Source organism: Anomaloglossus baeobatrachus, chromosome 8 (assembly GCF_048569485.1).
Source record: "Anomaloglossus baeobatrachus isolate aAnoBae1 chromosome 8, aAnoBae1.hap1, whole genome shotgun sequence".
Taxonomy (NCBI): Eukaryota; Metazoa; Chordata; class Amphibia; order Anura; family Aromobatidae; genus Anomaloglossus; species Anomaloglossus baeobatrachus.
This window is the reverse complement of record NC_134360.1, coordinates 180816488-181104845: the sequence shown is the minus strand read 5'-3', so window position 1 is coordinate 181104845 and position 288358 is coordinate 180816488. Positions and strand designations below refer to the sequence as shown.

The 288358-nt window shown below is 47.8% G+C and overlaps 1 protein-coding gene across 3 annotated transcripts; it reads left to right on the top strand.

Annotated features, from left to right (window-relative positions):
• Positions 1–47886: 47886 nt before the first annotated feature.
• On the top strand, positions 47887–285494 carry NUF2 (NUF2 component of NDC80 kinetochore complex). Of its 3 annotated transcripts, none has more exons than XM_075321005.1 (14): positions 47887–47922; positions 205368–205531; positions 222682–222756; positions 237493–237569; positions 239990–240051; positions 240136–240233; positions 240317–240390; positions 242341–242437; positions 249440–249502; positions 250209–250346; positions 250483–250623; positions 250710–250885; positions 270704–270839; positions 282666–285494. In XM_075321005.1, the coding sequence occupies exons 2-14, from the start codon at positions 205397–205399 to the stop codon at positions 282792–282794; spliced, it is 1401 nt and encodes a 466-aa protein (XP_075177120.1). In that variant the 5' UTR covers positions 47887–47922; positions 205368–205396; the 3' UTR covers positions 282795–285494. The 3 variants fall into 3 exon arrangements, with proteins under 3 accessions (XP_075177120.1, XP_075177118.1, XP_075177119.1); XM_075321003.1 differs by lacking the exon at positions 47887–47922 and adding an exon at positions 202890–202978; XM_075321004.1 differs by lacking the exon at positions 47887–47922 and adding an exon at positions 202994–203099.
• Positions 285495–288358: the final 2864 nt, after the last annotated feature.

Genomic DNA, 288358 nt, shown 5'->3' with positions numbered 1-288358 from the left:
CTTTCTGTCAATATACAGTGTACACAGAAAGCTATTTCATTGGTGTGGTCCAGGTTACACAGGGCTTGGCATTCAGTGTATTTGTAGATCTGCAACAGGGAAAATTTGAGATTACTGTGTACAACAGTTGTGATAGAAATGCGGTGATAAATAACTGGAATCAGGGTTTCTCTCTACATCATGCTGATCAGATCACATTAAAAAAAAAACATTCCTGACCGATTCCCTTCAAAGGGGTGCTTTCACTGAATTTTTTTTAATTACACCGAGTAATTCCTCCATTAGTGTCAATCAGTGTCAATATTCCACTGATTCTGGAACAGTTTTCCTTTTATTTTTATCTAAGCCCCTCAATTCCAACGTTATGCCCTCTGATAATAAAGGTTTATCGTTCTCTTTCAACTAACTGGGCATATACCACGCTACGTCTGTTGTGCAGGAAAGAAAGCAACATAGGGAAGTTGAGAGGCGCAGAAAACAAAGAAGCAAATCGGACGCACCCTATAGACTTTGACTACAGGGTTGCTGTGTATTCTCTTGAAATGTATCCACTATGACCATGAACCTCCGACCCTCAGGTATGTTCAAATGGTGAGATTGTGCTTTTGTCTTTTTTTTTTTCCACAATTTTTCAGAATTGCAGCAAATACACAGTGACTTAATAAAGTTATCTAAAAATGTGGCACAATTGCATGATGTGAGCATACACTATGCCTAAACAAATACTCAGTGCTCAGTGGTGGCACATAAGATCAGCACACAGTCTTGATCTGTGATCCTACTAAAAGAATACTATATTCTTAATTCAGGTTTTCCATTCAGCCCCATTGACTCAGGTGTATAAAATCCAGCCTTCTGCCTTTCTGTTGTCCTTTACTAATATTTGTAAAAGAATGGATCGCTTTGAAGAACTCAATGATACCAACGTGGTTCTGAAATAGGAACCACGGATGTAACAAGTCAATTCATGACACTTCTTCCCTCCTATACATACCACATTCGGCTGTTAGTATTGTAGAAAAGTGGAAGAGTTTAAGGACCACAGCATCTGTGCCACAAAGTGGAGATCACAAAAAATTATAGAGTGGGGTCACCAAGTTCTGAGACAAACACATAGCAGAGCATAGGTGCACAAATGTCATTAACAAGTGCAGAGCGCAAAGTCTGTGGCATTAAAAAGTTTGCGTAAGTACTGTGTGCTTCATGGCATAGGTTTTCATGGCTGATCATCTGCATGCTTTACATCACCAAGCACAATGCTAAGTGTCAGATGAAGTAGTGTAAAGCAAAAACGCTGCTGGAAGGACAAATCATGCATCTTCATATCTGCACTGTCAACTGTAACACTTGGTGAAGAAGGGTTATGCTATGGGACTGTGTTTTAGGGGTTGACAAAGACCCCCTAATATTTTTTTGTGAAAGGAAATCTTCATATTTAAGCATCCTAAGACATTTTAGGTAATTTTATGCTTCCAACTTGGGAAACAGAAACGGGTCTTCCTTAAACTGTTCTCAATGACCTTGAAAAGGTATGGTTTGGTGTTTAAAAACGCGAGCGGGCACACGGATCCCAAACCTCAACCCCATCGAACACCTTTAGGATGAACTAGAATGGCGATAGTGATCCAAGTCTTCACGTTCAACATCAGTGTTTGACCTTACAAATGTTCTTCTGGAAGAATGTGTTACTATTCCCACATATATGTAACCAAAAATTTTTCAAAAGCTTTGCGAGAAAAATTGAAACTATTTTAGGTGCAAAGTGAGGACCATCTCCATGTTATAGCAAATGGATTCAGAATGGAAGGTCATAAACGTTTTTTAAAGTGTTATGTATAAGTGTCCAAATCTTTTCTCCGCATGGAGTATGCATATACTGCACAAGTAGTCGACATACAAACAGGGACATTATATTTTCAGCTTTACAATTTACCAGGAGCGTTCATTATATTTGGAGAATAATGTTGAGCAAGTACTAAAGTGCTCAGGTGCTTATATCCCATCCCCTTGTTACTTGAATCGAGCAGGTCAGATGCTCGGATGGGGTCGACTCGAAGAACAAGTGTAATGGAAGTCAATTAGTGATGGGCAGTGCAGCTCTCTGCCCACAGACAGTCAGCCATAAACAAAGCATTTTTAGAGAAGGGTGGGCATTTTTTGTTTTGTTTTAAACACCCAGCATCCGGACAAGTTGATTTTACCTCCCGTGAGAGCTTTTCAGAGACCGCAAGTGGCTCTCACTGGGGCGCCAGCTCCCTTCATTCATTCATTCATTTGTTCATGAAGGAGACATCCGAGCACCCGCAATACTCAGCCTAGTAACGAGCATACCTAAGCACGCCAATGCTCGCTCAAGTATTGAACAGTGGTGAGCACGCTCGCCCATCTAAGTGGAGAAACGAAATTTCATAATAAACGGGGAAAAAAACTGGCACTCCATTTTAGGTACAGAAAATGTATTTTAATTCTTGAAATCCAACCAAAGGTGGGAAAAATGTAACATTTTGGTCAAATATAGATCTTTGTCACACACACCGGATTGGAGATCAGTTGGGGCACACAGAAGCCAGCAGCGCTGTTGTAGTGTGAGTATATCGCAATGTATGCAATTGACTGCTGGATTTTTTTTTTTTTTTTCCTATATTGCATATGGCTTGGGAACTATCCATGCACCTAAACATTATTTAGGAGTGTCCGATTTTAGAAAACTGACATTGCATAGTCACCAAATGTAGTTGCCCAAACCTGATGTTTATAGCTAGCTCTTAATGTGCTGTAAAAAGGTGAAACCGATACAGATTAAAGGGAATCTGTCACAAGGGTTTTGCTCCCTCATCTGAGAGCAGCATAGTAGAGACAGAGAACGTGATTCCAGCAATGTGTCACTTACTGGGCTGTTTGTTGTCATTTTGATAAAATCAATGTTTTATCTGCTGCAGATCTAGCAGTTATACAGAGCTCATGAATATGCTGGACTACCTGCAGCATGCCAAGTAGTCCTGTAATGATAATCTACTGCTGATTAATCTGATTTTATCAAAACTACATTAAGCAGCCCACTAAGTGACACATCGCTGGAATCAGGATCTCTGCCCCTACATTATGCTGCTCTCAAATTGGGTGGCAAAAACTTGGTCACAGATACCCTTTAAGGCCTCAGGCAGACATCTGGATTATGGATTTACGTAGTGAGGGGTTATGATGATCCTAATAGAATTCTATAGGTCCACACGTTACCTTCTCTTGCCTTTCCAAGGACAGCACTCAAAAATAATACAAAAAACATTTTGACAGATATCTGCCCTTTGGTTGGTGCCTGTTGCACTTACTTGTGTCCTAAAAAAGGGAACGATGGTGAACAGAAAATGGTCCAAATTGACTTTTTGGTTGTCCAAAAATGTTTTGTTTTTTTCCTCTTATGCTACTTGATTTTGAAAAATAACAAAACGAAAAATACTTTCTTCATTAGAATACTAATCCTTCTCCCTTATATCCCATCCCCTAAGTCAAGGAGAAAGAAAAGAGAGAGAAAGGAGGAAAACAAAATGATGTATCGAAATTTTTAAATGTAAGCTTCTTCTGAAAAATACATTTTATCAATGTGTGTGTGTGTGTATATATATATATATATATATATATATATATATATATATATATATAAATTTTATTTTTTTTATACTTAAAAGCATGACCACCATTTTAACTTTTATTTCATAAATCAATAGTACCCATGAAAATAAGCAACTTTGCAATAATCTTATCAGACAAATGTTTGAATTTTTCTCCTCCAGGATTGATATTCTCAAACTTCTTAATTTCTAGGTAACCTCTATCTTCAGTGAATACAGAGTTTAATATTCCTGTAATAGGAGATGGTAGTTGGGTTTTTATAAAATTCTATGCAGAAAGGAGAGGAGAGTGGGAAGGAGGCGCTCCGCCTCTAGCTCCTCCCTCTAGCTCTTCCCTCTAGCTCCTTTCTCTACCTCTAGCTCCTCCCTTTCCCTCTAGCTCCTCCCTCTGCTGCTAGCTTCTTCCTCTTCCTCTAGTTTCTCCCTCTGCTGCTAGCTCTTCCCTCTGCCTCTAGCTCTTCCCTCTGCCTCTAGCTCTTCCCTCTGCCTCTAGCTCTTTCCTCTGCCTCTAGCTCTTTCCTCTGCCTCTAGCTCTTTGCTCTAGCTTCTCCCTGTTCCTCTAGCTTCTTCTGCCTTCTAGCTCCTCTCTCTGCCCCTCCCATGCATAGGATCTTAAGTAGCAAGTATCATCTCCTCTGTCTGTAATATAACAATAAGTATTCACTTTGAAGACTGCTGTTACACAGGAATTATGAATTTTAAGAATTAAAATTTCATTCCAAGAGGAAAAAGACGCAGATTTCTTTGATTAAAAATAAGAAACTTTGTAATATGTCGTGTAATATTTCTGAGACTAAAATTAAATTGATGGTTAAGTTTTAAGTTTTGAAAATAGACAAATCAGGTACTTTATCACCTGTATAATGATATCAACTGAACCCTTGCATGTTTTCATCAGGTTAATATATTGTAGAGATTCCAGTGTTAAAGGGGCTCTTTCAACAAGTTTTTGCTTTGTAATTTGATGACAGCATGAGGCGCGGGCTGATGCACAAATTTCAGCTATGTCACTTATTAGGCTCTGTGCTGTTGTTAACATGCTAACATGCAATGAATAGTTTATCACCAGGAGATTTATCCATGCCCAGACTACAATGCACGCAAGCCCTGATTTGACGACATCCCCTCTTCTGATAGGCAGCTCACTATCAATAGACAATGTACACAGAGAGATGTAGGTTTAGCTTTCTGAGCTCTTCTACATCTAAAAGCTCTGTCTCACAACGGCTGCACCTGGTAATCTAAATGATACATCTTTTCCTACATTATGCTGCTCTCAGATGACGTAACAAAACCTGATACCAAATTCCGTTTTCAAATATTTACGCTAGGTAACAGGAGAAGTTACAGCAATTTGTATATCCTCAGTACATGCAACAATTAGATTTACAAAAACTAAATATCAAATTCTTAGTACAAACTCAGACTGAGCAGTTTTAAAGAGAATCTGATAGCAGGCTTTTGCTATGTAATCTGAGGACGGGCTAAGACACAGATTTCAGGGATGTGTAACTTATTAGGCTTTGTGCTATGGTTTCAATATAATGAGTGTTTTATCACCAGGAGATTAAGCTGCCTGGATTGGGTCTTGCACGACGGCTAGACCAATCACGCCTCCAGCAGTGATAAGCAACTCAATGTCTATAGACAGTTTACACCCTGAACTCTGGTGGGGGCGGGATTAGCTTTCTCAGCTCTGTTGCATGCTACATTTAGGAACTCTGTTATGACTGCTGCACCCAGTAATCTAAGGGATACATCGTTGGAATCAGGTCTCTGCCTACATCATGCTGCTCTCAGAAGAAGTAACAAAATCCTGGTGATAGATTCTCTTTCAAATGAATCTGATTTATTAAAGTGGTTCATGACCTCTTTTTAAACAGTCTAGTCTAATTTCATACTAATTATTAGATGGCATTTTTCTGCCAGAAATTTGCAGTACAATTTTGGTGCACTAGGTTATGTTCAATTTTCGCATTGACCACATCCACTTGTTGGACAAACTGCAGAAAGTGTCTAATATTGATAATTTTTTTAAAAAAAAAAAGTCTTCTAATACTTGCATCATATTTAACAAATTCTGCCAGCATCCGGGTGCTTTTAGTTTACAGAAAAACTGTCATTTTAATTTTTATTTCATAAATCAATACTTCACATGAAAAAAAGAAACCTTACCATATATGTAAGATGGCTTATCAGAGAAATGTGATTCTTCCTCCTGGATTTTTCACTCTAATTTCACCGGTAAATGTTGGCTTCAAATATTCCACATTAATCACATAGGAGACAGCAGATGGTGCTCATAAAGTTCTATGTAGAGCTGTAACTGCCTTCATAGGAGACCCTTTTGTCCCCCCACTTCATTCTGTATCTCTTAGCTCTTCCTCTTTGTGTAGGTCTGCGTCTAGCATCCCCCCCCCCCTCCTCTTTTTATGAAGGTTTATAGAAATCAAGGTCATTTCCTTTTTCAGAATTTGGAAAATCTGTCTTCACTGAATATAGATGTTATAGATATTACCCCTGAAGTGAGAGTAAAAGTTCAATCCAGGCACAAGTAGATTGTTCTGATAAGATATACAGTGCTTTGCACAAGTATTTCTTCTTTCTCCATGCATGGCGACTAGAGTTGATATGAACAAGTTATATTTTGGTCTATATACCAGAAATGTCCCAGAAGTGACCAGAAGGTGAACTCTACTTCTTTAACTGTGTCTTTCACTTGCATTTTGCTCCTTCCCCCTTATTCCCACTTGAAAACCCAATTCACACCATGTTCACTTACGCCCTCACAGTCTTTGCTCCACTCCTCCTCACTCTCCTTCGCTATCCCCAAACCCCAGCACTCTCCAAACAAATATTCATCTCCCCTTCCCTCTTACCTCCCCACCTGTCCTCATCTGCTGACCTGCTCCTAAACCGCAGATCGCTTCTAGTATCGCGCAGACCAGGCCGTCCACTCTCCTTCTCCCACCTGCTCTCCCTTTCTCTACTTCTCCTCGCTGCTGGCGACATATCTCCCAATCCTGGACCCCCACAGATGGGACACTCCTCTTTATCACCCCCCTACCGCTCCCCATCTAGTAGTAACTACCACAACCTCTCCAACATAAAATCCATTCCCCTCTCTGCCACTCCGCAGCCCCCTCTCTCTGGAGCGCTCTGGAATGCCCGTTCCATCTGTAATAAACTGCACTTCATTCACGACCTCTTTATCTCTAGCAATCTATCCTTTCTGGCCCTCACCGAAACATGGCTGACACCATCCAACACTGCCTCCCCTGCTGCGCTGTGCTACGGCGGCCTCCACTTCACCCACACCCCTCGCCCTGGCAATAGACAGGGTGGAGGAGTGGGCCTCCTCCTTTCTAACAACTGCAGCTTCACCCCAATGCCACCTCTACCCTCCCTTGTCCTGCCTTCCTTTGAAGTGCACTCTGTCCGCATCTACTCTCCCTCCAACCTCCAAGTGGCCGTCATATACAGACCCCCGGGCCCAACCACTGCCTTTATCGACCAGTTCTCCGCCTGGCTTCTACACTTTCTCTCTGCTGACATCCCCACTATCATCATGGGTGACTTCAACATCCCCACTGACACCCGCCAGTCAGCGGCCTCCAAACTCCTCTCCCTCGCCTCATCTTTTGGTCTAACTCAGTTGTCCGCCTCTGCCACCCACAAAGATGGCCACACACTAGACCTTATCTTCACCCGTCTCTGCTCTCTATCTAACCTCACTACCTCCCCTCTCCCCTTATCTGACCACCATCTGCTGACCTTTTCAGCCCTGTCCTCCTCACCTGCCCCCCCTGTCCAGCACATATCACACCCCCGCAGAAACCTTGCACACATCAACATACACACCCTTTCTGACTCTATCCTACCGCTGTCCTCCATATCTTCACTCCACGACACAAACAGTGCCACCATTTTCTACAACGCCACTCTCACATCAGCTATTGATTCAGTCGCTCCTCTTGTGAACGGCAGAGCAAGACGAATCAATAGACAACCCTGGCACAACAGCCTCACTAAAAAACTACGGCAAGTGTCTAGAGCCGCAGAGCGGCGCTGGAAGAAAACGCACTCCCAGGAAGACTTCACCACATTCAAAAATGCAATTCACACATTTCGCTTGGCCCTTACCTCGGCTAAACAGAATTACTTCAAAAACCTCATATCCTCTTTAACACACAACCCCAAACAGCTATTTAACACTTTTACCTCCCTCCTTCGCCCACCGCTGCCCCCTCCAACCTCCCTCATCTCCGCAGAAGAATTTGCCACATATTTCAAAGAAAAGATCGACCAAACCAGACAAGTCTTTTCTGCTGAACCACCACAACCCCTTTATATAACAGACCACTGCCCCTCCCCCATAAACTTCCTCCCCACTATCACCGAAGGAGAGCTTGCACATCTTCTCTCAAAAGCGCACCTCACTACATGCGCACTTGACCCCATCCCATCCCACCTCCTCCCCAACCTCACCACTATCCTTATTCCCGCCTTATCCCATCTCTTCAACCTATCTCTAACAACTGGTACCTTCCCTTCTGCCTTTAAGCATGCAACAGTCACACCTATCCTAAAGAAACCTTCCCTCGACCCAACCTCTACTACCAGCTATCGACCCATATCGCTACTCCCACTTGCCTCAAAACTCCTGGAACAGCATGTCCATGCTGAACTTTCCTCCCACCTCTCCTCTAACTCTCTCTTTGACAACCTACAGTCCGGCTTCCGTCCACATCATTCCACTGAAACTGCCCTGACTAAAATCACAAATGACTTACTTACCGCCAAAGCTAACAACCACTTCTCTGTACTCCTACTTCTAGACCTATCCTCAGCCTTTGACACTGTTGACCACTCCCTGCTACTACAGATCCTCTCTTCCCTTGGTGTCAGAGACCTCGCTCTCTCTTGGATCTCTTCATACCTCTCCAACCGCACTTTTAGTGTCTCCCATTCCCACACAACCTCTTCATCCCGTTCTCTCTCTGTTGGTGTCCCTCAAGGCTCTGTCCTGGGACCCTTACTTTTTTCTATCTATACATTTGGCCTGGGACAACTCATAAAGTCCCATGGCTTCCAGTACCACCTATATGCTGATGACACTCAGATCTACCTCTCTGGTCCAGATGTCACATCTCTGCTGTCCAGAATCCCAGAGTGCCTATCTGCTATATCTTCCTTCTTTTCCTCTCGCTTCCTAAAGCTCAATATGGCCAAAACTGAACTGATCATCTTTCCTCCATCTCCCCTACACTCTCCACCTGATCTATCCATTACAATTAATAACATCACGCTCTCCCCAGCACCCAAAGTTCGGTGCCTCGGAGTGACCTTTGACTCTGCCCTGTCCTTCATACCGCACATCCAATCCCTCACCACCTCCTGCCGTTTTCAACTCAAAAATATCTCCAGAATCCGCCCTTTTCTCAATCCCCAATCTACAAAAATTCTAGTGCACGCCCTCATAATCTCCCGCATCGACTACTGCAACATCCTCCTCTGTGGTCTCCCTGCTAACACACTTGCCCCTCTCCAGTCCATCCTTAACTCTGCTGCCCGACTGATCCACCTCTCTCCTCAATACCACCCCGCGTCTCCTCTCTGCAAGTCCCTCCACTGGCTCCCAATCTTCCACCGTATCCAATTCAAATTACTAACACTGACCTACAAAGCTATCCATAATCTGTCTCCTCCATATATCTCTGAACTAATCTCTCGCTACACTCCAAAACGTAACCTCCGGTCCTCCCAAGATCTCCTTCTATCCTCCTCTCTCATTCGCTCCTCATGCAACCGACTCCAAGACTTCTCCCGAGCATCCCCAGTCTCCTGGAACTCACTGCCTCAACACGTCAGACTATCTACTACACTCGCAAGCTTCAAACGGAACCTAAAGACTCATCTGTTCAGAAATGCCTATAACCTTCAATGACCTCACTGCTTCACCACCGTGCGGAGCTGCCGCCCCACCACCGTGCAGAGCTGCCGCCCCACCACCGTGCGGAGCTGCCGCCCCACCACCGTGCGGAGCTGCCGCCCCACCACCGTGCGGAGCTGCCGCCCCACCACCGTGCGGAGCTGCCGCCCCACCACCGTGCGGAGCTGCCGCCCCACCACCGTGCGGAGCTGCCGCCCCACCACCGTGCGGAGCTGCCGCCCCACCACCGTGCGGAGCTGCCGCCCCACCTACACCCCACCTACTGTCTCCTCCCCAAAATCCTTTAGGATGTAAGCCCGCAAGGGCAGGGCCCTCTTCCCCCTGTGCTAGTCTGTCTATTGTAACGTGTACATGTATTCTGTATGTAACCCCCTCATGTACAGCACCATGGAATCAATGGTGCTCTATAAATAAACAATAATAATAATAATAATAATAATATGACCACATGACCTTCTCCCATATCTCTCCTCTATGATCCAGATGGTTATTGCTAAACGTCAAACGCACCTCCACATATGCTGGCATGAGCAGGGGGCTTTGCGTGCCCTGCAGGATTTTAATCCATGACGTCGTAGTGTGTTACCAGACTGAGATCCTACCTCTCTTGAGGTCATTGACCAGGTCCCCCTTGTAGTTCTAGGCTGATTTCTGACCTGTCTCAGAATCATCTTACCCACAAGGCGGGATCTTGCATAGAGCCCCAGACTGAGAAAGATTGACAGTCATCTTGTATTTCTTCCATTTTTCAATAATTACTCCCAACAGTTGTTGCCTTCTCAACAAGCTGCTTGCCTATTGTCCTGTAGCCCATCCCAGCCTTGTGCAGGTCTACAATTTTGTTCCTGGTATGCTTAGACAGCTCTCTGGTCTTGGCTATGGTGGATAAGTTTGAGTGTGATTGAGTGTGTGGACACGTGTCTTTTATACAGGTAACAAGTTCAAACAGGTGCAATTAATACAGGTAATGAGTGCAGAGTAGCAGATCTTCTTAAAAAAAAACAAAAAACAAAAAAAACAGGTTGGTGAGAGCCAGAATTCTTGTAGGTGATCAAATACTTATTAATTTGCATTTTATTGCATGAAATATTTAAAAATCATACTATGTGATTTCTGGATTTATTTTTTTTTATTCTGTCACAGTTGACGTTACCTACGATAAAAATGACTGACCTCCCAATTCATTGTAGATGGGAAATTGGCAAAATCGGCAGTGTATCAAATGCTTATTTTCCCCACTGTATACGGAATGTGAACATGATAGGGGATGACTGCTGGATGTTTCACAGAGAAGACCTACAATCCTTCCATAAGGGAAAAGGCATGAAGAAAAGCTTTGAAGAGAAAAGGAAGAGACGCAAGAATTATTTTCCAATAAAGTTGCATAGTGATTGTTCAATAAACGTATCCATATAATGTTGTGTCCATTCTTGGCTACAATATAGATTTTTGTTGTTCAGCTCTTATACGTAATTTCTCTTGTGTTATGTGCAATATCCATACGTGATAGTTAAAAATAGAAGTGTTCTTTATTTAAAGCAGGGCATAAGAAAACATAAAAATCAGTCATTAGATTCGAAACAATTTTCATAAACCAAAGTTTTTCACACCTGTTATCTATTATCTAACTTCCTAACAAAACATGTTTCAAAAAATGGTGCTGACGTAAAGTAGACATGTGGGAAATGTAAATTATTTAACTATTTTGTACGACCTAACTCTGTCTTAAAGGGAACCAAACATCAGGATTTTGGTATATAAGGTGCAGCAAGTGCAGTACTGGCATTATCAGGCACAGGCTGTACATACCATTAGTGGGCAGCTCGGATGTGCTGTGCTGTGATAGCCAAGTTTATGAAGTTTGAAAATTCATCCACTTTTTGATTGACGTGTGCACATCTCCAGATAATATCTGGGTGGGTTATGCACATGATTCTCCCCACCACCACCTTCCGCCGCCTGTTCCTCCCTCTCTCTGGCTGTATGCAAATTTCTCTATTCAGAAACACTGCGTCAGAGTTGGCGCCATGTTTCTGAAGCCCGCATTACCTAGTCTTGTGCATGAGAGGGCGGCGCATGCGCCCTCGCTTCTTCAGATCTTGTTGCGACCGCGGGAGCGCGCGCGGTCACAAAAGGACCGGAGAACAGCTGATCTTACTGATTAGCTGCAGCATACAATATTGTAGCTGCAGCTAATCGGGGTAAGATCAGCTATTCTTCAGTCCTGTTGTGACTGCACGCACTCCCGCTGTCACAATGAGATCTGAAGAAGCGAGGGCGCAAGCGCCGCCCTCTTATGCACAAGACTAGGTACTGCGGGCTTCAGAAACATGGTGCCGGAGATGAGCGCTATGCGCAGGTGCCAACTCCGATGCCATGTTTCTGAATAGAGAAATGTGCATACAGCCAGGGAGAGGGAGGAACAGGCGAGGGGGGGGGGGGGGGGCGCGGTAATCATGTGCATAACCCGCCCGGATATTATCTGGAGAGGTGCACACGTCAATCAAAAAGTGGATGAATTTTTAAACTTCATAAACTTGGCTTTCACAGCCCACACATCCGAGCTGCCCCCTGATGGTATGTACAGCCTGTGCCTGATGGTGCCAGTACTGCACTGGCTGCACCTTATATACCAAAATCCTGATGTTTGGTTCCCTTTAAGGACATTAAATTAAAAGTTTGAAAATTGTAAAATTCTCTCCTAACTGCCAATGTTTTCACAAATAAATGTAACTAATTTCGACCTAAATCTATCATTATAACATAAAGTACTATGTGTCATGAAACAACAAAATGAGAATGGCCGGGATCTGTTGAAGTGTTCCAGAGTTCTAACCTCATAAAGTGACACTGGTCAGAATTCTAAAATGTGGCCTGGGCAGGAAGGTGAAAACCGGCTTGGGGGTGAAGGGGTTAAAGAGAATCTCCTTCTTTTGTTCTGTCATGGTGACAACCTTCGTGATAAATAATAAAAGACAGACCTGTATTTTTCTTGACTATATTTAAATCAAAGTATTAAGTTAACCTTAAACTTTATTTTTTTTTTATTCCTACCCCCCCCCCAAAAAATACAAAAGGGCTTTTACTGCATAAAAAGCCCTTTTGTAATAAATAAAGAGCCAATATTTATAACCTTTTCTTTATTTCTCAAGCTTATGCAATCTGTTCCCCGCTGCAACAAAAAAGTGTTTTCTGTTTTGTAGAATTCATAAAACGTGTACCGTGACAATGGGCTTTCAGCAATCGGCTGTAATTTGAGGAGAAAATTGACCTTACTGCAATTACATAGGAAAGTAAAGCAAGCCACATGGTTTGGTCAATTGTGATGGTCACCTAAGTGGCTTTACAAAAAAGAAGGTTCCTTATAGAAGGCCGTCGGCAGCCTCACAATGTAATATCGATAAATTGCCATGGTAGCTGGAGGTTACAAAGGTCTATCGAGAGCTTGGACTTAATTGGCATCTCCACATACATAACTACTAGAACTTTGAAACCAATATCTACCTTGTACCTCAACTGAAATGTCATAAGTGCTGTTTATTTGTCTATTCCATAAAAAAAAACCTATAAAAAGTGACAAATAAGTCATATGTACCACTAAACTGTATGAATACAACTTCCGATACAAAAGATTATTGATCTTGAAATAAAACACTATATAAGGCCCGTTTCACACGTCAGTGAAAAACAGTGACGTTTTTCACTGGCGTGTAAAACACGCACATGTCCCTGCGTGTGCCGTAAATCACGGTACACGTGGGTTGTCTAAGTGCAATCCGGGCTCCGTTATCCGTGGCCCGTGATTGCACTTAGAAATCAACTCCCCTGTGCCCGCTCCCGCTGTCCATGGTGCTGATTGCTCCCGCGACGCAGCATCCGGCCGGCGGTGACCCCCGCAGCAGCTGCTTCCGGGTCGGCTGTGTCGCGCATAATGAATATGCGCGACAGTAATCAGCCGGCTTAGAAGCAGCAGGGAGAGCGGGCTGCAGAGGACATCGCTGGACGCCGGGTGAGTTAAAATGTTTATTATTTTAAATGCACGTTTTTTTCTGGCACGTGTTTCACGGATCACACCACTGCGTGGTCCGTGGAACATCAGTGATGCCAGAAAAAAATTGACATGTCTCCGTGCAGCAATCACGCACACGCGGGTACGCCGCACGGAGACACATGCAGTGAAAAATCACTGACGTGTGAGCAGACCCATTCATTATAATGGGTCTGCGTATGTCAGTGATTCTGGTACGTTTGTGCTTTTTTTTAAACGTACCAGAATCACTGATGTGTGAAAGGGGCCTTATAGTGAGGATACATATTTCCTCTGTAGTTTAGTAAAAAAAAATTATCTTCATCTTTTACATTTTAAAAATGACAAAAAGGACAATGGGCCAATGCAAAAGTTTGGGCACCCATGGAGATTTGTGTGCTCCAATAACTTTGACCAAGGTCTCTGACCTTAATTAGCCTGTTAAGGTTATGACTTGGTCACTGTCATCATTAGGTGGCTACCTAGTTAAACTTGCACGCAAATGAGGTTTGCAAAGGGGACCAGTCACACAGGTATATGCAATGCACAGTGTCTGGCTTACAGCCTATTTATAATCCCCATACTATTAGATCAGGTGTGCTCCAATAACTTTGACCAAGGTCTCTGACCTTAATTAGCCTGTTAAGGTTATGACTTGGTCACTGTCATCATTAGTAAAGGCCAGGTGACGTAAATTTCACAGTTTTATAAAAACCCAGCCTCCTCTAACCTTGTGCCAACGAACCGCAGCCATAGGTTCTTCTTAGTAGCTGCCTAGCACTCTCAAAATGAAAATTGTGGAGGCCCACAAAGTAAGAGAAGACTATAAGAAGATAGCAAAGCATTTTGAAGTTGCCCATTCCTCAGTTTGAAATGTAATTAAGAAATGGCATTTAACAGCAATAGTGGAAGTCAAGATAAGGTCTGGAAAACCAAGCAAAATTTCTGTGATAGCTGCTCGCAGAATTGATAGGCAAATCAGAACCCTTGCTTGACTGCAAAAGACCTTCAGGAAGATTTAGCAGACTCTGCAGTTCTGGCACATTGATCTACTATCCAGAGACACCTGCACAAATATGGCTTTTATGGAAGAGTCATCTGAAGAAAACCTATCCTGCGCCCTCATAAAAATATGAGTCAAAAGGGTGTTAAAGAACATCCAAACAAGTCTGATGCATTTTGGAAACAAGTCATGTGAACTGATGAGGTTACCTCAGAACTCTTCACCATGGTCACAGGTATGTGTGGAGAAAAAAGGCACAGTTTCAGGAAAAGAACATGTCGCCAACCATTAAGCATGGGGGTGGATCACTCATGTTTTGGGGTGTCTCTCTCTCTCGCCATAACGCTTTTTTTTTTTTCTTTTCATTTTCAGTTTCCATAGATATATAAGGGCTTGGGTTTTTTTTGCGTGACAAGTTATACTTTTGCATTACACCATTCATTTTTTTACACATAGTATACTGAAAAACAGGGAAAAAATTCCTAGTGCAGTAGAATTGAAAAAATAACCCAACGCAATTCTGACATTTGTTTTTTGGGAATTTATCTGTGCTAAATATTACCTGGAATCATGATAGTGTGAGGCCAATATGATTACAGAGATAAGAAACTTATCCATAATTTTTTATTATTTTAGTAGTGAAAAAAAATCAGAAATAAAAAAAAAAAAAAAATTGGATTGTCTCAACATTTTCCAAGACCCGTAACATTTTCATTTCTTGTCTCTGGAGCTGTCTGAAGACTTTTTTATGGGGCGAGTTGTCATTTTTCTTGATGGCTATTGTATTTTGATTACTTCTTACTGTATTTTTCTTCTTTTGCAGCAGTGGCTTTGAGCAAACCCCCCCCCCCAAATTTTGGCACTTTCAATTCTTTTCTGTTTATGGTATTTCCTGATTGGGTTAATTCATTTTATATTTTGAAAGATTGTACTTTTATGGATGTGCATTTTTTACATTTATTTAATCAGATCATGACCGGACCATTTACATCCTTCCCCTCCTCACCCCTCCAACCTTCCTGAGCAGGGACATTTTTGCGGTTTATCTATCGTGTGCCTTTAAAGGCTAAATAATTTTTACCTTTTTTTGAATAATCAAACCATTTTTGCCTCTTGTTTCGCCATACATGGGATTTATATTGCTTTTTTTTTTTTTTTTTACTGATATGGGGGGGTAGTAAAGAAAAATAAGAAATGCCGGTCTATTTTTAATCTTTTTAGTTTTGATTTAAGACAACAAAGTGTCACTAAAAACTTTTTAAATTGTACTCCCCTTTCCATGGAAATTATTCTGTAATATATATATATATATATATATATATATATATATATATATATACATACATTGGGCATACTTTTTGATGGGGTTAGAAACATTGATTTTCGCTTTGTGTCTTTATTTTTTTTCCACTTCTGCATTTTTTTTATTTAATTGCCATTTTTATTTATTTTACATTTTATTTTATATTCTGTGCCTTCATTAGATCTTAAAAGAAACTTACTAGGTGGAAAGGCGTAGTTTAACATATCAATACATTTTTTTTTTTTTTTATGTTTGCGGATTACCTTTAACTGGAGTTGATATATTCGCCTGTAGGTGCCATAGCAGCGCTAAACAAAAATCAAGGGCTGGTATACCTATTACAGTAAGTACAATGTGTACGTACACATTCACACTGCAGCCATTACCAAACAAAATCTAGGAAAAAACCCCAACAAATTCCATGTTTCCCTGAAAATAAGACAGCGTCTTATATTAATTATTTTTTTTTTTTAGCTCAAAGAGGCGTTAAGGCTTATTTTCAGAGGATGTTTTATATTTCGTATTGGCATCAGTGACTGGGTTTTCTATTAATCGAAAATGAATATTCACACCCTTCTCCTGCCCACCCCTCTGCGCCGACATCAGTGATTGGAACATCTGTTAATAGCAAATGAATATTCACCCCTTCCCCTGCCCAGAATCTCATCCACCTCCCTGTGGAAGGGGTGGCTACCTAGTTAAACTTGCACGCAAATGAGGTTTGCAAAGGGGACCAGTCACACAGGTATATGCGATGCACAGTGTCTGGCTTACAGCCTATTTATAATCCCCATAATATTAGATCAGGTGGGCTGCCCATCACTATATGAGTGAACCCGCAAACATACACACTCCATTTCACCCAACCACCACTAAAGGGTCTGGCTACATCCTGCATAAAAAATGTGCAATAAAAAAATGTAAAAATGATATATAAATACATGAGGTGTTGGTTAGAGATGGGCAAACCTGCAGATGTTTGAGTTTGGTGTGTCTGGCTGGATGTAAAAAAAAAATAAAAAATAATCCAGTTCTGGACTAGACTTTAACACGACCAGCTACCAGGATGCCGAACCACATATAAGTCTATGGGTACCTGAAGATTGTGCTGTACAAAGATGGTAGAAAGGTCTATGGGAATTAGAGTAGGACAGTAAGGCCAAAGAAACACAGCATGAAAATCGGAGTGAGTGGAATGCGATAAAACATCGCATTACACTCGGACCAATATTAACCTATGTGCCAGCATCCATGAGCGATTATGTTCTCAGCCCTAATCGGAACGAGAAAATAGTCGCAGCATGCTGCGGGTGCAATGAGATCCTGTTTCTCTCGCACCCATTCAAGCCTATGGGGCGAGAGAAACATCTCATTGCACTTGCAGTACACCAGTGTAATGCGAGTGTAGAGTGAAAATGGCAATAGCTAGCAACGGAGAAGAGAGGGAGATAAATCACTCCCTCTACCCCTCAGTGCCGGACCCCCTCGCACGATCAGACCTCAGTCGCAATGACACTCTGCTCCCGCTGTGCTGCCAGCGAGAGCCGAGTGACCTGTGAGGATCGCAGTAGTCCCAGCTTTATACTTACTAAGTCTCCCACGTCGATATCACATTGCACCTCTGTGAGGTAAATCCGGAGATATGACGATAAATCATGATATTCAAGTTATGTCAGGAAGCCCTCTCCTGGTGTCACCCCCCCTTTCCTTCACACAACTTGTTTAGCAACCCATCCCATGGCCATCTCCTGTGATATGGAAATTAGGTGATGTGGGAACAAAGGACACAGGATGACTCCCTGCCGTCACCCTGTAACAAGAGTTGTATCTCATTATAAGGCTCTGGAACTAGCCAGACAGAACGACTCCAGTAAAAAATGGTTCATATCTCGCAAGCCATATTTCCGATAAATACGGCAACCATAAAAATGGTGTTTTCGCATGCGGACGATGCTGGCACACCTTTTTTATGGGAGCGGGAGCTTGGGAAATACCCCAGGCGTGATATCAGCCAATGTGGAACTAGTAGACAAGTCATGAAACCTCTCATTCTGTAGCTAAATTCATAACTGTCACAATGAGAGCATTGGCGTCCGCCTACGACGCTCCCAGGCCAAGTTATGGCCATATTCCATGTTGTGGATTTTGTCCATAACTCCAGCCAGGGGTGGAGCAGTGCTCCCTCTGAGGTCACGAAGGTAGGAGGGGACCTGGATTTGTCCAGGTTGATAACCCTACTTCGGCCATTTTCCAGTGTTCTTTCGCTGGGGGTCACGTGCAGGAAACATCTGTGGGAGTTCCTAGAAACCTGGTCTACAGCGCCCCCCTGTGGCCAGACGCACAAGGTAACTGATTGAATTGCATACCTGTTTGTAAACCATGCTTTATCTGTAACTGTACTCTGACATATGTATATTCTGTAGATTCCCTATTGTATATATTGTAGTTTCTAGTGTGCTTTAGGCTGATTAAATTATATAATTAATCTTGGGCTGTTCTGTTATCTCGATCTTGAATCCCACGTCCGTGTGTTCGGCTAATAGTTACCGTGAAGCGGTTGGTGGCAGCGAGTTGTGCCAAGGATTATTGTGGGGAGGCCAGTGAGATTCGGGAAGATATTATATATTCCGCCCGCGGAGGTCGGGGGAATATATACCCTACTCTCACCGGGGACCCTTCAATAATCGGCATAAGTAGTATAGCGGCCTCCTTGCTTATTGTCGGGCAATTCCATAATTGGCCTGACTATAAGAGGGGCGCTAGAGAGCGCGTCACGTGCTCTGTCTGTCGGTCGGGAGGTATAAAGGAGGGGTGACCCCCACTTGTTACCCCCCGATTGTGACGTACTGGTAGCCAGCGCGGGGGATTTCTGAGTGACCCCCCCGGTGGTTTGTGACATATTGGTGGCAAGCGGTGGGATCGAGATAATAGTGTGTGTGAGTGTGAGACCCATACTCCCAGACACTAAAGACTGCCTGCAGCAGCTGTGGCTGCTGGGGTCTTCAGACTAGTTCAACACTAGAGTGTCAGAGTGCAGATACTGTAAGGTGTGTGGAGGCATCAGGTGTCAGTTCTGTGTCAGTGACCAAAGTCTGCAAGAATGGCTGAGAGCACCAGGAGCAAAGCCAAAGGAATGGCCGATGCTCAGGCCAGAGACGATGAGGAGGTTGTCCACGAGCCCTCCAAGAGCCCGACGCCAGAGAACAGCTCTGCAGAGGACATCGCACAACCTGGCACTGCTGGACAAAATGAGGAGGAGCTCGCCCAAGGGTCCTCAACGAGCCAGATGCCAGCCCTCCGCTCTGAAACGGACAGTGAATCCCCAGGCTCCGCAGCGGGCCGCAGATCACCACGTGCCATTCCACCGAGCCTGGGAGGCTCGGATAGCCTTCTTCAAATGGCTATGGCCCTTCTCCAGGCTGGAGACCAGGAGGGCTACAAGGGACTCCTGGCAGAGCGCAGGGCAGAGCGGCAGGCAGCGCGTGACGCTGAGGCTGCGGAGCGGCAAGCAGTGCGTGAGGCTGCGGAGCGGCAGGCAGCACGTGAAGAGCGACAGCAACAGGCCGAGCGTGACTACCAGCTGCAGCTAGCTCAGCTCCGGCCCTCATCAGCCACACGTGACCTTCAAGACACCAAACTCCCAAAGGTCCGTGTTGAGGACTTCCCAGTGCTGGAGAAGGATGGAGACTTGGACTCTTTCCTGACTGCTTTTGAACGGACTTGCTTGCAGCACCATCTGGACAAGGAGCAGTGGGCCAAATACCTGACCCCCCGTTTAAGGGGTAAGGCCCTGGATATCCTTGGGGACTTGCCTGCTGAGGCAGATCAGGGCTACGACACCATCAAGCGGGCCCTGATCCAACAGTACAACCTCACTCCAGAGTCCTACCGCAAGAAGTTCCGGAGCCTACAGAAGGGACCAAAGGACTCCTGGGCTGACCACCGGCGGGCACTTGCCCGAGCTGCCGACCACTGGACCCAAGGCCTGCAGCTTTCCACCGGACCGGAGATCCTGGACTTGTTCATCACGGAGCAACTCTTGTGGAACTGCCCTGAGGATCTCCGCCAGTTCATCCGAGACCAGAAGCCAAAGGGGTCCACGGCTACAGCTGCCCTGGCCGATGACTACACCAACAATCGGGCTCCTGAAGCCAGGAGAGCAGCCACCAGCAGCACCTGGAGAGGGGGTAAGATGAATTCTGCGACTGCCCCACCTGCCCCTAGACTGCAGGGGGTGTCCCCCTCAACTCCCCTCTCCAGGCCCGTGGCAGAACCAAGACGGTGCCACCAGTGCAACTTACCTGGACACTTCAAGGCCATGTGCCCTCAGCGTCCCAAGGCCCCGGCTCCGTCCCCGTCCCAAGGGCCGCCCAAGGTGTATTGTGTGGGTGGGGGTGGTGGTAGGTCCCTGGACAGCTTCCAACCTGTCACCGTCGGCCGGTCTGTGACCATAGGACTGCGAGACAGCGCCTCGGAGGTGACTCTGGTGCGGCCTGAGATGGTGTCCCCCCAAGACTTGATCCCTGGAAAAACCCTCGCTGTCTCCGGGATTGGAGGCATTGACCCGGCGCTGCCTGTTGCTGACATTTATGTGGACTGGGGCGCAGGGCGAGGGGTGAGGGAGGTGGGGGTAACTGATCGGATCCCCGCAAACGTGCTACTTGGGACAGATTTGGGGCAGATAACCTCCCAGTTTGGGCCCCAACCAAGGGCTGAACCTTCAGCCAGTACTGACATGCCTCCGGACAATGTTAATGTGTTATCTATGAATGATGTAAGGGAGGAGGGAGTGAACTCTGATATTTCTGCTTGCATAGACACCATAGACACACACACAGCTGCAGCTGTGACAGGGGAGGGGGTCAGAGAAAGGTGTGACAATGCCTCTACAAGTAATCAGCCTGTGAGCTGGGATCTGTTGCCCTCTGCAGGGATAAGCAGAGAGCAGGGTGCTGCAGGGGGGGGACCAGTGTGTGGGGTGGGGGCTACCACAGCAAATGTGGGGTCCCCAGAGATTTCACAGCGGGGTTCTGTTGCTGCAGGAGGGGAACAGGCAGGTGAGATTGGGGCCGGTCCAGGAGCGGAAGTGCTCCCAGGTAAGATCTCGGTGCATGGTTCCCCCACAACCGGGGTGTCAGGAAGCCAGGTCGGTCTGCCTGAACCGGCGACTTGGTCCGGAACGGAGGAGGAGCAGGCACGACCCACGGTCGCAGCGGCTGTGGCCGCTGTCACCCGCAGTGGGAGTGCTGGAAGCCAAGGGGCCTCCCGGAGGTCCGATAGCTCTTCCCCTTCTGACCAAGTGGCAGCCGAGTCAGGTGGAGGCCAGGACACAGGTCCCGGGGTACTGACCGAAGATGTGACAGTCTCGTCGATTCTGGCCACATCTAGTCAGGGGTTTCAGGCAGCGTTAGAAGCTGACGACAGCCTGAAAGCTCTTAAGGAGCAGGCGGCCCAGCCTCCCTCGGACTCGGACCCGGAGCGAGTGGTCTGGGACCAAGGACGGCTGTACCGGGCCACGGTCCAGCAGGGTTCACCGGAGGCGTGGCCCAGGGACCGACAGTTGGTGGTACCCTATCCGTTCCGGACGGAGTTGTTGCGGATCGCACATGAGATTCCGATGGCCGGACACCTAGGGATCGCTAAGACCAAGGCCAGGTTAAACCAGCATTTCTACTGGCCAAAAATGGGGGCCGATGTGGCTGCCTACTGCCGTTCGTGTGAAACCTGTCAGAGAGTGGGGAAGGCGGGGCCACACCCCAAAGCCCCACTAGTATCTCTGCCAATCATCGATGAGCCTTTCAGGAGGGTGGCTGTGGATCTGGTCGGCCCGCTGGCCATCCCCAGCAGCTCCGGGAAACGCTTCATACTGACGGTAGTGGACTATGCCACCCGGTACCCAGAAGCAGTGGCCTTGTCGTCCATTCGGGCTGACAAGGTGGCCACCGCATTGCTGGAGATTTTCTCCCGAGTGGGTTTTCCCCAGGAAATGCTCACTGACCGGGGGACCCAATTCATGTCCCAGCTGATGGAGGCCCTCTGTAAGCAGGTCCAGGTGCGACATCTGGTGGCCAGCCCGTACCATCCACAGACTAATGGCCTGTGCGAGCGGTTCAATGGCACCTTAAAGCAGATGCTTAAGATGTTGGTCGACTCCCATGGGCGTGACTGGGAGCGGTATCTCCCACACCTGTTATTTGCTTACCGGGAGGTTCCACAGGCCTCAACAGGATTCTCACCGTTTGAGCTCCTGTACGGGCGACGTGTGCGGGGCCCCCTGGCTCTGGTGAAAGAGGCTTGGGAAGGGGATTTGGCCACCCCTGGAGTGTCGGTTATCGAGTATGTCATGCGCTTCCGGGACAAAATGCAGGCCTTGACGCAACTGGTACACGACAATATGGCTCAAGCCCAGGCCGATCAGAAGCGTTGGTACGACCAGAACGCTTGTGAGAGGACCTACCAAGTGGGTCAAAAGGTGTGGGTACTGGTCCCCGTACCACAGGACAAGCTTCAGGCAGCCTGGGAAGGCCCATACCTCGTGTACCAGCAGCTCAACCCTGTGACGTACCTGGTCACCCTGGACCCTGCCCGTGGAAGGCGGAAGCCCTTCCATGTGAACATGATGAAGGCACATCATGAGCGGGAGGCATGTGCGCTCCCCGTGTGCAACCTGCCCGAGGAGGGAGAAGCGGAAACCCTCTTGGATATGCTAGCCCAGGTTAGGGCAGGCGGATCCATTGAGGATGTGGAGGTTGGCCACCAGCTCTTGGAGGACCAACGGTCCCAGCTGTGGGCCACCCTACACCCCTTCCGGGGGTTGTTTACCAACCAGCCCGGAAGGACTGACTTGGCTGTCCATCACGTGGACACTGGGGATCATCCCCCGATCCGGCGTTCAGCATATCGGGTCTCCCTGGAGGTGCAGCAACACATGTGCCAGGAGATTGACGAGATGCTGAAGCTGGGGGTGATCCAGGCATCCAACAGCGCTTGGGCCTCGCCTGTAGTCCTCGTCCCTAAGAAGGACCGAACCACTCGGTTCTGCGTGGACTACAGGGGGCTCAATGCTGTCACGGTCGCCGATGCGTACCCAATGCCACGCATCGATGACCTGCTCGATCAGTTGGCCGGGGCTCAGTACCTGACCATCATGGACCTGAGCCGGGGATATTGGCAGATCCCCCTGACTCGCAAGGCCAGGGAACGCTCTGCCTTTATTACCCCATTTGGACTGTACGAGTCCACGGTGATGCCATTCGGGATGAGGAATGCCCCTGCCACTTTCCAGCGGATGGTCAACACCCTGCTCAAGGGACTTGAAGGGTACGCGGCCGCGTACCTGGATGACATTGCCGTCTTCAGTCCCACCTGGGAAGATCACCTAGAGCATCTAGCACAGGTGCTCAGGCGGGTCCACCGGGCAGGTTTGACCATCAAGCCGGGCAAGTGTCAGCTGGCCATGAGCGAGGTCCAGTACCTCGGTCACCGGGTAGGCGGGGGAACACTGAAGCCCGAGCCTGAGAAAGTGGAGGCCATCGCATCCTGGCCCACCCCCAGGACCAAGAAGCAGGTGATGTCCTTCTTGGGGACCGCTGGGTACTATAGGAGGTTTGTTCCATGCTATAGTAGCCTGGCAAAGCCCCTGACGGACCTCACCAAGAAGAAGCTGCCCTCTGCAGTCGATTGGACAATGGACTGCGAGACAGCCTTCCGGGCCCTAAAGGACGCCCTGTCCAGCCCGCCCGTGCTACAGGCAGCCGACTTCACGCGGCCGTTTGTAGTACAGACCGACGCCAGTGACTTCGGCCTCGGTGCGGTGCTCAGCCAGGTGGACTCTGCGAGCCAAGAGCACCCAGTCTTGTACCTGAGCAGGAAGCTGTTACCGAGGGAAGTGGCCTATTCCACAATGGAGAAGGAGTGCCTGGCCATAGTGTGGGCCCTGCAGCGTCTGCAACCCTATCTATACGGGCGCCACTTCATCGTGGAGACGGACCACAACCCCCTCAGCTGGTTGCACACCGTCTCTGGGACGAATGGGCGACTGTTGCGATGGAGCCTTGCGCTCCAGCAATACAACTTCACCATTCGCCACAAAAGGGGCCGTGACCACGGTAACGCAGACGGGCTGTCCCGACAAGGAGAGGTCGCGGACGGGCGCACGGGGGAACACCGGAGTGTGCTGCCCCCTAGCGCCCTCAAAAGGGGGGAGGTGTGAGGTAAATCCGGAGATATGACGATAAATCATGATATTCAAGTTATGTCAGGAAGCCCTCTCCTGGTGTCACCCCCCCTTTCCTTCACACAACTTGTTTAGCAACCCATCCCATGGCCATCTCCTGTGATATGGAAATTAGGTGATGTGGGAACAAAGGACACAGGATGACTCCCTGCCGTCACCCTGTAACAAGAGTTGTATCTCATTATAAGGCTCTGGAACTAGCCAGACAGAACGACTCCAGTAAAAAATGGTTCATATCTCGCAAGCCATATTTCCGATAAATACGGCAACCATAAAAATGGTGTTTTCGCATGCGGACGATGCTGGCACACCTTTTTTATGGGAGCGGGAGCTTGGGAAATACCCCAGGCGTGATATCAGCCAATGTGGAACTAGTAGACAAGTCATGAAACCTCTCATTCTGTAGCTAAATTCATAACTGTCACAATGAGAGCATTGGCGTCCGCCTACGACGCTCCCAGGCCAAGTTATGGCCATATTCCATGTTGTGGATTTTGTCCATAACTCCAGCCAGGGGTGGAGCAGTGCTCCCTCTGAGGTCACGAAGGTAGGAGGGGACCTGGATTTGTCCAGGTTGATAACCCTACTTCGGCCATTTTCCAGTGTTCTTTCGCTGGGGGTCACGTGCAGGAAACATCTGTGGGAGTTCCTAGAAACCTGGTCTACAGCGCCCCCCTGTGGCCAGACGCACAAGGTAACTGATTGAATTGCATACCTGTTTGTAAACCATGCTTTATCTGTAACTGTACTCTGACATATGTATATTCTGTAGATTCCCTATTGTATATATTGTAGTTTCTAGTGTGCTTTAGGCTGATTAAATTATATAATTAATCTTGGGCTGTTCTGTTATCTCGATCTTGAATCCCACGTCCGTGTGTTCGGCTAATAGTTACCGTGAAGCGGTTGGTGGCAGCGAGTTGTGCCAAGGATTATTGTGGGGAGGCCAGTGAGATTCGGGAAGATATTATATATTCCGCCCGCGGAGGTCGGGGGAATATATACCCTACTCTCACCGGGGACCCTTCAATAATCGGCATAAGTAGTATAGCGGCCTCCTTGCTTATTGTCGGGCAATTCCATAATTGGCCTGACTATAAGAGGGGCGCTAGAGAGCGCGTCACGTGCTCTGTCTGTCGGTCGGGAGGTATAAAGGAGGGGTGACCCCCACTTGTTACCCCCCGATTGTGACGTACTGGTAGCCAGCGCGGGGGATTTCTGAGTGACCCCCCCCGGTGGTTTGTGACAACCTTGATCAGCTCATTAACTCTCATACTTATTCACTGCTTCCCATGCCCACCGATAGTTCTGGTGTCTGTGATTAGTTGTAGTCAGATGATGCCCCCACCCTGTGTGACAGCGTTTGGGATTGAGTGGAAAAACACCCGCTGTCTGCATCCCTAAAGTGGTGTAAAAATAAATAAAATTGGCGCACGGTCCCCGCATATAGTGAAAGCTCAGATAAAGCATACAGGCCGTGTGCTTATCTTGGCTGTGTAACAAAATAAGAGGGACCCAAAACTGCATGTGGTCCCCCCTCCAATTTTGATACCCAGCCAAGATAAATCCAACAGCTGGGGGCTGGTATTCTTAGGCTGGGAAGACTCATGGTTATTAGCCCCGCAGCCTAAAAATAGCAGCCTGCAGCAACCGAGAAACGTTGCATCCATTAGATGCGACAATCTCAGCATTTTACCTGGCTCATCCCAATTGCCCTGGTATGATGGCAATCGGGGGCAATATAAGGGTTAATGACCACTCATAGCAGCCACTAAGCCCTAGATTAGTAATGGGGAGGGTCTGCAAGACCCCCCCATTACTAATCCTGTAAGTGAAAAGATATAAACAAAAACACCAAAAAATCCCTTATTTAAAATAAAATCCCCCCTCTTTCTCCAATTTATTCACCCACCAAACACATAGGTCTGACTTAATCAACACGAGGTCCTACAACGATCCTGGTTCTGCTACATCCTGAAATCACAGCATGTGGGCACATTACAGAACATGACAGTCTGCAGACCCACACTGAGCAATAGCCGTGAACGGTGACGTCACTAAGTTTATCTGCGGTCACAGCTGGTGGTTCCCATGGTACCCCACCTGTGACTTCTGGTAAACTCACCTTAGGTGAACTGAGTACAGCCAGACCTACATCCCCTGGCAGAAAAACAGTAGTTTTTTTTGCCAAGAGATGCAGATGTCACTGTGTGACTGCAACCAATCACAGATGCTGGGACGGACAAAGGGTGGGGGAAGCAGTGAATATGTATGAGGGGTAATGCACAGACCCGGAAGTAGAGTTATAGCTGCGAGGAAGGTCGGTAAGTATACTTGTTATAATGCTCTCCGCAAGAGATTGTGAAGTGGCGAGCTAAAGTTGACCCACAGGACCACAGGGAGAACCCGGGCATACCCTTTTGTGGGGTTAAGTCTGGGACTGTGGCAACTGACCCCCCAGGGCAGGGGAGGACAAAGGTGCAGACAGGACAGAGTCTCAAGTGTAGACTGGAACCACCAGGTTAGCTTGTGGCAGACAGCACAGGCAGAATGAATAGGCAGAGTCTCTAGCAAGGCAGATGGCATGGCCAGGACAGACACAGTCATTAGTACCAACAAGGCCTGATGGACTGATAGCAGGTACAGGCAGGAACAGGACTGGAAACATGTGCCAACAGGCAGGATTGGTTGGGGCCAGGTGCCAACAGACGGGATGGGCTGGAACCAGGTACAGGCAGGAACAAGACTGGAATCAGGTGACAACAAGCAGGACGGTTTTGGACTAGGTACGGGCAGGACACGACGGGACCAGACGGGATGGGATGGACTGGACAGGGTGACCTAACAACTAACTTGACAGAACCCAACTGACTAAACGTAAGGTCTTGAACAGGCACCTCATCTGTCAACATACTGATAACTGGGACACTTGTAGTCACTATTTTGAGGGGGCAGGAGCTGTATGCCACTACTCATGGAGGGTCTTGATGTGGCTCACAACCTTCTCTCAGAGCTGATTGTGGATCCTAAAGTAAGCAAGGTTGGGGACCACTGATTTATAATCTGTTTTCCCATTCCCCCCTCAACAGAGCAAGGCTCCTCCCAATAATATTCCTTGTCAATATGCTAATAAAAATTAGAACACCCAAGGGGCGGACTTCAGGCCACCTTATATAATATTCAGGTGTGAAATAAAATCTCCACCTGTCCTATCAGTTCTCAATTCCACCATCTGTTGTGCTGCTGACTGGAAAAGCGGAAATAGAACTGCATTCTAAATAATCACTTTTCCCACCCTTTCAATACCAATACCAGAATCCACCCTTTCAACAAATTAATAAGGGAACCTGTCACCAGGTTTTTCCCTTATGAGCTGTGGCCACCACCAGTGGGCCCTTATATACGGCATTCCAGAACGCTGTATATGAGAGCCCAGGCTGCTGTGGAGAATGTGAAAAAAAACCCCCACCTTTATTATAATCACCTAGAGGGCAGTCTGGTCTGATGGGTCCGGCGCCTCCTCCATCTTGTGCAGTCACCATCCTCCTTTTTCTCAGCCCCATGTGGATGACATGTCCTACGTCATCCACACAGAGGCCTCCATTGCGCTCCTGCGCACGTGCACATTGATCTGCCCTACTGAGGGCAGAGTAAAGTACTGTAATGTGCAGGCGTGGGGAAAGGTCAAGGACCGCCTGCACATGTGCACTACAATACTTTGATCTGCTATCAGCCGGGCAGATCAAAGTGTGCATGTGCAGGAGCACAATGGAGTCCTCTGTGTGAATAACGCAGGACGCGTCATGCATGGGGGCTAGGAAGGAGGATGGTGATTGCACAAGATGGAGGAGGTGCCGGACCGATAGCGGCAACGCCCATCAGACCAGACCGGTAAGTATTATAAAGGTGTTTTTTACATTCTATACAGCGGCCTGGGCTCTTATATACAGTATTCTAAAAAGCTGTATATAAAAGCTCACTGGTGGTGGCCACAGCTCATAAGGGAAAAACCTGGTGACAGGTTCCCTTTAAAGTTTAGCTTTACTAGCCATAATATGTATTGCAAAACCATTAAATCATACCCCTTTTCCCATCATAAAAAGCCCTCATACTGAAACATTGCATAGAAATTTTAAATAAAAAAAAAAGAAAGCTATAGCTTATGAAAAGCAGAGTTCTAAAAATATAAACAAAATTGCTTCTTCTGAATGTCTATGAATCAAATATAACATCACATTATGTCAAATAGACTACTATTTGCTATTGCCTTTCTAGAAAGAGCTCCAATTTGTATGTTTGTGTCTATAAAATAATGTCAAAGAAAATTAAAAAAAATCTAAAAACAATAATGTGACTGGGGATAAAAGTAAAATAAAGAGAGGCACTTGGATAGTAACTGAATGACAGGCATCAGCCAAGTTTACGTCCATGTGTGCACAAAATACTTCCAGCAGATCTGCTACAAGGTGATAGAAGCCAGACGTTGAACTTTAATGAACCCAATTTTCCAGGCTTTCTTTTCCAATCTCTCAAATTATAGCAAAAGATGCTTCTTTAAGGAAGAATTGTCTCTCCAGTAAAGGAGACAAACTCTAGCACAGCGCCACCTATTGGAAGTAGCGATCCTAAAAGTCACAAGTGGATTTTTGACAATCCTCTGCAATATGACTCAGGATATATAAGCCAGATCAGAATCCCAATTTGCAAGAGGGACTTAAAAGGGATTTTAGACCAATGTGTACAGAGTCAATGGTTTCTACGGCAGGGTGGTAGGAATCATGGATGGAAGATGTGTAGTAGTTTTATTGGGATATCAGGACTAACATTTATTACGGTACTTGCTAAAATGTCAAAAAGTTATATACAGAGCTATACGAAAACCTAAAGCTGCAGTAAAATCATGATGATAATCAGGAAGGCTATAGTATTCAACTAACATAAATCATAGAGTGAACTATGGTATTCTTTCACCTGGACAGATGTCTTTAAGATATAAGAAATAGATAGGCAGCTAAAATACATGAAAAGTCATAGCAGTTGTGACCAATGCTTTAGACCGTTCTAGACCAGCCCCTCCGCCATCCATAGTTGCATAGCCTTGATGAGGAAATATCTTTAGAAAAAGTTTCTTGAATTGACCCTTTCTACAGGTATATAGTATCCTAAATAGATATAACTTTGAATAAAGTGGAGGAGGGCAAGATGTACGACCAAATGTAACATTATATTGTGACTACACCCAGAATAATGAGCACAAACCAAGAGAACCAAGGGAAGAGGTAGTCGTGGGGCACGTTTTCCTTGGGTTCCACGCCATCCATTATGGGTGAGTTTAAGACGGGTTTATACTAATGGTTTCTTGATATTGCCTTTTTCCACCTGTCTGCTTGCGAACCAGCCTATGTTCTGACCCCCTTATGCACTGTGGTTTCTTTATGGAATTATAACCCTACATGTCAGGACACACACTGAGGTGTCCTCTGACTGTTTATATTTTATTCTGTTATGAGTGGGGCATTTCTTCATTTAAGTACATAGCTGCATATAGGAGTCAGTACTGTCCATGTTTTACATTTTCTATGATACTGCTCCCCATATGGTATGTGGACCCATGTGTTTTGCATTAGTGACACTATTTAAGCCTGTTCATTGTTCTTTTAATTCTTTTGATATTGCTGCTGTACTGTCACTTTTTTTGCTGCTCACTTTATCTAAATAAAATATTTGCTATATTTTTGCAAAAAAAGTTGTGTATATTGAATTATTGATGTTGTGGTCCTATATGTGACCCACGACTACCTCTTCCCTTGGTTCTCTTGGTTTGTGTATAGATATAACTTTGACCCGACTCCTAACCGTATTACCTACACTAAATCCAACACATATCTAAAATGAAGCCAATACCGTCTTAACAGTCATCAAAAACTCAGAACCAGTACTCCTATTCTGAGTAGACAGGCCGGACCACCCTTTATACCCCATTATTGAACTTACTGCAACACAATGTTGAATTTCACTCACTCACCCAGGTTTTTAATAGGGTACAAGGTAAATAATATAGCAGCATTTGTCAAAGATCTGCTTCTGCTACTCTCCTCCCCTAAACACAAGCTTTTGGTTTTCTTGGAAGACTTAAAGGGAACCTGTCACCAGGATTTTTCCCTATAAGCTGCGGCCACCATCACTGAGTTCTTATACACAGCATTCTAGAATACAGTATATAAGAGCCCAGGTCGCTCTGTATAATATAAAAAACACCTTTAAAATACTCACATGGGGGCAGTCCGGATTGATCGGTGTCGATGCTCTTGGTCCGGCGCCTCCTCCATCTTGTGCGATCTCCGCCCTCCTGCCCAGCCCGATGTGCATGATACGTCCTACATCCTGCTCATGTGCACTTTGATCTGCCCTGCTGAGGGCAGAGCAAAGTACTGTAATGCACAAGTGCAAGGAAATGTCAAAGACCGCACGCACATGCGCACAACAATACTTTGATCTGCCCTCAGCAGAGCAGATCAAAGTGCACATGCGCAGGAAAGCAATGGTGGCATTTATGTGAATGACACAGGATAGGTCATGCACACGGGGCTGGGCAGGAGGACGGTGATCGCGCAAGATGAAGGAGGTACCAGACTGAGAGCAACGACACCCATCGGACCAGACCACCCCCTAGGTGAGTATTATAAAGGTGTTTATTTTCTACACAGTGGCCTGTGCTCTTATATACAGTATTCTAGAATGATGTATATAAGGGCTCACTGTTAACTGATGCTGGGGTGGCTGCAGCCCATAAGGGAAAATCCTAGTGACAGGTTCCCTTTAAATATACTGAGCCTCCTATAAGGTTACAATATAAATGTGGAGAAATGTGAAGCGCTGATGTTAAAATGACCTGCTTTGCCCAGTTTAGTAACATCATTCCCTGTAAATCGGAATACCTATTCTCTACATTACTTGATTGTGGCGTGCACCTCCAAGGATTTATTGTAATTTTGTATGTTAGAATATAAGCCTGAACCCCATTACTTTGATTGCAGATGAATGAAAACCCAAGATACCTTTTTTAACTGTTGAGGTTCTTCAGCCCAAAGAGAAAAAAAAGTCTGTTACATTTTCAAAAATGTTCATACGGGAAAGCAAAAAGTCCAAGCTCTAATTTCACACCATAAGAGAAACCAAACGACATGGTGTCTTAAAAAATCTGTCCAGACTTATGTCACAATTTGTAATGAGAAAGAATTGGATTACAACTTTTACACAATGACCCTCAGGTAGACCATGCCTTTTCTCTACCTTTGTTGTTCTCCAACCTTTTACCTGCTTCATACACACACTCCTTCCCACAAGAGAAAAGACTTTGCTGATATCTGTTTGACACACTTAGGCAATTTAAAAACTTAGGCTCATCCCTCTCCTTACAAACAATCCTTGCTCCCAAAACTGTCATTGGGGCATATTCACTTTTTAGAAAAATTACTTTTTTGGGTGGCTGAAATAAGAAATCTTGTTTTCAATCAATGGCCCACATTTGAGGGTGTTATTTTGTAGTATGGCATCCCAAAGAAAATTTTGATTCTGAAAAGAAACTAAAGGTTTTGTGACAAATTTGTTGTGTACTCATTAATGGAAAGCATTGTTCTTTTCACCATATGCAAGCTGAAGAATGTGGACATAGCCCTCATATGTCTGTTTCAAATGTAGAGCACCACAAGCAGACATAGGTTACTGTCTTTGGTAATGTGGGGTAATGTTTGAAATGGTTGCCGGAAAAAGCTTCTTCTTTCGAAATACAACATGGCAGCAACGCTAAAATTTGCATGGTTGCATCTGAACAAACCAGAAGTGGCAAAAGTTGAGATATTTGGCCATAATGCCCAGCGCCATGATTTGTGATAACCATACAGCATATTGGTACAAACACTTCACATCAACTACCAAACACAGCAGCGGAGTAGTGGTGAAGAATTGAGCTTTTTTTTTTTTTACATCAACAGGACCTGGACAACTTGCAATTATTGATTCATCCTCAAACTTTTCTGCATAACACAGTATTGTACAGATAAATATGAGATCATCTATCCAAATGATAAACATTGGCCGAAATTGGGTCATGAAACCAAACAATGATCCCAAGTACACCAGCAAATCTACACTGGAGATCAAAATTCGAGAACAACACACAATTTCCTACATGTTAAGGTCATTGTGTACTCCTATGTGATTATATCCTAACATGAGTAAACTCGCAGTATTTTCCGCTTATTTCATTAACTAAATTTATTCTAAAGCACATAATAAAAATGTAAATGAGAAAAATGTAAAAGAACACTGATCAAATTAGAGATGATCAAATTAGAGAACAGTTTCAGATACCTGCAAGTTATTGGTGTTAATCTGGCACCTGGTACTAATTTTTAATTATCTGACATATACTATTTAACTGGCAGCCTAACTTTCCAGTTTGCACTGACTATGCACAAATGGCGTACCATGCCAAAGTCAAAGTGACTAAAACACTCCAGCAGCAGGTTGTCCAGAAGAAGGCCAAAGGGGTGACGCTATCAGCTATAGCAAGAGAAGTTGGTCTTTCCAAGTCTGTGCTTTCAAAAATATTGCATCTTTACAACATCACGAACTCTTTCATGTCCTCCAAGAAGACTGGTCGCCCTCAAAAGACAAAGGCAAGAGAGGACTGGATAATGCAGAGACGCTCCATGGGTAATTGTTTCAACACTGCAGCTGGAATTGTTCACCAGTTCAGCACTGAACAGGGAAGGATCTATCTCGTCATACAGTGTCACCACGTTTAAGAGCATTTGGACTACAAGCCCACTCTAGTCTACAGTGACCAAACCTCTCATTAGCAGAAAGAATCTAAAGGCTAGACTCCCCTTTGGTGAGGAGCATGTTGTGTGAACAGAGGAGTAGTAGTCCACAGTTCATTTTAATGATGAAAGCAAATTTAATTTATTTGGGTCTGATGGGAAACCTTATGTTCATTGCCATACAGGGGAAAGATGGAACCCAAAGTGTGTTAAGAAGTCTGTGAAAGGTGGTGTAGGAAGAGTCATTGTTTGGGGAATGTTTTCTGCAGTAGAAGTTGGATCTCTCATAAAGCTACATGGTAGAGTGAATACAAGTGTGTATCAGGAGCTTCTTCAACAACATATCACTCAATCAGCCAGCAGTTTGCATGCATAACAATGCCCTTTGTCACACAGCAAAACGGGGAAAGCAGGTCCTTGAAACAGAAAATATTGAAACAATTAAATGGTCGCCCAGAGTCCTGATCTAATCCCAATAGGAAACCACTGGAAAATCCTTGGTGACAAAGTTATGGCCAAGAACCCCACAACAGTCAAAGAACTGTGGAAGAGACTGGAAGAAGAGTGGACCAAAATCACACCAGAGCAGTGTGAGAGACTAGTGATGTCCTGTGGCCGCAGATGTGCTGAAGTCATGCAAGGCAAAGGCTTGTACACTTCCTACTGATTGGTGACTCTTGTTACCTTCAGAAAATATACTTATAATCATTCTCTGTGCTACAATCATTGCTATTCTCTAATTATGATCATCACGTTTTGGGCAAAATTAAGGTTTTATGTTAATAAACTTGGGATCTTTTGTAAAACACTTCTAGTGGCATGGTGTACCTCTTACAACACATAAAAAAAGTTTACATTTTGATCAATGTAGATTACATTATTTCTGAAAAAAAGCAAGTGATCATAGATTGTTCTCTAATTTTGTACATCAGTATGGCAGAAATAGAAAAGGATTCATTACAAGAGCCAGTCACAGTCCAGTCCTCAACCCAATGCAAATGCTATGGTGGGACCTTAGAGAGCTGTGCATAGGCGAATACCCAAAAACTGTTCTAAAGTAAAGTGGGACAAAATTTTTCCAGAACGATGTGATAGACTGATAACCTTATTTAGGAAACGATTATTTTATGGCATTGCTGTTGAAGGTGGTTGTAATGGTTATTTCTTCCAGGGGAGTACTTAATTTTTCACACACTGTTTCAGCATTTTGGATTACTTTTTTTGTTAAATCATTAAACAGTGTAATTTATCATGTGCTGTTCTTCATCTTGGGTATTCTTTATACCTAAATCGCAAGACCTTCATGTGTTTTTTAACGTGTTTATAGTACCACTAGAAGGTGGCCCAATTCTAATGTATCGGGTAGTCTAGAATGTGTATGTAGGTTAGCAGATTGAATAATAAGGTAAGGACGGACTGGATGGGTGAGGTTTAATTTAGTTTTCTTATAATTGTTTATTGGTTTTAAAAATGACAAACAACAGAAGGAACAGTTTTAATAGATGAGTCTAATGTTTAATGATGTCCATGGCTTGTAATGAAAGAAGGCCATGAACAGTGTAAAGTTAAGAAAAATATGCTGATGCTGTGATGTGGCCCAATGCTGTGATGTGGCTCAATGCTGATATATTCCCCCATCGTGGTGCAGCCACCATCCTGACATGTGCCCCCATCCTGCGGGGTAATGTGTGCAAGGGGCGGAGTGTGGGGGGGTGGAGCTGAGCGGGGCCATGGCGCTGAGGACGTCAGTGCCAGGGACTGCATGGCTGAGGACAGGTGACTATCCAGGTGTGTGTGTGTTCAGTGTATACATGTGGAAGGCGGAGTGAGGGGGGGTGGAGCCAAGAGGGGCCATGGCGCTGAGGACGACAGTGCTGGGGACTGCATGGCTGGGGACAGGTGACTATTAGTGTGTGTGTTCAGTGTATACATGCGAAGGGCGGAGTGCGGGGGGTGGTGGAGCCGAGTGGGGTAATGTGTGTGGGGGGCGGAGGCGAGTGGTGGGTATGTGTTGGCTGGGTTGCCGGTGTGGGCTCCCGGGGGTGCAGCACTCACCGGGGAGTCGGGGCTCCGTGTGGGTGCAGGGAAAAGTGTCGGGCATCGTCCTGTCGGCCCGTAGTTCAGTTAACTGAGCCGTTGGTCGCATGCTCTTTAGCGCTCGCGGTGTGGCGACAGTTGTCACTGTAATTTAAATGTCATTTTGGAGCAAGACAGACAGACAGACAGAATAAGGCAATTATATATATAGATAACGTTCAAAGATTGTTTTTCTCATGACTTTATGCCTATGGAAACCTTTCAAATAACCATTGTCACTATGATCTAGGACTTTTTGAATATATTCTCTGATTTACCTTTAGTAGGTTAGGACCATTAATGTAAATAATAATGCATTTGAAAATTGCTAAAAGCACCATAAACTGGATGAAAGATTCAAATGTTACTAAATATTCGGGGACAGGGACACTTGCTTGTCTGCCTAGAAGAACAATGTAGAGGAAGTAATGAGATTTTGGATCTCTGGAATACAGAATCCCCATAGAATTTGTCAGTTCTTCTTTAATATCATCACTGACCTTTCCATTCTAAATAACACAGTTGTAACACAAAGACCAGCCACACCTGCTGCAGGAAATGAACTGTATCGGTCAGAAAACCAGAGGGAAAAAATATCAGCGCAGGGTATTATCTGTGTCCAACACGCCCCATCTAATACTAGTCTAAATATCACAAAGATCCCAGCTGGTCTGGCCTCATAAACGCTCATCTATTCTGATACAAGACAAATGTTACATCTCAGGTGGCGTCATTGCTTGTTGGAAGCAAGATTGCAAAAACCAGTGTTAATTTGTGAAAAAGACTGGTAGTAGGAATGTTCGGTAAGGTCATCAGAAGAAAGAAAATCATATCAGGAAAGGTATTTCTATAGATATAATTCCGCAAATAAGGCTGATGTTTCTGGAAAAAGTTGTACGAGGATGTGTGTCTTAGGGTACTTTCACACTTGCGTTGTGCGGCATCCATTGCAATCCGCCACCTTGAGGAATTACGGCAACTGTTGCAGGAAGCCATTTATTCCTCATGGGCTTCTATTAAGGGCGGATTGCAACGGATGGTCTTGCGTTGCATCCGCCCGTGCCACATCAGTTGTTTTGTTGGTGACCATCCGTGTCCGTCGGGCGGAAGGAACGCTAAATGTAGAGTTTTCTGTTGCTGTAAAAAAACGCACTCCACAGGATTCCGATGGAATCCGTTAAGAGGCATAATGAATTTCTTTGGTGCTGCATTCCGTCACCAGGCATTTGGCGACTGAGTCCAGTACAGGATTCTGTCACATTCTACTGAGCATGCTCAGCATGTCCAGCAGAACGATCTAAGTCTTTTAAAATCACTCCTGGTCTCTTTCTTCTCGGTCGGTTGGTCGGTCTCTCTCTTTCTCTCTCTGTGGGTCTCTTTGTGGGTCGGTCTCTCTCTCTCTCTCTCTCTGTCAGTCGGTCTGTTGGTCGGTCTCTCTCTCGGTCTCTATCTCTCTCTGTCGGTCGGTCTCTCCCTCTCTCTCATACTCACCGATGACCGGCGTGTCGCTGCACGGCTGTCACACTGCTCTGGCGGCTTCTCCTCTTTTGAAAATGCCGGCCGCTCATTAATCCATCTCGTATTCCCTGCTTCCCCTGCCCACCGGCGCCTGTGATTGGTTGCAGTCAGACACGCTCCCACGCTGAGTGGCAGCTGTCTCACTGCAACCAATCACAACCGCCAGTGGGCGGGTCTATGTAGTGCAGTAAAATAAATAACTAATAAAAAAAAAAAAACGCGTTTCGGTCCCCCCCCCAATTTTGATACCAGCAAAGGTAAAGCCACATGGCTGAAGGCTGGTATTCTCAGGATGGTGAGCCCCACGTATGGGGAGCCCCCCCAGCCTAAAAATATCAACCAGCAGCCGCCCAGAATTGCCGCATCCATTAGATGTGACAGTCCCGGGACTTTACCCGCCTCATCCCGAATTGCCCAGGGGCGGTGGCAATCGGGGTAATAAGGAGTTAAAGGCAGCCCATAGCTGCCACTAAGTCGTAGGTTAATCATGGCAGGTGTCTATGAGATAGCCCCCATGATTAACCTGTAAGTGAAAGTAAATAAACACATACACCCGAAAAAATACTTTATTTGGAATAAAAGACAAAAAAAACACCCTTTTTCACCACTTTATTATTCCCCAAATACCCCTCTAAGTCCGACGTAATCCACACGATGTCCCTCGACGCTTCCAGCTCTGCTACATCGGAAGCTGACAGGAGCGGCAGTAGAACATTGCTGCTCCTGTGAGCTCCATAGAGCTACTGAAGTGAGTTGTGCTGTCAGTGGGGATGTCACTGAGGTAGTGCCTGCGTGTGTACGGTGATGATGGGTGCGGTAGTGACGGGGTGTGTGCGGTGATGATGGGTGCAGCAGTGCCGGTGTGTGTGCGGTGATGATAGGTGTGGTAGTGCCTGGGTGTGTGTGGTGATGATGGGTACAGTAGTTCCGGGGTGTATACAGTGATGATGGGGGCCGTAGTGCCTGCGTGTGTGCGATGATGATGTGGGCAGTAGTGCCGTAGTGCCGGTGTGTGTGCGGTGATGATGGGGGCTGTAGTGCCGGTGTGTGCAGGGATGATGGGGGCTCTCTCTCTCGGCTAAAGAAAAACGCAACGCATTATTTCACAGGAATCCGTTGCCTTTATTATCACACTATTTACAACACATCCGTCACATGCGTCACACAAGTGTGAAAGTAGCCTTAGACATAGTCTAAAGCTAGGAAAAGAGAAGGTGAATATTGGATATTGTTGACTGCGTTTCCATGTCCGTGTTTCATGGTTTGTTTACAGAATCCATATATACATGTACAGTATCCATATACCCATATTATTTATATTACATAGTGACAAACTGTTACGGCTGGAGCAATACCACATGTAACGGCTGAGACGGGGTTGTGGACCCACTGGACCACGAAACCCAGGTTTACCCTGGAAGGGCGTGACTAAGTACCTACTAGGTATTCACCAGAGCCTCTGATGGCGAGGTTGGATTTGCCTGCCACTCCCCATCAGGATCGGGAGCGGATTAGAGGCAGCAGGATGATTGTGGCGACAGGAGGAACACATGGGTGACCGCGGAGAAGAAGGGGAACGAGCTGACCGTCCGTCGCAGTGAGTACATCTGCGTTTTTCCTGAGGAAGGAAGTGCAAGGACGCTGGCATTACACAAACATCCAAGAACAGTGTTTTCAGCTAAGAGTATTAAAGGCTAAATGTACAATCAGGATCTGGTTCTGTGTAATCTATCATTGCAGTACTTTTTATGGTGTCTACAATAACTGCAATACTTAATGGCCTAGATTGCATCGGGGGTCATGGGAATATGGGAACACACAAGTCATAGACATTGAACTTCTGGCGAATTTGGGAAACAGATGTCAAGTTTAAAACATTAAAGAAATCATGATAGATAGAAAATCAGGAGGAAACCTGTTAATTACTGTCTAGTTCACTGGTTATAGTACTATGTGCTTTATCTAGAGGTGGAGAATGTGAGAAGCTGGAAAAGCAGTGAGCCAAAGGTGTCTGAGTGTATTTTACAGGGGTGAGTTATGTATGGAAGAAGTGGTCATGGGGGTCTGGGCCAATTGGAAAAGAAAAGAGAAAATTAATGTCTAAAATAAGTGAGAAGAACGTCACTAGTGAGTATTTGTTCAGTATACATATATATGATCTGCAGAGCACTACTGAAGAACTGATATTACCATTACAGTTGTTACTGTTTGGTAGCCTTAGTACAGTGGTTTTGGTTAATGATCAGCATGGTGGTATTATGGCTACTGTATATGCTGGTATTATATGATTATGGACTGGTGGTCTGTTAAATTGCAATTTATTTATTATTGATATTATTTACTTGTATATAGCAGTATTATTGATAATATTGACCTTGTAATGTGACGCCCCTGAACTATCGGGTCGTCACAGGGTATTGCATAATCTGCCCTCTCGTGCAATATCCGCCTCCTCCTTGGTTGTGGGTCCCCAACTACATGGTTTTGCCTACATCAGCTGATTAAAGTCCTAAGATACACTCTGCACCACACCCACCAGACACACCAGTGGACGGCCTCAGTGGAATAGGGTAGCCCACTTGGGGGGTTGGTCAAGGGGAGGTCAGAAGTGTCAGGAAAAGGAGAGTCAAGTGTGGGAAGTGAAGGAGAGAGGAGGTCAGGAGTAGGGCTCCTTGGAGACACCTAGGTAGCAGACGGTGGTCTGGACCTGGTAGGAGCTGGATCCCCGGTTGCAGGGGATCATGACAAGGGGCATGGAACTATCAAGGAGGACAGCCGGCGGCCTTGTACCATCACCGGGCTGGGACCAGGGCACTACGGGGTACGTGGACCCTAGGTCAGGGAGTAGCTTCAGGCAACTTGACAATTTACTCGACGAGAACGGAGCCTTCAAGATCCGCTCTCCACCTGCTCCAAAATTGGGGTACTAGCGCATCGAGGGGAATAGGACTTTCCACAAAAACGGTCCAGAAAATCCCAAGCGTGAACCCTGAGATCAAGCTCCCACAGTTAGCCATACTGGGGAGCGGGACCCGACTAGTTCCATACTACCAGGACCAACAGAGAAGTAAACTTAGTGCCATGAGGAAGGTCACAGATCACCAGGCAGCACCATTGGGGACAGAACCCGAACTAGCTCCCCTCAGCGGCAGCAGTATCCAGAACTTTGGTTTATCCAGTTGTCGGTGTCAGTTTACTGGACTGAGTGAGTACGAAAATGACCCACTTCGCACCCAGCGGCACTCCCCAGACACCATCACCGAGTCTCGGGGCATTTCCCCTACCCGTGGAGGGTTCTAACATCCGGCTGCTACACTCCATCACTCCCGGGTACTCCCAACTGCAGCGGTAGTACTCCACATTACCACATACCACGGGTGGCGTCACGAACTTTAACATAATCCCCTGTAAATACCCACTTCATTTGAGTGGCCGCACGACCCCCGGGTCCGGACACCTTTCGAGCCACCGCGGATCCGAGCAGCCCGGCTGCTGGCACGGGGGCGGCACAGTAATAAATCTTGATTTCCTCCTGGCAGGGTGGTCATATTTGGAATGGAGATGCCCATCTGGTGAAAGGGGGAGGCAACTTGGGCCTGTGTGCTTTCAAATGCCAGAACTGAATTTCAGTCCCAGTCCGGCCCTGTTTGCTTCAAATGTAGGTCAATGTCCTGTTTGTTGACTGTCATTATTTCCCTATATTTGGGGCAAAAGCAAAGTGGATGTTACACATTGCACCAGTCAGATGTGCAAAAAGTCCATCCAAAATATCAGGATTAAAATCCTCCTTAACACTCCACTCCCTATCAACATACAGTGGGGAAAGTAACGAAAAAGAAAAAGGAGTATTCAGCTCACCTGATCCAGGAGACCAAACCAACCGGACTGTGCATAGACAAGAGAAGTCAGCAAAAGCTTAAATCCTGGGATAAGGGAATCCAGCAAACAAGTCCAGAAGTATAATAAAAAATTCAAAATTTTATTGAAGCATAGTTAAAAGGTCCATCATGTAAAAAAAATATCCATAATAACGGCAGAGGACGTGTTTCGGACATTTGCGTCCTTACTCAAGAGACAGACAGGGAAAGAGACAGACAAACAGAGAGACAGACAGAGATTGGGAGAGAAATAGAGAGACAGTTACTATCCTGGGCAACGCCAAGTGCTACAGCTAGTATATATATAATTAAATAGCGCCCTGTTTTGTTATGTACAGCACTATCCCTTACATATTGGGTTCTCTTGTTATTTTTGTTATTTATAACGCTTTTTTTACTTCACAGCGTCCTCTCTTGTTAGAAATAAAATGGCATGCCTGCTGCTGAAACATGGTAAAGCTTCTTTTCTGATGGAGAAGCTGATGGACTGATGTTATGGTCAGATACCGCTTCATCAGCAGTCATTTTCTATTTAACAAGAGAGGATTAAGTAACAGAGAGGGCGCTGTGAATAACAAAAATAATGAGAATACACTATATAAGAGACGCTGCTGTACATATAACAAGGTAAGACACTATATAATAAGGGACAGTGCCATACATAACTAGCAAGGATGCTAATAAGGGACAGCGCTATACATAATAAAAGGGGAAACTATGTAATTAAGGATTAAATATGTATTTTCCCAACTGTATATGCCACACCTCATATAATGATATACAATCAGGACAATGTAAGAGTATTTCATATCAGTAAAGGTGGGCACAAAAAACCTCCATAGGATAACAGGGTAGATGATATTTAGCACAAAGCTCCCTATCATCTGTAATAGAACTGAATGACTGCTGTGATCCATCTAATTAACTGAGTCTGCTGTAATTAACTTAATAAAAGTAAGGTGGTTATTGAAATCCACTTAATTGTAATGTCCAAAATCTGCTATTATGACATTGTAGGTCCATTTACTGTAGTTGAAACATTCATGACAAATGCATTTCCAGTTAATTAACATTCAATAAATGACTCATATGCCAATTAAATAGTTTGTGCTTCCGCAGCCCCATCCCTAAGGATTGTTTTTTTTGTTTTGTGGATTGACATGTAATGTCAGTGTAATCTCCTGGGTTTATTCATTAAAGCCCCGCATAATTAGCGGCCACTAGATTATGCTAATTGTCTGTTTTGTTAACCAATGTTGTGAAATGTGATGGGCAGGGGGATCACTGGCATCCATAAGCTTCAAGTAGAACAATTTTTCTAAGGGTTGTGTCCTTTGTTCATTGTTTTTCCTTCTTTTTCTATAATCATTATTAATGTTGCATTACGTTCTCTTGTTCTTTGTATTCGGTGATACAAAATACAAAATCCTATAAATACTAAGTCCAGAAATCAAAGAAAATACTGCTTAAAGGGAACCTGTCACCAGTTTTTTGCCCTTTAAGATGTGGCCACTACCGGTACACAACGGTTGGATGGATGGCGGCGTTCTCCGCCTGAGCCGAACAGATCAAAGTACACCTGCGCAGGACCTCAATGCCGACGTAGACGCGTCATGCAGCACGGCTTCAGAATAAGGAAGACCAAGATGGCCGAAAGGGTAGGCGCCGGTCCCGGAGAATGGCGCCACCCATCCGACTGTTGCGCACCGGAACGACCTTCTAGGTGAGCATAATAAAGTGTTATACCCATCAGCCTGGACTCTTATATACAGCATGTTAGAATGCTGTATATAAGAGCCCACTGGTGGTGGCCGCAGCTAGTAGGGCAAAAAACTGGTGACAGGTTCCCTTTAAAATCAAATGCTAGTCTAGAGCCAACAGAACCGTGAAAAAGCACTCCAAGGCTGAAGTCATAGGTCCGTGAATTTTATTAGACAGCACAAGGATGCAACACGGATGGCATAGGTAGCCTATCTGTTACATCATGGATTCAATTCACAGACATGTGCTTGGTCCATAAAACAGCACTTGCTCAGCTATTCTGGATATGCCTCCATTTTTTTTCAAGGAATATTTGGATTCACCAATAGAGTGCGCTTCCAATTTGTAAAATACATGGATAGAACAGATACATGAATCATGGAGATATCAATGTTTTCCAATGTTGATAAGGCCCAAGGCTTCACTCTACTTCCCACTGCAGTGATAATGTCCCAACCAGATGTGGACTGGCCTACAGGAGAGCAGGAGAATCCTCCGGTGGGCCCCTCTGTGGTAGTGTGTCACTTACCCCCAAACATAATCAGTAGTTGGTACAATACACTCATTTCAGTATCTACAGGCGAAGGAAGCGTCTCATCATTCATTTTACAAACTACCCAGTACAGTATTATAGAAAAGCCTGGGTAAATTTGTGAATGTAATAGTTGATCAGTGAGCCCCCAGAGCCAATGTTACCTCTGGGCCCCTGACATCCCAGTCTGACACTGGTCCCAACACAGGGATATGTGGCTGAATAGTGTACTGGCTGGAGTGGGTGACCATTACAGAATTTACCTGTCCCTATGTCTGGATGTTATTGCTACAACTGGAAGCAAAGACTAGTGGAGACCATGCAACATTGGAACGGTAGTGGGAGGGAATTGGTAAATGATATATGTTTTTGTCCAGCAGTCTGAGCTGTTTTTAAAATATATTTCCTATTTTGGACAACCACTAGGCTACCACGAGCCTCCGTACCTTGACCATTTCCCTGCAGAAACAAAACTGTTGCACATTTCATCTACTACCACATACATAGAAGTGTTTTCCCCTGAAGGCATTGCTGCCATATTAGTGGAGAATTTGTCAGTCCATTGGAGTCTGTGTAGCTCCGTAGACCCTCCGTGCACCTCTATACAAGCTCCACATAATGGTGTATGATCCCTTATGTGCTATGTCCTAATCAGGAATAAACTAGGTAAACCAATAAAAGTTTAGAATAACATCAATAAATAGATCGCCTGCAGTAAGTAAACAAGTAGTCGGTGGCACGGTGGCTCAGTGGTTAGCACTGCAGTCTTGCAGCGCTGGGGTCATGAGTTCAAATCCCACCAAGGACAACATCTGCAAGGAGTTTGTATGTTCTCCCCGTGTTTGCGTGGGTTTCCTCCCACACTCCAAAGACATACAGATAGGGACCTTAGATTGTGAGCCCCAACGGGGACGTAAAGTGCTGTGGAATTAATAGCGCTATATAAGTGAATAAATATTATTATTATTAATACATGTAAAAAACATAGGGTACTTAGTTGACACTAATTTGATAATAACAAACAAGAAAGTGGTCCACCAAGGATGGAAGCAGAGTTTAACTCAAGCTTTATTAAATTCTCTTAAATGGGCTGTTCACTACTTGGACAACCCTTTTTCATTCCCCATTAAAATAAAAAAAAGCTACACTCACCTCCCGCACAGGCGCTGTTCCAGTGGTTTCAGTACTTGCGTTCCCACGGCTCACCTGAGCTTGTGATGTCATGTGAGCCCTGAGCACAGTCATCACCACCTTCTCCCCCCCCCGCCTTTAGACGTGTAAGTATTGAACAGGAAGTCAGTGTTAGCCGGGAGCTCTCACTTCCTGTTGATTACTTATACTTCTGAAGGCGGAAGATTGAAGCAGACGGTGATGGAGTGCAAGCCCCACGTGATGTCACAACTTCACGTGAGCCCTGGGAATTACACCACTGGAACAGCGCCTGCTGGAGGTGAGTATAAGCTTTCTTATTTTAATGGGGGCATATATGTGGAGTGAGGAAGGCTTATTTGAGTAGTGGACAACTTCGTTAAGATCTTTTGATTGTTTGATATAGTGAGTTGGGTATAATTTTGTCTATGTTCATATTAGCTCAGTTGCCATATGCATGACTGTTGATGAAACCCAATGACATTTCCTGACTGTCCATTCATTACTCCCTTGTTCTCCAAATACTGAAAATCATCCTCTGTAGTGTTTCCGTCCCTAGGGAGGTCTGAAAACCATCCTACCTGTCTGCCTACCCCTGGAGAAGGCCTGAGGAGGACAAGCAGAGTAGTAAGATTCATCCTTTGTGGGACACTGATGCTAAGGCCAGCACCCCAGAGAGACGCGGAGAAACTCTGATTACCCTGGAAAAGACTGCTGGAGGATTGAGACTCTCCTCTCCTGGGAATTTATCCCGTTTCTGGAATATTTTACTCTCTGTGTGGTGGATTGTTTTATGGACTTTTTGGTTTGCATAAAAATAAAGGTTCTTGGGACTTCTTCATTCATCTCTCGCTCTGTTGATTGTGTGATACCGGAGTAGGAACCCGTGACAGATCTCTTTGCCAGTCTTAGCTCACATGACAGACACAGTGCTGGACCCCACACTAGACTGGTGGCAGTTTTGGCCAGCAGTAACCGCTAACGATAACACTGACAGGTTACTATACCCCTGACATTTGTGATTATGTTGGTTACTGCCTGTCTCTTGACATTTTGACATATTTCCAACCAGTCCTTTGGACATATAATGGACTATTCCAGTACTATTCCATGGACAAGAGTTAACAGATTCAAAATATGTTTAATTTTTTATAAGATGCATGTTTGTTTCAGGCATCTTAGTTCTGCCAAAGCCAATCCAATCTTGGTACTGAAGAATTAAGGAATTTCCATAGTATTGACTTCTATCACAACTGTCCAGCTCATAGTGAACGTAACAAAAGTGGATGCCTTTTTAAGTTTAGTGGCAATACATTTTTTTACATGTGTGCACCTTCCTGGATGCTTTCTTGATATAGGATCAAGAAAGGTCAGGTTGACACATCTGACATTTATGGCCTGAGAACAGACAAGCTCATGGGGCTCATGACTTGAAACAGTCCTTAAAGGGGTTGTCCAGTACTTTTACATTGATGGCCTATCCTTAGGATAGGTCATTATTAATAATAATAATAAACTTTATTTATATAGCGGCAACATATTCCGCAGCACTTTACAATCCGGTGGGGGGTTGTATAGACAAAAACAAAACAAAATAGTACATAATTCAACAGCTACAGTAGGATGAGGGCCCTGCTCGAAAGCTTACAATCTTTGGGGAAAAAGGGGGACACAAAAGGTGAAGCACACTTATAGAACTGGCCGGCCATCGTTATGCTAGTTTATTGGTTACATATAAAGATGAATGATCTGGTCTTTAGACAGTAACCTTTTGGGTGCCCTTACGTGCTATTGGTTGTATGTAGGACGTGAGGACAGAAATAGGAGAGAGAAGGTTATGAGTAGTATTTAGAAGGTGGGACGGGGGGAGAGTTAGGTTAGTAAGTTATTATGGTAAGCTTGTCTGAAGAGATGTGTTTTTAATGTACGCTTAAAAACTTGGGGGCTGGATATTAGTCGCATTCTTTGGGGTAGTGCATTCCAGAAAACTGGCGCGGCACGAGAAAAGTCTTGGAGACGGAGGTGTGAGGTTCGTATTATGGAGGATGTTAGTCTAAGATCATTTGCGGAATGAAGGGGGCGGGTAGGATGATAGACAGAGATGAGGAATGAGGTATATGGTGGGGCAGAGCTGTGGAAAGCTTTGTGGGTGAGGGATATGAGTTTGTATTGTATTCTGTAGCTGATAGGTAGCCAGTGTAGTGACTGGCACAAGGTGGAGGCACCGGTGAAGTGGCTGGACAGGAATATGACCCTGGCTGCTGCATTCAAGATGGATTGGAAAGGGGAGAGTTTGGTCCGAGGGAGACCAATCAATAAAGAATTGCAGTAATCCAGGCAGGAATGAATAAGAGCGACAGTAAGGGTTTTTGCCGTTTCGAAAGTAAGAAATGGTCGGATTCTGGAGATGTTTTTGAGATGTAGGTGACATGTGCGAGTGAGTGATTGTATATCAATGTCTGATCAGCAGTGGTCTGACACCCTACACCCCCACCGATCAGCTGTCTTCGGTCCCGGAAGCGGCAGCAGGCTGCCGGGAATGCTCATTTCCAGTGCAGCTCCATCTTCTGATAGCTGCCGTGGCCAGGTACTGCACATCCACTGCACATCCACCTCCCATTCTAATCAATAGGAGGCAAATGTGCAGTACCCAGCCGTTTCCACTATCAGAACACGGATCAGCGCAGGGAAATGAACATTTCCGGCTGCCTGCTGCCGCTGGCGAGACCAAGAACAGTTGATCGGTGGGGGTTCAGGGTGTCTTACCCCAGCCAATCAGAGATTGAAGACCTATCCTAAGCATAGGCCATCAATGTCAAAGTAGTGGACAACCCCTCTAACTGGGTTATCGCACAAAAAATATGTGTCATGTATTCACCTGATAAGAGTTAGTCTCTATTAGGCTGACTGCTGGAAACAGAGCTCTGGTATTTTCGTCAACTCCAAAGACAATGATTGGTGCGGCAGTGCGCATATTTGACCACGGTCCATTCAAACCTCTTTGTTTGCTCTTCAGAGACAGGGAACTCAGGAACCCTGTGCTAAAAATTGGTGGGGCCCCCTGCAATCAAACATTTTTTACTTGTCCTGTAGGTAGACGACTAATGTGTATTGTGATTTAACCCCTTCAATACAAAACCATTACAATATCACGGAAATTGTTGCACAGGTTTGCTTCTTAAAACGTCCCTTAGCATGGACTAGTCTTTTGTGGTCTGTAAACTTCAACTAAGCACTGCTAGGATCTGGTCTGCGAGGTTCCGTTTTGTAAGACAGAAAGTAATAAACATAAGGAATTATAATACAAACTGTTGTTTTCCAGACGGTGATTTATCTATTGTTGAGAACAAACTGGCCAGTGGTGCCGCCAATTACTTACTGGATAAAGGAGGTTTTGGCAAGGCTGTAGGAATAAAAGTAGAGGTCTGCAGAGAAGAGATTCCTTCACTGCGTACCCTTGAATTATCCTGGGTAAGACATGCTTTCCAATTGTCTGCAGATAAGTATGATTAGCAATTCTGTAATGTAACATTAAGCAGCTAGTAAACCAAATTTAGCTGGAGCTGGCTGTGGTTCAGACCAGCTAATTGAATTAGCTATTGTTGCATTACCGATAAGGGCACTTTGGGGAGAGAAAAAGAAGCACAGGCTTCGTAACACAGACAAAACCGTGAAATGGGATCAACAGGAAATGTGCAACTAAAATGCACGAATTCTCAGACCCCCTCGTGTAATCTTAAGGTGGGACACAGCGTCTGAGCTCATATTGAGTGGATTCATTCTATTACACACACATTTAACCACTCGCCCATATTAAAGTGTCGTTCCATTTGGAGACATTGATGCAACATTCTATTAAATACTCACACAATTGTCTCACACACAGACGAAACCGCGATCCAAATCCTGTCTGGTGTAATGGTAACAGCTTTATGCAGCAGTCAGCAGAATAGTATTAACATAGAATATCATTGTTCCAGGGGAGAACATATCATTGGTGCCACCTTGTGCAGCCAAAGAGGGGCTCAAGAGGTAAGAGGGTCAACTTCTAAATCCAAAGCAGATTGAATTGTTCACTATAATGAGTTATTGGCCCATATATTTTTCTTGCACAGGGACTTCTGTCTGTGTCTGCCAGTGCATTGGTTTATCATGAGGCTGTGGCTCTGTCGGGGCTTCCATATGAAGCCATTATAATCAACCTGTCACTTTGTGGTCTCTACTTTGGCAGTGTACGTCTTATTTAGGCAGGCACAAATGCATTTTTTTTTGGGGAATTTAGAATGTATTGTATTGTGAAATCTGGTAACAGATTTGCTTAAAAGGATTTTATCAGCATGTTTTTGCTATGTAATTTGAAGACAGCATGCTGCAGGGGTTAAGACAAGGGAAGAGAATATGTATCTCTTATCAAGATACACTACAGTTCAAAAGTTTGGGGTCACACAGACAATTTTGTCTTTTCCATGAAAAATCATACTTTTATTTATCAAATGAGTTGCATAATGAATAGAAAATATAGTACAGACATTGATTAGGTTAAAAATAATGATTTTTACTTGAAATAATAATTTTCTCCTGCAAACTTTGCTTTCGTCAAAGAATGCTCCCTTTGCAGCAATTCCAGTTTTGCAGACCTTTGGCATTCTAGATGTTAATTTGCTTAGGTAATCTGGAGATATTTCACCCCATGCTTCCAGAAGCCCCTTGCACAAGTTGGATTGGCTTGATGGACACTTTTTGCACCAAGCTGCTCCCACAACTGCTCAATAGGGTTGAGATCTGGTGACTGGGCTGGCCACTCCATTACAGGTAGAATACCAGCTACCTGCTCCTTCCCTAAATAGTCCATGAATAATTTTGAGGTGTGCTTTGGGTCATTGTCCCGTTGTAGGATGAAATTGGCTCCAATCAAGCGCTGATCACATGATATGGTGTTGCAAAATGGAGTGATAGCCTTCCTTAATCAAAATCCCTTTAACATTCTACAAATCTCCCACTGTACCAGCACCAAAGCAACCCCAGACCATCACATTACCTCCACCATGCTTGACAGATGGCGTCAGGCACTTTTCCAGCATCTTTTCAGTAGTTTTGCGTCTCACAAATGTTCTTCTGTGTGATCCAAACACCTCAAACTTTGATTCGTCTGTCCATAACACTTTTTTTCCAATCTTCCTCTGTCCAATGTCTGTGTTCTTTTGCCCATATTAATCTTTTCCTTTTATTAGCCAGTCTCAGATATGGCCTTTCCTTTGCCACTCTGCCCTGAAGGCCAGCATCCCGGAGTCGCCTCCTCACTGTAAACGTTGACACTGGCATTTTGCGGGTACAATTTAATGAAGCTGCCAGTTGGGGACCTGTGAGGCGTCGATTTCTCAGACTAGAGACTCTAATGTACTTATCTTCTTGCTCAGTTGTGCAGTGGGGCCTCCCACTTCTTTTTCTTCTCTGGTTAGAGCCTGTTTGTGCTCTCCTCTGAAGGGAGTAGTACACACCGTTGTAGGAAATCTTCTGTTTCTTGGCAATTTCTTGCATGGAATATCCTTCATTTCTAAGAACAAGAATAGATTGTCAAGTTTCACATGAAAGTTCTCTTTTTTTCTGGCCATTTTGAGAGTTTAATGGAACCAACAAATGTAATGTCCCAGATTCTCAACTAGCGCATAGGAAGGTCAGTTTTAAAGCTTCTCTAATCAGCAAAACTGTTTTCAGCTGTGCTAACATACTTGCACAAGGGTTTTCAAGGGATTTCTAAACATCCAGTAGCCTTCTAACACAGTAGCAAAAACGATGTACCATTAGAACACTGGAGTGGTGGTTGTTGGAAATTGTACTTTATACACCTATGTAGATATTGTATTCAAAACCAGACGTTTGCAGCAAGAATAGTCATTAACCACATTAACAATGTATAGAGTGTATTTCTGTTCAATTTAATGTTAGCTTCATTGAAAAAAATGTGCTTTTCTTTCAAAAATAAGGAAATATCAAAGTGACCCTAAACTTTTGAACTGTAGTGTATGTGCTGTTGTTTACTTGAAATGATTGTTTTACCACCAGGACCTTATCATTGGTCAAACTACATTGCCTTCTGCCTGGCAGTCTGACAGGCCCCTTTACTGTGAACAGCAGCTCACTATCTATAGACTTTGTACATAGAGAGCCTGGTGTGGGCATGGGAAGCTTTCTGAGCTTTGCTACATTGCTACATCTAAAAGTTCTGATTGTATCACGATTTCTTCACCCAGTAATCTAAGTGACATATCATTGGAATCAGGGTCTCTTTTCCTACATTATGCTGCTCTCAAATGAGGTCACACAAACCTATTCCCTTTAAAGAGTGATCACAATATTATAAGCATATATATCAGCTGTTAGCACTAAGGCTTAAGCTACATGATAGAACACATGCAGATGCTAGATCACACCAAAATGAAATTCAATTTGGTCATATTGCAAGCAGCCAGTTGCCATGTACACGACACACAAATCACAGCAGCGATGTGACCACATTGACTTTTATTACTGGTGAGGACATTTTTAACACTTCGTTACATAGTTACATAGTTACTTAGGTTGAAAAAAGACCTAGGTCCATCTAGTTCAACCTTCCTCCACCAGTTCTACATTTGGTCACTAAGTCATTTATAACCAACAATGTTTTGTGTACTGAGGAAATCATCCAGCCCTTTTTTAAAAGCTGTTATAGTATCTGCCATTACTACCTCTTGTGGTAGTGTATTCCACAGTCTGACCGCTCTAACTGTAAAGAACCCTTTCCTATTTAGGTGTCGGAATCGCTTTTCTTCCACTCGCAGTGAGTGCCCCCTGGTCCTTAGTACTGTCTTTGGAAGAAATAAGTCATGTACCAGTCCTTTATATTGACCACACATGTATTTATACATATAAATGAGATCTCCTCTGAGACGTCTTTTTTCTAAGCTAAACATATCTAACTTTTTCAACCTGTCATCATATGTGAGGCTTTCCATTCCTTGTAATAGTCTAGTTGCCCGCCTTTGAACTGACTCTAACTTCTGAATGTCCTTTTTAAAATGTGGAGCCCAAAACTTGATCCCGTATTCCAGATGTGGCCTTACAAGTGATTTATAGAGGGGTAACAATACGTTGGGATCACGGGATCTAATCTCTCTTTTTATACACCCTAAAATCTTGTTTGCTTTAGCAGCTGCTGCCTGACATTGAGTGCTGCTGCTCAGCTTATTTGTAATGAGAATACCCAAGTCCTTCTGTTCTGTAGTCCCGAGTTTACTTCCATTTAATGTATACGCAGCTATAGGATTACTCAGTCCTAAGTGCATTACTTTACATTTATCAACATTAAATCTCATTTGCCAAGTATCTGCCCATTCTGACATCTTATCCAGATCTTTTTGTAATATTGTACTATCCAGGTCAGTTTTTAATATCCTACATAGTTTGGTGTCATGAAACCAAGAAAAAAGAGTCTTTCATTTTGCCAAATAGCAACAGTACCCACACAAGCCATATCATGAAAATATAAATATTTTATTATAAATGCTGTAGGGGAATCGATTGTAGGCATACATAGGGTTGGTCCCCACGTGTTATCCCGGACTTCGGCGTCATACTCTCCTGGTAGGTGGCTTTGCCTTTGGGCATTAACTGTTTTGGCCTCTTTGGCCGCTTCACTACTTTTTGAGCTTTGTCTGCCTGGTGTTACTTATGATATGTCTGTCGTTCCTCAGTAGAGACTGGTTCTCCTGAATGAATGCCTGGGACACGTGGGGTTTTCCCCTCCAGCACTATTCCCTTGGTCCTGTATTTATTTATGTATGCCTACAATCGATTCCCCTACAGCATTTATAATAAAATATTTATATTTTCATGATATGGCTTGTGTGGGTACTGTTGCTATTTGGCAAAATGAAAGACTCTTTTTTCTTGGTTTCATTCATTGGTAGAGTTGTTGCCATTTTAATCATTAAGTGGCCCTCTTTTGATTTATTATAGTTTGGTGTCATCGGCAAAGACTGACACTGTACTAGCAATCCCATCCACAAGGTCATTAATAAAGAGAGTAAAAAGAATCGGTCCAAGCACAGATCCCTGCGGCACCCCACTGCTGACTATAGCCCATTTAGAGAATGTACCATTTATGACTACTCTTTGTTTCCTATCTTTTAGCCAATTCCTTACCCAGTTGCATATTGTGTCCCCTAGTCCTTGCTTCTGGAGCTTTAGTATAAGGCTATTATGTGGTACAGTATCAAATGCCTTTGCAAAGTCCAAATAAATCACATCAGCTGCATTACCAATATCCAGGTTTGAACTTACCCCCTCATAGAACCCCAACAGGTTGGTTAGACACGACTTATCTTTCATGAATCCATGCTGTTTGTCAGTTATCATATTATTTTCTGCAATATATTTTTGCATGTCATCCCTTAAAATGCCCTCAAAAACTTTGCATACTACTGATGTCAGGCTTACTGGACGGTAGTTGCCTGGATCTACCCTCTTACCTTTCTTAAATATCGGTACCACATCAGCAATCCTCCAATCCTGAGGCACCAACCCTGTTACAAGTGAGTCTAAAAAGATGAGATACAGCGGTCTGTCGATTACGGAGCTCAATTCCCTCAATATTCGTGGATGAATGCCATCTGGCCCTGGGGATTTGTCTATGTTTAATTTACTCAGACGTAGGCGTACTTCATCTTGTGTTAAATTAATTATATCGGATGGTGGACTTTGATTTTTCACTTGTTGAATGATCCCTGGTACAGTCAGTTCCTTGGTGAATACAGATGAGAAATGCCTATTTAATATCTCAGTCTTTTGTTTGTCCTCTATAACTAACTTGTTATTATATTTTAAGGGGCCGATACTATCCTTTGTTTTCCTTTTGGCATTAATGTATTTATAAAAGATTTTGGGATTTATTTTAATGTCATTGGCGATTTTTGTTTCAGTAGCTAATTTTGCTTGTTTGATTTCTTTTTTACATTTCCTATTGATATCTTTATACTCCTGCAATGCTATTTCTGTATTCTCAGCCTTTAAGATTTTAAATGCCCTTTGTTTTTGTTTTATTATACTTTGTACAGTCTTATTTATCCATAGTGGTTTCTTTTTATTCCTGGACATTTTATTACCAGAGGGTATACGTTTTTTACAGGACTCTAGTAGTATATCCTTAAACTTACCCCATTTATGTTCGGTATCCCCAGTTACCATGACTTTGTCCCAATCTACACATTTAAGCTCTTCCCTTAATTTGTTGAAATCAGCTTTCCTAAAATTCCAGGTTTTAGCATTCCCCCTTTGAAATGTTCTATTGAATATTATGTTGAAGCTTACCATATTATGATCGCTGGTGCCCAAGTGCTCCCGGACCTGTAGATCTGAAATTGTATCCGGTCTATTTGACAGGACCAGATCTAGCAAATTATCTCCCCTGGTCGGTTCACCTACCATCTGAGAGAGGAAATGGTCTTGAATGGTAGAAAAGGACCAAAAATAATTGGACAATTATTTCAAAGGCTTTTTAATGGGCTCCATGGAATCATTAATCCATCATCAATTAAGAAGATAAAAGGTCTGGAGCTGATTCCAGGTGTGGCATTTGCATTTGGAAGCTGTTGCTGTCAAACCAAAACATGCGGTCAAAGGAGCTCTCAATGGAAGAGAAACAAACCATCATTAGGCTTTGAAAAAAGAAGAAATCCATCAGAGAGAGAGTTAAAGAAAATGTTAGGAGTGGCCAAATCAAAAGTTTGGTATATTCTGCAAAAAAAAATAAATAAAAAAAAAAGAACGCACTGGTGAATTGGAGAACTCAAAAAGGCCTGGACATTCACATAAGAAAACGGTGATGGATGATTGCAGAATCCTTTTCGTGATGAAGAAACACCCCTTCACAGCATCCACCCAAGTGAAGAACACTCCAAGAAGTCAGTGTTTCAGTATCTAGTAGTAAGTCTACCATAAAGAGAAGACTTCATTAGACCAAATGCAGAGGGTTCACTGCAAGTACAAATTATTAATCAGCCTTAAAAATAAAAAGACCAGATTAAACTTTATCAAAAACATCTAAAGAAGCTGCCAAATTCTAGAAAAGCACTTTTGGACAGATGAAACTAAGACCAACCTGTACCAGAATAATGGGAAGCGGAAAGTATGATGAAGGCAAGGAATGGCTCATGATTCAAAGCACACCACATCCTCTGTAAAACATGGCGGAGGCAGTGTGATGGCTGGGCATGCATGGCTTCCAATGGCCCTTGGTCACCAGTGTTTATTGATGATGTGATGCCAGATAAGCAGCCAGATGAATTCTGAAATGTACAGGGCAAAACTTTCTGCTCAGTTTCAACTAAATGCAGCAAGGTTGATTGGACCCAGCATAGTACAGTTAGGTGGGCTTTACACGTTGCGAGTCGACATCGCTAGCAATTGCTAGCGATGTCCAGCGCGATAGCACCCGCCCCGGTCGCACATGTGATATGTGGTGATTGCTGCCGTAGCGAACATTATCGCTACGGCAGCTTCACATGCACATACCTGCTCGGCGACATCGCTGTGACTGCAGAACAATCCCACCTTCCAGGGGGAGGTGCGTTCGGCGTCACAGTGATGTCACCGCGACGTCACTAATCGGCCGGCCAATAGAAGTGGAGGGGCGGAGATGAGCGGGACATAACTTCCCGTCCACCTTCTCCCTTACGCATTGCCGTCGGAATTCAGGTAAGGAGATGTTTGTCGCTCCTGCGGGTTTACACACAGCGATGTGTGGAGCTGCAGGAACGACAAACAACATCGTACCTGCGGTCGAACCGACATTATGGAAATGAACGACGTTACACAGATCAGCGATATTGTACGCTTCTGTGCTCGTTCATCGTCGAACCTAGGATTTACACGTTGCGATTTCGCTACCGGTGCCGGATGTGCATCACTAACGACGTGACCCCGAAGATATATCGGTAGCGATGTCACAAGGTGTAAAGCACCCCTAAGACTTCAACGTACAGATGGACAATGACCCAAAACATACTGTGAAATCAACTCAGGAGTTAAAGGCAAAGAAGAGGAATATTCTGCAATGGGGAGTCAATCACCAGATTTCAACCCCATCGAGCTGCATTTCACATGTTGAAGGCAAAACGTAAGGCAGAAAGATGAACAAACAAGCAAGAGATGAAGTCAGCTGCAGTAAAGGCATGGGAAAGCAACACAAAGGAGGAAACCCAGCATTTGGTGACGTCCATGGCTTCCAGACTTCAGAAAGGATTCTCTACAATGTATTAAAAATTAACACATTATTTATGGTAAAGTAAATTTGTCCAATTACTTTTGAGCCCCTAAAATGAGGAGGTGCTGTAGAAAAATGGTTGTCATTCCTAAAGGTTTCACTGGATATTTATTCAATCCCTTCAATTAAACTTAAAAGTCTGGACTTCAATCGTATTTCAGTTGTTTCATTTTAAATAAAAATAGTGGTATGTAGAGGGGAAATCACGGAGATTTAGTCACTGTCCAAATAATTCTATACTTAACTCTACAGTTTTGTCCTTGGTTTCTTCAGAACCCAATAAGGTAATGCTTCATATGCATTAAATGATGGGGTAACACCATAGTTAATATTTGCCCATGAAACAGGTCCAGAGACATTTAAAGGGTTTATTTAAGACTTTTATTAGTTTTGCGCTTTGGGCTAAGAACTAATATGCAGGTAGTTGCTAGTGTTGAGCGAGTATGCTTGTCACTACTCGGTACTCGCACGAGTATCACTGTACTCGAGCTACTCGGCGGGGACCGAGTAATCTCGCGATACTCGTGATGTACTCGTGGTCTTCAACCCAGCATGTTGGCGCTCTTTTGAGAGCCAGCCCTCATGCAGGGATTGGCTGGCAGACCACTGCAATGCCACAGCCCTGTTAGTTGTGGAATTGCAGTGATTGGCCAGCCTGCACAGCGTGACCGAGCCTTTATACCGGCGGGCGCGCTGTGCTCTGCACACAGCCATCCAGACAGTCAGTGCAGGGAGAGTGTTGCTGCTTCAGGGAAAGGTTTGCGGCCCTTTATAGTTATTTCCGTAGCAGGGCTGAAAACAGTGTGACCAGAAGTCCTTCTCAGGACTATTGTAGTTGTATACAGGCAGGCAGGGTATTGCCAGGTCGGAGTACAGGAGCAGAGTCCTTCTCAGGACTATTGTTGCTGTATACAGGCAGGGCAGGCAGGGTATAGCCAGGTCGGAATACAGGCTAGTGACCAGAAGAGTCCTTCTCAGGACTATTGTAGCAGTATACAGGCAGGCAGGCAGGGTATATAGCCATTCCTAGTGGTGACCGTATACCAGCCTTCATCACCATATCTGGGGCTGGTGTACACAGTCTAAACAGTCCTGATAGTGTCAGACTTCTCAGTAATTGTCGCTCCTAAAAACCTGTTAGGTTCTTAGTGCGTCCGTGCTTGCATTTAAAAACCGCACGTGTGTGCCTGTCGGTGGCAGCGTACAGGTGCACTTGTGTGCGTTTTGCACAAACTTGGATATAACGCACAAGTCTAGTGAATATAAAACACGTCAGTCAGCAGTGTCTGATAGTGTCAAACTTCTCAGTAATTGTCGCTCCTAAAAACCTGTTAGGTTCTTAGTGCGTCCGTGCTTGCATTTAAAAACCGCACATGTGTGCCTGTCGGTGGCAGCGTACAGGTACACGTTTTGCACAAACTAGTATATAACGCACAAGTCTAGTGTATAATACACGTCAGTCAGCAGTGTCTGATAGTGTCAAACTTCTCAGTAATTGTCGCTCCTAAAAACCTGTTAGGTTCTTAGTGCGTCCGTGCTTGCATTTAAAAACCGCACGTGTGTGCCTGTCGGTGGCAGCGTACAGGTGCACTTGTGTGTGTTTTGCACAAACTTGGATATAACGCACAAGTCTAGTGAATACACGTCAGCACAGCATTGCAAAATGCGCAAGGGCGTTGGCAACGAACAAGGAAGTGGACGTGATGGTGGTGCAGGTAGAGGCCGAGGTCGTGGGCAAGCTCTAATTTCACCACAACAAAGGGCCACATCTACTCGCTCGCACGTCCTGTCCCAAATTCTTGGTGACCGCAGCAGTACACCGCTCTTGAACCAAGACCAGTGTCAACAGGTTGTTAGTTGGATAGCGGATAATGCTTCCAGTCAGATTGGCACCACCACAAACACTCTGCCTTCCACACGGTCAAGTGTCAGTAGCCGTGATACTGCACCGCACATTTCAGAACCTGATCCTCCTTCCTACCACAAGGCTGAGTACACGTCCACGGACATTACTGATCCCACACTTGGACACTCGGAAGAGCTGTTCACGTTTCCATTCGCACATTCTGGCCTCTCGCCAGCTCCTGTTGAAGTGGGTCATGAGGAGATCGTATGTACAGATGCCCAAATATTTGAGCAGCCACGTTCTCACGAAGTTGGCAATGTGTCTCAACAAGGGGTGGACGATGATGAGACACAATTGTCAGGAAGTCAGGAGGAGGAGCAGGGTGCGGAAGAGGAAGACGACGTGGTGGATGATCCAGTAACTGACCCAACCTGGCAGGAGGATATGCAGAGCGAGGACAGCAGTGCACAGGGGGAGGGAGGCGTAGCATCCCAACAGGCAGTAAGAAGCAGGGTGGTGGCCCCAGGCAGAAGTCAGGCAACCGTTCCCCGGAACAACAACACGACACAAGGTGCCTGTACAAATGTTAGGTCTTCCCGAGTCTGACAGTTTTTTAAGTTGGCTCCAGATGATTCTAAAAAGGCCATTTGCAGCACCTGCCGTGCCAGCATCAGCAGGGGTACCAAAACTAGCAGCCTGACCACCACCAGCATGATCAGGCACATGTCAGCCAAGCACCCGACTTTGTGGGAGGTACAACAGAGTCGAGGAGCAGTGCTTGCTGATGTCACTGCTACGTCTTCGCTTGTTGTGCATGCGAGCCAATCCCCTGTCCATGCTGCCTGCGAACAAGCCTCCTCCAGCCCTGCACCTGCAGTTGCCTACGCAGAAATAACACCATCATCAAGCACGTCCTTGTCCCAGCGTAGCGTTCAGTTATCCATTCAGCAAACCTTTGAACGCAGGCGCAAATACACTGCCAACGCCCCACATGCCACAGTTCTAAATGCTAACATTTCGCGACTGCTTGCGCTGGAAATGTTGCCTTTTAGGCTGGTGGAGACAGAAGCATTCCGCGACCTGATGGCGGCAGCTGTCCCATGTTACTCAGTCCCCAGCCGCCACTATTTCTCCTGGTGTGCCGTCCCCGCATTGCATAACCACGTGTCACAAAACATCACACGTGCCCTGAACAACGCTGTTTCAGCCAAAGTCCACCTAACCACAGACACGTGGACAAGTGCTTGTGGGCAAGGCCGCTACATCTCGTTGACGGCACACTGGGTTAATATTGTGGAAGCTGGGACCCAGTCTGAGCGAGGGACGGAACACGTCCTTCCCACACCAAGGTTTGCAGGCCCTACCTCAGTCAGGGTTTCACCCACACTCTACAGCTCCGGAATGTCATGCTCCTCAGCCTCATCCTCCTCCTGCGCATCCTCATCCACTTTACCCTCCACACCAGTCCCAAGCTGGAAGCACTGCAGCACTGCCTCGGCGAAGCGGCAACAGGCTGTGCTGAAGCTAATCTGCATAGGTGACAAACCCCACAATGCAGAAGAGGTGTGGACAGCTCTGAAACAGCAGGCAGATCACTGGCTCACACCTCTGAACCTAAAGCCAGGAAAGGTCGTGTGTGACAATGGCCGGAACCTGGTGGCGGCTTTGAGGCGAGGCCAGCTGACACATGTTCCATGCGTTGCCCATGTGCTCAACCTCGTGGTTCAGCGGTTTCTAAAGTCATACCCAGAGCTGTCTGATCTGCTGGTAAAAGTTCACCGCCTGTCCGCACATTTTCGAAAGTCACCTACTGCTTCAGCCGGCCTTGCCGGCTTTCAGCGCCGTTTGCATCTTCCGGCTCACAGACTGGTGTGTGATGTCCCCACGCATTGGAATTCAACTCTGCACATGTTGGTCAGGATATGTGAGCAGAAGAGGGCAGTTGTTGAGTACCTGCATCACCTAAGCCGTCGGGAAATGGGTCAAACTCCACACATAACACCTGAGGAGTGGAGATGGATGTCCGACCTATGTACCATCCTCCAAAACTTTGAGGACTCCACCAAGATGGTGAGTGGGGATGACGCCATTATTAGCGTCACCATACCGCTTCTCTGCCTTCTAAAACGGTCTCTGCTCAAAAACAAACATGATGCATTGCAGGTGGAGCGCGATGAATTGGAGCAAGAAACAGTAGTGGGTGTGGGTGATAACACACAGCCGAGCCTCGTCTCATCACAACGTGCAGTGGAGGACTATGACGAGGAGAAGGATGAAGACATGGAGCAACTCTCCGGCCAAATTGAGGCTATGACATGCACACCAGTCATATCCTCGGTTCAGCGTGGCTGGCCAGAGGACAGGGTAGATGAGGAGGAGGAGGAGGAGGACAGCATGTTCAGTCATCGTGTTGGGCAGAATACTGAAGTACTGGCTGTTAAGAGTCTGGCGCACATGGCTGACTTTATGGTAAGCTGCCTGTCTCGTGACCCTCGCGTTAAGAACATCTTGGCCGACAATCATTACTGGTTGGTAACACTGTTAGACCCACACTACAAGGAGAACTTTATGTCTCTTATTCCCGAGGCGGAGAGGTCAGCCAAAATGCAGCAGTTCCGGAAGGCCATAGTCACGGAAGTAGGCAAAGCATTCCCCTCACAAAACACTAGCGGCATAGGTCAGGAATCAGTGGACAACAAAGGCGTACAGCCGAGAGGGGCACAAGTCCAATCCGCCAGAGGTAGGGGAACAGTCTTTAAGATGTGGGACAGTTTTCTCAGCCCCTCACGTACCACAGCCCCTGAAGTGCGGGGTAGTGCCACAAGAAATCCTAAGTTTGCCCAGATGCTCAAGGAGTACCTTGCAGATCGAACAACTGTACTCCGACATTCCTCTGTGCCTTACAATTATTGGGTATCCAAGCTGGACACGTGGCATGAATTGGCTCTCTACGCCTTGGAAGTCCTGGCCTGCCCTGCTGCTAGCGTTTTGTCAGAGCGTGTTTTTAGTGCCGCAGGTGGAATCATTACAGATAAACGCACCCGCCTGTCAACTGAAAATGCTGATAGGCTGACTCTGATCAAGATGAACAAGGGTTGGATTGGGCCAGACTTCACCACACCACCAGCAAATGAGAGCGGAATTTAAAGTTTGTAACGGGAATTTGCCATGTACCTCCACTCACCCATGGGTACACACTTCTGGACTTTGGATAATCGCTGGACTGCTCCTCCTTCTCCTCATGCGCCACCATGATGACCGTTACAACAGTTAGGCCGCTGTTTCAGGTATACCCCCAGTGGTAAATTTTTTCGCCCATTCTTTCAGAATGGACATTACAACGACAGGAGACCCGCTTCTTTGCAATGGGAACAATGTTTTGAGGCCCTCATGCACATCTCTATCCAGGGACAATGTGGAGCCTCCCAATTTTTGGCTGCCCTGCCAAAGGGCTATACTACAATAGACCCACTTCCTTACAATGGGCACTTCTGGTTTACAGGCCCTCATGCACGTCTTTATCCAGGGACAATGTGGAGCCTCCCAATTTTTGGCTGTCCTGCCAAAGGGCTATACTACAATAGACCCACTTCCTTACAATGGGCACTTCAGGTTTACAGGCCCTCATGCACGTCTCTATCCAGGGACAATGTGGAGCCTCCCAATTTTTGGCTGCCCTGCCTAAGGGCTATACTACAATAGACCCACTTCCTTACAATGGGCACTTCAGGTTTACAGGCCCTCATGCACGTCTCTATCCAGGGACAATGTGGAGCCTCCCAATTTTTGGCTGCCCTGTCAAAGGGCTATACTACAATAGACCCACTTCCTTACAATGGGCACTTCAGGTTTACAGGCCCTCATGCACGTCTCTATCCAGGGACAATGTGGAGCCTCCCAATTTTTGGCTGTCCTGCCAAAGGGCTATACTACAATAGACCCACTTCCTTACAATGGGCACTTCAGGTTTACAGGCCCTCATGCACGTCTCTATCCAGGGACAATGTGGAGTCTCCCAATTTTTGGCTGCCCTGCCTAAGGGCTATACTACAATAGACCCACTTCCTTACAATGGGCACTTCAGGTTTACAGGCCCTCATGCACGTCTCTATCCAGGGACAATGTGGAGTCTCCCAATTTTTGGCTGCCCTGCCAAAGGGCTATACTAAAATAGACCCACTTCCTCACAATGGGCACTTCTGGTTTACAGGCCATCATGCACGTCTCTATCCAGGGACAATGTGGAGCCTCCCAATTTTTGGCTGCCCTGCCAAAGGGCTATACTACAATAGACCCACTTCCTTACAATGGGCACTTCTGGTTTACAGGCCCTCATGCACGTCTTTATCCAGGGACAATGTGGAGCCTCCCAATTTTTGGCTGTCCTGCCAAAGGGCTATACTACAATAGACCCACTTCCTTACAATGGGCACTTCAGGTTTACAGGCCCTCATGCACGTCTCTATCCAGGGACAATGTGGAGCCTCCCAATTTTTGGCTGCCCTGCCAAAGGGCTATACTACAATAGACCCACTTCCTTACAATGGGCACTTCAGGTTTACAGGCCCTCATGCACGTCTCTATCCAGAGACAATGTGGAGCCTCCCAATTTTTGGCTGTCCTGCCAAAGGGCTATACTACAATAGACCCACTTCCTTTCAATGGGCACTTCAGGTTTACAGGCCCTCATGCACGTCTCTATCCAGGGACAATGTGGAGCCTCCCAATTTTTGGCTGCCCTGCCAAAGGGCTATACTACAATAGACCCACTTTCTTACAATGGGCACTTCAGGTTTACAGGCCCTCATGCACGTCTCTATCCAGGGACAATGTGGAGCCTCCCAATTTTTGGCTGCCCTGCCAAAGGGCTATACTACAATAGACCCACTTCCTTACAATGGGCACTTCAGGTTTACAGGCCCTCATGCACGTCTCTATCCAGGGACAATGTGGAGCCTCCCAATTTTTGGCTGTCCTGCCAAAGGGCTATACTACAATAGACCCACTTCCTTTCAATGGGCACTTCAGGTTTACAGGCCCTCATGCACGTCTCTATCCAGGGACAATGTGGAGTCTCCCAATTTTTGGCTGCCCTTCCAAAGGGCTATACAAAAATAGACCCACTTCCTCACAATGGGCACTTCTGGTTTATAGGCCATCATGCACGTCTCTATCCAGTGACAATGTGGAGCCTCCCAATTTTTGGCTGCCCTGCCAAAGGGCTATACTACAATAGACCCACTTCCTTACAATGGGCACTTCTGGTTTACAGGCCAACATGCACGTCTCTATCCAGGGACAATGTGGAGCCTCCCAATTTTTGGCTGCCCTGCCAAAGGGCTATACTACAATAGACTCACTTCCTTACAATGGACACTTCTGGTTTACAGGCCATCATGCACGTCTCTATCCAGGGACAATGTGGAGCCTCCCAATTTTTGGCTGCCCTGCCAAAGGGCTATACTACAAAAGACCCACTTCCTTACAATGGGCACTTTTGGTTTACAGGCCATCATGCACGTCTCTATCCAGGGACAATGTGGAGCCTCCCAATTTTTGGCTTCCCTGCCTAAGGGCTATACTACAATAGACCCACTTCCTTACAATGGGCACTTCAGGTTTACAGGCCCTCATGCACGTCTCTATCCAGGGACAATGTGGAGTCTCCCAATTTTTGGCTGCCCTGCCTAAGGGCTATACTACAATAGACCCACTTCCTTACAATGGGCACTTCAGGTTTACAGGCCCTCATGCACGTCGCTATCCAGGGACAATGTGGAGCCTCCCAATTTTTGGCTGCCCTGCCAAAGGGCTATACTACAATAGACCCACTTCCTTACAATGGGCACTTCAGGTTTACAGGCCCTCATGCACGTCTCTATCCAGGGACAATGTGGAGCCTCCCAATTTTTGGCTGCCCTGCCAAAAGGCTATACTACAATAGACCCACTTCCTTACAATGGGCACTTCAGGTTTCCAGGCCCTCACGCACGTCTCTATCCAGGGACAATGTGGAGTCTCCCAATTTTTGGCTGCCCTGCCTAAGGGCTATACTACAATAGACCCACTTCCTTACAATGGGCACTTCAGGTTTACAGGCCCTCATGCACGTCTTTATCCAGGGACAATGTGGAGTCTCCCAATTTTTGGCTGCCCTGCCAAAGGGCTATACTAAAATAGACCCACTTTCTTACAATGGGCACTTCAGGTTTACAGGCCCTCATGCACGTCTCTATCCAGGGACAATGTGGAGCCTCCCAATTTTTGGCTGCCCTGCCAAAGGGCTATACTACAATAGACCCACTTCCTTACAATGGGCACTTCAGGTTTACAGGCCCTCATGCACGTCTCTATCCAGGGACAATGTGGAGCCTCCCAATTTTTGGCTGTCCTGCCAAAGGGCTATACTACAATAGACCCACTTCCTTTCAATGGGCACTTCAGGTTTACAGGCCCTCATGCACGTCTCTATCCAGGGACAATGTGGAGTCTCCCAATTTTTGGCTGCCCTTCCAAAGGGCTATACAAAAATAGACCCACTTCCTCACAATGGGCACTTCTGGTTTATAGGCCATCATGCACGTCTCTATCCAGTGACAATGTGGAGCCTCCCAATTTTTGGCTGCCCTGCCAAAGGGCTATACTACAATAGACCCACTTCCTTACAATGGGCACTTCTGGTTTACAGGCCAACATGCACGTCTCTATCCAGGGACAATGTGGAGCCTCCCAATTTTTGGCTGCCCTGCCAAAGGGCTATACTACAATAGACTCACTTCCTTACAATGGACACTTCTGGTTTACAGGCCATCATGCACGTCTCTATCCAGGGACAATGTGGAGCCTCCCAATTTTTGGCTGCCCTGCCAAAGGGCTATACTACAAAAGACCCACTTCCTTACAATGGGCACTTTTGGTTTACAGGCCATCATGCACGTCTCTATCCAGGGACAATGTGGAGCCTCCCAATTTTTGGCTTCCCTGCCTAAGGGCTATACTACAATAGACCCACTTCCTTACAATGGGCACTTCAGGTTTACAGGCCCTCATGCACGTCTCTATCCAGGGACAATGTGGAGTCTCCCAATTTTTGGCTGCCCTGCCTAAGGGCTATACTACAATAGACCCACTTCCTTACAATGGGCACTTCAGGTTTACAGGCCCTCATGCACGTCTCTATCCAGGGACAATGTGGAGCCTCCCAATTTTTGGCTGCCCTGCCAAAGGGCTATACTACAATAGACCCACTTCCTTACAATGGGCACTTCAGGTTTACAGGCCCTCATGCACGTCTCTATCCAGGGACAATGTGGAGCCTCCCAATTTTTGGCTGCCCTGCCAAAAGGCTATACTACAATAGACCCACTTCCTTACAATGGGCACTTCAGGTTTCCAGGCCCTCACGCACGTCTCTATCCAGGGACAATGTGGAGTCTCCCAATTTTTGGCTGCCCTGCCTAAGGGCTATACTACAATAGACCCACTTCCTTACAATGGGCACTTCAGGTTTACAGGCCCTCATGCACGTCTTTATCCAGGGACAATGTGGAGTCTCCCAATTTTTGGCTGCCCTGCCAAAGGGCTATACTAAAATAGACCCACTTTCTTACAATGGGCACTTCAGGTTTACAGGCCCTCATGCACGTCTCTATCCAGGGACAATGTGGAGCCTCCCAATTTTTGGCTGCCCTGCCAAAGGGCTATACTACAATAGACCCACTTCCTTACAATGGACACTTCAGGTTTACAGGCCCTCATGCACGTCTCTATCCAGGGACAATGTGGAGCCTCCCAATTTTTGGCTGTCTTGCCAAAGGGCTATACTACAATAGACCCACTTCCTTTCAATGGGCACTTCAGGTTTACAGGCCCTCATGCACGTCTCTATCCAGGGACAATGTGGAGTCTCCCAATTTTTGGCTGCCCTTCCAAAGGGCTATACAAAAATAGACCCACTTCCTCACAATGGGCACTTCTGGTTTATAGGCCATCATGCACGTCTCTATCCAGTGACAATGTGGAGCCTCCCAGTTTTTGGCTGCCCTGCCAAAGGGCTATACTACAATAGACCCACTTCCTTACAATGGGCACTTCTGGTTTACAGGCCAACATGCACGTCTCTATCCAGGGACAATGTGGAGCCTCCCAATTTTTGGCTGCCCTGCCAAAGGGCTATACTACAATAGACTCACTTCCTTACAATGGACACTTCTGGTTTACAGGCCATCATGCACGTCTCTATCCAGGGACAATGTGGAGCCTCCCAATTTTTGGCTGCCCTGCCAAAGGGCTATACTACAAAAGACCCACTTCCTTACAATGGGCACTTTTGGTTTACAGGCCATCATGCACGTCTCTATCCAGGGACAATGTGGAGCCTCCCAATTTTTGGCTTCCCTGCCTAAGGGCTATACTACAATAGACTCACTTCCTTACAATGGGCACTTCAGGTTTACAGGCCCTCATGCACGTCTCTATCCAGGGACAATGTGGAGTCTCCCAATTTTTGGCTGCCCTGCCTAAGGGCTATACTACAATAGACCCACTTCCTTACAATGGGCACTTCAGGTTTACAGGCCCTCATGCACGTCTCTATCCAGGGACAATGTGGAGCCTCCCAATTTTTGGCTGCCCTGCCAAAGGGCTATACTACAATAGACCCACTTCCTTACAATGGGCACTTCAGGTTTACAGGCCCTCATGCACGTCTCTATCCAGGGACAATGTGGAGCCTCCCAATTTTTGGCTGCCCTGCCAAAAGGCTATACTACAATAGACCCACTTCCTTACAATGGGCACTTCAGGTTTCCAGGCCCTCACGCACGTCTCTATCCAGGGACAATGTGGAGTCTCCCAATTTTTGGCTGCCCTGCCTAAGGGCTATACTACAATAGACCCACTTCCTTACAATGGGCACTTCAGGTTTACAGGCCCTCATGCACGTCTTTATCCAGGGACAATGTGGAGTCTCCCAATTTTTGGCTGCCCTGCCAAAGGGCTATACTAAAATAGACCCACTTCCTTACAGTGGGCACTTCTGGTTTACAGGCCATCATGCACGTCTCTATCCAGGGACAATGTGGAGCCTCCCAATTTTTGGCTGCCCTACCAAAGGGCTATACTACAAAAGACCCACTTCCTTACAATGGGCACTTCTGGTTTACAGGCCATCATGCACGTCTCTATCCAGGGACAATGTGGAGCCTCCCAATTTTTGGCTACCCTGCCTAAGGGCTATACTACAATAGACCCACTTCCTTACAATGGGCACTTCAGGTTTACAGGCCCTCATGCACGTCTCTATCCAGGGACAATGTGGAGTCTCCCAATTTTTGGCTGCCGTGCCTAAGGGCTATACTACAATAGACCCACTTCCTTACAATGGGCACTTCAGGTTTACAGGCCCTCATGCACGTCTGTATGCAGGGGCATTGGTGAACCTCACAATTTTGGACTGCCCTGGCAAAGGAAAATACTACAAAGACTCACTTCCTCAAAATGGGCACATTAGACTCAAGAGGCCTTCATGTACGTCTCTTCTCAGGGACATCGGAGTGCCACACAATGTTTTCTCGTAAAATCTTTCATGTAATCTCCAAAAGTAACATACACCAGCTCTATCTCACTATTGGGTATGTGCCCTTAACATTTCTGCCATGAAAATTCATTTTGGTGTCATTTTGGAAGGTTTTCTGGTGAGTCCGTAAAAATGGCATAAAACGCGGACAAAATTGTTCACAGCTGTGACTTTTGAGTGATAAATGCTTCAAGGGGTCTTCCCCATGCTGTTGCCATGTCATTTGAACACTCTTCTGAGACTTTTGTGACATTTTTAGGGTTTCTACATGCTGCCGGGGGGTCATTTCATAAAAATACTCGGGTCTCCCATAGGATAACATTGTGCTCGGTGCTCGGGCCGAGTACACGAGTATCTTGGGATGCTCGGCCCGAGCCTCGAGCACCCGAGCTTTTCAGTACTCGCTCATCACTATTGCTAACTACCTGCCTTGTCTGCACTGGGATGATCTCTGTTTGCTCAGCCAGTGCTTCCCGTGCTTCACTTCACCTTCACATCTGAACAGAGCAGCACATTTTCTTCCGGTCTGCTCTGTTGATAGGGTGTCACTGCGTACATCATGCTGATTGAAAGCCGGCTCTTGCCAAAATATGGTGAGTTGGCTGTCAATCAACATGAAATTGGCAGAGGCGCCCTGTCAACACAGAAGCATGGAAGAAAAGACATTGGTTTGTTGACTTGATACCATCAGAAGCCGCAGAATCATCATCAGGAGTGGTCTACAAATCCTCTGAGCTGACAGAGATTGGTGTCGAGTGGAACAGGCAGGTATGCAAAACAACAAAAAAATATTTCGAATTTTTTTTGCTTTTTTGTTCTTTTAGTTGCAAGAGTTGGCATGTCAGTCTTTTTTTTTTTTGTCTGTACACTTGCCCCAGTAGGTGTATTTAAGACTGGCGTTTGGTCACATACATTTAGATATGAGTAAGGATCCTTGCTGATCTGAAAGGCGTCATCTGCTCTGCTTTTTACCGTTTTTTCGATGGTAAACCTTGAGGGGTTTAAAATGAAAAGGGACACACGCGGCACCACTCTAAATGTAGTAGTTCAAAAGCATAAAAAATGATTAAGAAATGTGCATAAATTGCACTCACCTTGTTTCAAGTTAGGTCAAACCCAAAGATCCCTTTAGGATCAATCTCCACAATCTCTGTGCTGATCTGCTGCTCACTAGGATCTGATACACTGTGAAATCACCTCCACAGGAAGTGTTCTTTTTACAGTTTTTTGTTCATCATAAGTTTTATATTTCTTAAATTTTTTTTTAACCTATTTGTATTACTGGATACCGCTTTGTGTCATGGACCGTGTATTTCTATGCAACTGTCACACTCAAGGAGAGCAGACGGTCAGTTTAAGCATTACAATTAGAAAAAGCAAGAATGTCCTTTGTCTGCGCACTCCTCCCAGTTATTTCAGGTGTTTCTAATTTTCCTTTTGCAGGTTCTATTCTAGCCCATATAATAGTTTAGTTTAAACAAGAGAGGCATAGCATTTAGAGTAGGACCCAGATAAGAGTTACACCTTGACGTTGGTATCTAGGCACAAGTAAATTTGGCCACCTTTATTTGCTAAATAACTAATATTTTTCACCAAAATATTTTTTCATATTTTCTTAGCAGTAATGCGTATGCACATTCCAATATTCACCATCTACATTCTTGTGTTTTCTCCTTCCCGTTACTTGAGTGCAACTGCTATTTTTGAATATTGTATGTCATGTTTAGTATGCACCAGTTCAGACTATGAGATTAGGAAGTGTCGGCAATTTTTTCTAGTTAATATTTTTACAATCTGACAGAGCAATGATGAAGTTAAAACACTATAGCAGGAGGGGCCATGATGGGGACATTTATACCAGGATGGGACCATGATGGGGGCATTTATACTAGCATGGGGCCATGATGGGGACCGCTTTGAATTATATAAAATCTAACATCAGAAACAGATTAACAGATGACTTGAGTGCTGCATGTGTTGCTCTCAAACTTAGAAGGTATAAGCTTAGGCTTGACAGGTTGTCAGCATGCATGCAATAACAAAAATCACATTAATTGTTCAAAAGCATGGCAAATGCTTTTAAAGTTTTGTTATTCAGGTTAAATTGCCCTGTTGGCAAAGAACATGGATTACTGGAACCAAGTCATGGGGTCTGATGAGAACAAGAAAAACTTATTTGGTTCAAATGATGTCAAGCGTGTGTAGCAGCAACCAAGTGAGGAGTACAGAGAAAAGTGTGTCCTGCCTACAGTCAAGCATGGTGGTGGGAGTGTCAAGGTTTGGGGCTGCTTGAGCGTTGCTGGCTGTGGGGAACTACAGTTCATTGAAGGAATCATGATCACAAACATGTATTGTAACATACTGAAGCAGAGCACGATCCCCTCTCTTTGTAAACTGGGTCGCAGGGCAGTATTTTAACATGATACCGACCCCAGACACACCTCTAAGATGATCACTGCCTTGCTAAAGAAACTGAGGGTAAAGGTGCTAGAATTAAACCCTATTGAACATTTGTGGGGCATCCTCAAATGGAAGGTGGAGGCATGCAAGGTCTCTAACATCCACCAGCTCTGTGATGTCGTCATGGAGGATGGAAGAGGATCCAGCAGCTCCTGTGAAGCTCTAGTGAACTCTATGCACAAGTCAGTGCTTGAAAATAATGGTGGCCACACAAAATGTTGACACTTTATACACAACTTGGCCATTTTCACTCAGGGACGTATACGTTTTGTTGCTAGCGGTTTAGGCATTTATGGCTGTGTGATGAGTTATTTAGAGTTTAGAGGGCACACAAAATTTACACTGTTATAGAAACTGTACACTGACTACTCTGACCCAATGTAAAGTGGCATATCTTCAGTGTTGTGTCATGAATAGATATAATAAAATATTTACAAAAATGTTAGGGGTGTACTCACTTTTGTGATATACTGTATGAGTGAGAGGTATAGTGATCTTTCTAATGATTTTTTACACCTAGGCCTGTGACGGGGACAAGGGGGCATTTCCTACGTCTAGAGAAACGAAGGTTTAATCATAATTACAGGTGCAGATTCATTATTGTAAGAGTAGTGAAACTATGGAACTATCTGCCACATGATGCTGTAATGGTTGATTCAAGCATAAAATTCAGGAGACGCCTGGATGCCTTTCTTGAAAAATATAATATCATGCGTTATGAGCATTAGCGTCTGTGATGGGGCGTTGATCCAGGGAACTAGTCTTATTGCCGAATGTGGAGTTGGGAAGGAATTTTTCCTCTAATGTGGAGCTATTGGTGTCTACTCCACAGTTTTTGTTGCCTTCCTATGGATCAACATGTTAGACTATAGAGTAAACTCAATGGACTTAAGGGGGCTTTACACACAGCGACATCGCTAGCGATGTCACTCGTGAAAGCACCCGCCCCAGTCGTTTGTGTGTCCCGGGCAAGTCACTGCCCGTGGCGCACAATATCGCTAGTACCCATCACACATACTTACCTTCCTAGCGATGTCGCTGTGGCCAGCGAACAGCCTCTTTTCTAAGGGGGCGGTTCATGCAGCGTTACAGCGACGTCACACAGCAGGCGTCCAATAGAAGCGGAAGGGCGGAGAGCAGCCACATGAAAGTCATGCCCACCTCGTTGCCGGAGGACGCAGGTACGGTGTTGTTCGTCATTCCTGGGGTGTCACACGTAGCGATGTGTGCTGCCTCAGGGATGATGAACAACCTGCGTCCAAAAGCAGCAACGATATTTTGGAAATGGACGTGTCAACAATCAACGATTTGGTAAGTAGTTTGCATCGTTCGCACGTGTCACACGCAACGACGTCGCTAACGAGGCCGGATGTGCGTCACAAATTCCTTGACCCCAACGATATCTCGTTAGCGATGTCGTTGCGTGTAACGGGCCTTTAGTCTACCCTATGAAACTATTTGAAGCTCACTTACAAAGTCTGTAATATGGAATAAGCAAAATACTCAGCCGTAATGAAATAATTTAGTTCTTGAGATCTCAAGATTGGACCCCCAACCTTACGCCTTTTATGACTTGCCTACTTGATACTGCTATGATCCTGCAGTGATCTGAATAATCTTCTGAGTTTGCTTCCATTATTCTCTCCAAATCCTCTTTTCTTATTTCTACATAATGTAAATAAGTAGCACATAACTTGTCCGTAGGATCTCAGAACAATCTCTTCATCACCATTTATTCCACACTTAATTCTCACAAGACAAAGGGATATAGAGTTACATTATTGTAATCTCCTCTCCATATGGATAGAATTAATGAAACTCTTTAACAAATGGCCCCAAAGCTACAGCTTTTGTTTCGGGAACACTGGTTTTCTAATGTAGACTTTTTTTTTCTGTAACAATCATTGGGAAATGTCACTTTATATGTTAGGAGGATTAAACAGGCCTGGTGAGGATGGAAATTGTCAGCGAATTCTTGTACGGTTTTATTTTTATTATGTCAGATGCATTTTTTTTTATATTTTTAAATTGTAAATTATGATTGCTGGCTGTGGAAACCATAGAATTAAGAGGAAATAAGCCTTACATATTTATATAGTCACAGTATATACTGTAAGTTGAAAAAACTACATAGGTCTATCAAATTCAACCTTTCTCCACCAGTTACACATTCTCTATTTCTAGATTATTTGTATTCCACAAGACCATTTGTGAGAAAAGCAACTAGATCTTTTTTAAATGATGATATAATGTCTGTGTCAAGGGTGTCTCAGGTGAAGCCTATACTGGCCCTAAGGCTGGGGCCCCTGCGCTCACCCTAAGACCCGGAGGTACTTTTAATGGTAGGGAAGTCCGGGCCTCCAACCTAGGCCCTATCTCCTGTCGTTGTCCTTAATGTTTTGAAGCCCCCTCCAAAACCCACCACCCGGGGGTAATGACCAAGAACAGAAGACTACACCCCACCAACAAATAAGGACAAACAGGGGTAACAACAAAAACAACTACTTCTACACTTGGCAACTACACACAAAGGAGCAACTAAAAGTTCACGAGAAGAAACAAAATAAAAGGGGGGAAAAATACAAACTACTGGTAAACTATCATACAATAAAGAAACATACCTAGAACTTGCTGCAGCAAAACACCAATGCTGCAGTCCAAAGCACAACTGAGAGTGAGAGACAACAGCTCCTTCCACCTCCTGGCTCAGGTTACAAATGATAGGAAATATCGGGCCTCCTCTGGTGGAAGGAGAGGGTATTTATAGAACCTGTGTATAGTCCCAACCGGAAACACCTGACCAGGAGTCAGGAGCTGCTGAAAGGAAACCTGGCATTAACCCTCTCCTCCTCAAAGAAAAGGGAATTCATTTAATAAGCACAGTTGTCGCGGGCGGAGGAGGGGACGCCGCGCTCTCCCACTGCTCGGATCCGGCTGCCGTTGCAGCTGCCGCTCTCTCCCACCCAAGTAACCTGGCCCTGATGCTGCCCCTAAAACCCAGGCAGCACCCCTTGACCCCAGTCCAGCACAAGTTACCCGAGCGGGATCTGTCCTTCCCCTCCAGAGGGTAGCCACCGGTTCCTGTGGTGGCTGGGCCCCAGCCTGCTCCACTGCGGGCCCTCCCTCCAACCTGCCTCTCCGGAGGCGGTTACGGTAAGCTGCAACAACAGATTTATTTATAACCCACTTAATGTTTGTGGTTACCCTGCGAGTTCTCGGGCCTGTTCATAGGAGTTCTTATGCAAACAACTTTTCAAGCGGTCCCCACGGGGACAACGGTGCCGGCAACGGCCGGTTTCCAATCACGGTAGACAATCAAGTAAATCTTCGGTTATCATTCTCATTTTTGCAAAACTTTTTCAAACACACTTTAAACACACATGTTTTCTGGTCCCAACGGGGACGGTGCAACGGTGCTCCGCTGCCATTATTCAGAGTCCTCGATTTCACCTGAGGGAGGGGGCGCGGCGCTCACATGGGACTCCTGGCTGCCCCTCAACTTAGCATCCAGCGCGAACCACCCCCTCTCCCCACAGTGCCGGGTGTACTGCACTATATCACCCGGCATCAGGTTACGACCGGGATGCTCCTCTGGCAGGTGAACATTCACATCCCGCTGGGCTATAAACACTTCGGCCTCCAGGCCCGGTTCATATATAAATCCATAGCCCCGGCGGACATCAAATCGCCTCACCTGCCCTTCGTACAGCGGGCCCCGGACACGGAAAGTTGCCTGACGGAGGCTCTCTTTTTCCCGGATTGCACGGGCCACCAACTCCGCTTTCTTCCTTTCCCGTTCACCGATTTCCAGGCCCAACGGTACCGGCTCCCTGTCCCAGTACGGTGCTGCTGCGAGCTCCGGCACACGGGTCGGGTCCCGCGAGACCTGTTGGACATTGCCCATGCTGGTACTCTGGGCGACAGGTCCCGCGGTGACTTGGCCTTAGACGCTGCTTTGCATCGGCAACCCGGCGCAACCTCAGCCAAGGTGTGGGGGATGGGCACAGGGGCTTTCCGCGGTTGGGCCTTCGGCACGGAGCGGGCTATCGGCTCCGGCTCGGGGACTTTCTCGGGGGACGCCTCCGGTTCGATTTTCGGGACTTTCCAGGGCAGCACCTCCGGTCGACTACGGGCTCCGGCTACAGCTCGGCCCGCCTGGGCGGGCATGCTGGGTATCGCTACCGGTTGCGGTTTCCGAGACGGGTGGCGAGGGAGGCAGCAGGGGGAGAGGGTTTCGACCGGGTCCCGCAGCCGCGATGACCGGCCCTTCAAGGGCATCGGGGCGTGGGTCACTCACCCTCCCTTCCTCCGCTTTCTCCTCGCGTCTCCGCACGGTCGCGATGACGTCCGCCATGTCGGTCTCCCACTCCTCCATGAGGAGCTGCATCTTGACCTGCAGCCTTTGGTAGAGCTGCGCGGTCCGGATCTCCACCCACGCCGCGGTTCCAGGTGCGGGGGCTACGGTGCTGCGGGACGGCATGAACATGTTGCTGGCGGCCTTTCCCAGGAACAAGATGGCTGCAGGGTCCTGGCGTCCCCGCTTTTATAGCCGCGCTCACATGCAGCTAGCCGCCATTCCGTCTCCTTCAGCCTCTTTCCGGCCCCTCCTCTATCGGGGTGGGGTTTTGGCCTTCGCGCCTCTACTACTCGAGAAGACGCTCGAGCGGGAACTTTTCGCGCCAAAGATGGCGACTTCTGAAATTTTCCGGCCGGATACCTCCGGCGGTCACAAGGCGCACCTCTACCCAATGGCAGAGCGGTAAGATCCTGTTCGTGACGCCAAGTTGTCGCGGGCGGAGGCTCTCCCACTGCTCGGGTCTGGCTGCTGCTGCTGCTCGGTGGCTCGAGCGATGGGTCGGATCCCGGGGACTCGAGCGGCGCTCCTCGCCCGTGAGTGAAATGGGATTGGGATTTGGGATAGTTTATTGTCCGTGACGCCACCCACGGTTGTGGTGATTATGTGGACACCACCGCTGCTCTGTATGGGGATCCCGGGAGCGATGACAGGGAGCAGCAAAGTTGTTGGTTCTCCCCTCCGTGGGTAGGGGGTAGTTGTCTCGGGGCCCAGTGATGAGGTGGGTGATGCAGGGCTTGGTGGGGTGCAGGGACGCGGGGGCAGCGCTGTGCCTTGCGGCACTGTGGTACTCACTCAGCCTGAGATGATGACACAGTTCTCGGTAAAACACACGGCTGGAAAGACGGTTCCCACGGACGGCTGCACTTGCTTTCCCCAGTAGTTGACGGTGACGGTCCCTTTTTCCTGCACCTAAGATGATGATGGTTGCGATGGGTTCCCACCGGTAACCCGCTCGCCGGCTTGGATATGGGCCGGAGGAGCCCTACTTTGCCCGCAGGCGCTGGCCCTGAGAAACTGGTGCCCTGGCGGTGGCGGTGTTTCTCTGTAACGGTTGGACTGTTGCCTTCAATCGGGACTTGCTTGTTGGGAGACCCAGAGGTCCCCTTCACTAACGGATTTGGCAAATTCACGGCGACTCCTAGCCTTGCCGGTATCCGAAAGGCCCCTGCCACTGGTGCTGACTGCTTTTCGTATACCGCTCCGGTACCGCCGGGCCACCACCCGTCCGCGGTCCTTCCAGCAACCTCCAAGCAGTCACCCCTGCAGACAGTCACCGCCGTCTGCTGACCTTGCTGTCTCAGTCCGGGGCACACACCCGGACCAGCTTCAAGCTGTCTTAACTGTCACTTTCCCTTTCTTCAGCTCCTCTCCTTTGCCCCTCTACCACTTCCTTCTACTTCCTCCTCCTAAACTCTTCTGCCTGGTTTTCCCGCCTCCAGGGCTGTGAACTCCTCGGTGGGCGGAGCCAACCACCTGGCCCACCCCCCTGGTGTGGACATCAGCCCCTGGAGGAAGGCAACAAGGATTTTAGGTTAGCCTTGGTGTTCCTAACTGGGGTGTAGGGTGTGGTGGTGTTATGACCTGTGACCCCTGGCTTGCCCAGGGCGTCACACAGTCCCACAAGGACAAGTGAGACTCAGACTCAGACCCAGTCATATCATACAGTAAAATAAATAATTAAAAAAAAACAGTGTGCTGGCCCCTCAATTTTGATACCTAGCCAAGATAAAACCCCATAGCTGGGGGCTGGTATTCTCAGACTGGGGAGGCCTATGGTTATTAGGCTGTCACCCAGCCTAAAAATATCAGCCTGCAGCCACACCAGAATTGCAGCATCCATTAGATGCGACAATCCTGACACTTTACCGGCTCTTCCCGATTGCCCTGGTGGGGTGGCAATCAGGGCAATAAGGAATTAATAGCAGCCCATAGCTGCCACTAAGTCCTAGTTTACTGATGACAGGCGACTATGAGACACCCCCATCAATAATTTGTAAGTGAAAGTAAATAAACACAAACACCTCAAAAATCTTTTATTGCAAATAAAAGACAAAAAGCCACCTTCTTTCACTAATTTATTAACCCCCCCATACACCCCTCCAGGTCCGAGGTATCCACACGAGGTCACACGACGCTTCCACCACTGCTACATCTGACAATCACAGCGAGCAGCCATAGGGCATGACTGCCCATTGTGAGGTGACTCACTCAGGTCAGTCCTCCAACTGCGACTCAATTCAGTTGTGGACTGATTTGCGGTCATAGGTGGAGGACTCCAGCTGTGACAGCAAATCACCATAGCGATTGAAGTGAGCCACGTGCTCACCATGACATCACTCAGGTTAGTTGCAGCTACAGGGTGTCAGAATAAACTCGGGTAAACCCGAGATGTCACTGCTGTGACATCTGTAGTAGTGTGGGGCGCGCAGCTGTGACATCAGGGGTTCACCCCAGTTCATTCTGACACCCTGGGGCTGCGACTAAGGCTATGTGCGCACATTGCGTAAATACATGCAGTTACGCTGCGCTTTGTAGCGCAGCGTAACTGCATGCGTCCTGCGTCCCCTGCACAGTCTATGGAGATTGTGCAGGGGCCGTGCGCACGTGGCGTTTAAGAGCGCAGCGCTTCGGCTACTGCCGAAGCGCTGCGTAAAAAGAAGTGACATGTCACTTCTTTCCTGCGCTTTGCCGGCAGCTCCTGCTCTGTCTATGGCAGGAGCTGCAGGCAGAGCGCATGGAATCGGCTTCACTACGGACATTTCTGCAGCGATTAGAAGCGCACATGTGCTCTTCAGATCGCTGCAGAAATTTCTGCAGTGAACTGTACGCAACGTGCGCACATAGCCTAAGGCTGGAGTTACACTTGCGAGGGACTCTCACGAGTATCATATCGCATGGTGGAAACATTGTGAGACCTCGTATGTATTACGTCTGACCTGGAACGGTGTTTGGCGGTTAATAAAGTGGTGAAAGAGGGTGCTTTTTTGTCTTTTATTTCAAATAAATAATTTTTTGGGTGGTTTGTGTTTATTTACTTTACTTACAGAGTAATGATAGGGGGTGTCTCCTACATGCCTGCCATCAGTAATCTAGGACTCAGTGGCAGCTATGGGCTGCAATTAACTCTTTATTACCCCGATTGCCACTGCACCAGGGCAACGGGAAGAGCTGAGTCCAGCTCCAGAATTGGTGCATCTAATTGATGCGCCACTTCTCGGGCAGCTGCGGGCTGCTATTGTTAGGCTGGAAAGGGCCAAATAAACATGGCCCTTCCCACCCTAATCATATCAGCCCCCAGTTGTCTGCTGTACCTTGGCTGGTTTTAGAAAAATGGGGAGACCCCACATCATTTATTTTTTCTTAAATAAATCAAATAATTTATAAAAAAAAAAAAAAGCATTGGATCCTCTCAATATTTCATAACCAGCCAAGGTACAGTAGACAGCTGAGGGTTGTAGTCCGCAGCTGCTGCTGTTCCTGTGCTGGAGAAACAAAACTGCAGTGTGTGCACATACCCTAAGGAGCGTATTAGCTCAGGATGCCGCCAGCCGTAATTCCTGTTCACAGTTGTGCTGTTGGCGTCCTTGGTGTGCCTGCTCCCTGTATCTTGTATGTACTCTCCTGGAACCTTGACCTTCGGCTTGTATCTCGACCTCGTCTCTGCCCCCTCATGTACTGTTGTGCCCTCCTGGTTTATGATCTCGTCCTGTCTGACTACCTCTCCATTTACTGCATACTAGTAGTGTCTAGCACCACCTTGTGACAGTGAACAGAGCAGTAATACCAAATATTTGTTTTTGTATTACTATTGTTTTATTTTCAATGTGGCAAATGGGGGTGATTTGAACTTTTACAGTTTTTTTCATATACTTTTTACTTTTTTATTGATTTTCTAAGTCACCTTAGCGGTTTGGAAGTCTGCACTGTCACTTCTGCATCAATCTGAACAGCAGAAATGCTATTCTCCTGTGAATACAGCATTCACAGGAAGCCAGTTATGACCGCAACAGGGGTCATCAGCTGAGCCCAAGCTGTCATGACAATATATTGCTATATAAGTTCAAAATAGAAAACGTGTTTCATGCCGCGCTATAAACCATGAGCTGGTGCATTAAAAGCAGATATTCTTTTATTGAGTTGTTCCTAAGCGTTTCAGAGGCATGTGCGCCTCCTTCTTCAGGGAAAAGAAATATATATATATATATATATATATATATATATAATATAGCGTGGCATGAAACCCGTTTTCTATTTTGAACTATTTTGATAGCACCGATTCTTCAACGGGGCCGCTGCTGAACCACTCTAGCACTCACATATGTCTGCACAGGGGTTGTGACTGGCACAACCTGATCAGGTGAGTGTATTCATTACCCTACTCTTTTAACCCATAAACCGGGTAAGACCCTATTGCGCCTTTCTTTCCCCACCTACAATGACAATCTATTGATGCCCCTTGGTCACATAAAGGAACATTGCAATCCCTCCCAGAGCGCGCAAGATCACACTGTCAGAGTCTGACAGCGCGTCTAACTATTTAACAGGCAGAAGTGGATCTCCGTTCCACCCACGCCTGTTAGCTGCACATGTCAGATCAGCAGACATGGGCTGGGAGTAATGCTGGCTCACCACATGGGCCCGTATTAAAGAGCAGATAAAAAATAGGATGTATGGGTACGTCCTAGGTTGTAAAGGGTTTAATGTACCATTTTATTCAACTTCCTATGCCCTACATGGCCAGATAGATGGCTTAGCAGGGTTGATTCTACTGATAGACTCCCCGTAAAGTGTAATTAAACTTATTTTTCATAGTTAGTTATCATCTCAGGTTTTGAACTTTTTAGGCTATGTGTGCACTTTGCTTTTTTACCTGCTTTTCCGCTGCTTTTTCACCTGCAGCGTTTTCATGCCAATATGCTTGCATTATGCTTTTCAAGCAAAGTCAATGGGACATTGAGCTTTGTTGTGCGCACTTTGCTGTTCAAAACACTGCGTTTAATTTGCATAAATTTGGGCAAAAACTCAGCGTTTAAAGAAGCAACATGTCAATTGTTTTTGACATTTTGGCTGCGTTTCCCATCCATTCAATTTAATACAAAACTGCAGCATTTCTAAAAGCACCGGAAAAGCACTAAAAACTCATGAAATCAGCAAGGTGCGCATAGGCTACTTTCTTTGCGTTTTACATGCATTTTTAAAGCTAAAAGCATTGTCCTTTCTGCCAGAGGATGCTTTTTGAACTGCAACTACCTCGACGCAAAGTGCGCACATAAAGCTGTAATATGTTAATCGTTCCTATTCTTTATATCCCCCTGGACAGAAAAATCTTATCTTCATCAAAGCTCATTGCTCATTGCTCATCTTTCATATATTCAGGGGAACTTTTTTTAACCCAAAAAATAAGTAGTAAAGCAAAACATGTAATATTAGATGGTAACCCGAATCTAAACAGTATCATATCAGCAGTCACATCCTTGACATCTTATAGTGAAATATTACAATATGCGGTGATCGGGTCTGCGCTATGAATCCTGGTTTGATTAGCCTGGTCAGAATTATGTTACTTGGTCCTCATGTTCGGCATATGCTCCGAGCCCTGTTCCTCTCATTACCTGCACAACGTATGCTTCAGCTCTGGCACACTGTATACCATATGGTTAATGGGGGTTACACAGTCCCAAATTACAGACTATTCTGGTGAAAACGGCTTCCATCCTCCTCTGCCAAGATCATTTATGGCTTTGCATTCACAGAACTGCTATCTAACAGTGCAGCTGCCCTTGTGCATCAGCAGCTCTTCAGTTTATGGCTTTCAGTCCAGAGAATTCTCAGACTCCGACTTAAATTTTTATGCCATATCGTGAAACTTTTAGCCACAAAGTAACACAACGCGACACAGAAGTTAGTGACTTGCTTCGTCTCCAGCACTTCTGGGCAATTTGTACTTTTGCTAAATCTGCTCCGCTCATAATCAGCCCTGATTTGTTGTGTCGTTAAAATCTGCTGCATCTGTCAGGGTTCTGTGGATCTATGGATGAGCAGGTTCGTGTTTCACAGACCTAAGTGGCTTAATTTGCAAATGTGGCAGCTAAATACACACAGCACAAAAATGCAGAATGTCAAGCCATCTCATTTTTATGAGCAAGTGTTTTTCAGGCCTGCCGTGTACATGCACTTTCGATTAAAGGCAAAAACTTCCATATTTAATAAGTTCGTACTATTACATTAAAAGAGGGGCAAAGATGGACTGGACAGCTCATTTTATACTACAAATGACCCACCTAAATATGGGATATTGTTGTGTCAGGGAACCTGCAATGGTAATGCCTAAAATTATGCACTGTCACAGGTGTGTCATGTGTGACAAACAGTCATGTGGTTTCTGGCAATAGAAGGTCACAGTGTCTGGCTGCGCAGAATGCTCCCTGACTTTCCATTGTTCCTGCTGTCAGTATTCATTGGTATAGGTAGCTTTCCTGCTGGATTCATCTCTCTTCCTTTTGGACCTGGCAGGAGCTCGACTTCCACCCAGCTGCTGATCATCAGTATTCCCTTGGTGTTTAAATACCCCTTCCTACCTTTGCACTGTGCTGGTGATATTTTCAAGCCAAGGTTGCAAACAGGTGGTTTGTACTCCTCGGTGGTATCGTTGGTGAAAGATCTGCTGAACTCCTACCTGTCATCTAATGATTATGCTTTTCCCCCTGTGTGTCTCCCGTGTGTCTTGTATAGTTGTTTAGTGGGGTCGATAAAGAGCTCATCCCATCCATTCCCTATTTAGGACCCAGCATTAGGGATACCTAGGGTCAGGTATCCAGCTTGGTGCACAGGTGCGGAACCTCCCTAGGGTGGTGAGGTACCCCAGGGACCAGCAGTAGGTTCATTCAGGGGTCAACATCTCTGCTCTCCCTAGATGTAGGGTTTCCCTTCCCTTTTGCCGTGTACTTGGTACTTCCCCGTACCTAGCGTGACACGCCTGGTTCTGGTGAGCCGCCACTGACATGTCTTTTTCACACTTCCAACATTCACGGTCCAAGTGATGCCTGAACTGACTGTGGGTGACTTGATCCGACTTCAACAGCCTCATATACGCTTGAGAGGGTTGAGTTTGGGTCAGGAGACTTATGTGTGGTAAAGGCATTGTGACTCGTGCTCAGGAGTTTGTCATTTCCTAAAATGGTTTTAAAGAATTTTCGAAGGAATTTTTTTCCTGATGTGTTTTCTCCAGCCTTTTCATTGGACAGTGCCTAATTTACAGAAGATTTCATCAGAATCTACTTCACAAAACTGACATGGACATTTTTTTTTTCAATTAAGCATTTTTCAAAAGTTGTTTAGGCAACAAAAAGCTTAAAAAACTCTTCATATGAGAAGCAAAGTGGATTTCCAATAGAAATGGACAGAATGTTTTGCCAGCATTTTTTAAGTGATTTATGAGGAGGATTGTGTAGCAGAAATTCAGCAAAAACTGTGAGAACACAGCCTTAGGGGTACTTTGCACACTACGATATCGCAGCTGCGATGTCGGTGGGGTCAAATCGAACGTGACGCACATCCGGCGTCGCTGTCGATATCGGCGTGTGTAAATACTTTATGATACGATTAACAAGCGCAAAAGCGTCGTAATCGTATCATCGGTGTAGTGTCCGACATTTCTATAATGTAGCTGCAGCGACGGTCCGATGTTGTTCCTCGCTCCTGCGGCAGCACACATCGCTGTGTGAGAAGCCGCAGGAGCGAGGAACATCTCCTACCTGCGTCACCACGGCTCACGCCGGCTATGCGGAAGGACGGAGGTGGGCAGGATGTTTACGTTCCGCTCTTTCTCCACCCCTCCACTTCTATTGGCCGCCTGCCGTGTGACGTCGCTGTGACGCCGCATGACCCGCCCCCTTAGTATGGAGGCGGTTCGCCAGCCAGAACGACGTCGCAGGGCAGGTGAGTGCATGTGAAGCTGCCGTAGCGATAATGTTCGCTACGGCAGCAATCACAAGATATCGCTGCTGCGACGGGGGCGGGGACTATCACGCTCAACATCGCAGCATCGGCTTGCGATGTCACAACGTGCAAAGTACCCCTTACTGTATGTGAACACAAATCGCTTTCAGATGGATTCCGCCTGGCATCCATTATAAGGCTATGTGCGCACTTTGCGTTTTTTCATGCGTTTCCGCAGCGTTTTCAACTGCAGCGTTTTAATGCCAAAAGGCATGCGTTTTGATTTCCAAGCAAAGTCTATGGGAAATTGTGATTTCTTGCGCAACTATGGTGTTAAAAACGCAGCGTTTTAGTTGCAGAAAATTTGGCAAAAACTCAGCGTTTAAAGAAGCAGCATGTCAATTGTTTTTGCCATTTTGGCTGCGTTTTGCTAACATTAGAGTCAATGAGAACTTTCAAAACACATCCTAAATCAAAATCCCAGCTTTTAACATGCTTTTTTGATGCTGAAAACATGCGTTTTTGACAAAATAAATGCATGCATTTATGTCTTTATAATAATGGCATGATATGTCCCTTTACACGCACACATAGTCCGACAATTAAATTAATGAAAATCCATAATTTAACGTTATTTGATGCATAAATATTATTAAACATTTATAATTTTAATAAAATTAGCTATTTTGTGCATGATCTTGATATTTGTTATCATTTTTCCGTTTTTTTCATAGTGCTTGAATGTTTAAACTTTATTTAGTAGTGTATTTGTATTCTAAACGCATCTGACTTTAAGCAATGAAAAAGCATGTAAATCGTGGTAAAAACACGCCTAAAACGCGGTAAATACGCAAACGGATTTATAGCGTTTTTGTGAGCAAAACCAAATTTCACAGAGACAATTTCTGCAACAGGATGTGTTTAGAACTGCAACTACCTCGATGCAAAGTGCGCACATAGCCTAAAACCGAAGCAAGAAATTAGAGCTCTGGACAGCAATGTCAAAAATTGCTGTGTACATGTTCAGTCTTCTGTTACTTCTTTTAACTGCTTCAGGGTTTGGAAACTGTGAAGTGGTTAAAACAAGTGACATGCACATTCTCCGGCACCATCGTATAAAATGAAGAGAAAAGACACATTGGAGAAAAAAAACAATAGCAAAGCCATCAGCTACGCGGCTTCAGGAAAAAGACCGCTGATATTTTCCTGAAGCGACTTCACCTACAAAAATGTGTCCGTTTTCCATCTTTATTTTTCCATAGGTTGCAGAGTTATCAAATACTAGACTAAAATGTTATTCGTCCTCCACATTTCCATTACTGCCTTTCCTCCACTGCTTCAGTCTTCGTTGACAAGCTGCAGCGGTGATGTAACATGTTTAAGGCTATGTGCGCACATTGCGTTCAATTTCGCAGCATTTAAGTCACTGCCTCTGCATCTAAAAACGCAGCCGAAAAAGCTGCGTTCTGAGACGCATTCGGTAGAACACAACGTGCGCACATTCCTGGAGAATTCATGCGTTCTGGATGCTTTCACTACCATAGACAGAGTGGGAAAAGCATCCATAACGCACATTTTTCACAGTACGGACCCACTCGGCTCTGCAGCATCCCTATAGACTTGCAGCAGAGCCGAGTGGGACCGGACTGTCAAAAAGAGCATGGCTGGCTGCGAGACAGAGCCGCGTGATCAGAATGAACTCGGATGAACTTCACCCGACTTCATTGTGATCGTGCGGCTCTGTGCGTGTGCCGCGGCTTGATTTGCAGTCACACGTGAAGGACTCACCTGTGACTGCAGTGAGCTGCGCGATCAGCTGTGCTTTCACTCAGGTTACTCGCGGCCACAGCTGCAGTCCTCCACCTGAGAGCGGTGGCTGCAAGTAACCTCAGTGACAGCACAGCTGATCGCACGACTCACTTCAGTTGCTGAATGGAGCTCACAGGAGTAGCGGTGTTCTACTGTCACTCTCTGTCAGCTTCCGATGTAGCAGAGCTGGAAGCGTCGTGGGACCTTGCGTGGATTACGTCGGACCTGGAGGTGTTTCTGAGGGATTAATAAATTGGTGAAAGAGGGTTTTTTTTGTCTTTCATTACAAATAAAGGATTTTTTGGATGTGTGTATTTATTTTCTTTAACTTACAGGTTAATCATGGAAGGTATCTCGGGGAGACGCCTGCCATGATTAACCTAGGACTTAGTGGCACCTATGGGCTGCTGCCATTAACTCCTTATTACCTCATTTGCCACCGCACCAGGGCAATTCGGGATGAGCCGGGTAGAGTCCCGGGACTGTCGCATCTAATGGATGCGGCAATTACGGGCAGCTGCTGACTGATATTATTAGGCTGGGGGGCTCCCCATAATGTGGGGCTCCCCATCCTGAGAATACCAGCCTTCAGCCGTGTGGCTTTACCCTGGCTGGTGTCCAAATTGGGGGGGAACTCACGTCAGTTTTTTTTTTAGTTATTTATATATTTTTTTAACTGCTCGATATAGCCATGCCCACCAGCGGCTGTGATTGGTTGCAGTGAGACAGCTGTCACTCAGCGTGGGGGAGTGTCTGACTGCAACCAATCATAGGAGCCGGTGGGCGGGGGAAGCAGGGAATACGTGATGGATTAATGAGTGCCCGGCATTTTCAAAAGAGGAGAAGCCGCCACAGTGTGAACGCCGTGCAGCGCCGCGCCAGTGATCGTGGATCGGTGAGTATGAGAAAGGGGTTGGGAGGGAGAGACCGACATGGACAGAGAGAGACAGATAGAGACAGAGAGAGACCAACCGACAGACCGACCGACAAAGAGAGAGACCGAAAGACCTGTGTTTATTATGTCAAAAACACATGCAGATCGCTAGTAAAAAGCAAACAGCAAGTGAAACGCATTCTTTCTTGAAAAATATGTGTTTAGACATTTCTCATTGACTTCAATGTTATTAAAACGCTGCCAAAATGGAAAAAACAATTGACATGTTGCTTCTTCAAACGCAGGGATTTTGACAAATTTTCCGCAACTAAAATGCAACGTTTGTAAATGCATCGTGCGCACAAGAAAGCCCCATTTTCCATAGACTTTCCCTGGAAATCAAAACACATGCAATTTTGCATTAAAACGCTGCAGCTCAAAACACTGTTGAAACGCATGGAAAAAAGCAAAGTGCGCACATAGCTTAAAGCTCACAGAAATGGGGGGGGGGTGTCCAGTCCCAAGTATGGGGGGATGAAGCCCAAGGTTCACTCCCCAATCCCTGGCAGAGGGCTAAGATGAATCTGTGTACCCGTGGCTGCTAGGCCATCCCATTCCTGTATCTCCTTTGTTCAATGCATACCTTTTCCCCAGCAGGCATGCTGAGTTTGTGACTGTGGTGGAGGGAAGAGAACTTCTGAAAGACAGATAGATATTAAATTTATGTATTTTACACTTCCTGTCTCCAATCCCCCTGTTGTTAAGAACACGACAATGAAATTTGAGGGAAGTGTTATGCTGGTATATATTTGCCTACTCAACCCCACATATAACTGGTTACAGATCAGGATGGAATGAAGTATAATACTGCACTTATCTAAACATCACCCATCACGGCCATAATCTCCTTCTTGCTCTTTACCATAAACCAACATCTCCATCCTTGGAATACATCGTTTTAGTCTTTCTGGATCTTTCTTGATCGAGTAACAAAGCTATTTGTTGTCTTTTCTCTGATGTCATGTCATCGCCAATCTTAAAGGTACTGTTGCGCCCTTGAGGCTCTGGTCACCACAGGGTACTGCACCTTAACTAAGGTGCGGTATCTACTTCAGGTAAGGAGGGGGTTAATCACTGGTGTTCCACATTAACACACTACATACAGCTTAGGAACCTTCACACAGAGTGGGTTGGCTCAGGGTAGGCAGTGGGTGGCCAGACGAACATGGACTTCCCGGTCACTGAAGCCAGCAACCTGAGGGGCGGGTTCCACTTGGGATAGAAATAGGCACAACACACGCACATAAAAAACAGACCTGTCAGGACCATAGTTCTGGCAAGACATCTCTGGAGAACTTGGACTTCATTGGGCCCAGGTGCTTGGAGTGGGAACTCAGCCAGGGTACCTAACTACGGATGGGGACATCCTAGAAATAGGACTCTCACTCTTTCTCTTTCAAAACACCGGTAGTGACTGTGGAGACACGGGGCTCAGTGGGTGCTCTCGTCCACTAAAACCCGCCGCCTTTAGAAAGACAGCGTGGCTCAGGGCTCATCCCAACTGAACGCCGGCCTCCTTAACCATGGACGTAACACTACTCAGACAACACAGGGTGAGGGAACCACAATAATTAGACTTTATTGGATCCCCAAACAATTAACGGCACATAACACATAACCAGCAAAACACAAATGTAACAGGCAACAGAGTCTAACCCTTCTGCTGGCTCACCAGGGATTTAGAATGTCCATGCCTCAGAGCTTCCAGGGCCGCTTTCTCCAGTCCAACAGCACCCCGCTTTTGGCGGGCACCCACCGAGAAAGGAATAATGCCAGATTCAGGAAGCTGTGTGAGGTCTGCAAAGTCTGTAACAGGTGACTGAACTGTCCCAACCTGAGTGTCCTCCTTAGGTAGTCCTGGTTTGATGTTACAATCCTGGCAGCCGGAGTCGAAATCCCTAGGCTGTGGATTTGGTCTCCAACCGGAACCGGGGTCCCTAGATTGAAGCCATAAGATATCCTGATCCTCTAGTCAGCTCCAAAGAGCTTAGACTGGATCCATCAGCATCCATCAACCTTCATCAACCCTGGTGGCTTAAAGAAGTCCCTTTTATAGCCATAACCTTCCCTTAGGATACACTGCGTCCTCATCGATTGGTTGGACAAGATTGCTTCTCCCATTGGATGAATTTCAAGCTGCATGGATATTGTTCATTTAAATGATGTGCATAGAAAGACTCAGTATATCTACATGGAGTCGGCAAGTCACCGACTAGACAATGGCTACTAAGGTAATTACATTATCAATACACAACTACAATACAATGATTACTGGAAAAGTCTGGAGAGCAATAGCTAAGCAAACATGACTTAGCACACATAAGAACAATAGTCTGGCTGAATTTTAAGAAACTTTAACCCATGAGAGTCCATGTCATCACAGTGACCCCTTACCGGATCTGGGAATGATTGGAACCCATCATGGCAGTGACCAGTGTGACCGGGCTGGCAGCTGAAGTTGTGAGTAAACTACACCCTGAACCGACAGAGACTGTGTTGGCTCGTCTTTACCACCGCCGCCGCCCAGTGCTTATGTGACACCCTGGCGCTGCCAGGTGGTCACAGAAAACATACACCCCACACAACACCTTCCCACACCGGGTCCCAGCAGCCACAAAATCCTAGTCACCCCCCTCAGGGTAAGAAGGACACACCAGTAGGCAGGATCAGGCGGATTGGGAACGCCCACCTAGGGGTCTTGAGGATTCGGGGGCGGAAACACGTTAGTTAAAGTTTGGAGTCTAAGTTTGGAGTTCGAGTGGAGAGGAGTGACAGTGACAGACTGTCAAAGGAAAGCTGAACCTAGTAAAGAGTAGCCAGGGTAGTGGCCCTGGTCTACTGGCTAGGTGGCAAGCAGTGGACCGTGTCGAAAGGCGATGGGAGTCCGGTCGTGGGAGATCCAAAGTGGACTGGGACAGGGTTGGAGCCCGCCGGTACCGACAGCGGAGTTCCGGTCCGGAAACCGTGCACAGGCGGGGTACCTGGACCCTAGTTAGAAGACGGTTGCAAGCCCCTTCTCTAATTCACCAGGCCGGCAGCAAGGTTCCAGACATTGCTTCAGCAGTGTTAGCCCAGATAGAGCGAAACGGCAGCCCACCGCGGGGGATAGGGTATCCGCAAACACCCACTGAAATCCGAAGGGTCAGTTTTCGCGGGCACATCTCCCAATCAGAATATACCGGGAGCGGACTTCCCTGTTCCATTTGGAGTTGTCCAGAATTAAGGAAAATTACAGAGTGCCGGAGGAAGGGACATCGGTACACCAGCTGGGTGTGGGACCTGAGTACACCCAAACGCGGCAGCCGGCCACTGACACCTTGGTTTACCAACAGACTTGTGTGCAATTATTCAACAGTCAGCACACAAACATCCCTCGGTCCGGCCCGGCGCGCCACCTCCGGCCTACATCACTCCCCGTGACCTGGACACTGAGCCCCAGGGCATCCACCCCTACCCACGGAGGGGTTAATATCCAGCTGCCATTCCATCATCCTCGGGTGCTCCCCAACAGCAGCGGTGGTACTCCATATTACCACACACCGTGGGTGGCGTCACGAAGTATCTACAGCAATCCCTGTACATATACGTCCCCTTTTCTTTGAGTGTCCGCGCGACCCCCCGGGTCCGGAAATACTTAGGTCTTTATAAAGCTCAGAATTACTTGAGTATGGAGTGATGTCACCATACCTAAATTGAATTTGAGAATGAACACTGTCTAACTATAACTGACATTCAATCCATCACTTACAAGTTAACCAATTGCTAGGGTTGCAGTGGCAAATACCTTAGAAAAATGAGGGGAGCTGTCCCTAGGGGACCTTAAGCTGGCTTTACACGCTACGACATCGCTAATGCTATGTCGTTGGGGTCAAGGAATTTGTGACGCACATCCGGCCGCATTAGCGATGTTGTTGCGTGTGACACCTATGAGCGATTTTGCATCGTCGCAAAAACGTGCAAAATCGCTCATCGGTGACCTGGGGGTCCATTCTCAAATATCGTTACTGCAGCAGTAACAAAGTTATTCCTCGTTGCTGCGGCAGCACACATCGCTATGTGTGACGCCGCAGGAACGAGGAAGCTCTCCTTACCTGCCTCCCGGCCGCTATGCGGAAGGAAGGAGGTGGGCGGGATGTTACGTCCAGCTCATCTCTGCCCTCCGCTTCTATTGGGCAGCCGCTTAGTGACGCCGCTGTGACGCCGCACGGACCGCCCCCTTAGAAAGGAGGCGGTTCGCCGGTCACAGCGACGTCGCTAGGCAGGTAAGTACGTGTGACGGGTCTGGGTGATGTTGTGATGTTGTGCGACACGGGCAGTGATTCGCCCGTGTCGCACAACCGATGGGGGTGTGAACGCACGCTAGCGATATCGGTACCGATATCACAGCATGTAAAGCGGCCTTTACTCTTTTTCCATATTCACACAACTTGACACATATGACAACTCCATTCCATATCAAAAAGTACCTTTGGTTTCAATATATGTAGAGACTTAAGCTAAAATAGCATAAATTCTACTGATCTATGAAGCACATGCTGATTACTGTCCCATGTGCAATTGGAGTTTTACTCAGGCCTTAAATGAATGAACCCCTTCACATGAATTTGCTCGTAGTAGACTGTGGACGGCAAATCTGGTTACCTGAATATGTCCATGTATAAGCAGAAACGCACTTACACCTAAAGTGTCTATATGCAAACATATGGAATTTCAGTAAGGGAGGAATACAAAAAATGTACACCAAATACAATGGGTTTTTTATATTTATATACAATATATATAGTATTAGATTTGTCTCATGTTGGCCATTTTTTTTGTAATTCAATAAATCAGAAACAGTCCAATATACATGATTAAGATCAGGACCAGGAGGACAATGACAGGATGAATAAGGAAGTTAAAGATAGAGGTACTTTGGAGCTACTGTATATCCGAACAAACTCTCCCACCACGACACTGTGGAGTCTTTCTCTACAGTGTACACAATTCCTGGTTATATCATGTTTCAGCTGGATAGTGGCACGATTCTCTGACTCTATACGTTTTCTCAGTCTCCTTCTCATGGCCGAAATCTGACAGAAGATTTTTTCAGTTCAGTGCCAAACCGAAGAGGGATCTTGTGGAGTCTCATAGGAGTGTCGGGGTGATCTAAAACATGATTAAGGGTACAATCTGCTGGGAGTTCTCCCGGTGCAGTTAGAATACATACTACGTTTTATACAAACATTGGGTTGACCTTTAACTCACGGGCCCCTTGGTCTTTGTTGTTTTTCTTGCGGTGTATTTTTTCTCCATCTTTTATTAAGCAAGTTCCCCATACTTGCTCTCAGGTCTGGCTCTAGGCTTTTAACACCCCGAATGATTCTATCAGTACTAGCACAATTTTTCCTCATGTGTATGTTTGGAACAAATGGCATCACACCCTAACAAAAACAAGAAACCCAGTAGACAGACTATATAACCCATCTGTTGAGTTAATCAATCTCAACATCCAAACTGAAAAAATCCCCAATACTGATGTTTGAGTACCAAGTCCTTACTAGCCTGGCACTGGATAACCTCCTTCTTATTTATGCTCCCATGTTGCACCAAATGTACTCATTATATAACATATAAGAGAGATATGGGTGTGACTGTTACTTCCGCATGACCTCCCCATATTAACAGTTCTTGAAGTGCCAATTAAATTCCTATTGCATAGATAATCCTTTGACTCTCCTGGACCCCACAAAATAAATGCAATTTTCATTTAGTTCATTTCTAGTCCATTGCTTGTGATTCATATGCAGCCTACAAACTTGTACTGCCCTTATCCTTAGGAAAAGAATAAACGTCACACTTAGGTTCAATGCTTTAGTTTGCCACGACACCAAGTTTTACACGCAGATGTGTAATCCGTCCAAATTTCAAGATCTAGGCTGACAGTATAACACGACACTTCATTGTGTATATCTGTTATCTGCGTTTGCCTCTCTCCCTGTCTTAGCTCACTTAACAACACCCTTTTTCAAACCAAAATGCACAAAAAAATGAAAAAAATGAAAAACAAATTACTAATATTCGGCTCTATTATACACCCCATCCACTACCTTATAATTCAAAAGAGTAAAGGGCGCTTTACACACTACGATTTTGTTAATGTTTTATCGTCAATGTTTTATCGTCGGGGTCACTTCGTAAAGGCCCTGTCACACAAAGAGATAAATCTCCAGCAGATCTGTGGTTGCAGTGAAATTGTGGACAATCAGTGCCAGGTTTGTGGCTGTGTACAAATGGAACAATATGTCCATGATTTCACTGCAACCACAGATCTGCCAAAGATTTATATCTCTGCGTGTAAAGTGGCCTTTAGTGACGCACATCCGGCGTCATTAACGATATCACAGCGTGTGACACTTATGTGTGACCTAAAACGATCGCAAAAGTGGCCAAAATCGTTTGCCGCGGAGAGGTCATCTTAAAACAAAAAATCGTTTACCTCTCATTAGCGATGTTGTTCCTCGTTCCTGCGGCAGCACACATCGCTGTGTGTGACACCGCAGGAGTGAGGAACATCTCCTTACCTCCCTCCACCGGCTATGCGGAAGGAAGGAGGTGGGCGGGATGTTTCGTCCCGCTCATCTCCGCCCCTCCGCTTCTATTGAATGCCTGCCATGTGTCGTCGCTGTGACGCCGAGTGACCAGCCCCCTTAGAAAGGAGGCAAATCACCGGCCAGAGCGACGTCGCAGGGCAGGTAAGCCGTGTGACGGGGGAGCGTGATTTTGTGCGCGACGGTCAGCGATATGCCCGTGTCACACAAACGATGGGGGCGGGTACACACGCTAGCGATATCGGTACCGATATCGCTAGCGTGTCAAGCCCCCTTAACATACAACTCTCGCAGCTGCTAAGACAAAGCAATATACATGTCCTGCTTTGCCACACATTGTTATCTTCTGCAATCTGTGCTACTCCTGAACTGAAAAACAGGAACCAAAATAAAATAGTACAAGTAAGTTAACCTCATTTACTTCACAGAGATCTGATTGAAAACAACCAGCATGCTAAGGGGTACTTTGCACGCTGCGACATCGCTAGCAGATGATAGCGATGCTGAGCGCGATAGTACCCGCCCCTGTCGCACTTGCGATATCTTGTGATAGCTGCCGTAGCGAACATTATCGCTACACACGCACTTACCTGCTCTGCGACGTCACTCTTGCCGGCAACCCGCCTCCTTCCTCAGTCGGGTCGTGCGGCGTCACAGCAACGTCACACGGCAGGCGGCCAATAGAAGTGGAGGGGCGGAGATGAGCGGGATGTAAACATCCCGCCCACCTTCTCCCTTCCGCATTGCTGGTGGACGGCAGGCGCAGGTAAGGAGATGTTTGTCGCTCCTGCGGCTTCACACACAGCGATGTGTGGAGCTGCAGGAACGACAAACAACATCATACCTGCGGACGCACCGACATTCTGAAAATGAACGACGTGACACAGATCACTGATTTTTGACTGTTTCACACTCGTTCATCTTCTCTCCTAGGTTTTACACGTTGCGACGTCGTTACCGGCGCCGGATGATATCGCAGTAGCGATGTCGCAACGTGCAAAGTACCCCTAAGAATATACAGCATACTCATGTTTTAAATTGCACCCACACTAAAGGCCGCTTTACACGCAACGACATCGCTAACGAGATATCGTTGGGGTCACAGAATTCGTGACGCACATCCGGCCTCGTTAACAACGTCGTTGCGTGTGACACCTACGAGCGACTGCTAACGATCAGAAATACTCACCAAATTGTTGATCATTGACACGTCGTTTATTTCCCAAATATCGTTGCTTATTTTGGACTCAGGTTGTTCGTCGTTCCTGAGGCAGCACACATCGCTATGTGTGACACCCCAGGAACAATGAACAACACCGTACCTGCATCCTCCGGCAACGAGGTGGGAGTGACCTTCATGTGGCTGCTCTCCGCCCCTCCGGTTCTATTGGTTGCCTGCTGTGTGACGTCGCTGTGACGCCGCACGAACCGCCCCCTTAGAAAAGAGCTTGTTCGCCGGCCACAGCGACGTCGATAGGCAGGTAAGTATGTGTGATGCGCACTACCGATTTTGTCCGCCACGGGCGGGGACGGGTGCGATCGCTAGTGATGTCGCAGTGTGTAAAGTGCTCTTAAACCTTAGATTAAACTTTCCTGAATCCTGTCTGAGGTTCCCAGGTCTAACATTATATTGCGTTGCAAAAGAACAAACTAACCTGATGAAGAAATGACAAGTAAAATAAACTAAGAAGACATAAAAACCTTTATACATAAACTACCAAATAGATAAAGAAACAGTAGAGGCCTGCTGGAAATTCTTTTGCACCTAGATGTACAGAGTTTAACTTAAAGTCTTACAAAACGTTTAAACTCACTTTTTCCATCCTGGTTGCAATTCTTCATTTTGACCCTTCTGCAGATGGTAGGGCATATGAGACTGAGAGAGAACGCTTTTATGACTATTCTGTCGGTGTAAATGCCTATTCTCTATCACAATACTGCTAGACTCATCACAATGACTTGTGCAATGACAATTCCTTACAATAAGTCCAAAGTGACCAAGTTTAAAACATTTAACAGAGCAATATTTCCTCTCTATTTTAGTCCCTGACAATTTGCAGTACCTGGCAATATACCTGAGCCAGCACAGACATAACATCTACCACATGCTATGCTTGATTTTGGACACCTAACAGTATATATTTCATTCTCCCTAGATCTTTTAAACTGTTCCATTAGTAGGGATGCCCTTTTAACAATCTTTCTCTTGCATTCTCTTATAACTTTATACTTGCCTTTACATGTGTGGATAGGATCAAAATTTCAAATATTTGATCCATCACTTATTCCATCACTCCCCTCATTTTGACCTGCACAGGGCAAAATTGGTAAGCAATTTGGCCTTGGTTTCAATGGCAATGAGAAGGCCGTCTCCATGTTTGAAAAACCATTGATGATATTTTGCATACTCATTATCAGTTGAGACTTAAGGGGTCTTTACACGCTACGATATTGTTAATGTTTTATCGTCGGGGTCACGTTGTTAGTGACGCACATCCGGCGTCATTAACGATATCGCAGCGTGTAACACTTACCAGCGACCTTAAACGTCCTCCAAAGTGGTGAAAATCGTTCACCATGAAGAGGTCGTCCTAAAACCAAAAATTGTTAATGGTTGTTTAAAGATGTTGTTCCTCGTTCCTGCGGCAGCAGCACATCGCTGTGTGTGACACCGCAGGAGCGAGGAACCTCACCTTACCTGCGTCCCGCCCGCAATGAGGAAGTAAGAAGGTGGGCGGGATGTTCGTCCCGCTCATCTCCGCCCCTCTGCATTGATTGGCCGGCCGCTTAGTGACATTGCAGTGACGCCGAACGCACCTCCCCCTTGAGGGAGGGATTGTACAGCAGTCACAGCGACGACGACGACCAGGTATGTGCGTGTGACGCTGCCGTAGTGATAATGTTCGCTGCGGCAGTAATCACACGATATCGCATGCACGACGGGGGCGGGTGCTTTTGCGTACGATATCGCTAGCAATTGCTAGAAATATCGTAGCGTGTAAAGCCCGCTTTAGTTAAAAATTTGACACTAAACTGAATAATTATTGCATCAATAGCTGCTGCCTTATCCTTAAATGCTTTGATTTAAGCACCAGACTAAAGGCTGCTTTACATGCAGCGACATCGCTAACGCGATGTCGTTGGGGTCACGGAATTGGTGACGCACATCCGGCCTCGTTACCGATGTCGTTGCGTGTGAAACGTATGAGCGCCCGCTAACGAGCAAAAATACTCACCTTATCGTTGCTCGTTGACACAGTGCTCTATTCCCGATTATCGTTGCTGCTGCAGGACGCAGGTTGTTCGTCGTTCTTGCGGCAGCAGACATCTCTATGTGTGACACTGCAGGATCGAGGAACATCAACGTCCCTGTGGCCGCCGGCAATGAGGAAGGAAGGAGGTGGGCAGGATCTTCATCCCGCTCATCTCCGCCCCTTCGCTTCTATTGGGCGCTCGCTTAGTGACATCGCTGTGACGCCAAACGAACTGCCACCTTAGAAAGGAGGCGGTTCGCCGGTCACAGTGATGTCGCTAGGCAGGTAAGTAGTGTGACAGGTCCGAGTGATGTTGTGCGCCACGGGCAGCGATTTTCTCATGACGCACAACCGACGGGGGTGGGCACGCTCTCTAGCGATCTCGCTAGCGAGATCGCAGCGTGTAAAGTGGCCTTTAGTCAGTCTTTGATAACATCAAGACAATGATTTTTTTTATGTACAGCAGTTCTGATTAATGCATGCAAGTCTGCCTATCTCTATCAATATTACATTGACCATTCTCTGCCAGTTGTGTATATAAGGCACAAACTGTGAAATAGTAACAAAACACTAGTGTGACGCCCTGGAGCCACCAGGTGGTCACAGAGGTACATTGCACCCTACATAACACCTTCCCACACAGGGTTCCATCAGCCACAAAATCTTAGCCACCCCCCCAGGGTAAGAAGGACACACCAGTGGGCAGGAGCAGGCGGATTGGGAGCACCCACCTAGGGGTCTTGAGGATCCGGGGGCGGGAACAGTGTAGATCAGTCTGAGACCTCGAGTAGTAAGGTCCAAATTGGAGTGTCGCTCAGGTCCAAGTGACAGTGCAAGGTCAAGTCTGCTCCTAGGGCAGAGTAGTCAGGGTAGTGGCCCTGGTCTACTGGCTAGGTGGTAAGCAGTGGACCGTGTCTAAAGGCGACGGGAATACGGTCGCAGGAGATCCAGTGTAGACCGGGTCAGGGTTGGAGCCCGCCGGTACCAATAGCGAGATCCGGTCCGGAAACCGTGCACAGGTGGGGTACCTGGACCCTAGTTAGAAGACGATTGCAAGCCCCTTCTCTAATTCACCAGGCCGGGAGCAGGTTTCAGGCCTAGCTCCAGAAGTTTAGCCCAGATAGAGCGAAACGGCAGCCCACCGCGGGGGATAGGGTATCCGCAAACACCAACTGAAATCCCAAGGGTCAGTTTTCGCGGGCACATCTCCCAAGCAGAACACACCGGGAGCGGACTTCCCCGTTCCAGACGGAGTCATCCAAAAGTGAGGAAAATTACAGAGTGACGGAGGAAGGGACATCGGTACACCAGCCGGGCGTGGGACCCGAGTACACCCGGACGTGGCAGCTGGCCACTGACACCTTAGTTTACCACAGACTTGTGTGTAATTCTTCTACAGTGAGTACACCAACATTCCCCGGTCCGGCCCGGCGCGCCACCTCGGCCTATATCACTCCCCGTGTTCTGGACACTGAGCCCCGGGGAATCCATCCCTACCCACAGAGGGGTTAACATCCAGCTGCTATCCCATCACCCCCCAGGTGCTCCCCAACAGCAGCGGTGGTACCACATCTGACCACACACCGTGGGTGGCGTCACAAAATATCTACAGCAATCCCCGTACAAAATACGTCCCCTTTTTTATTTAAGTGTCCGCGCAACCCCCGGGTCCGGAGACCCCTCGAGCCACTGCGGATCTGGATCCGAGCAGCCCAGCTGCTACTGACGTGGGGGCGGCACACTAGCAGCGGAAATTTGGATTCTGTCACTTTCTACTGCTTATACAGTGATACCTCAGACTGACTGTCTCTTTATGCACAAATTATCATGACTACATGGTTGTTATAATACAGCAGACCACAACAATTCTGCAGATTTGGGGGGTACTGGGTTGAATGCACTGTGTTTTGCTAAGCATCTCATGTTAGATAAATTAATACTCAGTCTTTATGGAGCCATCTTGGTGTTGTCCTTCTTGTCCCTTCTTTGCTGCTTGAAAAGGGTCCTTTGTTCCGGAACGCCTTTTCGTGGCTGGTTGGATTTTCCCAGGAGAACAATGACTATAATTTGCTTTATTGATCAGCTGAAACGCCACTTACAAGGCAAACAGATAAACATTAAAACTCTGAACAAAATAAAAGATTGGGTTCTCAGTTGTAAATATTGTCTCATGTATAGCTCAGGTTAGTAAAGTGTGTAGCCTGTCTGAACTATCAAGGCTTTGAACGCACAGAACAACACAATACTACAATACTTGTTGCACAGCACAGCTTCTAGCTTCCAGTTGCAGAAGAAAGTTCACAGAGCAGATTACATGGGATAACAAACTCTTTACTTCTAAGAGAACATGAGGTGATGATAAGCACAGTCATACTGCATTGTATCAGGAAGTAGAAAAGAAACCAAAAAGAAGAAACAAGAGACTTTTTACAATACAGTGAGTAAGGAAACTGCACAACATCACCATCTACTGTAAGATCAGTATAAAGTCCTCCTTCACATAAATGAAGTCCTTCATCTGTTGTATATACCAACACCCTTTCTCAACAGTAAGGACTTATTCAGTTAAGCCTAATTTCTTCATTAGTCTCTGATGTCTTTCAGTATTCAATGCCTTTGTGAAAATATCTGCTATCATATCTTCAGTTGGACAATATTCTAAGTTCAGAATTCCTACTGCTGCTGCGATGATTGGCCTTGTAACAGTTGCTAGATACAGTAAATTTTCCATTGCTGTTCTGTACTCGTCATTATTTGGTAACACATTTTGCTCGCTATTCATCTCTTTAAGATAATTGGTTTCCATTGGAGACTTTACTGTTTTTTCATCCTTCAATCCAATGTTTCGATTATGTCTTGAATCATGTGATTTTGATTAAGTAGGAAACTTCCATCTTGCTCTCTTTCTATCTATCTGTATTCCTAGGTACTTTTAAAGTAAAATACTTTTTCCCATTTCCCAAGTCTTTGATCTCGAAATGTTGATTCAGAATTCTTAGTATGTCCTCTTTATCCCTTTCTTTTTCAAAGCAAACAAAAATATCATAAACATATGTGAGTACATAGATCCATCTGTCCATCAGTCTTTTTCTGTATAGGCAAGGATCAGCTTTGCTTCTTTGAAATTTTTCATTTGTGAGCACTTCTGTGATTTTATCATTCCACGCTTTAGCAGCTTGTTTTAAACCGTATATACTTTTCTGTAGTTTACAAACCATGTTTGGGTTGCTTTTATCTTTGAATCCTGGAGGTTGTTCCATGTAAATATCTTCTGTTAAATCTCTATTCAAAAATTCTGTCTTTATGTCCAAATGCTTCAACTCCATTTGTTTCATTGCTGCAACTGCAAACAAAGTTCTTATTGTAGTATGTTTGACAACTGGAGCAAATGTTTCATCATAGTCTTCTCCATATTTTTGAGAATAACCTTTAGCTACAGGTCTTGCTCGGTATCGTTCAGCTTTGCCATCTGTTTGGTATTTTACTTTAAAAACCCCTTTATATTCTATAGCTTTTCTTCCTTCTGGTAATTCTGTCAGTGACCATGTCTTTGAGTCATGCATGGATTTTATTTCTGTTTCTGTTGCCTTTATCCATTTATTAGCTTCTTCTTCTTCAGGAAGTCGAGATGTCTTCCCAAGAGGTAGGTTCATAAATTTTGCTTGTACTTGCCTTGTATGAAAGACATATTGGTGGTTTTCCTTTGTTTTCTCTTATTGAATGTCCTGGTTCTGTGTCTGTTTGTAGTTTTATCTCTTCACTTTCAGTATTCTGTTTTTCATCAATTTCAACTTCTTTTTCATCAGATGTTCTTTCAGTTATATCATTGCTGTTTTTCTCATTTTTTGTTTCTAGTGACATCATAGTGTCTTCATTTAGATTCTCAATGAATGCTACATTGTTACTCACCGTAACTCTGTCAGTTTTGGGATCTAGGATGCTATGTCCTTTGCAATTTTCACTATATCCAACAAATATTCCTTCTATGGATCTGTTTTGAAATTTGGAATGTTTTTTGTTGGAATAAATACAAAAACTTTACATCCAAAAACTCTTGAATTATTCACACTTGGTTTCTTACCCTGCCACAGTTCATATGGGGTTTTGTTCAGTTTTCTAGAAAAAAAGTCAGTTTTGTAGGTAAGTAGCTGTCATTGCTGCTTCACCCCAATATTTCTCTGGTAGTTTGGAATCTGTAAGCATACATCTTATTATTTCAGTCAGAGTTCTGTTTTTTCTTTCTGCTATTCCATTTTGTTCAGGTGTGTATGGAACAGTCTTTTGATGCTCTATACCATTTTGTCGTAAGTAGTTTCTTATTTCGTGTCCTGTGAATTCTCCTCCATTATCACTTCTAATGACAATTGGCTTCCTCTGAAACTTGTTACTCGACTTTGTCACGTAGTCTACTAATTTATTGAAAACTTCACTTTTGTTCTTGATCAAGTATGTGACTGTGTATCTTGAGTAGTCGTCTATAAAAGTCACTATATATCTATTGCCTCCTGATGTAGTCACTTTCACTTGTCCACATACGTCAGTATGCACCAAATCAAGTGGTCTTGTGCTTTTTGTCTCGACTGTCTTTAGATATAGATATTCTTGTATCTATAGATTTTCCCATATAAAGTAGGATTAGCATATTTTAGTCCTTTGTTGCAGCATACTAGAATGCTGAATATATTTCCCTAAGCCACTCTGTATAACGCAAACCCCCCACTTCATGTTATACTAACCTACGTGGCGGTCTGGTCTATTGGCAGCTCTAGTCTTGATCTAGGGACTCCTCTTATCTTGAAATTGTCGTTGTCTTGCTTGCATGTAGACTACAATACTTTTCTCTGCTCTCAGCAGGGCAGACAGAAGTGTGCTTGCGCAGGAGTGTGATGGTGAACACTGTGTATGATGTAGTACACATCATGCACTCAAAGCAGGGAAGGAGGACGGCGATCGCAAGAAGAGAGGAGACGCCGGATTGAGATCAGCGACAGCCATCGGACCAGATTTCCCCATAGTTGAGTATAATAATAGGTCTTTTTTGCATTATGTAGAGTGTCTTGGGGACATATATACAGCATTGTAGTATGCTGTAACAGCGGGCTTACAGTTACTGGTCCTACTTTATATGGAGGAAAACCTGATGACAGCTTCCCTATAACTTGCACCAAGGTGGGTGATCATATTTTTGTTCACCATCTTCCCCCACAGGTTATGCAGCGGTGAACACGGACAGAAGATGGACCCTGTGCAAGAACAGTATTTGGACCCTTTACATTTCAACTGTTCACCATAATGTGCCCTGTTATGTGTCTATAACTAGTCATGAGCAACATTACATCCTGGGTTCCTGGACAAATGCATGAGTGGTTTGTCTGCTCCTGAGTCGAGTAGGTGGCTAGAGTGTGCGATCCCAAAAATGACCATATCCCATACTAAAATAATAGTTTATGATACCAGTATAGGATCATTGTTCAGGCTATTTTGGGATTGTAAGCACAGTACTGGACGTGCTCTTACAGAATACAATTAAGAAATAATATAATAGAAAGCACTAAGCAAACTCAATCACACGCACTTTATCTGGAGCCTCCCGCCTGACCTTTCTCACAGCTGCAGACATAACAAAGCAATACAGCATAACAGCAATTAACAGGGACAGTAAATTTCATCTAATTTAGGGAATAACCTTCCTTTCCCCTTTAAGTTGTCTGAATTGCTATTGAATAAAAAAAAAATCCGATCTGAACGGAGAATGAAATCCGCTGGGGAAACAGACTGTGGCTTTTAATTATTCTTAACAAGCAGGAATTTTAATAACATACTAGAGAAATTGATGGGCCCTGTTGAATTTTTAGCCTGATTAAATGGGCTACTTGGCGTTATTTAGGATACGTGCCCATTAGTGGCGCTCAGACAAAGCTCGGTGTTTATAAATAGAATGTCAGCGCTCGTTGTGAAATGACACCGTGTGACCTCATGATGACATCATTTAACCTCTCTGTATCCAGATTGCGATAGTGGTGGTAGATGTGTAACGGGAAGGTCTAGTGCATCCTGTAGAAGACTTTGCCTACATGGATGTTTGGTTACATTGATTATTAAAATAAAATGCATTTAAATACATGCAAAATAATACAGATTCTTGTGCTACCATTCATTATGGTGCAATACATAAGTTTATGTGGCGCCCCTGAGGCTTTGGTCGCCACAGGGTACTGCTCCTCAATTAAGGTGCGGTATCCATCTCAGGTAAGGGGGGGGGGGGTGTTAATCACTGATGTTCCACATTCACACCTTACATACAGCTTAGGAGTCTTCTCACGTAGGGGTTGGCTCAGGGTAGATAGGGGGGTGACCAGCATGATGCATGGGACTTCCCCGGTCACTGAAGCCAGACACCTGGGGGGCGGGTGCCACTTGGGGGTAGAAATAAGCGCACAACACTCACATACACAGATATGAGTCAGGACCATAGTTCTGACAAGACACTTCTGGAACTCTTGAACTTTACTAGGCCTGTGGCTTGGAGCGGGAACTCAGGCAGGGTACCTAACTGCTGAGGGGAACAGCCTAGGAAAAGGACATTCTCTCTCTCTTCAAACACTGGTGGTGGCCCCTTTACTTTCTTGGGATGGACCGGAGCCCATGACAGCAGAGACCAGCACCCGGGTTCAGCTTTAAATCAGTGAGTAAAAGAATCTGGAACCGCTGTTGCTGACTCAGACTCCGATTAGCAACGCCGTCGCCCCACGCTCCGGCGCTCCCAGAGGACTGCCAAACTCTTTGTCATCCACCTGGGCCCGCTCTGCCTGTGGGGAGCGACACAATCCTGGCTTCTATAACACCTGCCCCGGCGAGGATTACTCCCTGGCCACATATCACAGGTGGCGTCATGACAAACTCTCCCCAACACCCCGCATTCTCCTCCATTTACTGCATGCTTCAGGGCAACGGAATTGGGCAAGGCCACACCCGTGACATCGCCTGACCTGACCCTCAACAACCTGGCAATGAGTAGGTTAACCACCTGACCTGTGGGGCGCTGCATTTACATACAATAAAAACGTCCGATTCAGAAAACATTAATATGTATTTTACACCCACTGAAATCCTACAAAAAGGCAGCCCCTTTGTAAATGTGTAATGTGCAGGGTGTACATAAAAGTCATAGGGAAACAGTCCAAAATTTGAAGTTGTGCAGCCCACGTCTTCTCTGGTTGTAGGTGTTAGCTTTATATCTTATCTTTATCTGGCTTCTCTCTGCTATAACTGACCCTGTCCTTGGCACCTCTGTTTCTGTTGGACCCTTGGGTATAAAACTTTTCGGGTCCCGCTCACCCGTATGGCTAATGGAGTGAGCTTGCTCTCAGGGTTCACGCGTAGGATTTCTTTGGACTGTATTGGGAAAGTCCTATCCCATCGGTGCGCTAGTACCCGATTTTGGAGCGGGTTGGGGATGAATCCTGAAGTCTTCACCCCCATCAGGTAAATTACTGGAATGCGTGAAGTTACTTTCCCGACTGAGGTCCACGCACCCCGTCATGCCCTGGCCCCTGTCCGGTGATAGCTCAAGGCCGCCGGCTGCCCTCCTCGGCTGTCCGTGCCCCTTGACACTATCCCCTGTGAACGGGGTTTCAGCTCCTACCAGGCCCAGACCAACGTCTGCCACCTAGTACTACAGGAGCCCTGCTCCATGACTTCTCCCTCCCAGAGAGTCACTGCTTCACACTCCTCTCCCTTGCTCAACTTCAGCTCAACTCTAGCTCAACTGTCACTTCCTTCACTTTCCCCTCACCAACCCCACATGTGGGCGGCCCTATTCCCTTCAGGTCCCTCAATGGTGTGTCTGGTGTTCCTAGGATTTTGATTGGCTAAGCTGTTAGCAACACCAAAGAACCAGGACCCGTAACCAAGGAGGGTGGATACTGTGCAGAAGGGCAGATTGCACAATACCCTGTGACGACCTGATAGGCCAGGGTGTAACAATAACAGTCTCTTGTATTGTGACCCCTGCATGTTGGACCCTCCATGACTGTGCTTGTTGCCTGCTTATATTGTTTCTACTTCCCAAGTGCATTCAGGCTGTTGTGCCCCCATGTCTTGCTCTGCTGCCCCATTCAAGAGTTAGTAACTGTTAACTGTCTGTTTACAAGTCACCACATCCCCGCATCAAGGGATTGATGCTGCTAATTGACCATAGATAAGAATCTCTCAGCAGGTATTTGCTATTTATTCTGAGCACAGCATAATATAGTGCAAGAGAGACTGGTTTCAGTGATGTGTCACTTATCAAGCTGTGTGCTGTAGATTCAATACAATAGGCAATTATCAAGCAGAACTAGGACTCATGAGCATGGCAGTTAGGCTAATCTGTGTAACCCCACCCTCACTACTGATTTACAGTTTGCTGACAATGCAAAGTGTACACAGGAAGCTGCCAATCAGGAGGGTGAGTTATACAGAGATCAGCATTCTGATGTCACGCTTACTGGGTAACACAAGCATGGCGGGAGCATTCAGACCTACGCATGTCTGATGTGCAACAAAACACAACTAACAAAGGGAACACAATAACAGCAGGGGGGCCTCCTAGTGAGAGGGGACAGTGGGGCACTGCCTATCCTCACCTGCAGCTGTCCCTACTCTCCTAGCCAATCCCTATACAGTCTCCACAAGTGTAACTGAACAGGAACCTGAGAAGACCCTATAGGTGCCCTGACTAGTGGAGGGCAGATGAGGAACACTAAACTCCACCAATGCACTAACCAGACACAAGGTAAGGTAAGACAAATAGGGGAGAAAAGCAACAAAAAGGATAAAACCAGAGAACAGGAAACATCTGCAGTAGAACCTTCCTCCAAGGGGGCCAGAGACCAAATGACTTTGTATCTTCAGCCAGGGATTGCTGGGTAACACCACAATTTAAACCTGCTCGTGTGACTACAAAGTAAGTGCAGCTGAAGCACTCAACTAGGAACTGCTTGAAAAAGCTGAAAGAGAAAAACTGACATTTAACCATTTCAGTACTAAGAGAAATAAAACCCATTTAAATGAAAAAAAAACAGATGAGAGGCTCCAGTCCAAAGACTGTCACTGGTCTCTAAACACAGGGAGACGAACGTGACAGCTGAGCACTGCTACATCTAAAGAAGGGAAGACAGGGATTCTATCAAAACTACACCAAGATGTCCAGTAGGTGATGTGCTGGTCTGCTGTGGCTCGAGGGATGTCCGTGTGACCACTCAAATGAAGGGGGGTATTTACAGGGGATTATGTTAGAGTTTGTGACGCCACCCGTGGTATGTGGTAATGGGGAGTACCACCGCTGCAATTGGGAGTACCCAGGGGCGATGGAGTGGGACAGCAGGTGTTAGAACTTTCTATGGGTAGGGAGATGGCCCCGGGACTTGGTGATGGTGTTTGGGGAGTGCCGTGGGGAGCGAAGGGGGGCCACTTGCGTACTCACTCAGTCCATTAAGCTGACACCGACAACTGGATAAACCAATTTTCTGGATACCGCTGCCGCTGAGGGGGGCTAGTTCGGGTCCCGTCCCCAATGGTGCTGCCTGGTGATCCGTGACCTGCCTTCTGGCACTGAGTTTACTTCTCTGTTGGTCCCGGTAGTATGGAACTTGCCGGATCCCGCTCCCCACTATGGCTAAATGTGGGAGCTTGTTCTCAGGGTTCACGCTTGGTATTTTCTGGACCGTTTTAGTGGAAAGTCCTATCCCCCTCCTTGCACTAGTACCCCGATTTTGGAGCGGGTGGAGAGCGGATCTTGAAGGCTCCATTCTCGTCAGGTAAATTGTCAGGTTGCTTGAAGCTACTCCCTGACCTAGAGTCCACGTACTCGGTCATGCCCTGGTCCCAGCCCGGTGGTGGTACAAGGCCGGCGGCTGTCCTCCTCGACCACCGTCTGCTACCTAGACAGTTCCTAGGAGCGCTGCTCCTGACTTCCTCTCTCTTTCACTTCCAAACTCCTACTCCCGTCTCCTGACATTCCTGACTTCCCCTAACCAACCCCCCAAAGTGGGCGACCCTATTCCACTCAGACCGTCCACTGGTGTGTCTGGTGGGTGTGGTGCAGAGTGTACCTAGGATTTTAATCAGCTGATGTAGGCAACACCATGTAGTTGGGGACCCATAACCAAGAAAAAGGTGGATATTGCACGGGAGGGCAGATTGTCCGATACCCTGTGACGACCTGATAGTCCAGGGGCGTCACAGTGACATCTCTGGAATCAGGGTCTCGGCCCATACATCAGGCAGCTGAGAGATTTCATAGCAAAAAGCTGCTGACAGATTCCCTTTAATTTGGCGTGGACACTGTGGTCAGGTGAGACACAGACCCCATAGCATCTGCATGTTCTGCTGCTATTCGGGGTATGCCACACTAGCACCTCAGCAAGCAGCTGATATGACAGCCAGCGTATTATTTCATGGCACCTATTCGAGTAAGTGAGAGTCATATAATTTATTAGCCCCTTTTTTCACCTTAAGTAACTCTATAATCCCCAATATCTGTAGGGAAGCTACACTAGATATAAACATTCTCTCTTCTTGCAGTGATTACATTTTATACCAGGGCTCTGGGTAGAGATATAGCAATCATTATAATAGACACGGATGATTCTCTCTTTGTCTCTGCTCATTCCCTGTGTGCTGGAAATAAATTTACAGCATGAATATATTAATTACGGTTAGAGCTGACCCCGGCGTTCTGCACCTCCTTCTCCCCGGATTCATACAGCTCCGTCTGCTGCACTATTCACACACTTATTAATAACGCATTATGTGCATCCTGTGTTAATGATAATGTGCTAGTCGGGTGTTATCATGTAAAAACGCACCCGCAGGCTTTACACTCAGGTAATTACACTGCACTCGTACTAAACATTACCATTCACATATGAAAACCTTCTCTGCTCACGGGACAGATATCTATCTTATGATTGTAACTTAGAGTGTTATAAAAGTAGATATTTTGTTTGATGTAAAAGGATTTATTATCAATATAAAGGAAACCGATTTGAAGCGAAATTTCACATTTTACAAACCTATCATTTTATATTATAGAATGGCTATGCTTGCAAATTTGTAATATAAACCGGTTACCCCTGCAGCACCCATTATGGCCTCTTTCACACGTCCATGGAAACCACGCACGTTTTGCATGGACATGTAAAAGGTGCATATTGCCCTCCGTGTGCTGTGATTTTGGCACATGTGTGCTATCCATGATAACACATGGAGAACAGGAACTATCTGCTCACCTGCCCCTGGCGTTGCTGTCCGTGGTGCTGATCTACGGTCTCCAGCCCTGCTGATTCCCCGCTGCTGCTGCTTCCGGTCCTCTGTGCCATACATATGCGATGAGCATAATGAGCTTGGGTCGGAAGCAGGTGACAGCAGCGGCAGAGACAGCAGCGCTGGAGAAGGTGAGTATAGAAATTAATTTTATTTCACAGACACGTGTTTTTTCTCCGGTACGTGTCACACTGAGGTCACCTGGATCACATCTGCATGGTCTGTGTGACACCCATATTGCTGGAGAAAAAAAAGAGAATTTTGTTTACTTACCGTAAATTCTTTTTCTTATAGTTCCGACATGGGAGACCCAGACCATGGGTGTATAGCTTCTGCCTCCGGAGGACACACAAAGTACTACACTTAAAAGTGTAGCTCCTCCCTCCTAGCATATACACTCCCTGGATAACCAAATATAGCCAGTTTAGTGCAAAAGCTGAAGGAGGACATCCACCCACAAGTAGAGATAGAGCAAAACCCGGAAAAACCGGAACCTCTGTCTACAACAACAGCCGGTGAAAACACACGGAACAAGAAAACTGCCAACAGGCAACAGGGAGGGTGCTGGGTCTCCCATGTCGGAACCATAAGAAAAAGAATTTACGGTAAGTAAACAAAATTCTCTTTTTCTTCATTGTTCCTTATGGGAGACCCAGACCATGGGACGTTCCAAAGCAGTCCATGGGTGGGAATAAACAGAAAACTGAGAAGTAGGCGAAACCTAACTTCACAAATGGGCGACAGCCGCCTGAAGGATGCGTCTGCCCAAGCTCGCATCTGCCGAAGCATGAGCATGCACTTGGTAGTGCTTCGAAAAGGTATGCAGACTGGACCAAGTGGCAGCCTGACAGACCTGCTGAGCCGTAGCCTGGTGTCTGAAAGCCCAAGAGGCACCGACAGCTCTGGTCGAGTGTGCCTTGATCCCCGGCGGGGGAGGCACTTGAGTACACTGGTAGTCATCGGAAATGGCCGACCTAATCCAGCGAGCTAGGGTCGGCTTAGAAGCCGAGAGGCCCTTATGCTGACCAGTGGTCAGCACAAAGAGAGAGGTGCACCACCTAAGAGCAGCGGTGGAGACACATAGATCCGGAGCGCCCGCACCAGATCCAGAGTATGCAACGCTTTTACAAAGCGATGAACAGGAGTCGGACAAAAGGAAGGCAGGGAAATATCCTGGTTAAGGTGGAAAGGAGATACCACCTTAGGAAGAAAGTCCGGAGACGGACGAAGAACCACCTTGTCTTGGTGAAAAAACAAAAAAGGTGACTTCGAGGAGAGCGCAGCCAAATCAGAGACTCTCCTGAGGGAAGTTATGGCCACTAGAAAGACCACTTTCTGTGAAAGACGAGACAAAGAAACCTCCCTAAGTGGCTCAAAAGGGGCTATACAGGGGAGGGGAACATCTCCTCAGAGAGGAGTGTCCTCCCCTGTGCTGAACGGCCGGTGGGCGGCGCCGCACTGTCCCTCTGCATGACTGACATGCAGGGGCAGTGAAAACGAAACTAGGCCGCAGCCGAAGCCGGGGCCTAAATTTTACAATGCGGCCGGCGCTCAGGCACCCTCGGCGCGGTTCTCTGGTGAAAACCGGAGAACCGGCCGGAAATGTCACAAGGGTTACATAACACACTCTCCCCAACATTAAAGTACAAGGGACCCCCCCTGACAATGACGTCTCAATACTTAGCTTGTGAGACGCAGGGCCAGGTCCCTGAGGGATGAGTGCTCCGTCCGGCAGGGTCCTGAAAGGGCTGCGGATGGAGACCGGTCTCCTGCAAAGCAGTGAGAACCGTGCTGGCTCCCACTTCAAGCCAGAGCCCGAGGGATGGTGAAGGAGCGCGGCATGTAAGGCTCCAGCCTTGAAATCAACCTTAACAACACCGCCGACACAGTGGGATGAGAAGGGACATGCCGGGAGTCCAGGCTTGGACCCGCTTTTCTTCAAACTCTTTAAAATCAAAATCAGATGAGAATGCATGATGTGGATGTGTGCCTCCTGAACACAAAGCATTGAACTGGCTATATTTGGTTATCCAGGGGGTGTATATGCTAGGAGGGAGGAGCTACACTTTTTAGTGTAGTACTTTGTGTGTCCTCCGGAGGCAGAAGCTATACACCCATGGTCTGGGTCTCCCATAAGGAACGATGAAGAAACAGACATGTCTACGTGTGGAGCACACGGACACACGTATGCTCCACCCGGACACACAGTCCATGGCAAAACACGCACATATGCGCAAACCCATTGATTTTAACGGGTCTATGTGGGCCCATGTCTCCAGTATGTGTGAAAACAGACATCACACGTACCGGAGACATGGATGTGTGAAGGAAGCCTATGACAGCATTGTCATGATGCTGTGGGCATTGTGATAAATCTTCTGGTCTATAATGACAGAATATTGGAGCCTATGCTCTGCTGATGGGGTCAGCCATGGACTAACCTAGCTAATATCACAAGTCTCTCGAAAAGTTTCTTGTGCAGCTCTCAGCAGCACATGCTACTCACTGAGCAGATCTGTGCAATGAATACACCCATGTGCCACCTAAGCTAATAATGGATATAATTTTCCCATGAGCGAAGGTTTGCCACACTGCTAAACAATCAAGATCAGAGCATTACTGCCAAAAGAGATGACAAGCATTGTGATTATCTGCTGAGATACATAAGGAGTGATACAGGGAATGTGCAAGATTGCAGGAAGAGCTGCTGAAGAGATTGCCAGCAGGCTTTTACAAATGTCAGTGGAGCATCACAAGTGTGAGATAAACATTGTTGATAACTCTTATCTACCTCAATTTAAGCCAAGCTTTTACCTTTTGTAAAACTGGTAAAACCACCAAGAGTTTGACCTCATAATGATGATTTTTTCATTGAATCCATTTCAGTGTGTGAATCAAAATTTTTAGCAGTATTTACTGAATAGTAACAATAAAAATTACCATACTAATGCTAATCATTGCCCCATAGGAGCAATCCCAAAGTAATGTCATAATAAGGCTATTCACACACCCGCCAAGCGAACTCGCTTAGGGTACTTTCACACTTGCGTTGACCGGTATCCGTTGCATTGCGTTGTGTAACGGATGCAACGGATGTGTTGCATATAGTGGCACAACGGATGCAACGGATGCTGCAAAACAACGCAATTCGTTTTTTTTTTTTTTTTTTACAGTTTTACCAGCGGCAGACTATTGTGAACGATCAGCTGATCGCTCCCAGTAGCCGGCCGCCGGGTGATCAGCTGATCGCTCCCTGCAGCCGGCCGCCGGGTGATCAGCTGATCGCTCCCTGCAGCCGGCCGCCGGGTGATCAGCTGATCGCTCCCTGCAGGCGGCCGCCGGGTGATCAGCTGAGCGCTGTCACTTGCCGGCGCCCGGGCATGCCGGCGGGCGGGCGCTCAGCTGAGCGCTGTGACTTGCCGGCGACCGGGCATGCGGATTCCGCTGCTCAAAGTAACGTTACATGCTGCGTTCCTCCCGCTGGGCGGAAGCAACGGAGCGTCGCCCAGCGGAAGGAACGCAGGTCCTTTTGGTACAATCCGTCACCCATACAAGTCTATGGGAAACAGCGGAATCCGTTAACGGATTCCGCTGTTTTCCAAAAGGGCGGATTGTAACGGAAGGAAATAAACGCAAGTGTGAAAGTACCCTTAGGGGCACTTTGCACACTGCGACATCGCAGGTGCGATGTCGGTGGGGTCAAATTGAAAATGACGCACTTCCGGCATCGCATGCGACGTCGCAGTGTGTAAAGGCTGGATGATACGATTAACGAGCGCAAAAGCGTCGTAATCGTATCATCGGTGCAGCGTCGGCGTAATCCATGATTACGCTGACGCGACGGTCCGATGTTGTTCCTCGCTCCTGCGGCAGCACACATCTCTGTGTATGAAGCCGCAGGAGCGAGGAACGTCTCCTACCGGCCTCACTGCGGCTTCCGTAGGATATGCGAAAGGAAGGAGGTGGGCAGGATGTTTACATCCTGCTCATCTCCGCCCCTCCGCTCTGATTGGCCGCCTGCCGTGTGACGTCGCAGTGACGCCGCACGACCCGCCCCCTTAACAAGGAGGCGGGTCGCCGGCCACAGGGACGTCGCACGGCAGGTGAGTGTGTGTGTGAAGCTGGCGTAGCGATAACTTTCGCTACGCCAGCTATCACCACATATCGCTGCTGCGACGGGGGCGGGCACTATCGCACTCGGCATCGCAGCATCGGCCTGCGATGTCGTAGTGTGCAAAGTGCCCCTTAGTGTCATTCCCAGTTTACCTATAAAGTATGGACAGTAAATCCCCATATAGTTACTGGCATAATAGTGCCACACAGTATCAGTCACAGAGCTCCTATACATGACCAAATTGGATGCCCACCGATAACATTCTTTTAGAGTAACAAGTAGCTTTGGCCTACAATGCTAAAACTGATATTGTTCTTAAAAATTACATATAGTCATTATTTAGAGTGTCTAACTTATCCTTCTAGAACAGGACCAGCTCCAGGCACATGTACACGCAGATACACACATACACAGATACTTACACATACAGGCATATCTACATATACATATTTGAAATCAAATTTACAGAAATACATATAAACAGACATGAGTATATACACAATCATATACACTGACATACCTAGATACACATCATACATGCACACACAGACACATTAGAGATATTTTTAATATGGGGAATCTGGCCACAAGCCTCGTTCACCTCCCCCCATCTTGTCTCCCATTCAACCCCTTTCCGGTAGTCAAGTGGCAGCGTAGCTCACTCTGCATGACGGCCATCACTTTAGCAGATATGGCAGCGCAAAGTGTACTGTGCGGCCTTGTCTGCTAGCAGTGACGCTGCTGGGCCGGCAGTGCGCCTTTATTTTTGCTTGGATGCTGGCCTGGCCACGTCACTGCTAGCAGTACACTGTGAGTGGCCATGTCTGCTAAAGTGATGGCCATCATGCAGAGTGCCAAAGAAGTAACAGGGGGCCCTGCCCTGTGGCCCAGCCCACCCCTGCCGACGGCAAGTGGGCCCAACAGTTTGTCCAGTGCCCCGTCATTTGACAGAGTGCGCCAGGTAGTGACGCTAGCCCTGTTCTAGAATATATAGTGATGCTTTAAAGGGGTGTGTGAAGCCCCGCAAGTATTGTGTCGGTGCATTACCTTCAGGGACTCCACGCAGCTGGATCCTGTCACAGGTAGGAAATCTTCTATCTAGGATTGTCGTGACGCCACTCTCAGAATTGCGGTCAGTGGGGACCGCCACTGCAGATTAAGGGACGCCTGGGGCTGATGGTGGGTGCAGTCAGTTGTAATAGCCTCCTGAGAGTGAGGCAAGCCCCAGGGCCCTGTGTAGGTGTGTGGAACCACAAGGCGCAGAATAACTCAACACAAGCAGAATGTCTTTCAGGGGTTTTACTCACTGATGATGGCAGGGTGAGTAACCCGGGCGTAGCTGGGATGAACCAGGCTGGAACCAGGTGTCCTTCAGGCTGACTGATGAGGGTGGCTACCGACTCGCCTTCCTTAGCCCTTTCCGTTTTGGGGTAACCCCTGCTTGAAGCCCTGCTGGGGTCGCCCAGGGAAGTTGCTGGTGCCTCTCTCCCCTTCTTTTTGGCCCGTTTGCTTGTAGCCTGGACCAGGACACTCCGGCTGCTTGCCTCCTGTGAACTATGGGCCCTAACTGTGGCTACGTGGCTGCGGACTCTGTAGTGTTGTCTTGGGGGTGTAAAGTGCCCCCTCATGCAGGTTTGGCAAAGGAAAGGTGGATCTATCCCTGCACTGGGACCTGCTACCCGTTTGGGCCTGGTTCTCCCTGACAGTCTCCTTACTTTCCACTCCGTTGCTCTCTCTTTAGCTGTGTGTGGATTTCGGATAGCACTCCCAGGTGACCGTTCTCCCCCGTCGGTAGTCACTGCGCGGACGCTGTTAGACTGCCACAGCTCCAGGGTCTGCTCCTCACGTCTGCTTTCCCTGAGCTGCACACTAAACCGGCTCACTCGTGGGACCTGCACTGCTGCTCCTGTCTGAGCTCCACTTCCATGCTCCTCACTCCTCCACACTCTGCTTCAGACTGCCCCTCTCCTCCTCCTTTCTCTTTTTTTTTTTTGTGCCTGCCTACGCCACCTAGCAACCAGGCTCTCTACCACACCCCTTGAGTGGAGATGGAGGCTTCGCTCAGGCTTCGCCCCCTCCTGGGATCCCCAGGGGTCCTCTCAAAGGTACATGTGTGAGACCTGATCACTATGCGCCTGTGTAGTCACACCTCGGTCAGCCTTCTGGATTACCTGTGTTGTACTGTCCCCAGCATGGGTGCAGTACTCAGTGGTGCCTGACCAGGTCAGGGGCGCCACAGGTGTTTCACCCATATTTTTTATTGTCTAGTTCGATATTATATTGAGAAACAATGCTTCTCTCAAATACCTTGTGTTGTCAATAGTTCCTGTGAGAGGCGCTATTGCAGACCGCTGTTCCCCGCAAGTTCCGCAGAAGTTATTTCCCTGTGGCCGGCTGCAGTCTTCCTGACTCACTGAGCTGTGGGTGGTGTTTCACCGCTTGTCACAGCACAGCGCGTCTCCTGCTTGCAGCGCTCTGCTGTGAGGGAGCAGGGAGAAGATGGGCTGTGACGGGCGGTGAAACACCACCCACAGCTCAGTGATTTAGAAAGACTGCAGCCGGCCACAGGGACGTAACGTCTGCGGAACTTGATGTGACGTCACCGAAGCGGGGAACAGCGGTCTGCAATAGCGGCTCTCACAGATACTATTGCTATCACAACGTATTTGAGAGAAACATTGTTTCTCAATATAATATCGAACTAACAATAAAAAATATGGGTGAACCACCCTTTTAATATGGGATATAGGCTCTGTAAATAATTATGATGTACAGTAAGCCATTTTAGAATTTTGGAAACTGCCCACTCTGTCAAAAATCAGCCCTGTTAGGGTAAATCCACACAGGTTTCATATGCAGAGGATTTTCTGTCCAGACTTTTTGGGTATAAAAATCTGCAGTGTATTACAATATCAGCATGGTGGGTGAGATATTCTGAAATCTAATGTATATGAAGCAGATCAAATCTGCAGCATGAATTTGCGGCACTGTCAATTTATGTAGCAGATTTTTACTGTAGAGTCCACCCATGGCAATGTAAACTATGCAGCATATTTGCATCAAAATCCTCACAAATCCACAAACAGATAAGCCCCATGTAGACATACTCTTACAACAGGCAGACACTATTTTATTTATCATTAGATCACATCATAAAAATATTCCTTACCATATATTTTTTTATTTTCTCCATGTTTGCAGAATACTATGACTTGTATTGTCCTTATTTTTAGCAATACAATTTTATTACGTTATACAGGAGAGACACTAATTAATAATGATCCAATTAATGGAATCCAGGGACAGTAATTATCCACCAGAGCTGTCTCTACTGCATAAATGATGTTGGTGGTAATTAATTTGCACTTTTTTGGATATAGTGATAAATTGACCCTCCACGTACATATTCACACTGCTCATTTGTGTCTTTTTGATCTGTCACCAGCGGGTCCAATGTCATAGTGTAACATGCTTCGCCTAGGCATGAAGACAGCAGCATTCTCTGCCCGGCAATCAGATAGTTAAGGTCTCTCGCATCTCGTAGACATGGAGCCATTTGTTTGTCAGTATTAAACAGATAAAACAGCTGCCCTCATCTAAAAGCCACTCTCTGCTGCCAAGCGATAAATTGCTGCTATTATATGCAAATACCCGACAATCTGCACCCACAGAATCAACAGCCTTCTGAATGCATAATTGTACTGAGACAGATTCACCAAACATACCAAGATAGGGGAAGAAGAAAGAGTAGAGAGCGAAGGGGGGCGGCGAGCGTTGAGGTGTCAGAACAACTGATGAGTTGAGTACCTATCTGGAAAGAGAGCAGAGATTAAGAGATAAAACAGGAAATGTAAAGAAGGGGAGGAGGAAAAAGGCATACAGGTTGAAAGTTGAAGAGAGGACTAATGTGATGGAGCTCGGTACTTGGCAACTGTAGAGCATCAACATTTTCTGTGAACGCGTATAGTCATTCTGCACGTGAGAGATGAAGGGAAATAATGAACTCATTATGTCAACATCATATGGAAGAGCAATCTCTGAGGGAGCGGAAACTATCTCCTGACCACCGGTGATAACCAACTGGTCCAAATCATGTAAAGTAATTGTGTACTTCTAGATGACCAACATAAAGGTCTCCACCGACATTAGATGGTTGGCGGTCTCAGTGAAATGGGCAGGTTGGATCAACTTTACTCGAATGTGTACGGGGGTTATAAAGACAGCGCTTGTGGGAGGAATATCTCCTCATGGAAACAAGCTTGTAGTACGGACAATGATGGAAAGAAAATTAGTATAGTACAAATTATCATTTCTATGAAAGACCCGACATCTGCAGCATGTAAATGTACCTAGCCAAGTGTCCATCCACTTGCTATATTATCAATCGGGGCGCGTTATGGGCAGTTTACTTGCTAATGTAAAAGGGTTTTTATGGTGTATTTACAGTTAAGTTTCTTCATACAGGTAGTTACCTGGTATGGCTTCTAATGAACACTTATCTCTTGTCAAAATTTCATTTGTGGAATCAGTGGCCTTCAGAAAATGTTTGTGAGTCCATCAAGAGTGTTTTGCAAAGGCAGTATAGGTACACAGCTCCACACAGTGCTGAGACCTATTCCACAATTGTTCTAAGCCAAAATATGGCAAGAACCACTCAACTAAGTAAAGAGGAATGACAGCCCATCACTACTTTAAGCCATGAAGGTCAGTCAATCTGGAAAATTGCTAGAATCTTGACGGTATCAAGTACGGTCAAGACAACTATGAATTCCAATGATGAAACTAAAGCGGGCTTTACATGCTACGATATCGTTAATGAATTATCATCGGGGTCACGGTGTTTGTGACACACATCCGGCTTCATTAACGAGATCACAGCGTGTGACACTTTTGAGCGACCTGAAACGATCGCAAAAGCGGTCAAAATCGTTTGCCGCCGAGAGGTCGTCCTGAAACAAAAAATCGTTTATTGCTTATTAACGATGTTGTTCCTCGTTCCTGCGGCACCACACATAGCTGTGACACTGCAGGAGCGACGAACATCTCCTTACCTGCCTCTACCAGCAATGCGGAAGGAAGGAGATGGGCGGGATGTTACGTTCGGGTCATCTCCGCCCCTCCGCTTCTATTGGACGCCTCCCGTGTGACGTCGCTGTGACGCCGCACAAACCGCCCCCTTAGAAAGGAGGCGGTTCGCCGGCCAGAGCGACATCGCAGAGCAGGTATGTGCGTGTGACGCTGCCGTTGTGATAATATTCGCAACGCCAGCGATCATACAATATTGCACATATGACGGGGGCGGGTGCTATCGCGCTCGACATCACTAGCCAATGCTAGCGATGTCGCAGCGTGTAAACCCCGCTTAAGTCTCATGAGGACCATCCCAGGAAAGCAAGATGAAGAATGACCTTGGCTGCAGAGTATAAGTTCACCAGAATTACCAGCCTTTGAAACCACAAATTGACAGCACCTCAGATAACAGCCTTTAGAAATAATGCACAGACAGCAAGTAGCAGACATATCTCAACAGAGGAGACTGTAAAAAGCATTTTTTTGTATTGTTAAATTGCTGCATATCAAGAATTTCAAGGTTACAAGTCCTTCTCCAGAGATCTTGATGTTCCTTTGACCACGATGCGCAACATAATCAAGACGTCTACAACCCACAACACTATAGCTATCTCCCTGGATGTGGACGGCAGAGAAAAACTGATGAAAAGTTGCAACACAGGATAGTCTGGATGATGAATAAGCAGCCCCAATCAAATTCTAAACAAAATCAAGTCTTCCTGCAGGCTCAGGGTGTATTTTTATTCTTGTAAGAGTTTTTGATTTTGGAGTTAACCTTTGTATTTTTTGGCCATTAGATGGTCTTTTCTGTATTGGCATTAGCGCAATCTATCCTCCAACATTTGAATGAAATGAAACGTTATGGCAGGAGATTAATAAGGCCCCCCTGCTGGCATAGAGACATAAAGAACTAGACTGCAGTTTGCAAAATTGTACATAGCCAAAATCTTTCTGAGAAAGTGTGACACCCCTGCGGTAACCAGGTGCTACAAAAACAAGGTAACAGGCCAGGTCCAACATAACTGTGCCAGCCACTACACACACACTAGCACACCAGGACATTTACACTCGCTGTACCAGGCTGGGAGCCTCACCTAGCCGGATGACAGGGCTGGGCACTGTTAGATAACAGGTAGCCAACTGGGAGGAAGAGACCAGACCTGGGGGAGGAGAAAGTGACCTGGGGAGTGTGGGTAGACAGTGGAACAGTCAGTTGAGTTTAGGAGGAGAAAGTAGTAGATTGTGAGGAGAGGAGTAGTAAGAAAGGTGCCAAGACAGACCAGACTCTTGAGACACAGAGAAAGTGGAAGGAACCAGAAAGAAAAGTAAGGAGTAAGAAAGTCGTCAGAGTGGTAGTAAAGACACTACAAAGACCTGAGTAGTAAGAACAGTCACTCAGAGGAGGAAAGTAGCTGCAGAGCGAGAGAGCAAGCTCCAAGGACAGAGGGATCCTGTAGGGTGGACATCAAGGGCTCACAGTACTTTGCACGCACGGGTTGCAGATCCCAGAACAGACCAGGACTTCAAACAATCTTTTAACTCTGCCAGGCGGGTGGGTTTCCAGGACTCATCTGCCACCACTAACGTCTGAGGCATCAGCAGCAAAGAGGGGACTGGAACATATTCCCTTAAATAGTCTAAGCTGCCTGCGGCAGGACCCAGACACCAGGAGGACCTCCAAGTGCTCCGCGCCAGGGAGGACCCACATACACCAGAGTGCAAAGGTGGAGAGTGGCACCAGGTCAGCAGGCACAGTCATCAGGGACACGGGCGCACCTGAGATCCAGTACGTCTCCAGGGCGTGAATCCAGTGAGTAAAAACCATCAAACTGCCCTCTTTGTCTGGACTGCTTCATTGCCGCATGCCTCCATGTTAACCCTTCACCTACCCCTGGGGAAAAGCCCTGCTCGCGGAGGGCACCACAATCCACGCTGCCCTCATCCATCATCCCCAGTGGGAACCCACAGCGGCGGCCCTACTATCCCTGGCCGCAAACCGTGAGTGGCGTAGTCAGACTTTATTTTTATTTTTCATTTAAAACTGTTTGATGGTGCCGCCAGGTCCGGGTCCCTCGAGCCACGGACTGCCCAGATCCAAGCAGCTCGGCAGCCCCGGGACACGACAAAAGCATCTTGTGGACAGATGAGACCAAGATAGAGCTTTTTGGTAAAGCACATCATGCTACTGTTTACCAAAAACAGAACAAGGCCTACAAAAAAATAACTTAGTATACAGATATCCATAAGTCAGGTTATAGGGACAGGAAAGCAATTTCCACCCTACAGAGCACACTCTTTTAATCAGAAGAAAAACTGGGAGGACAAAAAAAGAGTAAAGTGCAAAATTCATTTATTCATTAAGACTGGCACAAAAAGGAGTCAGCAGCACAATCCATGAGCATGTATAGAGTAGAATGTGCATATCATAACACAATACAAAGGGTTGTTATTACTAATGGGCACAATCAAATTCTGGACACAGCCAGAGCAATTGAAGTAAATGCTCCAAGGTACATAAAGTATATGTCATTCACAAAACAAGTATGACAATAATCATATGATCATATCAGTGGAGTATATGGTAGCACTTTACTTATACACAAAAAGTGCAAAGTGGAACATACAGGGTTAAATACCATGGTTTATATGAGACACATACCGGTATATTGCACGTTGCCCTAGCAGCATTTACATATGGAATATAACCATATAGTGTAAACCGACACAACCATAGTTAATATAGATACATATCATCCAGTCTGAATATGGCCAGAACATAAATATTGCACATAGCCCATTTTTAGAGTTTTTCGCAAAATTACCGTATGTTCCATTTGCCTTTTTATCAGTTTTTTTGTGTTGTTCCAATACACACAAAGGAAATAAACATGCGTATAACAAAACATGTGTAATCGTAATAATTTTTTGGGAGAAATACTTAATCTTCTGCAACAATTTCAAGGGTGCCAACACTTTCGGCCATGACTGTACATTTCTTTTTCCAATATTCTACATTTTTAGAAGCAGAAAAATACAAACAATTGAGTACAAATACATTTCGCATTGCCATGATCATTTTCCAGGCATTTTTCAATGCACAAAGAACACTGTGAATAAAAACACAAACCAAAACAAAACAACTTAAAAACAATCGTGGAATGTTAGGATAATCCTAACACATGTGGAAGATGACTATTATTTCTAGTCTAATAATGAGTGTAAATAGTGTCAACTAAGTACCCTATGGTACTTACATGAACTGTTGCTATTTTCTTATTTACTTACTGCAGGGTATTTGCCCATGTGTTTTTAACCTAGGTTTTGTCTCTTAATGGCCACAGTGTGCATTTGCGCCTACACATTGCACTTCTACCGACAGGTGTGCCAGCTCATTTCTTCTGTTATGTAGAATCATAGAATGGTAGACTTGGAAGGGACCTCAAGGGCCATCGAGTCCAACCCCCTGATAGTGCAGGCTTTCCTAAATCTTTCCAGCTATATGTTTATCCAGTTTCCACTTGAAGATTTCCATTGATGGAGAGCTCACTACCTCCCATGGTAGCCTGTTCCACTCTCTGACTGCCCTGTCAGAAAGTTTTTCCTAATGTATAATCTGAATCTCCTTCCTTTTAGTTTCATCCCATTGCTTCTCGTACTAATTTGTGCTAATGAGAATAGGGTAGTTCCCTCTGCACTGTGACTACCTTTCAGATATTTGTAGACCACTGTTAAGTCTCCTCTCAGCCTTCTCTTGTTCAAACTAAACATTCCTAGTTCTTTTAGCCGTTCTTCATATGACTTGGTTTGCAGACCTTCTACCATCTTGGTTGCTCTTCTCTGTCAGTCGCCATCTCAAAACAAATTAATCTGTAAAAAAGGAAAAATCTGAAATCTATATCCAAACTCAGTTTTCATCTGAGTTCACACTTTGTACTTTTTTTGTTCTACCATGAGCGTGGCCTCCCAAAAAAAATTCAAACTGGCCGCGAAGCGAGAGTTGTGCTTTTTAAAGGTAGATGACCTGCTGTCCTGGGCACAGATCATTGATATGGTGTGATGATCATTACCATTTAATCAACTGCACGTCCAAACTATATGAGGATGAATGATCGTTACAATAGTTCGTCCCCATACAGTTAACACGTGGAGATGTTCTGGCAACCAACAAGGATGTAGTAGAAACTTGCAATTCAGCACATTTCTCCTTAATAACAAAAACCTCCTCAATTCATACACTATACTTGGATCTTCCAAAGCAGCTTGTTCATATAAGCAACAATTCCTGTAAGACTGTCTTAGGAGATAATGAAATTGCTTTGTACAGTCCATTGTTCCATTTCCGATTTCGATACATCCTCTTGTTTTCATCTACAAATATGGGCTTTGTATACTTAAGGCGAGGATGAACATATATACAATATAATCAACTCTACATTACACCGCCTCAGACAAGCCCATGAATACGAGATGTAGTGTAAATAAACTAAGTTCTTCTAGGTGTGAGAATATGAATTAGTGAGAGAATGCCGCACACCACTATTAAAATATTCTTCTTCTGCTTTAATAATCCTTTGGAGTAATAAATCTTTCCGGCTACTGCCCTCGCTTTTACATACATCATCTAAGATTTTCCCTTCTTTGCTTTTGTTTTCAGATTTATTCCAGTTGGTTTGTTTTAATAGCCCACGTTTCCTCGCGTTTGACATTTGCCTTTCTTATATAAAGTGTTTAGTTACAAGTGCATAACCCAGTCTTTTCTCTATTCAGTTTTGATCTTCTTTCAAAGCGCCTTATTGAATGCATTTAATCCTCTACCTCTAGCTCTTCGCCATGTACTGCGTGGTCCTCCTAGAAATGACTGGCTCTCCGCCCCCCAATCTTCTGTGCTATTTTTATTTCTTTTCTCATCAAACTCACTTCTTCCCAGTTGACCCCTTAATTTCTTCTCCTCCTGCTTTCTCTCCCCATGTTCTTTGCTTTTTCGCCCTCTTTAGTCAATCACCCTCCACCCCCTCATCTACTGTACCTCGTTCTCCTCCTCTCGCCCTTTGGCTACTGTTATCTGCTGGAGCTCTGTCGGTGTGAATTATCTTCAGCCTGGTCCCATGTTCGTTGGTGGCTAAATATAGGCAGCAGGACACGTCTGCCGGGTACAGAAGCCTTCACATGGTCATCGCCCAATGTCCCTACAGTATAAATGAAGTGCCACATTGAGCTGGCCGTGTAGCCAGAGGCACAAGACATCCCAAACACGTAGAAAGGAGACACACTTGTGATTTGCCCGAAGATACGACCAGACAGCACCTTATCAGTGCCGCTCTTATGATCGTGTATCACTATCTATATAATCAGATACATATACATACTCCACACATCCTCTCAGTGTCTCCTGGGCTTGTTCTCACTACTAATGCTTCGGGATGTGTTTTTCATTAAATGGGAAGGTTAATGATTTCAATTATGTAAAAGGAAGGCAGCTAAATGCCTAGAAATAAACCCTTATCTGGGAGGGAGACAAGCGAGAAGAGATGTCATATACTGTATATAGACTTTCTAACAAAAGCCAACGTCAGACTAAACTACAGCCTGAAAATCCACAGTAAATCCGACACAAAGAAACATCCCTAATAGTGTGATACTTACTGTGACTAAGAGGGCTGCTCTCATCATTTGTGCCGATATCACAAAGGATTATGACCCACTAAAAACTATAGATAAAAGCCCATTAACTTGGGTATTTGTTTTTAAACATGAAATTAGTAATAGCCGACTTCAGTAATTTGAAAGACCTAAATACTATATCAAACAATTGTACAGACATTCCACGTATGGATTCTGCTTCCTCTGCTGAATTGGATCCCTTAAATAAGGTGGGTAAGACTGGGGTATAGTTTCTGTCCTGGAAGTCCAAAATATAATATACCTTGTGTAAAATGTAACTACTCTGTTTCCAGGAAAATAATATACTGTCTTATGTAATTTTTTTGCCCCAAAATGTGTAGTAGGGCTTATTTTGGGGAAACATTGATTGGGGGTAAGACACTTCCCAAAAAAAGGCAGACAACCCCCATGAGAATCATACTGATCAGACCCCGAATATCTGTGTCACTCCCAGGTCCTCATGTGATCCCAGGAAGTCCTTGTGTGCTCCACAGCAGTCCTCCCGTGCTTCCGGCTGGCACTCACACACATCAGCTTGCAGTATCTCACTCACACACACAAACATCCGATGATACTGTACTGCTTCCGGCCAGCAGGAGGACCTGGGACGCTGTGGAACACAAGGACCTGTGGTGGAATGCATGGATGCGTTCTACCGCAGGTCCTCCATGCTTTCCACCTTAGGTCCTTGTATTCCAAAGTGTCCCAGGTCCCTGGAGCAGTACAGTATCACCGAGTATGTGTGAGTGTGTCGCCCGGGGACAAGGGGTACTCAGATCCGGGCCACGGGGTCACTTCTGTGGGTATTACGGTGGCGTGACCCGGTCTGTGATCCCAGGCTCCACAGTAAGAAGGGGATTAGGTAAGGGAGATTGTCCGTGACGCCAACCGTGGTGTGCGGTGAGGTAACGCAGCACCGCCGCTGCCGGTTAATGGATCCCGGGGATGGTGGTGGGCAGCAAGTTGGTGATTTCCCTCCAGGGGTAGGGTGTTGGTGTCCCGGGACCCCGGTGAGGTGGTACGGGGAGGAGATGGAGACGGTCTGAGAGCTGTGCGTTCGGTTGGACCGGGGGATGTGGTTACTCACAGTTCGCTTTGCAAGAAAATTCACACAGAGTCAGGAATTAACCAGAAACTGCCGGAGCCCGCAGCCTTCGGTACGGAGGGTGTTAGTGTCCCACACATGGTGCAGCAGCTCCTGTTCTTTCCCTGCAGCCAGGTGCTTCTCTCTCCATTCTCTTCCTCCTCAGCCGGTAACGGTGATCCGGGTCACCCTAGGTACTGGCGGGCCGCTACCCTGTCCCGGCTACATCTGGCCCCTTCCTCACGAACAGCCTGTTCCGGCCCTTTCGGAGCACGCTTCTGTAGCAGCCTGGGAGCTACAACTCCAGACTCCTCTCCTGTCTCTCTCTCCACACACTCTGCTCCAGCCCCTCCCCTCCTGCTCTGTTTTGTTCTTACACTGGGGGATGTGGTTTGTCCTGCTGCACTGGTGTGGGATCAGGTTACCAAGGAGGATTAACTCTTTCTGTGACAACCTGGCTTTGCCAGGGCGTCACACACCCCCTTGGTAAACATAGCCCATCCTCGGGCTGTCTGGGCACCAACATTTATTGAAACTGGAAAAAGGAAAAATCAACACATTACAATCATACATCTTCCCACATCGGGAGGTACGTTTTCTTAAACTCTAAACTGTTCTGCCGCCCCCACCTGCTGTGCAGATGGCCTCCTTCGGGAACTTGAGGATGCTCAACAGGGGTGACAGTCCATAAAACAGTCAACTTGAAACTGGCGGGTAGCCGTCCATGCTCCACTACCACTGCCGCTGCCGCCACTCCCAGTACGGGGCACGGGTTCCGTGCTCTGCCTCCTGCTCAGGAGCCAGGCCCACTTTGATGCCCTCGGCGCCGGCTACAACCGGCCTCGCTAACTGCCGAGGGCCCCATTGCTCAGTGGCCTGTTCCTCCTCTTTGCAGGTGCACTCCGGCTGCTCCACAGCCGGGACGGGGTACCTGGGAGCGGCCGGCGCTGCATCTGAGGCAGACTTCCGGTCGAGTGTCGCCTCTGCTGCGGTAGGGCGGACTGCCGGAGCCGACGTCATCACCGTTGCGGCTGGGCGGACTGCCGGAGCCGGGTGAGATGTCATCGGGGTTGCGGCTACTGCTTGTCCAGGAACGGAATTAGGCAAAGTCCTGGCGTCCCTGCCTTTACAGTCCTGGTCACATGAACTGCAGTTCCTTCCTTCTGCTCCCCCTTGGTACTCGGGAGCAGTCCTTCTAGCAACTTTTTAAAGTTTTCCTTTCGCTTCTGGTCCTCCGGAGCTTCACTTCCGCCCGTGTTCTTAGGGGGCGGAGCCTCTTTTTCGCGCCCACCGCTTGGGGAAGAAGGCGCTGGGCGGGAGATTTTCGCGCCCAAAATGGCGGCAAAGATGGCGACTGTCAAAAATTTTGCAGCGGAGCACCGCTGACAGTCCAGAACAAGGCGCACTTCCTCCAGGTAACTGGATGGGTAAGGATCCTGTTCATGACGCCAAAATGTGTCGCCCGGGGACAAGGGGTACTCATATCCGGGCCACTTCTGTGGGTATCACGGTGGCATGACCCAGTCTGTGATCCCAGGCTCCACAGTAAGAAGGGGATTAGGTAAGGGAGATTGTCCGTGACGCCACCCGTGGTGTGCGGTGAGGTAACGGAGCACCGCCGCTGCCGGTTAATGGATCCCGGGGATGATGGTGGGCAGCAAGTTGGTGATTTCCCTCCACGGGTAGGGTGTTGGTGTCCCGGGACCCCGGTGAGGTGGTACGGGGAGGAGATGGAGACGGTCTGAGAGCTGTGCGTCCGGTTGGACCGGGGGATGTGGTTACTCACAGTTCGCTTTGCAAGAAAATTCACACAGAGTCAGGAATTAACCAGAAACTGCCGGAGCCCGCAGCCTTCGGTACGGAGGGTATTAGTGTCCTACACACGGTGCAGCAGCCCCTGTTCTTTCCCTGCAGCCAGGTGCCTCTCTCTCCACTCTCTTCCTCTTTCTCCTCAGCCGGGAACGGGGACTCCACTCCCCTGCAGTGATCCGGGTCACCCTAGGTACCGGCGGGCCGCTACCCTGTCCCGGCTACCTCTGGCCCCTTCCTCACTAACAGCCTGTCCCGGCCCTTTCGGAGCACGCTTCTGTAGCAGCCTGGGAGCTACAACTCCAGACTCCTCTCCTGTCTCTCTCTCCACACACTCTGCTCCAGTCCCTCCCCTCCTACTCTGTTTTGTTCTTACACTGGGGGATGTGGTTTGTCCTGCTGCACTGGTGTGGGATCAGGTTACCAAGGAGGATTAACTCTTTCTGTGACAACCTGGCTTTGCCAGGGCGTCACATGAGCGTTCCACTCCAGGTCCTCGATGCGTTCCACAGCGTCCTATTCAGAGTCTGATGAGTATGATTGTGGGGTCCTCTTTCTTCTCTCTTTTGGGGGTGTCTGCTTTCTATAATGAAGTGTCCTGCAGCATTCTTTAACTTTTCTTTTTTAGTTGCATGGATACTTCATTATTGAACCACGACAAGGGCTTATGTTCAGGGTAGAGCTTATATTTAAGCTTTACTCTGAAAATGCCGAAAATTCTTACTAGGGCTTATGTTATTATGGGTAGGGCTTATTTTCAAGAAAACATGGTAGATTACACTATTAAAAAGACAAGATTGAGGCCCTCTAAGAGTGACGTAAAACATTCCCAGGTCCCATAAAAAAATCTTAAATATATTTCCACTATTGTCTCTAATAAATCTAGGATTCCGGAGGTTTATATTTCAAAAGCACAAAACAAAAAAGCAATAAGAAACAAAAGCCATATTGAATAAGCTTAAAGGGGTATTCCCATCTCCAAGATCCTTTCCCAATATGTATTAGGTATTATAATAATATTAGCAAATATCTCTAATTAGAAATATAGCTACGGTATATCAGAACTATACTACATCTATTACCTCATGTGCAGGGCATTGCAGTTTAGGTATCTATGGTTGCGTCCACTCATATAGTGACAGTTGTAACTATGGATACCTAAGCTGCAATGCCCTGCACATGAGGTATTTCACAACTCTATATCAGGAGAACTATACTACATTTCTAATTGGCGGTATTTGCTAATAGTATTACACCTATGACATATTGGCATAAGATATTGGAGATGGGAATAATGCTTAATGCTAAAATCTCCAGCTCAATATCAGGACTTCAAAAATGGGAAGCCTGTATTTATATAGACAGTGCTTTGGAGATCATTTCAGCCAATATTTCTTTTATAAAAAAAACAATAAATATATTAATTAAAAACTGCTCTTCCCTCAGCTTAATAAATCTACATTTTTCAGCCTAACCAGTCCCACATATTCAGAAATACTATCTAGCCTCAGTTGTTCCTATAGTAAGTTGTTACTATAGTATTCTAAGTAGAGTTGAGCGCGGTTCGAGGTTCTCCAGTTCGCGGCTCGAGTGATTTTGGGGGCTGTTCTAGATCGAACTAGAACTCGAGCTTTTTGCTAAAGCTCGATAGTTCTAGATACGTTCGAGAACAGTTCTAGCAGCAAAAAGACCAGCTAATTACTAGCTGGCTTTCCGCTGTAATAGTGTAAGTCACTCTGTGACTCACACTATTATGACATTTCAGTGTATAGTGTGCGGGAACAGCGCATTCATATCACTGCTGTATGGATAATGGCGATCGCCATTTTTTTTTTTCCTTGTCTTCCTTCCCTAAGCGCGCGCGTGTAGTGGGGCGGGCCAGCATGTCAGCCAATCCCAGACACACACACAGCTAAGTGGACTTTTAGCCAGAGAAGCAACGGCATGTGTGATAGGATGTCCATGTCACATGTACCTGCATTATAAAAACGGACATTTTCCTCCAGCACACCATTATCTGCCTTCTGCGTCCTTGGTGTCAGTCACCGCTGGCGCAGCGCCTATCTCCGATACTGCTGTGTACGCTCTATACACAGCGCTGTACAGAATAGGGATAGAAGTTTCTATCAGTCCTTTTAAGGGCTAATACCGGCAGGGTCAGAGCCATAGGTGACAGGTCCGTGAAAACAGAGTTTAACAGCTACACAAGATGACAGCGTCTGTGTAGCTAAGGTCAGGGATTTCCTCGCTACATTTCCCCATTAGGAGGGATAGAAAGGCAGGCTTCCTTTCCTCTACCCAGACCCACAACCCTGCCACTGTACCCTCCTGCCCTTTCACACTCAAACTCATTGTTACTAAGCCATTATACTAGCAAACACTGAGTGAACTTAGTGGCATCCTAAACGTGGCTGTTGGACTTTTGTATTGTCCCACTAGTGCAAAGATATTTGCAGCACGTCTGCCTGCATTGCACACTCAAACTCATTGTTACTAAGCCATTATACTAGCAAACACTGAGTGAACTTAGTGGCATCCTAAACGTGGCTGTTGGACTTCTGTATTGTCCCACTACTAGTGCAAAGATATTTGCAGCACGTCTGCCTGCATTGCACACTCAAACTCATTGTTACTAAGCCATTATACTAGCAAACATTGCTGCCAGTTTAAGGGCCGTAGTTGCATTGTCAGGGATAATTATTGTTGTTTATTCTGCTGTTAATAAAGCTAGACCACCGCTGCAATCTACACCACCTCTCAATTTTTACTACCACATTTTAAGTGCACAATATTGTCGCTATCAAAATGAGTGGCAAAATGACAGATGCTGGTGGAAAGGGGAAGAGGCGTGTTGGAAAAGGAAAAAAAGGGTTTGTCCGTGGGGAAGATGGCAAAGCTCCATTAACATCTGCTGAAGATAGACCATCTTCCAGCAAAAGTAAGATGTCTACTACTTACCGTGGACAATCCGATGTGCTCCCTTTTTTACGGACATGAACAACTGGAACAAAGGTAGATGATGGCCAAAAAAGGAAAATGCTTGAATGGATCTCAAGTGGTCCAACAAGTGACCTCTCCGACACCTCAACTACCGCATCCAAAAAACACCAGTCCTCTGAGTTGTCAAACCAATCAAACTTGCTTTCTCCCAGCTCTGAAGTCTCCATCCGCCCTGCACAGTATAATGGAACTGAGATGGCTGAGTCTGCAGAGCTGTTCAGTCACACTATTGCCTGGGAATCAGAGGTCTGCTCCCAAGCTACAGTGAGTACAGACCAGGAAATGGTCTGCAGTGATGCCCAGAACCTTTGTGACTCTGATTCAGGCCGTGAGGACCAAGTTTCTGAGCATAATGTTGACCCTTTTTCACAAACTGTAACACCTGTTGTTATAGACAATGAGGAACATACTGATGATGATGAGACGCAGATACCAGATTGGGATGACAACTTAAATATTCGGTCAGGGCAAGAAGAGGCTCGGTCTGAGGGGAGTGCAAACACAACAATTGATGAGGAAGTTCTAGATCCCACCTACTGACAACCCACAGTCAGGCCCTCGAGGAGGTCAACAGAGACGGTGGAGGAGGATGCAACTGACGACGAAGTTACCTTGCGCCTTCCTGGACAGAGTAGCAGTACTGGTAGCCCGTCTACAACTGCATCCTCAGCCACCACTGTGCCTCTGAGCACTAGTCGGGGTGGATCAGCAGGTCGCATGCCCTCTAAGCCTTGCCTAGCCTGGTCCTTTTTTGACATAGCAAAAGATCGCCCAAATTATGTGATCTGTAAAATTTGTCGTGATTCTGTTAGTAGAGGGAAAAACCTCAGCAGTTTGACAACTTCTTCCATGAATCATCACATGAATAAATATCATATGTCCCAGTGGGAAGCTCAACGTGCTGCAATGCGGCCTAGCGGAGCGAACCATCCACCGCCTGCCCCTTCCAGTGCATCCGCGCGCTCTTCATCTTCTAGGACTGTGGGGACAGCTGTCACACCTGGTTTTCCACGCACAACTTCCACCACTGTAACCGCAACAGGCTGTTTGCTTGGTAGGTCATCAGTTGGTTTGGAGGGGGAAACGTACGTGTGTACAGCTCTCTCAGACATAGATAGCACCAACGTTGGATGAAGGCAACATCATGTCTCCGCCTGCACTTTCCTCACAAACCTGCATTTTTCCAGGGACACCCTACTCAACACCATCTACACACAGCAGCCAGATCTCTGTCCCTCAGATGTGGACAAATAAAAGGCCATTTCCTGCGACCCATGACAAAGCTAAGAGGTTGACTTTATCCCTCTGTAAGCTCTTGGCTACCGAAATGCTGCCTTTCCGCCTGGTGGACACACAGGATTTTAGAGACCTTATGTCTTTCGCTGTGCCCCAGTACCAGATGCCAAGTCGCCACTACTTCTCTAAGAAAGGTGTGCCCGCGCTACACCAGCATGTCGCACACAACATCACCGCTTCCTTGAGAAACTCTGTGTGTCAACGGGTGCATTTCACCACCGATACTTGGACCAGTAAGCATGGACAGGGACGTTACATGTCGCTGACTGGGCACTGGGTAACTATAGTGATAGATGGTGAAGGGTCTGCTGCACAAGTCTTGCCGTCCCCACGACTTGTGTGTCAATCCTCTGTCTGTCCAAGTTCCGCCACTGCTTCTGCCTCCCCCACCTCATCTGGGTCCTCCACCTCCGCCCCAAGCCTGCCTGGTCAGGCCACCAGCGTTCGCACTGCGCAGAAGGAATCACGCACCCCTCATTACTATGCTGGCAGCAGAGCGCAACGGCATCAGGCGGTCTTTAGCTTGACATGTCTTGGAAATAGGAGTCACACAGCGGCTGAGTTGTGGGCAGCTCTGGAGACTGAGTTTAATAAATGGTTGTCTCCACTCAACCTGCAGCCTGGTAAGGCCGTGTGCGACAATGCTGCAAACCTGGGTGCGGCCCTTCGCCTGGGCAAGGTGACACACGTCCCTTGTATGGCTCACGTGTCGAACCTTGTTGTCCAGCAATTTTTAACACACTATCCCGGCCTAGATGGCCTTCTGACCAGGGCACGAAAACTGTCTGCTCACTTCTGCTGTTCAACCGCCGCAGCTGAGCGACTTGCATCACTCCAGAAGTCTTTCGGCCTGCCGGTTCATCGCCTGAAATGCGATGTGGCGACACGCTGGAATTCGACTCTCCACGTTACAGCGACTGTGGTAGCACCGCCGAGCCCTGGTGCAATACGTCATGACGTATAGCCTGGACCAACGAGATGCAGAGGTGGGGCAGATCACCCTGATGGAGTGGTCTCAGATCAAGGACCTATGCACCCTTCTGCACAGTTTTGACATGGCGACGAATATGTTTAGCGCTGACAATGCCACTATCAGCATGACAATTCCAGTCATTTACATGCTGGAGCACACGCTAAACACTATTCGGAGTCAGGGGGTGGGACAACAGGAAGGGGAGGAACTACAGGAGGATTCATATGCGCAAGACACAACAACATCACCAAGGTCCAGACGTTCATCATCACCAACGCGGCAGGCATGAGACCATGGGGGACAGGGATCAACAAGGGCACATGGTAGCAGGCGAAATGTTGAGGAAGGTGCAAGAGAACATGAAGAAATGGAGGACGAACTGTCCATGGACATGGAAGACTCAGCGGATGAGGGAGACCTTGGTCAAATTTCAGTTGAAAGAGGTTGGGGGGAGATGTCAGAGGAAGAAAGAACGGTTAGCACCTCTATGCCACAAACACAGTGTGGACTTGGTCCGCATGGCTGCGCAAGACACATGAGCGCCTTCTTGCTGCACTACCTCCAACATGACCCTCGTATTGTCAAAATTAGAAGTGATGATGACTACTGGCTTGCCACACTATTAGATCCCCGGTACAAGTCCAAATTTTGTGACATAATTCCAGCCATAGAAAGGGACGCACGTATGCAGGAGTATCAGCAAAAGCTGTTACTCGATCTTAGCTCGGCTTTTCCACCAAACAACCGTGCAGGTGCAGGGAGTGAATATCCCAGGAGTATCTCCAAATGAACATTGATGCCATGACTTTGCAAATGGAGCCTTGCTCAATTTGGGCTTCAAATCTTGAAAAATGGCCAGAGCTCTCAACTTACACCTTGGAAATTTTGTCGTGTCCAGCTGCTGGCGTTGTCTCTGAACATGTCTTCAGTGCTGCTGGGTGTGTGCTGACAGATAAGCGCACGCGTCTGTCCAGTGACAATGTGGACAGACTAACGTTCATCAAAATGAACAAGTCATGGATCCACAAGGAATTTACTACCCCTGTGTCATCCTGGGGAGAGTAAATGCTTGTGGATTTGGAATGTGCTTGATGCAAATCAAAACATCCTGTTTGCAACTAGGGCACAAGTACTGCCACTGATTGGGTGTCTGTGTGGCCCAATTTTTGGAAAAAAGGGAGATGCCGCTTGGAGTAACCCTTGCTTGCTGTGTTTTTTTAAAAGGAGCCAAGATGAACAAGTCATGGTTCAGCAAAGACTTTGCTACCTAACCTGGTGTCATCCTGGGGACGGTTAAGTATGGCGTATTTTTGAATGTGCTTGATGCAAATCTAGCTGTGAATTGTACAACTGGGGCACAACTGCTGCCACCTGAAGGGGTGGGTGTGTGTGGGGCCCAATTTTTGGAAAAAAAGGGAGACTCCGCTTGGAGTAACCCTTGCTTGCTGTGTTTTTAAAAATGATCCAAGATGAACAGAGCTGGTATCAGGAAAGACTTTGCTACCTACCCCGGTGTCATCCTGGGGACGGTTAAGAATGGCGTATTTTTGAATGTGCTTGATGCAAATCTAGCTGTGAAGTGTACAACTGGGGCACAAGTGCTGCCACTGAAGGGGTGGGTGTGTGTGGGGCCCAATTTTTGGAAAAAAAGGGAGACTCCGCTTGGAGTAACCCTTGCTTGCTGTGTTTTTTAAAAATGATCCAAGATGAACAGAACTGGGATCAGGAAAGACTTTGCTACCAACCCCGGTGTCATCCTGGGGACGGTTAAGAATAGCGTATTTTTGAATGTGCTTGATGCAAATCAAAACATCCTGTTTGCAACTAGGGCACAAGTGCTGCCACTGATAAGGTGTCTGTGTGGGGCCCAATTTTTGGAAAAAAAAGGGAGACTCCGCTTGGAGTAACCCTTGCTTGCTGTGTTTTTTAAAAGGAGCCAAGATGAACAAGTCATGGTTCAGCAAAGACTTTGCTACCTAACCCGGGGTCATCCTGGGGACGGTTAAGTATGGCGTATTTTTGAATGTGCTTGATGCAAATCTAGCTGTGAAGTGTACAACTAGGGCACAAGTGCTGCCACTGAATGGGTGGGTGTGTGTGGGGCCCAATTTTTGGAAAAAAAGGGAGACTCCGCTTGGAGTAACCCTTGCTTGCTGTGTTTTTTAAAAGGGGGTCATTCCGTGTCAAGTGGACCAGTTTTAAAAATCGTCCCCACTCGACGTTCTCCGATTTTGCTGGAAATTTATAAGGATGTACATGTATGTTTGAAAAGAGGTTCTGTAAATTTTTAGGGCCAGATCTCAAATATATTGGGCACTGTTGACCTTTCACTGGAGGCCCCCCCCCCAAGGCTGCGGCTTCAGCTAAGAGGATTTTGCAAACTTTGGCACATAGCCATTAGAGTTCTATACTGGCTATGATGCTGAAATTTGGCATACTAGCTCAACTTTTGCTGCTAAACGCGATAAAATTATTACCGGCTATGACAAAACAATATTTCGGCCGCAATTTTGTGTCAAAGTAGCTTGCAAAACGCCTCGCATAAAATTTATGCCAAACTTTGCCCATATATAACTCAAGACCAAAAACCAATAGTAACTGGTGCTTTGCCCTGTACAACAAACATCTTCATGACTTTGCATTGCTGCAATATCATGGTCAAAGCATATGTATTTGTGGAAATATTCACACCCACATATGATGAAAAACTTAAAAAAAACGAATTTTACCTATTTTTAGGTCAAATTTCCCAAAAAGGGTACCCCTAAAATATATTAATTCTGTTATCATTTGAAAGAGCACATTTTTCTCTACAAGGATCATTGGGGTTTTTTTTGGAGTCTCTCCATTTAAGAAAAGAAAAATGCCACTGAACATGGTGTTATGTATACACGTAATGCATTGATTTTGTGTTTGATTTTCAGATTCTTATCACATGTTACAGAGTTGTATTGTTGCTAGCAATGTCTATTATAATCAAAAACCTATAAACCTATTGACTATTGTTATATTTTAATGCATATATTATTTATTTTTTAGTGATGGAGAATGAAATTGATGACAAAAAGATTTGCATTTCAAGGGTGTGAAATGACCCTTCATCTTTCATTGCCCATGTAGATGGATCTGTCAGATCAGAAATGCCTTTTGTGCCAATTGCAAACCTCCAGCCAGGGCAATACATTGCCTGCATTTACGATAGGAACTGGTGGATTGGAAATATTTCTGAAATTTCAGTCGACGACCATGATGAATTAATACATTTTATGCATCCTCATGGACCAGCTAGCTTCTTTCACTGGCCTGTGAGAAATGATACATGCTGGATTCCCGAGCAGTCGATCATTGCAATAATTCCAGCACCAGCTGCAACAGCAATGGGCCGACAATACAGCTTCTCTGAACCCATTATGTTGCAAATTCAGCAACAATTCCAGACTACTTACTTAGACTGAACATTATGGCTTGGGAACCAAGAAAAGATACCCAATATTAGGCTTGGGATCCTAGGCAAAGACACCCACCCTCAGGCTTTGGAACCTGCGATAAAGAGACCACCCGCGACTTGCCATGCACGGCTATCGGCCATGGCTCCTAGGCGATGGGGCTGCCAATTCTCGAAAGACAGCATTATTACAATTCTTAATAGGATTATAATACCAATTCTTAGGGAATTGGTTGTGGTCTAACCACCATGGACCAATGCAAGGGTTTGAATAGTGCAGTTAGCATTCATTGCGTATTAATAAATAACACCATGTTCAGTGGCATTTTTCTTTTCTTAAATGGAGAGACTCCAAAAAAAACCCCAATGATCCTTGTAGAGAAAAATGTGCTCTTTCAAATGATAACAGAATTAATATATTTTAGGGGTACCCTTTTTGGGAAATTTGACCTAAAAATAGGTAAAATTCGTTTTTTTTAAGTTTTTCATCATATGTGGGTGTGAATATTTCCACAAATACATATGCTTTGACCATGATATTGCAGCAATGCAAAGTCATGAAGATGTTTGTTGTACAGGGCAAAGCACCAGTTACTATTGGTTTTTGGTCTTGAGTTATATATGGGCAAAGTTTGGCATAAATTTTATGCGAGGCGTTTTGCAAGCTACTTTGACACAAAATTGCGGCCGAAATATTGTTTTGTCATAGCCGGTAATAATTTTATCGCGTTTAGCAGCAAAAGTTGAGCTAGTATGCCAAATTTCAGCATCATAGCCAGTATAGAACTCTAATGGCTATGTGCCAAAGTTTGCAAAATCCTCTTAGCTGAAGCCGCAGCCTTGGGGGGGGGGGGGGGCCTCCAGTGAAAGGTCAACAGTGCCCAATATATTTGAGATCTGGCCCTAAAAATTTACAGAACCTCTTTTCAAACATACATGTACATCCTTATAAATTTTCAGCAAAATCGGAGAACGTCGAGTGGGGACCACTGGTCCACTTGACACGGAATGACCCAAGGAGCCAAGATGAACAAGTCATGGTTCAGCAAAGACTTTGCTACCTAACCCGGGGTCATCCTGGGGACGGTTAAGGATGGCGTATTTTTGAATGTGCTTGATGCAAATCTAGCTGTGAAGTGTACAACTAGGGCACAAGTGCTGCCACTGAATGGGTGGGTGTGTGTGGGGCCCTATTTCTGGAAAAAAAGGAAGACTCCGCTTGGAGTAACCCTTGCTTACATTGTTTTTAAAAATGATCCAAGATGAACAGAGCTGGGATCAGGAAAGACTTTGCTACCTATCCCGGTGTCATCCTGGGGACGGTTAAGAATGGCGTATTTTTGAATGTGCTTGATGCAAATCTAGCTGTGAAGTGTACAACTGGGGCACAAGTGCTGCCACTGAAGGGGTGGGTGTGTGTGTGGCCCAATTTTTGGAAAAAAGGGAGAACTCCGCTTGGAGTCACCTTGTGGTGTTTTACATGATTTTAGAAGGGCGTGCCATGCCTATATCTGTGTCTCCTCCTCTATTTTCCTTGTCCAGCTCTTCTGTTTTCGCATGAGTATATGTCCTTGTCACTTTCCCATGTTTTTGTGTTGTGTTGTGAGTTGTTTTTCACCTTTTGGACACCTTTGAGGGTGTTTTCTAGGTGTTTTTATGTGTTAGTGATTGCCTGCCATTGTTTCCTATGCGGTTCGAGTTCGGTTCGTCGAACGTTAGACGAACTGAACTCGAACGAGACCTCCGTTCGACAAACCGAACTCGAGCCGAACCACGGCCGGTTCGCTCATCTCTAATTCTAAGGTCTTTTTCACACCAGTATTTTTGCATCAGTGTTTGTATGCCAAAGCCAGGAGTGGAACTTACAGAGAAAAACTATAATTGAAAGATTGACAACTTTTCTGTGTTTTGGACACACTCCTGGTTTTGGCATACAAATACTGATGAAAAATACTGGTGTGTAAATGAGTACGAATACTGACCTCCGGATTGCTTTGGATGCATTCTTGATTTCTCCGATTTCTTTCAGCTAGCCCTTTATTATCCAATATTGACACACTACTTTGCACGTCTGGGACAATGTAAAATACTTATCTTATAACCCACTGGCTAACTATGGAAACCCAGTATTAGTGTTTCTGGATCAGAGCAGGGGCAGACATACCATTGCTGAAACCTGTGCAGCTACACAGGGGCCCAAGAGGAAAGGGGGCAAACTACCAACACCAAGACAGATGATATTGGACTTCAGGAAGAGCTATTGGACCGAAAAGCCAAGACCTGCAGATGTGTCTTGTGCGCGAAACGGCCATCATCCTCCGCATGGCTTGCATCCAATTTTCCATTTGCTGTGTTTTTATGTTTGGAACACAATAAAGCCAAGTTTTTTACACTATGGTGAGTGCCATGACTTACATTTTTTTCTTTTTGTTACATGGACTGTCATGAATTTTACAATTTCCGAACTGTGCATCACTATATAGTAATTTATTCATGGGTCAATACTACATCTCCATTTCACCTTTTCTTTAGAGGTAACTGTATTCAGTGGTGCAGAACTACTTTTCCATTTTGTATTACCAACAATTAGGGGTACTTTGCACGCTGCGACATCGCAAGCCGATGCTGCGATGTCGAGCGCGATAGTCTCCGCCCCCGTCGCAGCAGCGATATCTTGTAATAGCTGGCGTAGCGAACATTATCGCTACGCCAGGTTTACATGCACTCACCTGTCCTGCGAAGTCGCTCTGGCCCGCAACCCGCCTCCTTCCTAAGGGGGCGGGTCGTGTGGCGTCTTAGCGACGTCACACGGCAGGTGGCCAATAGCAGCGGAGGGGCGGAGATGAGCAGGACGTAAACATCCCGCCCACCTTCGTCCTTCCTCATTGCAGCCGGGACGCTGGTAGGAGATGTTCCTCGCTCCTGCGGCTTCACACACAGCGATGTGTACTGCCGCAGGAACAAGAAACAACATCGTACCTGTCGCTGCACCGACATTATGGAAATGTCGGACCCTACACCGATGATACGTTAACGACGCCTTTGCGCTCGTTTATCGTATCATAAAGGATTTGCACGCCAGATGTGCGTCACTTTCGATTTGACCCCACCGACATCGCACCTACGATGTCGTAGTGTGCAAAGCCCGCCTTAGACTTTTTGGTTCTGATGTCATACTACAACTAAAGGAGTTTACCAGAGTTGTAGAAACATTGATGTTTTCTCCCAAGATCAACACCATACCTGAGCATGGGTTCAGGTACAGTAACATCACCACACACAACTTGTGTAACTGTGTTTTTTGAAGAAAGTATCTTTAATTTCTAATCCTGGACTACTCTTATCTCCATTCCTGTAAATGGAGATACCTGACCATCTGGATTTCAGATCATCTACTACCATCCGACATACAGTTACATTCATTGGATATTGTGGGTTCGGGAGTTGACATATTGTGAGATAAATCTTACACCAGGTGAAAACAAATGGGATTGATGATAATTATGAAGCCCCTTATAAACCTTGATTAATAGTGACTGTAGCATCTAAGAAGTTAGTGGGAAAGAACTGCTAAGACTCAGTGCCATGAATACTAGACTCTATATATGATTGTAAGATAATATTACATACTGTCTCTGGAACATTGTATTGTTAGAGATTATGTTTCTTTGTTTCAGAGGCTGGAAACCTGTAAACTAGAAAGTAAAATGGATGAAGCAGGATATAAATAGATATTGGACTATATTCTGCTACAGTCAATAATAAACCCAGGATTCAAGAAAAGATTTATGTTTCCAAAGAACGAAACAAAATAGAGTAAATTCCGCACTGAACTTACTGCGGAAGCCTCCTGCTCAAAAATAGGATCTGAACAATCTCAATCCTGTATTTGTTTAGTCAGCGTCCTGGAGGTCATCTCAGGTAGTATAGATTTTTTTACAAACCCTTTCAATTACATTATAAAGCATACTTTCAGTGTTTGTCATCAATTTCTTTTTATAAAATAAAAAACAGAACAGTACTGTTTGCACGAGTATTGAACCCCTTTATCGGAGTCTTCACACTCATATTCTGCAAATTTTAAGACTCCCATACAAATTAATAGAGAGAGTCATGCATGAGGAGTGGATCTGATCCTGAGATAGATCCTAATCCCAGCTATCAATATGCCATAAATTTAGAAGATGGGACACTACCTTTAGCAGTGTTTTTCTGGGCTCTGTGACGCCCTGGACTAGCCAGGTTGTCACAGGTAGTCCCATACACAGACGCACCCCCCACTTAATAAGGTGACAACAGCAAAACTACAAAACCTTTGTCACCTCCCTCCGGGTTTGATGTTCCCACCAGGGGGCGGAGCCAGGTGGTTGGCTCCGCCCACCAAGGAGTTCACAGGCCCTGAGGCGGGAAAAACAGTAATCTAGTCTAGTCTTGACAGTGAAGTGGAGTGGAGTGAAGTTCAAGGGCAGACCTGTGCCTAGGTCTGCCATAGTCTACACCAGGTGTCTGGGTTGGAGCCCAGTCACCTCTGGCAAGGAGGCAGACGGTGGTGGCCGCCTGCAGGAGCTGGGATTACAGTCGATGGAACCATAGGGACAGGGGACGGGCGGTGGCCCGCTGGTACCAAACCGGGGAACCGATTGGAAACCGGAGCACCAGGAGGGGTACTCAGACCCAGTACGAGGCCCAGAAATAACCGGGCTGAGTCAAATCAACTGATTGAGGACTGGATTTTAGGACCTATCCCACTTAAGACCCGACTAAAGACAACAGCCCAACCATTAGGGTAACGCCACCGCCCAGGCATAGAGACCCAAGGGGCCAACGTCTGCGGGCAAAGAGGGCTCTCCCGGCACATACCAAGCCATGGAGCGGACTACCGTTGCTCAGGCATAGGAGTCGTGATTTCTACATAAGTGAGGTGCAGGAAAAAGGCGGAAACCACCAACCTATAAAGGGGAAAACTGCAGCTGGCTGTGGGCACCATTCACCATCTTGTTTGGTTTACCAGAGACTCCAGCGTGTTTGTAAAAGTGAGTACAACAGTGCCTCTGGGCCGCGCACTGCGTCGTACCGCACCGACACCCCAGCGCTCATCCATTTCCCCGCCTCAGCACCTTCCCTCGGGCCCCCGGGACCATCATTCCCCCTACCCACGGAGGGGTCAACACCAAGCTGCGCAACACCGTCCCCGGGAGCCTAGTCAACGGCAGCGGTGGAATCCATCTCATTCACAACCGTACATAACTGCACCTCCGTGAGCAGAGCAAGATCCACAGGGGCACAGTTGGGTAAGTTTGGTGTTAAAAAACATGGGAAAAACAAACAGATTAGAATCCAGAACCTCAATTGCAACATATACAAGTGCTTCTCAATAAATTAGAATATCAGCAAAAAGTTAATTTATTTCAGTAATTCAATACAAAAAGGGAAACACATACTGTATATTATATAGAGTCATTATACACAAAGGGATCTATTTCAAGTGTTTATTTCTGTTTTTAACGTTGATGATTATGGCTTACAGCCAATGAAAACCCAAAAGTCATTATCTCAGAAAATTAGAATAATTACCACAAAACACCTGCAAAAGCTTCCTAAGCATTTAAAATGGTCTGTTAGTCTGATTCGGTAAGCTACACAATCATGGGGAAAACTGCTGACTTGACAGATGTCCAAAGGCAGTCACTGACACACTCCACAAGGAGGGTAAGCCACGAAAGGTCATTGCTAAAGAAGCTGGCTGTTCACAGAGTGCTGTATCCAAGCATATTAATGGAGAATTGAGTGGAAGGAAAAAGTGTGGTAGAAAAAGGTGCATAAGCAACAGGGATAACCGCAGCCTTGATAGGATTGTTAAGAAAAGACCATTCAAAAATTTGGGAAAAATTGACATGGAGTGGACTGCTGCTGGAGTCAGTGCTTCAAGAGCCACCACACACAGACGTATCCAGGACATGGGCTGCAACTGTCACATTCTTTGTGTCAAGCCACTCATGACCAATAAACAACGCCAGAAGCGTCTTACCTGGGCCAAGGAGAATAAGAACTGGACTGTTCCTCAGTGGTCCAAGGTGTTTTCAGATGAAAGTAAATTTTGCATTTTATTTGGAAATCGCGGTCCCAGAGTCTGGAGGAAGAGTGGAGAGGCAACAATCCAAGCTGCTTGAGGTCTAGTGTGAATTTTCCACAATCAGTGATGGTTTGGGGAGCCATGTCATCTGCTGATGTAGGTCCACTGTGAGTTACCGAAAATATATATAATACCTAGCGTGTCGAGCAAAACTAAATGATCATGAAAAGACACTCTAAAATTACAATTTTTATATTAAAGTCTATTACAAATATGCAACATGTAGCAATCCAGTGAAAAACTTATACATAAATATGGACATAAAACATCAAAAATGGTGAATACACATTATACACAGAGAATAATTGGAAAAAGAAGCCAGCACAATTTCTAAACTGTACTTATTAATGAATGGAGATTTTTGGTAAAAAATTGCAATCTTTTGAGCTACCCCGCAACGTCACAGCAAATCTCATGGGGCAGTCCTACTCTGAAACATTTTATGCTATATGAAGGGTGCCATGCGGCCTCACACATTCAAAGGTAGAACTGTGTATCCACTAGAAACAGCACAGACTATTTAATCCAAACAGCACTTGCCTGGACCTGTCCCGCCCACAGCCATGACTTAAGCCTAGGTCACACGTAGCGACGCAGCAGCGATCACGACGACGATCTGACCTTATCAAGATCGCTGCTGCGTCGTTACATGGTCGCTGGTGAGCTGTCAAACAGGTAGATCTCACCAGCGACCAGTGACCAGCCCCCAGCCACGCGTGGAAGCGATGCTGCGCTTGGTAACTAAGGTAATTATCGGGTAACCAAGCAAAGTGCTTCGCTTGGTTACCCGATATTTACCTTGGTTACCAGTGCACACCGCTTAGCGCTGGCTCCCTGCACTCATAGCCAGAGTACACAGTGGGTTAATAAGCAAACCGCTTTGCTTATAGTTACCCGATGTGTACCTTGGCTACGTGTGCAGGGAGCAGGGAGCCTGCTTCAAGAAGCTGCGGACGCAGGTAATGAAGGTAAATATCGGGTAACCAAGCCTGTGCTTGGTTACCTGATATTTACCTTAGTTACGAGCGTCCCAGGCTTCCAGACGCCGGCTCCCTGCTCCCTGCACATTCAGTTGTTGCTCTGTCGCTGTCACACACAGCGATGTGTGCTTCACAGCGGGAGAGCAACGACCAAAAAATGGTCCAGGACATTCAGCAACAACCGGCGACCTCACAGCAGGGGCCAGGTCGTTGCCGTATGTCACACACAGCGACATCGCTAGCAAGGTCGCTGCTACGTCACAGAATATGGTGACTTAGCAGCGATGTTGTCGTCGCTGTGTGTGACATGACCATTAGTCATGGTTACAGAATAGAAAAGCATCACGTAAATGCTGTTTCTAATGGATAAACAGTTCTGCTTTTAATGTGTGAGACCGTATGGCACCCATCAAACAAAATAAAATATAGCGTAGGACTGCCCCATGAGATTTGCCGTGACGTGACGGGGTAGCTCAAAAGATTGCAATTTTTTGACAAAAATCTCCATTTATTAAGTACAGTTTAGAAATTGTGCTGGCTACTTTTTCTAACAGAGAATAATATATCACTAGAAATCCAAATATATATTCATTACCATCAAGTCAGAATGTCAAAGACTATCCCTATAACCGTCCGTCCCTTGTCTCTATAGTCTCACCTGAGTCATATCTAAAGGCCGCTTTACACGAGCCAATCCATCGTGCGATTTCTTTGGCAAAGTCTTTTTTTTTTTTGTTTGTATCGCTAATAGGTAGTTGTCCATGTGTCACACGTTGAGTGTTGTTAAACGACCCCAAAGCGCTCATCGATATATTGACTGGCCATGGCGGACGTCCAAAAGGCTTCACACATGTTTTCCTTTGGTCAATCTGTCTTTTGTATGGGTGTAATTAGGCAAACTATACACCCCTCCGTGACGTTGTCTGGATTGTTGCACGCCCTGAATTCTTCTGACCTGCTCAATCCAGTTCTGCTAATGTGGTTGATTGGTTACATCCCATATATATTGTTTCTCTTCTGCGTCCGTCTTTGTTGCCTCGTGTGTCCTTATGAAAAGGGGAAGAAAAAACAGAGTGCACCACCGCAACATATATGCTGCGGTGGTGCACTCTGTTTTTTCTTCCCCTTTTCATATATACATGAATTTCCCCTGCCCCAGGGTTCTTAGAGTTGCACACCATCTATTGTGGTGGCATTGTTATCAGATAAGTTACTAGTATAATAATTTCAGTCACCTGGTTGTGACGCGGTGGTTGATTTCCCATGGACTGGGATTCTCGAGAGGCGGCATGGCAGGCGCAGTCGGGCAGTGTGTTCCTTGCAGGTGGGGTTTCCCACCCACCCTCAGATGAATTTTCCATCTTGACCTCAGATCTAACCTCGGCTCACAGAACAGGTGTAAGACTATGGTGGAACATACGTAGTCTGGAGGAATATCTAAGAGCCGGCATAGTCCCACGAGGGTTACGGGTTTCCATCTTCCCAGCATGGGAGCCCTCTCTGGCATTCCAAGATACTTGGGAGCAGGGTCTCCTTAAGTGTTCGGGTATTCTCATAAATATGTTGTTAGAGCATGATAGGACCCTTTTGGCCACTACAAAGACCAATATTAAAGACCTTGAGACGAAGCTGAATAAATTAGACAATCAAACGGCGGTGTTGGAGTTCCAGGGTAAACTTAAGGAGACCTTAGATCGCTATGAACAAGAAATAATCGACAAAAAACGAAAAAAGTTCCAAAGAGATCGCACGGACTTTGACAATAAAACCATTTTTAAATGGAAGCACGGGGGTAATGCCCGAAATACTAAATCCTTCAGGCCCTATTCTAACAATCAAGACGATCGCAGGGCTTCCAGGGACACGAGCTCCAGTGATTTTTTGTCTGCTACCGGCAGCGACCTGGACACAGGACCAGAAGAGGGGGCCGCAGGAGGGGTGTTCACAAGAAGAACGACCAGAGCTCGCAAACAAACAAACCATTACAGATTGGGTGCGAGACCGAAGGTACGGAACTAAGACCAGCTATGACCACTCAGGAAAACCCTGATACCCTACAGGTAATCAATCTATCTGATTATGCCTTATCGCCACATGAAATTTCTGTCTTGAGGAAAGGGCTCACCTTTTCACCTACGCACAAGTTGGATAAATTCATTTTGATTAAGGACTTGTACCTCTTTTGTAGGAGACTAACGCTCCAAGTTCTCTTCAAAAGACCGGAAGCCATAGATTCACTGGAACCGGATGAACAACAAGTGTTTCGTGACCTATTGGAATTATTGCAAGAGAATGACAACGACACCAGTAGGGGTAAGTTTCCTTACAAAAATAAATCTAGTGTCACTCCTTCTTTCTCGATTGCACCCGCAATCAAGTTGTTTTTTGAGTTGGTAAAAAACGATTTTTTGAAATTCCCAACTGTGAATCCTAGAGCCCCTAACCTGATTCCATCAGAGAAAAAGGCCATTAATAGCCTTAAAGCTAATAGCCAATTAGTTATCAAGGAAGCAGATAAAGGGGGCAATGTGGTGATCTGGCCCATTGATATGTATTTACAGGAGGCCCAGAGGCAACTAAGTAACACAGCTTATTATAGCAGGCTGCCGTCTGATCCCACTGCCCCCTTCATGGCTAAGCTTCATCATCTACTAAATGGGGCACAACAGGTTGGCATTATTTCCATGGACGAGAAAAAATTCATGTGGGTGGAGCATCCCATTATTCCAACCTTTTACATGCTGCCCAAAATCCACAAATCTGTTACTCAGCCACCGGGAAGACCTATAGTGGCAAGTATAGGCAGTTTGGGGGAAAAGGCTAGTATCTATATAGATTTTTTCTTGCAGCCCATGACCATGCGTTTGCCTTCTTTTGTGCAGGACACTTCCAATTTTATAGATATTTGTAGGAAGATCAAACTTCCACCGCAGGCATTGTTGGTAACCTGCGATGTGGAATCCCTATATTCCAACATAGGGCATGAGGATGGCATGCATGCGGTCTCTTACTTTTTGGACAACCAGACACGTTCAGACCGCATGCATGACTCTTTTCTCATAGATTTATTGGATTTTGTACTAAAGCACAATTATTTCCTATTTGATAGGAATTTTTATAGGCAAATTTCGGGCGTTGCTATGGGGGTTCGGTGTGCTCCGGCCTTCGCAAATCTATTCTTAGGTTGGTGGGAGGCCACGCAGGTTTTCCCACTGGACACCTTTCGTAACAGGATTAGTCATTGGTATAGATATATCGACGACATATTCTTTGTATGGTCTGGGTCAAAGGAGGAGTGTGATGAGTTCATCACAACCTTGAATGTGAACACCTATAATATCTTTTTGACCCATCAGGTCTCAGCGTCCAGAGTGCCCTTTTTGGATTTATTGGTCTCAACCAAAGGAAGCCATCTGTCGACGACTCTATTTAGGAAGCAAACCGCCACCAACAGTCTGCTGGAATTCCATAGTTTTCACCCACATCATGTGAAGAGTGGGGTACCAATGGGTCAGTACCTGCGCATAAGACGCAATTGCACAGATGAGCAAGATTTTAACCAACAAGCGGCTTTACTTACCAACAGGTTTCGTGCCCGTGGATATCCCAGGAGAGTGCTATCTAGAGCTTACCAACGGGCCGCATCTGAGACACAGGCATCCCTGATCAAGACCTCCTCAAAATATACAGATAGTAAGGTGAGGTTTATTACCACCTTTAATGATCAGTGGGGTGAAATAAGGAGTGTTTTGCAAAATCATTGGTCGGTGCTAACCTTAGATTCACAAACATCAGATATGGTGCACCAGTTTCCACAAATGACAGCCCGACGGGCCCCCAACTTAAGGGATCTTATCACAAGGAGCCATTTGGTGAGACCCTTGACTCGGCTTAACCGAGGTGTGGTATTGAGAGGGTCATTTCCATGTGGGGAATGCAATATCTGCAGCTATATGCTACCTACCTCCAACACTTTTAATAACCCTCACGATAACAAGAGTTATGCCCTCACGGGCTACATAAACTGTAAAACACGGAATGTGATTTACTGTTTGATATGCCCATGTAATCTGGCTTATGTGGGACAGACCACGCAAGAACTCCGTAAGAGAATCCAAAAGCACTTCTCAACTATTAATCTTGCTCCATCAGATATAAAGAAGGGCAAATCCATCACCCCAGTGGCTTCACACTTTATGATGCACCATCGGAGCAAAGTGATAGGCACACGTGTTCTCGGGCTGCAGAAATATTTTGGAAACGGTAGGGGTGGATCATGCCACAAATGGCTACTCCAACAGGAATCTAAATGGATTTTTAATTTACACTCTGTTTCCCCAGCAGGCCTGAATGAGGAGTTGCTGTTCACAGGATTCCTGGGTTGATATCTTGAGGGACGGTTCCTGTGCTATTGTGGAGGTCCTGGCTGCATGAATCTGTCATCACAACAATACGTCTGATCTTCTGCCAACAAAGGGACTTCTGCGAGCCACTAAGTAAACTCCCCTTTACAGGCAACCGGTTTGTCAGTTGGTTCACATGCCTTGCGTGATATACGCTCTGGAGCTCACGACGATGGGCTAGTCCTATGGAGTCCCCCCTATAAGTTGGAACTCTGGTATTGATGGCTGGACTGTCTCTAATCCTTGATGGCATCCTCGACACTAAAAGATGGACTCTTCTGGAGACCCCTTGAATGGACTTTATCTTCGTTGGCATTTGGAACTAACCGTGACACCCTCTGATTTTTATCTTGGATGCTCAAATTGAATGGGCACCCCATGACTCATCACATTCGTATTAAAAGATATTGGATGTGGCCATATCATCTCCAAATATGCCTTATTGGCTATGGGTATGTGATGGGGAAGTGATATATGGTTATTGGGGTGGGCCCTTAGGTCATTAATCCCTAGGGGGCACATGTACAGGGCTATATGGGATGTGTCCCTATAGGGATATTTTCGGATGGGCCTTGGTGAACAATATATCAACGGTCCCTGTATTGGGAGGTATTGATGGGGGTTTTGTCTGGGGGTGTAGCCGCATTCTGCACAATCTATACATGGTAATACATGAACTTGTGGGGTATGGTTGGCATGGGCAATTGCAGGGCGATTCACTGATTCCAATGGGATTGTTGGGTTGACCGCATGCATTGGGAATGTGGTTTCCCATCCCACTGGGTGTTGATTTTGATGTTGTCCCTTGGCGGATATGCACCCGGTGGGGGAAATTGCCCTACACTGTACCTTGTCATAAAACATGTCTGGCATGCCACCCCAACGGGTGATCGGGATGGTATTGTGACACAGTGCACTTCACAATAGGATGTGAGCATATCCTGGAGGTGCACTTAGCAGGGGTAGTGGTTCTATGTTAGGTCATGCCACAACTCAGGTCCAGTGTGTTATCATGGTGCGCAGAGCGTAACCGGGATAGCCCTGCCTTAGGGCACGGGGCACAATATGTTGCCACAGTGTGTAAATGGCATGGGGGCACATTGCATGCTTTGCTATCATGATACGTAATTGGGTTGGCACTGTGTTGCAGCATAGTGCTCAGCCGATCGCACAGGTATATATTATATACATAAATTTATTGATTTGTGTGCGGGTGATTGCGTGATATGGCTTGCCGTGCGTATTTGTGATATGCGTGCTGTTTGTATTGGATCATTTACTAGGATGCTCTCCGTGGAGCATGTATGGGTGTGAGTGCCTATGGCTGCGGATGATTCATGCTGACATGCGCGCATGCGCAGAGAAGCGCTGTGCAGTGATTAAATATATGAACCTCCGACTCACCGTCCGACTCCTTCTGCGCATGCGCCCTGACTGATTATGACGCACATGGTCCGGACCGCGCTGGCGTCACGACTCAGGTGACTGTTCTGATCTTTAAAAACCTGTTAAACTCAATGTACGGCACTTATTTTCCCTGACGAAGCCGCAGCGGCGGCGATACGCGTGGGGTTCCTGTGCATCCACAATTGCGCTTTTGGCCTGTGTCCCACTTACCCCATTATTATGGGTTTTTGATGCCAGCTTGGTTGTAACTATTGGTGAGATAATACCATCATTTTTGCTGGTGGGGTGAGCGGTTACTTTGCAACCTTGCAGGGTTGGTTTATGCTGCATCCCCGCCCTCCCTGCTTCTGGGGATAAAAAACCCCCTTTCATACATGGTTTTTCACCTTAATAATCTTGCCTGGTTATATGTCCCCCTTGGAGACCTTGGGATTATTATATCCAATCGTACTCTGCATATGTATTCTTGGTCCTTTTGAATTGGATCAATAGATATTTTGGACATATTTTTGGTCCCTTATTAGGATGTATATATATGGTCATAATATGCTGCACTGGGAACTATAGCTGGAATTTCTTAACTAGGTGACATATGCCTTCCATAATTGTGTATTGTATAATCTTATTGTATGGAATTGTATTGATTGTAGTGCAATATTGTGGGTGCCAGGTTGTTGGAGTTTACATTTTAATTGGTTTTAACATGTAGAGGTGCATTGAATAAAGGTTTTCTATATTATTAATTGGGTTGTGCGGTTATATATGCAATGTCTTTTTCTTCTTTATAATTGCCTCGTGTGTCCTTAGCATCAGTCTTGTTTTTTGTTTGTGGTCTGGTTTATGTCGATTTCTGAGTATCTATCTTCAAAAGGTGGGTTAGTTTTGTTTTTTTATGTTTTTTTTATTGTGTTATTTAGCCATTCACAATGTGTCTCTTAAGGTTTTTTTTTTTTTTTATGTTTTATCGTGTATTATGTTTTTTGAAACATAATAAGGTTTTGTTTTTTTTGTTAATTTTTGTTTTTTTTCGTTTACAAAAACAAAAAGATTACATGTTTCTTATAACAGTGTAAAATAAAATGTTCTCATATATTCCTTCACAAATGACGGCTCATCAAAACGAATTATTTTTGCGTGATTTCATTTAAAAATATCGCACATTAACCTGTCTTTGGAAAATTAAATCGCCTGAATATAGTAACAAACGCATCAAACAAGCAGCTTATGCGGATCTGATTAGTATCTATAAAAAACAATTTCCTAATGAGCCTGTGGATGTAAATCTTATCAAGAAAAAAATACAAGGAATACGCACTGTATATAAAAAGGAACTCAATAAAGTCGAGGAGTCACGACGTTCAGGGGCTGCGACTGCCGATCTTTATGTCCCACGGCTGTGGTATTTTGATCTACTTGACTTCACAAGAGATCAAGAGATTCCAAGGTCATCAACAAAGCAAGGAGGCTGTGGGAAAAAAAGGCGCAAATAGGGTCTTACCCGGTATAACAGTGTGAGGTGAATGTGAGAAGGGACACTCACCTGATAAGGTTGTGACAGTCACAACCCCTTTGTCAGCATAAAAGTAACGTGGAAGGCAGCAGTCCCGCGAAACGGAGTAATTACGGACAGCAGGAGAAAAGCAGGTTAAAGTACCGCGCCAAACCACAGGAGTACAGATGAAATTAATAGATCTCTTTTCTTTATTTTGACAGGTCTACGCGTTTCAAGGACATATCCGTCCTCTTCCTCAGGACAAATGCAGAGAATACTATAGCGAAACAGAGGCTACAGGCTCTCATATATGTGTAAGAAAAAAGCCACGTATGCATTAATTGCGTCATCAGCCTCCCCGTGACTCATAGGCACGTGGAGGAGTGAATAAAGTTCAGAACAGAAAAAAAGAGAAAAAAGAAGAAAAAAAGAAGAAAAAGAGAAAAAAAGAGAAAAAAAGGGGGAGATGAAAGCAAAGAAAAAGAGAATAAAGAAAAAAGTGTGGAAAAATGAAATAAATAAATGAATAAAATATAGTGATTGGGACTCAAATGTCATTAAAAAACTGTGTGGGAACCTACGGATCCACAGAATAATATGTGCATGTCTTAATAAAAATATGTGTGATGAATTTAATAAATGAACAAAAATGTGCTATGATGGTTATCACTATCTTTTGAAATAGCATATAGAGAATGTGAAAAAAACTAAATGAAGGATCAACGTAAAAACATGACATAGGATCGCTGTGCCAGAGCAGTGTGAGCAGCTCTGCGGTAGAAAGATTTACAAGTGAAAAAACAACGGGGCGGGAGCGGTGAACACCCGTTATAGGAGCAAATAGAAGTTGACAGCGTGGGAAAAAATGATGTGCGCCTGCGCGAAAGGTGAAGTGAGGTGAGAGCGTGCAGGGAAAGGAAATAGTGAGCGCCTGCCAGGCGCTCACTATTTCCTTTCCCTGCACGCTCTCACCTCACTTCACCTTTCGCGCAGGCGCACATCATTTTTTCCCACGCTGTCAACTTCTATTTGCTCCTATAACGGGTGTTCACCGCTCCCGCCCCGTTGTTTTTTCACTTGTAAATCTTTCTACCGCAGAGCTGCTCACACTGCTCTGGCACAGCGATCCTATGTCATGTTTTTACGTTGATCCTTCATTTAGTTTTTTTCACATTCTCTATATGCTATTTCAAAAGATAGTGATAACCATCATAGCACATTTTTGTTCATTTATTAAATTCATCACACATATTTTTATTAAGACATGCACATATTATTCTGTGGATCCGTAGGTTCCCACACAGTTTTTTAATGACATTTGAGTCCCAATCACTATATTTTATTCATTTATTTATTTCATTTTTCCACACTTTTTTCTTTATTCTCTTTTTCTTTGCTTTCATCTCCCCCTTTTTTTTTCTCTTTTTTTCTCTTTTTCTTCTTTTTTTCTTCTTTTTTCTCTTTTTTTCTGTTCTGAACTTTATTCACTCCTCCACGTGCCTATGAGTCACGGGGAGGCTGATGACGCAATTAATGCATACGTGGCTTTTTTCTTACACATATATGAGAGCCTGTAGCCTCTGTTTCGCTATAGTATTCTCTGCATTTGTCCTGAGGAAGAGGACGGATATGTCCTTGAAACGCGTAGACCTGTGAAAATAAAGAAAAGAGATCTATTAATTTCATCTGTACTCCTGTGGTTTGGCGCGGTACTTTAACCTGCTTTTCTCCTGCTGTCCGTAAGGTCATCAACAAGTATGCTTTCCATTCAGGAGTCACAAAATGGGGCGATTGGCAGCGAACAAACAAACGTAAGAAAAATTAGGACTAATGCACTATAAAACACTGTGCATGACGCCAAGGCTGAATGTTGACACATCATGACTACAGCTCCGTATTTTATAACAGTAATAACCAATCAAAACGCATCTGCTACAACCAATCCGATTAGATTAGGCGTGATTATTTAAAACCACAAATACGCCCTGAAGGTTTAATGACGTCACAAACAACTACGAGGATGGCCGATTACACGGTGTCACACTTTGCAATGTGTCGTTCATGAATACTAAAATGAACGATTTTATGGAATTAAACGATGAGTACACGATGGCCGAATTTCAAACGATTAGGCATCGGTTGGACTCGCAAGGAGCTGTCACATGAGAAGATGTCGTTACGAATGACGGAAGTGTGTCACAAAATTCGTGACCCCAACGATGCATCGCACAATAGATCGACTCGTGTAAAGCAGCCTTAAGGGACTCCAAATCAAACATAGTCATACCACATTGGGTTCTGGGATATATACATAATATAGACATTCACTAAGCTGGAAAATAACCCCTAGCCCAGTTTTAATGTGAACAGAAATATTTCTCCACAGCAAGTACAAATAGCAAATAACCCAAACGGTAAATATGGGTGTCCCCTAGAGATGATAATAAAGCAAACAACCCAAATATAGCAGACAACCCATCGCGTTTCTCTTCCCACAGAGGTTCATCAGTGGTATTTATAGTTGCTATCGTCCAAATTCAAGCAATAAATATATATACACAGACCATTTTAGATATCAATTTCAATTTATACGGAAAATAGCCATCTATATGATTCATTCCTGAAGGCAACATATTTCAAATTAGGCGGAATATTTAAGCAAATTAGCCATCCATATCCAGATCATTTTTGGAGGGAATATCAACGTCATAAATGCCAGATAAGCTCTCATGTATAATTATATATTTCTTTATTTCAGATACTATCCCGTTACCGAATGCTCTTCCACTACTACAGGCTTGATAGTGGGTCCCACAATAGGATAAAATAATCACTCCTCCAGTCAAATTCTGGATATCTATATTCATTGATGACGAACCAATATTTCAAACAGGGGATGGGCTGCAGACAGAGCAAATATAGGCAACCCTTAATCACATATAGGATCAAAGTCTCCCCTTTCATATAAGTAGATACCAAAGCCTGGATTTGATAACCTGTCATAATTCAGACAAGTGGTAGGCTGATATAGTGAAAAACCTCCTCCATTTCCTATGATCTGTATACAGATCACAGGATACTCTGAGTGTCAGCGAGATACATGTACATAAACATTTACATAGATGGCCTAGGCTATAAGATTGCCAACACTGTGAAACTGAGCTGCAGCATGGTGGCCAAGCCCATACATCGGTTTAACAAGACAGGATCCACTCAGAACAGGCCTCACCATGGTTGACCAAAGAAGCTGACTGCACATGCTCAGCGTCATATCTAGAAGCTGTCTTTTCAAAATAGACATATTAGGACTGCTACAGAGGTTAAAGTGGTGGGGGTCAGCCTGTCAGTGCTTAGACCATATGCCACATACTGCATCAAATTGGTCTGCATACCCATCATCCCAGAAGGAAGCCTCTTCTAAAGGTGATGGACAAAAAAAGCCTGCAAACAGTTTGCTGAAGACAAGCAGATTAAGAACATGGATTATTGAACCATGTCCTGTGGTCTGATGAGACCAAGATAAACTTATTTGCTTCAGATGGTGTTAAGTGTGTGTGGAGGCATCCAGGTGAGTACAAGACAAGTGTGACTTGCCTACAGTCAAGCATGGTGGTGAAATGCAGAAGAAAATTGTGGAGCATTTTTGACAATATTAGAGAAGCATGATGTACACTCCCTCCAGCTTGCCCTTGTCGATTCTGAATTCTTCCTTTAAGCTCTGCAGCACAGAAATTAATATAAAAACATATACAAACAAAAAAAATGCTCACATGTACAGTGCTGTTTTAGGCAGGTGTGGAAAATGGTGAAATTAAAAATGTTTTAAAAAACAGAAGTGTTAGCTTGTTTTTATCAATTAACAAAATGAAAAAAATGAAAGAAAAAAACTAATTTAAATCAATATTTGGTGCGACCACAGTTTGCCTTCAAAACAACATCAAATATTCTAGGTACACATCTACACCATCTTTGAAGGATCTGGGCAGGTGGGTTGTTCTAAACATCTTGGAGAACCACAGATCTTCTGTGGATGTTGCTTCTGTCTCTTCATGTGATCCCAGACAGACTTGATGATGGTAAGATCAGGTTATGTGGGGCCGCATCATCAATTCAAGGACTCCTTGTTCCTGATGCTGAACAGTTCACTATGACATTGGCTGTATGTCTGAGGTCATTGTCTTGCTGGAGAATAATTTTGGAGCAAAACAGATGCCTCCCTGATGATATTGTATGATATATAAATCATCAATCAAACAATCATAATTAAAGATAAGATTAAACCTGACCGGATTCCTAACTGTATATGCTGAAATTTAGCCTCAAACGTGCAGGGAACCTCTGTCATGCTACACTGTTGGCTGTATACTCACTTTTGTGCCGCTCTCCAGCCATTCATTAAAGAAACTGTCTTCTATTACAGACAAATATGTCACATTTTGAATAATCAGTTTTGAGCACATCATGCCATTTTTTGCACCCCAGTTCTTATGTTTTTCTGCATTGTTAAATCGCTTAGCCTCGTTTCCATATTGAAGGAATAACATTTTGGCCACAATTCTTCCATGAAGACCACTTCTGGCCAGAATTCTCCGAACAGTAGATGGATGTCCTCCTAGCTACTGCCTGTTCTGAGTTGATGGCACTGCTGGACAGCTGATTTCAAAGGTAAGTATGATATGGTCTTTATCTACTGCACTATTTTTCCTTGGCTGAACATTGCATCTATGGTCCTCAAACTTGACTAATTCTTTGTGTTTCTTTGAAAAAGCCTTTGGTAGAAGATGTCACTGTCCAGTTGTGCCAGTTTCTTCAGAAGATCTTTTAGTTTCAAAGTTCTGCGGTGCTTTGAAAAAGCCTGAACAGCAGATCTTGAAACTCCAGCCTGCTTTTACATTTTTACTGGGAAAAACCTTGCTGATCTAGTATAACTTGTGTCTTGTTGCTGTACTAACTCTTGCCATGATGTAAAACCTGGGACATGAAACTTTCTTCCACAACCTCACCTTTGTAGCAAAGTTTGGCTTTTTCTTTTGCCGTTTTAAGAGTTCTACATAGCTGATTATATTTAATTATAGTTCAGTTGAATGTGTTTCAACCTAAGTATAAATATGATGATTATTATCACTTGTTTGGTATAATTGGATACCCATCCACGTAATTATAATGTTACACAAATCCTGATATTGTGCAAGTGAACCTAGAAAAATTGAATCTAATTTTGAAGCCAATATGAGTTACCACCAAACATTGATTTAATTTAGATTTCTCCTTCGTTCATTCACTTTGCATTTTGTTAATTGATAAAAACAAACGTATAAACGTCAAGCTATTTTTAAAAAAATGCAAAACAAGAATGCCGTGGAGACACCATCACATGTTTCTCAACGCTGGCAGGAAACTAGCAAGGTCATTCACTGGGAAGAAACAACCATGAGAAGGGCAGTCTCCAGTCAAGGAAACCGCCTATACCAAAACATGGTATCCATCCACAGACAGCTGTTTCGGGGTATTTGCCCCTCATCAGTGTGGAGTAGGAAACTGGCTAGTGGGAGCAATGCCTAGTAGAGGTCAACCATCCTTACCTATGAAGTTATTTTTAAAAGCATTCTTACTTTGTGGCATTGTTTGCACACCTGTACCGTAAAGTAAAAGTACACACTTTTGTACAGTACTGTATATTCATACATAATTTTCACTCCAGGGCTGCTTATAGGTACGTCTACTGTGTCTGAAATAAAATCCAATTTAGTTGGTTTATTCTTTCCTGAAAAATAAGCAGCAGTGGGGTTCTACCAAATCTGTTTTGAGTTTTAGCAAAATGGTTATTTTTTTATTACCTAGACCACAAAGCCTAGATTTTAGCAGTTTCCCTCTAATGCTTTGATGTGTGTTTTTACATCTAGCCACCCTTCAATACAGACCAGTTTTATGCAAAGCTCTTTATAGAGTTAACTGAATCTTTACACCTGTCACAGCCACTGAACTCAGTAGTTCCTTCTAAGTGCTTGTTGGCATCTGCTATTTCTCTCACTAGTTTCCTTCTAGGTGTTGCGTATGACAGTCCTAATGAAGACAATTTGACAGTTTCTGAGCCAGAAACGGTGGTCACATGACCGCAATTGAGCGATGTGCATGTTCCGCAGACAGAATCCTACTAGTGGGCGCGGCCTCACATGTGTATTGAGCAAGGCTGCACCCACTAGATTGCTGTGCCTACTAGTCAGATACGCCCACTTCATACACTTGTATTGAGTGAGGCCATGCCCTCTAGTCGGGTTCTGACCAGGGAAATGCATATATCTCAATTGTGGTCATGTGTCCGCCATTCCTGGCTCAGAAACCGGCAAACCAGAGAGTTATGTCACACAAAATAGTCAGTATTATTTTCTACGTCTACTTTACATCAGCACAATTTTTTAAACATTTTTTTGTCAGGAAGTTAAAAGGGTTCAAAGATTTTCAGTAATTTTACATTTTTCCAACAAAATTTGCAGAACCATTTTTTTAGGGACCACATCATATCTGGTTACTTTGAGAGGCCTAAGTGACAGAAAATGCCCAAAAGTGACATACTTCTTAAAAACTACACCTCTCATCCAAGAAGTTTATTAACCCTTTAGATGCTTCACAAGAACTAAAGAAATGTGGGAGGAAAAAAAATGAAAATTTTACTTTTTCCCAACAAAAATGTTACTTTAGCCTCAAATGTTGCTCACAAGGGTAACAAGAGAAATTGCACTGTACAATTTGTTGTGCAATTTCTTCTGAGTACATCAATGCTCCACATGTCGTAGAAATCTACTGTTTGGGCACAAGGCTGTGAAGGAGCGCCATTTGAATTTTAGAGTGCAAACATTTCTGGGATAGCGGACGCCATGTCGCGTTTGGAGACCCCTGATGTACCTAAACAGTGGAGTTCCCCTTCAATGGGCTCCATTTTAGATTCCTCAAAGAATTTATCTAGATGTTTGGTGAGCACCTTGAACCCCCGGGGGCTTCACAGAAGTTTATAATGTTGAGCCCTGAAAGTGAAAAAATAAATTTTTAACCACAAAAATGTTGCTTTCACCCCAAATCTTTCATTTCCAAAGGAGATAATGCACTGTATAATCTGTTGTGTAATTTCACCTGAGTACACCAATACCCCATATGTGGTTGAAAACTACTTTTGAGGTATAGTACAAAGTGAAGAAGAAAAGGAGTGCCATATTTGAGTTCAGATTTAGTTAAAATGGTTTGCATGTGCCATATCCCATTAACAAAACCCCTTGAGGGGTCTAAACAGTGGAGCTCCCGCACAAGTGACCCCATTTTACAAACTGAACCCCCAAATAATTTCATCCAGTGGTGTAGTGAGCATATTGACACTACAGGTGTATCACAAAATTTTATACTATTTGGCAGTGAAGAAAAAACAATTACATTTTTACTACTAAAATGTTGTTTTAACCCCAGATTTCTAATTTTCACAAGGGGGATGGGTAAAAAAGGCTTGATAATTGCTTACACAATCTCTCCTGAACGTGGTAATATCCCACATGTGATTGTACAGTACTGTTTGGTGGCATTGCAGAGCTTGGGAGGGAAGGAGCGTCATTTGCCTTTTGGAGCACAAATTTTCGTAGAATAGTTTGCGGACTTCATTTGCAGAGCCTCTAAGTGCCAAAACAGGAACCCCCACATGTGACCAAATATTGCCAATTATACCCCTGTGGGAGTTCATTTACGGGTGTAGTGACAATTTAGTCTCTGGAAAACACCCATAGAGTCCAACACAGTGAATGTTGCAAAATTAAAAATGGCAAATAAGACCTTGTCATGCCCAGTACGTTGTAGTGCCCGTACATTGTGCCCAGCTTATTCTTCTGGAGACACACACCCTGTAAATTAAGCAGGCTCTCCTCACTACAACAATGCCAAACATGTGGATGTCACCTTTGGTTTAGGTACATTGTGGGTCTCAGAAGGCAGGGGATCATTTGAATTTGGGAGCGCAGATTTTACTGGATTTCTCTTTTAAGTGATACCAGGATTATACAGTGTTTTTTTTAGGTTTGGCTACTATCATGCTAAAAACGCTTTTTTTTTCATAATCATGTTTTTTTTTTTGCATCACCAAATTTTGATGGCTATGGTTTTTCTGTTTGTTTTTGTAGGATGTTGGAATTTTTATTGGTACTTTTTTGGGCCACATAATATTTTTTTAATCACTTTCTATAGTGTTTTCTATAAGGCAGAATCATGAAGAAATGGCAATTCAGGAATTGTTTTTTATGCCAATCACTGTGTGTGATGCCCCAGGGCTATGGGGTAGTCGGTCCCGGGCATGTGTGACACTCAGGGGAGTCATGGTCGCTGCTGATGCCGGGTTCCGTGACCCTGTGGGTCGGTCCGAATAAAAAGGGGGATAAAAATAAAAGAAAGACTTTTTCGACTACGCCACTTGCGGTGTGCGGCCAGGTTATTGGGGCCGCCGCTGCAGTTTTCTACTGGGGCTGGTGGAGTGGTGCAGCCTGGATGTTTGGAGCCCTCTGCAAGCAGGGACAGGCCCCAGCAGTGAATCATGGGGATAGTAGTGGGGAACCGTCTGTGTGAGTGCACGGTGTGATCAAGAACACAGTCCACACCAGTATTGCAGTTTCCACTTGCCTTTACTTTGCTGCGGTGGTACCTGAACCCGCGGGTGCTGGTTCCAGGTGTACCCACTCCCCTTGTTCGCCATTCCAGATGTGACCTGGGTTGGCTGTCCACTGTGCACACTTGTTGTGGTTGGACTCCCGTGGCCTGGAGCTACTTGGAAGTCCCTTTTCTTTAGCCTTGCCCCTAACGCAGGCAGCTTGGACTATTTAAGGGGTTCAGTCCCTGGTCCCCACTTTGCTGCTTGTGCTTCAGGCTTGTTTGGTTGGCGATGGACCCTGGAGATCTTCTCGCCCGGCAGAGTTAACAGCTGACCATAAAGTGTCCCACTGTCCTAGGGTCTGCACCCCGCCCTTTGCTGAGTACTGTGAGCCTTGGTTCCAGACTTCCACAGGCATCTCGTGGTTCCTGGAGTCTGTCGCCTCCACAGGTAACCCACAGGAAACCCACAGTGCCTGGAGTCCTGGTTCCGTACTCCACAGTCCTTCGCTTCTTTTACAGCACCCCAGTGGTTCTTCAGGTCAGTTTCTGTACTTTCCACTTTCTACTACTTCACTCCTCTCCTTGCTTCCTCACTAGACTCCCTACTTCACACTGTACATACCACTTCCTCCCGCCAACTTCCCAACTGACCACTGGTCCCTCTCCCTCACTGGGTCTCTCCCTACAGGTTAGGTGGCTACCATCCAATCAGTGCTCTCCCCTTTTACCTGTTACTAGGCAGTCTCCCAGTTTGGTGTTGGGGTTGTGTATGTCGCATGAAGGTGCTGGTGTACTTGCTGGCATGGGTATTCTGGGGTTTGGGTTTTCCACGGGTTACATTTGTGGCACCTGACACCTCAGGGGTGTTACACCATGTAATAAAAGTGATAAGACAGCTTTATTCTTCAGGTTAGTATGATTACAGTGATACGACATTTATATATTTTTTACTAATGTTTTGCCACTCTTACATCATAAAAACTATTTTATAGAAAAAAAAGAAGGTTTTGCATTGCTGTATTCTGAGAGCTATAACTTTTTTATTTTGTGGCTGATGGAGCTGTATGGCAGCTTGTTATATTTTGTGGGACAAGATGACGTTTTCAAAATTATTTTTATTTACATGTGACTTTTTGATTGTGTTTTATTCCACTTTCTTAGTTGTAAGCTGTATGGTGAAAAGACAGTTTTTGCTACTTTTTTTACAGTATTCACTGAAAGGGTTAACTAGTGTTAAAGTTTTAGAGATTGGGTTGTCATGGATGCGGAGACACCAAATATATGTACTTTTTGTGTTTATTTTTTACATAAATTATATATTTATTGGAATAATTCTTTTGTTCTTTATTTTCTGAAGTTTTGAAAAATATTTTTAGCTTTTTACTTAGTCCCTATATGGGACACTACCTTCTTCTGTTCTGATAGCAGCTATACTGTATTGCAATGCTAGATCATTGCAATATACTATAGTTATCAGAGCTGAAGTGACAGGAGACCTTGGAATCATCTTGGTGACTCAAAGGCCATCATGATGACTTTAAGTCACTATGGCAACAATCAAGCCTTTGCGATTACATCGCGGGGCACCGATAGTATGAGAGAGGGAGCGCGATCCCCCTCGTAATCCCCTAAGGGCTGCAATTGTGGCATTTAGGGTGTTAAACAGACAGGGATGGTGCATCCACCATACCTGGCGGCAAGAATTGGGGCTTGGCTGTCAGATAAGCAGAGTCCCTGCAATGATCACGGGGCACAGCGCCTGTGTCCCCGCGATCACCAGGATGTACTATGTGTAACGCTCGCAGCCGTTGTAGGGGCAGCGAGCGGGATTAGTGGACCCACTAGACCACAGGGGGACCAGGGCTTACCCTTTAGTGGGAGGGGTTTAAATAAGCATCCACCGCTAGGCAGACACTAGGTGTATGGCAGCTGACCCCAGGACAGGTGACGGACTCATATACAGACGGGATGACAGAGGCAGGTTGGACAGGCGGGTATGGACAGGAATGGTGGGCACTGCAGGGAATGATAAGTACAGGAAGGCAGACTCAGGTACAGGTAACTGATGCAGGGGTAATGGGACTTGAGAACTAGCCAGACAGACAGGACACTAACTGGGAATGTTGCATAGGCACCTCCCCTAATGGGAGGGTGTGTTAAATATACAGTGTCTCTAAGCCATAGGCTGAGAGTCATTTCAGGGAAATGGCGCACTGGCCCTTGAAGAGGAGGACCAGTATGCGCATGCACATCTTAGGTGCACTCCCAGGAACCCTGTACAGGGCATGGAAGGGGAAGGAGGCAGCAGAGCACGTGGGATGCTGCACGGCAGCAAGGGAGAATGCGACCGAGCCGTGGAGGGTGAGGAAGTCATCGTCCCAGCAGGGACGCCAGCGCTACAATATGCCCTTGGTAACCAACGCATTGCCTATCAGGATGTACCCAGTACGTCCAATGTTGGGAAGGGGGTTAAAATTATGTTCATATATGTCTTGTGATATTCATATTTTAATTATTTTCAATAAAAAGAGAATTTTGTTTACTTACATTAAATTCTTTTTCTTATAGTTCCGTAATGGGAGACCCAGACCATGGGGTGTATAGCTTCTGCCTCCGGAGAACACACAAAGTACTACACTAAAAAGTGTAGCTCCTCCTTCCGAGCATATACACCCCCTGGATAACCAAATATAGCCAGTTTAGTGCAAAAGCTGAAGGAGGACAGCCACCCACAAGTAGAAATAGAGCATGAACCGGAACAACCGGAGACTCTGTCTACAACAACAGCCGGTGATAACACACGGAACAAGAAAAACTGCCAACAGGCAACAGGGAGGGTGCTGGGTCTCCCATTACGAAACTATAAGAAAAAGAATTTACGGTAAGTAAACAAAATTCTCTTTTTCTTCATCGTTCCTTATGGGAGACCCAGACCATGGGACGTCTCAAAGCAGTCCATGGGTGGGAATAAACAGAAAACTGAGAAGTAGGCGAAACCTAACTTCACAAGTGGGCGACAGCCACCTGAAGGATGCGTCTGCCCAAGCTCGCATCTGCCGAAGCATGAGCATGCACTTGGTAGTGCTTCGAAAAGGTATGCAGACTAGACCAAGTGGCAGCCTGACAGACCTGCTGAGCCGTAGCCTGGTGCCTGAAAGCCCAAGAGGCACCGACAGCTCTGGTCGAGTGTGCCTTGATCCCCGGCGGGGGAGGCACCTGAATAGTCTGGTAGGCATCGGAAATGGCCGACCTAATCCAACGAGCTAGGGTCAGCTTAGAAGCCGAGAGGCCCTTACGCCGACCTGAAGTCAGCACAAAAAGAAAGGTGCACCGCCTAAGAGCAGCGGTGCGAGACACATAGATCCGGAGCGCCCGCACCAGATCCAGAGTATGCAACGCTTTTTCAAAGCGATGAACAGGAGCCGGACAAAAGGAAGGCAGGGAAATATCCTGGTTAAGGTGGAAAGGAGATACCACCTTAGGAAGAAAGTCCGGAGTCGGACGGAGAACCACCTTGTCTTGATGAAAAACCAAAAAAGGTGACTCCGAAGAGAGAGCAGCCAAATCAGAAACTCTCCTGAGGGAAGTTATGGCCACTAGAAAGACCACTTTCTGTGAAAGACGGGACAAAGAAACCTCCCTAAGTGGCTCAAAAGGCGTTTTCTGCAAGGCCGTGAGGAGCAGATTAAGGTCCCAGGGATCCAAAGGCCGCCGATAAGGCGGAATGATGTGAGATGCGCCCTGCATGAAGGTGCGCACCTGAGCCAGCCGGGCGATACCCCGCTGGAACAATACTGACAGAGCCGAGACCTGTCCCTTGAGGGAATTGAGGGATAGTCCTAGCTGCAGACCGGACTGAAGAAAGGACAGGAGGGTCGGCAGGGAAAAAGGCCAAGGAGCATGGCCGGAAGAGCGACACCAGGACAGGAAAATCTTCCAAGTCCTGTGATAGATCTTGGCCGAGGAAGACTTACGGGCCCGAGTCACAGTGGAGATGACTTCAGGAGGGATACCAGAAGTCGTCAAGATCCAGGACTCAAGAGCCACGCCGTCAATCTGAGAGCCGCAGAATTCTGGCGGAAAAACGGACCTTGTGAGAGAAGGTCTGGACGGTCCAGAAGATGCCATGGCACCTCTACGGACAGATGGAGCAGGTCTGGGTACCAAGCTCTCCTGGGCCAGTCTGGAGCAATGAGGATGACTCGACGGCCCTCCATTCTGATCTTGCGCAGGACTCTGGGCAAGAGAGCTAGAGGGGGAAACACGTAAGACAGACGAAACTGGGACCAATCTTGAACCAGCGCGTCCGCTGCCAAGGCCTGAGGATCGTGGGAGCGAGCCACGTAAACCGGAACATTGTTGTTGTGCCGGGATGCCATTAGATCCACTTCCGGAGTGCCCCACTTGCGGCAGATTGTCCGAAACACTGCCGGATGCAGAGCCCACTCGCCGCCGTCCACGGTTTGACGGCTGAGATAATCTGCCTCCCAGTTTTCCACGCCTGGGATGTGGACTGCGGATATGGTGGACTTGGAGTCCTCCGTCCACTGAAGGATGCGTTGAACCTCCAACATTGCCAGGCGGCTGCGTGTCCCGCCCTGGTGATTGATGTAGGCAACCGCAGTCGCGTTGTCTGACTGGACTCGAATGTGCTTGCCCGCCAACAGGTGGTGAAAGGCTAAGAGAGCTAGAAGCACAGCTCTGATTTCCAGCACATTGATCGAGAGGGCTGATTCGGACTGAGTCCAAGTGCCCTGCGCTCTGTGGTGGAGATATACTGCTCCCCAGCCGATTAGACTGGCATCCGTGGTGAGGATCACCCAGGACGGGGCCAGGAAGGAGCGTCCCTGAGACAGAGAGAGGGGCCAAAGCCACCACTGAAGGGAGCCCCTGGTCTGTGGCGACAGAGCCACCAACCTGTGCAAGGAGTAAGTCCGCTTGTCCCAACAGCGAAGAATGTCCAGCTGCAGAGGACGCAGATGGAACTGGGCAAAGGGAACCGCTTCCATTGACGCCACCATCTGACCCAGCACCTGCATTAGGTGCCTGATGGAGTGACGGCGAGACCTCAGCAAAGAGCGCACCGCCAGACGAAGGGACTGCTGTTTGACTAAGGGCAGCTTCACAAGTGCCGGCAAAGTCTCGAACTGCATCCCTAGGTACGTGAGACTCTGGGTCGGAGTCAGAGTGGACTTGGGAAGATTGACAAGCCACCCGAACTGGACTAGAGTGGCGAGAGTGAGCGAGACACTCCGCTGACAGTCTGCACTGGATGAAGCCTTGACCAGAAGGTCGTCCAGGTAAGGAATCACTGCCAACCCCTGGAGGTGCAGAACCGCAACCACTGCTGCCATGACCTTGGTGAATACTCGAGGGGCTGTGGCTAACCCGAAGGGGAAAGCCACGAATTGGAAATGTTCTTCTCCGATTGCAAAACATAGCCAACGCTGGTGTGAAACTGCAATTGGCACATGCAAATAGGCATCTCTGATGTCGATGGATGCTAGAAAATCTCCTTGGGTCATTGAGGCAATGACTGATCGCAGAGATTCCATGCGAAAGTGCCGCACCTGAACATGCTTGTTGAGAAGCTTGAGATCCAGGATGGGCCGGAAGGAACCGTCCTTCTTGGGAACTAGGAAGAGATTTGAGTAGAAACCTCTGAACCGTTCCCAATTACTCCGTTGGCCTGCAAGGATGCCACGGCCTGAGAGAAGGCGGCGGCTTTGGAGCAGGGGGGAGTGGACAGAAAAAATCTGTTTGGCGGGCTGGAAGAGAATTCTATCCTGTAGCCGTGGGAGATGATATCCCGCACCCACTGATCGGAGATGTGTTGAAACCACACGTCGCCAAAGTGGGAGAGCCTGCCACCGACCAAGGACGTTGCTGGCACGGCCAGATAGTCAAGAGGAGGCTGCCTTAGTGGCAGTGGCTCCTGCGGTCTTCTGAGGACGCGGCTTCGTGCGCCAGCTGGGTTTTCGGTCCTTGGCTGAGTTAGTGGACGAGGCTGAGGGCTTAGAGGATGACCAGTTAGAGGAACGAAAGGAACGAAACCTCGACTGGTTCCTGCCCTGGACAGGTTTCCTGGTTTTAGTTTGTGGCAAGGAAGTACTCTTCCCGCCAGTAGCTTCCTTAATAATTTCATCCAGTTGTTCGCCGAACAGCCGGGACCCAGCAAAAGGGAGCCCAGCAAGGTACTTCTTGGAAGAAGCGTCTGCTTTCCACTCTCGAAGCCACAAGGTCCTGCGGATAGCGAGGGAATTAGCGGAAGCCACCGCCGTGCGGTGAGAAGCCTCCAGAATGGCAGACATGGCATAGGATGAAAAGGCCGAAGCCTGGGAAGTTAAGGCAACCATTTCGGGCATAGAGTCCCTGGTGAGGGAATGCATCTCCTCCAGAGAAGCAGAGACGGCCTTAAGAGCCCACACTGCTGCAAAAGACAGGGAGAACGAGGCCCCTGCCGCTTCATATACAGATTTGGCCAGAAGGTCAACCTGGCGGTCAGTGGAATCCTTAAGTGAGGTGCTATCAGCCACAGATACAACTGTCCGGGCTGAGATTCTAGACACCGGAGGATCTACCTTTGGTGAATGAGCCCACTCCTTGACCACCTCAGGTGGAAAGGGAAAACGGTCATCAGAACTACGCTTTGGGAAGCGTTTGTCAGGACAGGCACTGGGCTTGGTCACAGTGGCCTGAAAACTGGAGTGGTTAAAGAACACACTCCTTGCTCTCTTAGGTGAGGTAAACTGGTGTTTTTCTACCAGAGAGGGTTGTTCCTCTGATACTGGTGGATTGAGGTCCAGTATGGAATTAATGGACGCAATCAACTCACTAACATCTGCATCACCTTCGGTTAGATCAATGGGGCACATAGAGGTAGCGTCCGAACCCACAGTAAAGGCATCCTCCTCGCCCTGCGATTCAGCTCGTGAATCAGAGCCGTGGGACGAGGAAGGAGAGGAGTCCCTGCGTCTCCGTTTAGGAGGACGGGGTCTAAGCTCTGTGAGCTCTGCTGAGCGAGCCGTAGCAGCAGAGGCGCCCTGAGAAGGGGGCTGATGCATGCTCAGCAGAGTCCGGGACAACTGTCCCATGGAGTCGTCAAAGGACTGGGAGATAGACTTAGAGAAGGATTCTACCCAAGCCGGGGGTTCAGCCACCTGAGCCGCAGCAGCCGGAGAGGCCACTGGGAGAGAGACTACAGGCTGAGGGACCACCATGTTAGAGCAGGCATCACAATGTGGATATGTGCTCGGTTCAGGCAGTACGAGCTTACATGCAGTACATATTGAGTACAGCCTAGCAGCCTTGCTCCTTGTGTGAGACATGCTGCTGAAGTGGGGGTTCTGAGCTAGAAGGGCCCCCAGAGAGTATATAAGCAGGTCCACAACCGGAGGTTGTGGCTTACCAGACCGTTTGTGTGCCCTCCAGATCCCACAGGCCGGACCCCCAGAGAGATGCTGCAGGCAGCTCCGATCAGTGTGAGAACGCTGATAAAATGGCGCCGGAGCGAGGAGAGGGGGCGGGGCCAGCTCTAAGAGCGGGAACTGGATGGCAAATGAGGTATACAGGGGAGGGAATCTTTCCTCAGAGAGGAGGATATATTTTATACCAGCACTTGTCCTATCCATACATTTTTTTATTTACTGATCCATACTAAAATCCAAATATAAAAAATAGGTGAATACACACAGAGGTACAGAGCAAGGCTCAGAGGGAACTACAACAAAAGGAACATGTTTCTGACCTCTATCACTTACTTGATGAAGCAGTGATTAAGGAATGCTAAGGTCAGAAACATGTTGTTTTCATGTAGTTCTCTCTGTGCCTTGTTCGGTATCACTGTGCATATGCACTTTTTTTCTATTTGGTTTTAGTATGGATCAATAAATTAATTTTTGGGGGGATAAGACAAGTGTTAGACTCCTTTGGAATATATAGTTGAAACCAGAAGTTTGACATACACTATATAAAGACACATCTGCAGGTTTTTCTCGCTGTTTGACATGAAGTCAGAATAAACCTTTCCCATTTTAGGTCAATTAGAAACCAAAATTATTTATATTTGCCAAATGCCAGAATAATGAGAGAGAGAAAGTTTTAAGGTATTTTTATTACTTTCTGCAAAGTAAAATTTACATACACTAAGCACTATGCTTTTAAACAATATGGGACAGCCCAAATATTGATGTCATGTCTTTGGAAGCTTCTGATAGGTTTATTGGCAACATCTGAGTTAATTAGAGACACACCTGTGGATGAAATTTAATGCACACCTGAAACACACTGCTTCTTTGTGTAGCATCATGGGAAAGCCTAAAGAAATCAGCCAAGATCTCTGGAAGAGAATTGTGGACTTGCACAAGTCTGGGTCATCCTTGGGTGCAATTTCCAGATATGTGAAGGTGCCTTGTTCATCTGTACAAACAATTTTACACGAGTGCAAAAAAGATGGCAATATCAAGCTATCATATCATTCAAGAAGGAGACAGGTTCTGTGTACCATAGATGAACGTGCTTTGGTCAGACATGTGCATATCAACCCAAGAAGAAAAGCCAAACACCTTGTGAAGATGCTGGCGGAAACTGGTAAGATTGTGTCATTATCCACAGTGAAACGAGTACTCTATCAAATGGGCTGAAAGGCCACTCTGCCAGGAAGAAGCCATTACTCCAAAAGAAACATACAAGACAGATTATTGTTTGCAAATGCACAGAGGAAAAAGGGCCTACATTTTTGGAAACATGTCCTCTGGTCTGACGAAACTAAAATTGAACTGTTTGGACATAATGACAATTGTTATGTTTGGAGGAAAAAGAGGGAAGCTTTGAAGCCTAAGAACACCATCCCAACTGTGAAACACGGCGGTGGCAGCATCATGTTGTGAGGTTACTTTGTTGCAAAATGGACTGGTGTACTTCACAAAATAGCTGGCATCATGAGGAAAGAAGATTATGTGGCAATACTGAAGCAACATCTCAAGACATTATCCAGGAACTTAAAGCTTGGGCGGAAATGAGTCTTCCAAATGGACAATGACCCGAAGCATATTGCCAAACTGGTTACAGAGTGGCTTAAGGATAACAAAGTCAATGTTTTGGAGCGGCCATCACAAAACCCTGATCTCAATCTTAATGAAAATTTATGGGCAAAACTGAAATGGCAGGTGCGAGCAAGGCGACCTACAAACATGGCTCAGTTACACTAGTTCTGTCAGGAGGAATGGGCCCAAATTCCTACCAACTATTGTGACAAGCTTGTGGAAGGATAACCAAAATGTTTCACCCAAGTCATACAGTTGGGCAATGGTATCAAATACTAATATGTACGTAAAAGTTTGACTTTGCAGAAAGTAATTAAAATGCCTTAAAACATTCTCTCTCTCTCTCATTATTATGGCATTTGGGAAATATAAATAATTTTGGTTCCTAACTGACCTAAAATGGGAAAGGCTTACTATGATTTCAAGTCAGATAGTGAGAAAAACCTGCAAATGTGTCTTTTTAGATAATGGAGGGAAACTTCTGGTTTCAACTGTACGCTGTTCAATTTTTAGATACAGTTCTCAAAAATGTTTGTTTTTTCTTAAAAAAAAAAAGGGAAACAGCAAAAGACTAAAGCCATGTTCCCACGTTATGTTTTTTCTACCTTATTTTATGCAAATTAAAAGCTGCTTTTTACAGTACTGTTACGTCCAGGTGGTGGAAACACTGGACCGTACACCGGTTCCCTTGGTGAGGCAGCCAGGCCGGTCACCCCGCCAGAGGGTCTTGATGCACGGCAGCCGAAGCACTATTGGTAGCAAGACAGTCCGTAGGAGAGCTGGAAAGTAGATGTCGCTGAGAACACAGAGTTCTAGACGGTAGTCCGGGTGACGAGGCTCAGGGTCCGAGGCCGGGTTGTAGGGTCAGGCGGAATCCGTAACCTGCTGAGCGAGGGGACAGGTCACCAAACGGAGCCAGGGACTGGAGACTGGCAGAGCTGCAGAGGTGGTGGAACTTCCGCTGAAGTCAACGTCAGTAGCACTGGAACGGACTTGGTCAGGACCGGCTGGCGTGGCAGGACAGGCTCTACGAGACAGACAGGGGTTAATACTGGACACAGCAATACGGGGACCTGAACTCCTAGCTTACTAAACACGTAGAATAGGCCCCGCCCACCAGGAAAGAGAATCCTAATATACCCTGTACCTGTCTATGCAATTTCCTGTTTCTAGGTGCTGGCCCTTTAAGAGAGGGTCAATGACCGCGGGCGCGCCCTAATGTGCATGCGCGAGGCCCGTGTGCCAGAAGCCAGTCCAGGGAGCGGTGCCGAGGAAGCAGGAGTGCCCGGCTGAGTGTCCCATGTCGCAGAGGGGCGCCGGGAGCGGGGAGCAGGACACATGGAGGGCGCAGGCGAGGAAGAGGAGGCCGGGACCGGAGTGGTGAGCAGGGGACGCCGCCAGGAACCGGGGAGCGGGCCACGGGGACTGGACAGCGGGGCACGGGGACCGGGAAGCATGACAGTACCCCCTCCCCCACGCCCCCCTCCCCGCAACCGGGACAGAAAGGCACGAATCAGAGGAGTGCCAACATTCTCCCGGGGCTCCCAGGACCTGTCCTTGGGACCATAACCCGCCCAGTCCACCAGGAAGTATTGCCGACCTCGCACGGTCTTCATGGCCACGATATCCCTTACCGCATAGATGTCATCGTCAGCGATGGGAAGAGGAGCAGTACCGGCACCAGCGGAGAAGGGACCAAGGACAACAGGCTTGAGCAAGGAGACATGGAAGGAGTTGGGTATCCGCATCGTGGCCGGGAGCTGCAGCTTGTAGGAGACTGCATTAATCTTGCTGATGACTTTAAACGGCCCGATGTAACGAGGACCCAACTTGTACGATGGTAACTTCAATCGGACATATCTGGATGCAAGCCAGACCAGATCACCTGGGGAGAAACACGGGGGATCCAGGCGCCTCTTGTCCGCATGTCTCTTCATCCGCAAAGAAGCACGCTCTAGGGAAGTCTTGACAGAGTTCCATATAGCTGAGAAGTCCCGGACCAGAGCATCTGCCGCGGGGACATCGGAAGCCGAGGATACTGGCAACGGGACAGAAGGCTGAAGTCCGTAAACGACCTGGAAGGGAGAGCTGGAGGTGGACTCGCTGATGTGTTGGTTGCGGGAGAATTCAGCCCAAGGAAGGAGCGTGGACCAATCGTCGTGATGGATGTTGACGTAGTGGCGCAGGAAGGAGGTCAGGATCTGATTGACCCGTTCCACTTGGCCATTCAACTGAGGGTGGTAGGCCAAAGAAAAGTCCAAAGATACTCCTAGATGTTTGCAGAGAGCCCTCCAGAAGCGCGAGGTAAACTGAGTTCCTCTGTCGGACACAATGTGTGCAGGAAAGCCATGCAATCGGAATATGTGTTGTATGAAGGAGTCAGCTAGCTCCTGGGCAGAGGGCAGCCCGGCCATGGGAACGAAGTGAGCCATCTTTGAAAAACGGTCCACCACAACCCATATGACCGTGTGTCCGGAGGACAAGGGTAAGTCCGTAATGAAGTCCATTGCAATATGTTGCCACGGAACGGAAGGAATGGGCAGAGGCAGAAGACGTCCATATGGTAGGTGCTTGGGTGTCTTGTACCGGGCACAGGATGGACAGGCTGAGACGAAGGTTGCGACGTCTTTACGGAGGGACGGCCACCAATAGTGACGGACAATCATACTCCAAGTCTTCTTCTGACCAGCATGGCCGGCGATCTCCGAGGCATGACCCCAGTGCAGGACTCTCTGTCTGTCAGTATCTGAGACATAGGTTTTCCCTGGGGGTATCTGAGTCAGAGCGACAGGAGCCACCGGAATAACTTTACTGGGGCTGATGATGGGCTGGAACGTCTCCTCCTCCTGCTCCACGGGCACGAAGGACCTAGACAAGGCGTCTGCCCGCACGTTCTTATCCGTGGGCCGAAAATGGAGTTGGAAATCAAACCGAGCAAAAAACAAGGACCAGCGGGCTTGTCGCAGGTTCAGTCTTTGGGCTGACTGTAGGTACTCCAGATTCTTGTGGTCAGTGTAGATGATCACGGGGTATACTGCTCCCTCCAAGAGGTAGCGCCATTCCTCCAAGGCCAGCTTGATGGCCAGTAACTCCCGATCACCGATGGTGTAGTTGCGTTCGGGTGCAGAGAAGCTCTTGGAGAAGAATCCACAAGTGACCATCTTCCCGGTGGAGGATCTCTGCATCAACACTGCCCCGGCCCCTGAGGAGGAGGCATCCACCTCCAAGGTGAACTGTCGGTTCAATTCAGGGCGATGGAGAACCGGGGAAGAAGCAAACGCCTGTTTCAAAGAGCAGAACGCGGCATCAGCCGCCGGTGGCCAGTCCTTAGGATTAGCTCCCTTCTTAGTCAAGGCAGAGAGAGGCGCAGTCAGGGCAGAGAAGTGCGGGATGAATTGACGATAATAGTTTGCAAAGCCGAGGAAGCGTTGGATGGCCTTCAGTCCGGAAGGAGGAGGCCAGTTGAGGATGGAAGACACTTTCTCTGGGTCCATCTGCAGGCCAGTGTCCGGGATTACATAACCCAGGAAGGGAAGAGACGACTTTTCAAAGACGCACTTCTCGTACTTGGCGTACAGACGGTTCTCTCTAAGCCTTTGGAGTACTAGCTGCACGTTCTCTCTGTGGGTCTGGAGGTCCGGAGAGAAGACCAGGATGTCGTCCAGATACACCACGACACAGACATAGAGGAGGTCTCTGAACACGTCGTTCACCAGTTCTTGGAAGACTGTCGGAGCATTACACAGACCAAAGGGCATGACACAATACTCGTAGTGCCCATCCCGAGTGTTGAATGCGGTCTTCCATTCGTCTCCAGAGCGAATGCGAACCAGGTTATAGGCCCCACGGAGGTCCAACTTGGTGAATACACAAGCTCCTCGGAGCTGATCGAATAGTTTGGGGATGAGTGGCAGAGGGTATTTGTTTTTTACGGTGATCTGGTTTAATCCCCGGTAGTCAATGCAAGGGCGCAGATCACCTTCCTTCTTCTTGACGAAGAAAAAACCTGCTCCGGCAGGGGACGAGGATCTCCGAATGAACCCCTTTGCCAGGCTCTCGGTGATATAGGCAGACATGGCCCGTGTTTCAGCAGGGGACAAGGGGTATATCCTTCCTCTAGGAGACGTAGTTCCCGGCAGTAAGTCGATGGCACAGTCGTAGGGACGATGAGGCGGTAGTACCTCTGACTCCTTTTTGTCAAACACGTCCGTGAAGGACCAGTAGGCAGAAGGCAGTCCTGGTAGAGACTCCGGAACCGGAGGTCGTCGGATGGGCTGTATGGATTTCAGGCATCTCTCGTGACACGAGGAGCCCCATCGGGTAATTTCACCTGTACTCCAGCTGACCAACGGTTCGTGTGCCCGTAACCATGGGAGTCCCAGCAGGATCTGATGAGACATGCGCGGGAGGACGTAGAAGGTGATATTTTCGGTGTGCAGGGCACCGATCTGTAATTCCACAGGCTTGGTGGTCAACGAGACGGTGTCAGAGAGAGGTCTCCCATCTACAGAGGCGATCACCAGCGGTTTTTCTAGTGGGAGAACAGGCACCTGGTACTTATCCACCGTGGCCTGCTGGATGAAGTTGCCTGCTGCTCCGGAATCGAGATATGCCTCTGCCATGAACCGGGTCTCTTCTGTAGTCACTTGAACAGTCCATGTAACGGAGTCTGAGAGAGTCCCAGCACCTAGGGTGGCCTCTCCTACCAAGCCTAGGCTTTGGAGTTTCCCGGCTTCTCGGGACAGGAGCGTAGCAGGTGTGTGCCATCTCCGCAGTAGAAGCAGAGACCCTTTGCTAGTCGTTCTGCTCTGCGTTGCTCAGACTGCCTCAGGCGGTCAATCTGCATGGGCTCGTAGGTAGAAGCGCCAGGTGACGCCGACTGGGGAGCGATGGACTTCAGTGGTGGGGAGGAGTGCCGTATCGGACGCCTCTCGCGGGACACCTCTTTGGATCGTTCCTGAAAGCGAAGATCCACTCGGGTCGCTAGAGCGATCAGGGCATCCAGGGTGGAAGGTACGTCACGACCAGCCAGCTCATCCTTAATACGGCCCGAGAGTCCCTCCCAGAAGGCGGCGGTTAGGGCCTCATTGTTCCACCCTAATTCTGAAGCCAAGGTGCGGAAGCGGATAGCATATTGGCCCACCGTCAAAGTCCCCTGAAGTAGCCTGAGGAGCGCTGAGGCGGACGCGGAGGCGCGTCCGGGCTCGTCAAAGGTAATACGAAAAGCCTGCAGGAATTCCTGGATGTTGGTGGTTACCGGATCCTCCTTCTCCCATAAAGGGTTCATCCAGGCCAGTGCTTCTCCCTCCAGATGGGACATCACAAACGCCACCTTGGCTTGGTCGGAGGCAAACAGGTGCGGAAGCAGCTTAAAGTGGAGGGAGAACTGATTCAAGAATCCTCTGCAGGTCTTAGGATCTCCGGCATATTGGGGTGGAGAGGCCAAGCGGAGTTTAGAAGCTTTCGAGGAAGCCGCCACGGGAACTGCGGCTGTGGACTGTGCTGTAGAAGCCTGAGATGCCAGGGATGTGGCAGTTGCTTGCAGTGTGTTCAGACGGGCATCCACCGAGGACATGAAGGCCAGCATGCGGGACTGGGTCTCGCGCTGTCGCCCGAGTTCCTGCTGCAAGTTGCCCAGCTGGGCCGCTAGTGCTTCGGCGGGATCCATGGCCTGTTCTAGCTGTTACGTCCGGGTGGTGGAAACACTGGACCGTACACCGGTTCCCTTGGTGAGGCAGCCAGGCCGGTCACCCCGCCAGAGGGTCTTGATGCACGGCAGCCGAAGCACTATTGGTAGCAAGACAGTCCGTAGGAGAGCTGGAAAGTAGATGTCGCTGAGAACGCAGAGTTCTAGATGGTAATCCGGGTGACGAGGCTCAGGGTCCGAGGCTGGGTTGTAGGGTCAGGCGGAATCCGGAACCTGCTGAGCGAAGGGACAAGTCACCAAACGGAGCCAGGGACTGGAGACTGGCGGAGCTGCAGAGTTGGTGGAACTTCCGCCGAAGTCATCGTCAGTAGCACTGGAACGGACTTGGTCAGGACCGGCTGGCGTGGCAGGACAGGCTCTACGAGACAGACAGGGGTTAATACTGGACACAGCAATACGGGGACCTGAACTCCTAGCTTACTAAACTCGTAGAACAGGCCCCGCCCACCAGGAAAGAGAATCCTAATATACCCTGTACCTGTCTATGCAATTTCCTGTTTCTAGGTGCTGGCCCTTTAAGAGAGGGTCAATGACCGTACGCGTGCCCTAATGTGCATGCGCGAGGCCCGTGTGCCAGAAGCCAGTCCAGGGAGCGGTGCCGAGGAAGCAGGAGTGCCCGGCTGAGTGTCCCATGTCGCAGAGGGGCGCCGGGAGCGGGGAGCAGGACACATGGAGGGCGCAGGCGAGGAAGAGAAGGCCGGGACCGGAGTGGTGAGCAGGGGACGCCGCCGGGAACTGGGGAGCGGGCCACGGGGACCGGAGAACGGGGCACGGGGACCGGGAAGCGTGACAAGTACACGGAGATTTTAGAAGTCTCAGGCACACAATTGCTTTTTTTTTCCTTCCTCAATTGGAAAACTGCTGCATTTTTGAGAACTAAATAAATATATAAAGTGTGGTTTAAAGTAACACCTAACGTGTGATTTTAGCACTGAATAAATACAATTTACATTTCCCTTGCATTTTAACATGCATAAATAAGCAACTATTAAAAGTCAAAAAGATTTACCATACACTCCCCTCATCCCTTATTAAGGCTATGTGCGCACTAGAAAATGGAATTTTGTTAAAGGGAACCTGTCAGCAGAAATTTCACCCAAAACCTAAAAGATTCCCCCTCTGCAGCTCCTGGGCTGCATTCTGGAAAGGTCCCTGTTATTATTGTGCCCCATGTGAGACCAAAATAAAGACTTTATAAAGTGGTACCTTTTTGTATTCAGATACTGTAAATGTGACACGGGGGCGGGCTTTCTGGCGTCCTTTATTCTGCCTCCTGGTCCTGTATGCCGCCCCCCATCGCTCCTTTCCATAGCTGATGCATCACCCACTGCTCCAGCCATCCCCGCGCATGCCCAGTGCCAGTCACACGGGACTGAGCAGTGTGACTGCTGGTGACGTGTGCGCAGGCAAGTGATTATGGGCGGGGCTGTGATTGTTACCAGCAAGTACCCGCCCATAATCTCGTGAGCGCGCAAACCTCACCAGCAATCACACTGTGCTCAGGGTAGATACTAGACTGTATGGGCTGCTTCCAGGGATGACGTCCCTTTTGTCACGTGATAGTATTTTGACCACGCCCCTATCACGTGACAAAAGGGACGTCATCCCTGGAAGCAGCCCATACAGTCTAGCATCTACCCTGAGCACAGTGTGATTGCTGGTGAGGTTTGCGCGCTCACGAGATTATGGGCGGGTACTTGCTGATAACAATCACTGCCCCGCCTATAATCACTTGCCTGCGCACACGTCACCAGCGGTCACACTGCTCAGTCCCGTGAGACTGGCACTGGGCATGCGCGGGGATGGCTGGAGCAGTGGGCGGTGCATCAGCTATGGAAAGGAGCGATGGGGGGCGGCATACAGGACCAGGAGGCAGAATAAAGGACGCCATAAAGCCCGCCCCCGTGTCACATTTACAGTATCTGAATACAAAAAGGTACCACTTTATAAAGTCTTTATTTTGGTCTCACATGGGGCACAATAATAACAGGGACATTTCTAGAATGCAGCCCAGGAGCTGCAGAGGGGGAATCTTTTAGGTTTTGGGCGAAATTTCTGCTGACAGGTTCCCTTTAAGAAAATTCTGCACCCTCTGAAAGATTACCGCACATGCGGCAAAAAAACGCAGCAAACTGCACTCGAAAACTGCATGTGGTTTTACCGCGGTTTGTTGCGGTTTTGTTGAGGTTTTGCCGCGGTATTGCCATGAATTTTTGCACGGGTTGTTCCATGCATTTTTTTTACCATTATCTATGGCAAAAACCGCAAGTACCTGCGGAAAAGAAGTGACATGCACATTCTTTTTGCTGCAGAAATTCTGCAGCAAAACCTGTAGGGGGAAAAAAAACGCAGTGTGTGCACACCTTTTTTTTTAACATAGGTTTTGCTGGGGAAGGACTGTAGCAAGGTTATGAACATTTTCTGCAGTAATTCATGCAGCAAAACCGCGGCAAACACCGCAGCGTGCGCACAGAGCCTAAAAGTAATGCGGCATCAGTAAGGACTAATTGTTTAAATCAGGTTTTGTGTTAAATGTTTTGGGTTTTTGTCATTTTTGTTTTTATCATTTTGCAGTTAGCATAAAAAAATAGGAACCCTGCAATTTTTACACTGACTTTTCTCTGCAGTCTCATTATCATCACAGACAAGTTTAAAATGACAGGTAAGAGTTCTTTACATAGCTACCACAGGATCCACTATTCACCATTTTCCGATAGGTGCTAATTATCTGATCACTAGAACCTCATAGATTTGGGAATGAGAGTCCTGTGTCCCCTGTTTGAATGGAAGGTCTACTATGTCTCTTCCTGGTAGCTGTGAATCCAAGCGCTCTAATTATCAGTCCCTTAAATAACTGTATGATTTTACTCACACTACCGGCATCAACAGATAGTTCAACTCAGCCAGAAAAGATGACTTGTAGGAAGGCCAGGAGAAACGCTGTAGTTTTCTTCTAGAATCTTGTATTAAGTACAAAGTAAAGGCAGGTGAAAAGGAATAATCTGTACAGGGTTGTAGACATGTGTCTTCAGCAATGGTTCCTCTCTAGACTAAACTGAGGAAGAAAGGGAGGAGCATTCTATACAAAAGCCAACTAAGGGAGGAACATAGGGACAAACTTCATACAGTCTAAATCTACTTAGTAACAATAAAGGAATTTCCTGATAGGAGGAAAAATATGCAATGCAAGAAATATATACAACAGGATGTTCCCATTCATGGGACACAACAGGGACAGTCACAACTACTAGCTGAGCTACATTCATTCTCTATGGGAATGACAGAGATAGTAGTGTACAGGTCTTGGCCATCTTTGTCGGTCCCATAGATGTTTCATTCACATGAAGGATCCCCATTTGTAGAATCCCTATCAATCAGAAACCTTTCAACCATCCTGAGAATAAGTAGCTGATTGTAATAGGATGACCTTATAAGAACACCTTCTTAAAAGCAGTTAGTAGACTTTGCCAATTATATTTATTCATGTTTAAAGGGTTATTCCCAAAAAATGCTATTGCAGGGGGTTCAACTGCTAGAATTTCCAGTAATTCCAAGAACGAGGCTCATCAGGAATGCAGTAGAGGTGTGTATTTGCGATATCTGCACCATTCATAGTCAGTAGGATCAGAAATAGGTGATCCCTGTACTTGGCAGTCCCATAGACAATAAAGGGAGTGGTGGCCACACATGCACACCTCCCCTCCCTTCGTTCTTAGGGTTCCAAATTCTCGATTTCGTGATCGCTGCAGGTTCCAGTAGATGGATGCCCAAAAATCAGCAAGGTATCCTCTATCTATTAAATAGGTTACAACTTGATATTTAGGGAACAACCCTTAAAGTCCCTTCTCAGTTATTTTAGAATTATATGCACCCACGGAAATCGCTGAAGACCATGTACTGAGTGCCAACCTTTGCTTTGTGTCTAATAGAATTCTTCACTCCATAAGCCCGGTTCTTTTTCAGAGTAGCTGAACGGGAAAGTTATTCTTAAGGCCCCTTTCACATGTCAGTGATTCTGGGACGTTTGTGCTTTTTTTTTAAACGTACCAGAATCACTGACATACGCAGACCCATTATAATGAATGGGTCTGCTCACACGTCAGTGATTTTTCACTGCACGTGTCTCCGTGCGGCGTACCCGCGTGTGCGTGATTGCCGCACGGAGACATGTTCATTTTTTTCTGGCATCACTGATGTCCCACGGACCACGCAGTGGTGTGGTCCGTGAAACATGTGCCAGAAAAAAACGTGCTTCTAAAATAAAAAACATTTTAACTCACCCGGCTTCAGCCACGCTCTTTGCAGCCTGTTCTCCCTGCTGCTTCTGAGCCGGCTGATTACTGTCGCGCATATTCATTATGCACGACACAGCCGACCCGGAAGCAGCTGCTGCGGGGGTCAGCGCCGGCCGGATGCTGCACCGCGGGAGCGATCAGCACCATGGAGAGCGGGAGCTGGCACAGGTGAGTTAATCTCTAAGTGCAATCACGGGCCACGGAGACCGGAGCCCGGATTGCACTTAGACAACCCACGTGTGCCGTGATTCACGGCACACGGAGGGACATGTGCGTGTTTTACACGCCAGTGAAAAACATCAGTGTTTTTCACTGACGTGTGAAACGGGCCTAAGAAAGGATAAAGGTAAGCAAGTTCCCGGGACATCAGATGACATTTATTATGTAGAGAAACAGAAGATTGGACAAGATGACGATCACAATTGAGCTGTCCCATAAACGTGAGATGGTCCCAAAATATTCATCAATTCATGAATGTGTAGAAATCTTACCTGTTTTATTCGGTATTATGTTCCATAATATTACTACTTACTGCAGAATATTTTATTTGTGGAACTAGAAGACGGCCCTTTGTCTTTGCCAATTTCCTTTATTCTCTGTATGAAAGTCTATGAAAGATGCTGAAAGCCATGTAGGCTCGCTTATCTGTTTTCAGCTAAATGGGGCATGGAGAAATCTATGTGCTTGGCTTCAAACCAACTGCAATCCGTTTTTCACTTGCAGAGATTTCTCCATCTAATTTGCCTCTTGTGAATCTAGTCCTAAATGAAGAATGTCCAGACGTGAGGGGCCTCTTCTCTGTCAGGACCAGGAAATCCAAAGCACCAGACTTTTTGCATTGCATATTCCACCTTACATTTTGTAAAACATTTACATTTTGTCTTGCTCTAGAACGCCACCTCATCTATATTAATCACCATAGGCATCTTAAGTAAAAGGAATCCGTCAGCAGGTTTTTGTTATATAATCTAACGAGTAAGAAAGCCCGATTCCAGGGATGTGTCACTTATTGGGCTGCTGGATGTAGTTTTCAAAGAATCCCTGTATTGTCTGATGTACTATAGATGTAGCAGAGCGAAGACTTCTGGGCTATGTATAACCCACCCACATCCCTGACTGGCAACTTCATGTGTACACTGTGAATTGTCATCAAGCGGCCAATCAGTGGTGGGGGTGGGGTTACAAAGATTAGTCTGACTGGGCTGCACCTGAGAGCTGGTCAGGTAGTGATAATTTCCTTCTGATAAATACTAATTGTATGTAAACTATAACACACAGCCTAATTGACACATCCCTGGAATCATGCTGTTCTCAGATTAAATAGCAAATTCTTGCTGACATATTCCATATAACTGTGGCATTTTAGTCAAAAAGGAGTGTTAGGGTATTGTGGCATGGCAAAATCAAACATACGTCCCTGGAATCATTAATAAAAATATGTCTTCACACTTATGGCACTGTTTAATTTGAAACACACAGGACATATAGAAAAGCATGTGCTTAGTGATGTTCAGATATACAATAGCAAATCATGGTACTAGATGATTTTGTGCGGCATGAAAACTTAATATGTGGCATAAAGCTTATTATGCCATATGCCTTGTGGCCCCATTCAAACATTCATTTTTTAAGTATATGTTCTCTCCATAGTTTTCACTGTTAGAACATGTGCCCATTATAGTATAAGTCTTTGGCTTTGTCATTTTTTTTTGTTTCTATGGTAACGAATGCTCCATCACATGAAAGCCTTATGTGTCTAATATATGTTTTCAAAATTTTGTGTTTGTTGCTTATGGCAACAGTGTTCTACGCACATGGGAAAACAAAATGGTGGAGTCTAATGCGATATTTACAGCAACTGAGAGCAGAGGAGTGATAAAATTCTTGTTTCTGCAAGGAAAGTCCATGAAGGATATTCATGGTGATATGTCCCAGACATTGGGGGATAAATGCCCTTCATATTCCACAGTTAAGAACTGGGTTGCCAAATTTAAACCGGACCACATCAGCACCAATGATGAGGAACGTCCTGGACGACCGAAAGTGGTTGTTGTTCTGGATATCATCAATGCTGTGCACAACCTCATACTGGAGAATCCACAAATTTCAGCTAAAGCAATAGCAGACATCATGGGATTTCCCGTTGACGTGTTTGTGTCATTATCCATGAACATTTGGACATGAGGAAGCTATCTGCAAAATGGGTCCCAAATGTTTGACAACATGTCAGAGAAGCAGCGAGCGAAAACTTCCCGGTCCATTTGTCAGTGTTTCCGGACTGTTAAGAACTTCCTGGATCGACTGGTTACTATGGATGAGACCTGGATTTATTTGTATGACTCTGAGAACAAGGAGCAGTCAAAAGAGTGGAGACACAGTGGTACTCATCATCCAAAGAAGTTCATTGTGCAAAAATAAGCCACTAAGGTCATGGCGTCTGTGTTCTGGGATAAGGAGGGCATGCTGCTAGTGGACTACCTTCAAAAGAGTTCCACCATCAATGCAAGGTATTGCATTGAACTTTTTGACCAATTGAAGGCAGCTCTGAAGGCCAAAAGGCGAGGCAAGCTGTCCAAAGGAATCTTGTTCCTGCAAGACAACACCTCCGCTCACACTGCACAAGCGACCACGGCAAAACTGGCAGAGCTGGGCTTCCAGCTAGTTGACCACCCACCTTATTCACCAGATCTAGCTCCCTCTGACTATAATCTGTTTCCAAACCTGAAGAAACACCTGAATGGTACCAAATTTCACACCATTTCCAATGCGAATTATAAGGACCAGGGGGCACTCACTGCGAGTGGAAGAAAAGTGATTCCGACAGCTAAATAGGAAAGGGTTCTTTACAGTTAGAGCAGTCAGACTGTGGAATACCCTACCACAAGAGGTAGTAATGGCAGATACTATAACAGCTTTTATATCAGGGCTGGATGATTTCCTCAGTACACAACATTGTTGGTTATAAATGACTTAGTGACCAAATGTAGAACTGGTGGAGGAAGGTTGAACTAGATGGACCTAGGTCTTTTTTCAACCTTAGTAACTATGTAACTATGGCTACTATGTTTGCCTGGTTAAAGGCACAACAGAAATCCTTCTTTTTGCTAGGCTTACAGAACTTGGAATAGCCATGTAAGAAGCGCGTTGACATCAGTAGAGAGTATGTGGAATAAATGCTAAGTTTCATCATCCTTTCTGGGTAAAGCCAAAGACTTATCAACAGCGCCTCATATAAGGAGTTGTTCACACGTGTTTGTGTCTTTAGCAACCGTGTCTGTTAAAAAAAAAAAATCGCATAGACATGTTAGTTTTTTCTCTGGAAGCACAGATGTCAAGGGCCAATAAAGGTCTACTCACGGACAGCACACGTGCAGCATCTGTGGGTTTTCGGCGATTAATATCCTAAAGTATAGGAGAAGCAACACTGATGACGCACTGATGATAAAACTGAAACTGACCAAACATTGATGAAACTCAGATGCAAAAAAAACGATAAAATAGTATCATTTTTAAGAGTACGTGAAAAATTCTGTATGTCTGACTAAAGCCTAAAATGCAAAATAATTTGTATGTTAGGCTGGTGTTTATAAGTGCAGTCGACTGAATTTGCTGTGGAACACGATTTTCAGCAAGATCTGAATGCAGCCTAAAAAATAAAAAGTTTGGATGGCAATAAGTAAAAACAAAAAAACACTAAAACCTGTAACATAAGGATGATAAAAGCTAGGCACCACATGGTTAATAGCTCAGCTCTATGCAGCTAACCTTTACTAACCTGCATTTTTAGATGAATAAAACCCCAGCATAAACCTGCGAATAATAATCATTTCTGTTCTGTTGGCTCCCTCTAGTGGTAAAATGTGTTTTTTCAGATGAAGGCATGTGTTTTCTAGGCAAATTAGTTATTTTGTTGAATGACAAATCTAGGAGAGGTGACTCCTTATAAGTCAATGTCCGACCAATTAATATTGAAACATGATCAGAAAAAAATGCTAAGCCTGAAAGTTATTCACAGACAGCCCATTACATGGTTTGCCCTTCATCAGTAGGGATGAGCGAACCCGAATGGTAAAGTTTGGGGTTCAAATTGGACACTGGGTGTCTGGGTCTCGAACATAGGCTTTTTTAAAAAAAAGTCTGTGTTCCAGTTTGTGAACTGTTCGTATGCTAATAAAGTTTGTTGAAAGGCTGCAGAACGGTCAATCAAAATTTATTGCATGCAGAGGTTGCCTGTACGCCGCTGTGAACATGAAAAAAAAAGACATGGGCTCACAACTATTTTTGATAACCAGTGTAGGTAAAGCAGAGAGCTGCAGGCTACAACCCTCAGGTGTCAGCTTTACCTTATCAAAAAAAGAGAGGTGCTTCACCAATACCATACAATCAACAGAGCGAGAGATGGGTGAACAATACAGAGATCCTTTATTCCATGCAAATCAGAAGATCCATAAAATAATTCACCACACAGAAGGTAAAGTAGTCCAGTAAGGGGGGGCGTGGCCAGCAGGCAGCATGAGCGGTCGCATCTGAGAGCAGCTCCGCAGTTCAACACTGATATATATCATTAATCCTGCCGAAATTGGTGCCTAAATACACCTCCGGATTACCTGTGGTGCGGGATTCAAAAGTGTCGCTGACGGGTAAAATCGAGGAGGTGAAGATCGATGTGGGTCTCCTCCGGCTGGATTTGCAAAACCTGAGAGAGCGGGTAAAGGAGACGGAGCAGCGGATCTCCATGCTGGAAGACGACGCAAGAGCGACGCCGGGCAGATTGTCCTCTTTGGAAAGCGCGGCAAACAACTGGACGCAGAGGGCTGATGATCTGGAAAATCGCCTGCGTCGCAATAATTTAAGAATTCTGGGGATGCCGGAGAGGGCAGAAGGGAGCGACCCATGTAAGTTCATGGAAACATGGCTCTCCGAAACTTTCCCTGATGCGACACTGTCAGCGGCATTCGCGATAGAAAGAGCCCACCGGGTACCGGCCAGACCTCCTCCCCCAGGAGTGCAGCCTAGACCTCTCCTGGCCCGACTGTTGAGCAGCAGGGATAGAGATGCGATCCTTGGTGCGGCGCGACGCAAGGGCCCGATCTTACACAATAACGCTCCCATATTGATCTTCCCGGACTTCTCGGCGTCTCTCCAGAAAACGAGGGCATCCTTCATTCAGGTGAAAAAACGCCTTAGAGAACACCAAATTGCTTACTCCATGATCTTCCCAGCCCGTCCAGAGTGATTCATCAAGAGCGATCCCTGTTCTTTACTTCTCCTGCGGAAGCGGATGACTGGATCAACACTCTGAAGAGGAAGCGCTGATGCGTTGCAATCACGGGCGATGCCTGGAGGGTCGTTGTTGTGATGGTGTCGCGGTTCTGATTCGCTTATTTCATCTTCTTTGGAGTGAGGTCGGTGATGCGACTCTAATCCTTGGGTCGTCGTGTCTGAAATCACAGTTGAGATCGTTTTAGGATCATCCTATGCAGGTACTCGGCATCCCTTGATACACAAAATATATTTTAGTTTGCTTCATCCCTCCTGACATGCGAGCGGAGCGGGGCGCGGGATCGCAATTGCGTTCACGTCCTGATCTTCTGGTTCCAGTTCGCTGAGAAGCTGCTGATCTCATCGGGAGGCGCTTGTGACCCCCCCGGAGGCATGTGAGTTCCGGATGGGTCTATTATTGGTCGTCCATTGATCCGGTTTCCAGGTTTGGCCCTCCTCGTGAGCGGGTTGCTTGGGGTCGCACCTTTGCATGTGACGGGTCCTGTGTTTTCCGGGATCATTGTCCAACCCAGCTTGAGCTCTGGATTACTCGTCGCGGATGGGATCGGATCGAGTTGGCACCAGATGGGACATGGGTCAGGCCGCTGTTGCGGCGCCCTGAACTCTTTCATGCGATCTTGTTTTATCCTGTATTTTTTTGGATCCAAATTGGAACTTCAATCTGGGCTGGTAGCATTTGACATCGCACTTAAGTTCATAATGTTGAATTCTGCTTTTTTTTTAGAGCTATATCAAGTTTCTAAGGTTACCATACGTTATAATAACTTACAGTCTAAGGTTACCTGCAAACCCTTCTTTTATTTCCTTCACACTCCCACCTCTTCCTCCCCCCTCCCCCCCTTATTGGCCTACTTCCTCATCCCCCCTTATCTCACCCCCATACTTCCTTATTGCTTTTATTCTCCTTTCTCCTTCAATCTTCACACTTTTCCTCCTCCTCATACCTCTATATTATCTTTCTCTCTTGCCCTCTCTTCTATTTTCTATTTTAATTTTTTCTCTTTCTCTCCCCTACCCTACTTCTCCTTCCTCCTCCTTCCCCCCCTCCCCCCTTTTTTTTTTTTTTTTGTCTTGTTTCTCTCTCCTTCCTCTTCCCTCCTCATCTCTTCTTCCTCTATCCTTTTCTTTTCTCTCTTTTACTTCTATCCCCATCTATTCTTGCCTCTTTTACTTATGCACGATTAAAGGCTATGCTGCAGGGTAATTCATATTATTGGACTGCAGGAGAAGCTTAAGTCCTTGTTTGAGGACACCCCCGTACCAAGTACACCATCTAGCCACGTTGGTTCACCCTAGTCGTTGCTAGGGAAAATCTCTCCTGGTCGCACTACTGGACCAGTTCTTATCGGCTGTGTGTGCGCAACCGATAGTTTGTATTTAAGGGTACGTTTACCCAAGTTCTACTGTAGGTTAAGTTTTTGACATTTTTCCAGCAATTCAGCAAGTGGCATCTTTCAATGGCTTTAAGCTTGATGACATGGAATGTTAGGGGACTGGGCACATCCAGGAAACGGGCGGCAGTATTCGCCCATATCAAAAGATCCAAAGCTCAGATTGTATGTTTACAAGAGACCCATTTATTGTTGGAAACCACTAGAGTGCTTCAGAAGCCTTGGGTACAATGGGCAGCTCACTCCGTTCATTCCTCATATTCTAGGGGAGTATCGGTACTAATTCACAAAGCACTGCGGTGGGACCCGGGTAAGATTATAAAGGATAATGATGGGAGGTATGTGTTTATCCAGGCTCACATCGATGGGGTTATGATAGTGATTCTAGCCATATACATCCCCCCTGCAATGGGAATTTCGATTCTGTATGAGGCGGCTAAGTTTGCCTCACAATTCCCACAAGCCCTGGTGCTCTGCATGGGGGACTTCAATTTGATTAATAACGCAGGACTGGATAGATTCAACACCCGACAGGTCCCGATCTCCCCCACGATACAAACTAGATTGAGTGCATTCCTACAGGAAGTGGGTTGGTGTGACATGTGGCGGTTTTTTAACCCAGTACTGAGAGAATATACATGTTATACTCCTGGGAAAAACTCATTATCTCGAATTGATTACATTTGTGGAAATGAAAGAGTCTGTGCCCATATACAATCGGTATGTCACCTGCCCAGATCAGTATCAGATCACTCCCCGGTATTTGTAGGCATTAAATGGGAAGGATGTAAATCTCATAAACTGTCACGGAAAATTAACCCTTGGTGGCTTTCACTCTTTGGTACCAATGACAGGATTCCTGATCAGCTCAGGGCATACACGGAAATGAACTCCGTGGAGGAGAATCACTCGGCCTATTGGGACGCGCTCAAGGCGTATTTGAGGGGATGCTGTCACTCCTCTATTTCTTATATCAAGAAACAGGCGGCCAGAGAGGAGGAGGAACTGGCCACCCAAAATAGAGTGCTTGAACATAGATTCACCTCGGACCCCTCTGAGGAAAACAGATCTCATTGGCTTCAGGCTGGGAGGAAATATCTGTTGTACTTGCAAGATAAGGCTAAGAGACATGTATTCTTCACGAGCCAGAGATATTTTGAGCAAGGGAACCAATCCAGTTGCTTACTAGCATTCCTGGTGCATCAATCCAATAGCTCACCTGCGGTCCTTAAGATCAGAGACCCTCGTGGCGAATCAATCACTTCTGTCAATGGTATTCTGGAGGTATATCTGGACTTCTATAGGAACCTGTATGAGTCCAGGCTGACCGTGTCAAGGGAGGAGATTGCCGAGTACTTACGAGATCTGGAGTTCCCCAGATTGACTTTGGCCCAGAGATCGGCCTTGGATGAGCCCATTAGTATGGAGGAGATGGTGGAGGCGATGGGGACCCTCAATAAGGGTAAGGCGTCTGGGCCAGACGGACTCCCGATTGAGATTTTTGACAAATATCGAGGGGAGCTGGCTCCAGCCCTCCTGGAAACGGTTGAGGCTTCGTTCCATAAGGGACGGTTGCCTGATTCCTTTTATGAGGCAACCATCGTCCTACTATTGAAACCAGATAAGGATCCATTGGATTGTGGCTCGTACAGGCCGATCTCTTTGTTGAACTCTGATTACAAAATTCTTACCAAAATTCTAGCAACTAGACTCAATAAAGTGGTCTCCTCTATAGTACATGAGGATCAGGCGGGATTCATCCCGGGTAGGAGTACCTCGGATAATCTGAGGAGGGCGCAGGTGGTCTTAGAGATGGGCACCAAGTTAGAGGAGGATTGGGCTCTGGTCTCCCTGGATGCGGCCAAAGCCTTCGATTCTAAAGAATGGCCATACCTGCTGGAGGTGCTGCGGGCATTTGGTTTCGGCAACGAATTTATCAGATGGATTGAGATTATATATAAAGCTCCATCTGCTAACATTCAGGTGGGTGGCGGTGTGTCGGAAACTTTCCCTTTGGGGAGGGGAACCAGACAGGGATGTCCCCTATCCCCTCTCCTGTTCGCCCTTGCCATGGAACCGCTGGCGGTGCGCATTCGAGCGGACCCAGTTTACCGGGGGGTGAGACACCGTAAGGGAGATGAACGTTTGTCTTTGTACGCAGACGACTTGTTACTGTTTGCATCTGACCCGGATTCCTCCATTCCTAGAGCCGTGCAATTGATTGATCGATTTAGGGAGTTCTCCGGTCTGTCAATAAACTGGTCAAAGTCGTACCTCCTCTTTCTGTCTCGGAACAGAGAGGATCTGGTGCACGACCACATATGTAGGGTTCCGGTGGTGGATCATTTTAAATATCTTGGAATTATACTGGCGGGAAGCCCTTCGGAGATGATAGCGAGAAATATTGCCCCCTTATTATCATATTTCGGAGAGAAATTTAATAGATGGAGCCAACTCCCGCTATCAGTGGCGGGAAGGATCAACCTCCTTAAAATGATAGTGCAACCAAAATGTCTCTATATTACCCAGCATGTATTTGTACGGATTCCCCGCTCTTTCTTTCGGTCCCTGGAATCTTTAATGATCACCTTTGTCTGGGGCACGTCCAGATCAAGGGTCCAATTGGCCAAATTACAAAGACCCAAGGATATGGGGGGGTATGGCCCTTCCTGATCTTTATATTTACTACCTGGCCGGACAGTTGAAATATCTGGGTCAATGGACACTCCCCGGGGTTGGGGGTTCTCCGGAGGGACTCCTGGCAGAGTTCACAGGTGTGGATCTCCTGTGGCCGTTACTGACGGATCACAGGAGGGCCCCTGAGGGTCGTGTCCTCCCGATGCACAAATTGGGGGCCAGGATCTGGAAAGAGGCTAAAGCCGTATTCGGATTTCATGATGTACCAACTGAGACGCCCATATGGGATAACCTGGACCTTCCACATTTTTGTGGGTTGCCAGGGTTTGGTGAATGGAGGAATCGCGGAATAGTCTCCCTGGGATCACTGGTCCGGGATGGTGAACTCCGCCCCTTTGCGCTACTGCGGACAGAATTCGATTTGCCGGAATCTCATGGGTTTCAGTATCTCCAAATTAGGCACGCCTTTCGAGCTAAGTTCTCTGGCCGTGGGGTTAGATTCTCTTCCTTCCCAGTCATTGGAATTATTAGATCACAGGGCCCTGGTGGCCTCATTTCTAAATTATACTCCTCCCTCATTCGGGCCAAGGCCATGAACAGTCCTCTTTCTGTTCGTGAGAGGTGGAGTGCCAGGATCCCTGAAATTGATGATGTAGTGTGGGACGACATTGTCGAATCCCACACGCTGGTCTCTCCTGCAGTTAATAATAAACTGATTCAGTTATATATAATACACCAAAGTTATATCACTCCACAGAGACTGAACAAGATGAAAAAGACGAATAAATCGGTGGGGATGGGCTGTCCGAGATGCGGGAGAGACGGTGCGGATTTCTGGCACATGATATGGGATTGCCGGGTCATTCTCTCCTATTGGAGTGAGATTGTAACGACTCTTACCGCCATACTTCAAAAAACGGTTGCTATGTGCCCAATCCTGTGTCTATTTGGGGTGGTAGATGTACACTCCTGTGTTACGAGGGGGACCCGGGGAAGCGTGCCAAGATGGTATATGGACAGCTTCCGCCGGTCAAGGTCCACTGTGCGGTGTAAGGGACCGCTGCTATGGTGGGAGAAGAGTGAGCGGGTTGCTGCTAGCGATCGTCTGGAATGTCACAGACGATCTGCGTACACCTGTCCGCCCTAACCCGTGAGGGTTGTATGGCACGGGGCTCACAACTCGGTGTACCTGTTGCACGGGGACGCACAGAGGTGCATACGCACGTGTGCCAGCGGGAGTCACAGGAATATGGCACGAGGGTAGCACAGAGGTGCCCACGCACGTGTGCTTCAGAAACCAGGTGAGTCCGACAGAGATTCAAGGAGCTCACCTGGGACAGGAACACAGCCTGTTAAACGGAATACTGCCGGAGCAGCAAGGCAGGGGCGAGACCTGCAAAATACAATGTCTGTACAGTGGCGTGGCAGCACGCTGCCAGACATCCAAACATAGAAGGACGGTCGCGCGCCGCCATGATGGCAGGAGGGGTTTTTAAGGAGATGTAGCTCCAGCCAAGGGCGGGCGTGAGACGGATGTGACCCAATCATGATCTGTGACGTCCTGGCCCGGCCAGTCAGGATTCAGCACATCACCGGCCTCGTTATCTGGCCGTGTGATACCAGTGAGCGAATCAGAAGACGTCACGTGGGGCACATGCTCAACCTCCTGCCTCTGGGTCATAAAGGCGGGATCTTCGGTTTCACAATGTGCAGAGCTAAGGGAAGTCTTGCTGCTTCCCTGAGCATCTATCCTTTGCACACTGTGCAACCACTCCGACCCTCTGCGATGCTGAGCAGGAGGACACGTGGCAGGCAAGGGATGGGAGACCACTCCATTCCTTACAAGGAGTAAACCACTAGGTGTCACCCTTCTGCTGCATCTAGGAGGAGGAAACTCCTGCAGTCTCCCAGGCCTTTGGCGCTGCTGAGCAGGAAGGCTCGCGGCAGACAAGGAATGGGTGACCACCTCATTCCTTGCAAGAGGAGAGCCACGAGATGTAACATTACCCCCCCGTCTAGGGCCCCCCCGCCGCCTGTGCTCAAAGGCTGCTACCAAACCCGGAGCGTGGACATGATCCTCCAATTCCCAGGTCCTATGCTTCGGTCCACGACCGACCCACTCCACGAGGAAGTACTTCTTGCCCTGAACGATTTTTGTTTTAACCAACCTCGCTACTTCAGGGTTGTCGGACGAGGAGTCGGCCGTCGGCCACCTATCATGCCTGGCCTCTAGAACTCTGGTCCTTTTGGACCTGAAGAGGCCCACGACCTTGGAGGTATGGTCCCAGGAAAGTACATCGTTCCGTAACCTAGGGGGAACGAGGGTCTGGCCAGGTGGCACCAGGTCTAGGGGAGTGGGTGACCCGGTGGTCCCGAGGTGTTCTTTACATGACCCTGCCCAGGACGAGATCTCCCCTGTTGTCCAGTTGAGTATCGGAGCATGCCGTTTCAACCAGGGGAGTCCTAGTAGGATCTCATCCGTCCCTTCTGGAAGCACCAGAAAGGACACCTGCTCATGGTGGCCTGGTGGTACATCCATCCTGAGAGGGACGGTGATCTGGGTAATGGGTTTGACAAGTAGGGACCCGTTGACTACCTGGACACTGATTGGTTTAGGCAACAGGACCAGGGGAACAGAGTACCTAGTTGCCAGGGAGGCTGAAATGAAATTGCCGTCAGCGCCAGTGTCTAAGCAAGCCAGGGCAGGGAAGACAGTGGTGCCGAACTGCAACTGGGCGCTGAGGGTTAATTTAGAAGGAGAGGCAGCGTCTAGGGTTCCTCCTCTGATGGAAACCAGACTTTGTCTCTTTTCCGATGGTTTTGAACATCGGGTAGCTACATGTCCCCTCTGCCCACAGGCAAAGCAAACGACTGGCGGCCGAGAGCCTGTGGTAGAGGAGACCACCGTGGAGACTTCCATGGGCTCCACAGAGTCATCAACAGAACTGGCTGGGAGACTGGTCTGGTGGGGAAGGAGAGTCAGAGGCTCTGTAGGCCAGGTAGACGTGGGTGCCGAAGAGACCTCGAGCCTCCGCTCCGCGTGGCGGATGTCTATGCGAGAAGCAAGCCGTATCAAGGCCTCTAAGGTGGTCGGCACATCACGCGTGGCCAGCGCGTCTTTGACGAACCCTGCCAGACCCTCCCAGAACACAGGGACAAGGACTTTATCTGGCCAGTCCAGCTCTGCGGCGAGTGTCCTGAACTGCACCGCAAAGTCCCCGACTGAAGTGGACTTTTGCCGAAGGCGTAGGAGTCGCAGCGCGGAGTCGTGGGTGACTTGAGGCCCGAGGAACACCTTTCTCATGGCCTCAAGATAAACTGGAAGGTGATTCACCACCCGATCTCCGCGCTCCCACAACGGCGTGGACCATTTTAGCGCTCTCCCTGTGAGCAGGGACTGGACGAATGCTACTTTCGCCTTCTCAGTAGCATAAAGAGTGGCGGACATCTCCAAGTAGGTGGTAACCTGGTTTATGAAACCACGGCACTCGGAGCTGTCCCCGTTGAAGCGCTCTGGGAGCGCAAGGCGAGGCGACTTTCCGCTCAATTCCACAGCCTGAGTGGCCGCTTGGGTGGCAATTGTTGCTAGAGCAGCCTTATCGGGGGAAGACCGCTCCACAGCTGCCAATCGTGACTCCAACTGCTGCACATAACGCAGCAACTGCTGCTGCTCTTCTGCCATAGCCAGACCTTTGGCGCGACCGTAATGTTACGAGGGGGACCCGGGGAAGCGTGCCAAGATGGTATATGGACAGCTTCCGCCGGTCAAGGTCCACTGTGCGGTGTAAGGGACCGCTGCTATGGTGGGAGAAGAGTGAGCGGGTTGCTGCTAGCGATCGTCTGGAATGTCACAGACGATCTGCGTACACCTGTCCGCCCTAACCCGTGAGGGTTGTATGGCACGGGGCTCACAACTCGGTGTACCTGTTGCACGGGGACGCACAGAGGTGCATACGCACGTGTGCCAGCGGGAGTCACAGGAATATGGCACGAGGGTAGCACAGAGGTGCCCACGCACGTGTGCTTCAGAAACCAGGTGAGTCCGACAGAGATTCAAGGAGCTCACCTGGGACAGGAACACAGCCTGTTAAACGGAATACTGCCGGAGCAGCAAGGCAGGGGCGAGACCTGCAAAATACAATGTCTGTACAGTGGCGTGGCAGCACGCTGCCAGACATCCAAACATAGAAGGACGGTCGCGCGCCACCATGATGGCAGGAGGGGTTTTTAAGGAGATGTAGCTCCAGCCAAGGGCGGGCGTGAGACGGATGTGACCCAATCATGATCTGTGACGTCCTGGCCCGGCCAGTCAGGATTCAGCACATCACCGGCCTCGTTATCTGGCCGTGTGATACCAGTGAGCGAATCAGAAGACGTCACGTGGGGCACATGCTCAACCTCCTGCCTCTGGGTCATAAAGGCGGGATCTTCGGTTTCACAATGTGCAGAGCTAAGGGAAGTCTTGCTGCTTCCCTGAGCATCTATCCTTTGCACACTGTGCAACCACTCCGACCCTCTGCGATGCTGAGCAGGAGGACACGTGGCAGGCAAGGGATGGGAGACCACTCCATTCCTTACAAGGAGTAAACCACTAGGTGTCACCTTTCTGCTGCATCTAGGAGGAGGAAACTCCTGCAGTCTCCCAGGCCTTTGGCGCTGCTGAGCAGGAAGGCTCGCGGCAGACAAGGAATGGGGGACCACCTCATTCCTTGCAAGAGGAGAGCCACGAGATGTAACACTCCTGGTCCCAAGATGCGAATCTATTAATAAAGAAGGTCCTTTTTCTGGCCCGGAAGGGCATTATACTAAATTGGATGAGCAATCATCCCCCAACTAGAGCCTCTTGGATTGCTTTGGTAAATGCTATAATTCCGTCTGAACAGTTTGTTTATAAGACAAGAGGCTCTTTAAATAAATTCGACAAAATATGGGGTAGATGGATGGGATCACCATTGACTGGAGGATCACCCGGTTCTCTGACTGATAACCTACAATCGGTATTATCGCAATAATAGCCAATAGTGCCCCGGTAGGCGGAAAGGAGACACATGTGATACATGATACACTACATCAGGGATATTATGGGATTCCTGGAACCTAGGTTATACTCTTCTTGACAATATGGGCTTTTTGCCTCAAGATGGATGTGTCTTGCGAGCTGACACCTTTGTTATGATTGATGTACTATGACCATGCTGAAAGTAATAGACGTTGACTTGATTGTTGTTGCTTTATTAATCTGAGTATCAACCAGTTTACATGTAATCTTTTTTACTGTACAATTAGCTGACTTATTCTCTAATGTAATGATTTACTTAACTTTCAATAAAACGAGTTTAAAAAAAAAAAAAGTAATCCAGTAATGGGATAAATGTCCCAGGAGGTTAGTCATAATCCTCTAGCAGTCCTTTTCCAGGGAAATCGGGGTCTCTCACAGTCTCTCTGGGGTGTCAGCTTCTCCCTCAGAGGATCAATCTTGCTCCTTCTCTCTCGTCTTTCTCAGCCAAAATGAATAATCCCCCAAGTAAGCAGTGTTTAGGTGGATTCCAGGCCTCCTCCCCCAGATTTAGGGACAAAAGCCCGGCAGAGGGTGATTACCCTGCAAACAGGACAATGTACACACAAGGAATACACAGAATGAACATAGCACCTAAAATACAAACATACACAAAATTATACACAACCCCCCATATTCCACCATCACACAAGATAAAGCTGAGGGATGCAGTCAACAGCTGCCTGCTTTTCCTGCCCTGGTTATCAAAAATAGGCAGGGCTTCGTGTCTTTTTTTATTTGTTCTCTATCCACATTTGTTTGCAGGGCAATTGCCCTCATTTTGCTTCCTTTTGCAGGCCCATAGCGCTTACAACAACCATTTTGCAGAACAGAAAGTTAGGGTCCCCAATGACTTATATGGGGTTCGGAGTCCTGTTCGGGTCCCAAATTGAACTTTTAACTAAAGTCCAGTGAACCCGAACTTCCATGGGTCCACTCATCCCTACACATCAGTAAACAACAAAAGCAAAGAGCATAGGTTGGCAGAATATAGGAGTATGTTTACACTGTGGACATTCAACAGAAAAAACCTAAGATAGAAACAAAATGAGCAAATACCATGCAGTAAATAGTAACAGTACATATAAATAAAATAGGGTACTTAGTAACACTGCCGAAAGAAATAAAGCCATCTCTCCGCAACAAGGTGTACCCCAATCAGGATGGTCCCAACTTCTAATATTAAAACCTCACCTTGTGTCAACTAACATCAAAGTAGATGGAGGCAGAGCAGGACCGGGGGGTCCAACTAGTCCATACACTTGCCCGTGTGCTCATAGAGTGTGGTGAAGTCTAAAAGACAGGACATGATATTGTGATAGAGTGGTTGAGGGCCATCATACTATGTGGTGTCATCATATGTAATTGGCTGTGGGGGCTATAATACTATTTGAGGGGCTGTGATTGTCATAATACTATGAGGCTGTGGATCTTTGGGGGTCATTATACTGTGTGGAGTGGGGCTGTGGGGTCCATAATACTGTGAGGTGTTGCATTATATTGTGTATGGGTGACAGAATGGGTGGAGGGATGTTGGAGAATCAAGGGACAAATTTTTAGTGGCACTTAGGATAATACTAAATGTTAAGTGGGCACTTAAAAGGCATTATTACTAGAGATGAGAGAACCCGAGGGTCGGTGTTCGGACTAAACAGACTTTACAAAAAACAGAGTTCGGCTGCTTTACATATGCAAACCACTCCCGCGAGCATCGCTGTGCTCGGTACGCTATGCTCGGTGCCCAGCCACTGCCTCTTGCAGTGTTTGATCAGTTCATAATGGGGGTAACAACAGCATGATCGGATGTAGTGTGCACCAAACAAAAAAAAAATGACAAAATGAAAAAACCCTGCCCATCTTCCCCTGAAAGTGATCTGTGTATGGCTGGCTGCATGTAGGTGGAGACCCAAACTGCCCAATTAGTGACTTCTATTGGGTTTCAGGTCAAGTTCAGGTCCCAAACGGAACTTTATCTAAAGTCCGGCTGAGCCCACCGAACTAAACTTCCACGGGTCCGCTCATCTCTAATTATTACATTATAGGGGCACTCAGGGAATTCTATCAAAGAGTCATTATTAATATACAGGGGACAAAATGTGAGCAGATATTTTCTAGAGGGCAATATTGAATCTAGAGGGCACAAATGGGGCATTTTAATCTAAGAGGCAAAGTGGAAGCAATATTATGTGGGGCAGAAAGAAACCACTGTCTTGATGCAGCACTGCAATAAGGACATACTGTATATATCAGCAGCATCAGCTTAGCAGTGGGATACAAGCAGGATGAGGCGTCTGTGCTGGTTGGGAATAGATGGGGAGGGTGCTAGAAATATGACCAGTCACATGCATCTTTGAAGTACACTCTACAGACCAGCCATAGCTGGAAGAAGTTGTCTTGGCGGCCTGGGCCTGATGGACAAGACATGATAAGTGAAAATCTCCATCAGAAGAAAACACACAGTTTTCTTCTGTTACCCCTTCATTACTTTACCATTTTCCGTCTTTTCCTCCCCTTCTTCCAAGAGCCATATCTTTTTTACTTTTCCATCAATATAGCCATATGAGGGTTTGTTTTTTGCTGGTCAAGTTGTATTTCTGAATGAATTTATTCATTTTACGAAATAGTATTCTGGAAAATGGGAAAAAATTCCAAGTGCAGTGAAATTGCAAAAAGCGAGCAATTCCACAGTTATTTTGGGGGTTTTATATTTACCATATGGTAAATCTGACCCGGCGTTATGATTCTCCAGATCAGTACAAGTACGTAGCTACCAAACATGTATAGTTGTCTTTTAACTTATTAAAAAAATATTCTGAAGTTTTGTTTTTTTTTCTTTTTTTTTTTTTAAATAATTTGCTTTTGGAACCATTTTCCAAGAACCATAATATTTTTATTTTTTGGGATCTGGGGCTCAGTGATGGTTTATTTGTTGCACTGTAAGCTGACATTTTTACTGATACCATTTTTAGGTAGATGTGATGTGTTGACTGCCTCTTATTATATTTTATTGAAATGTTGCAGAGAACAAAAAAAACCGTAATTCTGGAGTTTTGATTTTTTTTTTTCTTGTTCTTTTGTGACGCCCTGGCCGGGCCAGGTAGTCACAGATAGGGCCCCGCATTACATCAGTCCCCTAAGGTGACAGCAGCCAAACTATTTAAACCCTAGTCACCACCCCCAGTGCTTGATGGACACACCAGGGGGCGGAGCCAGGTGGTTGCACACGCCCACCGAGGAGTTCAGAGGGCCTGGGGCGGTAAAAGTAGTTCAGTTTAGTCTGCGGAGTCTGTTAGTGGAGGTGAAGTTAAGTGGAAGCAGGCCTGTGTGTCAGGCCTGAAACTAACTGACAGGTGCCGGGGTAGGAGCCCTGGGACCTTTGGCTAGGAGGCAGACGGAGGCCTCTGTCTGCAGGAGCCAGGAAGATGGCTCGGTGGAACCGCGGTGGAGCGGTACAGGGTAGTGGCCCACCGGTACCGACCCGGGGAACCAACTCGGAAACCGGAGCACAAAGGGGGGTATTCAGACCCTGAAGCTAGGTCCAGAAGCTATTGGGGGCTAGCTAATTAACTGATTGCAGCCAGGACTATAGGTCCTGTCCCACCCAAAGTCCCGACTAAAGGCAACAGCCCAACAAGGGGGATAGAAAGCCACGGTCACGGCAGAGAGATCCCACGGGCCAGCGTCTGCGGGCAAAGGGCTCCTTAGGCGACCACAAGCCGGGGAGCAGACTCCTGTAGTTGCAAGCGCAGGTAGTCCACCATCACAAAACAGGTGCGGGAGAAAGACAGAGACCACCAACAGGGTGGGGGACCAGACTGCAGCCGGCTGCGGGCACCAACCACCATCACCTTGGTTTACCAGAGACTCGTGTGTTTACTAATAGTGAGTACATCAGTGCCCTCCGGCCGTCCATCTCCCTGCACCGCCCAAACTCCCCCAATTGGTCCCGGGGCCACCATCCCTATCCACGTAGGGGTTAACAACTTGCTGCGCAACATCTCCCCCGGGTGCCCTGTAACTGCAGCGGTGGTGTCTGCCTTCACCACAACCTGAGGGTGGCGTCACAAACTTAAACACAGCTCCGGCCGTACACCTACGTCCCCAAACCACAAACCCCCCTTTTTTGATTGAAGTGACCGCAGGACCCCCGGGTCCGGAGACCCTCGGGCCACCCACTGAAGGTCCGGATCCGAGTGGCTCAGCTGCCGAGCACGGGGCGGTACACCTCAATTTACCATTGGATTTTTTTTTTTTTATATTTTGATAGACTGGACATTTCTGAAAGTAGCAATACCAATTATCTGTATTTTTTTTTTAATCTTTTTATTTTCAATTGTCAAAAGGTGGGTGATTTGAACTTTTTTCAGATTTTTAAAAAATGTTCTTTTTCACTTTTTATTGTATTTACTAATCTCTTTAGGTGATTTAAAGCTGTGATCATCCAATTGCTTGCACTAAACAGAGCAGTGCATCAGTACAACACTGTACAGTGGAAATCACGGCCTCCTATGAATGTCGGTTTGCAGCTGGCCTTCACAGGAGGATCTTCATGACAGACACAGGAGTCATCAGCTTATTTCTGTCTGTAATGACAACTAATTAGCACCCCGCGATCACGTCATGGGGCGCTAATAGGAGTGGGGAATTACGTGCTCCCCGCCAGAGCATGTTAAATCCCGCTGTCAGTGAAGTGACACATAACATGACAGCGGGAAATAACTGGTTAACAGCTGAGGACAGATCTCTGATCCACCCACGGCTGTTAGAGGCACATGATGGCTGATCAGATCACCAGACATAAATTTTGAATTTTAGTCCAACAGAACCCCCCCCAAGCTAATGAAAATGATCTAGACAAAAAAAGATGGTAGTCCTAGATTGAAAATAATTTGTCCATAGGGACATGTTAAACTAAGGTGTGTTTTGTAATTAGGATCAGAAGGTGTCTACACTCTTGTAATCAGTCTGCCTTTTTACAGGATGAAAAATAGTCACAGTACTATTTAGTATCATGGTGTGTACTACACTGAACATGGACCAAAAAAAAGCTAAGGAGAGATTTGTATCAGGAGATTAAAAAGAAAATTGTAGACAAACATGTTAAAGGTAAAGGCTAGAAGACCATCACCAAGCAGCTTGAGGTTACTGTTAGTGCTGTTGCATATGTTATTTAGAGGATTAAGGTCTATGGGACTGCAGCCAACCTGCCGGGACATGGCCACAGGAGGAAAATTTATGACAAATTGAAGAGATAGATAACACAAAATGGTAATCAAAGAGCCCAGAACAACTTCCAAAGAAATTAGAGGTGAGCTCCAAAGTCAAGGTACATCAGTTTCAGATCACAGCATCCGTTTCTGTCTTGGTCAAAGTGGACTTAATGGAGGAAGACTAAAGGAGGAAACCACTGCTGAAAGCAAATCAGAAAAAAGTGAGTCTGGAATTTGCCAAAATGCATATTGGCAAGCCACAAAGGTTCTGGGAGAATATCCTTTGGACAGATGAGTAAATAGAAAGAGAGAAAGCGCATACGAGAAGCACCCGTGGAATGAATCTTAGGTTTGAATATAGAACTGCTCACCTGAGGAGGTTGTGCGCCCCCGCACAACCCCAGTATTATGTGTATAAATCCTCCAGGTGAGGGAACTTCCTCCACTTTTGTTAGCGCTAGTGTGGTTGCTGAGTCCGGGATTCGTATCGCTCTTGGCTCCTTGATTCCACTGGCACCATGGATCTTGAAGCACCTGTGCGATCTTCCGTCCTCTGGCTAAGGTGTTCTGATTAGACCTGGAAGGTCCTTTACTCTAAGCAGCTCTTCCGAATTTCCCTTTGAGGGAGTAGGCATATAACAGGATAGGTGCTTCGGTCTGATAGAGCGCTATTAAAGTGGCTGCCAGTTTCATAAAAAGATTTACTTTAATATGAGCTCCTGTTATTACACAACATGTTTCAGCAAATCCACTGTTGCTTTCATCAGGTATAAGATGAGGTAAACTAGAGTTATTTAGCAAGTCACATCAGCTCTATGTTCACAGTCACAAAAATGAAGCCTACAAAGAAAAGAACATTGTACCTACTGTGAAAAATGGAGGAGGCTCGCTTATGTTTTGGGGCTGGTTTGCTGCATCTGGCACAGGTTGTCTTGGATTTGTAAAAGGTAAAATTAAATTTCAAGACTATTAAGGCGTTCTGGAGCAAAATGTACTACCCAGTGTCAGAAAGGTTGGTCTGAGTTGCAGGTCATGAGTCAGCGAACAGAGTAATAAACCAAAACACACAGCTAAAAACATCCAACAATGACTAAACAGTAAAGCATTGGACTATTCTGAAGTGGCTTCTATGTGTCCTTACTATTGATGGGCGGACTTGGACTGTAATCGTCCGGATCTGCGTGGTTTCAAAGGTATCCAGATGCCGGACCCAGGATTCCAGATATTGATCTGGAACTTAGGAAATTAAAAAAATAAAGGAAAAAATAAAGAAAATAAGAATGAAGTAATCGCTTCATACTTACAGAGACTCCGGCGTGGCTGTACACTACTCCCACAGCCTTTCCTTCCCTTCCTGGGCCGCTCATAATTGCTTATCCATATTATCCATATGCACTGCTTTCCCTACCCACCGGCTGTGCTGGCATCTGTGATTGGGTCCAGTCAGAGGCGCTCCCCGCCTGTGTGACAGCATCTGACTGCAACCAATCATAGACCTGGTCTGCGGGTTACTAAAGTGGTATAAAAATAAATAAAATAATTTGGCATAGGGTTCCCCTATATATTATGATACCTAGCATAGATAAAGCCTATGGCTACAGGATGCAGCTCCCAGCTGTGCGCTTATCTTGGCTGTGTATCAAAAGAGGAGGAACCGTATGTGGCTTTTTTTTTTAATTAGTTAAATAATTTTTAAAAATGGCATGTGGTCCCCCCCAATTTTGATACCCAGCCATGATAAATCCCAACAGCTAGGGGCTGGTAATCTCAACCTGGAGAGTCCCATGGCTATTGGAACCGCCCGGGCTAAAATTAGCAGCCTGCAGCCACCACAGCACCTTCTGTCCTCTCTTTATTAACCCCAAAAAGACCCTTCAAGTTCGACCATAATCCACATGACGTCCCATGATGGTCCTGGCTCTGCTACATCAGAGTTTGGAGAGACTGAAAACATATCTGATCTCTCCAGGCTCTGGGAAACACTGATAAGGGGGACATAGCTTGCAGCAGTGACGTCACTCAGTTCACTAAAGGTCATACCCAGGTTTCCACTGTATGACTTCCGGTGAACGGAGTACTGCACTCTGGCTTAAAGTGCGGGGACATGGCCCGCACCCCACCAGCCCTTTAACAGAGACAGTGTGGGTCGGGGAGTGCGGGGCATTTCTGCACTCCCCGATGGCACTATCAGTGTTAAAGGGCTGGCAGGGTACGGGGCATGACCCCGCACTTTAAGTCAGGTGCTTCAGGTCACCAGAGATCATACAGTGGGAACCCGGGTATGACCTCTGGTGAACTGAGTGATGTCACTGCTGCTAGCTGGGTCCCCTTGGCCCTATGCCAAATATTTGATTTATTTTTACACTACGATATAGACCCGCAGACAGCGCCTGTGGTTGGAAGCGTCAGACACGCTGTCACTTACTGTGGGGGCGCGTCTGACTGAACCAATCACAGGCCTCAGAGGAACGGGAAACCAGTGCATATGCAATGAAATAAAAATACAGGCCCAGGAAGTGAATGCACCACCAAGGGAGCAGTGTACAGCCAACCTGGGGCCTCGGTAAATACATTACGCTTGCTCCCATCTCCGTATCCCTTTTATCAACATTTTTAGTTGCCAGATTCTGGTCTCCAAAGACTTATATGGGGACTGGAATCAAGCCTGGAACTGGATTTTAAAAACCAGATAACACGGACCCGCCGGTCCTGGTTATCTGACAGTCCGCTCATCACTAGTCCTAATCTACAGTAAATACTATTGAACATCTGTGGGACTGAAATTTGCAGTCTGAAGAAAGCGCCTTCACACCTTGGACACAAGTAGCAGTTTGCTCACGAGGATTTGGCCAAAATACCTGTGGAGAGGTGCAGAAGTCTCACTGAAAGCTATAGATATTATTTATTTTCCGTGATTGTCCCAAAAGGTTGTGCAACAAAATTTTAAAGCACTTAAACAGCGGGTTTTTTTCTCCAGCATTGGAGTGGTACTTTTATTTGAAGGTCCCTGCCTCTGGTCTTATACTCTCCCTCCGCATTTTCATCGTTTATCAGCACTGCTCCGATCCTGCTTCTCCATCTTGCAACAGCAATTTCTGATTGAGGACCAAAACGAGTTTCTCAGAGATGTAGAGTTGTGATCTCCAGTTGCTCCATGACACACTGGAGCTGCCAACAGGTCACAAACTGTCAGAGACAGACGTATGCAGCGCTGATAAAAGGCGAGAAGGCCGAGGATGAGTATACGACAAGACGCCAGGACCTTAAATTAAAAGCACCACTCCACTGATGAAATGAAAAAACCTGCTAGAGTACTGCTTTAAATTAAGGGTACCATCATTTTCTCCAGGTCATTAGTTTTCTTCTATTCTAGTTGATATTTAGTAAATTAAAATTGAACATTACTTTTGTCAGCTTCAAGTAATTTCAGTGACCATTTTGTTATTTGTTTAACTTTAATATACGTGTGACAACATTTGTCTGTGTGTGTAAATCACTAACTATAAGTGTACTGTAATCACTTAATATGCTTAGCAGAACTGTTTTTTATCACTATATGGCAGTAATAATGGTCTTGGTTTTTGTATAGTAATTTCTTATTCAGTAACAGCATGGTCATCACTGCGGTTCCCCTATGCCCACTATGATTAGAGTGCGTTACTTAGATTCATAGAATGATAGAGTTGGAAGGGACCTCAAGGGCCATCGGGTCCAACCCCCTGCGAGTACAGGTTTTTTTTAAACCATCCCAGCTATATGTTTATCCAGTTTCCACTTGAAGATTTCCATTGATGGAGAGCTCACTACCTCCCGTGGCCGCCTGTTCCACTCTCTGACTGCCCTCACTACCTCCCGTGGCCGCCTGTTCCACTCTCTGACTGCCCTCACTACCTCCCGTGGTAGCCTGTTCTACTCTCTGACTGCCCTCACCACCTCCCGCGGTCGCCTGTTCCACGCTCTGACTGACCTCACTGTCAGAAAGTTTTTCCTAATATCTACTCTGAATCTCCTTCCGTTTAGTTTCATCCCATTGCTTCTTGTACCTCCTTGTGCTAATGATAATAGGGTAGTTCCCTCTACACTGTGACTTCCTTTCAGATATTTGTAGACAGCTATTAAGTCTCCTCTCAGCCTTCTCTTTTGCAAGCTAAAAATTCCTAGTTCTTTTAGCCGTTCTTCATAGGACATAGTTTGCAGACCTTCTACCATCTTGGTTGCTCTTCTCTGGACTTGCTCCAATATATCGGGTTTTCTTCAATTGGGGCGCCCAGAACTGTACACAGTATTCCCGGTGGGGTCTGACCAGGGCAGAGTATAGGGGAATAATGACCTCTCTTCATCTAGCTTTAGTGCTTGTCTTGATACATCCCAGAATTTTGTTGGCCTTTTTAGTGGCAGCACCACAGTGTTGGCTTATGTCAGGGGTCTCAAACTCGGCTGGGTATATGGGCCGCACATAGAAAAAAATTTCATTTGAGGGGCCGCATTCTTCGCTGGACCAGTGACATTTTTATTGAGTGCATATTTTTTTCTATAAAACTTTTGGATCATGTTTTTTGAACATTTTATTACAACAAATGGGCACTTTTTTCAGTTTATATATAAAAAGTTTTTTAATGGGGGGCAAAAAGTCATTGTTTATGTATTTTTTTTTAACATTTTATTCCCTTCTTGGAAGTAATGTTGTTTTACAATTACCATTATATAGTAATTTTGGCCAACATTTTGTAGTAATATTTCCATCTTGGTTCTCATCTTTTAGTAATGTCCCCCCTTCCTGTAGTAATGTACCGATATTGTCCCCTGTGGTAATATGCCCATATTGCCCCCTTGTGGTAGTGTGCCCATATTGCCCCCTTGTAGTAATGTGCCCATATTGTCCCCTGTGGTAGTGTGCCCATATTGTCCCTTGTGGTAATGTGCCCATATTGTCACCTGTGGTAGAGTGCACATATTGTCCCGTTGTAGTAATGTGCCCATATTGTCCCCTATGGTAATGTGTCCATATTGTCCCCTGTGGTAATGTGCCCATATTGTCCCCTATGGTAATGTGTCCATATTGTCCCCTGTGGTAATGTGCCCATATTGTCCCCTGTGGTAATGTGTCCATATTGTCCCCTGTGGTAATGTGCCCATATTGTCCCCTGTGGTAATGTGTCCATATTGTCCCCTGTGGTAGTGTGCCTATATTGTCCCTTGTGGTAACGTGGCTATATTGTCCCCTGTGGTAGTGTCCCCATATTGTCCCTTGTGTTAATGTGCCCATATTGTCCACTTGAAGTAATGTGCCCATATTGCCCTCTTCTAGTACTGTGCCCATATTGTGCCCTTGTGGTAATGTACCCATATTCTTCCCCCTTGTAGTGATGTGCCCATATTCTTCCCCCTTGTGGTAATGTGCCCATATTATCTCCTGTGGTAATGTGCCTATATTGTCCATTGTGGTAATGTGCCCATATTTCTCCCTTGTAGTAATATGCCCATATTGTGTCTTGCGGTAATGTGCCCATATTGTCCCTTATGGTAATGTGCCCATATTGCCCCCTTGTAGTAATATGCCCATATTGTGCCCTGTTGTAAAGTGCCAATATTGTGCCCTGTGGTAATGTGCCCATATTGCTCCCTTGTAGTAATGTGCCCATATTGTGTCTTGTGGTAATGTGCCCATATTGTGCCCTGTGGTAATGTGCCATCCTGTAATAATATCCCCTGTTATGTTTACATAAAAAAAAAGATGTTTCTCACCTATCCTCCGGTGTTTTCCTTACCTGCTTGCAGCCCGCAGGCACCTAGAGCCCGTGAGGATTGCTGTCCGGTACACAGCACCACTGCCATCAATGTTTTCCTACTGGAGAATGGTTTGCAGCACTGCTTTCCTCACAGCTTTACTAAAGGCAGCTGCCAGCCAATCAGAATAGACCCACATTAGCTGCTGACCTCTGATTGGCCAGTGGCAGCTGCCATTAGTAAAGCTGTGTAGAGGTGTAGAGATGTGCGTCTCTGTGCGGTGCTGCAAATTATATATTCACCTGCAGGAAATTGCTGACAGCCGCGGTCCCGTGTATGTACTGGGCCGCAATATTCACGGGGTCTAGGTGTCTGCAGGCCACAAGAAGCAGCCTCAGGGGCCACATGCGGCCTGCGTGTTTGAGACATCTGGCTTATGTTGAATGTTCCATCTACTATTATGCCCAAGTGCTTTTCCCCGGTGCTATTACCTAGTTCTATTTCTCCCATACTGTAGATGCTTTTTACATTTCTTTTACCCAGATGTAGGACTTTGTATTTGTCCCTATTAAACACCATACTGTTCTCCTCAGCCCACTGCTCGAGTGTGTCTAGATCCTTTTGAATACGCTCTCTTAAAGGGGGCTTTACACGCAGTGATATCGCTAGCGATATAGCTGGTGAAAGCACCCGCCCCCGTCGTTTGTGCGTCTGGGGCAAATCGCTGCCTGTGGCGCACAATATCATTAGGAGCCGTCTCACGGACTTACCTGCCTAGCGACGTCGCTGTGGCCGGCGATTCGCCTCCTTTCTAAGGGGGCGGTTCGTGCGGTGTCACAGTGGCGTCACTAAGCGGCCGGCCAATAGAAGCGGAGGGGCAGAGATGAGCGGCCGTAACATCCCGCCTACCTCCTTCCTTCTGCATTGCTGGCAGCCACAGGTAAGCTGTAGTTCGTCATTCCCAAGGTGTCACACATAGCGATGTGTGCTGCCTCGGGAATGACGAACAACCTGCGTCCTCAACAATCAACGATTTTTAGAAAATGAACGACGTGTCAACGATGGTCGATTTGGTGAGTATTTTCCATCATTAGCGGTCACTCGTACGTGTCACACGCAACGACGTCGCTAATGATGCCGGATGTGCGTCACGGAATCCGCGGCCCCGGCGATATATCGTTAGATACGTCGCTGCGTGTACCGGGGCCTTTCCTCTCTAGTGTTGGCTGCTCCTCCTATCTTTGTATCATCTGCAAATTTTATGATTTCCCCAATAATTCCATTATCCAGATCATTTATAAAGATATTAAACAGCACTGGTCCCAGGACAGAGCCTTGCAACGGATCCGTCGCTGTCCGATTTTTCGACGTAGACAAAAAACGTTACTTTGTCCGTTGTCTCCGTTCGATGGACAAACAATTTTCGACAGCTCCGTCGAACGACCGATGAAACGTGAGGCCATCCGTCGCTAATACAAGTCGATGAGAAAAAACGGATCCAGCGGCATCAGTCGCCGGATCCGTTTTTTTTCAAAATTCGACGGATTATGACTGATGGCAAAAAACGATGTGTGAAGGGGGCCTTACTGGTGTGTAATTCCATGGATTCTCCTTATTGTAAATAGGAACCACATTTGCTTTTTTCCAATCTAGAGGGACCACTCCTGTTTACCATGACTTATTGAAGATTATGGCAAGCGGTACGATTATTTCCTATCTCTTTCAAGGCTCTAGGGTGTAAATCATCTGGACCTGGAGACTTGATTTCCTTAAACTTGGCTAAGTGTTCTAATATCAATCCTTGCCATAGTTGTAAACATGGTAACCCATGCTAGTGGCCCACTTCAGATATTGTACTCTCCCCTATACTGAACCACTAGCTTGGCCTCCAGTCCTAAGCCTTCAAAAGCCACAAACTGCACAGATAATGCCTGTCCTGATGATCAGTGCAGCTTCTGAGGTTAGATGGGCAGAAGGACCCTAGGTGGCCTCATGATTATGTGAACAAAAGTCTTTCACCCTGTAGGAGTATGGAGGAATCCAAAGATGAGGGAGCGTGCCATGTAGGGCTGCGCAGACCCGGACTGTGAAAATCCAAATCCATGTGGTTTCAAAGTTGCCCGGTTGCCGGACCCGGGCCCAAGATTCCGGCTGTTAGATCCAGATCTTGAAAAATTAAAAAAAAATAAAACTAAAGGAAAAATAAAGAAAATAAGAATGAAGCTAGCGCTTCATACTTACCGAAGCTCCTGCTGCCTCCCTGTGCCACTCATTTCATGTGCACAGCTTTCCCCGTCCACTGGCTGGCCTGGCGTCTGTGTTTGGTCGCAGTCATACGCGCCCTCAGGCTGTGTGACGCGTCCCCCTGCATCCAGTCATCACTCATTGTGGCTCATTCATTCTGCACTCACAGCGGGCAGTTATGCTGTTCTATGGCCGCTCGCTGTGATATTCAGATGTAGCAGAGCTGAATAATCGTGGGACCTCGTGTGGATTACGTCAGACCAGCAGGTGTGTTGGGGTTAATAAAGTGGTGAAAGAGGGTGTTTTTTTGTATTTTAATCCAAATAAAGGATTTTTTTGGTGTCTTTATTTACTTTCATTTACAGATTTGTGATGCGGGTGTCTCAGACGAATGTGGCAGCACTAATCTAAGGTTTTGTGGCAGCTGTGCGCTGTTATAACCCCTCGTCACCCCGACTGACACCGGGCAATGAGAAGAGCCAGTAAGGCTACTTTCACACATCCGGTTTGAGCAGTGCGGCTCAATCCGGCTGTGCAAGCTATGCAACGGATGCGGCGAAAACACTGCATCCTTTGCATACGTTTTTACATGCGTCCCGTCCGTTTTTTTCCGGTTGCGGCACGCTACTGAGCATGCGCAGTGGAAGAAACCGCATGCGGCGGCCGGATGCGGTTTTTTCCGCATTGCGCCGCATCCGGCGTCCATAGGCATGCAATGAAAAATGCGCCGCAGCGGCCGGATGCGGCGCAATGCGTTTTTTTTTTCCGGAGCAAAAAACGTTGCAGGCAACGTTCCATCCAGCCGCGGCATCGGCTAAATCTGCCGCATGCGGCAAAAACCGGACCGACCGCAAGCCCATGCGGCACAATACGGCACTAATGTAAGTCTATGCAAAAAAAACCCACAACCGGCGGCAAAAAAAACGGTTGCGGTTTTTCTGCAGAGCGCCGTATTGTGCCGCAGAGCAAAAACCGGATGTGTGAAAGTAGCCTAAAGCACCGGGATTGTCACATCTAATGGATGTGACAATTTCAGGCAACTGTTAACAATTGACAAACCAATACTGTAGCCAAAAGGCACAGTAAAACCTGCTTTTTTGAAGAGCAGTTTTAGAAGAAAACCACTGTGTGAACACAGCCTTTGTGAACACTTTGCCCTGGGTGACCCACACAGCACAGGGAAATGCCTATGAGCGGTTGTTATGGGCAAATGAAGCAGGAGCAGCATCCCATAGTGTAGAAAGGGAAGAAAGTGAGTACAGACTGCAGCAAGTGGTTAGAGCAGCAGTTATAATGGCGCTGGCCTCCCAAGTACCTGTATATGAGGCACTGGCGTCACTGAGGCTGCACACACCAGCCGTGCCCGCCCGCATTTACAAGCCACCTCTGCACCGCCATCTTGTGACCACCGTGAATAATGCAGCTTCTCGCGCTCGTGTTTTCATTGGAAGTGACGACATGGAGCTGGAGCCGCCATCTTTGTTACTGGATTACCTTTCACGTCATATGTCGCGTGTCCCGTGCGTTCCAGGCGCGAGTTGATGACGTTGATAGGGGGGCTGGGCTTATTTTGAAAAATAACCCGGTTAGTAAACGGCTGTACAAGAAGCGGATGACAGTGGCCGCGGTGTGATGTGAGTGAGAGATCAGAGGAGGGCGGGACAGCACCGGTGCCTGGGAATGTACGAGAGGGCGGCGGTGACCGGTGTGATGGCCGCTACCGGGCTCTGCAACCGTCACTGATCACCATCACCGGTGTGTGGATATCAATGCACCCAATGTAGAAATGTCATGGAGGTTGTTCCCTAATACAACAGTCCTGCCCATCAGCTGATTACTGGGGAACGGCCCCTGTACCCTCTAATGATCGGCTGATGACTGGGCGACGGCCCCTGTACCCCCTAATGATCGGATGATGACTGGGGGACGGCCCCTGTACCCTCTAATGATCGGCTGATTACTGGGGAACGGCCCCTGTACCCTCTAATGATCGGCTGATTATTGGGGGACGGCCCCTGTACCCCCTAATGATCGGCTGATTATTGGGGGACGGCCCCTGTACCCCCTAATGATCGGCTGATTACTGGGGGACGCCCCCTGTACCCCCTAATGATCAGCTGATTACTGGGGAACGGCCCCTGTACCCTCTAATGATCGGCTGATGACTGGGCGACGGCCCCTGTACCCCCTAATGATCGGCTGATTACTGGGGAACGGCCCCTGTACCCTCTAATGATCGGCTGATGACTGGGGGACGGCCCCTGTACCCTCTAATGATCGGCTGATGACTGGGGGACGGCCCCTGTACCCTCTAATGATCGGCTGATTACTGGGCGACGGCCCCTGTACCCCCTAATGATCGGCTGATTACTGGGGAACGACCCCTGTACCCTCTAATGATCGGATGATTACTGGGGGACGGCCCCTGTACCCTCTAATGATCGGCTGATTACTGGGGGACGGCCCCTGTACCCTCTAATGATCGGATGATGACTGGGGGACGGCCTCTGTACCCTCTAATGATCGGATGATGACTGGGGAACGGCCCCTGTACCCCCTAATGATCGGATGATAACTGGGGAACGGCCCCTGTACCCCCTAATGATCGGCTGATTACTGGGGGACGGCCCCTGTACCCCATAATGATCGGCTGATTACTGGGGGACGGCCCCTGTATCCCCTACTGATCGGATGATTACTGTGGGACGGCCCCTGTACCCCCTAATGATCGGATGATGACTGGGGGACGGCCCCTGTACCCCCTAATGATCGGATGATGACTGGGGGACGGCCCCTGTACCCTCTAATGATCGGCTGATGACTGGGGGACGGCCCCTGTACCCTCTAATGATCGGCTGATTACTGGGGGACGGCCCCTGTACCCTCTAATGATCGGCTGATTACTGGGGGACGGCCCCTGTACCCTCTAATGATCGGATGATGACTGGGGGACGGCCCCTGTACCCCTAATGATCGGCTGATTATTGGGGGATGGCCCCTGTACCCTCTAATGATCGGCTGATTACTGGGGGACGGCCCCTGTACCCCCTAATGATCGGCTGATTACTGGGGGACGGCCCCTGTATCCCCTAATGATCGGATGAATATTGGGGGGACGGCCCCTGTACCCCCGAATGATCGGATGATTACTGTGGGACGGCCCCTGTACCCCCGAATGATCGGATGATGACTGGGGGACGGCCCCTGTACCCCCTAATGATCGGCTGGTGACTGGGGGACGGCCCCTGTACCCCCTAATGATCGGATGGTGACTGGGGGACGGCCCCTGTACCCCCTAATGATCGGATGGTGACTGGGGGACGGCCCCTGTACCCCCTAATGATCGGATGGTGACTGGGGGACGGCCCCTGTACCCCCTAATGATCGGATGGTGACTGGGGGACGGCCCCTGTACCCCCTAATGATCGGATGGTGACTGGGGGACGGCCCCTGTACCCCCTAATGATCGGATGGTGACTGGGGGACGGCCCCTGTACCCCCTAATGATCGGATGGTGACTGGGGGACGGCCCCTGTACCCCCTAATGATCGGATGGTGACTGGGGGACGGCCCCTGTACCCCCTAATGATTGGATGGTGACTGGGGGACGGCCCCTGTACCCCCTAATGATCGGATGGTGACTGGGGGACGGCCCCTGTACCCCCTAATGATCGGATGGTGACTGGGGGACGGCCCCTGTACCCCCTAATGATCGGATGGTGACTGGGGGACGGCCCCTGTACCCCCTAATGATCGGATGATGACTGGGGGACGGCCCCTGTACCCCCTAATGATCGGATGATGACTGGGGGACGGCCCCTGTACCCCCTAATGATCGGATGGTGACTGGGGGACGGCCCCTGTACCCCCTAATGATCGGATGGTGACTGGGGGACGGCCCCTGTACCTTTTGGTGCTGCAATCTCTGTAATGGTGTCGTGCTCTTGGCCGCGGCTTTTCCTCTGCTTTTATGGTACATATTGTGAAGATAATTGTGTATTGATGTATTTTCTCCCTCTTCAGACCCCTGTGACCTCTTCACCTGATTGCACATGGCTGCAGCCATGAATAAGCTCACGTTTCCTCAGTTTCCTGCGGTGGAGTTGGTAAATTTTTTCCGCCAGAACATTCTGACCGGCGCCGAAGCTAAAAATTTTACCAAAAATGACCTTTACCCTAACCCCAAGGTAAGATGGTGGCGGCTTCTCTTCTTGGATGTGTACGGATTACTGCTTTTGTTTGTGGCTAAAATACAAAAGTCTTCTGCCTCTTCTTTTGTAAACGTGTGTCGACCAGGGATATGGGGTGCTCGGTCCCGGGCGGTGTATATCTGGGGAATGTTACTGTGGTGGCCGTTGCCCAGTTCCGTGCCCACGTAATGCCACTTGCGATGTTACAGCGATATGGATGGAGCCGCCGCTGCACAATGTCCACTACTGGGGCTGGTGTTCATGGCAGCCTGGATGGTAGACCCTCCGTAAGCAGGGCCGGGCCCCAGAGGGTAAGTGATGAGATGGGTGTCGGAAGAAGGTAGTCCACACGAGTTCAGTGTAACTGGGTATTCTTTATCGTTCCTTTGGGAGACCCAGACCATGGGTGTTTAGCTTCTGCCTCCGGAGGACACACAAAGTACTACACTTAAAAGTGTAGCTCCTCCCTCTGAGCTTATACACCCCCTGGTGAGCCAGTCCCAGCCAGTTTATCGCTTTGTGTCAGGAGGCATACATCCACACATGCATTCTCATATGATTTTTTGGAAAGAGATTGAAGAAATGCGGGTCCTTGTCTGGACTCCCGGCATGTCCCTTCTCACCCCACTGTGTCGGCGGTGTTGTAAGGTTGATTTCCAAGGCTGGAGCCTTACATGCCGTGCTCCTTCACCATCCCTCCTGGGCTCTGGCTTGAAGTGGGAGCCAGCACGGTCTCCATGCCTGGCAGCAGGGCTGTGGAGTCGGTAAGCCAAACCTTCGACTCCGACTCCGACTCCTCAAATTCTCTTGCACCGACTCCGACTCCGGCTCCGACTCCGACTCCGGCTCCGACTCCGACTCCTACATATATTGCTTAGTTAGGTGAAAAATTTATTGTAGTACATGAATATGTGTATGTGAACATCAGACATTTAATAATTTTTATGATACGATAATCAAGATATTTGGATAGAACATAAAATATATTTATTGGAATACAACTTTAGAACACAAAAAACTGTAATAAATTGTAAATATGTAATACACTATGTAATATACAGTAGATTACATATATATCTTGTGTGTGTATATACACTGTGTGTGTATATATATATATATATATATATATATATATATATATATATATTACATATTTACAATTTATTAGTTTTTTGTGTTCTAAAGTTGTATTCCAATAAATATTTTATGTTCTATCCAAATATCTTGATTATTGTATCATAAAAACAATTAAATGTCTGATGTTCACATTGTACTACAATAAATTTTTCACTTAAATATAAGCATTATACTAAATGTTATTATTTAGTAAAATATTCAGCACATTCTGCATTGCACTCCTGTCCCCAATTTATTATATATTTTAGGAGTCGGAGTCGGTGCATTTTATACCGACTCCGACTCCGACTCCACCAAAATGAGCTCCGACTCCGACTCCACGACTCCGACTCCGACTCCACAGCCCTGCCTGGCAGGAGACCGGTCTCCATCCACAGCCCCTTCAGGACCCTGCTGGACCGGAGCACTCATCCCCAGGGACCTGGCCCTGCGTCTCAGCAGCTAAGTACCTGAGACGTTTATGTGTTGGGGGTCCCTGTTCTTTATTGTATGGGGAGAGTATGCTGAATGTATTTATTTTGACATTTCCGGCGGGTTCTCTAGCTTTCGCCCGAGAACCGCGCCGATGGTGCCTGCGCGTCGGCCTCGCCGCTTAAATTTAGGCCCCGGCTTTGCCGGAGGCCTAGTTTCTGTTAACTTCCCTCGCATGTCACTCATGCAAGAGGGACAGGCACGGCCCCTCCCGGCGGCCGTTCTGCACAGGGGAGGGACACTCCCCACTGCTGGCGCGTGTTTCCTCTCCTGCAGGTCTATGGCCCTCCAGTTCCCGCTCCCCTACAGGAACGCCCCCTAGTCCCGCCCCCTCTCTTCGCTCCGGCGGACATTTCTCAGGCAGAGTTCACTCTGCACTGGGCCTGTCTGCACTCTGCATCCCTGCTGAGGTGCTGTGCTTTGGGGGTCCGGGCTTCGGGATCTGGAGGGCACACAACACCGCTTCCAGCGGTCTGGTAAGCCACAGCCGGTCTCCGGTTGTGCACCTCTGTATATTCTCCCTGGGGTTCATTCTCTTGCAAAGCCCCCACTCCAGCAGCATGTCTCACATAAGGAGCAAGGCTCCAAAGCTTTATTCTGTATGCACTGCATGTAAGCTCCTGCTGCCTGAGCCGAGCACCTGTCCACATTGTGATGTTTGCTCTAACTTGGCGGTGGCACAGCCTGGAGTCTTACCCCCAGTGGTCTCTCAGGCTGCTTCTGCACCTGTGGCTGAACCCCCGGCCTGGGTAGAGTCCTTTTTCTAGGTCCATATCCCAGTCATTTGCTGAGTCCATGGGACTTTTGTCCAGGACTTTGATGAATATGCATCAGCCCTCCTCACAGGGTGCCTCTAATACTCTTGCCAGAGGATCCCTATCCTCTGACCTCCGTCCATCAAAGCTCACAGAAGATTCATCATCAGGTCCCAGACCCCGTCCTTCTAAGAGAAGGCGCAGGGTTTCCTCCCCCTCCTCATCCCGTGGCTCTGACTCAAGAGCTGACTCGCAAGATGAGGAGGATGCCCTCATTGGGGGCTCGGAGGCTATGTACCCCATTGATCTCTCCGAGGGTGACTCAGATGTTAGTGACTTGATTGCGTCCATTAATTCTGTACTGGATCTCAATCCGCCAGTCTCAGAGGAGCAACCCTCTCTGGCAGAAAAGCACCAGTTTACCTCGCCTAAGAGAGTAAAGAGTGTGTTCTTTAACCACTCCAGTTTTCAGACCGCTGTGACCAAACCCAGGGCCTGTCCTGACAAACGCTTTCTCGTGGTTCTGATGACCGGTTTCCCTTTCCACCTGAGGTGGTCAAGGAGTGGTCGCACTCCCCAAAGGTAGACCCTCTGGTGTCTAGGCTATCAGCCCGGACCGTTGTGTCGGTGGCTGATGGCACCTCACTTAAGGATTCCACTGACCGTCAGATTGACCTGCTGGCCAAATCTGTGTATGAAGCTGCGGGGGCCGCGTTTTCCCTGACTTTTGCAGCAGTGTGGGCTCTCAAAGCCATCTCTGCTTCTCTAGAGGAGATGCATTCCCTCACCAAGGAATCTATGCCTGAGATGGTTACCTTAACCTCTCAGGCTTCAGCTTTTTCATCTTATGCCATGTCTGCCATGCTAGAGGCTGCTCACCGCACTGCGGTGGCTTCAGCTAATTCTCTTGTTATCCGCAGGATTTTGTGGCTTCGAGAGTGGAAGGCAGATGCTTCTTCCAAGAAGTTTCTTGCTGGGCTCCCCTTTGCTGGTTCCCGGCTGTTCGGTGAACAGCTGGATGAAATTATTAAGGAAGCTACTGGCGGGAAGAGTACTTCCATGCCACAAACTAAGACCAGGAAACCTGCCCAGGGTAGGAATCAATCAAGGTTTCGTTCCTTTCGTTCCTCCAACTGGTCGTCCTCTAAGCCCTCCGCCTCGTCCGCTAACTCAGCTAAGGATCAGAAATCCAACTGGCGCCCAAAAGCGCGTCCGCAGAAGACCGCAGGAGGTTCTGCCACTAAGGCAGCCTCCTCATGACTCTCTGCCCGCTCCAGCCACGTCCTTAGTCGGTGGCAGGCTCTCTCACTTTGGTGACGCTTGGTTAAAACAAGTCTCCAATCAGTGGGTGAGAGATATCATATCTCACGGCTACAGGATAGAATTCTCTTCCAGCCCGCCAAACAGATTTTTTCTCTCAACTCCCCCCTGCTCCAAGGCCGCCGCCTTCTCACAGGCCGTGGCATCCCTGCAGGCAAACGGAGTGATTGTACCAGTTCCTACTCGGGAACGGTTCAGAGGTTTTTACTCAAACCTCTTCCTAGTTCCCAAAAAGGACGGTACCTTCCGGCCCATCCTGGATCTCAAGCTTCTCAACAAGCATGTTCAGGTGCGGCATTTTCGCATGGAGTCTCTGCGATCAGTCATTGCCTCTATGACCCAAGGGGATTTCCTGGCGTCCATCGACATCAGAGATGCCTATCTACATGTGCCAATCGCAGTTTCACACCAGCGTTGGTTACGTTTTGCCATAGGAGAGGATCATTTTCAATTCGTGGCTCTCCCCTTCGGGTTAGCCACGGCCCCTCGGGTATTCACCAAGGTCATGGCGGCAGTGATTGCGGTCCTGCACCTCCAGGGGTTGGCAGTGCTTCCTTACCTGGATGACCTTCTGGTCAAGGCTCCATCCAGCGCAGACTGTCAGCGGAGTGTCTCGCTCACTCTCGCCACTCTAGCCCAATTCGGGTGGCTTGTCAATCTTCCCAAATCCTCTCTGACTCCGACCCAGAGTCTCACGTACCTAGGGATGCAGTTCGAGACTTTGCCGGCACTTGTGAAGTTGCCCTTAATCAAACAGCAGTCTCTCCAGCTAGCGGTGCGCTCTCTGCTGCGTCCCCGCCGTTATACCCTCAGGCGCCTGATGCAGGTGCTGGGTCAAATGGTGGCGTCCATGGAGGCTGTTCCCTTTGCCCAGTTCCATCTGCGCCCTCTGCAGCTGGACATTCTCCGCTGTTGGGACAAGCGGCCTTCCTCCTTACAGAGGTTAGTGGCTCTGTCGCCACGGAGCAGGAGCTCTCTTCAGTGGTGGCTTCGGCCCCTCTCCCTGTCACAAGAGCGCTCCTTCCTGGCCCTGTCCTGGGTGATTCTCACCACGGATGCCAGTCTATCCGGCTGGGGAGCGGTATATCTCCACCACAGAGCACAGGGCATTTGGACTCCGTCCGAGTCAGCCCTTTCAATCAATGTGCTGGAAACCAGAGCCGTGTTTCTAGCTCTCCTAGCTTTTCACCACCTGTTGGCGGGCAGGCACATTCGAGTCCAGTCAGACAACGCAACAGCGGTTGCCTATATCAATCACCAAGGCGGGACACGCAGCCGCCTGGCAATGATGGAGGTACAACGCATCCTTCAATGGGCGGAGGACTCCAAGTCCACCATATCCGCAGTCCACATCCCAGGCGTGGAAAACTGGGAGGCAGATTATCTCAGCCGTCAATGCGTGGACGGTGGCGAGTGGTCCCTGCACCCGGCAGTGTTTGTCAATCTGCCGCAAATGGGGCACTCCGGACGTGGACCTAATGGCATCCCGTCACAACAACAAGGTTCCTGTTTACGTGCCTCGCTCCCACGATCCTCAGGCCTTCGCGGACGCTCTGGTTCAAGACTGGTCCCAGTTTCGTCTGTCCTACGTGTTTCCCCCACTAGCTCTCTTGCCCAGAGTCCTGCGCAAGATCAGAATGGAGGGCCGTCGAGTCATCCTCATTGCACCGGACTGGCCCAGGCGAGCTTGGTATCCGGACTTGCTCCAACTGTCCGTAGAGATGCCGTGGCATCTTCCGGACCGTCCAGACCTACTCTCACAAGGTCCGTTTTTCCGCCCGAATTCTGCGGCCCTCAAATTGACAGCGTGGCTCTTGAGTCCTGGATTTTGACGACTTCTGGTATTCCTTCTGAGGTCATCTCCACTATGACTCGGGCCCGTAAGTCTTCCTCCGCCAAGATCTATCACAGGACTTGGAAAATATTCCTTTCTTCAGCGCTCTATTGGGAGACCCAGACGATTGGGGTATAGCTACTGCCCTCTGGAGGCCACACAAAGCACTACATTAAAAGTGCAAGGCCCCTCCCCCTCTGGCTATACCCCCCCGTGGTATCACGGGTTCTCCAGTTTTAGCTTTGTGTGCGAAGGAGGTCAGACATTCCATGCATAGCTCCACAGATTTTAGTCAGCAGTAGCTGCTGACTGTTTCGGATGGAAGAAAAGAGGACACATATAGTGTTCCCAGCATGCTCCCTTCTCACCCCTGGATGGTGTTGTAAGGTTGAGGTACCTATTGCTGGTACAGGGCTGGAGCCTGACATGCTGTTTTCCTTCCACATCCCCTGGTAGGGCTCTGTGGAAGTGGGATCCTGCCGGCCTCTCAGCTCTGATGCCGGGCTCCATCCACAGACCCATTAGAACCTGATGGAGACGGAGCAGGAGTACGATCAGGGACAGGCCCTGCATCATACAGGTACTCTGTGTCCCCGGCAGGCACAGACACACTCCGGGCTGGCTGGGTGTTGTAGTGCGCCGGGGACCGCAACGTGGAGTTGGTGTCCCTACAGATTACTGGGGGACTTTTTTGTGTATGGGAACGCAGCGCCAACCCCCTCTGGATCGGGCGGCGCTGCTGTGACTTGTGGTGCGCCGGGGATCCGCCGTCCGCGCTTTTACGGCGGCGGCGGCGGTTATAAATTTAGTCCCCGGCTTTTTGGGCCTAGGACGCCGGCAGCTCCGATTCGTTCCCGCCCCCACCCTGTCATTCAGGGTAGGGGAGAGACGCTGTTCGCTAGCAGCGACGAGGGCTGGAGCCTGATTTACATGCTCCAGCCCTCTCACTTGGCACAGAGGGAAGCAGGCTTCCCGCTCTTGGCCAGGAACGCCCAGGGCCCGCCCCCCTTCCTCTCTCGAGACGCCGGCAGCCATTACATGCATGCCTGGCTGGAGGAAGGACGCAAGGCTCTGGGAGACCTGGACTAGGGGCTATCTGGCGACCACACACCCGCTTTTTTAAGCGGGCGGTAAGCGATTTGTCTGTGCTGGTCCCTCTAGTGCCTCACAGTGTATCGGTGTACTGTGTACAGATATATAGATATTGTATTTCTTGCACTGTGAGGTTGCTTCTGGCTGCATATCCCAGATCGCTCTGTGGAAGCAGCAACATGTCATCCTCAAAACGCAAGGCGGCCAAGGCAAAAAGGGCTGTGTATACTGCGTGTGCTGCATGTGGGGCTAATCTACCAGCAGGCTCCGATGACCCCCATTGTGTGCAATGCTCCGACCCGGTGCTGCTTCGCCAGCCGGAATCAGGAGAGGTAGCGACCCAGGCTGAGACGCTTGTCAGTTCTGCCCCGGTGACAGGGACAGACTTTGCAGTTTTTGCAGATAATATGTCTGTGTCTATGGCAAAAATCCTTGAAACCTTGCAATCTATGCATGGGGCTCAGTCTCTGGGCACGGCGAGGCCTCTGTCCTCAGGTCCCCCTTACTTGGAATGTATCCAGCCCACAGGGGGGTCCCCGGCTTCACAGGCCGAGGATTATGACTCAGATGATGGCCCCAGCCACCCTAAGCGAGCTCGCTGGGAAAGACCCTCGACGTCTTCACACTGCTCAGGGTCTCAGCGCAATCAGTCTCCCTGTGATGTGTCTGATGAGAGTGATCAGGAATCCACTCCTGGAACCCCTCTCAACCTGGATACCCCGGATGGGGATGCCATGGTAAACGACCTTATCTCAGCCATCAATAGGCTGTTGGATATTTCTCCCCCAGCCCCTTCAGCAGAAGAGGCGGCTGCGGAGCAGGAGAAGTTTCGTTTCCTCTATCCCAAGCGTAAATTGAGTGCTTTCTTGGATCACTCTGACTTCAGAGAATCAATCCAGAAGCACGACGCTCACCCAGAAAGGCGTTTCTCTAAACGATCTAAAGATACGCGTTTCCCTTTCCCCCCTGAGGTGGTCAAGCGCTGGACACAGTGTCCAAAGGTAGACCCCCCGATTTCCAAACTTGCAGCTAGATCCATAGTTGCAGTGGAGGATGGCGCTTCACTTAAAGATGCCAATGACAGACAGATGGACCTTTGGTTAAAATCTGTCTATGAAGCTATCGGCGCGTCGTTTGCTCCGGCATTCGCAGCCGTATGGGCACTCCAGGCTATTTCAGCTGGCTTAGCAAAAGTGGATGCTATCATGCATCCAGCAGTGCCGCAAGTGGCGCACCTTACCACGCAGATGTCGGCGTTTGCGTCTTACGCTATCAATGCGGTCCTAGAATCTACCAGTCGCACCTCAATGGCGTCCGCCAATTCGGTAGTTTTGCGCAGAGCCTTGTGGTTAAAGGACTGGAAAGCAGATGCTGGTTCCAAAAAATGTTTAACCAGTTTGCCTTTGTCTAGAGATAGACTGTTTGGCGAGCCATTGGCTGACATCATTAAGCAGTCCAAGGGTAAAGACTCCTCTTTACCACAACCCAGAACATCCAAACCTCAGCAGAAAAAGTGGCAGCAGAGGTTTCAGTCCTTTCGAGGTTCGGGCAAGACACCATTTACCTCGTCCAAAGGGACTCAGAGGACGCAAAGAAACTCAGATTCGTGGCGGACTCACACACGCCCCAAGAAAGCAAATGGAGGTACCGCTTCCAAAGCGGCTACCTCATGACTTCCAGCCCCCCCCCTCCGCATCGCCGGTCGGGGGCAGGCTCTCCCGCTTTTCCGGCATTTGGATGTCACAGGTCAAAGACCGGTGGGTGACGGACATTTTGTCTCGCGGGTACAGAATCGAGTTCAATTCTCGTCCTCCAGCTCGGTTCTTCAGAACCTCCCCACATCCAGACCGAGCAGATGCTCTGCTGCAGGCGGTGGATTCCCTAAAAGCGGAAGGAGTGGTGATCCCAGTCCCTCCTCAGGAACAAGGGCAAGGGTTTTACTCCAATCTCTTTGTGGTTCCAAAAAAGGACGGCTCGTTCCGTCCTGTTCTGGACCTAAAACGGCTCAACAAACATGTGCACGCCAGGAGGTTCCGGATGGAAACCCTCCGCTCTGTCATTGCCTCAATGTCCAGAGGAGACTTCCTTGCCTCAATAGACATCAAAGATGCTTATCTCCACGTGCCAATTGCTACAGAACATCAACGTTTTCTACGTTTTGTGATAGGAGACGACCATTTTCAGTTCGTAGCTCTTCCGTTTGGTCTGGCGACAGCCCCACGGGTCTTCACCAAGGTCATGGCGGCGGTGGTAGCAGTCTTGCACTCTCAGGGACACTCGGTAATCCCTTACCTAGACGACTTATTGGTCAAAGCTCCCTCTCAGGAGGCATGTCAGCACAGCCTGAATGCTACGCTGGAGACTCTACAGTCTTTCGGATGGATCATCAACTTTCCAAAGTCGATCCTGTCACCGACTCAGTCACTAACGTATCTTGGCATGGAGTTTCATACTCTAGCAGCGATAGTGAAGCTGCCGCTGAACAAGCAGCGGTCACTACAGACAGGGGTGCAATCTCTCCTGCAGGGCCAGTTGCATCCCTTGCGGCGTCTCATGCATTTCCTAGGGAAGATGGTGGCAGCCATGGAAGCAGTTCCCTTTGCGCAGTTTCATCTGCGCCCACTTCAATGGGACATTCTCCGCCAATGGGACGGGAAGTCAACGTCCCTGGACAGGAAAGTCTCGCTTTCCCAGACGGCCAAGGACTCTCTACAATGGTGGCTCCTTCCCACCTCATTATCTCAGGGAAGATCCTTCCTGCCCCCATCCTGGGCAGTAGTTACGACAGATGCGAGTCTGTCGGGGTGGGGAGCAGTGTTTCTCCACCACAGGGCTCAGGGGACGTGGACTCCGCAGGAGTCCACCCTTCAGATCAATGTTCTGGAAATCAGAGCAGTGTATCTTGCCCTACTAGCCTTCCAGCAGTGGCTGGAAGGAAAGCAGATCCGAATCCAATCGGACAACTCCACAGCGGTGGCATACATCAACCACCAAGGAGGGACGCGCAGTCGGCAAGCCTTCCAAGAAGTCCGGCGCATTCTAATGTGGGTGGAGGACAGAGCATCCACCATATCCGCGGTTCACATCCCAGGCGTAGAAAACTGGGAAGCAGACTTCCTCAGTCGCCAGGGCATGGACGCAGGGGAATGGTCCCTTCACCCGGACGTGTTTCAGGAAATCTGTCGCCGCTGGGGAGTGCCGGACGTCGACCTAATGGCATCCCGGCACAACAACAAGGTCCCGGCATTCATGGCGAGGTCGCGCGATCAAAGAGCTCTGGCGGCAGACGCCTTGGTTCAAGATTGGTCGCAGTTTCAGCTCCCTTACGTGTTTCCGCCTCTGGCGCTCTTGCCCAGAGTGCTACGCAAGATCAGATCCGAGTGCAGTCGCATCATACTCGTCGCTCCAAACTGGCCGAGGAGGTCGTGGTATCCGGATCTGTGGCATCTCACGATCGGTCGACCGTGGTCACTGCCAGACCGACCAGACTTACTGTCCCAAGGGCCGTTTTTCCATCAGAATTCTGCGGCCCTGAACCTGACTGTGTGGCCATTGAGTCATGGATCCTAGCATCTGCAGGATTATCTCAAGGAGTGGTTGCCACAATGAGACAAGCTAGAAAGTCGAATTCTGCTAAGATCTACCACAGGACGTGGAAGATTTTCTTATCCTGGTGCTCTACTCAGGGAGTGTCTCCCTGGCCATTTGCATTACCCAAGTTTCTTTCCTTCCTGCAATCGGGGTTAGAAAAGGGCTTGTCGCTCAGCTCCCTTAAAGGGCAAGTTTCGGCACTATCCGTGTTTTTTCAGAAGCGTCTAGCACGTCTTCCTAAGGTGCGCACGTTCCTGCAGGGGGTCTGTCATATTGTGCCCCCGTACAAGCGACCGTTAGATCCATGGGATCTGAACAGGGTACTAGTTGCTCTCCAGAAGCCGCCCTTCGAGCCTCTGAAGGAAGTTTCCTTTTCTCGGCTGTCGCAGAAAGTGGCGTTTCTTGTTGCGATCACATCGCTTCGGCGAGTGTCTGAGCTGGCAGCTCTGTCATCCAAGGCTCCCTTCCTGGTGTTCCACCAGGACAAGGTTGTGCTGCGCCCTATTCCGGAGTTTCTTCCTAAGGTCGTATCCTCTTTTCATCTTAATCAGGATATCTCCTTGCCTTCGTTTTGTCCTCATCCGGTTCACCGGTATGAAAAGGACTTACGTTTGCTAGATCTGGTGAGGGCACTCAGAATCTACATTTCCCGCACGGCGCCCATACGCCGTGCCGATGCACTTTTTGTCCTTGTCGCTGGTCCGCGCAAGGGGTTGCAGGCTTCTAAAGCCACCCTGGCTCGATGGATCAAAGAACCAATTCTAGAGGCCTACCGTTCTGCGGGGCTTCCGGTTCCTTCAGGGCTAAAAGCCCACTCAACCAGAGCCGTGGGTGCGTCCTGGGCATTACGTCACCAGGCTTCGGCTCAACAGGTGTGCCAGGCAGCTACCTGGTCCAGTCTGCACACTTTCACCAAGCATTATCAGGTGCATACCTATGCTTCGGCGGATGCCAGCTTAGGTAGAAGAGTCCTGCAGGCGGCAGTGACACCCCCGTAGGGGAGGGCTGTTTTGCAGCTCTAACATGAGGTATTTATTTACCCACCCAGGGACAGCTTTTGGACGTCCCAATCGTCTGGGTCTCCCAATAGAGCGCTGAAGAAGAAGGGAATTTTGTTACTTACCGTAAATTCCTTTTCTTCTAGCTCTTATTGGGAGACCCAGCACCCGCCCTGTTGTCCTTCGGGATGTTTTTTTGTTGTTTGCGGGTACACATGTTGTTCATGTTGAACGGTTTTTCAGTTCTCCGATGTTATTCGGAGTTAATTTGTTTAAACCAGTTAATGGCTTCCTCCTTCTTGCTTTGGCACTAAAACTGGAGAACCCGTGATACCACGGGGGGGTATAGCCAGAGGGGGAGGGGCCTTGCACTTTTAATGTAGTGCTTTGTGTGGCCTCCAGAGGGCAGTAGCTATACCCCAATCGTCTGGGTCTCCCAATAAGAGCTAGAAGAAAAGGAATTTACGGTAAGTAACAAAATTCCCTTCGTCCTGGTGTTGCTCTTCCGGCCATCCTCCTTGGCCATTCTCTTTGCCAACCCTTCTGTCTTTTCTACAGTCCGGTCTGCAGCTAGGACTGTCCCTCAACTCTCTCAAGGGACAAGTCTCAGCTCTGTCAGTACTGTTCCAGCGGCGTCTCGCTCGGCTGGCTCAGGTCCGCACCTTCATGCAAGGCGCGTCTCACATCATTCCGCCTTATCGGCGGCCCTTGGATCCCTGGGACCTTAACTTGGTCCTCACGGTATTGCAGAAACCCCCTTTTGAGCCTCTTAGGGAGGTTTCTTTGTATCGTCTTTCTCAGAAAGTGGCCTTTCTAGTTGCCATAACTTCTCTCAGGAGAGTCTCCGATTTGGCTGCGCTCTCCTCGGAGTCACCTTTTTTTAGTTTTTCACCAGGACAAGGTGGTTCTCCGTCCGACTCCGGACTTTTTTCCTAAGGTGGTCTCGCCCTTCCACCTTAACCAGGACATTTCCTTACCTTCCTTCTGTCCGGCCCCTGTTCATCGCTTTGAAAAAGTGCTGCATACTCTAGATCTGGTGCGTGCTCTCCGGATTTATGTGTCTCGCACCGCTGAGCTTAGGCGGTGCACCTCTCTTTTTGTGCTGACCACAGGACGGCGCAAGGGTCTCCCTGCTTCTAAGCCGACCTTGGCCCGCTGGATTAGATCGACCATTTCGGACGCCTACCAGAGTACTCAGGTGCCTCCCCCGCCGGGGATCAAAGCACACTCGACCAGAGCTGTCGGTGCCTCTTGGGCTTTTAGGCACCAGGCTACGACTCAACAAGTCTGTCAGGCTGCCACTTGGACTAGCCTGCATACCTTCTCGAAGCACTACCTAGTGCATGCTCATGCTTCGGCAGATGCGAGCTTGGGCAGACGCATCCTTCAGGCGGCTGTCGCTCACTTGTGAAGTTAGGTTTTGCCTACTTCTTAGTTTTTCTGTTTATTTCCCACCCAGGGACTGCTTTGGAACGTCCCATGGTCTGGGTCTCCCAAAGGAACGATAAAGAAAAAGAGAATTTTGTTACTTACCGTAAATTCTTTTTCTTATAGTTCCGTATTGGGAGACCCAGCTCTCTCCCTGTTGCCCGTTGGCAATTTTCTTGTTCCGTGTGTTATCACCGGCTGTTGTCAAGACAGTCTCCGGTTGTTCCGGCTCTTGTTCTGTTCTACTTGTGGGTGGCTATTCTCCTTCAGCTTTTGCACTAAACTGGCTAGATCTGGTTCTCCAGGGGGTGTATAAGCTCAGAGGGAGGAGCTACACTTTTAAGTGTAGTACTTTGTGTGTCCTCCGGAGGCAGAAGCTAAACACCCATGGTCTGGGTCTCCCAATACGGAACTATAAGAAAAAGAATTTACGGTAAGTAAACAAAATTCTCTTTTTTCCTCACTTTTGCTGGTGGTAACTGGTCACCCGAGGCCGGCTGGTTTCACATTCAGGTCCCTTTTTGTCCCAGTGCCAGTTTAGTAATCTGGTATCTTCTTCTCCTGCACCTGTCTCTTGTTGGTGGGTCCCCGTGGCGTAGAGCAACTGGGGGTCCTTGTCTGGTGGTTTTTCCACTGCTGTCCGCCTGACGGTAGCGTGAACCCTGTGGGGTTGGAGTCTCTGGTCCTGTTTCCGATTCTCCCTTTGCTACTGAGTCTCTGATTTTTAGGGTTAGATATTTCCTTCATGGTCCCCTCGCTGTGCAGGTGTTAACAGGCCTGCCTGGAGCTTCTGCATGTCCTAGGGTCCTGTACCCCGTTGGTGCGTAGTTCTGGGAGTACTCCAGCGGCAACTACCCTCCTGGGCACCAGGTTACTGTCAACTCCTTGTCAGTGCATCTCCTCATGTCCACCTTCACTGCTCCACTCGGACTGACTCACTTTCCACTGTCTGCCCCTTCCACTGGTCAACTAGTGGACTGGAGTGGCTCCACCTCTAGGCGGCAATCCATTGGTCCGACCCTAGCCTTGTACCATTGTATGGGAGATTGTTGGGGAAAAACTGGGATTACCTGGAGTGTTTGTGTGTGACCGGCACTGGTCTTCCGGGGCCCTAGGGGGTAGGCCCTGCATCCTGGTGAGGATGCAAAACCTTGTAGCTCCCTGATGACTTCAGGGGCGCTACAAATACCATAATTCGTATTCTAGATTTTTATTTTTTTTATTTTGAATAGTTTATTCGCTGTAGGGTTGTGTCCACAGTCTGGATTTACTGTTGATAATTCTCCGCAAATCAGACCAAGAATCCACACGGGAATTTGCAACTGTTGTGCAGATAGAGCAGAGTTTCTGCAGCCAATTCTCCAGCTGCTCTTTAAAGGGAACCGGTCACCACTTTTTTGGCTATAAGCTGCGGCTACCACTACCTGGCTCTTATATACAGCATTCTAACATGCTGTATATAAGAGCCCGGGCCGGGGGTATAACATAGAAAACACTTTATAATACTTACCCAACGGTTGCGTAGTTGGCCATATGGGTGTCTCCATTGTCCGGTGCCGGCGCCTCCTCTTTCGGCCATCTTTGTTCTCCTTCTTCTCTAGCCGCGGTACATGACGCGTCCGACGTCATCCACACTCGCCGGCATTCCGGTCCTGAGCAGGGCAAATCAAAGTATTGTAGTGTGCCTGCGTAGGACCGGTGAGTGTGGATGACATAGCCGCGTCATGCACACAGGCTTCAGAAGGAGGAGGAAGATGGCTGAAAGAGGCGGCATCGGAGAACGGAGACGCCCATATGGCCAACCGCACGACCGTTGGGTGAGTATTATAAAGTGTTTTTTATGTTCTCACAGCGGTCTGCGCTCTTATATACAGCATGTCAGAATGCTGTATATAAGAGCCCACTGGTGGTGGCCGCAGCTTATAGGCCAAAAAACTGGCGACAGGTTCCCTTTAAACTCTTTCCCACGCGGCCAATTTCCAACTTTGAGTTTTCATTTTTTTTTGCCTCCCCGCCTTCCAAGGGTCAATTTTTTAATATTTTTTTTTTCTGTCCTTATAGACATAAGTGGTTGTTTTTTTGTGGGACGAGTTGTATATAGTGTATTGGGAAATAGGGGGGAAAAATACCATATTTTCAGATTATAAGACGCACCCCAAATGTAGAGGACGTTAATAGGAGAAAAAAAAACACTTTTAATGTTAAAAAAAAGGGGTCTGTCTTTTCCTAGAGTCTGTTTTATAATCCAGATATAGCTCACAGAGAATGGCTGCAGAGGCAAAGCATGTGCAGAATGAGATCTCAGAGAGCCGAAATCTCAATCTGCGCGTGCGCCGCCTCCGACGTGATAGACTTCAGGAAAATGGCTGCGAGGGGGGACATGCGCACATTTAGATCTGAGACACCCCTTCCTCCCACACCGTGGACCACAGCATTGCCCAACTAACATTGCCGCCGCTGTCATCCTTCAACTGTGGCCCTGCCTCCTGAGACCCCCGCTCCACTGTGGCTGCGCACTCCCCCCCCCCCCCCCCCCCCCCCTTCCCCCACAGGGAGCCATATATCCGAATTATAAAATTCACCCTCATTTCCCTCCCAATTTTTTGGGAAAAAAAGTGCATCTTGTAATCCAAAAAATACAATAGATAAAATTATGAAGAAAACGCAATTTTGACATTGTTTTGGGGGAGTTTTTATTGTGGTGTACATTGTGTGGTAAAAATGACCTGATAATGGGACCCTCCTCATCAATATGATATCAGCGATACCAAAATGGTCCTAATTTTTATTTTTTTTAATTTTTTTTTTTATGGTTTAAAAAAAATATAAATATGTGTATATAATAAAAAGTACCGTATTTTCCGGCGTATAAGATGACCCCCAACTTGTCCAGTTAAAATATAGAGTTTGGGATATATTGTATATACTCGAGTATAAGGCTATGTGCCCACGTTGCGTTTTTTCATGCTTTTCAGCAGCGTTTTCAACTGCAGCGTTTTCATGCCAAAATGCATGCGTTTTGATTTTACAGCAAAGTCTATGAGAAATAGGGATTTCTTGTGCGCACTTTGCTGTTCATAACGCTGCGTGAAATTTGCATATTTTTGGGCAAAATCTCTGTTTTTAAAGAAGCAACATGTCAATTGTTTTTGCCATTTTGGCTGCGTTTCCCATCTATTCAATTTAATACAAAACTGCAGCGTTTCTAAAAGCACCGGAAAAGCACTAAAAACTCATGAAAACTGCAAGGTGCGCACAGGCTACTTTCTTTGCGTTTTACATGCATTTTTAAAGCCAAAAGCATTGTCCTTTCTGCCAGAGGATGCTTTTTGAACTGGAGCTACCTGGATGCAACGTGGGCACATAGCCTAAGCCGACCCAAGTAATGTGTCCATTGTTTAGTAATGTGCCCATTGTTTAGTAATGTCCCCTGCAGTAATGTGCCCATTGTTTAGTAATGCCCCCTGCAGTATTGTGCCCATTGTTTAGTAATGTCCCCTGCAGTAATGAGCCCATTGTTTAGTAATGTCCCCTGCAGTAATGTGCCCATTGTTTAGTAATGCCCCCTGCAGTAATGTGCCCATTGTTTAGTAATGCCCCCTGCAGTAATGTGCCCATTGTTTAGTAATGCCCTCCTACTGGTCTCCTTCTTGTCCCCTATCATGCTGTTGTTTACACGCAATAAAATATATTCTCACCTGTCCTCCATTCCCACGGTGCCTCCAGCTGTTTCTTGCAGGCCACAGGCACACCGACCCCTCTGTGATGGCGTCCGGTGCACGGAGTGGCCGCTTCAGGATGTCGTCATGGCTTTACTGCAGTTGAATGCTTTACGGCGTGACAAAGCATTCAACTGCTGTAATGTGCTGACAGCAGCGGTGGCCCCATGCACTGGACATGATCATAGAGGGGTCTATGTGCCTGCGGTCCACAAGAAGCACTCCTCCATGATCGCATCCAGTACACAGGGCCGTCACTTCTGTCAGCGCTTTACGGCAGTTAAATGCTTTGTGGCGCCGTAAAGCATTCAACTGCAGTAAAGCCATGACGACATCCTGCAGCGGTCGCTCTGTGCACCGGACGCTTCATGCTGTCGTCAGAATACATAGCTAAAACCTGCTGACAGATTCCTTTTAATCATCTACATCACAAGTTTATTTCTGCTCTGAAAATTTCTGCAGTGTGTGATTGAAACGGATGGAAAATATGCAGCAATGTCATCCTGCTAGTATCCCAAGGGTAAACCGCTAGGCTAGTATTCTGTGCAGATTCAATGTAGCGGGTAAGAAACCCGAATGTAACCCTTGGAGGTCTGTGCTTGATAAGAGGTAGCCTGGACACCACCGAAGTTAGGAGGTGTCCACAGTCTGCAGAGCCAAGTCCATAGAAGCCCGAGTTATAGCAGAGGGTGCAGCGATCACAGGCTTAAGTATGTGAGGAGTTTGTGTTTTGTTTTGTGTTTTTTTTTTTTTTTTCAGTTTTAGATCTTTGGTTTCACTAACATTATGCCTCCAATTCCAGCCAGACGTGGTCCAGAAGCTCTTCATGAGGGTGCTGCAGAAAGTCTACAATGTTGGGATAGAGCAGTTTTATATGGTATGTATCCGTGAATATGCTGCGACTTTATATTGATTGCCTCAATTGTGCCTGCTACACACACAAAAAAATTAGTTTGTAAAGTTTTTTCAAAATTCTTATAATGGACTCCAGGATGTGTTGGGGTATGTGTGCATGAGAACTTTAAAGGGAACCGGTCACCAGACTTGGCAACTATACGCCTTGGCCACCACCAGTGAGCTCTTATATACAGCACTCCAGAATGCTGTATATAAGAACCCAGACCGCTGTGTGGAACATAAAAAACACTTTTAGGCTATGTGCGCACTGGAAAATGGAATTTTCTCAAGAAAATTCCGCAGGCATTGAAAGATTACTGCTCCCGAAAACCGCATGCGGTTTGCTGCGGTTTTACCGCAGTATTGTTCGCGGTTTTGCCGCATGCGGTTTGGTACATCTGTTTTATTGCATTCAATGCAATAAAGCACATTTAAAAAAAAAAAAAAAATAATTTCCTTCTGAGATGGATAGTAGATGGAGAAATAAATAGACAGAAGAATAGATAGAGGGATAGATAGAGGACAAATCGCTGCATTTCTCACGGTCGGCAGTGAGTTCACATTACCGGCCGTGGGAAATGCCCTGTGGTTACCTCTGCTGTCTCGCTGCGAGGCTGCATTCAGTGCTGTGTGTCAGTGTCAGTTGTGGCTGGATGCAAGCAGCGCAGGACCTGTGGATTACGTCGGAGCTTTGTTTCGGGGGGGTTAAAAAAAACGGGTGAACGAGGCTTTTTTGTGTTTTAAATAAAATAAAGGATTTTTCGGTGTGTGTTTTTTCACTTTACTTACGGGTTGATCATGTCATCTGTCACATAGACGCTGCCATGATCAAGCCTGGACTTAGTGGCGGCGAACCACCGCCATTAACTCCTTACTACCTGGATCGCCACTGCATCACGGCATCTAGAAGAGCTGGGGACACTCCGGTACTGCCGCATAATGGATGCAACAGTCCCGGGGCAGCTGCGGCTGATATTCTCGGCTGTGGGAGGTGGGAGGGAGGCGGGGGACATTAACCCTACCCCTCGCCCTCCCCAGCCTGAGAATACCGGGCCGCCGCTGTGTGCTTACCTCAACTGGACGGTAAATATACAGCGGAGCCCACGTGTTTTTTTTCTTCTTTTCTTCTATATTTCCGTTTGTCTATGTGCAGTCTATATGTCTGTGTGTGAGTGCGATGTGTGTGTGCTATGTCTGTGATGTGTGTATTTACTCTGCTCCGCTTCCTCTTCCTGTCATAATGACATCACTTCCCTGCAAACCGCAGGCAAGTGATGTACATTACCGCAGGTAAACCGCAAAATACCGCAGGGAATAACGCAAGAAAACACAATGAACCGCACAGATTTTGCTGCCTGCGTTATTCCCTGCGGGATTTCACGATTACATGGCAGTCAATGGAGTGAAATCCCGCAGCGACGTGCGGAAAATAAGTGATATGCAATTGTTTTTGCTGCGGGAATCCCGCAGCAAAACATGCAGCTGTCAAAATCCGCATAGTGCGCACAGCATTTTTTCCTTTCGCCACGACAGCACCCACAAGAGGGATCCGCCCCCTTCAGGACAGGAAACCTACAGATAAAAAGGGGCGGTCCCCCTCCCTCATCAGTTGGTTTCCTGTCCTGGAAGGATCGGAACCTACCATACCTGGGTCTAGGAGTCCGTGCGGTGTCTAAGGGAACGGCGGAGCTCAGGATTCCAGAAGCACGGTCGGTGGAGCTCCCCTCGTGGACTCCATCCTCCGGTGCACCCCGTCCTCTTTCCCTCGGCTTGGCCTTGTCCTCCGGGGAAATGACGCCTGCAGGACCGCGCCGGTAAGTAGGCTGTTCGTGGAACGGTGACTCTCCCTGTGCTGCGTGATTCCAGCTCCTTCCGGATGTGGAGCATGTGCCGGAGGCGTGTCCGGAAACTGCCACGTCAGCTCACGCGTGAATTCCTGCAGGGACCCGGAAGTGAAAGGACACTTCCGGGGAACGGATGGCTTGGAGACTCGTGGATTCCTCCTGAATACAACGTGTCTGGGACTTGCGGTAATCAACGGGCCGGTGAGTTGCTGTGTGCGGTGAGTCTGGCGCTTCCCCTGCACCACGTGCTTACAGTAACGTGTACGCGCGCGGGGGGGGGGCGTGTCCGGGTCTTGCTGCGTCAGCGCTCGTTGCCACAGCGTGACGGAGCTGCAGGAGTGGTTGGGGAGCGCACAGCTTAAGAAGCGGGCTTCCTTTCTATTTGAATCTTCTCCGCTTCTACAAAGATGGGAAGTCCCCGCGCCTCCCCAGCCCGGGACACTTCTCCGTCCAGGGATGCTGGACGTAAAGACTCGAGTGACACAAGGAGTTCCACGGGTCGTAAGAGGACCGAGGACTCTGCATCCTCCAAGGACCGGACAAATCGTTCGTCCCCACCTCCAAAGCCGGTATCCGTTCTTTTCCTGGTATGGGTGAGTGAACTTTGTGAATGTTGCCCTATACTGATGTTCCCTTTCAGTTCTGTTCCAGGGCCCTAAGAAAAGCACCGCTAAAGCTAATAATAAGGAGTGCCCACTGTGTGCCTGTCCCCTCCCAAAGGACTATATGCAGAAACTTTGTAGGTCCTGTATCCAAGCTATTCGGGGGGAGGCTTCAGCTTCTACCAACCCCCCTCCGGATCTCAGGGAACTGATACGTACAGAAATTCAGGCTTCTCTTCAGTCCCTGCATGGGTCTAAGAAAACAAAGAAATCTCACCGCCAGCATGATTCCCCCCGTCTTCTGACTCAGCTGACAGCCAGAGTGATGCTTCTTCAGCCTCTACCTCATCCTCTTCTGACGAGGCTGGAAAGGCGTGTTTCTCATTGGATGGGATGGACACATTAGTAAAGGCCGTTCGATCAACCATGGGGATTGCAGAAGAGAAAATCCCCAAATCTGCTGATCATACCTTGTTTGCTGGTCTCACTCAGAAGAAAAGGAAATCCTTTCCTGTGAATGAGGCCCTAAAAACCCTTGTTCGCAAGGAATGGCAGAAACAGGATCATCGTGGGTTTCTCCCGTCTTCTTCAAAACGGAGATACCCCTTTGATGATGCAGACTTGTCCCAATGGTGCAAGGTACCAAAGGTGGATGTGGCAGTAGCAAAATCCTCCAAAAAATCAGCCTTGCCTTTCGAGGATATGGGATTTCTACGAGACCCTCTAGACCGTAAAGCAGACGCCTTCCTGCGTAAAACCTGGGAAGCCTCTGCAGGGGCGCTGAAACCAGCCATTTCCGCAACATGTACAGCCAGGTCACTTTTAGTCTGGCTAGATACCCTAGACAAGCAGCTTAAGTCAGGTACCTCCAGGGATAAGATTGTTTCCTCGCTACCCTTACTCAAAGACGCGGCTAATTACCTGGCAGATGCTTCTGCTGACTCTGTCCGCCTGGCGGCCCGAGCGGCAGGGTCTTCTAATGCAGCCCGGAGAGCCCTCTGGTTAAAATCGTGGAAAGGGGACACATCCTCAAAATCGAGACTGTGTGCACTTCCCTGTGAGGGTGAGTTCCTCTTTGGTCCACAGCTGGATGACATACTCACCAAGGCGGGTGATAGTAAAAAGGGGTTCCCTAATGCATTTGCTCCTCCTTCTAGGCTCCCGTATCGCAAACGTCGTTTCCAGCCCACACGACCTGATCGCAGGGATAGATCGGACAACCCCGCCTCTGGGTCCAAGGGGACCCTGTTCGGAAACCCTTCCTTCCGTAGGAAGTTCCCTAAACAATGATGGGGGGGTTCCGGTGGGAGGCAGACTCAGGTTTTTTGCAACCCTTTGGAAAACCATCACTTCCAGCTCCTTTATACTGGATTTGATTTCTCATGGTCTCCGGCTAGAATTCACTTCCCTACCTCCTCAATTGTATTGTCTTACACCCATTAGGAGATCGGAGGATCAACATAACGCACTGGTGACGGCAGTCCTCACTCTGGTGGAAAAACGGGTTCTTACGCCAGTCCCATTACATGAGAGGGGCCAAGGGTTTTACTCCCCTCTTTTCTTAGTACTAAAGCCTGATGGGTCGTTTCGAACCATAATTAATTTACGAAAGCTTAATCTCTTTCTAAAATACCGACGGTTTAAAATGGAATCCCTCCTGACCACCATAAAATTGCTCTATCCCTATTGCTACATGACGGTCCTTGATCTAAAAGATGCATATTACCACTTCCCGGTTCACGCACATTATCAGCAGTACTTCCTGGTAGCACTCTATATGCACAACTCTGTTCACCATTTCCAATTCACGGCCATGCCCTTCGGCGGTTCACTCGCCCCTCGGATTTTCACTAAAGTAATGGCGGAGGTCACTGCTCACCTTCGCGAGCGACAGACTTTCGTGATCCCTTATCTAGATGACCTACTGGTTGTGGGTAGCACGGCGGCACAATGTTCTCTTCGTCTCCATAATGCTATGTCAACTCTGGGTCGTCTGGGGTGGCTTTTAAATCTCCAAAAATCTAGACTCACGCCCTCAACTTTTCAGTCTTTCCTAGGCATGCTTCTGGATTCTCGTCAACAGCGTTGTTTTCTCCCAGTGGACAAAATAGCAAAAATCCAGAGGATTGTACGACACGCACAGAATCACAGATCTCTATCTCTCCGTTCTGCAATGTCTCTGTTGGGGTCCCTGACCTCCTGTATCCCCGCTGTCCAATGGGCCCAACTTCACTCCAGACAGCTTCAGTGGGAGGTCCTGGCAGCTGCACGATCCCATCCAGGGTCCCTCGATCGTCCTCTGAGATTGACAGACACTGCACGTGCTTCCCTGACTTGGTGGCTTCGGGAGGAGAACTTAACCAAGGGGAAGGAATGGCATGTTCACCCCACCAATGTCCTCACAACGGACGCCAGTCCCTGGGGGTGGGGGGCTCACCTGGGGGACTCTATGACCCAAGGTCTTTGGTCCCAGCAAGAATCAACCGAGTCCTCCAACCGGAAAGAACTCATGGCGGTCTCTCAGGCCCTGATGTCGTTTCTTCACCTCCTCAGGGGAACACATGTACGGCTTTGTACGGACAATCAGACGGTGGTTGCATACATCAACCACCAAGGGGGAACGAGATCGTCTTCCCTCATGTCCACGGCGGTTCAACTGTTGGAACTTGCCGAGACTCATCTGTTATCCCTCTCTGCAGTGCACATCCGAGGGGTGGACAATGTCAAGGCGGATTTTCTCAGCCGTCACACTCTCTATTAGGGAGAATGGGTCTTGCATCAGGAAGTGTTTGCTCAAATCATACAGTACTGGGGCCTCCCGGTTATAGATTTGTTTGGATCCCTGAGCAGGGCGGATCAGCCAACGGTACTGGATGCCCTTCAGGTTCCCTGGCGGTACAGCCTTGCTTATGCCTTTCCTCCCATAATTCTTCTACCAACGGTCCTTCGGAAAATCGGAAGATCAGGCTCGCATTCTCCTTATAGCTCCCTTCTGGCCCAGACGTCCCTGGTTCTCCCTCCTGAGACAGATGTCAGTGACGGACCCCTGGGTTCTCCCATCCCGCCCGGATCTCCTATCACAGGGGCCTTTCCTGCATCCACGCGTCAAGGGATTCCACTTGACGGCATGGAATTTGAAAGGGCGTTACTAGACTCCCGGGGGTTTTCCGGTCGCCTGGTGGATACCTTGCTGCAGAGTCGAAAACCAGTGACTACCCGTCAGTATGGTCGGGTATGGCACCGGTTCCTTGTCTCCTTCCCTGATGCCGCGCCTTCGGTGGTCCCGATTTCTTCTATTCTGGAGTTTCTCCAGTCTGGGCGAGATCTGGGTCTGTCAGTCAGTACCCTTAAAGTTCATGTGTCAGCTCTGGGCGCCCTTTATAATTCTAATATAGCTGGGGATAAGTGAGTCATGCGTTTCATCAAGGCCTGTGACCGGGGTCAGCCGCTTCGTCTTCCCTGCCCACCCCCCTGGTATCTCACTCTAGTTCTGGATTCCCTAACCCGTCCACCCTTTGAACCACTCGCCTCGGCGTCTGACAAATTGCTATCTTTTAAAACATGCCTCTTAGTTGCACTCACTTCGGCCCGTCGTGTTAGTGATCTTCAGGCTCTTTCTGTAGATCCTCCTTTCCTTAGGATCTTCCCAGATCATATTGTTCTAAGAACAGACCCGGCCTATTTGCCTAAAGTAGCCTCACAGTTTCACCGGAATGCAGAAATCATCCTTCCTTCCTTCTTTCCTGCCCCTTCCACACCGGAGGAATGCCGGTTTCACACACTAGACGTAAAGGACACTATTCTAGCATATATCTCTAGGACAGCCCCTTGGCGACAGGATAGGGCTTTGTTTATTGCCTTTCAGGGTTCCAGACGTGGTCGTCAGGTGACGAAGCAGTCCTTGGCCCGATGGATGCAGGATGCCATTTCTGTTGCATATGAGTCGAAACATGAGCCCCTTCCGTCTCCTGTACAGGCTCACTCTACTAGGGCGATGGCTTCATCTTGGGCTGCCATGGCGAATGTCTCCATTGACAGTATTTGTAAGGCTGCGACCTGGTCCTCTCCTTCTACTTTTTACAAACACTACCGACTGGACCTTTCTTCCTCCTCTGACCTTTCCTTTGGGAGATCGGTTCTTCAGATGGTGGTCCCTCCCTAAGTGTGTTATCTCACCAAGTCTCTCGTGGGTGCTGTTGTGGCGAAAGGAAAAGACTATATTACTTACGGTAATGGGATTTTCCAGAGTCCACGACAGCACCCTTTACACCCCTACCCTTTTGTTTTCTTCACCCTTTGGGTTTGGTGGTTCTACTTTTTTCTTGTCTTGTTACTAATTTGTGGCGGTCCCTCTCCATTTCTCTGAAACCAACTGATGAGGGAGGGGGACCGCCCCCTTTTATCTGTAGGTTTCCTGTCCTGAAGGGGGCGGATCCCTCTCGTGGGTGCTGTCGTGGACTCTGGAAAATCCCAGTACCGTAAGTAATATAGTCTTTTTTTTTTTTTTCATAGGTTTTGCTGGTGAGTCACTGCAGAGATGTTATGAACATTTTCTGCAGCAAAACTGCAGGAAATCCGCTGCAAAAACCGGCAAGTGCGCACAGGGCCTTATACTACTCACCTAAGGGGCAGTCCAGTCCAATGGCTGTTGCTGCTCTCCGGTCCGATGGGTGTTGCTGCTATCCTGTCCGATGGGTGTTGCTGCTATCCTGTCCGATGCCTCCGTTCTCTGGTCTGGCGCCTCATCTCTGCAGCGATCACCGTCCTCCTGAAGCCGGGATGCATGATGTGTCCTACGTCATCCACACTAGGCAGCATTGAAGTCCTATGCAGGCACACTTTGCTCTAACCTGCTCAAGGCAGATGAAAGTATTGTAGTGCGCATGCGCGGGCGGTCTTTAACCTTTCCTCGTGCCTGTGCATTACAGTACTCAACCCTCAGCATGGCTCATCAAAATGCGCCTGTGCAGGACTGAAATGTCGGCCTGTGTGGATGACGGAGATGCGTCATTCACATAGGGCTGGGTAGAAGGAAACCGGAGATTGCAGCAGAGAGGAGGTGTCGGACTGGAGAGCAGCGACACCCATCGGAAAGGACCGCCTCCCCCCAAGGGAGTATTATAAAAGTGTTTTTTTACATTATACAGAGTGGTCTGGGCTCTTATATACACCATATTAGAATGCTGTATACAAGAGCCCACTGGTGGTGGCCGCAGCTTATATTCCCCAAATCTGGTGACAGGTTCCCTTTAACAGGGGGATGCCTCTCCAAACCCGGCCTGAAACCGTGCCCAGAAAACATTCAAAACAATGAAATCTGTATTTATATGGGCTAACTAGCTGCTTTTTTCCAGCACCCATGACAGCACCACGAGAGAGGGGATCCGCCCTTCAAGGACAGGAAACCTCCAGGATAAAAAGGGGCGGTACCTCTCCCCGCATCAGTTGGTTTCCTGTCCTTGAACAGGGAGCCTCCAGAGTTCCAGGATGGTCCTGATGGGCCGAAGATTCAAAACCGGCGCCCAGCCGGCTGGCTCTGGCAGCGGCATGGGTCCTGCTGCGGTCGGCTGAGGTGCCGTGGAGCTGCCGCAGCGGACCCACGGGGGTCGGGCCTGCGTGCGGCACACCATCCTCCGGTGACGCCAGGACGGATTCCAGGCGCGAGGACGTGGTGTGGAGCCTGCGGGGACCAGGTAAGGGTTGGTCGGCCGCAAGTGCTCTCCCGCCGCAACAAACCCACGGGGGTTCAGTCTGCGCGTGGGCTCCCTCCCCCCCCCCCCCCCTCTCCTTACCACCGGCGCCAGGGGCTGTGATGGAGGTGGCTGCTGCTGCGCTTCCCTGCGGTGGCGTCCTCGTGGCTGCTGCTGCGCTTCCCTGCGGTGGCGTCCTCGTGGCTGCTGCTGCGCTTCCCTGCGGTGGCGTCCTCGTGGCTGCTGCTGCGCTTCCCTGCGGTGGCGTCCTCGTGGCTGCAGGCCCACGGGGGATGTACCTGTTTCTTTGGCCTCACCTGGGAGTGGCGGAGCCTACCAGCAGCAAGTCTGAGGACTCGCCACAGCAGCCCACGGGGGCTATGCCTGTGAATGTCAGTGTCTCCCACGCTCCAATGCTGCAGGAGCAGTGACGCTGTCTTACCGGCCTAGAGGTAAGTGGTGGTGTTCCACAGTGTGCTTCGGGGCCTCACAAGTATCTGCCCGGCCACTCCGGGTGATTGGGCAGGAGAGACAACGGGGGACGCCATCTTGAGGATGGCCGCTGCCGCATGGTGTGTGTGCGCGCAGGCGCAGGATCTTCTCTAGCTTCTCGCATGACGCTCAGCTGACGTCAGCTCCCGGAAGAGACACCGGCTGTGTGCTGAGACTCGGCTGCAGTGAGATGAACTGAAGGCTTCACCCCCTCCGGTGGAATACGGCTGTCCCCGTGCTGCTGGAAACAGCTTCCAGGGTTTCATGTGGCCTGCGGGCCTGGTGTTGGAGACCCTTGGTGTGGGTCGGCCTCCGCATTAGCGACATGGCTCCTATAACGTTATGGGTTTGACTCCGTTCTTGCAGACTGCTATGTACACGGTAACAGCTCCGTGTTGACAGCTGGGGGACAGAGGGAGCTGGTTGCTGGCAGTTGCTGCACTCATATGGCTCTTGTCGGTCGCGCTAAATGACTGGTAACCCTTTAGATGTGAGCATTCATGTCATTCATTCAAAAAAAAAAAAGGGGGGGCTCACTGAGGCAACCTCCAGTTCTGCTCCTACCAGACAGCGCAGGCTGGCATGCAGTTGGGGCAGTGTGATTGCAAACCTCAACGCGGACGGGTATACTAGCTCATGTGATACTCTTGACGGATCGGCACCTGGTCCAATTAGTGGAGTCTAAAATCCAGCAGGACCGACGCCCAGAGCCTGCAGGGGAGATTGATCAGATGCCATCATTCCTCCTTCTACCCCAGTTCCGCCTCTGCATCAGAGTGGTAAGTGACCTTCATGAAAGTTCCCTTTGTTCAGAGCCACTCTTGCCTGTTTTTGGGGCGGACTCAATGGATACACTTCAATACCTAGACCACGCTCCCTTTAATCGGGAGATGTCTGTTACCTGGTCTCAGAAGTGGTGCCAGAAGGGTATTAAGCATAACCTCTCAGGTGAGGACTTGGCTTAGGGCTGTCAAGCCCGATGTTGGCTTGACAGTTTTGCAGCGTCATGGCCTTCGGAAATTCAGGCCTGCCTTCCCTGCTTATGGAGACTGTCAGGTCCGAGGGTGAGTGGAATTCTTCAGCTTCCCCATCAATGTCTGACAGTATCTCGGGTTGTTCAGACTTCTCGATGGAGAACAATGTGACACTAGTGACTGTGGTCGGGCCCGCTATGGGCATCCCTGAAGTGGCACCCAAGAGATGTCTCGATTTCGTATGTTGTGGCCTAGAAGAGGGAACCCGTGATGCCTCCCGGTTGTTGATAATGTATAGTCCCTCATTGCTATATAAGGGCCACAGGCGGATAGGCAAAGTTCAACCCAGCCTGCCCTTTGAGGAAGCAGCTTGTTCCTTCTGTCGCAGGGCCCCTTAAGCTGACTGTCGCTGCTCTCAGGATTTCAAATAATCATCGGCCGCTCTAGGCTGCTTGTGCCTGCCCTTGTTAGCTCACAGCGGCTCTACAGTTGAGACTGGACAAGTAACGGCTGAAGGGATTGGGGGGGCAATTCCCTATTCTGTGAAAATGAGGGAGGTAAGGACTTACAGCGTTCTAGGATGAAAATAACGCCACTTCCTCAAATACCTGGGAATTTTCAGCTGGGGCTTGCAACAGCTAATGAAGCTGCTTCCACAATGGAGTCCCTGGCAGTATGAGTTGACCACATCAAGGTTAGGCTATGCCAGAGAGCCCCTAGACGGATCATGTCCCCACTCCTCTTCTCACAAGGAGCGGCAGCGTTCCTTTTAGACTCATCTGCGGCCTCACCCAGACTGGCAACCAGTTCTCTCGTTGTAAACCTGTTTCGGAATAGTGTCCGGGAGGTCCAGTGTGAAACATTTTTTCCAGGCGGTCACATACCAGTAGTGAATCTGACGGATGCATACTATCATGTCCAGTTCGACGTAGTTTAGTGTTCCTCAGAGTAGCCTGTTTATGGAAGGAAACATTCAACGTTTCCGGTATGCAACCCTTCCAAGGGATGTCGATGGGCTGGGAGTCTTCGCAAGATTTTCAGACGTTACAGTGCAGAGAAGTGCTTATCATCCCTTACCTCGGCAACTTCTTGTTTGATGGCAGGCCTGCCTGTCATCGTGCCGCCTTTCTGCGGGAGGGTGTTTTTCCTGCTCACACGGAAAAGGCTCCTACACTAGGAGAATCAGGATTGTGTCCGAGGACAGTCCTAATTTTCTTTTTTAGGGCTTACTTCGATTCAGAAGTTTGGGTTTTTCGTCTTCCGGTCCTAATAGATCCGGCACCAGAGGCACCAAGGTTGTCCCTCAAAGGTGCTATGTCCCTACAGGGTTCCCTTACGTCCGCCATTGCGACAGTTCGGTGGGACCGGGCGCACACTGTAGTAACCTTCAGTGGGACATATTGGGGACTCCAGCAATTGTTGAGGATCATTGACCAAGTGCTTGCACTCCGGCACATTCGAATCCCTACATTGCTGGTTGAACCGGTGAAGTAAAGAAACACGCTTCATATGACCTGAGATCCTAAGGTGCTTGCTTTTGCCGCACGTCTTCAAAGAGGAGCCCGCCTTCGGGGTCACCTGTTCTGCGGTGTGTGGTCTGGAAGCGAATCCCATGGTTTGTTTTCTTTTCTTTTCTTAAAAATTGCCAGGATATGGCTGGTTGTAGACTGAGCGGTGGGCTGGTCCCTGCCCTCCCTGTCTGGTCGTCAGTTCCTGTATGGAGAAGAGTATTCAGTTTGGACTCTCTTTTCGGCAGCGGCCGGTTGAGACGGGGGATGGGTCCTCCGTCAGTCCATCGCCACTTCGCTATACGTTGCCTGTGTTCTGATAATAGACCTCTTTGTGGCCTGAAATAAGGTTCACTGGTTCTGTTCTCTAATTCCTCGGGATCGGCCTCATGTGGTGGACGCCCTGCTTTTCGAATGTAGATGTGACCTTGTTGTACCTGTCCACTCATAGCCTGTTTCCAGCCGTGTTGAAGAAAATCCTGGAGAACAGGGCTGTGATGATCCTGATAGCGCCATTTTTTGCCAGATTACCATGATTCTATTCCCTGGTAACTTGTCGTTCTCCAGGCCAGGGGTCCTACTGGTCCTCCTCACTCAGGTTCCAGATCTTCACCCCCTGTCAGGCATATTGCATCTTACCGTGTGGTCTTTTTTGAAAGGTCACCTTACGACTCAGGGTTTTCTCTTGTTCTTGTCCCTACTCTTCTTCGGAGTAGTAAGGTTGGAAGAAAAAAAAAAAAAAAAAAAAGGGCCTGGGGGTGAGCCCTGATGGACCGACGACTGTTGCGGTAATCTTAGAGTTTTTCCGGAAGGGGTTGACACTGGGTCTGTCATTGCGTTCACCAAGAGTTCTAATATGGGCCCTTGCTACCTGGTACTATTGTGTCCAGTCTGGAGTCCGCTGGCCTCCCGGTTCATTCGGGTATGGTCTAGCCCTCTGCGCACTGTATCTTGCCCCCTTGGGGCCTTATTCTCGTTCTATCTGCCCTGACAAAGCCCCATTGATCCCTTGGAGTCCATGTTATTAACTACTCTGCCTCTGAAACAGACTTCCTGACACCGTCGCATCGGCTTGTAGGGTTAGTGACTTCCAGGCCCTATCTTAGTTCCACCATTACTCAGCTTTCAAGGATAAGGTGTCCTGAAACCTGCCCCTCCTTGCCTCCTGATAGTATGTCATGTTTTCTTAATTCAAAAGGGAATTGTTCTTCCATCCTTTGGGATAGTCGGCAAGATCAGGAAGGGCAGGGGGGGGCCATTTGCTGGACATTAGCGGTTCCTTATGGAATATCTGTCTGCAGCAGAGGCAGGTCCGGTTTGTTTTCTTTCAGGGTGATAGCTAGACGCTCAAGGCTTCTAAATCCACTTGGTGGGTGGATCTGCGAAGCCACTTCTTCGTCTGCTCGGCTTGTGGTAGGTATGTGCCTGTAAGTCTGAAAGTTCCCTGCACAAGGGCAATGACATCTCCTGGGCTGCAAGATCGTTTGTCACCATTGAGCAGCTTGTCAGGGGCCACGTGATCTTCCCCTTTCACTCGCTATAGGCACTATAAGTTGGCCTTATCCTTGCTGGCTTCACCTGGGGAGCTCGGTTCTGTGATTTTTTTTCCCCCCTTGGCTTATTCCTCTATCTATGTAATTCTCTCGTGGTGCTGTCATGGGTGCTGGAAAAATACGTAATTACTTACCGGTAATGTGTTTTTTCTGAACCCATGACAGCACCCTTACATTCCCTCCCTGCATGTGGATAATTGGCTGTTTTTTAGCTGCACGGGGTTCATGTTGGTGCTGGTTATGTTATAATGTTGTTTCCTCCGGAGGTCCTTTCATGCTCTGTAAACCAACTGATGCGGGGAGAGGTACCGCCCCTTTTTATCCTGGAGGTTTCCTGTCCTTGAAGGGCGGATCCCCTCTCTCGTGGTGCTGTCATGGGTTCAGAAAAAACACATTACCGGTAAGTAATTACGTATTTCACATGTTCAGGCTTTAGAATATTTTTTTTCATTTATTAACCAAGTAGATAACAGAGGTGACCGGACTATTGTCGCTGGCGGGGAAGGACGCCGCTGCGCTCGCTAACGCTCGGGTCCGGCGCTGCTCGGTGGCTTGAGTGGTGGGCCGGATCCGGAGACTCGAGCGGCGCTCCTCGCCCGTGAGTGAAAGGGGGTAGTTTGGTTTGGGGATTTGGTCCGTGACGCCACCCACGGGTTGTGGTGAGGTTGGGCACCACCGCTGCTGGTGATGGGGATCCCGGGAGCGATGGCAGGGAGCAGCTGGGATGTTGTTTTCCCCCCTCCGTGGGTAGGGGTTGGTGGTCCCGGGGCCCGGTGAGATGACAGGGAGGCAGGGTTGGATGGGTGCAGGGTCGCTTGGGCTGCGCAGCGCGGTGCCAGACGGTACGGTAGTACTCACTCAGCCACAAAGGTACACAAAGTCTCTGATAAACCAAACGGCTGGATGGACGGGTCCCGCAGCCGGCTGCTGTGGCTTCTCCTGGACGGTTAGTGGTGGCTGCCTTTCCCTGCACCTTTTGTGTATGTTCGGTTCCGATGGATTCCCACCGGTAACACACATGCTGGGGAGCGGATGTGCCGGAGGAGCCCTTTTGCCCGCAGGCTCTGGCCCTTGGAACTCTAGCTGTGGTGGTAGCTGTATTTCCTTCTCTTGGTTGGACGGTTGCCTTCAATCGGGTCTTGGCTGTTAGGAAACCCCTGGGGTTCCGGTCACTGAAGGATTTGACCTCTAATGGCGACTCCAAGCCTGGTTGGGGGCCGTAGGCCCTGCCTGTGTGTGCTGGCTTCACTTCGCTCCCCGGTTCGGTACCGGCGGGCCACCGCCCGTCCCCGGTCCTACGGTTCCGCGTTGATCTGCCTCTCCTGCAGACGGCCACCACCGTCTGCCAACCTTGCTCTTAGTGCCTGGGCCACACACCTGGACACGGTCAGTTTACTCCTCCACTACTACTTCACTCCTTCTACTTGCACTTCCGTAACTGATCTCACTTCCTTTCCCGCCTCCAGGACTGTGAACTCCTCAGTGGGTGGGGCCAACCACCTGGCTCCACCCCACCTGGTGTGGACATCAGTCCCTGGAGGGAGGCAACAAGGATTTTGTGTCTGGCTGATGTGCCTGTCTCGGGGTGGGGGTGTATGTTGTAGTACCTGTGACAACCTGGCTAGTCCAGGGCACCACACTATTATTTAGGCATCTTCTGCTCATTAGCGGCTCTGTGATTTACAGTACAAGTCAATGGGAAGACGCCGAAGTGTCTGAGAGTTTCCAGCTAGTGATATATTCATTGTCAAATGGAGAAAAACGACCTAAAGATAATTTAAAGAAAAAAAAAAAACATTAAAAAAATTGGGGGTCAAACCAATCAAGCAAGCGTCATCCTCCTCTTAGGTTCTCCTGTGTGTAATAGGGTGCACTTCCCCCGACCGCCCATTTATTGCAGATACAGCTCAGCATTTCTAGTGTGATCAGAGCCCTAGTGATATAACTGGCGTTGAATGTGATCTGCTGATTTTTCGTTATTTGTCTCGCACTACAGTAATGGGGGAATCGCTTTTCTTTGTACATATGACAAAGTTCATTTCATTTATTCCAGGTTCCGATGGGTTTAGATGTTCAATACCCGCATCTGATGGAAGGTTTTGCTCCTGTGGCTTATATTGTGAAGTACATGTAGGTATACCTGGTATATACCCTTACTGTACAGGTAATCCGTATATGTAATATAACACAATATTTCCTAGGCCATAACTCGCTCATATCACGGGTAACGATGATTTGTGGTTCATGAATGGCTTTACTTGCCCTCAATGTAATGGCTAATTCACATGCAGTCTACCAGTGAAATGGCTATGACTATTTTCTGGATCCTTCAGTCAATTAGTAGAAGTGGGTCATTCTTAAGCTTGTGTGCTCATTAGACGTCTAATGGCCATTATAATTGTGCTGTGCATCTCACTATCTGGGCTGCTGCGTTTGCTGTACTGCGTTTTGCTCTGTGTTGCTGTGCTTCTGTCTATCTTTTGGTGGTGCTGTGTGTGCTGCGCTGCTCTTTCCTATTGTGCTTTAGCATTCTCCATCCTTAATGAGGCTGAATGCCTCATTCTGCTCTGTATCGCTGGCTACTGCTGCGTATCCTGTGCTGCTCTCTACTGATGTTATTGCATGCCCTGTGCTGCGGTCTACTCCTGCAATGGCTGCCGCTGCATGCCTCATGCTGCTTTTTAACCTTGCTGCGCCTGGTACTGCTGCCCCATGCCGCTCTCTACCCCTGGTGCGGCTGCCCCATGCCACTCTCTACCCCTGTTTTTCTTAGTGCTGTGTGCCCTGTGCCTTTCTCTATCCTCAGAGCTGGTTACTGCTGCATGTCTGATGCTGCTCTCTGATTGGTGCTGTGTGCCCTGTGCTGCTCTCTACCACTGATGTGGCTGGTGTTGCGCTCTCCATGCCACTCTTTACCCTTGGTGAGGCTAGTATTGTGTGCCACATGTCACTCTATAACCCTAGTTTGATTGGTGCTGTGTGCCGCTCTATACCTCTGGTATGGCTACTGCTGCGTGCCCTGTGCTGCTCTCTAGCCTTAGTGCGACTAGTGTTGCATACCACATGCCACTCTATAGCCCTAATGTGATAAGTGCTGTGTTCTCTGTGCTGGTCTCTACATCTGTGGCTAGTATTGCATGCTGCTCTCAACCTCTGGCGGTAGGGTTGCCACTGCATGTCCCATACTGCTCTCTTAGCCTTGGTGTGTCCAGTGTTGTGTGCCCTGTGCAGCTTTGTTAGTCTTGGTGTGTCCAGTGTTGGGTGCCCTGTGCAGCTTTGTTAGTCTTGGTGTGTCCAGTGTTGGGTGCCCTGTGCTATTCTTAGGCGGGCTTTGCACGTTGCGACATCGCAAGCCGGTGCTGCGATGTCGCACGTGATAGTCCCCGCCCCCGTCGCAGGTACGATATCGTCTGATAGCTGGCGTAGCGAAAATTATCGCTACGCCAGCTTCACATGCACTCACCTGCCCTCCGACCGTCGCTCTGGCCGGCGATCCGCCTCCTTCCTAAGGGGGCGGGTCGTTTGGCGTCATTGCGACGTCACATGGCAGGTGGCCAATAGCGGCGGAGGGGCGGAGATGAGCAGGATGTAAACATCCCACCCACCTCCTTCCTTCCACATATCCTACGGAAGCCGCGGTGACGCCGGTAGGAGAAGTTCCTCGCTCCTGCGACTTCAAACACAGCGTTGTGTGCTGCCGCAGGAGCGAGGAACAACATCGGACCGTCGCGTCAGCGTAATTATGGATTACGCCGACGCTGCACCGGTGATACGATTACGACGCTTTTGCGCTCGTTAATCGTATCATCTAGGCTTTACACACTACGATGTCGCATGCGATGCCGGATGTGCGTCACTTTCAATTTGACCCCACCGACATCGCACCTGCGATATCGTAGTGTGCAAAGCCCGCCTAAGTCTTGTTGTGTCCAGTGTTGTGTGACCTGTGCTGATCTCTTAGTCTTGTTGTGTCCAGTGTTAGGTGCCCTGTGCAGCTTTGTTAGTCTTGGTGTGTCCAGTGTTGTGTGCCCTGTGCTGCTCTCTAACCCTAGTGTGATTGATTGCTGCGTGAGCCTTACCGCCCTTTCAGCCTTTGTGTGTTCAGTATTGCGTGCCCCGTGCCGCACTTTTAGCTTTGGTGTGTCTAGTGTTGTTTTCCCCTTGGCCGCTCTCTAGCCCTAGTGTGATTGATGCTGCATGCCCTGTGCTGCTCTTTTAGCTTTGATGTGTCCAGTGTTGCGTCCCCCGTGCGTGCCGCTGTGTAACCCTCGTGTGATTGGCGCTGTGTACCGCTTTCTACCCCTGGTGGGGCTGGAGTTGCCTACCATGTGCTGCTTCCTACCGCTGATGGTGGAACTGTCTAGGCTTGCCCCGTGTCGCTCTCCACATGTCCCTTGTTGCGGTGCTCTACAACAACTTGTGCTGTTCCGGAAAAATAACTGGATCTTTTCAGGCCATGTTCCAAATATCAGCTTTACTACCAAATCCTTCCCTATATCCTCTGTGTATGCTGGTAACTTAGTGTTTTGTTTTTTTCCTGTATAATATAGGGCCCGCTTCTTGCCGATGTGCCTCATCTATGATTTTCACCCATCTGATATCCTAAACCCAAGTAAGTGCCTTCAGCACTAGTATTCCATATACCGCAGCTTGTGTAGAGTTGTACTGATTTGTAGTCTTTGTCCTCTGTCTTTAGAAGGGAAGCGGACCCTCTACTTGCTGAGTGGGATGGTAAACTTCCTCCATTTCAGGGACACCCGTAAAGGGGTCTACCTAACCTTCTGCTTAAACTACGTAAGGACCACCACAGTCTGCCGCTTCTGCCGCCGTCTCCTATTATCTGCATTTGTCACTGATTGTGTCACCATTATTTGTAGAAATCGGTTTTGGACAATATAAGCCAACTGCAGAAAACCAATCAGGAGTTGGAAGCTAAAATCGAAAAACTCTCGTAAGTTTTTGGTTTTTTTTTTTCCCGGTTTTTCCAGTGGGACTTCTCTGACCATTTTCATCATTCGGTTTCATGGATTCCTCTGCAGTTTGGGGAAGTACATCTGCAGCACAGAAGTCTGCCACCACGTCCTTTCCCAAGACTTCCTTTCTCTTCTTTCCCTTAATACTTTACGCACACTTGTCCATTTTACCTGCTGCCCTAAGGCGGAAGCCCACCTTTTGTGCTTGGGGGGTATAACAGAGGGGAAGCTTGACTATGGCAGGAAGCAGAGGAGAGGACAGGCAGTAATGTGAGTGACAGGAAGCGCTGCTATGGCAGGAAGCAGAGGAGAGGACGGGCAGTAATGTGAGTGACAGGAAGTCCTGCTATGGGAGGAAGCAGAGGAGAGGACGGGCAGTAATGTGAGTATCAGGAAGTCCTGCTATGGGAGGAAGGAGAGGAGAGGACAAGCAGTAATGTGAGTAACGGGAAGCCCCGCTATGGGAGGAAGCAGAGGAGAGGACGGGAAGTAATGTGAGTATCAGGAAGTCCTGCTATGGCAGGAAGCAGAGGAGAGGACAAGCAGTAATGTGAGTAACGGGAAGCCCCGCTATGGCAGGAAGCAGAGGAGAGGACAGGCAGTAATGTGAGTGACAGAAAGCACTGCTATGGCAGGAAGCAGAGGAGAGGACAGGCAGTAATGTGAGTGACAGGAAGGCCTGCTATGGCAGGAAGCAGAGGAGAGGACAGGCAGTAATGTGAGTAACGGGAAGCCCCGCTATGGGAGGAAGCAGAGGAGAGGACAGGCAGTAATGTGAGTGACAGAAAGCACTGCTATGGAAGGAAGCAGAGGAGAGGACAGGCATTAATGTGAGTGACAGGAAGGCCTGCTATGGCAGGAAGCAGAGGAGAGGACAGGCAGTAATGTGAGTGACAGAAAGCACTGCTATGGCAGGAAGCAGAGGAGAGGACAGGCAGTAATGTGAGTGACAGGAAGGCCTGCTATGGCAGGAAGCAGAGGAGAGGACAGGCAGTAATGTGAGTAACGGGAAGCCCCGCTATGGCAGGAAGCAGAGGAGAGGACAGGCAGTAATGTGAGTATCAGGAAGGCCTGCTATGGCAGGAAGCAGAGGAGAGGACAGGCAGTAATGTGAGTAACGGGAAGCCCCGCTATGGCAGGAAGCAGAGGAGAGGACAGGCAGTAATGTGAGTATCAGGAAGGCCTGCTATGGCAGGAAACAGAGGAGAGGACAGGCAGTAATGTGAGTGACAGAAAGCACTGCTATGGCAGGAAGCAGAGGAGAGTACAGGCAGTAATGTGAGTGACAGGAAGGCCTGCTATGGCAGGAAGCAGAGGAGAGGACAGGCAGTAATGTGAGTGACAGGAAGGCCTGCTATGGCAGGAAGCCTCAGTTCCTGCTGGGCTCTTTCACCAATGTGATGAGCTGGCACTACTTTTCTCTGGATGGGGCTGTGGAACAACTCTTACCTTACTCCTGATGAATCAAGTACGAGGAAACGCATCGGGAGAATATTAGGACCCAATGGTGGAGCACACTCACCATATACCAACCTTGGCTGTCCTATGGTCTTAGAAACGTTTGGACTCTACCTCTGACTGATGAGATTGTTCCATTTTCTAGTAAGGTTCTTCCTTGTTATATGAATTTAGCTCTATTTGGGATACACTTACTGGTGGTCATAGGGTTATGTTTAGGACCATACTACCTTAATAGTTGTGCCTTGAGAGTATTGGTTTTACCCCTTTTTATCCCAATATTGTCAAAGGCTATATTTTGAGACCTTAGTACCCTGCACTTTCAAGAGAGTTTATGGATGGCAAAATATTTTTCTTTGAGTAGTGATTTGCAATTTTATTATTCGACTCTATTACCTGAAGCAATATATCTGAAAGTGAAGTAACCATTCATTTTAAGGAAAAACAAAACCCTTTCTTTCACATCTTAGGACCGTCCCACCGGAACAACAAGCAGAATTCAAAACCCTTTCCAGTGAAATTGACGACCTGCAGCAATCTATAAGCCAGGAGTACCGCGCAAAAGATGTGAGTCGCTCCGCAGGATTTTTAAAAAAAAATAAAAGAAAGTACCTTATTTTCTTTGTCGCTCCATTGGGAGACCCAGACAATTGGGGTGTATAGCTTCTGCCTGCGGAGGCCACACAAAGTATTACACTTAAAAGTGTAAAGCCCCTCCCCTTCTGCCTATACACCCCCCCGTGAGTCACGGGCTCCTCAGTTTTTATGCTTTGTGCGAAGGAGGCACACATGCACGCATAGCTCCACAATTTAGTCAGCAGCAGCTGCTGACTATTTCGGATGGAAGAAAAGTGGGCCCATAACAGGGCCCCCAGCATGCTCCCTTCTCACCCCACTCTGGTCGGCGGTGCGGTTAAGGTTGAGGTACCCATTGCGGGTACATAGGCAGGAGCCAACATGCTGTTTTCCTTCCCCATCCCTGCAGGGCTCTGGGTGAAGTGGGATCCTAATCGGTCTCCAGACACTGGGACCGTGCTCCCTCCGCAGCCCCTGGGGAATCTGCTGGACAGGAGCTGGGTATCGTCAGGGACAAGGCCCTGCTACTGTGAGGTACTCTGTGTCCCCTTGGGGACAGCGCATGGAGCGCTTGTGTCATACACGCTGCAGCACTGCTGGGTGTGTTAGTGCGCCGGGACTACCGCGCTGACCGCGCTTGTTTGCCGGCCGCGCTTATAACTTTAGTCCCCGGCTTTTGCGGCCTAGTACCGCATATTCCCGCCCCCGGGCCTGTCAGTCAGGGGAAGGGAGGGACGCTGCACTGGACGTCAGCGCTGAGGGCTGGAGCATACTTTGTATCCTCCTCCCCCCTCACTGGGCACAGTGGGACACCAGATTCCCGCACTTTCTTGGGCACGCCCACGGCCCCCTCCTCCTCACAGAACGCTGGCAGCCATTCCTGTCAGCACTTCTGAAGCTAGAGAGGAGAGACAAACTGCTCTGGGAGATCCAGGCAGGGAATCTGGTGGTCACACAACCGCTTTGGGCGGTCGGTAAGCCGCACCTGTTTCTAGGTGCTGGCCCCCCTGGGTGCCGAAGTGTGTATATATATAGGTTTATATGCTATACATTTACTCTGTACGGTCGCACTGGTTTTTGGCTATATACCCTCCCACATTGTACTCAGAGGAGACAACAGCATGTCGTCTGCAAATAGCAAGGGTGCCAAAGCACAGGCTTACTTTGCAACCTGTACCTCATGTGCGGCTATGCTACCTGCAGGTTCCACCTACCCTCATTGTGTGCAATGCTCGGCACCTATTGTACTTACTCAGCCGGAGCCTCAGCCACTAGTGGGACCCTCGGCCCAGGTAGAAACACCGGCTGCCACTGTCCAGGTGACAGGGACGGAGTTTGCAGTATTCGCTGACAAACTTTCTGAGACTATGGATAAATGGTCTGCTAAGATACTAGAAGCTTTGCAGTCCAGACCTGTAACACAGGCCCCGGGCACTGTTGAATCATTGACCCCAGGCCCCCCGCGGTTGGAGCAGCAAAGTGCTCCTGGGGTGACTCATAGGTCTCAAGGTGAGGTCTCTGACACGGACCGCAGTCCCAGACCACCTAAGCGGGGTCGCTGGGAGCTTCCCTCGACTTCATCACCCTGCTCAGGGTCTCAGCAGGAGGACTCTAGAGGATGAAGCGGAGGGGGCAGATCAGGACTCTGATCCTGAAGCCGCTCTCAACCTAGATACACCAGAAGGGGACGCCATAGTGAACGACCTTATAGCGTCCATCAATCAGGTGTTGGATCTTTCTCCCCCAGCTCCTCCAATTGAGGAGTCAGCTTCTCAGCAGGAGAAATTCCGTTTTAGGTTTCCCAAGCGTACAATGAGTATGTTCCTGGATCACTCCGATTTCAGAGAGGCAGTCCAGAAACACCGAGCTTGTCCAAATAAGCGCTTTTCTAAGCGACTTAAGGACACACGTTATCCCTTTCCCCCTGACGTTGTCAAGGGTTGGGCTCAGTGTCCCAAGGTGGATCCTCCAGTCTCCAGACTGGCGGCTAGATCCATAGTTGCAGTGGAAGATGGGGCCTCACTCAAAGATGCCACTGACAGACAGATGGAGCTCTGGTTGAAATCCATCTATGAGGCTATCGGCGCGTCCTTTGCTCCGGCATTCGCAGCCGTATGGGCGCTCCAAGCTATCTCAGCTTGTCACTCGCAGATTAATGCAGTCACACGGGCCTCTGCTCCGCAGGTGGTGTCATTAACCTCTCAGGCGTCGGCGTTTGCGTCATACGCCATTAATGCTGTCCTGGACTCTACGAGCCGTACGGCGGTAGCATCCGCCAATTCGGTGGCAGTCCGCAGGGCCATGTGGCTACGTGAATGGAAGGCAGACTCTGCCTCCAAAAAGTTCTTAACCGGGTTGCCATTTTCTGGCGACCGCCTGTTTGGTGAGCGATTGGATGAAATCATTAAACAATCCAAGGGAAAGGACTCATCCTTACCCCAGTCCAAACCAAAAATACCTCAACAACGGAAGGTACAATCGAGGTTTCGGTCCTTTCGGCCCGCGGGCAGGTCTCAATTCTCCTCGTCCAACAGGCCACAGAAGGGTCAGACGAACTCCGATTCATGGCGGTCTAAGTCACGTCCTAAAAAGACCGCCGGAGGAACCGCTCCCAAAGCGGCCTCCTCATGACTTTCGGCCTCTTCACGCCGCATCCTCGGTCGGTGGCAGGCTCTCCCGCTTTTGCGACGCCTGGTTGCCACAGGTACAAGACCGTTGGGTGAGAGACATTCTGTCTCACGGTTACAGGATAGAGCTCAGCTCTCGTCCTCCGACTCGTTTCTTCAGAACATCTCCGCCCCCCGAGCGAGCCGATGCTCTTCTTCAGGCAGTGTGCACTCTGAAGGCAGAAGGAGTGGTGATCCCTGTTCCTCTTCAGCAACAGGGTCACGGTTTTTACTCCAACTTGTTTGTGGTGCCAAAAAAGGACGGATCTTTCCGTCCTGTTCTGGATCTAAAACTGCTCAACAAACACGTGAAAACCAGGCGGTTCCGGGTGGAATCGCTCCGCTCCGTCATCGCCTCAATGTCCCAAGGAGATTTCCTAGCATCAATCGACATCAAAGATGCTTATCTCCACGTACCGATTGCACCAGAGCATCAGCGCTTCCTGCGTTTCGCCATCGGGGACGAACACCTTCAGTTCGTGGCACTGCCTTTCGGCCTGGCGACAGCACCACGGGTCTTCACCAAGGTCATGGCAGCAGTTGTAGCAGTCCTACACTCTCAGGGACACTCGGTGATCCCTTACTTAGACGATCTGCTTGTCAAGGCACCCTCCCGAGTGGCATGCCAACACAGCCTGGACATTGCTCTGGAGACTCTTCAGAGATTCGGGTGGATCATCAATTTCACAAAGTCAAATCTAACACCGGCCCAATCACTGACATATCTTGGCATGGAGTTTCATACTCTTCCAGCGATAGTGAAGCTTCCGCTGGACAAACAGCGTTCACTACAGACAGGGGTGCAATCTCTACTTCAAGGCCAGTCACACCCCTTGAGGCGCCTCATGCACTTCCTAGGGAAGATGGTGGCAGCAATGGAGGCAGTTCCTTTTGCGCAGTTTCATCTGCGTCCACTTCAATGGGACATTCTCCGCAAGTGGGACAGGAAGTCGACGTCCCTCGACAGGAACGTCTCCCTTTCTCAGGCAGCCAAAGATTCTCTTCGGTGGTGGCTTCTTCCCACTTCATTGTTGAAATCCTTCCTACCACCATCCTGGGCGGTGGTCACGACGGACGCGAGCCTGTCAGGGTGGGGAGCGGTCTTTCTCCACCACAGGGCCCAGGGTACCTGGACTCAGCCAGAGTCCTCCCTGCAGATCAATGTTCTGGAGATAAGGGCAGTGTATCTTGCCCTAAAAGCGTTCCAGCCGTGGCTGGAAGGCAAACAGATCCGAATTCAGTTGGACAACTCCACAGCGGTGGCATACATCAACCACCAGGGCGGCACACGCAGTCGGCAAGCCTTCCAGGAAGTCCGGCGGATTCTGCTGTGGGCGGAAGCCACTGCATCCGCCATATCCGCAGTTCACATCCCGGGCGTAGAAAACTGGGAAGCAGACTTTCTCAGTCGCCAGGGCATGGACGCAGGGGAATGGTCCCTTCACCCGGACGTATTTCAAGAGATCTGTTGCCGCTGGGGGATGCCGGACGTCGACCTAATGGCATCCCGGCACAACAACAAGGTCCCGGCATTCATGGCACGGTCTCAAGATCACAGAGCTCTGGCGGCAGACGCATTAGTTCAGGATTGGTCGCAGTTTCAACTGCCTTATGTGTTTCCTCCTCTGGCACTGTTGCCCAGAGTGTTACGCAAGATCAGGTCAGACTGCCGCCGCGCCATCCTCGTCGCTCCAGACTGGCCGAGGAGGTCGTGGTACCCGGATCTGTGGCATCTCACGGTGGGTCAACCGTGGGCACTACCAGACCGACCAGACTTGCTGTCTCAAGGGCCGTTTTTCCATCTGAATTCTGCGGCCCTCAACCTGACTGTGTGGCCATTGAGTCCTGGATCCTAGCATCTTCAGGGTTATCTCAAGAGGTCATTGCCACTATGAGACAGGCCAGGAAACCAACGTCCGCCAAGATCTACCACAGGACGTGGAGAATATTCTTATCCTGGTGCGCTGATCAGGGTTTTACTCCCTGGCCATTTGCCTTGCCCACTTTTCTTTCCTTCCTTCAATCCGGATTGGAAAAGGGTTTGTCGCTCGGTTCTCTTAAGAGACAAGTCTCAGCGCTCTCTGTGTTTTTCCAGAAGCGCCTAGCCAGACTTCCAAAGGTGCGCACGTTCCTGCAGGGGGTTTGTCACATAGTTCCTCCTTACAAGCGTCCGTTAGAACCCTGGGATCTGAACAGGGTGCTGAAGGCTCTTCAGAAACCACCTTTTGAGCCAATGAAGGATATTTCTCTTTCACGCCTTTCGCAGAAAGTGGTCTTCCTAGTAGCAGTCACATCACTTCGGAGAGTGTCTGAGCTAGCAGCGCTGTCATGCAAGGCTCCTTTCCTGGTGTTTCACCAGGACAAGGTGGTTCTGCGTCCGGTTCCGGAATTTCTCCCTAAGGTGGTATCCCCCTTTCATCTCAATCAGGATATCTCCTTACCTTCTCTTTGTCCACATCCAGTTCACAATGTGAAAAGGATTTGCACTTGTTAGATCTGGTGAGAGCACTCAGACTCTACATTTCTCGTACGGCGCCCCTGCGCCGCTCGGATGCACTCTTTGTCCTTGTCGCTGGCCAGCGTAAAGGGTCACAGGCTTCCAAATCAACCCTGGCTCGGTGGATCAAGGAACCAATTCTCGAAGCCTACCGTTCCTCTGGGCTTCCGGTTCCCTCAGGGCTGAAGGCCCATTCTACCAGAGCCGTGGGTGCGTCCTGGGCTTTGCGGCACCAGGCTACGGCTCAGCAGGTGTGTCAGGCGGCTACCTGGTCGAGTCTGCACACTTTCACGAAACACTATCAGGTGCATACCTATGCTTCGGCAGATGCCAGCCTAGGTAGGCGAGTCCTTCAGGCGGCGGTTGCCCACCTGTAGGAAGGGGCCGTTTTACGGCTCTATTACGAGGTATTATTTTACCCACCCAGGGACTGCTTTTGGACGTCCCAATTGTCTGGGTCTCCCAATGGAGCGACAAAGAAGGGAATTTTGTTTACTTACCGTAAATTCCTTTTCTTCTAGCTCCAATTGGGAGACCCAGCACCCGCCCCTGTTCCCTTCGGGCTGTTGTTCTTTGTGTACACATGTTGTTCATGTTGAATGGTTTTCAGTTTTCCGAACTTCCTTCGGATTGAATTACTTTAGACCAAATTATAAGTTTCCTCCTTCCTGCTTTTGCACCAAAACTGAGGAGCCCGTGACTCACGGGGGGGTGTATAGGCAGAAGGGGAGGGGCTTTACACTTTTAAGTGTAATACTTTGTGTGGCCTCCGGAGGCAGAAGCTATACACCCCAATTGTCTGGGTCTCCCAATTGGAGCTAGAAGAAAAGGAATTTACGGTAAGTAAACAAAATTCCCTTCTTTCGTTTTATAAGACGCACTGGATTATAAGACTCACCACAAATTTAGAGATTAAGAAAAAAAAAAAAAATGGGGTCCGTCTTATACTCCGGTGTTGTCTTACCAGAGGGGAGCGGCAGCGGTGGTGGAGCGGGGTCACAGAAGGCAGAAGCTGTGCTGGCAGCGGCGGCGGGTCAGTGGTGGCAGTGGCGGTGGTTGTGTGGTGGAGCAGGACGGTGTGGCGAGTGTCCTAGTCTGTCCGCAGTCCGAGCTTCAAAGAAATGGCGCCCGGAGCGGCGTGTGCGCAGATGGAGCTCTCATCCAAGAGCTCAATCTGCACACGTGCTGACTCCCGGAGCCATGATTTGAAGTTGGGACTGCAGACAATCTAGGACTCGCGACACACAGCCACCCTGCCGGCTGCACAGTGCGACAGCCAGCAGGCCGCCCAGCCGCACAGAGGCAGCCGGCCACCGGGATAGAGAAGCAGCCGGCACCGACAGGCACCCGGCCGCCCACACGGACAGGCACCCTGCCGGCCGGCCGCCCATATGCGCTGACAGGCACCCGGCTGCCCGCACACATCTGGCCGCCCGCCAATTAACCTCCCAGTAAGCTATATTCAGATTTTAAGACGCACCCCTTATTTTCCTCACAAATGTTTGTTTTATAATCTGAAAAATATGGTATAACAAAAAAAGTTATAAGACGTATAGTTTTAATGTAGTTATTTATTTTATACTTAATTTGTACTATTTCACGTGTAGAAGATCGGTGGGGTCCAGGTTCTGAGACCCCATCAATCGCTCAAAATGCTCTGCAGCGCATTGCTTAGCAGGCAACAAAAAGTAAAAAATCTAAATGACCGACGCTGTACTGAAAGAGTTACTTATTAACACCCTGTTTTAAAAAGCTCAGGCCCCTGTGTGATGTGTATATACTTTGTAAGCTCTGGTAATAACTCATATCCTTATATATTGGTTTGATTAGCTCGCCCTTCAGGAAAAGATCGCACATGAAAAAAACGACCTTGCCGAAAAAATGAAGAAGCTGGTAAGCACCATTTTGAAATATTATTTATTTTTTTAATTGGGCAAAATAGGACATGTTTTAAAAAGACGTAATAAGCATTGCTTGCCCTTTAAATCTCATTGATCCAATAGTTTCAGCTGTGATGGCGACAATCACTCTTGTGACCTCTGCAAGCAATCGCTAGCCTTAGCGATGCCATTTACATGTATAGGCTGTCTAATCTGATGCCAGTGATTGTCAGCAGTGGTCACTTACTGGAGGTTACGCCTTCCAATATCAACAGAGACCACCTAAATGGCAGATTGGCACTTTTAGAACTACTCTATAAGGAACTTTTCAGGACTTGAATAGGGATGGTATCCTATTCTCATAGGTGGTGACTGGTGGGCTGCAGCAAGCGTGGTTCACCAGGCGCAGCTGGCACTAAAGCTACAGAGGTGTACCTGGTGACCAAGCGGGCTAGAATGCGGATCCCCTTTGTTCAACTTGATATTAGGAGTTCGGCCTCCATTCACTTTAGACTAGTGTTGGCCGGCTCCGTTTATATTGACTGACGGTCTTGTGTATGGAGGGCACTGGACAATTTATTGTTGGGGGGCAGGGGGAACGATCTGGCATATCCGGTTTCAGACTTATCCCCCCGAACATGAGCCGCCGCTAACTGTATTTAATCTGTAAATACCATCTGGATGTTTGGCACTTGGATAAACATATGTCTTTGCCACAGAATCAGCACAAGCTAGCTATTGCCACCATGAAGGAAGAACAAGAATGGATGAAGTCCCAGGTAGTGGAATCTCCAGAACAGCGCAAGAATAAAACTGAGCGGATGAAAGAAAATGTGCACAGACTCAAGCAAGCAAGGGTAAGAGAACATAACGCCATTATCTCAGCCAGCAAGGCGGTAACCATTAAATTGCCTTCCCCGATTATCTCTTCTGTCTCCTGACATGTCACTGGTAAACTTATGGAAGGTTCTGTATATGACATTGTCTTCACAGCAAGAAACCAGTGAGAAATGCGATCATTATCGGGAGAGGGTGACCATGGCCGGCCTGTGGCAGTCAGATGTGCAAGCTTATAACAAGAAGCTGCAAAGTATCGAGACCAACCTGGAGATTTACAGGAAGATCCTTGAAGAGGTACTTATGCCAAACGGGTGTACATAGACTCAGATTTGGTGTCTATCACTTTCAGGAATGGTATTACTTTGTCTGTTTTCTCCTAGACGAGACAAAAAGAGGAGCAAATTGTTAATGAGAACCTGGAGGTGAAATCCATCGCTAATGAAGAAACCCATTTAAAAAGAATGATCCAGATAAAGAAAGAGAAACTGGCAAAGATGGATATCAAGAATCAGAAGAAACTAGAGGATTTTGTACAGCGAAAGAACGAGATCTTGGAGTGAGTTTTATTCTGTCTCTCTCTGTTCCTAATTATGTGTGAGCTCTTGTCCGTCAGCGGAGAAAATCTGGACAACCACAATGGCCATGCTTAGTCTCACAATATGGGCTGTTTTGCTGTAGAACGACATTTTCCATTTTTCTACTGATGGCTTTGTTTTTCTTCACCACATTCTTTTAAAATAAGCTTCACACCACAGCGTGACTGTTCAAAATAAGCACAGACGCTCGGTGCACCCTTATCTTTGTCAAATAGTTCAGTGTAACTTGCCACCTACTTGTGTTGCCTCCATCTCCACCCTTTATTTCCTTGATTTGTAATTCTGGCTTTAAAGGATTCTGAGAAGGCTGGAGATACATGGAAAACAAGTAGGTGGAAAGGTGTACCAAACAGTTTAGCCACACTAAGGGTGCACCGAGCACTAGTGCTTGGTTTGAGCAGTCATTTTGAGGTTACAGACTCTTCAGACTGGTTTCAGAGACAAAATGGAGAACCCACCCCCCCTCCCCCATAAATTTACATTTCAAAATAAAAATGTATAAATCTCAAAAATGGCTCTCATGAACAGATGGTAGGTATAAATTTGCCCACAAGAGTAAAAACACCAAGAAATAAAATGTTAAAAAAATATATTTTTATATTAGCAAATAATTTAAAAATTAACTATTGAGATGTTTATCAAAAATAAATAATGGGCACAAAAATATTTACAGAGACAGGGTTATTCCTAAAAGGCGAGGGGGAAAAATACCAGAGGGACTACTACAAATAGGTTAAAACATCATGTATGTCCATAAATAGAGTAGAAAATAATAGTATATCCATAAATGACAGTATTTTAGAAAAATCAAGTGCAGTGCATTCCCATAGTGGAGCTTCCAATGACTGATATCAAAGTAAAGTGCATAGTGCCCAAATAATAATACTGCAGTGGACATGAAAGCAATGGCACATAGAGGGAAGATATGGAATGCCATGAAACTCGTCAGCCTTCAGCCCTGACGCGCGTTTCGTTTTGCGTTAGACTTTTTTTGGGGGGGTGGGTAGTGATACAATTAGGTAAAGGTAGTGACCTTTACATGTGCACTCATTTTTAGGTGTCCTCCGGTCTTGGATTATACAGCTCCTTCCTTTTCTTGTGCTGGCTCTATATCGGTGACGTGTGTGTTGGCTACGTTTTTCCGTTGCTGTTTCCTGGCTGGCTGTATTTCCCTTTTTGTCAAACAAATATTATTGTAAAATGATTAGTGAATTTTTTTTTCTTTTGAATTTTTAGTTTTGTGTTTTTTTTTCCCTCTTTCTTTTGTGCCTCTCCATTCCAAGGTTTTGCCCCTCAATAATAAAGATGCACGTTTTCATTTCACCCTCCTGGTCGTGTACCACAGAACCTCTCTGAAAGTGCGGACCTGTTTGATTGGTATTTGATTGATATGGCATCAGGAGACAAAGAAAATGCTTGATTGTTTATTAACTGGGAGCATAACCTTGGAACGGATGGACACGGGGAAAAAAAACCCAAAAACCATTCAGAATCAGTAAAGCAGCGCCAACTAGAGAGGAGGTACTTGGTCTAAATGATAAAATCCAGCGACATGTCCTCTTTAACCCCTTCAGCCCCCAGCCTGTTTTCACCTTAAAGACCCGGCCATTTTTTGCAATTTTGACCAGTGTCACTTTGACGGGTTATAACTCTGGAACACTTCAACGGATCCTGGCGATTCTGAGACTGTTTTTTCGTGACATATTGTACTTCATGTCAGTGGTAAATTTAGGCCGATATGTTTTGCGTTAATTTGTGAAAATTTCGGAAATTTGGCGAAAATTTTGAAAATTTCGCAATTTTCAAAATTTGAAATTTTATGCCCATAAATCTGAGAGATGTCACACAAAATAGTTACTAAATAACATTTCCCACTTGTCTGCTTTACACCAGCGCACTTTTTGAAAAAAAAAAAAATTCCGTTAGGAAGTTAGAAGGGTTCAAAGTTCATCAGCAATTTCTCATTTCTTTGGCGCTCCATTGGGAGACCCAGACAATTGGGGTGTATAGCTATGCCTCCGGAGGCCACACAAAGTATTACACTAAAAGTGTAAAGCCCCTCCCCTTCAGCCTATACACCCCCCGTGCTGCCACGGGCTCCTCAGTTTTTATGCTTTGTGCGAAGGAGGCAGACATCCACGCATAGCTCCACAGCTTAGTCAGCAGCAGCTGCTATGTCGGATGGAAGAAAAGAGGGCCCATAACAGGGCCCCCAGCATGCTCCCTTCTCACCCCACTCTTGTCGGCGGTGTTGTTAAGGTTGAGGTATCCATTGCGGGTACGGAGGCTGGAGCCCACATGCTGCTTTCCTTCCCCATCCCTCAATTAGGGCTCTGGGTGAAGTGGGATCTCATCGGTCTCCAGGCACAGGAGACCGTGCTCCATCCACAGCTCCTGAGGACCCTGCTGGATAGGAGCCGGGTATCGTTCAGGGACATGGCCCTGCTACTTGGAGGTACTCTGGGTCCCCGTGGGGACCGCGCACAGCAACACTCCAGCATTGCTGGGTGTGCTAGTGCACCGGGGACCGCAGCGCTGACTGCGTTTTGTGCCACTATACACTCAGCGTTGCTGAGTGTGTTTGTGTAGGGGGACTGCCGCGCTGGCCGCCGCTGCCATGGGTATCACTGCGGCGCGGCTGGGACTGTTAGTGCGCCGGGGACTTCCGCGCCGACCGCGCTTATACGGCGGCCGCGCTTATAACTCGAGTCCCCGGCTTCTGCGGCCTAGTCTCTTTTTCTTCGGCGCTCTATTGGGAGACCCAGACGATTGGGTGTATAGCTACTGCCTCCGGAGGCCACACAAAGCATTACACTAAAAAGTGTAAGGCCCCTCCCCTTCTGGCTATACACCCCCCGTGGGAACACGGGATGCTCAGTTTTCAAGCTTTGTGTGCGAAGGAGGTCATACATCCACGCATAGCTCCACTGTTTGTAGTCAGCAGCAGCTGCTGACTATATCGGATGGAAGAAAAGAGGGCCCATATAGGGCCCCCAGCATGCTCCCTTCTCACCCGCGGTGGTGCTTGTAAGGTTGAGGTACCTATTGCTGGTACAGAGGCTGGAGCCCACATGCTGTTGTCCTTCCACATCCCCTCGTAGGGCTCTGTGGAAGTGGGATCTTGCCGGCCTCCAAGCCCTGAGGCCGGGCTCCATCCACAGACCCAGAGAACCTGCTGGATTCGGAGCATGAGTACAGTCAGGGACATGGCCCTGCATCATTCAGGTACTCGGTGTCCCCGGCAGGCACGGACACACTCAGGACTTGCTGAGTGTTGTAGTGCGCCGGGGACAGTAGCGCTGTGCGCCGGGGTTAGGTCACTGCAGCTTTGCTGAGTGACGATACATGGTGGGAACTACTGCGCCGACCGCTCCTGGAGCGGCGGCGCAGCTGCGACCTGTAGTGCGCCGGGGACTTCGCGCCGACCGCGCTTTTACGGCGGCGGCGCTTCTAACTTCAGTCCCCGGCTTCTGTGGCCCAGCGCCGTTTCGTTCCCGCCCCCACCCTGTCAATCAGGGTAGGGGAGAGACGCTGTTCAATAGGCAGCGCCGAGGGCTGGAGCCTTATTTGCATGCTCCAGCCCTCTCACTAGGCACAGGGGAACGCAGACTTCCCGCTCTTTGTCGGTGCACGCCCAGGGCCCGCCCCCTCCCCTTCACAGAACGCCGGCAGCCATTACACATGCAGTCTGGCTGGGGAAAGGCAGCAGGCTCTGGGAGACCCAGACTGGAGGGATTTCGGCGACCACACACCCGCTCTTAAGCGGGCGGTAAGCAGCGCTTCAGTGCTGGCCCCATAGTGCCTCAGTGTTATATTTGTGTACTTTTTTCTTGGTACCATATATATATATATATATAAATATATTTATATAGTTGCACTGTAAGGTCGCTTCTTGGCTGGACACCCTGTACTGCTCTGAGGAGACAGCAACATGTCATCCGCAAAACGCAAGGGTGCCAAGGCACAGGCTGTGTACACTGCTTGTACTACATGTGGGGCTGATCTACCGGCAGGTTCCAATGATTCCCATTGTGTGCAATGTTCAGTCCCAGTGGCACTTCGTCAGCCAGAGCCTATGGTGGTAGTTGCCCAGGCAGAGCCGCCTGTGAATCCTGCCCCGGTGACAGGGACAGACTTTGCAGTTTTTGCTGATAAGATGTCTGTGACTATGTCAAAAATCCTTGAGGCTTTGCAGTCCAGGCCAGTTATGCAGGCCATGGACACTGATATGCCTTTGCTCCCAGGTCCCCCTCAGTTGGAACTAATCCGTACTTCAAGGGAGTCCCAGGCATCACAGGCTGAAATCTCTGACTCAGATGACAGCCCCAGGCACCCTAAGCGAGCTCGCTGGGAAAGACCCTCGACGTCATCACACTGCTCAGGGTCTCAGCGAGGAGAGTCTCTCTGTGATGAGTCTGAGGACGGTGATCAGGATTCTAACCCTGAAACCCCTCTCAATCTGGATGCCCCTGATGGTGACGCCATGGTTAATGACCTTATATCGGCCATCAATAGACTGTTGGATATTTCTCCCCCAGCTCCTTCAGCAGAGGAGGCAGCTGCACAGCAGGAGAAGTTCCGTTTCCTATATCCCAAGCGTAAATTAAGTGCTTTTTTGGACCACTCTGACTTCAGAGAATCAATCCAGAAACACGACGCTCATCCAGACAAGCGTTTCTCTAAACGTTCTAAGGATACCCGTTATCCTTTTCCCCCTGACGTGGCCAAACGCTGGACCCACTGTCCAAAGGTGGATCCACCAATTTCCAAGCTTGCGGCTAGATCCATAGTCGCAGTAGAGGATGGCGCTTCACTTAAAGATGCCAACGACAGACAGATGGACCTTTGGTTGAAATCTGTCTATGAAGCTATCGGCGCGTCGTTTGCTCCAGCATTCGCGGCCGTGTGGGCACTCCAAGCTATTTCAGCTGGTTTAGCACAGGTGGATGCTATCATACATCCAGCAGTGCCGCAGGTGGCGTCCCTAACTTCGCAAATGTCTGCGTTTGCAACCTATGCTATCAATGCTGTCCTGGAGTCTACAAGCCGTACCTCTATGGCGTCCGCCAACTCTGTGGTTTTGCGCAGAGCCTTGTGGTTGAAGGACTGGAAAGCAGATGCTGGTTCCAAAAAATGCTTAACCAGCTTGCCATTATCTAGAGACAGACTGTTTGGTGAGCCATTGGCTGAAATCATTAAACAGTCCAAGGGTAAGGACTCTTCCTTACCACAGTCCAGATCAAACAAACCACAGCAGAAAAGGTGGCAGTCGAGGTTTCGGTCCTTTCGAGGTTCGGGCAAGGCCCAATTCTCCTCTTCCAAAGGGACTCAGAAGGAACGCAGGACCTCAGATTCCTGGCGGACTCACTCACGCCCCAGGAAACCAAATGGAGGAACCGCCTCCAAAGCGGCAACCTCATGACTTTCAGCCTCCTCCCTCCGCATCCTCGGTCGGTGGCAGGCTCTCCCGCTTTTGCGACATTTGGCTGTCACAGGTCAAGGACCGGTGGGTAACAGACATTTTGTCTCGCGGGTACAGAATCGAGTTCAGCTCTCGGCCTCCACCTCGGTTCTTCAGAACCTCCCCACACCCCGACCGAGCAGATGCCCTGCTGCAGGCGGTGGACTCTCTAAGAGCAGAAAGAGTAGTGATCCCGGTCCCCCCTCAGGAACGAGGGCAAGGATTTTACTCCCATCTCTTTGTGGTTCCAAAAAAGGACGGCTCCTTCCGTCCTGTTCTGGACCTAAAACTGCTCAACAAGCATGTGAACGCAAGGCGGTTCCGGATGGAATCCCTCCGCTCCGTCATTGCCTCAATGTCTCGAGGAGACTTCCTTGCCTCAATAGACATCAAAGATGCCTATCTCCACGTGCCAATTGCTACGGAGCACCAACGTTTCCTACGTTTTGTAATAGGAGACGACCATCTTCAGTTCGTAGCTCTGCCATTCGGTCTGGCGACAGCCCCAAGGGTTTTCACCAAGGTCATGGCGGCAGTGGTAGCTGTCTTGCACTCTCAGGGACACTCGGTGATCCCTTACCTGGACGATCTACTTGTCAAGGCACCCTCTCTCGAGGCATGCCAACTCAGCCTGAATATTACGCTGGATACTCTCCAGACTTTCGGGTGGATCATCAATTTTGCCAAGTCAAATCTGTCACCGACCCAATCACTAACGTATCTTGGCATGGAGTTTCATACTCTATCAGCGATAGTGAAGCTTCCGCTGAACAAGCAGCGTTCACTACAGACAGGGGTGCAGTCTCTCCTTCAAGGACAGTCGCACTCCTTAAGGCGCCTCATGCACTTCCTAGGGAAGATGGTGGCAGCCATGGAGGCAGTTCCCTTTGCGCAGTTTCATCTGCGTCCACTTCAATGGGACATTCTCCGCCAATGGGACGGGAAGTCATCGTCCCTAGACAGGAAAGTCTCCCTTTCCCAGACGACCAAGGACTCTCTGCAATGGTGGCTTCTTCCCACCTCGTTGTCTCAGGGAAGATCCTTCCTGCCCCCATCCTGGGCAGTGGTCACGACAGATGCGAGTCTATCAGGGTGGGGAGCAGTTTTTCTCCACCACAAGGCTCAGGGGACGTGGACTCAGCAGGAGTCCACCCTTCAGATCAATGTTCTGGAACTCAGGGCAGTGTATCTTGCTCTCCTAGCTTTTCAGCAGTGGCTGGAAGGAAAGCAAATCCGAGTCCAGTCGGACAACTCCACAGCGGTGGCATACATCAACCACCAAGGAGGGACGCGCAGTCGGCAAGCCTTCCAGGAAGTCAGGCGGATTCTGACGTGGGTGGAGGACACAGCATCCACCATATCCGCGGTTCACATCCCAGGCGTAGAAAATTGGGAAGCGGACTTCCTCAGTCGCCAGGGTATGGACGCGGGGGAATGGTCCCTTCACCCGGAAGTGTTTCAGGAAATCTGTCGCCGCTGGGGGGTGCCGGACGTCGACCTAATGGCGTCTCGCCACAACAACAAGGTCACGGCATTCATAGCGCGGTCGCGCGATCAAAGAGCTCTGGCAGCAGACGCCTTAGTCCAAGATTGGTCGCAGTTCAGGCTCCCATATGTATTCCCGCCTCTGGCACTCTTGCCCAGAGTGTTACGCAAGATCAGAGCCGATTGCAGCCGCGCCATACTCGTCGCCCCAGATTGGCCGAGGAGATCGTGGTACCCGGATCTGTGGCATCTCACGGTCGGCCGACCGTGGTCACTCCCAGACCGGCCAGACTTACTGTCCCAAGGGCCGTTTTTCCATCGGAATTCTGCGGCCCTGAACCTGACTGTGTGGCCATTGAGTCCTGGATCCTAGCGTCTTCAGGATTATCCCAAGAAGTCGTTGCCACCATGAAACAGGCTAGGAAGTCCACCTCTGTTAAGATCTACCACAGAACGTGGAGAATTTTCTTATCCTGGTGCTCTGCACAAGGAGTATCCCCCTGGCCATTTGCATTGCCTACTTTTCTTTCCTTCCTGCAATCAGGGTTAGAAAAGGGCTTGTCGCTCGGCTCCCTTAAAGGGCAAGTCTCGGCACTATCCGTGTTTTTTCAGAGGCGTCTGGCACGCCTTTCTAAGGTGCGCACGTTCCTGCAGGGGGTTTGTCATATCGTGCCCCCGTACAAGCGGCCGTTAGATCCATGGGATCTGAACAGAGTACTAGTTGCTCTCCAGAAGCCGCCTTTCGAGCCTCTGAAAGATGTTTCCCTTTCTCGCCTGTCACAGAAAGTGGCCTTTCTGGTAGCGATCACGTCTCTTCGGAGAGTGTCTGAGCTGGCAGCTCTGTCATCCAAGGCTCCCTTCCTGGTGTTCCACCAGGACAAGGTAGTGTTGCGCCCCATTCAGGAGTTTCTCCCTAAGGTAGTATCCTCGTTTCATCTTAATCAGGATATCTCCTTACCTTCTTTTTGTCGTCATCCGGTTCACCGGTATGAAAAGGATTTACATTTGTTAGATCTGGTGAGAGCACTCAGAATCTACATTTCCCGCACGGCGCCACTGCGCCGTTCTGATGCACTCTTTGTCCTTGTCGCTGGTAAGCGCAAGGGGTCGCAGGCTTCTAAAGCCACCCTGGCTCGATGGATCAAAGAACCAATTCTGGAAGCCTACCGTTCTGCGGGGCTTCCGGTTCCTTCTGGGCTGAAAGCCCATTCAACCAGAGCTGTCGGTGCGTCCTGGGCATTACGACACCAGGCTACGGCTCAGCAAGTGTGCCAGGCAGCTACCTGGTCGAGCTTGCACACTTTCACCAAACATTATCAGGTGCATACCTATGCTTCGGCGGACGCCAGCCTAGGTAGAAGAGTCCTGCAGGCGGCAGTTGCCTCCCCATAGGGGAGAGCTGTCTTGCAGCTCTAATATGAGGTATTTCTTTACCCACCCAGGGACTGCTTTTGGACGTCCCAATCGTCTGGGTCTCCCAATAGAGCGCCGAAGAAGAAGGGAATTTTGTTACTTACCGTAAATTCCTTTTCTTCTAGCTCTTATTGGGAGACCCAGCACCCGCCCTGTTGTCCTTCGGGATTTTTGGTTTGTTTGCGGGTACACATGTTGTTCATGTTAAACGGTTTTCAGTTCTCCGATGTTATTCGGAGTGAATTTGTTTAAACCAGTTATTGGCTTTCCTCCTTCTTGCTTTAGCACTAAAACTGAGCATCCCGTGTTCCCACGGGGGGTGTATAGCCAGAAGGGGAGGGGCCTTACACTTTTTAGTGTAATGCTTTGTGTGGCCTCCGGAGGCAGTAGCTATACACCCAATCGTCTGGGTCTCCCAATAAGAGCTAGAAGAAAAGGAATTTACGGTAAGTAACAAAATTCCCTTCTTCTTCCCGCCCTCAGCCCTGCCAGTCAGGGGAAGGGCGGGACGCTGTACAGGGTATGGCTACAGTACAGCAGCACTGAGGGCTGGAGCATGCTTTGCATACTCCACCCCCCTCACTCTGCACAGTGGGGCACCAGTTCCCGCACTTTTCTGGGTCACGCCCACGGCTCCCTCCTCTCCTCAGGACGCTGGCAGCCATTACTCTCAGCTCTGCTAACGCTGGAGAGGACAGACAAGCTGAAAGAGACCCAGGCAGGAATTCTGGTGCCCACACAAACGCTTTGCAAGGGCGGTAAGCAGCACCTGTGGTGCTGGCCCCACTAGTGCAGAAGTGTATTTATAGTTTATGGATTATAGTCTATACTTTACACTGTATGGTGCACTGTTAATTTTTGGCTATATCTCCTCCTGTATTGCTCAGAGGAGACAACAGCATGTCGTCCACAAATAGCAAGGGACAGACTTACTATGCTGCCTGTGCAGCATGTACGGCTATACTGCCGGCAGGTTCCACTGACCCTCATTGTGTGCAATGCTCGGCCCCTGTGGCACTTACTCAGCCGGAGTCTCTGCTAAGGGTGACCCAGGGAGATCCACCTGTTAACGCTGTACAGGTGACAGGGACGGAGTTTGCAGTTTTTACTGAAAGACTTTCTGAGCCTATGGCTAAGATATTAGAAGGTCCCCCTCAGTTGGAACAGCAATGTCTTCCCGGGGTGTCTCATGGATCCCAGGGTGAGGTCTCTGACACGGACCGCAACCCCAGACCGACTAAGCGAGCTAGCTATGAAATCCCCTCGACATCATCACAATGTTCAGGGTCTCAGCGAGAGGACTCTCTGTATGATGAAGCGGAGCTAGCTGATCAGGATTCTGACCCTGAAGCCGCTCTCAACCTTGATACTCCTGATGGGGACGCCATAGTGAATGATCTTATTGCGTCCATCAATGAAATGTTGGATATTTCTCCCTCAGCTCCTCCAGTGGAGGAGTCAGCTTCTCAGCAGGAGAAATTCCGTTTCAGGTTTCCCAAGCGTACAAAGAGTATGTTTCTGGACCACTCTGACTTCAGAGAGGCAGTCCAGAAACACCGAGATTGTCCAGATAAGCGTTTTTCCAAGCGCCTTAAGGATACACGTTACCCTTTCCCCCCTGACGTGGTCAAGGGCTGGACTCAGTGTCCCAAGGTGGATCCTCCAATCTCCAGACTGGCGGCTAGATCCATAGTTGCAGTGGAAGATGGAGCTTCACTCAAGGATGCCACTGACAGACAGATGGAGCTCTGGTTGAAATCCATCTATGAAGCTATCGGCGCGTCTTTTGCTCCAGCATTCGCAGCCGTATGGGCACTCCAAGCTATCTCAGCTGGTCAGGCGCAAATTGACGCACTCACACGTACGTCTGCGCCGCAGGTGGCGTCCATAACCTCTCAAACGTCAGCATTTGCGTCCTACACTATTAATGCTGTCCTGGACTCTGCGAGCCGTACGGCGGTTGCAGCCGCCAATTCGGTGACAATACGCAGGGCCTTATGGCTGCGGGAATGGAAGGCAGATTCGGCTTCCAAAAAGTGCTTAACTGGTTTGCCATTTTCTGGCGAACGTTTATTTGGTGAGAGATTGGATGAAATCATCAAACAATCCAAGGGAAAGGAAACATCCTTACCCCAAGCCAAACCAAAAACACCCCAACAGAGGAGGGGACAGTCGAGGTTTCGGTCCTTTCGGGGTGCGGGCAGGTCCCAATTCTCCTCGTCCAAAAGGCCTCAGAAAGATCAGAGGAACTCCGACGCGTGGCGGTCTAAATCACGCCCTAAAAAGACCGCCGGAGGTGCCGCTGCCAAGGCGGCTTCCTCATGACTTACGGCCTCCTCACACCGCATCCTCGGTCGGTGGCAGGCTCTCCCGCTTTTGCGACACCTGGCTACCACAAGTAAAAGACCGTTGGGTGAGAGACATTTTGTCTCACGGTTACAGGATAGAGTTCAGCTCTCGTCCTCCGACTCGATTCTTCAGAACATCTCTGCCTCCCGAGCGAGCCGATGCTCTGCTGCAGGCGGTGGACATTCTGTAGGCAGAAGGAGTGGTGGTCCCGGTTCCTCTTCAGCAACAGCGTCACGGTTTCTACTCCAACCTGTTTGTGGTTCCAAAGAAAGACGGGTCCTTCCGTCCTGTTTTGGACCTAAAACTGCTCAACAAACACGTAATGACCAGGCGGTTGCGGATGGAATCCCCCCTCCACTCTCAGGGTCACTCTGTGATACCCTACTTAGACGATCTGCTGGTCAAGGCACCCTCTCAAGAGGCATGCCAACACAGCCTCAACGTCACTCTGGAGATTCTCCAGAGTTTCGGGTGGATCATCAATTTTCCAAAGTCAAATCTGACACCGGTCCAATCGCTGACATATCTTGGCATGGAGTTTCATACTCTTCCAGCGATAGTGAAGCTTCCGCTGGACAAACAGCGTCCGCTACAGACAGGGGTACAATCTCTCCTTCAAGGTCGGTCACACCCCTTGATGCGCCTCATGCACTTCCTGGGGAAGATGGTGGCAGCAATGGAAGCAGTACCTTTCGCGCAGTTTCACCTGCGTCTCCTTCAAGGGGACTGGGAGGTGGTTACGACGGACGCGAGCCTGTCAGGGTGGGGAGCAGTTTTTCTCCACCACAGGGCTCAGGGTACGTGGACTCAGCAAGAGTCCTCACTTCAGATCAATGTATTGGAGATCAGGGCAGTGTATCTTGCCCTAAAAGCGTTCCAGCAGTGGCTGGAAGGCAAGCAGATCCGAATTCAGTCGGACAATTCCACAGCGGTGGCTTACATCAACCACCAAGGTGGGACACGCAGTCGGCAAGCCTTCCAGGAAGTCCGGCGGATTCTGCTGTGGGTGGAAGACGATTGGTCGCAGTTTCAGCTTCCTTATGTGTTTCCTCCTCTGGCACGGTTGCCCAGAGTGTTACGCAAGATCAGGGCCGACTGCCGCCGCGCCATCCTCGTCGCTCCAGACTGGCCGAGGAGGTCGTGGTACCCGGATCTGTGGCATCTCATGGTCGGCCACCCGTGGGCACTGCCAGATCGACCAGATTTGCTGTCTCAAGGGCCGTTTTTCCATCTGAATTCTGCGGCCCTCAACCTGACTGTGTGGCCATTGAGTCCTGGATCCTAGCGTCTTCAGGATTATCTCAAGAGGTCATTGCCACTATGAGACAGGCTAGGAAACCAACGTCTGCCAAGATCTACCACAGGACTTGGAAAATATTCCTGTCGTGGTGCTCTGCTCAGGCGTTTTCTCCCTGGCCTTTTGCCTTGCCCACTTTTCTGTCCTTTCTTCAATCCGGATTGGAAAAGGGTTTGTCGCTAGGCTCCCTTAAGGGACAAGTCTCTGCGCTCTCTGTGTTTTTTCAGAAGCGCCTGGCCAGGCTCCCACAGGTACGCACGGGCCTGCAGGGGGTTTGTCACATCGTCCCTCCTTACAAGCGTCCGTTAGAACCCTGGGATCTGAACAGGGTGCTGATGGTCCTTCAGAAACCACCGTTCGAGCCAATGAGGGATATTTCGCTCGCACGCCTTTCGCAGAAAGTGGTTTTTCTAGTAGCAGTCACCTCACTTCGGAGAGTGTCTGAGTTGGCAGCGTTATCATGCAAAGCTCCTTTCCTGGTGTTTCACCAGGACAAGGTGGTTCTGCGTCCGGTTCCGGAATTCCTCCCTAAGGTGGTATCCCCTTTTCATCTCAATCAGGACATCTCCTTACCCTCGTTTTGTCCTCATCCAGTTCACCAATGTGAAAAGGATTTGCACTTGTTAGATCTGGTGAGAGCACTCAGACTCTACATTTCTCGTACGGCGCCCCTGCGCCGCTCGGATGCACTCTTTGTCCTTGTCGCTGGCCAGCGTAAAGGGACACAAGCTTCCAAATCAACCCTAGCTCGGTGGATCAAGGAACCAATTCTCGAAGCTTACCGTTCCTCGGGGCTTCCGGTTCCCTCAGGACTGAAGGCCCATTCTACCAGGGCCGTGGGAGCGTCCTGGGCCTTGCGACACCAGGCTACGGCTCAGCAGGTGTGTCAGGCAGCTGCCTGGTCGAGCCTGCACACTTTCACAAAACACTATCAGGTGCATACCTATGCTTCGGCAGATGCCAGCCTAGGTAGGCAAGTCCTTCAGGCGGCAGTTGCCCACCTGTAGGACGGAGCCGTTACGGCTCTATTATGAGGTATTATTTACCCACCCAGGGACTGCTTTTGGACGTCCCAATTGTCTGGGTCTCCCAATTAGGAGCGACAAAGAAGAAAGGAATTTTGTTTACTTACCGTAAATTCCTTTTCTTCTAGCTCCAATTGGGAGACCCAGCACCCGCCCCTGTTTTTTGTATACACATGTTGTTCATGTTAAATGGTTTCAGTTCTCCGATATTCCTTCGGATTGAATTTACTTTAAACCAGTTTATAATTTTTTCCTCCTTCTGGCTTTTGCACCAAAACTGATGAGCCCGTAGCAGCACGGGGGGTGTATAGCCTGAAGGGGAGGGGCTTTACACTTTTAGTGTAATGCTTTGTGTGGCCTCCGGAGGCATAGCTATACACCCCAATTGTCTGGGTCTCCCAATTGGAGCTAGAAGAAAAGGAATTTACGGTAAGTAAACAAAATTCCCTTCTTTCCAAGCGCCTTAAGGATACACGTTACCCCTTCCCCCCTGACGTGGTCAAGGGCTGGACTCAGTGTCCCAAGGTGGATCCTCCAATCTCCAGACTGGCGGCTAGATCCATAGTTGCAGTGGAAGATGGAGCTTCACTCAAGGATGCCACTGACAGACAGATGGAGCTCTGGTTGAAATCCATCTATGAAGCTATCGGCGCGTCTTTTGCTCCAGCATTCGCAGCCGTATGGGCACTCCAAGCTATCTCAGCTGGTCAGGCGCAAATTGACGCACTCACACGTACGTCTGCGCCGCAGGTGGCGTCCATAACCTCTCAAACGTCGGCATTTGCGTCCTACGCTATTAATGCTGTCCTGGACTCTGCGAGCCGTACCGCGGTTGCAGACGACAATTCGGTGGCAATACGCAGGGCCTTGTGGCTACGGGAATGGAAGGCAGATTCGGCTTCCAAAAAGTGCTTAACTGGTTTGCCATTTTCTGGCGACCGCTTGTTTGGTGAGAGATTGGACGAAATCATCAAACAATCCAAGGGAAAGGAAACATCCTTACCCCAGGCCAAACCAAAAACACCCAAACAGAGGAGGGGACAGTCGAGGTTTCGGTCCTTTCGGGGGGCGGGCAGGTCCCAATTCTCCTCGTCCAAAAGGCCTCAGAAGGATCAGAGGAACTCCGACGCATGGCGGTCCAAATCACGCCCTAAAAAGACCGCCGGAGGTGCCGCTACCAAAGCGGCTTCCTCATGACTTACGGCCTCCTCACACCGCATCCTCGGTCGGTGGCAGGCTCTCCCGCTTTTGCGACACCTGGCTGCCACAAGTAAAAGACCGTTGGGTGAGAGACATTTTGTCTCACGGTTACAGGATAGAGTTCAGCTCTCGTCCTCCGACTCGATTCTTCAGAACATCTCCGCCTCCCGAGCGAGCCGAGGCTCTTCTGCAGGCGGTGGGCATTCTGAAGGCAGAAGGAGTGGTGGTCCCGGTTCCTCTTCAGCAACAGGGTCACGGTTTCTACTCCAACCTGTTTGTGGTTCCAAAGAAGGACGGGTCTTTCCGTCCTGTTTTGGATCTAAAACTGCTCAACAAACACGTAATGACCAGGCGGTTCCGGATGGAATCCCTCCGCTCCGTCATCGCCTCAATGTCCCAAGGAGATTTCCTAGCATCGATCGATATCAAAGATGCTTATCTCCACGTACCGATTGCTCCAGAGCATCAGCGTTTCCTGCGCTTCGCCATAGGAGACGAACACCTTCAGTTCGCGGCACTGCCATTCGGCCTGGCGACAGCCCCAAGGGTTTTCACCAAGGTCATGGCTACAGTAGTTGCGGTCCTCCACTCTCAGGGTCACTCGGTGATACCTTACTTAGACGATCTGCTGGTCAAGGCACCCTCTCAAGAGGCATGCCAACACAGCCTCAACGTTACTCTGGAGACTCTCCAGAGTTTCGGGTGGATCATCAATTTTCCAAAGTCAAATCTGACACCGGTCCAATCGCTGACATATCTTGGCATGGAGTTCCATACTCTTCCAGCGATAGTGAAGCTTCCGCTGGACAAACAGCGTTCACTTCAGACAGGGGTGCAATCTCTCCTTCAAGGTCGGTCACACCCCTTGAGGCGCCTCATGCACTTCCTGGGGAAGATGGTGGCAGCAATGGAGGCAGTTCCTTTCGCGCAGTTTCACCTGCGTCCTCTTCAATGGGACATCCTACGCAAATGGGACAGGATGCCGACGTCCATAGACAGGAACGTCTCCCTCTCTCAGGCAACCAAAGCTTCCCTTCGGTGGTGGCTTCTTCCCACCTCATTATCGAAGGGGAAATCCTTCCTACCCCCATCCTGGGCGGTGGTCACGACGGACGCGAGTCTGTCAGGGTGGGGAGCAGTCTTTCTCCACCACAGGGCTCAGGGTACGTGGACTCAGCAAGAGTCCTCACTTCAGATCAATGTTCTGGAGATCAGGGCAGTGTATCTTGCCCTAAAAGCGTTCCAGCAGTGGCTGGAAGGCAAGCAGATCCGAATTCAGTCGGACAACTCCACAGCGGTGGCTTACATCAACCACCAAGGTGGAACACGCAGTCGGCAAGCCTTCCAAGAAGTCCGGCGGATTTTGATGTGGGTGGAAGCCACGGCCTCCACCATCTCCGCAGTTCACATCCCGGGCGTAGAAAACTGGGAAGCAGACTTTCTCAGTCGCCAGGGCATGGACGCAGGGGAATGGTCCCTTCACCCGGACGTGTTTCAGGAGATCTGTTGCCGCTGGGGGATGCCGGACGTCGACCTAATGGCGTCACGGCACAACAACAAGGTCCCAACATTCATGGCTCGATCTCAAGATCACAGAGCTCTGGCGGCAGACGCCTTAGTTCAGGATTGGTCGCAGTTTCAGCTTCCTTATGTGTTCCTCCTCTGGCACTACTGCCCAGAGTGTTACGCAAGATCAGGGCCGACTGCCGCCGCGCCATCCTCGTCGCTCCAGACTGGCCGAGGAGGTCGTGGTACCCGGATCTGTGGCATCTCATGGTCGGACAACCGTGGGCACTGCCAGACCGACCAGACTTGCTGTCTCAAGGGCCGTTTTTCCATCTGAATTCTGCGGCCCTCAACCTGACTGTGTGGCCATTGAGTCCTGGATCTTAGCGTCTTCCGGATTATCTCAAGAGGTCATTGCCACCATGAGACAGGCTAGGAAACCAACGTCTGCCAAGATCTACCACAGGACGTGGAAAATATTCCTGTCGTGGTGCTCTGCTCAGGGTTTCTCTCCCTGGCCATTTGCCTTGCCCACTTTTCTGTCCTTTCTTCAATCCGGATTGGAAAAGGGTTTGTCGCTAGGCTCCCTTAAGGGACAAGTCTCTGCGCTCTCTGTGTTTTTTCAGAAGCGCCTGGCCAGACTCCCACAGGTACGCACGTTCCTGCAAGGGGTTTGTCACATTGTCCCTCCTTACAAGCGTCCGTTAGAACCCTGGGATCTGAACAGGGTGCTGATGGTTCTTCAGAAACCACCGTTCGAGCCAATGAGGGATATTTCGCTCGCACGCCTTTCGCAGAAAGTGGTTTTTCTAGTAGCAGTCACTTCACTTCGGAGAGTGTCTGAGCTAGCAGCGTTGTCATGCAAAGCTCCTTTCCTGGTGTTTCACCAGGACAAGGTGGTTCTGCGTCCGGTTCCGGAATTCCTCCCTAAGGTGGTATCCCCCTTTCATCTCAATCAGGATATCTCCTTACCTTCTTTTTGCCCTCATCCAGTTCACCAGTGTGAAAAGGATTTGCACTTGTTAGATCTGGTGAGAGCACTCAGACTCTACATTTCTCGTACGGCGCCCCTGCGCCGCTCGGATGCACTCTTTGTCCTTGTCGCTGGCCAGCGTAAAGGGACACAAGCTTCCAAATCAACCCTGGCTCGGTGGATCAAGGAACCAATTCTCGAAGCTTATCGTTCCTCGGGGCTTCCGGTTCCCTCAGGGCTGAAGGCCCATTCTACCAGGGCCGTGGGAGCGTCCTGGGCCTTGCGACACCAGGCTACGGCTCAGCAGGTGTGTCAGGCAGCTACCTGGTCGAGCCTGCACACTTTCACAAAACACTATCAGGTGCATACCTATGCTTCGGCAGATGCCAGCCTAGGTAGGCAAGTCCTTCAGGCGGCGGTTGCCCACCTGTAGGACGGAGCCGTTACGGCTCTATTATGAGGTATTATTTACCCACCCAGGGACTTCTTTTGGACGTCCCAATTGTCTGGGTCTCCCAATGGAGCGCCAAAGAAGAAGGGAATTTTGTTTACTTACCGTAAATTCCTTTTCTTCTAGCTCCAATTGGGAGACCCAGCACCCGCCCCTGTTTTTGTGTACACATGTTGTTCACGTTGAATGGTTTCAGTTCTCCGATATTCCTTCGGATTGAATTTACTTTAAACCAGTTTATAATTTTTTCCTCCTTCTTGCTTTTGCAGCAAAACTGAGGAGCCCGTGGCAGCACGGGGGGTGTATAGGCTGAAGGGGAGGGGCTTTACACTTTTAGTGTAATACTTTGTGTGGCCTCCGGAGGCATAGCTATACACCCCAATTGTCTGGGTCTCCCAATTGGAGCTAGAAGAAAAGGAATTTACGGTAAGTAAACAAAATTCCCTTCTTTTCCAACAAAATTTACATAAAAAAATTTTTTAGGTACCACATCACATTTGGAGTGATTTGAGAAACCTAGGCAACAGAAAATACCCAAAAGTGACCCCATTCTAAAATCTGCACCCCTCACTCTGCTCAAAACCACATCCAAGAAGTTTATTAACCCTTTAGGAGCTTCACAGCAACCAAAGCAATGTAGACGAAAAAATGAAAATTTTACTTTTTTAACACAAAAATGTTACTTTAGCCATAAAAATTAGTATTTTCACAAGGGTATCAGGAAAAATGCATCATAAAATGTATCGTGCATTTTCTCCTGAGTACGCAGATACCTCATATGTGGTGGAAATCAAATGTTTGGGCACACGGCAGGACTCTGAAGGCAAGGAGCGCCATTTTGAGTGCAAAATTAGCTGCAAGCCACCCTCCCCCCACATGTGCTGCAAGCCACCCTCCCCCCACATGTGGGGGGAGGGTGGCTTGCAGCACATGGAGGGATAGGAGGTGTAGTGGCGATGAAGGAGGCGGCGGCCGATTCGGGGGCGGCAGCGGCTGAAAAAGGTGGGTGCGACAGTGGTGGATCGGGAGCGGCGGCGGGGACAGTGGCGGCGGGGACAGTGGCGAGCGTGGCGGCGGGGACAGCGGTGAATCGGGAGCAGCGGCGGGGACAGCGGCGAGCGTGGCGGCGGGGACAGCGGTGGATCGAGCGTGGCGGCGGGGACAGCGATGGATCGGGAGCGGCGGCGGGGACAGCGGCGAGCGTGGCGGCGGGGACAGCGGTGGATCGAGCGTGGCGGCGGGGACAGCGGTGGATCGGGAGCGGCGGCGGGGACAGTGGCGAGCGTGGCGGCGGGGACAGCGGTGGATCGGGAGCGGCGGCGGGGACAGTGGCGAGTGTGGCGGCGGGGACAGCGGTGGATCGAGCGTGGCGGCGGGGACAGCGGTGGATCGGGAGTGGCGGCGGGGACAGTGGCGAGCGTGGCGGCGGGGACAGCGGTGGATCGGGAGCGGCGGCGGGGACAGTGGCGAGCATGGCGGTGGGGACAGCGGTGGATCGAGTGTGGCAGCGTGGCGGCGGGGACAGCGGTGGATCGGGAGCAGCGGCGGGGCTGGCGGGGCGATCGGAGACAGCGGCGGGGCTGGCGGTGGCGATCGGACCCGCGGCGGGGCTGGCGGTGGCGGGCGGGGCGATCGGACCCGCGGCGGGGCTGGCGGTGGCGGGCGGGGCGATCAAAGACAGGGGCGAGCGGCGGGGCTGGCAGGGCGATCGGGGACAGGGGCGAGCGGCGGGGCTGGCAGGGCGAGCGGGGACAGGGGCGAGCAGCGGGGGCAGCAACTTACCGATGGGCACCCGCAGAGCTTCGGCTTCCAGGGACGGTCACAGGCCCCAGATCCACATGGATTTGAGAGACCGGTCACAAGACCGGTCTCTCCAATCAGAGCTGGGGGCGGGTGAAGCACCGATCACCCAGCTCCAGCCAATGGCCAGTGCTACAGCAGCACTGATCAGGGCTGGATTTCAATGTTCCAGCCATTTTCAATGGCTGGAACATTACAGTGACTGTAATTGGCTGAGCGGCGTTTGTCAGCCAATCACAGCCTCTGTAGGTTCGGGGAGGAGGCATCACCCCTCCTGAGGTCAGGCAGAAGTCCCCTCCTTCCCGAATCTACCGCTTAATTAAAGAAATTGGACTCCCCGGGGCTCCGGGACCGCGATTTCGCCATGACGTACTGGGTACGTCATGGGTCATTTAGCACCATGTCACCGTGACGTACCCAGTACGTCAAAGGTCGTTAAGGGGTTAAACTTCTTGATTATTCTGTTGCAAAGGTTTGGCCCCCGGGTCTGTCTAGATCAGCTCTTCTCAAATTTTCTGGTGCCCTCTTGGTTCAGAGATCTGACAGAAATTATCATATGCCGGACGGGTGTTTCTATGGGTCTCCAATCTGTGGTTTCATAACAGAACTGGTTATTTTCTGCTCAGGACACAAATTTGAAGGTCATTTGAAATTAAATTTAGACCAACAGTGAGGTCCAGACCATGCCATGTTTTGGCTGTTTAGGCCTCTGGTTTGGAGAGACTGAGAACCTCTGATCCTAGACCATATTATAAATTGTGCAGGAAGCCCGGAGCTTGAAAGGAACTGACAATTTAACCAATCTCCTAATTACACAGGATCTGTAGTCACATTCAAGAAAAGAGGCAAGCCGTGCATGGACGAGTGTCTAATGTTCTTCAAGAAATCCAACAAACAAGCAATAAGAAAGAGCAGCTCCTGCAAGCGGCTGAGGAGGACGAGAAAAAATATCAGGTAGGAGCATTGGTGATCACCTTCATGAAGCCCTCGTATAATTGCATGATAGACTGTGACCGATTTATGGAGAGGCAGCAGGTGAGTGAGGAGAGAAGCCGTTCATGTTCTTTAGCGGAAATCTGGTTATTCTTATCGAAAGTAATTTGCTGCCTAAGTAGGGTTAGTCGTGGGATAACTAGGATACACCTCACTCCATCTCGGGGGGTGCACGGATAGATAACCCTCTGATTTGTAACTTTACACTACAAAAAGCCTCTGTTCTGCAATATTCTAAAACGCCCCAAGTTTTCAAAACCCGAATCCTCATATTCGGCTGAGTTCAGGGGCATTCTTTGTCCATTTTTATTTTTTCCATGAGCTGTGGGCAATTCAACATTTCACCCCACAAAAAGTAAAACAAAATGCGATTAAAAATTTGTCTAAAAATATCTAATTAAAACTGCATCTTGTCATGCAAAATCCTATTTATCTGTCAGCTAAAAAAAATAAGTGATCTCAGAAAACAGGTACATCTGAATAAAATAGCAAATCATCAAAAAGTTAATTTATTTCGGTAATTCAATACAAAAAGGAAACCGCCTATATTATATAGCCATTACACACAGAGCGATTTAGAATGCCACAACACCTGCAAAGGCTTCCTAAGCTTTTAAAATGGTCCCTTAGTCTGGTTCAGTAGGCTACACAATCATGTGGAAAAATACAAAATTCTCAACATTGAATCCAATTTAAATATTGCTGAGAGGTGGTCAAGTAAACCACCTACTCAAACAGCACTACTCATAGAATCATATAAAAAAAAACTAGAGAACAAGGAGCATATGTGCAAAATATAACAATTCTTTATTATGGAAAAAACCACAATAGACAATTTAAAAACAGGTAAAACATCACTATATTAAAACTTCATGATGAAGTCCAGGTTCCTCTCTGGGGATTCTCCAAACTGAAGGTCTAACCCTGTTTTCACCCTCTGCACCTTTATCCCAGGTAACATCTTGTCCTTAGTTGGGAGCTTTAACAGCTGTTTACTATTCTGATGTACATATGGTTATTGTGCTCCTGCAATGGACCCGATTAGTCTACCTTAACAGTCATGGTTTTAATATAGTTATTACTACTGGGTGGTGCAGGGAGAGTGTGACTCTAGTCCTTAATTTTGGGCAGTTTTTCATATATATGGCTAGGTATCTCAGATGTACCAGAATTCCTTTTAATGCTATATCGTGATACCCATACAAATTTTATTTTAGTATATAACTTATCCTGGGTATCTGGAATGTTCTGAGTTTTGTGCTGAGAAATGCCCTGTCTTTATTGTGTAGCAATCTTATTCTCCCCAGATGATTCATTGTGGTGATGGTTTACCTGTTTTTAAATTGTCTATTGTGTTTTTTTTCCATAATAAAGAGTTGTTATATTTTGCACATATACTCCTTGATATCTAGTTTTCTTTGTCGCTCCATTGGGAGACCCAGACAATTGGGGTGTATAGCTTCTGCCTCCGGAGGCCACACAAAGTATTACACTTTAAAAAGTGTAACCCCTCCCCTCTGCCTATACACCCTCCCGTGCATCACGGGCCCATCAGTTTTATGCTTTGTGTTGAAGGAGGCACACATTCACGCAAGCTCCACATTTAGTCAGCAGTAGCTGCTGATTTTATCGGATGGAAGAAAAGAGGGCCCCCCACAGGGCCCCCGGCATGCTCCCTTCTCACCCCACTAAGGTCGGCGGTGCTGTTAAGGTTGAGGTACCCATTGCGGGTACAAAGGCTGGAGCCACATGCCGTTTTCCTTCCCCATCCCTTAGAGGCTCTGGGAGAAGTGGGATCCTAACCGGTCACCATGCACTGGGACCGGGCTCCCTCCGCAGCCCCTGGGGGAATCTGACGGACAGGAGACTGGGTATCATCAGGGACAGGCCCTGCTTCTAAGAGGTACTCTGTGTCCCCTTGGGGACGGCGCATGGAGCGCCTGTGTAACAGACGCTGCAGCGGCTGCTGTGTTTTTTGTGACGCCGGGACTACCGCGCCGACCGCGCCTGTTTGCCGGCCGCGTTATTAAATTTAGTCCCCGACTTCTGCGGCCTAGTACCATAACTCCCGCCCCCGGGCCTGCCAGTCGGGTAAGGGCGGGACGCTCGACTAGACGTCGGCAGTGAGGGCTGGAGCATACTTAGGTATCCTCCTCCCCCCTCACTGAGCACTGAGGGGCACCAGATTCCCGCACTTTATTAGTCACGCCCACGGCTCCCTCCTCCTCTGAGAACGCTGGCAGCCATTGTTATAATCACTTCTGCCGGTGGAGGAACTCAGAACGAGCTCTACAGCTCTGGGAGGCCCAGGCAGGGAATCTGGTGGTCACACAACCGCTTGGGGCGGTCGGTAAGCCGCACCGGTTAAGGTGCTGGCCCCCTTGGGTGCCGAAATATATATATATATATATATTTCGGCACCCAAGGGGGCCAGCACCTTAACCGGTGCGGCTTACCGACCGCCCCAAGCGGTTGTGTGACCACCAGATTCCCTGCCTGGGCCTCCCAGAGCTGTAGAGCTCGTTCTGAGTTCCTCCACCGGCAGAAGTGATTATAACAATGGCTGCCAGCGTTCTCAGAGGAGGAGGGAGCCGTGGGCGTGACTAATAAAGTGCGGGAATCTGGTGCCCCTCAGTGCTCAGTGAGGGGGGAGGAGGATACCTAAGTATGCTCCAGCCCTCACTGCCGACGTCTAGTCGAGCGTCCCGCCCTTACCCGACTGGCAGGCCCGGGGGCGGGAGTTATGGTACTAGGCCGCAGAAGTCGGGGACTAAATTTAATAACGCGGCCGGCAAACAGGCGCGGTCGGCGCGGTAGTCCCGGCGTCACAAAAAACACAGCAGCCGCTGCAGCGTCTGTTACACAGGCGCTCCATGCGCCGTCCCCAAGGGGACACAGAGTACCTCTTAGAAGCAGGGCCTGTCCCTGATGATACCCAGTCTCCTGTCCGTCAGATTCCCCCAGGGGCTGCGGAGGGAGCCCGGTCCCAGTGCATGGTGACCGGTTAGGATCCCACTTCTCCCAGAGCCTCTAAGGGATTGGGAAGGAAAACGGCATGTGGCTCCAGCCTTTGTACCCGCAATGGGTACCTCAACCTTAACAGCACCGCCGACCTTATATATATATATATATATATATATATATATATATATATATATATATATATATATATATATATATATATATATTTTCATATATATATATTCATATATATATATATATTCATATATATATATATATTCATATATATATATATATTCATATATATATATATATTCATATATATATATATATTCATATATATATATATATATATATATATATATATATAATATATTCATATATTGTATACATCTTCTCTATATATATATATATATATATATATATATATATATATATATATATATATAATATATTCATATATTGTATACATCTTCTCTGTTCGGCCACATTATTTGCCCTTGGCTATATACCCTCACTGATTACTCTAAGAGGAGACAACAGCATGTCGTCCGCAAAGAGCAAGGGTGCCAAGGCACAGGCTTATTTTGCAACCTGTACCTCTTGTGCGGCTATGTTACCTGCAGGTTCCACCTACCCTCATTGTGTGCAATGCTCGGCCCCTGTGGCACTCACTCAGCCGGAGCCTCAGGCACTGGTGGGACCCTCGGCTCAGGTAGAACCACCGGCTTCCACTGTCCAGGTGGCAGGGACAGAGTTTGCAGTTTTGGCTGAAAAACTCTGAGTCGCTTTCACAATCCATGGCTCAGTCTATGGACAGATGGTCTGCTAAGATACTAGAAGCCTTGCAGTCCAGACCGGTATCACAGGCCCAGGGCAGTTCATCACCCCCAGGCCCCCCTCGGTCGGCGCAGCAAAGTGCTCCTGGGGTGACACCTAGATCCCACGGGGAGGACTCCGACACGGACCGCAGTCCCAGACCGCCTAAGCGGGCTCGCTGGGAACCTTCCTCGCCTTCATCACGCTGCTCAGGGTCTCAGCATGAGGACTCTCTGGAGGACGAAGCGGAGGTCGCAGCTCAGGGCTCTGACCCTGACGTTGCTCTCAATCTTGATACACCTGAAGGGGACGCCATAGTAAATGACCTTATAGCGTCCATCAACCAGGTGCTAGAACTTTCTCCTGCTGTGAAGCCGACTCCTCTATAGGTGGAGTTGGAGGAGAAACACCAGTTTAGGTTTCCCAAACGTACACGGAGTGCGTTTTTCGATCACTCTAACTTCAGAGATGCTGTCCAGAAGCACCGAGCATTTCCGGACAAGCGCTTTACTAAGCGCCTTAATGACACACGTTACCCCTTCCCCCCTGACGTAGTTAAGGGTTGGGCTCAGTGTCCCAAGGTGGATCCTCCAGTCTCTAGACTGGCGGCTAGATCCGTAGTATCAGTGGCAGATGGCTCATCGCTCAAGGATGCCACTGACAGGCAAATGGAGCTCCTGATGAAATCCATCTATGAAGCTATCGGCGCGTCTTTTGCTCGGGCATTCGCAGCCGTGTGGGCACTCCAAGCTATCTCAGCTTGTCTGTCTGAGATTAATGCGGTCACACGTACCTCTACTCCGCAGGTTGTGTCTTTGACTTCTCAGGCGTCGGCTTTTTCGTCCTACGCCATGAACGCCGTCCTGGACTCTGCAAGCCGTACAGCGGTAGCATCCGCCAATTCGGTGGCAGTCCGCAGGGCCATGTGGCTACGCGAATGGAAGGCAGACTCTGCTTCCAAGAAGTTCTTAACCGGTTTGCCATTTTCTGGCGACCGTTTGTTTGGCGAGCAATTGGACGAAATTATTAAACAATCCAAGGGAAAGGACTCGTCCTTACCCCAGTCCAAACCAAACAGGCCTCAGCAGCGAAAGATACAACCCAGGTTTTGGTCCTTTCGGCCCTCAGCCAAGTCCCATTCCTCCACGTCCAACAGGTCAGAGAAGGGCCAGAGGAACTCTTCTGCATGGCGGTCTAAGTCACGTCCTAAAAAGACCGCCGGAGGAGCCGCCCCAAAGGCGGCCTCCTCATGACTTTCGGCCTCCCCAAACCGCATCCTCGGTCGGTGGCAGGCTCTCCCGCTTTTGCGACGCCTGGTGGCCACATGTCCAAGACCGATGGGTGAGAGACATTCTGTCTCACGGTTACAGGATAGAGCTCAGTTCTCGTCCTCCGACTCGTTTCTTCAGAACATCTCTGCCCCCCGAGCGAGCCGATGCACTTTTTCAGGCGGTGAACACTCTGAAGGCAGAAGGAGTTGTGATCCCCGTTCCCCTTCAAGAACGTGGTCGCGGTTTTTACTCCAACTTGTTCGTGGTGCCAAAAAAGGACGGATCATTCCGTCCCGTTCTGGACCTCAAACTGCTCAACAGACACGTGAGAACCAGACGGTTCCGGATGGAATCTCTCCGCTCTGTCATCGCCTCGATGTCCCAAGGAGACTTCCTAGCATCAATCGACATCAGGGATGCTTATCTCCATGTGCCGATTGCACCAGAGCATCAACGCTTCCTGCGTTTCGCCATCGGGGACGAACACCTTCAGTTCGTGGCACTGCCTTTCGGCCTGGCGACAGCCCCACGGGTCTTCACCAAGGTCATGGCAGCAGTGGTGGCGGTCCTACACTCTCAGGGACACTCGGTGATCCCTTACTTAGACGATCTTCTAGTCAAGGCACCCTCCCGGGGGGCATGTCAACACAGCCTGACCATTGCTCTGGAGACTCTCCAGAGGTTCGGGTGGATCATCAATTTCCCAAAGTCAAAATTGACACCGACCCAATCACTGACTTACCTCGGGATGGAGTTTCATACTCTCTCAGCGATGGTGAAGCTTCCGCTGGACAAACAGCGTTCGCTGCAGACAGGGGTGCACTCTCTCCTTCGGGCCCAGTCACACCCCTTGAGGCGCCTCATGCACTTCCTAGGGAAGATGGTGGCAGCAATGGAGGCAGTTCCCTTTGCGCAGTTTCATCTGCGTCCACTTCAATGGGACATTCTCCGCAAATGGGACAGGAGGTCGACGTCCCTAGACAGGAACGTCTCTCTTTCACTGGCAGCCAAAACCTCTCTTCAGTGGTGGCTTCTTCCCACTTCTTTGTCGAAGGGAAAATCCTTCCTGCCCCCATCCTGGGCTGTGGTCACGACGGACGCGAGTCTGTCAGGGTGGGGAGCGGTCTTCCTCCACCACAGGGCTCAGGGAACCTGGACTCCGACAGAGTCCTCCCTTCAGATCAATGTTCTGGAAATAAAGGCAGTGTATCTAGCCCTAAGGGCGTTCCAGCGGTGGCTGGAGGGCAGGCAGATCCGAATACAGTCGGACAACGCCACGGCGGTCGCGTACATCAACCACTAGGGCGGCACACGCAGTCGTCAAGCCTTCCAAGAAGTTCGGCGGATTCTGCTGTGGGCGGAAGCCACAGCCTCCATCATCTCCGCAGTTCACATCCCGGGCATAGAAAACTGGGAAGCAGACTTTCTCAGTCGCCAGGGCATGGACGCAGGGGAATGGTCTCTTCACCCGGACGTGTTTCAAGAGATCTGTTGCCGCTGGGGAATGCCGGACGTCGACCTCATGGCGTCTCGGCACAACAACAAAGTCCCGGCATTCATGGCACGGTCTCAAGATCACAGAGCTCTGGCGGCGGACGCCTTAGTTCAGGATTGGTCGCAGTTTCGACTGCCTTATGTATTTCCTTCTCTGGCACTACTGCCCAGAGTGTTACGCAAGATCAGGTCCGACTGCCGCCGCGCCATCCTCGTCGCTCCAGACTGGCCGAGGAGGTCGTGGTACCCGGATCTGTGGCACCTCACGGTGGGTCAACCGTGGGCACTCCCAGACCGACCAGACTTGCTGTCTCAAGGGCCATTTTTCCATCTGAATTCTGCGGCCCTCAACCTGACTGTGTGGCCATTGAGTCCTGGCTCCTAGCGTCCTCAGGGTTATCTCTATCACGCCTTTCGCAGAAGGTGGCCTTCCTTGTGGCAGTCACATCACTTCGGAGAGTGTCTGGACTAGCAGCGCTGTCATGCAAAGCCCCCTTCCTGGTGTTTCACCAGGATAAGGTGGTTCTGCGTCCGGTCCCGGAATTTCTCCATAAGGTGGTATCCCCTTTTCATCTCAATCAGGATATCTCCTTACCTTCTTTTTGCCCTCATCCAGTTCACCAATGTGAAAAGGATGTGCACTTGCTAGATCTGGTGAGAGCACTCCGGCTCTACATTTCTCGCACGGCGCCCCTGCGCCGTTCTGATGCGCTCTTTGTCCTGGCCAGCGTAGGGGGTCGCAGGCTTCCAAGTCAACCTTGGCTCGGTGGATCAAGGAACCGATTCTTGAAGCCTACCGTTCTTCTGGGCTTCCGATTCCTTCACGGCTGAAAGCCCATTCTACCAGAGCCGTAGGTGCATCCTGGGCACTGCGGCACCAGGCTACGGCTCAGCAGGTGTGTCAGGCGGCTACCTGGTCGAGTCTGCACACTTTCACGAAACACTATCAGGTGCATGCCTATGCTTCGGCAGATGCCAGCCTAGGTAGGCGAGTCCTTCAGGCGGCAGTTGCCCACCTGTAAGAGGGGGCCGTTTTCGGCTCTTTTTATCGAGGTATTCTTTTACCCACCCAGGGACTGCTTTTGGACGTCCCAATTGTTTGGGTCTCCCAATGGAGCGACAAAGAAGGGAATTTTGTTTACTTACCGTAAATTCCTTTTCTTCTAGCTCCTATTGGGAGACCCAGCACCCGCCCCTGTTCCCTTCGGGCTGTTTGTTCTTTTGTGTACACATGTTGTTCATGTTGAATTGTTCTTTGGTTCATGGTTTCAGTTCTCCGAACATCCTTCTGATTGAATTTACCTTAGACCAATTTATAAGTTTCCTCCTTCCTGCTTTGGCACCAAAACTGATGGGCCCGTGATGCACGGGAGGGTGTATAGGCAGAGGGGAGGGGTTACACTTTTTAAAGTGTAATACTTTGTGTGGCCTCCGGAGGCAGAAGCTATACACCCCAATTGTCTGGGTCTCCCAATGGGAGCTAGAAGAAAAGGAATTTACGGTAAGTAAACAAAATTCCCTTCTTTTGATACAATCATGTGGAAGACTACTAGACTGTTGACTTGACAGATGTCCAGTAGGCAGTCATTGACACACTCCACATGGAGGGTAAGCCACAAAAGGTCATTGCTAAAGTTAACTGTTCAGAGTGCTGTATCCAAGCAGATTAATGGAAAGTTGAGTGGAAGGAAAAAGTGTGGTAGAAAAAGGTGCACAAGCAACCGGGATAACCGCATCCTTGATAGGACTGTTAAGAAAAGGCCATTCAAAAATTTGGGGTAGGTTCACAAGGAGTGGACTGCTGCTGGAGTCAGTGCTTCAAGAGCCACCACACACATCAACTACAAGTGTTCCATTCCTTGTGTTAAGCCACTCATCACTAATAGACAACACCAGAAGAGTCTTACTTGGGTCAAGGAGAAAAAGAACTGGACTGTTGCTCAGTGTCCAAAGTGTTGTTTTAAGATGAAAGTAAATTTTTCATTTCATTTGCAAATGGCGATCTCAGAGTCTGGAGGAAGAGTGGAGAGGCCACAATCCAAGCTGCTTGAGTTCTAGTGTGAAGTCTCCACAATCAGTGGTGGTTTGGGGAGCCATGTCATCTGCTGGTGTAGGTCCACTGTGTTTTATCAAGACCAAAGTCAGCGCAGCCGTCTACCAGGAAATTTTAGAGCACTTCATGCCTTCCTCTGCCGACAAACATTTTAGAGATAGAAATTTCATTTTCCAGCAGGACTTGGCACCTGTCCACACTGCGAAAAGTACCAGTACCTGGTTTAATAACCACAGTATCACTGTGCTTGATTGGCCAGCAAACTCACCTGACCTAAACCCCATAGAAAATCTATGGGGCATTGTCAAGAGGAAGATGAGACACCACACCCAACAATGCAGACGAGCTGAAGGCTGCTATCAAAGCAATGCAGTAATTCATACAAAAAGAGCCCTGATCAAGTATTGAGGCATTTACTGTACAGACTTTTCAGTAGGCGCCAACATTTCTGAGTTTAAAATCATTTTAACAGTTGGTCTTATATAATATTCTAATTTTCTGAGAGAATGACTTTTGGGTTTTCATTGGCTATAAGCCATAATCATCAACATTAACAGAAATAATCACATGAAATAGATCCCTCTGTGTGTAATGATTGTATAGAATATATAGGAACAGATTCCTCTGTTTGAAATTAACTTGTTAATCTAATTTATTGAGATGCATCTGTATGTCGATGATAAACGTTTTTTTAATATTTTTCCCGACAAAATGATAGTGTACAAAAGTAGCAATGCATAAAAAAACCCTACATAAATCTGGGGCGGCTGTAATTGTACGGACAGCAAGAATTAAACTGTTTTCTCACTTTTAGCGCACAGTCAACCGCATAAACAAACAAAAAAAACCCAGATTGCAATTATTATTTTTTTTTTTTTTTTTTTGCCTCTTAATAATTTGAATAGAAAGTGATCAAAAAATGCTTTTTACCTCAAACTGATACTAATAAAACCTTCAGAAACAAGACCTCACACAGATCTATTGGTGGGAAAAATAAGTTCTAGCTCTCAAAGCATGATGATGCAAAGGTATTTTTTGTAATAAAAAAACCTCTTTTTTTCTGGTATGTAAAAGTATCAAAACATAAGAAACCTATTATAAATCTGGTATTGGTGTAATCGTACCAACCCAAGGAATGTGAACGTTTTATCACTTCTATCGCATGATGAATGGCAAAAAAAGTGAAATAAAAATGATTTAACTGCTGTTTCTTTGTTCTGCCGTGCATAGATTAAGTAGTAAGGCTCTGTTCACATTTATCTTGTGCTCTACACTGAGCATCAGGCAGGTTTCCGGCTAAATCCCCAAAAAACTGGATTCAGATGAAACCCTCAACAGAAGCATTTACTATAATGAGGCTGATGGGAACAGTTGAGACTCCATCTGGCCTTATTTTCTGGTGGTGTGCCATATTTTTTTTAGGTATGCACAAAAATCAGGTGGAGTCCAAAGTCAGCCATTCACTATGGGGTAAAGTACTTTGGACTCCGTATGGCCTGTATTCTGTGGACATGTAAAACGGCGGTTGATAGCATGTAACTTACAGGGCGCGTGTTCCTGAAGCTCAAGCTGGGCGCAATGTACGGGCACTGAGCTGGTATGTTTTGCAATTTTCACTATGCAACATCCATGGCATGCCTTATTTAATTTTCTATAAATCACCGGTGAAGTCAAAATAGTCACCACACCCGTAGATGAATTCCCAGAGGGGGTTATGCTATTTTGGCACTTGGGGCTCTGCAATTGGAGTCTAATTATTCTAGGGAAATCGGCGCTCCAAAAGTCAATTAGCGCTCCTCTACTCAGAGGAGCTACATAGTGGGGTATTACAAATTATCAAGTCCACTTTCACCTACTCCCCTCTATAAAAGAAAAAAATAAATTTGGGGCTAAAACATTTTAGTAATATTTTTTTTTTTTTTTTTTTTCTTTTCTTTACAGCCCAATGGTATAAAATTCTGTGAAACGCTTATGATGTGATATACTTATTGCGCCACATGGATGACTTCATTGAGGGGGTGCAGTTTGTACAATGGGGTAGTTTTTTTTGAGCAGTTGGTGGTTTTGCTAATACGATGGGGCACCTGCAAACCATTGCAACCAAGATGCTGCTCCATCCCTTCTGGAATTTTCAGTGTGCCCAATGGTATAAAATTGAGTGACTCACCTGTGGCGTAAATATTCTCACTGCACCCTCTAGGTAAAAACATTAAGGGATGCAGTTTGTAAAATGGGGTCACTAATGAGGGTCTGCTTTTCTGGCAATTCAGGAGCTCTGCCAATGTGACAAAGCACCCGCAACTAAATCTGTTCCAAAATAGTGCTCCATCCCTTCTGAAATTTTTAGTGTGCCCAATGGTAAAAAAAATCAGTGACACACCTGGTCACTCCACTCCTAGGTAAATTCATTAAGGGGTGTAGTTTGTAAGATGGGGTCACTTATGGGGGTTTTGCTTTTCTGGCATGCCAATAGCTCTGCCAATGTGACCTGGCACCCTCCAACCATTCCAACTAAGTCTGTACTCCATAATGGGGCTCCATGCCTTCTGAAATTTGCAATGTTCCTGAACAGTAGTTTCTGACCATATATTGGGGGTTTTATAATCAGAATAAAGTGGACATCACAATTTAAGTAATTTCTTCCATCACCTCTTGTGAAAATGAAACAATTGGCTAAAACAACATTTTGTGTGAAAAACATAAATTTGATTGCCACTGCCAACTGGTATAAAAATGTGAACCCTTGCTGCTTTCAAAAATGCTCACTACACCACTAAATTAAATCCTTGAGGGGTGAAGTTTTCAAAATGGGGTCACTTGTGAGGGTTTCTGCTGTTTTGGCACCTCAGGGGCTTTTCTAATGCATTTTTGCTGCACAATGAACATTGTAATAAATAAACACCATGTTGCAATTGCTATTGTGGCTGTTGTTTTTATCTTTTATTTTCCCTTGGAGAATTTTATCTAGTATAAATTGTTTTGTTATTCAAAACTACTTCTTGTCGCCTAAAAAAACAGCTCTCCTAGGTCTGTCAGTGGAAAAATAGGAGAAAAAAAGAAAAATTGAGGTGGGGGAGCAAAGGCACAAAAATGAAAATTGGCCGCTGCACTTTTCTTCTGTTTTAGTTCCTTTTCAATATATTTTTTTTATATCATTGCATCTTGACCATTTTTTTTTTCTCCTTCCAGGATGTCACGACCGTCTTCAAAAACACGCTGGAGAAATACCATGACAGTTTGCTGAAAGTCTCTGATCGCAGTGCTGTGCGGAGAAAAGAAAAAGTAGCAGAACTGAATCGGAGGCTGAAGAGACGATAGAAGTTTACAGTCTTGTATTATGTCTGTGTTTTTTTTTTTTTTGTTTTTTTTTTAATATATACAACACGTTTGTTTTAATAACTAATGTGATTTATTAATCATTAAATAACTACATTACTCCTGTACAAAGCTGCTGTGCTATGATTTATAATGGATCTTTAACATCAGACATGGACAGATTAGGGATAGTGACTATAAGAAGTGAGAGAATAAAAATAGGATTTTTATTAGATTAAAACGCTATTGACAAAGCTTTTACTATTACCAGTTTTACCATTTTTTATTTTTGTTTTATAAGACGCACCCCAAATTTAGAGGAGGAAAATGGAAAAAAAATGTTTAATGTTCAAATGAGGGTCTGTTTTATAATCCTAGTGCGTTTTAATCCTAATGCTCACCAGGGGGGAGCAGCGGTGGTGAATTGGCTTTGGAAGGTCACAGGATGCATGGGCAGCCATGCTGCGGGCTCGAGGAGGGCATGTTGCGGCTCAGGAGGGTTGGCGATACGGTGGGCTGCAGGGGTGTCAAGGCGGCGGGCGCTATAAATCTGCCGGTGGACAGTGGGTGTGATTCTGCAGTAGAGCAAGTCAGGAGGGTCACAGGACAGGGTGTCTCGGCGGTGGGTGCCATTGATCTGACTACGGGTTTGGTTGAATCGCCAGCAGCAAAGATGCCCTTCAAGAAAATTGCCGTGGAGGTGGCGCGGGTGCTGATATGACTCCGCTGCCATTTTCTTGAAATCGATCTCATCAACCGCGGGCAATTCAATGGAGCCCGCAGTCAGCTCAATGCACCTGTTGCCGAGACGCCCTGTCCTGTGACTCTCCTGAGTCGCTCCACTGCAGTGACACCCCTGAAGCCCGCCGGCAGATCAATGTTCTCTCTGCAACAGCCCTGAGCTCATCCTGTGACCCTGCCTCCTATGACCCCACTCCACCACCGCCTCCCCGGTAAGCCATATCCGTTTTGTAAGACACCCCCACCCCCATTTTACCCCCAAAAAGTGTCTTACAATCCAGAAAATACAGTATATAGACTCATAGATGGCATTGTGGTCATTCACAACCACTAATAATCTTGGGTTTTGGCTGCCATTCCCTTTAATTCTGCTCGGCCAGTTATATAGAAATTTGGGTGTGAAGATCACCTGCCTGCAGCCACTATTGTGCTGAAATGTAGAGGGCCATGCAAATTGTTAAAAACAAAAAACAAACACCTCCTTTGCACTTTTCTACTTCCACTGTAGAGCACATTTTCTCCTGGTCTTTTGGCCTTTTTCACTCCAAGCAATGTCTTCCGGCTGGATCAGACCTCGGAAAGGCACTGTGTGCCATGCCGTCATGGTGAACATTGTGAAATTATGACGTGAGTTGCCCGAGTAACGGCACAGCATATGAGGCCTTGTTGAACTCAAAGCCAGGGTGCGGAGTCAAGGAGAATGCACGCAATGGCTGTTTTGCTTTTCTTCTTGATCCTCCGATGTAGTGCAGTCTTGCGAATTGATTCTCCAAACTCTAGTCTGGACTGCAGTATGTCTTGGTATGTTTTGCCTTGGAAACTCTTCTTCAAAGGGTCTTATAATAACTCAATTACCCTGGTGATATTTACACGGAAAGAAACTTCTATATCACTAGCTGAGTTAAATGATCTCTGGAATAGCTGGTGGTCCCTTTAAAAGGGTCATCTACTACTAGAACAACCCCTTCTCATTCCGTCCATTAGGCCGTATTAAATTTAAAAAAATGCCTATGCTCTCCTTCCATGCCGGCACTCTCGTTCCTGGGACTCGCATGAGCCTCACACTTACGGTAATCAACGTCGGCTTTTCTCTCCCCCCACCTTCGGACATATAAGTGAGAGCTGTGGGTGGTCACTATGTTCGAAGGTTAGGAGAGAGAAGCCACTGGGACTGGACACGGGGCTTGTGTGCCATCACAACCTCACGTGAGCCCTGGGAACTCTATACTCCTGTCTTGTGCAGGCGCTAAACATTTTATTTTAATGCGGCCAAACTTGGGGAATGAGAAGGGGCTGCCCTAGTACCTAGTAGTGGACAACCCCCTAATTGGTGGTTAAAATTAACATTGTGAATGACCAGATTACCATCTACGTCCCTGGATTAGGCAATATGATTTTGGAAAAGCTCTGTCAATAGCATTTTAATATAATTCTTTGTTATTTTAATTCCCTTTTTTATTATTCCTAATTTCCACGTTGTTTCTAGTGGGTGCACCCTGGATATCATTGCCCTGCAAGCTACGTGTACATTTAGTTAGAAATGTTTTAAAAAATGAACCATTCTTTATTGCGCCATCAGCCGACGGCTCTTGTTTGATTATTACTTGTTGATTTATATTGGAGTAATGTATGCAACCGTCTGTATTTATCTAAAACAAAGTTCACGGTTTAACTGAAAAACCAAAAAAACTACCTTTTGGGTAGTCATGGAAATATAGCCGGAGGATACAATGCCTTTCTCAGAAAAGCAGCAACGTGTCAGATTACTAAGTAGAACATGAATTGCTCGGTCATTCCGAAGTGACTGGTCCTAATGAAGTCCTGCTGTCACCCTGGACATTGTGAACCCCCGGCTTCTTCTGATGAGGTTCTGAGAATCTCCTCTGTGCTCCTGCATACACAATCACCCATCTATCATCTCTATACTCTGCTTTTACTATATTAGTGTCATTAATAAAAAGTCCCAGAACTGATGTGTTCAGTGTTGTACAATGAGTATCAATACTAGCTAGAGACGGAGAACTATCCCCGGCTGTCAGGAAGGGTTTTGTTTGCTTGTTTTTTAAGCTGAATGGAAGACTGTGTGTGTGTGTGTGTGTGTGTGTGTGTGTGTGTGTGTGTACTGCTCAAAAAAAATAAAGAACACTAAAATACCGTTTTGTTGTTTAAGTGTTCCCTTTATTTTTTTGAGCAGTATATTGTTACGAATCGGCGCCACATTAGCCGCAAGTAGCCTGCTGTGGTTCCAGTTGCGCTCAGGCACCAGCCGCCGTTTTTAGCTGTGCCTCGGGTCGTCCAGCTGGCTGCTCCCTCCTCCGCGTCTAAGTGTGATGAGGTGGCTAGTGCGCATGCGTGCGCCGATTTACCCCAGCCAGAGCCTAAAGGGTACTTTACACACAATGATATCGCTAACGATATATCCTTGGGGTCACGTCGTTAGTGACTCACATCTGGCGCCGTTGGCGATATCGTTGTGTGTGACTAAAAGGAGCGACGATGAACGATCGCAAAAACGTCAAAAATCGTTGATCGTTGACATGTCTCTCCTTTTCATAATATCGGTGGTGCATGCTGCTGGTTGTTCGTCGTTCCTGCGGCACCACACATCGCTGTGTGTGACACCGCAGGAACGACGATCATCCTACCTGCGTCCACCGGAAAGGAGGAAGGAAGGAGGTGGGCGGCATGTTCCGGACGCTCACCTCCTCCCCTCCTGTTCTATTGGGCGACTGTTTTGTGACTCCGAACGCATCTCCCCCTTGAAGGAGGGATTGTTCGGCAGCGACGTCGCGGAAAAGGTATGTGCGTGTGACGCTGCCGTAGCGATATTGTTCGCTACGGGAGCGATCACAACATATCGCAAGAACGACGGGGGCGGGTGCTATCGCTCGTAACATCGTTAGCAATCGCCAGCGATGTCGCAGTGTGTAAAGCACCCTTTTAGTCCAGTGTTTCGCGTAGTGAGCACTCAGCCTGATTGTGCCATTTCTGAGGCTAAAGCCTGCTTTACACCTTATGATCCAGCATACGATATCGTATGCGATCGTAACCGCCCCCATCGTATGTGCGGCACGTTCAATTTGTTGAATGTGCCGCACATACTAGTAACCCCCAGTCACACGTACTTACCCATCCATACGACCTCGATGTGGGCGGCGAACATCCACTTCCTGGAGTGGGAGGGACGTTCGGCGTCACAGCGACGTCACGCGGCAGCCGGCCAATAGAAGCGGAGGGGCGGAGCTGAGCGGGACGCAAACATCCTGCCCACCTCCTTCCTTCCGCATTACCGGCCGGGAGCCGCAGGACGCAGGTAAGATCTGTTCATCGTTCCCGGGGTGTCACACACTGCGATGTGCGCTACCCCGGGTACGATGAACAATCTGACGTTCAATTCATGAGGAATGAACGACGTGCATGCGATGAACGTTTTACCGTTCAATCGCATGTAGCTGTTACACACTGGAATGTACCTTACGATGCCGGATGTGCGTCACGACGTGACCCCGCCGACACATTGTAAGATACATTGCAGTGTGTAAAGCAGGCTTAAGTCCTTAGTTCGGGCTACTGAGCATGCTCCCACATTTAGTGCGAAAAGCCTCTTTGCACAGGTACTTGGACATTGTGCCATGTCAAAGTCCTGTGTTGTGCCTACTGAGCATGCTCAGGCTGATAGTCTGATTCCGGTGCTCAGGTCCATGGTTCATGCTACTGGAGGCTAAGTCCGGTAAGGACTTCACTGGGCATGTCCATGAGGTGGCAGGCCCTGATAGTGCAGGGGGCATCAGGTGTCCTGATGAAATGGCCACTCCGGACTGGCTCGCGGAGGCCCGCCCCTATGACACGTCACCTCACCATTGGGCGTCAGACTATAACTCGTGTTTGGGGGGTGGCTGCCATGAGGTCTTCAGTGACGTGCCGGTTCCTTATAGGCCGCTGGTGATGTCACTGATGATGTGACACTCCGCTATTGGCCCCTGGAGGTGCCATTATGGTCCACCCTGAGTTTGGGGCAGACCCTAGGTCATAAAAGGGGCTGGAGGCAACATGGAGGTGTGCAGCCTTCTCTTATGCTTGTGGTTAGCACACCTCCATGTATAGAACCCATTTGTGGCTACAGCCTGTTAGATTGGAAGCAGTAGGTAGGGATAGGCGTCCGGTGCCAGCCACGTCAAGACACCCGGCTGGGCACGATAGGGTCAGGCGCCGCGATTCCCTTCTACTGTCCAGTCCTGCTAGTGCAGCCCAGTTGAGTTAACTGGGCTGCTGCGCCACCTGTCCTGTTGTGCCCCTTATGCACACGGACCTCTGTGGCGTTAACAGGGAGTTCCTGGGCTGGGTGTGTGGACCTTGTGACGCTAACAGGGTCCACAGTCTCCTGATCCGAGTGGCGTCTAACTCTGGTCAGGCTCCTATTAGTTCAGAGCCACCCAGCTCTGTATTCTCTGCCTAACCTTTGGGTTGCCAGTATCTCCTTTACCATCTGGGAGTACGGTGGACCCCAACTGGCGATTGGGATATACACCACCTTATCCTAATCTGCCAGTCCCCCCGTAACAAAATACAAATATATATGTGTGTGTGTGTATGCATATGTATATGTATATATATATATATATATATATGTATATGTATATATATATATATATATAATGTGTGTGTGTGTGTAGATTATATATAATCTATATCTATCTATTAGTACATATACAGTACAGATAAAAAACGTTTGGACACACCAACTCATTCAAAGAGTTTTCTTTATTTTCATGACTCTAAAAATTGTAGATTCACATTGAAGGCATCAAAGCTATGAATTAAAACAT

What these genes read in the sequence shown, in the direction of transcription:
- NUF2 (XM_075321005.1), top strand. Translation starts at nt 205,397, where the DNA reads ATGGCTGCAGCCATGAATAAGCTCACGTTTCCTCAGTTTCCTGCGGTG. An exon ending in ACCTTTACCCTAACCCCAAG is followed by an intron (nt 205,532 to 222,681) that starts GTAAGATGGTGG and finishes CTCCAATTCCAG; the next exon opens with CCAGACGTGGTCCAGAAGCT. An exon ending in ATCTGATATCCTAAACCCAA is followed by an intron (nt 240,052 to 240,135) that starts GTAAGTGCCTTC and finishes CTCTGTCTTTAG; the next exon opens with AAGGGAAGCGGACCCTCTAC.